General features: G+C 48.7%; 7 protein-coding genes and 2 non-coding genes across 10 annotated transcripts in view; 6 read left to right on the top strand and 3 right to left on the bottom strand.

The window, feature by feature from the left end:
- Positions 1 to 920, top strand: part of CX3CR1 (C-X3-C motif chemokine receptor 1) — an 18469-nt gene extending 17549 nt beyond the window's left edge. Inside the window, exon 2 of the mRNA XM_056129612.1 lies at positions 1 to 920. This exon is cut by the window's left edge and continues 160 nt beyond it. Coding sequence (XP_055985587.1) covers positions 1 to 920 — 920 coding nt within the window.
- Positions 921 to 63111: 62191 nt separating this feature from the next.
- LOC130037863 (xin actin-binding repeat-containing protein 1-like) lies at positions 63112 to 69996 on the top strand. The gene is made up of 3 exons (XM_056129837.1): positions 63112 to 63139; positions 66145 to 69493; positions 69909 to 69996. The coding sequence occupies exons 2-3, from the start codon at positions 66191 to 66193 to the stop codon at positions 69915 to 69917; spliced, it is 3312 nt and encodes a 1103-aa protein (XP_055985812.1). The 5' UTR covers positions 63112 to 63139; positions 66145 to 66190; the 3' UTR covers positions 69918 to 69996.
- Positions 69599 to 72839, top strand: LOC130037864 (xin actin-binding repeat-containing protein 1-like). The gene has a single exon (XM_056129838.1). The coding sequence runs from the start codon at positions 69833 to 69835 to the stop codon at positions 71399 to 71401; it is 1569 nt and encodes a 522-aa protein (XP_055985813.1). The 5' UTR covers positions 69599 to 69832; the 3' UTR covers positions 71402 to 72839.
- A 32475-nt stretch (positions 72840 to 105314) lies between these two features.
- On the top strand, positions 105315 to 116765 carry CSRNP1 (cysteine and serine rich nuclear protein 1). 2 transcript variants are annotated; one of them, XM_056129637.1, is made up of 5 exons: positions 105315 to 105481; positions 111771 to 112033; positions 113712 to 113971; positions 114431 to 114724; positions 114857 to 116765. In XM_056129637.1, exons 2-5 carry the CDS (start codon positions 111817 to 111819, stop codon positions 115835 to 115837), a joined length of 1752 nt encoding a protein of 583 aa, XP_055985612.1. In that variant the 5' UTR covers positions 105315 to 105481; positions 111771 to 111816; the 3' UTR covers positions 115838 to 116765. The 2 variants fall into 2 exon arrangements, with proteins under 2 accessions (XP_055985612.1, XP_055985611.1); XM_056129636.1 differs by having other exon boundaries at positions 114428 to 114724.
- Positions 116766 to 119745: 2980 nt separating this feature from the next.
- Positions 119746 to 152280, bottom strand: TTC21A (tetratricopeptide repeat domain 21A). Its single transcript, XM_056129176.1, has 29 exons — positions 152178 to 152280; positions 149887 to 150016; positions 149348 to 149458; positions 146999 to 147168; positions 145328 to 145450; positions 143832 to 143989; positions 142113 to 142197; positions 140214 to 140312; positions 138973 to 139165; positions 134960 to 135057; positions 134632 to 134832; positions 133719 to 133848; positions 132141 to 132298; positions 131660 to 131872; positions 127736 to 127974; positions 126400 to 126472; positions 126182 to 126292; positions 125790 to 125928; positions 125580 to 125683; positions 124371 to 124559; positions 123745 to 123855; positions 123358 to 123439; positions 122424 to 122574; positions 122097 to 122258; positions 121784 to 121976; positions 121455 to 121679; positions 120196 to 120316; positions 119970 to 120037; positions 119746 to 119882 (listed from the first exon to the last, which is right to left on the bottom strand). Exons 1-29 carry the CDS (start codon positions 152205 to 152207, stop codon positions 119805 to 119807), a joined length of 3945 nt encoding a protein of 1314 aa, XP_055985151.1. The 5' UTR covers positions 152208 to 152280; the 3' UTR covers positions 119746 to 119804.
- Positions 152281 to 152386: 106 nt separating this feature from the next.
- GORASP1 (golgi reassembly stacking protein 1) lies at positions 152387 to 161752 on the top strand. Its single transcript, XM_056129175.1, has 9 exons — positions 152387 to 152538; positions 155454 to 155534; positions 156190 to 156393; positions 158368 to 158454; positions 158559 to 158689; positions 158787 to 158979; positions 159438 to 159594; positions 159937 to 160074; positions 160214 to 161752. Exons 1-9 carry the CDS (start codon positions 152476 to 152478, stop codon positions 160450 to 160452), a joined length of 1293 nt encoding a protein of 430 aa, XP_055985150.1. The 5' UTR covers positions 152387 to 152475; the 3' UTR covers positions 160453 to 161752.
- A 1077-nt stretch (positions 161753 to 162829) lies between these two features.
- Positions 162830 to 212044, bottom strand: WDR48 (WD repeat domain 48). The gene is made up of 19 exons (XM_056129174.1): positions 211942 to 212044; positions 193657 to 193797; positions 190772 to 190850; positions 189328 to 189410; positions 189080 to 189209; positions 187003 to 187091; positions 186192 to 186293; positions 183424 to 183648; positions 181929 to 182003; positions 180409 to 180511; positions 177656 to 177753; positions 174052 to 174159; positions 173647 to 173743; positions 172531 to 172626; positions 170231 to 170336; positions 169430 to 169517; positions 167167 to 167243; positions 164106 to 164298; positions 162830 to 163596 (listed from the first exon to the last, which is right to left on the bottom strand). The coding sequence occupies exons 1-19, from the start codon at positions 211987 to 211989 to the stop codon at positions 163501 to 163503; spliced, it is 2034 nt and encodes a 677-aa protein (XP_055985149.1). The 5' UTR covers positions 211990 to 212044; the 3' UTR covers positions 162830 to 163500.
- On the bottom strand, positions 179297 to 179398 carry LOC130037947 (U6 spliceosomal RNA). Its single transcript, XR_008794530.1, has one exon. It is a non-coding gene; the product is annotated as a U6 spliceosomal RNA (small nuclear RNA).
- Positions 201279 to 201385, top strand: LOC130037920 (U6 spliceosomal RNA). Its single transcript, XR_008794507.1, has one exon. It is a non-coding gene; the product is annotated as a U6 spliceosomal RNA (small nuclear RNA).
- Positions 212045 to 285614: the final 73570 nt, after the last annotated feature.

Raw genomic sequence — 285614 nt, 5'->3', positions numbered from 1 at the left:
TGTTGGTGGTGTTCGCCCTCACCCACAGCCGGAAGCCCAAGAGCATCACAGACATTTACCTCCTGAACTTGGCCTTCTCGGACCTGCTCTTCGTGGCCACCTTGCCCTTCTGGACCCATTATCTGGTCAGTGAGCAAGGCTTCCACAATGCTGTGTGCAAACTCACCACCGCCTTCTTCTTCATCGGCTTTTTCGGTGGCATCTTCTTCATCACCATCATCAGCATTGATAGATACCTGGCCATCGTCCTGGCCGCCAACTCCATGAACAACCGGACTGTGCAGCACGGCGTGACCATCAGCCTGGGGGTCTGGGCAGCTGCCATCTTGGTGGCAGCACCCCAGTTCATGTTCACGAAGCAACATGGGAACGAGTGCCTAGGTCACTACCCAGAAGTCCTGGAGGAGATCTGGCCTGTGCTCCGCCACGTGGAGACCAACCTTCTCGGCTTCCTGCTTCCTCTGCTCATCATGAGTTACTGTTACTTCCGGATCATTCGGACCCTGTGTTCCTGCAAGAATCACAAGAAAGCGAAAGCCATCAAGCTGATCCTTCTGGTGGTCTTTGTGTTCTTCCTCTTCTGGACGCCTTACAACGTTTTGATTTTCTTAGAGACCCTCAACCTCTACGACTTCTTTCCCAGCTGTGACGTGAAGAGAGACCTGAGGTTGGCCCTCAGTGTGACCGAGATGGTTGCCTTTATCCACTGCTGCCTCAATCCTTTGATCTATGCATTCGCTGGGGAGAAGTTCAGAAGATACCTTTCCCACCTGTACAGAAAATTCATGGCTGTCCTCTGCGGTCGCTCTGTCCACGCCAGTTTCTCCCTACCGGAATCAAACCGGAGCAGGACGGAGAGCATCCTGAACAGCAGCTTCACCCACTGCACCAGTGACGGGGATGCTTCCATCCTTCTCTGAGCCACTGCACAGAGAGCCTGCTGCTCCCGAGCCTGAACCGAATGCTGAAGACAGATTGGAGGTTGGGGGGCTGATTTCCCACTTGCAAGAAGAGATGGACTCGGTGTCCCCCTCTCAAGGAACCCGAAAGTCATTTTGAGAATTTAGATGATAAAGGGTAGGCAGTGCCAAGGCATCTTTGCAAGTGACACACATTTCACTTTGACTTTACTCAGCCTGTGAAGGGGATGAGAATTGCCCATGATGTGGCGTGGACAAAAATGTGGTAGACACCTTAGAGTGTGTGGAAATGTTCGCCTAAAAGTAGCTAGAATTTCCTCTCTCCAACTCTCAGATCTGAGGAGAAACAGAATTCCTGTACTTGAAAAAAAAAAATCAGCTTTGGCCAAAGATCCCTTTCTCTCTGCTCTCAAGAAAAAAACTCCCAGAGAGAAGCATGAGGTTTCTACCCCCGGATGGGGCAGTGGTACTCACCGAGACGGGAGAAGGGAGCAGCTTTTATTCCCTCCTTGTGGTGAGAGATGCAGGAAGACTGATTTTCAAGAAGCTGGAGGGATGGAGGGTCTTTGGACCAGAGAGAACAGAACTGTACACCCACTTTACAGGAGTCCCACCCCGCCTCTTCCAGATCACACAGCCAGCACACACTGCCAGCTCCTCCTCACTGCACTCTCTTCCAGCAGAGTTTTCCACCCCACCCCCCACCCAATGTCTAGCATGAAGTGGAAACTCAGAGGCTTTCCATGTGGGGTCCCACCAGCAGATCCCTGGGCACTCCCCTCCCCCACCACATCAGCCAGATCTTCTCACACATCTAATCAGATGCCAGAATCCAGGGAAATGAATAGAAGGAAGCCAGGCCCCAAGGGATAAGGGGTGGCTTCCAGTCCCAGCTCTGTCACTTGCCCCTGGGAACTTGGTGCCCACCCAGTTTCAGTTTCCTGATCTAGAGAATTGTCTCTTCATGAGCTGAAGAGATAATGGCACCTGCCACATCAGAAGGATTCTTTCCAGCTCAAGGAATCAATTCCCACTCATAGGGGTTCCAACCCTCTTATCCGGATCACAGACTTCAGCTTTCCCCTGACATAGCCCTTTGCCTATGCAATGTGGTTTACAGAGTTTGAGGAAGCCAACAGGCTTTGTCTAGGCAGCGAAGGCTGCTTCTCACATTGGTACTCAAGCAACACTCCAGGTTTATAGACCTATCATCCTCCCTGGCCCAATCCTCCCAGGATATTACCTCCCAATCACCTCATGGCAAACTTTTGCCCATCTGGGGCCCTGGAGAGATAGTATAGTGGGTATTACCTTGCATGGGACCGACCCAAATTCAATCCCTGATATTCCATATGGTCCCCTGAGCACTGCCAGGAGCAATACCTGAATAATCCCTGATCATAGTCAGGTGTGGCCCATCAAACAAAATAAAACAGAACAAAACCCTCTGTCCATCCGGAGAGAACTACCAGCTTAGAGATATAAAATCATGGGATCAGCTAAGGGCATAAGAGGGTCTGGAGAATACAGGGTCTTTGAGATAGATAGTACATTGGTAAGGTGATTGTACTACCTATGGCTGACAAGGGTTCGATTCCTGATATCCCATATCATCCCCAAACTCTGCCAGGAGTAATTCCGGAGTACAGAGCCAGAAATATCCCCTGAGCATTGCTGGGTGTGGCCCCCAAACAAAAACAACAAAAGAAGAAGGTCAGGAGAGCGGTCAAGGGCATGAGATAGTCTAAAACATTAAAGCTTCAGAAAAAAACATTACTAATGCTCAGGATGTCACCTCTCTAACCACACTCCATTGTCAATTGTCCCTCCAGACTTGTTCACAACCTCACATTCACATTTGTAATATACAGACAGTTTTGTAATCTGCCTTACACACACACCTCTTCTTAACACAGGCCAGAAATAGCTCTCTGCTTTCATAGACTTTCACAGCGATCAGTTTCGAAGACTCTGCCAGGTTGTGTACACACAACAAGCATCTGACTCATCACAGTGTCTCTGATATGTTCTTGGCAGTCTGCGTGTTTGCTAACTAAATAAGAGAGTGAATCACTTCCCATCAGGATCGTGTACTGTCATTGATTCACCATTGCTCTGTGGATAAACATTTCTCTTGCTTCCAATACTTAGAAAATACTCATTTTATAGCACTTCTACCTTGTAGTTTTCTTTCTTATTTCCTTCGAATAAATTGATTTCCCAAGAGAGTTGAGCTGAAGGGTACAGGGACTTTTAAACTTTCCACACATACATATGACATTAGTATATTACAAAACCTTTATGGAGCATATAGTATATCATTTGTCATTTCAGATCCAGAACTATTCTAAAGATGGGGGAGATATGCCCTATAACCACAAGGATTTAATATTTAAATACAGATAGAGAGTTGAACAAATCGGCATACTTGGTATTAGTGATAACACAAGGATAGTGGTAACTGACCTGAATCTTTCGGGATAAGTCACTCTCCAGGAAAGAAGGGATCAGCATCATAGGCAAGATGAATAACATGTGCAGAGGAGAGAAAGAGAGTGTGAAGGCCTAGGATAGGGAAGAGGTGAATATCTAAAGCCAATGAGAGCAGATAGGGTACTGGGTACCTGGTGGAACATTGGCTCAACCAACCAACTGCGCATACCCAAGGCAGTTTCATTGCATTTGCATTACTAGATCTTTATTCTAGTTGTTGAATTCTGAACTTTTTAATCAAACATTAAACTAGATCTGGACTCCCAAGAAGAGAGAGAGAAAAGTCGTTCCCCTTCAAAAACAAAAATAGTGAAAACATAACCACTTTTATACGTAGAAGAAAAATGTAAGTTTTTTTCATCAAAAACTGTCATTCATTTCACATAGTAAAGAGTAAAGGGACAAGCTGAGAAGATTCATTGAAAACCCCTTCAAGAGTCATGATGTTGGTGTTTATGTAAAGAAAGGCACGTTATTTTTTTGTCTTGTCTTCATTTTTATTATTTTTTTTTACTAGGCAGCATGATATTTACAGTTACTCATGGTTGGGTTTCAGGCATACAATTTTTCAGTATTTATTCTATCATCAGTGTCAATTTCTTTCCACAAGTGTCTCACTCCACAGCCTCCCTCCTTGACAGGCACATTTTTTTGTTGTTTTGGGGTCACGCCTAACAGTTCTCAGGGCTTACTCCTGCTCTGTGCTCAAGGATCACTCCTGGTGGGCTCAGGAGACCATATGGGATGCTAGTAATTAAAATTGAGCTGGCTGTGAGCAAGGCAAGTGTCTACGCCCTGTACTATCACTTGGGCCCAACAGACACATTTTAAAGTTTGGTTAGGAAGGCACGTTTTAAAAGGAGATTGATGTCCTTTGAGCACAACTGGGTCAGACCCTTTGTTGTCGCTGGACTCCAGCCACCCAAAACACGGGTTGGTCGGGTTGGTGGACTCTGCAGGCAATCCATGACAGAGTTCCAGTATGTCCATCAGCACCATGGATAAGTGACTGGGCCTCTCTCAGGCAGTTTGTCCCTGTAGAAAATGAGGAGAAGAGCTGTGCACTTCAACTAGGAGGACTAGAGAGTTCAGTAAGATTATCCCCCACTCTCAGAGCACAGATCCTAGAGAACAGCTATTTTTATTCTCACTATTATTTCTATAGTGAGAATAAAAAGCGGCTGGAGCGATAGCACAGCGGTAGGGCGTTTGCCTTGCACGCAGCCAACATGGCCGACCCGAGTTCGATTCCTCTGCCCCTCTCGGAGAGCCTGGCAAGCTACCGAGAGTATCTCGCCCGCACGGCAGAGCCTGGCAAGCCGCCTGTGATGTATTCAATATGCCAAACACAGTAACAACAAAGTCTCCAATGTAACGTTACTGGGCCTGCTCGAGCAAATCGATGATCAATGGGAGGGCCTTTACCTTTTACCTTTACCTTTATTATTTCTATCATCATTCTCTGAGGTGCCCTTGAGTCTCCTACTACAGAGGATAGGAGGGGATTCAGCTCTAGTCCCACAATGCTACCAACTTCAACAAAAAACTTGGCATTTCAGTCTCGAGAGACCAACCTGGGCTATTGTCTGGTCCCCACATGATGTTCTTTCAAAATTGGAGTATTAGGGAAATGTGCACTGGTGGAGGGATGGGTATTTGATCATTGTGTGATTGTAACCCAAACATGAAAGCTTGTAACTATCTCACAGTGATTCAATAAAATTTTTTTAAAAATTGGAGTGTTCTATCCCAACTCAGAAGGAAATATCTTTTTTATCTTCCCCTTATTCCCCTGACCCCTATGAACCATTGTTGGTTCAGTGAGTTTAAACCCAGGTTGGCTAACTTGTCAAGCCGGTAGTTGAACTGCCTAGGGGAAGCATTATCTGAGAGACAATGATGAGAGAAGTAGAACATAGCTAATTTAGAAATACTCGGTTGCTTTTCAAGACACCATTCATCCACAAGCTGCTGAGTTGCTTTCATCAGAGAGACATGGGTTGCTTCCATTTCTGTTGTAGCAGGCGTGTTATTAGGCAACAGCCAAGAATTTCTCCACAGACACACCCCTCGATAGCACTAGAAACCACAAAACACGCTAGGCAGGAAAATGACTCTTGTACACATGATTTCCTCATTTATTTAGGTAGAAGCAAAAATTAAACACTCATTTGCATGTTTGATGCTCATTAAGGTTGTTCTGTTTTAATGTGTCTTGAGTCCTTTATATATTTTCCAGTTCTTTCTGTTTGATTTTGATCATGCCAGTGATCAAACCCAGGTCCCCCCCATGCAAGTTTTCTGCTTTACTACTGAGCTACATTCTGACCTCTTTATATCTTTTTCTCAATATCAAAAAAGTTAAACATAGAAAAATATGAAAATAAGGAAATAAATATAAATTTTTAATTACACGATATTCTACTCCAAGAACTACCCATTGTTCAACTCTTAGGTAGTTTATCCTGCCTTTTTGGGGAGAAATAGAATTAGGAAGAAAAAACGAGTTGAAAACACAACTTACATCCAATTTTATATCTATCCTTTTTATTTTCACTTAACATTATAGCAAGAACACTTCCTTATGTGATAAACTCAAAACTTAATTTTAATGGTTGTAGATGAGTTCTTCTAGGCATTATCCAGTTTAACGCCTGCTGGTGGACGGGGGTCCCCCATCCAGTTTTCCATCACTGTGTACAACTCTGAGCTGAACATAATCTTTCTATTTGACACATTGCTGGGCCAGTGTACTTAAGCATCTGTTCACTATTAATTACCACAGTATGGAGTTTCAAAAAGATGACAGCTTTTTGTTGACACATCATGAGCCCCATTACTTCCTTTACCCTAGCACTTCCCCCATTTCTAGATTTTTTTTCTAAATTTTTTTGGTCAGGATACAACTTACTAGCGACTGACTTTAAGAAGCAGAAAGAGAAAAGCAACCTGTTCTTCCTGGGTAAAAGCTATTTATTCCTCAGCAGAGAGAAAAGGAAAGAGAGGTGGAGATTTAAGAGAGGGACCACTGTTCTAGCCAAGGGAAGGAGACTCCCTAGCATTTGTGTTAAAGGGATATAAGAGAGGCCACCAGAGCCACACAAGTTTTAGGAGGAGGGCAGAGATCTTGAGGGGATTGCAGTTTAATACTACAGAGTTTGGGTTTTGCAAAATGAAAAGAGTTCTGAAAACAAAGAGTGGTCAGGGTTGTGCAATAATATGCAGGGACTTAATACCATGGCACTGTACACTTCAGTGTGGCAAAGACAGTAAATTTCATATTGTGTGTATTTTACCTGGACTGGAGTGATAGCACAGCGGTAGGGCGTTTGCCTTACAAGCGGCCAACATGGCTGACCGGAGTTCGATTCCTCCGCCCCTCTCGGAGAGCCCGGCAAGTTACCCAGAGTATCTCGCCCGCAAGGCAGAGCCTGACAAGCTACCCGTGATGTATTCAATATGCCAAACACAGTAACAAGTCTCATGATGGAGACGTTACTGGGCCCACTCGAGCAAATCGATGAACAACGGGAGGACCGTGACCGTATATTTTACCACAATTAACACATAGGGTGGGGAACCCCCACAAGATCTGGGAAGAGAATGACATTTTGCTCTAGAAAGGGGGAAATGTCTTCGAGGTAGAAGAAGCCAGAAATCAGGCTCCCAGAGAATCCTTGTGCAATTTGTGTATTTTTTACATACTGCTATTTATTAAATTTGTGTATTTAAAACACATTTGTATCCATAATATACACAAGCTACAAATGGTGACCAAGAGAGAATTTATCAAGGATTTAGCACAGTTGAGTTCAGTAAGGTTAAATTTTAATTGTGGAGACATTCAATATAATTCAGACTCAATAATCCTGCAATATAAAAGAAAACAAACAAGCATTGTCAAGGAAGTTGAGTGATAGTATAGCAAGTAGGATGCTTTCCTTGCACACGGCCTCCTCTTCCCACCTCCCAGCGCCATTCAATCCCTAGCACTACATGTGATACCCTGAACCCTACCAAGAGTGATCTCTGAGTGCAGAACCAGGAGTAAGCCCTGAGCATTGCTGGGTGTCCCACCCCCCACACTGCCCCTCAAAAAAAATAAAATAAAAAACAAGCATTGGCAAGGAATATAGCTCAGTGTTAGAACATCTACTTTGCCTATCTGAGGCCCAAGGCTTGGTTATATTGTAGGCAGAGAGCTAGGAACACTCTGGCAATGTATATTGGGGGGCGGAGGAGGGAAATACTGTCTGGAACCTAACTCAGACCAAGAACATTAAGGCTTTTGAGACACAGGGCCCATCTGTGGAGATGGGCCTAAAAACCTTTGACTTGCAGAATTCCAGGCCCAGGGCATGGCTTGAATATCCCTAGGAGGAGAGGCTCCATTGCTGGAACAAATGCCATGCTAAGAATATCAAGGATTATCAACAGCCTCAGGGTATCCCCCTTAGCAACCACCCTAGCAACAAACTTTGGGGGCATCTGGGGAAACTATTTATAAACTAACTTGGCAGAGAGGCAAAGGCAGGCATTTGTCTGCATCCTCCTGATATTTGTATTCTTATGTTATGGTGCATTTCCCTGTTCAGGAGAAATGACTTGCATCTACCTGAGATGTATACTTTCTTTAGACATGTATTGTTTATCACAGAAATTCACTGCAGATCTACTTGAGTTATGTACTTTGCTCTTTCCACTCTGAAGAAATCTGTATTCTATCTGTATTCTGTATTCTCCCTTGAGAGTCATTCATTCATATCTCTCTCTCTCTCTCTCTCTCTCTCTCTCTCTCTCTCTCCTATCCTATCCTCCGTCTCTCCCCCCTCATTAATCTAAATAAACGTATTTTACTTAACTACTTGTCTTCTCCCAAAATTCTTTTCTAAGAGGGAAGGTGATGTTCCTGGAAAGCTTGGGTAAAATTTGGTTATTTTGTTTTGTTTTTTGGCTTTTGGGATCACTCCTGGAGATGCTCAGGGGTTAGTCCTGGCTCTGCACTCAGGAATTACTCCTGGCGGTGCTTGGAGGACCACACGGAATGCTGCGGATAGAACCTGGGTCAGCTGCATGCAAGGCAAATGCCCTAATTGCTGTACTACCGCTCCGGCCCCCCAAGTAGAATTTAATAGTGATTTTCCTTTCCTGAAAAGACCAATTCCTTACTCCAGTGTAAGTTCCATGACTCCCTGAGAAACCCAGTAGTGGGGATCATTTCCACACTGGGCAGAACAAGTGGGACTCAGGTGCAGTTTGATGACCACCTTGTAGCTGGTGACACATGAGATCTGTACCATAAACCTGCTCGTGACAGACTCCCATTGACCTTAGATTTTCCCAGGCATTGGTCCAGGTAATGGAGGTGGTAGAGAGAAAAGCAAGAGTCTTCCTTCTTGAGGCTGACACCTCTCTCCTCCCCGCTTCACATGAACCCTATGTCCATCCTTCTCAGTTGGGATTGATTACCTGCCTCACCTGCAACAATCCCAGCACCTTTTATAAGACAATAGAAGCAACAACAATGACAACAACCACAAAACCATTAGTAACTTTATTAAAATCTCTCTGTGTCGCATTTTCAACTTGTTTACACCATATAAGGAAGTGAATTTATTAGAAAGTCAAACCACATGCCTATGGATATCCTGTATCTTAAGTTTTGCTAGCAGAAGTGATGGTACAACCAGCCTAAGAGCTACATCAAGACCAGCTCTAAGAAGTCCTTGGCATAGCCAGAGGGTTGGGAAAACTAACACTAAGAGGTGGATTTATACTTTTATCCATAATGAATGGTGGTCTTTCAAAGAATCCTACTTCATTGAGAAATGAAAAGGAATCCCAAAAGAATTTCCACAGACTCTGAGAACCACATCTTGGCTCTGCCCGTCTGAATTGTCCCTTCTCTTGTCTATGCAAACTGGATCTTCCTTTCCTCCTTGTCCACAAGATTGTATGCCTACATTTGTACTCCCTTTTTTGCATATTTAATTCTCTCTTTATCTTGTGCTAAGCTTAAAAAAAAAAGTAAGAAAAAGACAAAAGCATGAGATCACACTCCAACATGAAAAATAAAGAAGCAGAATTATACACACAAAGAAGTCAAATAGAAACAAATACTTAGACTCTAAAGAACAATATAGTAGTCATCAAAACTTAAGAGGAGAAGGGGGAGAGTAAAACAGAAAAAATAATGGTGCCCTGTATAGTGTAGAGGGGCCAGAGAGAGAATTACGGAGGATAAGGCGCTTCCTTTGCACACAGCTGATCCAGGCCTGAGCCCCTCCAGGAGTGATCCCTTAGGGTAGAGCCAAGTGCAGAGCCTTTTATGATGTTTCTGAGATCATGTTCATCTTTTCCTCTGTGTTCACTACTTAATGACTTATTGGAAGAAGTTGCCTGGAAGCTGTTAGTCAGATAAGGTTTAAAACTGAAAGTCTAGGAAAGAAGAAAAAAAAAAAACTTCCAGGAGCTAGAGCAATAGCACAGCGGGTAGGGCATTTGCCTTGCACGCAGCTGACCTAGGTTCAATTCCCAGCATCCCATATGGTCTCCCGAGCACCACCAGGAGTAATTCCTGAGTGCATGAATCAGGAGTAACTCCTGTGCACTGCCGGGTGTGACCCAAAAATTTAAAAAAAAAACAAACTTCCAGCTACAATATACTTATCACAGCATCGCTGGAAACCCAGAGGAGGCAGCAGGGTTGATTGAGAAGGCACTAATTCATCTTTACCCTGAACACAGGCAGATAAGCACAGATGGGGGCAAACAACAGACAAGCAATATTGATGGCGATTTGAGGTTGGGTTATTTATCATACTTGATCTGGTTACTTCCATAGGCATTTTACCTCAAGATACATAAACCAATACTAGAATTGATGAAGAAAATAGTCCCCTCCTTATATTTCAAGCAGGTTAACACTGATAGGGTTGCTGATTCTGGGAAACATGCTGGAGCCCTAGAATGCATTCGGGATGTCCTTGAGATGGCTTTAGTCTCTTTTAGCGACACTGGTAACCTAGAAATGTTCAAATGTGCACATGTCCTTCAGATGGTCTTGCTCTTGTTTGGCAGATGACATGCTTAAGAATTTCTGCTTCTCTACTCCCCTGCCAGCAGCCTACAAATGCCCCAACCCCATCATATATTTTGTAAAATAAAACTCTCACCTTTGTTCGAGCTCAGTCTTCAAAGCAAGAGCTCTTCTGGGTCCACCTGTGTAATGTTGCTTCATTTTTTGTTAGCTCTTGGTGAGATTTTTCCACAATATAACTGTATAAAAGGGAGGATTTTTGTAAATACTCGGTTTAGGGAGGACACAACTGTGAATTATGAAAAATGAAAATTAAACTCTCTTTCACCCTTATCTGTAAAAAATGAGAATTGAAACCTGGTGTGTGGAACCGGACAGTGAGGTCAGAACTACTGCAAGGATGGATAGAGCCCAGGCTGTGTTAATCTTAGTCCTTAGGGAAATTTAGTTCCATTATCCCTGGCCAACTCTGGTCACTCCCAGAATGAACACTTGCCCCAAAGACTAGTCCCTCCTATCAAGTCTTACAGATGTGCCAGCCTAAGGCCAATGCCCAACCTTGCGTCTTGTGGCTCCCTTGTTCATGGGGAAGTGAGGTGTCCTTAACTATTGCAATAATGAACCAGGATATATGGTTCTTTTCTTCTTCTGGAGCAGAATAGGATGAGGCATACTTTGCTTGAGACATATGGACACAGATATCCCAGCATATCTGAACTGGACTCCCTTGGGCCTGAGGAGCACCTATGTCTTCTATGCATTTCCAGAAACTCAGTTCTGTCTAATATAAATAAAGGCAGGGAAGGGAGGCTTGCTCTTCAAGTTCTCCTTTGAACATGGATCTTTCTTACTCATCTCTACATTTCTTTGCTTGCCTATCTCCACTCTGGAGGAGCCTATATTCTCTTTTGAACGCACACTTCTCCCTTTCTCTCTCTTCACATCTTCCTGAATAAGCTTCAATAAAAACTATCTTGTTTCAGAAGAAAAAGAAAACAAAGGCAGGCTGGGGGGCATGAGGATGCAACTGGTGGCATTCTGCTCTGTGGCGATATGGGTGAGTGCTTAAAATACATACCTTCTTTGTCTAGTGACCTGTGCTGGATGTTCTCAACAGAACTATTTGCACTATTTAGAATGTGCAAAAATATAAACAAATTAATGCAAGATTCCTGGCTAAAGCTAATGTGACAGGATAAATAATGATTGACCTGTTTTTTTTTTTTAATAGGCCTGGGACCAGAGCGATACTATAGAGGGTAGGGCATTTGCCTTGCATGCAGCCGACCTGCACTGCGTGTAAAGCAAAGGCCCTACCTGCTGTCATTCATTGCTTAGCCCTCCATGTGGTCTCCTGGGCACTACCAGGACTAAGTCCTGAGCACTTGGTCACACACAGGTTTTGACCCAAACACTCAAAAATTTAAAAATTAGAATAATTTTGTATTCATGAAACCCTAACATTGACAGCATTGTAAATCACAGTGACTACATTAAAAAAAAAAAATTAGGGGGATGGAGCAAGAAGCACAGCGGGGAGGGCATTTGCCTTGCATGCAGCTGACCCGGGTTCAATTCCCAACATCCCATATGATCCCCCAAGCACTGCCAGGAATAATTCCTGAGTGCAGAGCCAGGAGTAACCCCTGTGCATCACTGGGTGTGACCCAAAAAGAAAAAAAAATTAAACAGGCTTAAAACCTGACTAGATATTTTTCAGAGAAGAAAAGCAAATGTTCAACAGGTACATGGAAAGCCCTTTAATATTACCATTTAAAAACCACAATAAGCCTTTTTCCCTCTGGACGGCAAGATGGCGGCCGCCTCGGAGCTTTTTGGAAAGCCAGATATGAGCCGATCGTGATGGAGCAACTGAAACCTCATGGGAAGGGGGGCGTTTCCTGCTTCCCGAGGTCACAAGTTGCCCCCCACGAGCGGCTCTCCGGCACGGCCATGGCTCCAGAGCCACAGAAACCAATCTCATAATTATCTGACTCTCGGCAAAAATACTTTTAGGCTTAATAAGTAAAATATAAGAAATCCAAAATTGCGCAGCCGCTACTGCGGCCACACAACATCATTTGGTTCTTGTAACCAGCTGTAGAAAACAAATTATTTCACAATGCCTTTTCAGCAGGTCTGATTTTGAGGTGCAAACTCTAAGTAATAATGGTGCATCTTTTGTCAAAACAATGAATCTAATCAAAGTAGATAGAGTGTTAACTAGAATTCATCTGCCTCACAGGCATTGGGAGGGATGGGAGGGGGCATGTATTGGGGTTCTTGATGGTGAAAAATAAGTACGGGTGAAGGGAAATGTGTTTGATGATTGCATGACCGAGACTTAAACCTGAAAGCTTTGTAACTTTTCCCACAGTGATTCAAGAAATAAATTAATTTTAAAAAATAAATAAATAAAAACCACAATAAGCTATCCCCTCACACATATTGGAATGTTTATTATAGAAAATGTTGGCAAGAATGTCCAGGAAAAGAAATCTTTGTTGGAGCAGACATGTGTCTCAGTAATAGAGCACATGACAATTATGTATGGAGGGACTGTATTCAACTCCCACCACCACAAACCAAAAGAGGGTTCCTCAAAAAATTTTAAAGAACTAACAGATTAGCCACATGCAAAATCATAAATTTGGGCCCCTATCTCACACCACGCACAAAGGTTAGCTTAAAATGCATTAGAGGGACTGTTGGCTTGGTGCAGCTGATCTTCCAGCTCACTGATTCGATTCTGTCTTCAGCTGTGATCATTCGACTGTTGAGGACACAGATTGAGTTTTTTATTTCAACTACGGAATCTTTTATTCGTGACATCTCTGTGCGTAACTTTCCAATTTCTGCTCTCATTTCTTCTCGTATTTTCTCGATTGTTTCTTTCATGTCCTCCTTTAATTTACTGTATATCTGTCTCACTGTTTCATTGAGTTTATTGAACATCTTCATGACTTCATATCTGAATTCTCTCAGGTGAGTAGCACCTGGTTGAACTCCACAAGAAGAAAACATCCAACCCCATCAAAAAATGGGGCAACAAAATGAACAGAAACTTTCTCAAAGAAGAAATCCGAATGGCTAAAAGGCACATGAGAAAATGCTCTACATCATTAATCATCAGGGAGATGCAGATCAAAACAACAATGAGATATCATTTCACACCACAGAAACTGGCCTACATCCAAAAGAACAAAAGCATCCGGTGTTGGCTCGGATGTGGCAGGAAAAGGACCCTCCTTCACTGCTGGTGGGAATGCCGAATGGTTCAGCCCTTTTGGAAAACAGTATGGACGATTCTCAAAAAATTAGAAATTGAGCTCCCAATTGACCCAGCAATACCACTCCTGGGAATATATCCCAGAGAGGCAAAAAAGTATAGTCGAAGTGACATCTGCACTTGTTTGTTCATTGTGGCACTGTTTACAATAGCTAGAACCTGGAAAAAACCTGAGTGCCTGCGAACAGATGACTGGTTAAAGAAACTTTGGTACATCTACACAATGGAGTACTATGTAGCTGTTAGAAAAGATGAAGTAATGAAATTTACATACAAGTGATACTACATGGAAAGTATCATGCTAAGCAAAATGAATCAGGAAGAGAGGGACAGACATAGAAAGATTGCATTCATCTGGGGAACATAAAGTAGCAAAATCGGAGACTAACACCAAGAACAGCTGAGATAAGTACCAGGAGGTTACTTCATGACTTGGAGGCCAGCCGCACATGCTAGGGTTAAAGGCAGCTCAGATAGAGAAGGGAGCATCAAATAAAGGGTGCAGGGAGGATCCTCCCAGGATGGGAGAAGCATGCTGAAAGTAGACTATAGACGGAACATGATTACCACTCAATACCTCTTTTGCAAACCACAGGACCCAAAAGAAGAGAGAGAACAAAAGGGAATGCCCTGCCACAGAGGCAGGGTGGGATGAGGGGGGGGGGGGTGGGAGGGATACTGGGATCAGAGGTGGTGGAAAATGGGCACTGGTACTCTATCATTATATAACTGAAACCCAAGCACAAAAATTTGTAAGTCTACAACTGTACCCCATGGTGTTTCACTAATAAAAAAATTTTTTTAAATAATTTTTAAAAATTGGAGCTGGAGTGACAGCACAGCGGGTAGCGCGTTTGCTGTGCACACGGTCTGACCTGGGTTTGATTCCCAGCATCCCATATGGTGCCCCGAGCACAGCCAGGAGTCATTCCTGAGTTCATGAACCAGGAGTAACCCCTGTGCATCGCTGGGTGTGACCCCAAAAAAGCAATAAATAAATAAATAAAAAGATTAAAAAATAAAATAAAATAAAATAAACTCATCCTTGAGAAGAAATAAATAAATAAATAAAAAATAAAAGAATTTTTTTAAAATGCATTAATGGGGTTGGAATGATAACACAGTGGGTAGGGTGTTTTCCTTGCACGCGGCTAACCCGGGTTCAATTCCCAGCATCCCATAGGCCCCCCCGAGCACTGCCAGGAGTAATTCCTGAGTGCATGAGCCAGGAGTAATCCCTGTGCATCACCGGGTGTGACCCAAAAAGCAAAATAAATAAATAAATAAAATGCATTAGAGTCCTTGATATTCGGGCTGAATCCATAAATGACATCAAGGAAATAGAAGCACACATCTACAGAACATGGACTCTAGAGGCATCTTCAGTGACGCAAATGCCACTGGACAAGTAAACAGAAGCAAAAATAAACACACAGTGCTGCATTACATTAAGAAGTTTCTGCATTGCCAAATAAATGATGACTAGATGGGGTTAGAGGGATGGTATGGCTAGCAGGGCACTTGCCTTGCACAAGGCTGACCCAAGTTGGATTCCTGACAGGACTAATTCCTCAGTGCAAAGCCAGGAATAACCTCTGTGCACTGACAGGTGTAACTCCAAAACCAAAAATAAAATAAAGAAATAATGACTAGAATAAAAAGACACATCACACACTCAGAGAAAATATTTGCTCTTTACACATCTGACAAAAAAATAATATTCAAGACTTTCTGTCACTGTCCTCTCATTGTTCATCGATTTGCTCGAGCGGGCACCAGTAACATCTCCATTGTGAGACTTGTTGTTACTGTTTTTGGCATATTGAATATGCCACGGGGAGCTTTCCAGGCTCTGCCATGCGGGCTGGATACTCTCGGTAGCTTGCTGGACTCTCCAAGAGGGCAGATGAATCAAACCCAGGTCGACTGCATGCAAGGCAAATGTCTTAAAAAAAAAAAAAATTAAATGGGCAGAAGACCTGACTAGACATTTTTCCAGAGAAGACAAACAACTATTTGACAGGTCCATGGAAAGTCATTCAACACCACCAATTAAAAACCATAAAAAGCTACACCCCCATACACACACACACACACACACACACACACACACACACACACACACAGCACTCTACACCTTAAACTCACACATGTGTGGATAACATCTCAGTAAATCTGGGGGTGAGAGGGAGGAAAATTGTCTTTAATTATTCAAATAAGACTGGGACATTGAGGAGGCCCTGGGACAGGTGGCAGAGCGATCTCTCTGATATCTGTGAGATCTTGAGTTCCATTTTCATTGACTGAGTGTGATCCTGGGCCCTGAACTGTGGCAACAACAATGAGAACAAAGGAAAAACCCATCAAAATAATGACCGTTTGCTTTCCACGAAGCCAGAGGCCTGAGGGTGCTTTTCATGCAGCCACGGCATTCACAGGAATGTCGGGGTTGCCCAGTTCCAGCCAAAATGTTCAGAATAGAGTTATATGGCGGCTTATCAAGTTGTTCCTGGCCACTTTCCTTCTCTGCATTTCCCTGTTCTCCCCTCAGCTTCCGCACCTCACTGATCCTCACTGTATTCTTTCTTTTTTCAGAGGGAGGGAGCGCATCTGGAGGTTCCAGGGTGATTCCTGGCTTGGTGTCCCGGGGTCCTGGGGGACAGGATCCACCATGTCAATCAGGCTGGGTCTCCCACATGCAAAACCCAAGCTCCATCCCCTCCCATACCCTCAACCCCCATCCCCAGCCCTCTCCCCAGTCCAGCCCTTTATTCTCTCTCCCCTCTTTTTCCTTTCTCCGTCCTTTCCTGCTGCACTCATCATCTTCTGCTAGCTGCAGAGGGTCAGAGTTGAGAAGGACAGGGAAGGCTGTGTGTATGTTGCGGGGAGCTCTGCAGGACCCCCAACTTGAACCAGTGGGGACTTGAACCAGTGTCCCCACTGCACCTCTCCTCTGGATTTAAAATATATATATATATTAATTCATATTTTAGGTTTGGCATTACAGCTGTCTGTGCTCAGGGCTTATTTCTGGCTCTGTGCTCAGGGATTACTCCTGGTGAGACTTGGGTGCCTCACTGTGATGCCAGGCACAGAAGCTGGGAGGGCTCCATACACGGCGAGCACCCCCACTGCTGTTCTCTCTCCAGGCAGGGCCTCTAGAATCGGGGTCCATTAAACTGGGTTCTTTCCCAGGGGACTCTGGTCGCCTAACTCATTGGCCTAAAAGGGGGAGGAATGGGGTGCTAGAAACACCCCCTACTCCTCCCGGCATGGTTATCTATTTTAGTTCCCACTGTCTGCTGGTCATGGTGTGGTGGGCTGTCAGGGGGAAGCTGGGGAGCCCCACACTTCTTCTTTAGGCTGTGAATTGCAAAACCCTCCCTCAGTCCCCAGCAATGTAAATCCTGTTTTTACTTTCACAGTTCCTGTGCAAAATACAGAGCATGGTTTTCTAAAAATGTCTAAAAATGGACCCGAGAAGCCACCACTTACCCAGAAATGAGTCTAGGCCTGACCTGCCTGGGGAGATGAGGACTTGGGGGGCCAGGCTGATGGGGATATGTCACCATGCTGGGGTTGAGAGTCCCCTCTGTGTGCCTACCAGGATGGGGCCCTCTGGGAATCACGTGTATCCCCGGGGGGCATCTGCCAGTCCAGGGAGATAGCTGCATCCTATAACCAGCGAAGTCAAGGGCAGGCAAGGCCACCAGTGCTATGCACATGAAGAGAGTCTGCAGTCCGTCTCAATCCCTGGCCTACAGGGTCACAACCGCAGGTGGCCCCACTGGTCTGAGCCATCACTACAGTCCTGCCAGCTCAGGACAGTCCACCATGGTATTGATTGTCACATGCCAAAGGAGGGACAGTTCTGTGCAGGTCTCCTGCCCACGTGGCCTCATTCCCTGGTTCCTGCCCCGTCCTGAGGCCACAAATGTCTCTGTATGAGCTGACATCACACCCCCGTTCTCTGCCGAGCTCTTTCTGCCATGCAGCGGGAGTGGAGTCCAGAATTTGGTAAAAGCACCGAGATTTTCCTGAAGAGGGGGTGTCAGGGTGCTCCCTGGTGAAGAGGCTGTATCCCCTACACCTGTAACTTGGGCCTGATTCTCTTGCCTTGTAGGTAACTCATCCTCTGGGGGCCCGATCCTGCGGTCGTCTCTGAGAGGGTTACATAGTACAACTTTCTAAAAACGGACCCATGGAACCACAGCTTACCCAGAAATGAGTAACAACTTACCCTTCTATGGGGGTGTGAGAGTGCTTGAGGCACATTCAACACCCCCCCCCCAAACCACACCCTTCTCTTCATTGAACCAGTTGCCCTTTGCCCTCTTCCCCCCCCCCCCCACTCGCCCGGTGATGGGTGGCATCTCCAGCAAGACCTAGCTTGGGGTCAGCCCAACTCTGTGAGATGTGCCAGTCCTGGGGCTGGTTTAGAAACCATCTGCCGGGAGCAGCAGCCATAGTGGCTGGCTGCAGAGTTTAGAGATGCATGGTGGAGGGCAGGACAGCCATCCCACCACCACACTCTGTTCATGTCAGAAATTTCCATTGTCTGCTCTTCAAAATAAAGCATCAGTAACGAGACTGCCAGTGGCTCCCTCTTCCTGGGAGTGGCCTCTCGTTTGGAGGTGAGTGTGGTCTTCCCTTTCAGCCCAGGCTGGTCTGGTCAGACTCGCTCCCAGGCTTAGAGGCCCCAGCTCTTGAACAGAAATATTTATTCCTTCTCTGACCGAAGGAACAGAATGACAGAGACTCTGGGGGAAGTTAACTTCGAAATTTTTCATTATTCTATTTGGAAAAGAAATAAAAGTCATGATCCATTTTAGGCAACCTAAAAAAGAGTTCAAATATTTAATTTGATTAAGAATTAAAATAAAATAGTGGGAGAAATAGAACAGCAAGCAGGGTGGTTGCCTTGATGTGGTCAACTTGGATTTATTCCCCAGCACCCCATGTGGTGTTCCCCCGTCCCCTCCTGAGCACAGAACCAGGACTGCACCAAGGGTGGCCCCCAAACAAAAATAAAAACAAAAAGAATTACAATTAAGGGTTAGGGAGAGTTAAAGGGATTGGGGTGCTTGCTTTTTTTAAATTTAAATTTTTGTCATTGTTTTTGGGCCAGACCTAGCAGTGTTCAGGGTTGACTCCTGGGTTTGTGCTCAGGGATCACTTCGGACAGCGCACAGGAGATCTCATGAGGTGATGGTAGATGAAGTGGGGTCAGCAAAGCAAGCAGACTAACTGCTGCACTATCTCTCCGACCCCAGGGTGTGTGTTTTGCACATGACCCAGGTTTTCTTCTCTAGTAGCACACAGTCTCTCTCTGTCTCTGTCTCTCTCTCTCTCTCTCTCTCTCTCTCTCTCTCTCTCTCTCTCTCTTTCTCTCTTTCTTTTTGAGTCACACCTGGAGATGCACAGGGGTTACTCCTGGCTCTGCACTCAGGAATTACTCCTGGCAGTGCTCAGGGGACAACATGGGATGCCAAGAATATAACCCTGGTCAGCCACGTGCAGGACAAATGCACATGCCATCGCTCCAGCCACCCACACAGTCTCTTGAACACCTCAGGGACCAACCCTGGAGCACTGAGCTGGTAGCAGCTCCCAAGCAGTACAGCCCTCAAAGTTCAAAGAACTCTAGAACACATCATATCCAAACAAAACCAATAGCTACACAACAAGAGTTAAGATTAAACAGGGAAGTGTCCCTCCGCCTGCTCCCCCTAGGCAGCTTGGTGGCCATCATCCTCCAGAGGCCACTGGAGAGTCAGGTTTAGGCCCTCAGTGACAAGACACGCGGGGCCTCATGGGATGGGGGTGGAGCCGGCCCTTTCCTCCATGTCCCAAAGAGACTCCGAGTCGCCGCCCATGACCAGCCTTTCTGGCTCTTGATCAAGCTGCTTAACGGCCATGAATCCAGAAACTAAGGAGCAAATCTCGGAACCCAGCAGGTTTTGACAGAAATCCCTCCAGATTTAAGTGTTAAAATTTTGGATTTCAAAACCGCGTGGCCACTACTGCAGTCACGCGACATCATATGTTATTCATAATCAGCAATAGAAAACAAATTGTCTACTGTTGCCTTTTCAGCAGATCTGAGTTTTGGGATAAAATGTCAAATAATAATGGTGGGTCTGGTGTCAAAATATTGAATGTGATCAAAGTAGAGAGAGAGTAATGTGGAAATCATCTGTCCCAACGGTAGGGGGAGGGTGTGGGATGGGGGTATACTAGGGTTGTTGGGGGTGGAGAATGGGCACTGGTGAAGGTACGAGTGTTTCATTGTATGATCGAGACTTAAACCCGAAAGCTTTGTAACTGCTCTCACGGTGATTCAATAAATAAAATTATATAAAATGGGGAGAAAAAAGATTAAACAGGCAAGGAAATAGCTCAAAGAACTAGAGCACATGCTTTGCATGTCAAGGGACCAGGGAATACAGTATGCTTTTCATTCTATAAGGGGCACTGCATGATTCCCAAGTACTTCTTGCAACAACCCCACAGAGCTGGGAGTAGCCCCTGAGCATCACCAGGTGTGACTCTAAAACCAATAAATAAATAAGATTAACAAAGTTTTACTTTTCCCAACAACTTTTCATTTGGAAAAATAAAATTAAAGCTAAGGAGTTAAGTGAGTAATACTATAACACCATATAGCCTTTGTCCTAATTCACTCATTTTAACATATGGCCACCTTCATCTGAGCTCTCTTTATGGAGAGAAGAGAGACTGAGAAAAAAAGAGAGAGACTGATTATTCTTTGGCTGAACCATTTGAGAATAAGTTACAGACATCTAGATATTTAATGCTTCATTATATAAGCATGTGTCTTCTAAGAGAAAGAACACCATAGCACCATTATCACATTCAAATTTAGCATCACTTCAGTTATTTTAATAAACTTTGTATTCAAATTTTCTTCAGTTGTGTCTAAGTTTTTCTTTATGCTTTTAAAAAATATATAAGGTCCAATCAAGGTTTAGCATTAATTAATATGTCTCTTTAGTCATCCTTCACCTAAAGTAGAAGTTACCAAACTGTTTTTGTGCTGGGTGTGACCCAAAAAGCAAAAATAAAAAAGTGTTAAGTGATAGTTTAAAAAGTGAGGAGAAACTTCAAGACTATGTGATTACTTCCCCCCGTCCAACCCACAAAATCCTTCACCTAATAGTTTTAGCATTGATAATCCAGGTATTGATAAGTCTTGCCTGATCAATGATGACATGAGAAAATTGTGATTTTTCTTTCCTTTCCGATTCTTTTTTTTTTCCTTTTTGGGTCCCTCCCGGTGATGCTCAGGGGTTACTCCTGGCTCTGCACTCAGGAATCACTCCTGGCGGTGCTCGGGGGACCATATGGGATGCCGGGGATTGAAGCCTGGTTGACCGCATGCAAAGCAAATGCCCTACCTGCTGTACTTATCACTCTGGCCCCTAAAGTTGTGGTTTTTCTTTTTTTTTTTCATGGCTTAAACTGTGCTGCAATATCTCAGAAATACACATATTTGTTAATATTCATAATGAGATCTTTTTTTTTAATTTATTTATTTATTTATTGAATCACTGTGGGAAAGGTTACAAAGCTTTCAGGTTTAGGTCTCAGTCATGCAAATATCAAACACATTTCCCTTTACCAATACTTATTTTTTACCATGAAGAACCCCAATAAAACCCCACCCCCCACCCCTCCCCGTCCCTGTGAGGCCGATGAATTCTAGTTAACACTCTATCTGCTTTGATTAGATTCATTGTTTCAATAAAAGATTCACCACTATTATTTAGAGTTTACCCCCCCCCCAAATCAGACATGCTGAAAAAGCATTGTGAAGTGATTTGCTTTCTACAGCTGGGTTCAAGAATTAAATGTTGGTTTTGGATTTCTGCTATTTTACCTATTGACCCTGGAAGTATTTCTACTGAAAGTCAGATAGTTAAGAAATTGGTTTCTGTGTTCTGGAGTCGTGGCCGTGCTGGAGAGCCGCTCGTGGGGGCAACTGGTGGCCTCGGTAGGGCGTGAAGGGCAGACCGAAACGCCCCCCTTCCCATGAGGTTTTAGTTGCCCCCACACTCCCGGCTCATACCTGCTGTCCACAAGGCTCCCATGTGGCCGCCATCTTTCTTTCCAGAGAGGAGAGGGCGAATGGGGCAACACCCTTTCCCCTCCGGCAGACTTGATGGCCTGGATCAACGCATAATCCGTTCACTTTTCTGCTCCAAGCTGCCGGGTTCTGCTTTAAGTCCTTGTGCTTCTGGGGCAGTGGCTGTGCTGGAGAGCCGCTCGCGGGGGGCGACTGGTGACCTCGGTAGGGCGTGAAGGACGGACCGGAACGCCCCCCTTCCCATGAGGTTTTAGTCGCCCCCACACCCCCGGCTCATACCTGCTGTCCACAAGGCTCCCATGTGGCCGCCATCTTTCTTTCCAGAGGGAGGAGGGCGGAAGGGAGCAACACCCTTTCCCCTCTGGGCAGAAATGATTGCCTGGATTAACGCATAGTCCTTTCACTTTTCTGCTCCAAGCTGCTGGGTTCTGCATTAAGTCCTTGTGCTTCTGGGGCTGTGGCCGTGCTGGAGAGCCGCTCGTGGGGGGCAACTGGTGACCTCGGTAGGGCGTGAAGGATGGACCGGAACGCCCCCCTTCCCATGAGGTAGTTGTGGTTTTTCTAATCCCCTCATTTCTCCCCCATTGACTCTCTGGCTGTTGGGATGTGCTTTCCTAATCTCTCCTTCAGGACAGGGACATCCTTTTCTCCTGAGTCTTCTACCTTCACCAAGACAGCACCTTCAATGGGAAGCAAGTGCCACCTACAAGGCTAGAGGACAGCCTTCAGCTCTGATACTGAGAGGTGTGGGGATGAGGTAGACAAAGGTCTGTGTCTGCCAAACTTGGTACAGCATTGAAGGATCACCTCATCTTCAGAATTCCCCATGAGGAGGCTCTTGCTGGTACTGTGATGACCACACACACACACACACACACACACACACACACACTCCAGGATATATTATAGGGACTTAACCAGTGATGTTTACTCTTCCATTAAAGAATTCTTTAAAATACAGTAAATTCTTTTTTTCATCTGAGTGTTACTGTAGGTGTAGATACATGATTCTTTTTTTTTATTATTATTCAATATGTTATAGGCTGTTCCCTTTGCTTTTCTTTTTGAATGCTCAAATCCATCCAGACTTGGGAGGTTTTGTTTCTTTTTTTTTTTCTTTTTTACTTTGTTTCTTTCTTTTTTTTTTCCCTCTCAGGTACAAATCAAACTCCAAATATCCCTTTCCCACTCTGGACATGAAATAATCATTGGCTCAAAGTGGCCTCATTCTTTCCGTAAAGAAGGGGACTTAGAAAATATGATCTAGGTACTAGGTACCTGTGTGTTACTGGCTATTTCTGTTTCTAGGCTCTTTCAGTGATTGAAACTAGGATAAACACACACACAAATACAAGTGCACATATCAAACCATCATTCAAAAAAAAAAAATCATGAACCCTAGAGTCAGAGAGATGGTACAGCAGGTAAAATGCTTGCTTTGCAATTGTCCAACCCAGGTTCGATCCCTAGTCTCCCATCCCATATGATCCCCTGAGCACCACCAGGAATAATTTCTAAGTGTAGATCCAGGAATAACCCCTGAATATTGCAAGGTGAGGCCTAAGAAACAAAAAAACAATTAAAAATTAATTAATTAATTAATTAAAATAAATCCATGTTGATACTAATTTCAAGCCAAGAATATAGCCCCTCCCCGTTCCATATTTATATCTAGGGAAATATGTGACATTGGAAAGTTATGATTTTTCTAATCTTCACTTGTAATAAAAATAATTAAGGGTCAGGGAGATAGCTCAAAGGGTAAGAGCACACGCTTTGTATGTGGGAGACCCAGGCTCTGTCCCCTGTACCACATGATTCTCCAGCACTGTCAAAAGTGATCTCCAAGCACAAAACGAGTCATAATCTTCAAATAAATTTTTTAAAAACAATTAAAAAAACTCAATAAAATATAAAATTAGTTTTTTTTTAAAACACTCATGATCTGGGCATATTTGGACAGGGACTGTTTAATGCATAGAAGGAGGATTTAATGCCAACTTTTAGACTCAATAGCATTATAAAACAGTGTGACACTGATTAGCCTCTTTTTTCATAAGGAGCCAAAGAGAAGAGATATTCAGGACTTTCCCAGGCAGGGGAGTTGAAGAGGATAAGGTCCTACTGCTCATTCCTGGAACATGTCTCGAAATCTGCTCACACTCCCTGTGTGGAAAGTAAAAGTCTTGATCCTTCTTGTGAACAAAAAGGGGAACTGTCTCCCTAAGAATTTTTAACCACAAGCCATAGTCAGGAAAACCTCAGCTACCAATTTTAAATTGTCTTGGACAATGTAAATAGTAAACGAGAGAAGGGGGTGGTGGGTGGTGAATGTTCACAGACATCTAAGGACATAAAAATATTTATGTGCAAGTGAATAAATGAATGAATAAATACATAAAAGCATAGAAAGTTTTTTTAAAAGGCACCATTAGTAAGGGCTAGCAGAAAAACACTGACAAAAGAACTAAATTTTTATTCAATTTCTAAAGAAATTGGAGGCCAGGGAGATCATTTAATGGGCTGGAGCACATGCTTTGGCTGGGGGGGGGGGGGGTCACTAAAACTGGGAATTTAGTTTTTAGGGGGTTTTGAAAGCAGAGTGAAGACTTTGGATTGTGTAATCCATGTAATCCACACTACCTGACACAAATCCATTCTATAAATTGGGACTGATTACAGGTTTTGAGTAAGGCAGTTATGCATCATTTTAAAAGCTGAGACCAATAGGAGAGAGGTGTGTCTGTAGGTAATGGTGATATTGTGGATTTTGTGATGCTCAGCCCAGGGATCAAACCTCCACTAACACCATTATGGCTGAAGTGAAGTATGGTGAGTTTGAGCTCTCCCTGTTTATATGGTGAGCTCTAATGGACACAGATAAAAACAGGACAATGCTATCCCTCTCCTCAAACAGACTGATTGGAAAGCCAGGTTTAAACCAATCTGTTTGTGGTTTTCCTTGGGATGATGCAATCAACGTGACGATCAAGTGTTTGGTGGCAAGCTCCAGAACACAGACTATCTCTCATTCCAGACAGGTTGTGAGGATCTATGAAGCCAGAAGCTTCTACAGTTCTTTGTCACCCTGAGGGTAGTCAGCCTGAAAGGGAAGTACTCAGTTCCCTGAGGACACAGTAAAGGGAGAACAGTGAAAGTTTCAGAGAAATAGAACTAGAATTCTGATCAAATTCTATTGGAACAAGCTTGCCTTTGGCCTTTATATTTATTGTTCAAGCTAGTATAAATTAGAGTTTCTGTGGTATGCTTCAGAGATCACCCTACCTGACACAAATCCATTCTATAAGCTGAGGGGATCCATTCTATAAACTGATTTTAAGGCCCCTCTTGCATGTCTAAGTGATGCTTTTAATTACTCAGTTCTCTAAGCCTCGGTGTTTTTCCTATAAATATGTGTGCTCTATGTATGTTAAGACTAGAATAACAGGGCTGGAGCGATAGCACAGAGGGTAGCGTGTTTGTTTGCCTTGCACGCAGCCTACCTGAGTTCGATCCCCGGCATTCCATATGGTCCCCCAAGCACCGCCAAGAGTAATTCCTGAGTGCAGAACCAGGAATAACCCCTGAGCATCGCTGAGTGTGACCCAAAAAGTTAAAAAAAAAAACTAGAATAACATTAACCACAAATTTGGCAGGTATTATTGTCTGGATTTACCATTGATCTCTGATTGACATTAATGTTCAGACACTTGTTTTGCTTTGTTTTGTTTTGGGGCCACACCCGGCAATGCTCAGGGGTTACTCCTGACTCTGTACTCAGAAATCACTCCTGGCCTTGCTCAGAGAACCATATGGCTACCTGGGATCAAACCTGGCCCAACCGTGTGTAAGGCAAGAGTCCTACCTGCTGTCCTATGACTCCGACCCCACATGTAGGCACTTTTTAATTTTTACTTAGTAAAATCTATATTTTACTTCTTTGTGCATATTTTTGTGCATTTTGTGCACCTGAGGGTGCTTAGTGGCTATTCTATTTTTTTAAAAAATTTATTTTTATTGAATCACCGTGAGATATACAGTTACAAAGTTGTTCATTTTTGGGTTTCAGTCATGCAATGTTCCACACATGGAGAGTATCATGCTGAGTAAAACGAGTCAGAAGAAGAGGGACAGACATAGAATGATTGCACTCATTTGTGGAATATATAAAAGAAAACAGAAAAACACAGTATGGTACTAATACCCAAGGGCAGTAAAAACAAGGGCCAAGATGACTGGTCCACTGTTGAAAGCTTACCACGAGTAGAGGGGGGCAGTTAGAATAGATAATGGACCACTATGACCATGATAGTTGGAAATAACCACTCAGTGGCTTGACTCTATGTTGGATGCAGTGCTTAGGAGGGCCAATGTGATATGAAAGATCGAACTCTGAATCTCATACCCTTAAAGCTATCTCCCTGGTTCTATCTTTGATGCCAGAAAAACAGAAAAGATTCTGATATACCCTAAGTTGTTCTGAATTAGATTAATTTATTGTAGTTTATACCTCTAACCGCAATGATCAGTCATTGGTGTTTGAAGATGGCCCGATGAGAGTCAGTTTCAGAACATGAGTGGAAACTTGACAAGCAGATGCTCTCTTTCCATCTCAACTGGGGACCCTCTCTGCTGGATGGAAATCTAGACTTACTTACAATGGTCCTGCAACCACTAAGGACAGTCTGCTGGAGAATGAGGCCAACACAATGAAAAGCAGAACCAAAAGATGTTGAAAAAATTACTAAGTCCCAGTGACATAATTTAAGAACCTGGATCCCATCACACCCAAACTTTCGGGTTTTTCATTATGCAAACCAGTAACTTCCCTTTCTGATTTACTTCCACTTGATTTGAGTTTTCATCACTTGCAACCTAATAAATTGGGCAATGAAAGGCATGGAAAAAAACTAACCCAGCCTGAGAACTCTTTTTCTTTTTAAATTGTATTTTCATAAAGTTGTTTACAATAATGGATTATATTCAATATATTGACACCAGTCCCACCTCCATTACACCTTCCCACCACCATTATTTTGAATTTTCCCACCACCACTCAAACCTGCCGAACAGGCAAATGCTAGATAATTTATTTTGTATTGCCTGTTATGAATAGCATAAGGTGTCATGTGACTGCAAAAGCGGCTGCACACTCTTAGAATTCTAAAATTTTAGATAATTAGGGTCGGGAGAAATCTCCTCAGCGAGCTGCTATGTTATGAGATTCTTTTGTGTGTCTCTAGATCATGGTCATTAATGAGCTTAAATAGCAGCCAGAGGCAGTTTGTGAGCGTGACATCAAGGGTCCCATAGGGACAGAGAGATGGGAAGGACCAGCCCATCCCCAACCCCTTGAGGCCTTGGAGTTTGCAGTCACTGGTGCTGCATACTTGGGCTTTTCATTGGTGGCTGGAAGCTGGTGGCTGCCGGGATTCCTACAGGGTATGTGGAGGGACAATGCCTGCTCCCATCTGAGGCACCCCAGTGAAATCAGCCTCGCACAAGGTCTTGAGGCATCTCTGCACCAAGTTGCTTGGTTTCAAGATTCTTTTGTGTGCTAGGAACTCTTTTGGTAGGTTTTATTGGGGGCCATGACCAGTGATGTTTTAAGGGCTCAGTGTCACTCCCGATGTGGTGTTGGAGATGGAACTCCAGCCTCCCATATGCAAAGTGCTCTGTTCTTCCCAGGCCCTGAAAGCTTTTTTTTTTTTTTACTTTTTTTGGGGGGTCATACCCGGTGATGCACAGCGGCTACTCCTGCCTCATGCACCCAGGAATTACTCCTGGTGATGCTTGGGGGACCATATGGGATACTGGGAATTGAACCCGGGTTGGCCGCATGCAAGGCAAACACTCTACCCACTGTGCTATCGCTCCAGCTCCTCCATATCTTATTTATGGTGGGAGGCTGGGGATGGAATGAGCCATTGCCTATAGTCAGATGTGCAATGAGAACTTGGTGGTACTGCAGGGCAATGCTCTCTGTGCCTTGAGGATCTGGCTTTACGTTTCTTTGAAAAGGCTGAGGGTGGAAGTAGTAGTTCTGCTTCCTGCCCAAGACTGTAGAAGAGCTGCAAATTGGTCTCCAGTAGCTGAGAAGTGAGAAGGCTGGACCCTCAAGTGTGGCTACCGTCTTCCTTCTGTGTTTGTGTTACTGCCAGGGGAGGTGATTTTGTTTCTGGAAGCAATGATGATGCCTAGCTGGAAGGACTTGAACTACTGTTCAAATGAAAGTTCAAATCCTCTCCAGGGAGGATCCACAGACTAGGAGAGTAAACATCAGGAGAAATTTGACATGTCAGGATGTTCTCTATAGATATTTGTTGGGGAGGATCCTCAGGGTTAAAAAACATGGCTCACCCCAGAGAGGAAATAAAGAGCTGTAAGAAGTGAGAGGGAGGGCCGGAGTAATAGCACAGCAGGTAGGGCATTTGCCTTGCACACGACTGACTTGGGTTTGATCCCTGGCATCCCATATGGTCCCCCAAGCACCACCAGGAGTAATTCCTGAGTGCAGAGCCAGGGATAACCCCTGAGCATCGCTGGGTGTGACCCAAAAAGCAAAAAAAAAAAAGTGAGAGGGAGGGTCTGGGTGGATACCAAATTGTGATGGAATCAACGCTCTCAGGAGTGTAAGGATCTGAAGAGAAAGGGGGTCAGGCTGGCAATGAGGAAACACTGACATGATGTCATCATGGAGAGGACAGTGGGATAAAGGGGTCTGTTAAGAAAACCCACATCCATCTTCGGAGGAAAAGGATGGGCATGGATCTGTATAGGTGTCCCCAGTCATTTCAGGGGAACCAGCTAAAAGATGTCTTTTGTGCTGTCAGCAAAATCAAAGAAGAAATAGTGAAAGCCTGCAGATTACTAGAATATGCTTTGATGATACCCTATTATGGTATGATTTTGGTTTGGGCATTTCAACTGGGAAGGATTAAAACATTATTTTTTAATCTCCCCTTTCACTTCGCTTCCTTCTTCTCTTTGATATATCTAATGAGAAGATGGGTGTTAATTGAACCTACTGTGGCTTCATGTCACAGTATATGTAATGACTCATAAAAATACCCTCCTCCAAACTCAATCATTTCACCTACTTTCTGCCTTCACACACATTAGTAGCTAAACCGACCATTCTCCTATTCAAAGTTAATTCTTGTGTGCCCAACTCCATTTCTTTTCCCTCTAAGGACATTTTATCAACAATTATCTCCTCTTCCCCACATAATTCAAGTTTTGCCTGCTATTCCTAGCAGCATCAAACACTTCAGTATTGTTTCTTGTCTCAAAATGACTTTTTTTTTTTTTTGCTTTTTGGGTCACACCCGGCAATGCACAGGACTTACTCCTGGCTCTGCACTCAGGAATTACCCCTAGCCGGTGCTCAGGGGACCATATGGGACGCTGGGAATCGAACCCGGGTCAACCGCATGCAAGGCAAATGCCCTACCCGCTATGCTATTCCTCCAGCTCCTCAAAATGACTTTTTGAAGTGAAGAAATGTTATTGAAAGGGAAAAAAGAAAAACACTATACTCAAAAGAAAACATGAGGCTCTCTAAGAAAGAAGAGAGCCCTGGCAAAAAAAAGAAATCACACCCCCAAACTGGTGATCCCCAAATGAAACGCACCTCAAAAAGATTTCTGGGGCTGAAGAGATAGTACAGTGGGTGCTTAGTTTGCACACAATCAACCTGATTTCAACCCCCAGCACCCCATGTTGTCTCCTGAGCCTGCCACGAGTGATCCCTGATAACAGGGCCATAAGTAAGTTCTGAATACAGCTGGGTGTGGCCCCAAAACCAAAACGAAAAAGAAAAGGGGCGGTGGAGCTGGAGTGATAGTACAGGGCACTTGCTATGAACACAGACAACCTGGGTTCAATTCCTGGTATCCTATATGATGCCCCAAGCCTACCAGAAGTGATTCCTATGCGTGGAACCAAGTGTGACCCCAAAGCAACAACAGAAAAATATATTTCTGCTTGTTTATTATTGGGTCTCACCCAGCAGTGCTCAGGGCTTACTCCTGGTTCTGTGCTCAGGGATCCCTCCTACAGGTGCTCAAAGGACCATATGTGGTGCCAGAGATCAGATTGGGGTGTGCAATGTACAAGACAAAATGCCTTAATCCCAGAACTCTCTGTCCCCATCAGAAATATTTTTTAAAACTATTCTCTGAAACTCACCTCTTTCTTCAGAGATGGAGTAAGTAAACAAATATTGCTCTAGTCCTAGGTACAGCTCAAGATCCCAAATGTTAAGTGTGAAACAGTAAACAATAACCTCTGAGAGCTGGAGAAAAGAAGATATACAGACTTGAAATATCAGGATAAAAGAAGGAACTGAGAGGGATTCCCGGGTTTGCTGTTGGCTTTACCCATCTTGATAGGGCTCTGAAAACATCCAGGACACACAAAAAGAAAACAAAGTCCTTAGGGAAGCTCATTTCTCTATTCAAAGACCAGGAAAGGAGTAGACTGGCAAGACAAAGTTGCTGGTAAATGTCTCTCGATTGCAGCCAAATGCCACAGAGAACACTCTGACTCCACACCTACTTGTGCCAGCTAGTGCTGAATGGGCACCTTAGACTTGGAATCTTCTGAGACTGAAACAAACCGTCCAACCTCACCACTGTGGCATTAGTGGAGACTAACATTAGGGAAATTTAGTCTTCCTTTCCACTAGACGGTGATCACACACACACACACACACATACACGCACAACACACACAACACACACTGGTATGGTGTCAGTGGAGGCTTCAAGAACACCATCTGCAGAGAACTAATGTAAGAATCAGCAAAGAGGCTCAGCAGAAGTCTAGTGAGAGCCAGAATGTCTTCCACACCTGGCAATAAAACAAAAGTTTCCCAACAAAGGCCAAAGGGGGAACATGAACTGCTGACACAAGCAAGAATGAGGCAACACCACCATTCTCTGATGTGTGATACCAAAGGAAACCAGTTAAAACAGAAGCTCAAATGTCCAGGTTTAAATGAAAAAAAAAATGTTCATACCCAGAAACAGAAAAATCTCAAATTAAATTAAAAAGCTATTGAAGGTGTCAACATCAAGATACCAAGGATACTAGAATTACCTCAAAAAGGGTGAAAACAACTATAATAAAGTTGCTACTAACATTAGGAGACTAACATTAGGGGAGTTTGCCTAACAAGCAACTCCAATTACATATTTGAAACAAATACAAAAGAAAAATAAAACATCAATAAACAAATACGGAGACTCAGCAAATAAAGATATGAAGAGACTCAAAAGTTTTAGAATAGATTTAAAAAAAAATTTTAAGTCAGTGAGTTAGCTTGACAAAGGAATGGAGAGGATAAAGGAAAGAATCAGTGAGATTGAAGGAAGACAGGAAAAAATATATAAAGCATAACTCAAAATAGATCACAAATCAAAATGTGAAAGATAAAGTTACACAACATTTGGGCACAGATTGATACTACAGTGGGTAGGGCTTTCCTTTCCCAGACTCCAAGCTGAGATCCCTGGAGCCTTCTTGGCTAGGGGAGTCCCCACCTTGCCAAGTGGTCCAGTGCCCCACACACACCTGACATCCTTCGGCATGCAAATTGCCCAGCTTCATATCTTCATGACTAATCTCAGAGAGACCCAAATACTGAACACTTTCAATTCCAGAACTCCTGGACACCTCCTAATTTCACAGTGCTGACAGTTGAGTAGAAGCACAGCAAATTAGATGGGAAAGTTGCATAGAAGCCCACTAAGCTGAATGAGTGAAAACAATAGCATAGAAGGCCCAACTAACATCAAACAGCTTAGGAAAGTCTCAGACAGTGACTTTAGTAACACAATTGTGAGATATATATTATAATAAGCAATATAAAGTAAGTTATTTTGTGGCTGGTAAGGGGTTAGGCTTGGGGTTTGGTAAACTGGGGACATTGGTGGAGGGAAGGTCACATTGGTGATGGGATTGGTATTGGAACATTAAATACCTAAAATAAGAATATGATGAACAACTTTGTAAATCATGCTGTTTAAATAAAGTTTCAAACATTAAAAAAAAGATTGTGTGAAGGAAGAAAATATTTGCAAATTGTGTATGTTGACAAGGAACTGATAATACCAATAATACCTTTTCTAACTCTCAAAAATAACATAAATTAAAGCAATTCACCTAGAAAAAGAACAAAACATAGAGAAACGTGTGACCAAAGACACTGAGAGGGTGAATAAGCACATATGAGATATTCTGCATTATCAACCATGAAGAAAGAACAAAGTTAAGGGCCAAGGATGCGGTCTAAGAAGTGATGCTCTTGGGGCTGGAGAAATAGCACAGCGGGTAGGGCATTTGCCTTGCACGCGGCCAACCCGGGTTCAATTCCCAGCATCCCATATGGTTCCCTGAGTTACTCAGGAGTAACTCCTGAGTGCAGAGCCAGGAATAACTTCTGTGCATCGCCAGGTGTGACCCAAAAGGCAAAAAAAAAAAAAGTGATGCTCTTACCTTGTATGTATGAGGTCCTGGGTTTGTCACCTCCAGCACTGGGGGGTGTAGCCCTGATGATCCGAAGACACCACTTCTGTGTAGCCTCTACACATTTTTTTTTTCTTATGGGAACTCTCGAGGTAAAGGCCCTCCCATTGTTCGTGGATTTGCTCGAGCAGGCCCAGTAACGTCTCCATTGGAGACTTTGTTGTTCGAGCGGGCCCAGTAATGTCTCCATTGGAGACTTTGTTGTTACTGTGTTTGGCATATCAAATACGTCACGGGGAGCTTGCCAGGCTCTGCCTGTGGACGAGATACTCTCGGAAGCTTGCCGGGCTCTCCGAGAGGGGCAGAGGAATCGAACTCGGGTCGGCCATGTTGGCTGCGTGCAAGGCAAACGCCCTACCGCTGTGCTATCGCTCCAGCATGTATATATATATGTATATATATCACATATCAAGCAACGCTGTGTCTAAGATCTGAAAATTGTTACCAGACCTCTGTTTCCTCTCAGTTTTATTGTTCCCCTTTAAGTCTATTTTCCAGTTGGTAGCAAGACGAGAGCAAGCAATTTCAACCTCAGTCACAAAGAAGGGACAAGTTTCTGTCACCCAGTAAAATTTGAAGAACTGAATCTCACAGAAACTTTTTAAATAATGTCATGTATTCATCACTGAATCACATCCTGGATTTGGGTGCCTATTACTCTAATTAGAGCATATTTAATTTGGTTTTTTTTAATTAATTTTCATTGAGTTACAGTGAGATACACAGTTGCAAAGTTGTTCATGATTGAGTTTCAGTCATACAATGTTCCAACACCTGGCTCTTCACCAGTGTTCATTCCCCACCACCTCCCACACGTTTTTTAAGAAAGAGAACATAACTAGGGGCTGGAGTGATAGCACAACGGGTAGAACATTTCCCTTTCATGTGGCAGACCTGGGTCCGATTCCCGGTATCCCATATGGTCCCCTGAGCACCGCCAGGAGTAATTTCTGAGTGTAGAGCCAGGAGTAACTCATGTGCATCGCCGGGTATGACCCAAAAAGCTAAAAGAAAAAAGAAAAGAAAAAACACCTAGAAATAAAATGTGATTGTAGCCAGAACAAGATACTACTCCACATCTTGCAGTCTAGTTAAAAACGTGGAAAGTAGTCTTGCAGGTCCTGGCAGCATCTCTGACCCAGGCCCTTTGCATTGAACCACCAGATTTGCCAGGAGCACCATCCCACCACCAAAAATAAGACTGGAATAATTTTATTTTTGTATAGAGTCTTGTATGAATTATACAAATGCTTCTTGATGCCTCTTGATTTTTTTTTATTTTATTGAATCACCGTGAGATAGTTACAAGCTTTCATATTTGGGTTGCAATCACACAATGATCAAACACCCATCCCTCCACCAGTGCACATTCCTCACCACCAATATCCCCAGTATACCCCCCCTCCCACCCTCCCCCTGCCTCCATGGCAAACATTATTCCCCATACTCTCTCTCTACTTTTGGGCATTATGGTTTACAATACAGACACTGAAAGGTTATCATGTTTGTTCCTTTATCTACTTTCAGCACACATTTCCCATCCCGACCGGTTCCTCAAACCATCATTTTCTTAGTGATCCCTTCTCTATTCCAGCTGCCTTCTCCCCTTTGCTCATGAGGCAGGCTTCCAGCTATGGAGCAATCTTCCTGTCCCGTGTATCTACTATCCTTAGGAGTCAGCCTCATATTATGTTGTTTTATACTCCACAAATGAGTGCAGTCCTTCTATGTCTGTCCCTCTCTTTCGGACTCGTTTCACTTAGCATGAGACTCTTCGTATCTATCCATTTATAAGCAAATTTCATGACTTCATCTTTCCTAACAGCTGCATAGTATTCCATTGTGTAGATGTACCAAAGTTTCTTTAACCAGTCATCTGTTCTAGGGCACTTGGGTTGTTTCCAGATTTTGGCTATTGTGAACAGTGCTGCAATGAACATATAGGTATAGATGTCATTTCTACTGTGCTTTTTTGCATCCTCAGGATATATTCCCAGAAGTGGTATTGCAGGGTCATATGGAAGCTCAATTTCTAGTTTTTGAAGGACTGTCCATATTATTTTCCAGAAAGGCTGGACTAGTGGGCATTCCCACAAACAGTGAAAGAGCGTCCCTTTTTCCCCACATCCAGGCCAGCACTGGTTGCTTTCGTTCTTTTGAATGTGTGCCAGTCTTTGTGGTGTGAGATGATATCTCATTATTGTTTTGATTTGCATCTTCCTGATGGCTAGCGATGTGGAGCATTTTTTCATGTGTCTTTTGGCCATTTGTATTTCTTTTTTGAGGAAACTTCTGTTCGTTTCTTCTCCCCATTTTTTGATGGGGTTGGAGGGTTTTTTTTTTTCTTGTACAATTCTACTAGTGTCTTGCATATCCTTGATATTAATCCCTTATCAGATGGGTATTGGGTAAATATTCTTTCCCATTCTGTGGGCTCTTTATGTATTTTGGTCACTGTTTCTTTTGAAGTACAGAAGCTTCTTAGTTTGACGTGATGCCTCTTGATCTTCTATACCACCAACAACTTCCCAGTTCTCCTTCAAAGAAAAAAAAGTCTCTTGGAAAAAGTTTTCTTGGGGTCCCAGAAGAGAGTTCAAAGGGTTCTAGTGCCTGCTCCCCATACAGCAAGCCCAGGTTCCGTTCTTAGCATCACCTGGTCCCCCCCAAGCACCTCTGGCATGTGGCTCAAGAAACAAAAATTTAACCAAACAAAAAACAGTTCCTGGGCTCCAGTTGCCATAGTCTCTCCACAGCCCTGCCTCTCTGTGGTGTTTCTCTAGAGTCTCTGAGTCCCACACTTGCCTGACCATTTTTCTTTCTTCTCTTTTTTTTCCCCAATGAGTTACAGTTATAAGCGTTCATATTTGAGTTTCAGTCATACAATGATCAAACATCCATCCCTCCACCAGTGTACATTTTCCACCAACAATGTCCTCAGTATCCCTCCCACTAAGCCACCTTCTCATACCTTCCCCTGTCTCTATGGAAGACAGTTTCCTTCTTTCTCTACTTATGGGCACTATGGTTTGCAATACAGATACTGAGAGGCGATCGTGTTTAGTCCTTTATCTACTTTCAGCACACATCTCCCATCCCAAGCAATCCCTCCAACTATCATTGACCCAGTGACCCCTTTTCTATCCCAGCTGCCTTGTCCTCCAGCTCATAAGGCAGGCTTCTGACCATGGAGCAATCTTCCTGGCCCTTGTCTCTACTGTCCTTGGGTGTTAGTCTCATATTATGATATTTTATATTTCACAAATGAGTGTAGTCATTCTATATCTGTCCCTCTCTTTCTGACTCATTTCTCTTAACATGTTATTCTCCATGTCCATCCACTCATAAGCAAATGTCATGAATTCATCTTTTCTAATAGCTGCATAGTATTCCACTGTGTAGAGGTACCAATGTTTCTTCCTTTCTTTTTTTTTTTCCTTTTTTGGTCACAACCAGCAATGCACAGGGGTTATTCCTTGCTCGTGCACTCAGGAATTACTCTTGGTGATGCTCAGGGGAACATATGGGATGCTGGAAATCCAATCCAGGTCAGCTGCATGCAAGGCAAACACTCTACCCAGTGTGCTATCACTCCAGCCCCACCAAAGTTTTTTTTTATCCAGTCGTCTGTTCTCCAGCACCCAGGTTGTTTCCAGATTCTGGCTATTGTGAGCAGTGCTGCAACATACAGGCCCTGCACTCAGGGATAAGTCCTGACAGGATCTGTGGTATTGAGGATTGAACTCGGATCAGGCATGTACAAGCCAAAGCAACTTCCCCGCTGCACTTACTCTCCTCATGTGAATTTTAGTTTCACTGTCAGCATTTGCAAAGAACTCAGCTGAAGTCCTGATCAGGGTCACACTAAATCTAGAAGGTAAATTTGAGGAGTATTCTCTTCTTAATAAAATTTAGTCTTCTGATCTATAAACATAGTTTTCAATTTATATAAATAACATTACATCACCCTGAGGGTTCCTGCACGTGCTTGCTGAGGACACACTTCCTGGCTGACATGCTCTCACTGTGTTTAGTTGCCGTGCAGCCCTGCTCACGTACACCTCGTGTGGCGTGACCGGAAACCACTGTGGCACTGTGGCTCAAAGGCTGCACGGGCACAAACAGCAGGTGCCAGCACTACCCATCCGGTGACAGCAGGAACACAACAACCAGGATTGAGTGCACAGCCTCATTCTTGCAGGGCAGGTGCTCTAAACCCTGAAGCTATCCCCCAGGACACTCTGAGGCTTTCTTAAATGCATACCCACAAAAGCTTGACCCAAGCAAAAGATCAAAGTTTCACTGAATTAGCTCTGCCCAAGGTGCTTTATAGCAAATACTGCAAACCTCTGTCATTTCTCCATTCTTCTCTTAATTTACAAGCAACAGTCTACAGTCTCCAGTCTATGCTACTAATTTCCTCTTCCCATACTTGCCCTTTTGCTTACCTTCCAGAACTCCTCTTTCTCTGATTTTTTTATCCCCTCTTATTTCCTTGCCTGCCTTTCCTTGGTTTCCTCTGCTGGCCTCTCATCTCCCCAGTCTCTCCATATTTTAGCATCTCAAGGCTCAGTGCTTGGTTTTTCCATTGTTTGGTCTATGTTTTTTCCCCAGAAGACAATCAGGGCCATGGGTCTAAACACTCCCAGAGCCAAAGAGGTAGCAAAAGAATTAAGTAGCTTGTCTTGCTTGTAGCCAACCCTGATTCTATCCCTTGTACTGCATATGGTCTCCCAAGTACCACCAGGAGTGATACCTGAGTAAAGCATGAGCACTGCTGGGTGTGGCCCTAACCACTCACTGGGCCACCCCCCTCCCCAACTAAACAAGACACAAATTGTTAATTATTATCCTCTTGCTGATGACTCAGAAAATTTCCCCCAGTTGAAAAGGCAGCTCAAATAGAGAAGGGAACACCAAGTAAAGGATGTTGGGAGGACCCATTCAGGTTGAAAGATGCATGCTGAAAGTAGACTATAGATCAAACACGATGGCCACTCAATACCTCTATTGCAAACCACACAGAGAACAAAAGGGAATGCCCTGCCACAGAGACAGGGTGGGGTGGTGGGGGGGGGGGGGGTTGGGGGTGGTAGGAGGGACACTGGGAACATTGGTGAAGGAGAATGGGCACTGGTGGAGGGATGAGTAAACGATCATTGTATGACTGAAATGCAAACACGAAAGTTCATAAGTTTGTAACTGTACCTCACGGTGATTCAGTAATAAAAATAAATTAAAAAGAAAAGAAAATTTCCCCCAGTCTGTACTTCTCCCCCAAACTACAGACTTCTATGTTCCTTAACTTCCTTAAGTAGCATGGACAAAACTAATCTCTAGACTTCACCCAAACCTTCTCAGAGGTCTCTGTGCAGGCTCCTGGTTCCCCAGTTGCCCAGACTCCTGTGCTTGCATTATCCGGGGCCCATCACTTTTAATACATCAGCAAAAAGTTCCCACAGTCCCATCAAAGAACCCAATCTTGTTGCAACACTTTACCAATAGCAGTTGAGAGGCGCAAAGGACTTAGCCTTCCCGTGTAAGTCTCGTCCTCCGGACGGGTGATCGAACTGCCAGCTTCCTCCTGGGGAGGGATCTGCCTGCACCTCAGGCTAGGGGCAAGGGCCTGCTTCCGGCTTCTTCCAGTGTGGTGGTTTTGGTCCTCTGCACCAGAATCTGACTAATCCACCACCACCACCGCTCTCTCCACTCTCTTCCTCCCACTGCAGAAAAGGTTCAAGATTGCATTCCATCCATCCTGAACTATTCAGAAAAACAGTCCCATCTTCCTACAGAACTTGACTTGGAAAAAACGAACAAACAAATAAACAAAACCCCACAATCTAGAGATGCCTGTGATGGTATTTGGGGCTACCTGGAAAGAGCTGGCCTGGGAGTGAAGGTGATTAAGACTAAACAGGACCTGGGGGTAGGGAGATTAGTTCCTGAAGGCGGTGTTGCAATTCCTGGATTCAGCTCAGACTGAGGAGAGGCCAAAACCTGGGCTTTACAGTTAGGTGAACAGTGAATTCTTTCCCACCCCTACAGTTTGGATTTAGTTTCTATCCTTTCCACCAGGGTTCCTCATGATTTCACTTCCACCTCTAGCTCCAGAATTTCATCTGAGGACTGGAGCGATAGCACAGTGGGTAGGGCGGTTGCCTTGCACACGGCCAGCCCAGACAGGTTCGATTCCCAGCATCCCATATAGTCCCTCCCCCCTGAGCACCGCCAGGAGTAATTCCTGGGTGTAGAGCCAGGAGTATCCCCTGTGCATCTCTGGGTGTGACCCCCAAAAAATAAATAAATAAAAATAAAAAAATAAAAATAAAACAGCAGCAAAAAGAAAAAAGAAAAAGAATTTTATCTAGACACGTTCAGTAACCAATAGAACCAGATTATTTGGCCTGGACCATAAGCACACAGACCTCTTCACCATCATGTTTAGCTGGGAAATTTTTTATTTTTCCCCCAGTTTTGGGGCCACAACTGACAATGCTCAAGGGTTACTCTTAGCTCAGGAATTACTCCTGTCAAGGTTCGGGGGGCTCTAAGGGGTGCTGGTTATCAGACCCAGGTTATCCGCATGCAAGATTAGCACCCTACCCACTGTATTATCATTCTAGCCCCTACAGCTGGAAAACTCATCATATACTGCATCCAGGTTAGGTAGATTTGACACCCATTTCCAAAATCTGCATGCTACTACTTCTTAAAGAGGTCACTCACTTTTCAACAAATATTTTTAATTTTAAAATTAATTTATCATTTATCTTATTTTGTACTGGGCGGTCACACCCAGTAGGAATCAGGATCTCTGCCTGGCTCTGGGCTCAGGTGTGACCTCTGGTGGTACTCAGGAGACCTTATGACCTATGGAGAATTCAAACCATATTTGGTCTCATGCAAGGCAAGAGCCTTACTTCTTCCACTATCTCCCTGCCCCCCACCAGATGTTTTTTGATGTTTTCTATGTGCCAGGTTCTTTTCTAGGTATTGGGGACATCTCTATGAACAAAACAGGCAGCACCAGAGTTTATAATCGGGTGAAAGAGTCTGGTACTGACTATAATAAGAAATCAATAGAGAACCAGCAGAGCTGTTCTTCATCAGCAAGTCATGGCTGTCAAAACATTTCTGTATCTCTGTCGTATAGCCTAAGCATTCCGGATCTTCCCTGGTCTCGGGAACAACGCCTGCCCAGATATTTCTATGATCCAGGGACCAATGGGCTAATACTCAGTCCAGCAGGGGCTCTAGGCTCTGCATCCTGGTCTATCCCTGTCGTTCTATACCTGTAGTATGGGTTGATGGTAAGGTATTTTGTATATAAATCCTGCTATGTGGATAGATATTGTGGATAAGAATAGTGGACTAAAACAAGGGCATAGAAGATCAATTTTTAGTAGTCTGATCCATTCCATTTGGGTAGAGAAAAAAAGGAAGAAAGTGAGCCACAGAACCATCTGGGAGAAGAGATTCCAATTAGAAGAGGTGAAGAGGCCCAGCAAGGGGATGAGATGAGAGGAGAGAGGTTGTTCAGGACAAAGGTTGGACTGGAATGTTCACATCTACCTTGAAATGGGAATTTTGCAGTGCCCAGTAAAGGCAGGACAAGATGTCAATAATAGTAACATCAATATGCTATAATTTACATATCATACAATTTACTCTCCTCTCAGAGAGCCTGGCAAGCTACCAAGAGGATCTCGCCAGCCCAGCAAAACCTGGCAAGCCACCTATGACGTATTTGATATGCCAAACAGAGTAATGAATCTCACAATGTTACTGGGCCCGCTCAAGCAAATCGATGAACAATGGGAGGACAGTGACAGTGACAATTTACTCTGTACTTTAAAACACAGAATTATTGAAGTTTGGGTTCTTTGTTTTTTTGTTTTTTGTTTTTTTTATTTATTAAATCACCATGAGATAGACCACTACAAAGCTGTTCATGATTGGGTTTCAGTCATACAGTGTTCCAACACCCATCCCTCCACCAGTGTTTATTTCTCACTACCAATGTCCTCAGTTTCCCCAAACTGGGTAGCAGCTTTGGGGTGTAGACATGACTGCCAAGGAAGTACAAGGAGGTGGGGAGAGGTAGCCCATCCAGACCCCGAGAAAGCCTGGAGATTTCAGTCGCAAAACCCACATACCCAGATTTTCAGTGGGTTAATTTCTCAGTAAGGTCTATCTGGAGACGGTGGAATCTGGCCAGGGCTATGGCGGTGATTTTGGATTGTAGGAGCAAGTGGCTGCTAGGGCCTCTGTTTGGGCAGGAACTGGGCTAACCTGCCCCCCTCTGACGTACCCCAAATTATTCAGCCATGTGTGGTCTAAGAAGATTTACTGTGTCTTTTGTTTTTTAATATCTTTTAAGATTTATTTATGAGTCTCTGGAGCAAGGCTGATAACTGAGCTTGTATGGCAGAGAAAGAGATGATTCGTAAGCATGGCTCCTACATACCTAAATTTCGGCAGTTTAATTTCTCAGAAAACTTGGACCCAAGTTGTTGGAGTCTGGCCAGAGGAATAGTAGCAACTTTCTGTGTCAGGAAGCCCGAGGGCACCGTCAGGCCGCTGAAGCTCTCACCCAGCAGGTGAGATGGACGATGTTGTGCCCTCTGGACCCCCCTGGTGACAGCAGCAGCATCCCTGGCACAAACCGGAACCAGGGCCAAGGTGGCTACCGCTCGTAACTTGGGCTCTCTGGGTGGGTTGCCACCACCAGAACCTCACCAGGGGGCACTAGCCCCATCTTTGGGTCCAGTATCCATCCAGTTGGCACTTAGGGAGATTTTCCTCCATAGTATGCTGAGGGCAGCAGCACTGGTGACGAGGGCTGAGCCTGGGGAGCAAGTCGCTGGGGCCACCCAAGTAAGCACCCCATGGTGGGAACCCCGGGTTCCCCCTCAACTCCAGGACCCGTGTTCCACTCCAGGAGTGGTGCCAGGTTGGACCTGAAGAGCACTATTTATTCATGCAAAAATTCTGCCACCACAGTGGACTGCTGTCCATACCCCTAAGAGCTGCAGTAACTTGACCAGCTTCAGAGCTCTTGGCCGCACTGACACTGTCTTCACAAGTCCCACTCCTGGCCAGCACTTCGTGGTGGATGCCAGCTTGGTTTTCACTCTTTTTGGGAAAAAAATATTTAAAGGACGTTTGCATTCGTTTGCACAGAAATGTTATGACCCCATACACCAGCTGTTCAGAGCATTGAGAACTGCTGCCACTCTGCCGGCTCTGGTGCCTGCCGATGCCATCTTCTCCCAGAATGTATTATTTTTTTATATTTTATTCTTGGACTTATGCAATCATCACTCCAGTCGATTTTAGACCATTTCTGTTATCCTGCAAAGAAACGCACCCTTTTGGCGTCACTCCCTGATCCTCCTCACTATTTTCTAACCCCAGCTCTAAGGAACCTCTAACTCGCTTTCTGTCTCTAGGTATTTGCCTATCATTGTATTCCACGTTAGTAAGACCATATAATATGTGGTTTGGGGGGGTGGAGGGCTGGCTTCTTTCATTTAGCTTAATAGTTCAAGGCCACTCTCTATCTTGTGACGTGTATTTCATGTCAAATAATTTCACATGGTATAAAAACACTACATTGTGTCTATCCTTTCATCAAAAATTAGTGGATGTGTGAATTGCTTTCATTTTTGTTTTTTATAAGTAACATTACTATGAACTTTTATATCCAAATTTTTTGCACATATTTTCATTTTTTTTTTAGTAGAGATACCTTGGAGCAGAATTGCTGAGTCAAATACAAATTTGACTTTTTTAGAGACCTGCCTTCTTCTGCAAAGTGGCTACACCATTTTTACACTAAGTATGAGAGCACACCCTTCCCCAACACACACACACACACACACACACACACACACACACACACACACACACCACTTTTTAAAAAATAATTCTGGAGAGCCCAGCAAGCTACCGAGAGTATTGCGCCCGCACGGCAAAGCCTGGCAAGCTAATCATGACATATTCAATATGCCAAAAACAATAACAAGTCTCACAATGGAAAGTTACTGGCGCCTGCTCAATCAGTGAACAATGGGAGGACAGTGCTACAGTGCAGTGCAGTGCTAATTCTGGGGACCGTAGTGATAATACAGGGGGTAAGGCATTTGCCTTGCATGCAGCTGACCTGGGTTTGATCTCCAACAACCCATATAGTTCCAGGAGTGATTTCTGAGCATAGAGCCAGGGAGTAAACCCTAAGCAGTACTGGATGTGACCCAAAAACCAAAAAAATGAGAGAAAAAAACTGTCATCACAATGAGTGTAAAGTGTTATCTCTCTGTGGTTTTAGTTCAAATTTCCCAATGACTAATGATGTTGACTAATGATGTTGAACATCTTTTAATATGCTGAATGGCCCTGCAAATGTCTCCTAGGGATAACTCTTTCAGATTGTCTCCTAGTTTTTGATTATTTATCCTTCTATCACAGAGTTTAAAGCTTTCTTTAAATACACACCTAGAAATATTTTCTCCCAGTCTGTGGGCTATCTTTCTGCTTTTCCAATGGGATCCTTTGAAAGCACAAAAGTCCTTGATTTTGGTGGACTCCAGTTTGTCCTTTTCTTTCATTGTTTGTACCTCTGATTACATGGCGAAGAATCCACTGCAAAATTTAAGGTAATAAAGATTTATAACCAAGCTATGTTTTTTTTGGAAGAGTATATATTTTTGACGTTTTTACACTTAGATCTTTGACCCACTTTGATTTAGTTTTTGCACATGGTGTGAGAGGTAGATAGGCGTGTAGCTCCATTCTTTTCTTCATGGTTAATCAATCAGATGTCTCAGCACCATTTGTGCAAGACAATTCCTTCTGCATTGGATGATTTGGGTGCCCTATCAAAACTCAATGCAGCATAGCTGTACAGATCTTTCTGAACTCTCAGTTCCATTCCATTGATCTGTTTGTCTATCATGCTACTACTACATCACCTTGATAATTGCTCCTTTGTAGTGAATTTTGCAATTAAAAAGTGTGATCCCTTAAACTTTTCCTCCTTTTTTTTTTCAAAATTGTCTTGGTTATGTTAAATACCTTGATTCTTCGCATGAATTTTTATTTCATTCTTCTTGGTTTTTGTTTTTGGGGCCCCACCCAGCACTGCTTAGAACTTACCCCTGGCCCTGCACTCAGGGATAAGTCCTGACAAGATATGTGGTGTTGAGGATTGAACTCGGATCAGGCATGTGCAAGCCAAAGCAACTTACCCGCTGCACTTATTCTCCTCATGTGAATTTTAGTTTCACTGTCAGCCTTTACAAAGAACTCAGCTGAAGTCCTGAGCAGGGTCACACTAAATCTAAAAGGTAAATTTGAGGAGTATTCTCTTCTTTTTTTTTTCTTTTTTTTTACCATTTTTTGTGCTTGGGTTTTGATTATACAATGATCAAGTACCCATCCCTCCACCAGTGCCCATTTTCCACCACCATGGATAATATCCCTCCCACCCCCATCCCACCCATCTCACCCTGCCTCTGTGGCAGGGCAATCCCTTGTGTTCTCTCTCTCCTTTTGGGTGTTGTGGTCTGCAAAAGAGTCTTTGAGTGGCAAACATGTTCAGTCCACAGTCTACTTTCGACATGCATCTCCCCTCCTGGGAGGATCCTCCAAACATCCTTTATTTGGTGCTCCCTTCTCTATCTGAGCTGGCCTTTCCCCTAGAATGCCTGGCTGCCTCTAAGCTATGGAGTAATCTTCCTGGTGTTGATCTCAGCTATTCTTGGGTATTAATCTCATATTTTGTTACTTTATATTCCCCAGATGAATGCAATCTTTCTATGTCTATCCCTCTCTTTCTGACTCATTTCGCTTAGCATGATACTTTCCATGTTGTACCACTTGTATATAAATTTCATGACTTCATCTTTTCTAACAGCTACATAGTACTCCATTGTGTAGATGTGCCAAAGTTTCTTTAACCAGTCATCTGTTCTCGGGCACTCAGGTTTTTTCCAGATTCTGGCTATTGTAAAGAGTGCTGCAATGAACAAACAAGTGCAGATGTCACTTCGACTATACATTTTTGCCTCTCTGGGATATATTCCCAGCAGTGGTATTGCTGGGTCAAATGGGAGCTCAATTTCTAATTTTTTGAGCATCAACCCTCGGAGTATTCTCTTCTTCATAAAATTTGGTGAGCGATAGCACAGCGGGTAGGGCGTTTGCCTTACAAGCGGCCAACATGGCCGACCCGAGTTCGATTCCTCCGCCCCTCTCGGAGAGCCCGGCAAGCTACCGAGAGTATTCGATATGCCAGACACAGTAACAACAAAGTCTCCAATGGAGACGTTACTGGGCCCGCTCGAGCAAATCTACAAACATAGTTTTCAATTTATATAAATAATATTACATTACTTTTAATGGTGTTTTACAGTTTTTCCACAGGGACCACAATTCGTTTTGCTCGGGGACCCCCCCCAAAGCCACCCCTACAGTTCTCAGGGGATTATGTGGTGCAGGGCATCAAACTGAGGGCCTCCCGCATGCTAGTTATGTGCTCTACCACTTGAGATCTCTACAACCCATTTTATAGTTTTTAAACCAAGTTTTGCACTTTTTTGATTAAATGTATTCAAATGTTTTATTCTTATTGATGCTAGTGTTTAAAAATTCTAAATTTCACTTTTGGATTATTGATATCATAAAAAATACAATTGATTTTTATATATTGATCTCATTTCCTGCAACCTAGCTGAGTGCATTCATTGGCTCCAATTACGTTCCTGTATTTCTTAGGATTTTCTATACAAACCGTCATGTCATCCCCAAATGGAGATCATCTTCTTCCTTGCCCATCTGAATGTCTTTTATTTCATTCTCTTGCTCTAACAAACCCATCTTCCTTCCTTGTTGAGAAGTCATCTTATCACGGTAAGAATGGAGCAAGGCAGAAGGGTCTAGGGACAGGAAGACGTGCTTTGCACCAGGAATGAACAGAAGAGGTCCCACCATAGTTTAGGGTCTCTCTTTTGTTCTTGCCTATATGTGTTCTTTGTCTTACTGGCTATCTTGATGATTCCCTTAAGGGTAACCAAAACCAAATCTAAATTTCTTTGAAACTAACTTTCCCTTGGTCCCGGGGTGTGGTTCCAGGGCAGAGCATCTGCCAATGCCATGCTGTTTTCTGTATGTGAAGACTGACTTCAATTCTCTGCCATTTAGGGTCCAGGACAAAAGGAGTGATCTCTGGTGCACATGTGTGACCCTAGCCATCACAGTGCCAACCAGCTTTGGCAAGGGAAGGGAGGAAATTCTAGTTTTTAAAAATCACCTTATGGTAAGATTCTTAGTAAGCACTTTTGCATGAGGGAAGCAGGCGCCAGACAGGAGACTTAAGAAACTCTAATTCGACATGTCTCATTTCTGCAAGAACAGCCCCTTACAAGACTGATTGTACTGAAGATCTATTTTTATGAAGGGGGAAAAGAGAAGTATTATTCACCAGGTCTCAGAAATGCTGCAACCCTCAGCAACCAGCTAAAGATAACTCAGGCAAGGAACTCTGCCCAGACATTCGGGTGGAGGAGGAGGGGAATGGCACAACGGTCTGGGTCCCCAGGATGAATCAGCTTCTCAGGGAACAACCATTCCAAACTATCATCTTAGAGAAATTAGCTGGATCATTCTTCCCTTGGAGTGTTGCCCTGAAGTTAGTAATCCAAGAGGAATATCCTGCGGCTGGAGCAATAGTACAGCAGACAGAGCGTTTGCCTTCCACACAGTCAACCCAGTTCGGTCTTCAACGTCCCATATTACTCCCTGAGCCCATCTGGACTGATCTCTGAGTGCAGAGCCAAGAGTAATCCCTGAGCATTGCCAGATGTGACCCAAACCCCTGCCCCCAACAGAGAAATCTCCACGTTTTCCCTCACCCCAACTCTCCAGCCAGGTCTTTCCCTCCTGGTGAGAACTCCAAGAACTATGAACTGGACTGGCTTCAGGTGGGATGGGAATGTACTGGTATGACTCAGAAGGAGGCAGTTGGCCTTGTGAGTTCTGTGCACTCTGCTGGCATGCCAGGCACAGTGGTTTTTTGTTTATTTGTTTGTTGGGGGGTGGGGCGGGGACTGGGTCACCTCTCAGGGCTTACTCTTGGCTCTGTACTCAGAATTCACTTCTGGGGGTGCAAAGAGAACTATATGCAGTGCTGTGGATTGAACCGCGGGTGGGGGGGGGGTCTCATGCAACGTAAGTGCTTTACCCCCTTATGCTATAACTCTGGCCCCCAATCCAAGTTCTGATCCCTAAGCTCAGCCAAGGATCGACTGTGTAGACACAGACAAGTCCCTCATCCTCTCTGTGTCTCAGTCCACTCATCCAAGAAGCATTAGATTTATATCAGTTTTCAAATAACCATCTATGAACCCCAATTGATTCTTCATTTTATTTATTTTGTTTGAGGGGCACACCTGGCAGTGTTCAGAGCTAACTCCTGGCTCTGCACTCAAGGACCACTCCATGTGGGATGCTGGGGATCAAAACTGGGTCAGTCATGTGCAAAGCAAGTGCCCTGCCCACTGTATTATTTCTCTCTGGCCCCTGATCCTTCATTTTAAATTCACAAAATCTGTACCAAATGCCTTGACCTATTTAAAATCTACAAACTGAGATTTCTATCTGGTGAGAACTGTTTATAAAACTTTTGTTGTTGTTTTGTTTTGCTTTGGGGTCACTCCTAGTGATGCTCAGGGAATATCTGTAATACCGGGGATACACATCAACCCCTGTGCTATCTCTCTGGCCCCTGAGACATTTTTTAGTGTAGCTAAAGAGTGTAGCCAGTGGACACACACTTGGCATACAGAAGGCCCAGGTACAGTTCCCAGCACTACATTGACCCCTGAACACTGCCAGGAGTAACCCTCAAGCACAGAGCTAGGAATAACTCCTGAGCACAGCAAGGTGCGATCTCAAAATAAAGAGCAAGGAGGGAGGAAGAAAGGAAGGAGAGAGGGAGGGAGGGAGAGAGAGAGAGAGAGAGAGAGAGAGAGAGAGAGAGAGAGAGAGAGAAGAGAAGAGAAGTAGGAGGAGAAAAAGGAGGAGGAGGAGGAGGAGGAGGTAGAGGAGGAGGAGGAGGAGGAGAAGGAGGAGGAGGAGGAGAAGCAAGAGGAGGAGGAGGAAGAGGAGGAGGGGGAGGAGAATCTCCCTCTCAGAGTAGTTGGGGCATGCTCATGGAAGGTATCTGTCCCTCACCCCACCCAAAGGAACTGTAAAATCAAGCAGTGAAAAACCTAAGTGTAAGTTAGAAAAGAGAAGTTAGGTTGTAACTAATATAGGTTAACAGTCCCTTCAAAGGAGTTCCAGAAGAGTGGAGATAAGAGATAACAGTCCCTTCAAAGGCGTTGCAGGAATGATGATAAGCCATTCCAGAGCTGAGCCTGGAGCTCTGCAGTGTTTGCTGAGGTGGAGCAGAGGCATGGGGCCAGCCACCGAGAGTGAGGAGGAGCTGGGGAGGGGCAACCACAGGTGAGTATGCGAGCCACAGGAGGTCAGCATTCAAGACCTCTGCACCCCACCTAGACCATCAAGACCTCTGCACCGCACCTAGACCATCATGGGCCTTTTGGATCCCATGGTCAGGCTGAATTTAACAGAATCTGGATGGGGATGGAGTCTTGACTAAGAGGGAGTGGAAGATGAAGGATTGGCAGCATCAGGGATGCATGTTTCCCAAGAATTTTCTCTACAAAGGAAAAAGGCAGACGGGTCGGGGGGGATCTGGGAGGGAGAGGGGTGGATTGCTGGGTGTTTTGGGTGCAGCTCCAGCGTGGAGTCTGAGCTTGTGTATGTGTGAGGTTCTGATTCCATCCCCAATACCGCATGCCCCGGCCCCAGCCACCCCTGAGCATCACTGGGAGTGACAGTTTCAACAGGAGAGCTGAGGAAAGCAAGTCCAGGGGAGGAGGATAGCCCCTGGCTGCATGACCCCTGGACACTCCAGCGGTTGCGAACTCAGAGCGACCCATCAGCACTTTTCAGCTCTCAGTTCCCAAATCTTCTCTGGCTCGTTCTGTTTGTTCCTGTGAGTCCTTCTCCATTTAGCTGTTTGTTGATGTTGTCTGATGGTTCGTGGTGGCTGGTTCACATCCTAAGAGGGAAAGACCCTCGCAGGACCAGGGAACCCTCGAGGAAAATGCCCACCACCAGGTCCTCCTTTTTTTTTTTTTTTTTACAAAAGCAGTGATTTATTTATTGGTAATGGCAATGAATGGAATGTGGACAGTCTCTGGTGAGAATCAAGCTATTATCCAGGAGCTGTAGATCTGCTTGCAATAAGGTTTTCCAGTGTCTTCTGTACCTTAGTGGCTTTCCCCTTTTTTGCCAATGACTCGTTTGAAATCATTCATATTTATTACCAGGTCCTCCTTCATGGTCCACTTTCAGAACTGATGTTTCCAAGGCAGCGTTGCTCTGCCCGAGGGGAAAGCAGTGAGAGCCCCTGCCCAGGGAAGCTTCCGGGTGTGCTTAGCTCTCCCCCGGACAGGGAGACGGGATTTCAGCCTTCACAGAGCCCAACTTCCAGCTCGAGGACCAGAACAGCTCGGAGGGGCGAATAAACTCTGGTGGGCTCCAATCAAACGCTGGAAGAGCTCAGGATGGGGCTCAAGGATAAAGGGCATGTGTGTGCCCTGGGTGATGAGCCCTAAGCAGCATGGACCCCACACCTCGGGCAATGACCCCACACCAATAGTAACAACAATGAATATAACAATAAGAGAAGAAAGGAAGAGACGAGAAGACCCGAAATAGTGATGCCTAGTATCCTGCTGAGTGAAGTTAGTCAGGGGGAGAGACCGACACAGAAAGACCTTCAGATGAGGGATGTAAGAAAAAATCATGGGGGAATGATGAGTGGCCAGAAACAAAGAACATGACGAACATGATGACCGGTCTTCAGGAGGAAATGTGCCATTTGACGGGGCTGGGGAATGGGACAGGGAGGGAATGTCTATGGTGGAGGGAAGAGTTAGTCCCAAGGAGGAGGTGCTGAAAGATGGCAAAGTGTTATGTGTGACGCCCTACCAGCAGCAGTGCTGGGAAACCAGCGCAAAGAAACTTATCTTTAAAAAGATAGAAAGAAAGAAAGAAAGAAAGAAAGAAAGAAAGAAAGAAAGAAAGAGGGAGGGAGGGAGGGAGGGAGGGAGGAAGGAAGGAAGGAAGGAAGGAAGGAGAGAGAGAAAGAAGGAAGGAAGGAAGGAAGGAAGGAAGGAAGGAAGGAAGGAAGGAAGAGGGAAGGAGGCAGGGAGGGAGGGAGGCAGGGAGGAAGGAAGGAAGGAAGGAAGGAAGGAAGGAAGGAAGGAAGGAAGGAAGGAAGGAAGGAGAGAGAGAGAGAAAAAAGGAAGGAAGGAAGGAAGGAAGGAAGGAAGGAAGGAAGGAAGGAAGGAAGAAAGAAAGAAAGAAAGAAAGAAAGAAAGAAAGAAAGAAAGAAAGAAAGAAAGAAGGAGGGAAGGAGGCAGGGAGGGAGGGAGGGAGGGAGGGAGGAAGGAAGGAAGGAAGGAAGGAAGGAGAGAGAGAAAGAAAGAAGGAAGGAAGGAGAGAGAGAGAAAGAAGGAAGGAAGAAAGAAAGAAAGAAAGAAAGAAAGAAAGAAAGAAAGAAAGAAAGAAAGAGAGAGAGAGAAAGGCACCATTGGAGGAGAGCGAAGGAGAGAGGCTCTAGAATGGAGGTTTGCTTTTATTTCATCAATTAATTTTCAGTTCTGGAGTCTCTGCCTGCTATACTCAGCACTTACTGCTAACTCTGCATTGAGGAGTCACTTCTGGCAGCACTCAAGGAGATATATGTGGTGCTGGGAGTTGAACCTGTGTTAACCAAGTACAAGATAAGCACCTTTTTTTTTTAACTTTTTTGGTCACACCTGGCCATGCTCAGGGGTTATTCCTGGCTTTGCACTCAGAAATTACTCTTGGAGGTGCTCAGAGGACCATATGGTATGCTGAGAATCGAACCCAGGTCAGCCGCGTGCAAGGCAAATGCCCTACCCGCTGTGCTATGCTCCAGCCCAAGATAAGCACATTTACCACTGAACTATCACCAGCCAGGCAGTTAATTGCACTTAACTGCATGTTTTCCTGTTTTGATTTGGCGGGTTTATCACTTTGACACTATTTTTTTTAAATGATTGCGATCCTGTGGTTTACAGTACTATTTATAGTGGTTTCTCTTGCATGTAGAAATACTATTCCTCATTTCTTTAGGGGCAGGAATACATGTGGAACATGCCACAGCTACAGTTTTAAAAAGGTGTGGGTACCGGAGTGAGAGTACAGTAGGTAGGGTATTTGCCTTGCACATAGCTGACTCAGATTCAAACCCCAGCATCCTGATGGTCTCCCAAGCATGATCAGGAGTAATCCCTGAGCGCAGAGCCAGGAGTAACCCCTGAGCACTGCTGGATGTGACCCAAAAAAGAATCACTGTATCAAGCTACCGAGAGTATCTCGACTGCATGGGAAAGTCAGGCAAGCTCCCTGTGGCGTATTCTATATGCCAAAAACAGTAACAAGTCTCACAATGGAGACATTACTGGTGCCCGCTCGAGCAAATCAAAGAACAACCGGAGGACAGTGCTACAGTGCAGAACAGTAGATAAGTCCCTATAGACATTATCCCAAGAAGAATTTTTAAAAAACGGAGGGGGGGTAGGCAGAGCTATCACACAGCAGGCAGGCATTTGCTTGGCACACAACCGACCTAAGTTTGATACCTAGCACCCCAAATGGTGCTCCGAGCCCTGCCAGGAGTGATCCCCTAGCACAGAGCCAGGAGTAAGCTCACAGCACAGCCAGGGGTGTCCCTATAAACAAATCAAAACAAAAAAAATACAACCTTACAGTAGAGGATGAGAGGGTGAGTAATAGTATATTTCTCTCACACATACACATTACAAATAAAAAAAAAAAACAGGTTTCTCATCATATCAGCAGTGCCACCCATCACCAGCATACCCACCTTCCTCTCCCAAGGACCCCAACACCTCTCCATCTCAAACCCCCACAACTCAATTATGTGGGTCATTTCTCCCAGTATGTTGCCTCTGGTCCTATACTGCCCCCTTGCTGGGTGTATCTTTAAGTCTCACATATGAGAACAACTGCCCAGGCTTGACTTTGGACACCTTGTATGGTCCCCCAGCCCTCCCCCCAAAAAAGAAAAAAAATCTAATTTAGGGACTGGAGAGATAACACAGCAGGTAAGGGTCTTGCCCTGCTTGCACCCGACCTGGGTTTGATCCCTGGCACCCCAGATGATTCCTCTAAGTCTTATTAGATATGATCCTTGAGTACAGAGCCAGGACTAAGCTCTGAGCACTGCCAGGTGTGACCCCAGCCACAACAACAACAACAACCAAACCAAAAACAAAAGCTCAGGGATATGACTTGACAAGCAGAAACAAACAAAAACAAAAAGGGAAATGGAACAAAATGATTCTCAGCCAGTTTGTTTTACTGAATTGAAAGAGAATCTGCACCCCCGACTGTTTTGAAGGATGAAACACAACTCCTGCTGAATTCTTGAGCATCTTTTCAAGTATAACCAAAGATGCTCATCAGCTAATATTAAAGTCTAAAGCCAAAGCCCTCACCGCTAGTTCTAAACAAAACACTAACACCCAAGTTCCAACCTAATCTAAATTTGAATTCTGATGCTACAGTTTTTTTAAAAATGAGAATTTGGGGGCCTGGAGAGATAGCACAGCGGGTAGGGCATTTGCCTTGCACACGGCTGACCCAGGTTCGATTCCCAGCATCCCATATGGTCCCCTGAGCACCGCCAGGAGTGTAGAGCCAGGAGTAACACCTGTGCATCTCCGGGTGTGACCCAAAAAGAAAAAAAAAAAGAGAATTTGGTACGTGTGTAAAATGATTTCTCAAAATGATGAGCGCAGGGCCTGAGTGACAGTACAGTGGACAGGGCACTTCCACTGCAGCTGACCTGGGTTCAATCCCAGCCCAACATATGGCCCCAAAGCCCCACCAGAGTAAACCCTGAGCACCACCGGGATGCGACAAAACAACAACAAATTGATGGGCAAAGATTCACTCTCCTTCCATTTCCTGTTTTCTGCCTCCATTTTTCCTCTGCTCCTGAGTCTCTTGACCCCACTGGTTCCTTCGCTTCCCTCCAGTATGCTCTTCTCCCTCTCTCTCTCTCTCTCTCTCTCTCTCTCTCTCTCTCTCTCTCTCTCTCTCTCTCTCCTTCCAAACACAACTTGGGTCCCCTCTCCAAAAGATCCAAATCAGTAAGATACATGCCTTGTATGTGACTGATCCCAGTTTGATCCATGGCACTACCTGTGATCCCCTGAGCATGGCTAGGAGTGATCCCTGAGCACAGAGTTAGGAGTATTTGGGGGAAGTTTGGGACCAAGTCCTGCAGGGCTCTGGGGCTATTCCCTACTTAGTAAAGGTAAAGGTAAAGGTAAAGGCCCTCCCGTTGATCGTCGATTTGCTCGAGCGGGCCCAGTAACGTCTCCATTGGAGACTTTGTTGTTACTGTGTCTGGCATATCGAATACTCTCGGTAGCTTGCCGGGCTCCCCGGGAGGGGCGGAGGAATCGAACTCGGGTCGGCCATGTTGGCCGCTTGTAAGGCAAACGCCCTACCCGCTGTGCTATTAATCCCAGAAGTGCTCTAGGGACCATGCTATGCCAGGGATGCCTTTTTGAAACTATGTTCCATTAGAGTATCCTCTCTCTCTCTCTCTCTCTCTCTCTCTCTCTCTCTCTCTCTCTCTCTCTCTCTCGCACTCTCTCTCTCATTCTCCCCTCCCTCTATCTCTATCTCTAATCTGCTTTGATTAAGTCCAGTGCCTGTTAGCCGTCCAAAGAATTATTGGAGAGTTAAGTACAAGAAATGCTGAAATTCCATGTCGTCCCTGCAAGATGAAATGTCATTTGATGTAGTACTGCCACCTTCTGGGCATTTGGGGGTATTGCAGACACTCCTTACCTTTTTTTTTTTTTTTTTTTTTCCCCACCTGCGTTCTAAGTCACAGAACACTTTTCTGAGGGCTGGTTGATTTTTAACACTCCTACGTTGCTTCCCACTCGGCCACGAAGAACTGTGAACCCTAGCTAGAGGCGTTTCTCCCACCTCTCCGCGTGCTCACATCACACACTCTGCAACCTGGCTGTGCTGCTTAGAGGCGCTGCCGCTGCTCTGTCCAAATCCTCCTGCTGTCGGCTCCCCTGACACCTGCCCTAACTCTGCACGCCCTCAGCTTCGCCATCACTACCTTCCTGCTCTCCTGGTAGTTCTCCTGCCTCTGTCAGCTCTTATCTCTTGCCCTCTCTCTCCAAGTTGCCACCTCCTCCAGGTCTGGCCCCAAGCCTGCTTCTTGCCTTCTTGCCTCAGATCCAGTGGCAGGTTCTCTACAAGCTTCAACTCCCATTTGTACATTCGTCTCTGTCACCCACCTGGTACTCCATCCTCAGCTCCACATTCTTGCCTTGAGACTCCACCCGGGTCTCTGGGCCCTCCTGTCCTTGCTCCCTTCATACCGGCTAAGGGAAAGTGCCCCGTGATTCACTTCACCTTGCCAGAAAGCTCAGACTTACTTCCAAGTCCTCAGTGGATTGTGTGGTACCAGGGATCAAACTCCGGTCCCCTACATGCAAAGCTGCATTCAGCCCTTTGAGCCATGTCTCTGAGCTGGGAAAGCTGATCTGCAAGAAGAAAAGTAGTGTGTGGGGCTCATCCCTGACCTCCCCCAGAACTGGTGAATATGGCCAGGTTGCTTTCCCTTGCTGGGTCTCGGGTTTTTCCACAGTAACATGAGGATCTGAAGTCGTGCCCTCTCCGTCCGTGAAAAAGCAGAGCTGGGAAGTTCTCTTTGACTGTTCAGCACTCAGAAGAGTGAGGGTTGGAGCAACAGCACAGCAGGGAGGGTGCTTGCCTTGCACACGGTCAACCCAGATCTGTCCCCCCACATCCAGAGCCCCACCAGGAGTAATCCCTGAGAGCAGTGCCAGGAGTAATCTCTGAGCACCAGCAGGTGTGGCCCCATCCAAAGAAATGCAGAATAGAAAGTGCAGAAAAGCAGGTATGAGGGACAGAGCTACAGGTGGGCACCTAGGATGCCAATGACCTGAGCCCAGACTTCCTATTGGCTCCCTGCCACAGTCCCCTCCACCCTCAGCATCTGAGCCTCAGCCCTCACCCTTGCATATCCTCTTCAGGCACCTGTGGCCATGGAAAGGGCACCCTTGGGAGTGAAGATCTGCAATTTCACTCCTTTTGTTCAGAAGATGTTTGAACAAAGCTTCCCCGCTATGTTATCGCTCCAACCCCAATTGGTTTTATTCTCTCACCACATCTGGACCCGGTTCAAAATCAGTCACGCAGAGAGTGAGTGTATCACTTTTTTTTTCTTTTTTGGGTCACACCCGGCAATGCACAGGGGTTCCTGGCTTTTGCACTCAGGAATTACTCCTGGCGGTGTTCAGGGGACCATATGGGATGCTGAGAATCGAACCCGGGTCAGCCGCGTGCAAGGCAAACGCCCTACCCACTGTACTATCGCTCCAGCCCTGAGTTTATCTCTCAGGACTGCGGCACCAGGCAAGAACCCAGCGAGGAAGAAAGGTTATAAGATAGGTGAGGAGCAAAATGGAGTTTCTAAGGCTTGCTCCTTGGCAGCATTGCTCAGGGCAATGGGAGTTAAAGGGCAGAGGGACTTAAAAACTCCAGAGGAAGCCCTGGAGAGAGAGATACCACAGCAGTTAGGATGTTTGCTTTGCACTCGGCTGACTCGGGTTCAATTCCTGGACCCCCATATGGTCCCTGGAGCACTTCCAGGAATGACTCCTGGGGTGAGGAGCCAGAAGTAACCCTTGAGCATTGCCAGGTGCAGCCCCAAAAGCAAGCAAACAAAAATCTCCCGTGGATGTTGACATTTGAGCAGGGAACTTTACCTCTCCCACTTTCTCCAGTGAGAGCTGGGGAGCAGCCCTGCTTGGTTCCAGCCCCACCATCTCTGGACCCACTGGGATGCGGGGTCAGGGATGAGCAGCCCTTGTAAAGTCCCATCCAGACTGAGCCCAAATCTCAGCATCATAGAGAGCCACATGGGCCCTTAAGTTCCCAGCTCATGTCATGGTCCACGGCAACCCGTCTCTCACGGCAGGAGGTAAGAGGCAAAGGACAGTGACCACATCTGATCATGGGGATGGGGAGAGGTGGCTGGGTTCCATCCCCGGCACTGCCTGGTCCCCGAGCCCTGACAAGTGTGGCCTGCAAACCAAAACTAGAACAGAACAGTTTGAGTTGGATGGATGGTGTTTGGCCCTGGATCTGCAGCCGCAGGGGCTGTCACAAAGACAGGCTGCTGGGCTGAAAGGGTATCACAGTCTTCAAGGGAGAGGCTTGTTTTTCTCTTTCTGGCAGACTCAAAATCTCCACTGGGGGCTGGAGCAATAGCACAGTGGGTAGGGCGTTTGCCTTGCACATGACCAACTCGGGTTCGATTCCCAGCATCCCATATGGTCCCCCTACTACCGCCAGGAGTGATTTCTGAGTGCAGAGCCAGGAGTCACCCCTGAGCATCACTGGGTGTGACCCAAAAAGGGAAAAAAAAATCTCCGCGAACTCACCCCTTTTGGAACCCAATTTCATTTGACACCTGTGCCCCGGGTTTCAGCGGTTCTCTTGGTCTGAAGGTGGTAGTCCTTCGGGTACTGGTGCCCATCATAGCCGCCCTAGTGGGACAAGTAGGGAAGTATGTGCTGGGTCTCCTTCGTGCCTCCTCTGCTTCCTGATAAAATTACCCCAACCCAGAGAACAGACTGTCAGCAGGACCCGCTCAGAGGTGGGCGATTGGAGGGGACAGTGCCTGGGAGACAGCTCCACCATCTGCCCCTCTGCCCATCTGTCCCCTGCTGGCCCTCTGCTGGCCCTCTGCTGACTGCCCGCAAGCCAACCTGGAGACCTCAGATTCAATTTATTTTCATGCTTGGCCAGAATGCTGGGAATTGCCGTCTGTGCCTCAATGTGCTTTGTTACTCGGGGTACACGACTCCTTGGGGTACTCTGTGTACTTTGTTACTCGGGGTACACGTCTCCTCTTTTTAGAAGTGCCCACTTGTGCCCAGGGCATCGGAGCTGGAAGCAGCCTGTGCCCAGGTGGTGGTCGGCAGCTCATCAGAATGCCATATGTACTGCACTGCTCCATTTATCCATTGAGCCGACAGTATGCTAGTGAGCTCAGCTGTGTGTGTGAGGGTGAGAGACAGACAGACAGACAGACAGACAGAATTGGTTAGACATTCCTCACAGCAGCCTGAAGGCTTATGCAATTTTTATTCTGGGCTCTTGGGTCACCCCTGGAGATGCTTAGGGGTAACTCCTGACTCTGCGCTCAGGACTCACTCCTAGCGGTGCTCAGGGGACCATATGAGATGTCAGGGATAGAACCCCAGCAATGCAAGGCGAGTGCCCTACCTGCTGTTCTATCACTCTCGCTCCAGACCCGGCTTATGTCATTATTAGCCATATGCAAGGTGGCACTCAAGAGGGAGCACCTTGACTGTCAGAGACGCTGACGGTGCAGAGAGGAGCGCTCAGGGGTGTGGCCGTCTGCAGAGTTCCCTGAGCTGCCGGGCATGCCCCCAGGCCTGGGTCCACTTTCTCTTCCATCCAGTGTGAGGGGCCTTGCTCAGCTAAGGGAATCTTTGAAGTCATGGTCCAGGACAAGGCCTTTGTCTTTGGACAAAACACCTGGTTCCTGCACAAGGGAAAAAAGAAGAAAAAAAAAACATGCATGTGGACTTTGACAGCAAAGTAGCGGTGGCAGGAAATAGTTGGGTTGAAAGGAAATGCAAACCTGAAGATCACAATTCCTCCTAGGATCTGGAGCCAAAGGTCCCCAGGCCTCTGTGGCAAGTGGTGTCACTCAGGGAAGGCTGGCATGGAGGTGGCCTGGGGCTGCCAGGAGAGTAAGCCTAAAAGGGTTGGCTTGTTTGTTTGTATTTCCCTCTGGCCTGGAGCGATAGCACAGCGGTAGGGCGTTTGCCTTGCATGCAGCCAACATGGCCGACCCGAGTTCGATTCCTCCTCCCCTCTCGGAGAGCCCGGCAAGCTACCGAGAGTATCTCGCCCGCATGGCAGAGCCTGGCAAGCTCCCCGTGACGTATTCGATTTGCCAAACACAGTAACAACAAAGTCTCCAATGGAGACGTTACTGGGCCCGCTCGAGCAAATCGATAATCAACGGGAGGGCCTTTACCTTTACCTTTTACCTATTTCCCTCTGACAGGCTGTCACTTTGCCCTGATATACCCAAAGAAGACAGCACTTTCGTTGCTCTATACCAAGACTTCTGAACGGACTGTCCCTACATCCCTTTAATCCTAATGCTTAAAAGGTCATACAGATTCTGCATGGAGGAAGAAAGCAGGATTAGAGCAATGGTAACTGGCTCTTCTGTGACCCTCCTTGTGTAAAACAGATATTTTCCAATCCCACAGAGCAGGCAGAGAGGGAACATTCCCAATTAAAAAAAAAAAAGTCATGTGGGGGATGAGAGAGTTTCTCCCATTTTTTGTTAATTGATTAATTTTTTTTTTTTTGTACAGCAGAGCCTGGCAAGTTCCCCGTGGCGTATTCGATATGCCAGAAACAGTAACAATAACAGGCCTCATTCCCCTGACCCTGAAACAGCCTCCAATACGGCAGGCGTTGGGAAGGACGAGTAAGGAGAGGCTGCTAAAATCTCAGGGCTGGGACGGATGGAGACATTACTGACGCCCGCTCGAGTAAATGTAAAAGGATGACAGTGATACAGTGAATTAATTTCTTTTTTTTTTTTTTTTTTTTTTTTTTTTTGCTTTTTGGGTCACACCAGCAATGCACGGAGGTTACTCCTGGCTCTGCACTCAGGAATTACCCCTGGCGGTGCTCAGGGGACCATATGGGATGCTGGGAATCGAACCTGGGTTGGCCGTGTGCAAGGCAAACACCCTACCCGCTGTGCTATCACTCCAGCCCCCAGTGAATTAATTTCTTAATTAAATCAGGGAGTTTCTCCTTATATGGTCCTGCTAAAAAAACAGATGGACACAAAATTCACCTGGGGGCTACAAATTATTCCAGGAGCTAATCCACAACTTTGGGGTTGGGGTGGGGGTGAGGGCTTCAAGAGACACATGGGTTCTCGGGCAGGGATCAGATCCCAGCATGCTGCTCCACCCCTGCCCCGAGATCCCCATTTTGAACAGATCAATCAATCAGTAAGGCCGTTCCATCTCCAAGTATTGATTCCCACCTCCTTCTCCCCAGAGGGCCTCACAAGGAGGTCTGTGGGTCCTCCTGGAATAGACGCCTGCAAAGTCCTGCAGTTCGGCCCCCAGAGGCCTTGCTGCTGGCCGCGTGACACTGTGAGACTGTCCCACACGCTCCCAGGCTCCCACGTTCAGAAACTGAAAGTCCCGGGTTCTGGGAAACCCTTCAGAGCCCGTGACAAGGATGGGTGTTTGCCCCTGCCACCCAGGACGCAGGGCACAAAGTCCACTTTCAAGAAGCCTGGAAAATGCAGCTCAGAGCCGAGGCAGGAAGAGGAGCAGCAACAGGCTCCCAACTTACAGGACCTGCTGCCCCTTTACAGAATAAAGGACTGACACCCCCACCCCCACCCCCAGGAGCCTGCATTCTTGCATCTCACTAACAGAAAGCGCCCCTACTGGAAATTGGAGACTATTCCCCGCCCAACCCACACCCACACCCACAACTGGCTCCAGCCCCCTGTGGCCTCCCCCCTTTGGGAATCACTTGGGCTTTCAGTGATAGCACAGAGGTAGGGCGTTTGCCTTGCACGCAGTCAACATGGTCGACCAGAGTTCAATTCCTCTGCCCCTCTCGGAGAGCCTGGCAAGCTACCCGTGATGTATTCAATATGCCAAACACAGTAACAACAAAGTCTCCAATGGAGATGTTACTGGGCCCGCTCGAGCAAATCGATGATCAGTGGGAGGGCCTTTACTTTTTTACTTTTCAGTGACTTTAAGATGCTCTTGCCACAGCAGTGGGGATGACTTGCATTGTCCAGTAAGACATGCAAAGGGTGGCCCGTGCCTCCACAAAGCACTAAAATGAGGTGAGTGTGACGAAGGAAGCAGACGCTTAATTGTAGCTTGTTTTAATCCACTTAAATTTAAGCTAGGCTTGTGGATGGCAGTAATGCAGTAGGCTGCACAGTGCATTCATCAAAACTCACCACAGGGCTTAGGAGACAGAGCCAAGGGCTGGAGCTCATGCTTTGGTTGAGGGACCCTGGGTTCTATCCCAGCACCTAAGAGTGACCCTGAGGCACCAGCCCAGAGTAGCCCTCGAATGCCACCAGGTGGGTCACCCCTCCCCAACAGAGAAAACCAGCTAGGTGGTCACTAGGTGGCCGAGTGGCAGAGTCTTAGATCTGATCCCCAGCACCACCGCATGTGGCCAAGTGCCATCATCCCCCACCACCAACCAGCAGGTGAGCCTGCAAACAGTGAGAAGATTCTGCCCTAAGGCATCGCCTGAGGGTGAGTATGGAAGTGAATGTTTTTCCTCTCCTCCCTCCGCACCAGCAGGGGCTGCTCCTGAAAGTTTGTCATTGATCAAACCCCTGCAGGCTGGAACCAGCACTTCCCTGGCCCCCAGGTCTCAGGGACTGGGACACAGTGACTGGGCCATCCCGCCTCCTGGGGGGGGGGGGGCCAGAAACCCAGGTAGCAGGAGTGCCCCCCCCCGGGGGGGCGACTGTGACTCAGTGGAAACAGTGAGCAGAGCCTGCCCTCACTCCCTGGCACCAAAGGCCCAGGCTGCATCTGCATCCACTGGGCCACAGAATCTGGGCAGAAGGCCACGGAGGATGAGCTGTGGACGGGTCCTGCTGGCCCCGACACACTGGCTCCTGCTTGACTCCAGAATGCCCCGTCTCTTGCTCCTTGGACTCTGGGCAAAGGAGCTGGCGAGCTGGCATAGACACCCCACACACACTCACACACACACACCCTGATCATAACCATGACACACCCCCTCATACTCCCATATACCCATACACACATACACATGTACACATACACACACCCTCACACACACCCCTATACCCATACACACACGCACATGCACACACACATCACACACATGCATATATCACATACACATCACATATATACACACATGCGCCACACACCTATACACATAACCATGCACCACACACACATACACAACATGCACTGCACACACATCACACACACAGCACACACATGCATCACACAAACACACACACCACACATATATCACACACATACATACACATGCACCACACACATACACACATAAGCACCACACACGCATGCACACATATCACATATCACACACACACACACATCACACACACGTATGAGAGATAGAGAAGCAAAGGCAGAGCCATGACAGGTTCATCAAGAAGCTAGACCTAGGTTTCGGTTCCAAAATTCCTGGGATTGAGCACAGATACCTGGAGCTGAGTCATGATTTCCCCAAAGTGAGATAGCCATGGTGAAGTCAACTAAAGATTACCGATCAGATTCAGGTAAGGAAGTCCCCCAATATCACGATCACGATCACGATCACGACCACCCTGTTGTTCGTCGATTGCCTCGAGCAGGTGCCAGTAACGTCTTCTTCGTCCTAGCCCTGAGATTTTTTTTTTTTTAAAGTGCCATATTCAAGGCTTTTTCAGGGTTAGGAGAATGAGACCCATCATTGTTACTGGTATTTGGCATATTGGGTATACCACGGGGAGTTTGCCAGACTCTGCCGTGTGGGCATGTTACATTTGGTAGCCTGTCAGTTTGACCAAATTAGGAATGAGATGATAAGATGATAAGATGCTTCCGGGAGCTGAGTGTGATAATCTCTGGATCCTGGCCGTTGTTGGAGTTACACGGCAGTTGGTGGGTGTAACTGTCTAGTTACTGGCAGGTCCAGTCCCAAACTGTGCAGGCTTGGAGATCTCAGCCCCGGGTCCCACACACCTGGGTTCCTCTGTCAGTTCTTTTATGCGTGAGGCTCATCCAAGTGTGTGGAGAGTGGTCCCAGCATGGCCTTGGCTGGGCCCCGGTGGTCTTCAGCTGTTGGGCCCTGGTGGAGACAGTCAGGCATAGGGTAGGAGACTCTGCCTTGTTCTCTCCCAGGAGCTGAGTGTGATGATCTCTGGATCCTGGCCGTTGTTGGAGTTACACGGCAGTTGGTGGGTGTAACTGTCTATTTACAGGCAGGTCCAGTCTCAAACTGTGCAGGCTTGGAGATCTCAACCCCGGGTCCCACACACCTGGGTTCCTCTGTCAGTTCTTTTATGCGTGAGGCTCATCCAAGTGTGTGGAGAGTGGTCTCAGCATGGCCTTGGCTGGGCCCTGGTGGTCTTCAGCTGTTGGGCCCTGGTGGAGACAGTCAGGCATAGGGTAGGAGACTCTGCCTTGTTCTCTCCCAGGAGCTGAATATACAATATACAATATACAATATACAACCCTTATATAACTCTTATGCAACCCTTATGTAACTCCCAACTTCTAACCAATCAACTAAGTACGAGTAGTGGAAAGCCCCACAGAAAGTCCCTGTTGTGTGTTTTGTTGTATAATGTTTTGGTATAAAAGCCCCTCACATTTGAGACTCGGGGCCACTCGTTCCAAGTGAGCCAGACGAGGGCCCTAGCTTAAGCTAACCAAGCTAGCCAGTGAAGATCCTTTGCTTATTGCATTGCAACTTGTCTTCATGTCATTCCTCTGGGGAGATCTCTGCCTGGTTTAACAGATACACTCACTTCACAGACACACACACACACACACACACACACACACACACACACACACACACACACACAGAATCTCTGACCAGAAATTGACGACTTCAGGGTCAGAAATAGCCATGGTCAGGCCCCAGGGGCTGCCCTCCCTCCCCTCCATTCCCAGAGTGTCTGGGCCCTGAGTCAGAGAGCAGGACCCAGATAAACAACACTCAGAGCTGTTCTGTGCAATGCCAGGCTGAGGGACCCGGTGATGGCCCCAGCCTGGAAATTCCTCTTTCCCCCAAGTCACGGTGACTGCGTAGCCCTGAGCTGAGGGGCTGGGGGACGGTGGACAGGGGAAGGGGCTCTTCCTAGAGCCAGCTGTTTGGTCAGTGTGTCTCCTCCAGCCTCCCTACACCCTGGACGTCATGGCGGGAAGAGTCACCAACCAGTTGGGAGCAGGGTAGTGGGCTCTCGGAAGAGGGGGTGGGAAGGGAGGGGGTGTGTCTCACATCCCTCTTTATTCATCCCCCCAGAATAGCCCGGGACACCTGTAGCCCACGCTCTCCAAATGAGTCATGGAGCTCGACCCTCGATGAATGGGACCTGGCCGCCTCTTCCACTCCACCCCACTACCGCTGCCTCCCCCCCCCCCCCACAGAAAGGACAAGTAAGCAACTCCTCAGGAGAGACTTCCACAGACCCTAAAAATAACCCAACCACTTCATACTCTCAACTTAGACTCTCGCCCCACCCCCGCGAGCCCCCACCCCCACCCTCCAGCCAGCAAGATAAAGGCAGCTGCTAGGGCTGGCAGAGGCCAGAGATCCTGAGCCAGGGCAGCGAGAAGGCACTGGACAGAGCCAGCTGAGCAGGACCAGCCCCAACGAGGAGCCGAGAGACAGCGGACAGTTAGGCTGCACCCCCACACACACCCAGCCCAAGCCCCCCAGCAACCAAGCAGGACCCTCAGGTGAGTGAGCTTCCCCGGGCACAGGCCAGAGCTGGGGCCTTCAGGGCTAGCTCCCCACTGAGCACAGCATGTGTCAGGGGCAGCTCTGGCCGGGGGCCGCGGGGTGCTGCACCTGGATGGGGGAGTAGAAGAGGCTCTGATATGAAGACCCCACAGGGAAGTTAGGGGTGAGCGAGCCTGAGCCCCCTAGGAGCCGGCACAGGCCTGAGGCGCGAAGAGGGACAGGCTGGTGCCAGTGTGGCTTAGTCCAGGAAGGTGCAAGTGGTGGCCTGGAGTTTTGTTTTTGTTTTTTTTTTTAAGTACAGGCAGAGCCTGGGAAGTTCCCCGTGGCGTATTCGATATACCAAAAACAGTAACAATAATGGGTCTCATTCCCCTGACCCTGAAAGAGCCTCCAAGAAGGCACCGTTGGGAAGGACGAGTAAGGAGAAGCTGCTGAAATCTCAGGGTAGGGACGAATGGAGACGTTACTGGCGCCTGGTCGAGCAAATCGATGAACAACGAGATGACAATGACAGTGATACAGTGATACAGGCACAGAGGGGGCTGTAGTGACAGTAAAGTGGGTATGGCACTTGCCTTGTAAACCTTGATGTGGCTGGTCCGGGTTCAATCCCTGGTGGCACCCACTATGGTCCCCAGTGTACTGCCAGGAGTAGCTCCTGAGCACAGAACTAAGAATAAGCCTTCAGTATCGCCAGGTGTTGCCCCCAAACCAAAAGAATAAAATAAAATAAAATCCAGGGATAGACCTTCTCGGGCTTCAGGCTCTTCCCAGGCAGGCGTGGAGGAAAGAGGGATGGAAGTGAAGAAGTAGGATGGGGGGCTGGGGGGCTGGGAGCAGGCTGACTGGGAGTCGCTGGGACAAGCCCGTGCCCAGCTGCTGTAGGCAGAAGTCTTGGCTTAACTGGCTCTGGAATGTCTCCTTGGGCTGGTTGGAGCCTAGGATCCAGGCTGGGGTGCAGACTCCCTCCCCGAGGAAGGCCTTGAGGGGACATGGGCAGGTGGTCTAGGCGGAGCAGACCTGAGGCCAAGGTGGGGTCACCCTGAGCGATGGCCCAGCCCTAGACGGTCAAAGCCAGGGGAGGGGTGAGGGGCAGAGAGCTTGCCTTGCATGTGTGTGGCCAGGCTCTGGGACACTTCTTGGGGCTCAGTCCCTCTATCCTAACAAGGGTTCCGGTTCTGAATTCTACTCTCCCACTATTTCTGCCCTGCCAGTGGGCACAAAATTTCAGTCCCAAGGATCTCAGCCCAGCAGGGGGTAGGGGGTGTTTCTAGAACCAGAAACAAGCTTCCGACTGCATGGGGGGCCAATGACAGGGCCTTGCTTTCTTTGGGGCCTCAGTTTCCCCACCTGAGCAGAGAGGAGGCTTGACTCAGTGGCCTTAGGTCTGACCTCCGTGGACACTTTGATTCCCAGAGTTGGGAGCACACACAGAGATGCCAAGGGTTCCAGGGGATGGGACGCTGGTGTGCGCTGCCTCTGTTCCGGTCAGCCTGGGGAATGGACTTGCTGGCCTTGGGGAGGGTCCGCATCAGTGTTCAGAGGCCAAATGACACCTCCAGGGTGGCTCCCTCAGCCTCTGATGCATTCGTGGGAGCCGGGTGAGGGTAGAGCAAGGCTTCCGTCGCCCTTTCTTCAGAGGCAGACGGGTGGAGGGGTCCTGCCCTACCACCATTACCTCCCACCCCACCCCACCCTAAGCCCCAGTGCCCATCTACCCTGCCCATCAGGGGCCGGACCTACTCCTGAAGCAGGAGACAGGATGGGGTGGGGGACCCCCACCCCCAAGGCACCTGGGGTCTCCGGTGAATGTGGGCCTGACCCCTCCCTCTCCAGTCCAGCGGGGCTGCTGGCCAAGACCAGGAGTCCTCCCAGCTATATTTAGCTCTGGGCATGGAGCCGGGCAGCAGATCGTGGAAGCGGGAGGGGTACGTGCTTCCCATTCCTTCCTTCCCTCCCCCCTGGCCTTGGGGGACCCTGATTGCACCTGTCACCAAGCTGATAAGACACGCAGAGGACAGAGAGCAGAGAGAGGCCTGCGAGCAGGAGGGCTTCTGGGAAGGGCAAGGAGCCTGCTCGGGAGCTGATGGACTGGAAGGGACCAGAGCGAGAGTGCCCGCTGGTGACCAAACGGCAGCGCTGGGGCCCTGCAGAAGCAAACCAACAAAACATCTTCCCCACACCCGCTCCGGGGCGCCTGCGGGGAAGGCTGTCCTCTCATTTCTGAGGTGCCAAGTCCCACATCGGGTCTAGGAGCCTCACCTGTCACTCATGCGTCAGCATCTGAGCCTTCCTTGAGCCCAGTTTCTGCCCTCCCCCCCCCCCCACCCCGCGAAAGATCCAGCCTCTGGCCCTGCCAGACAGTGTGGGTGGACAAGTGGCCCCTCTCTGAGCATCCTCAACTGCTTCCCACTTGCCCTCAGTAGGATGGGCAGCAGCCCGCCATCCTTCTGTCTGCCCCGACACAGCGAAAGTTGCAGGACCCTTGGACCATTGGAGGTTCACGGGGGCCTGACCGCCCCCAATCCCCCGAGAAAGGGGCACGTGCGCCCCCTGGTGTTCAGATCAGGAATTGCCTCCTCATCGGGGATCCGCTCGCTGCCCTGCGGCTGGGAGAATCCCAGCGGTCAGGATTCTCCCCCCTATTCCCCCCGCCCAGGGTGGGTCACTCATCTGGATGTGTGCCAGGGAAAACCCCACTACAGCAAAAGAGGGCAAGGACGGGGCATGCCTAGGCTCTCCCCTGGCACTCTGGAAAGGGCAGCGCTCCGCGCTTCCTAACTTCCAGACTTATCTCCACCCTACCCCCACCCCCACCTGCAAGGTGGGCTCAGGGAGGTCTGGAGAGGGACAGACCTCTTGTGCACGTGTCACCCAAAGGCCTACCCTGCCGTTTCTCCCAGACTCCAGCTTCATGACACCCCCTCCCCCCGCAAAGCCCCACCAACCCCCCCCCCGCAACCCCAATCATCCCCGCTGCCCTTTCTCCACCCCCACGCAGGAGGACGGCGCTCGCGAGCCGGTATCCCCCCACGTCGACCCCCAGGATGGCGACCGCAGAGGACCTGCCCCTGCCGCCCCCCAGGGAGGCCTTCTCCAAGTTCCAGCAGCAGCGGCAGGCCAGCGAGCTGCGGCGCCTCTACCGGCACATCCACCCCGAGCTGCGCAAGAACCTGGCCGAGGCCATGGCCGAGGACCTGGCCGAGGTGCTGGGCTCCGAGGAGCCCATCGAGGGCGACGTGCAGTGCATGCGCTGGATCTTCGAGAACTGGCGGCTGGACGCCATCGGCGAGCACGAGCCGCCGCCGGCCAGGGAGCCGGTGGCCGGCGGCGACGTGCAGGCCACCTCGCGCCAGCTGGAGGCGCGCGCGCTGGGCAGCGGCGCGGGGTCGGCGGCGCCGGGCCCAGCCGGCCCGCGGGTCGCGGGCGGGGACGTGGGTGCCACCCGCCGGCTGTTCGAGACGCGGCCGCTGGCCGAGCTGGGCGGCGCCCCAGACGGCGGCGAGGACGACGAGGCCCCCGAGGTGCCCTCCCAGGAGCCGGCGGCCAGCGGCGACGTCCGGGGCACGCGGCTGCTCTTCGAGACGCGGCCGCTGGACCGCCTGGGCTCGCGGTCCTCGGCCCCGGAGCAGAGCCCCCTGGAGCTGCGCTCCGAGCTCCGGGAGCTCCGCGGCGACGTGCAGAAGACGGTGAAGCTGTTCCAGACCGAGCCCCTGTGCGCCATCCGCGACGCCCAGGGCGCCATCCACGAGGTGACGGCCGCGTGCCGCGAGGAGGTCCAGAGCCACGCCGTGAGGACCGCGCGCTGGCTCTTCGAGACGCAGCCCCTGGACGCCATCAACCGCGACCCCAGCCAGGTGCGCGTCATCCGCGGCATCTCCCTGGAGGAGGGGGCCCGGCCCGACGTCAGCGCCGCGCGCTGGCTCTTCGAGACGCAGCCCCTGGACGCCATCCGGGAGTTCGAGGTGGACGAGAAGGACTTCCAGCCGTCCCCCGACCTGGTCCCTCCCGGGCCCGACGTCCAGCAGCAGCGGCACCTGTTCGAGACCCGAGCGCTGGATACTCTCAAAGGGGGGGAGGAGGAGGAGGAGAAGGAGGAGGGGGTCGGCCCGGAGACCCCGCCCAAGGAGGCGGTGGTCCCCGGGGACGTGCGCTCCACCCTGTGGCTGTTTGAGATGAAGCCCCTGGACACGCCCCGGGACCAGGTCCAAGTGGGTCACCTGCAGCGGGTGGGCCCCCCGGAAGGGCTCACCTCTGAGCATCTGCCCAGGGATGACCCCTCGGCCCCGTCCCCCTCGCACAGCGGCTCCCAGAGGGAGGAGGTCAAGGGGGACGTGAAGACCTTCAAAAACCTTTTTGAGACCCTACCTCTGGACAGCATCGGGCAGGGGGAGCCTTGGGGTCAAGGGAGGGTGAGCGAAGCCAAAGGACCTGAGTGTGCTGGACAGTCTCTGGCCGTGGGGTCCACGGTGTACGCCCTCCAGGACAGCAGAGGCCACCTCCACGCACTCACCTCGGTCAGCAGGGAGCAGGTGGTGGGCGGGGATGTGCAGGGATATCGGTGGATGTTCGAAACCCAGCCCCTAGACCGGCTGGGTCGGAGTGCCAGCACCGTGGATGTGGTGAAGGGCATCACCCGGCAGGAAGTGCCGACCGGGGACGTGGGCCTGACCCGCTGGCTCTTCGAGACGCAGCCCCTGGAGGTCATCCACCAGCGGGAGCAGCAGGAACGACAGGCGGAAGAGGGGCAGGTTCAGGGGAGCCCCCAGCCAGAGGCACCCCCTAGGGGAGATGTGCAAACTATCCGGTGGTTGTTTGAGACGTGCCCCATGAGCAAGCTGGGGGAGAGGCCAGGGTCTGAAGCCACAGAAGCCCCCAAGGCAGAGGCAGGGGCGCGTTCTTGCACCTGGATGTTTGCACCCCAACCCCTGGACAAGCCCGAGGATGCCAGGGAAAGGCACCTGCAGGTCCACCAGGTGCAGGCTGGGAACAGACAGACAGATGGACATGTCTTTGAGACAGAGCCACTTCCGGTCTCGGGCCAACCCTGCGGAAGAGGACTGGTGCGGGTCTGCAGCCGTGTGGACATCCCATCGGGGCAGGTGTCCCAGTGGAAGGAGGTCTTCCAGGCCCTGGAGGCAGGCCAGCGGGAGGCCCAGGTGTCCAGGGCTGTCCCCGAGCCTGTGCCTGCCGGCTCCGTGCACAAGTTCACCTGGCTCTTCGAGAACTGCCCCATGGGCTCCCTGGCAGCCCAGAGCCTTCAAGGGGACAACCTCCAGGAAGAACAGCCAACGGGTCCCTCGGAGCCCAGGGCTCCAGAGAGGCAGGAGACCGCCGCCGAGGGGACACTGCGGACCCTGCAGGCCACGCCGGGCATCCTGCACCATGGAGGCATCCTCATGGAGGTGTGTGGGCCCGGAGAGCTCTGCCTGGCCAAGTTCACGCTCCCAGGTCCTGGGCAGGGGCTGCCCCGTGTCCGCAAGGAAGAGCTGATGTCTGGCGAACTGCCCCGGATAGTCCGCCAGGTACTGCGTCGGCCAGACGTGGCCCCGCAGGGGCTGCTGGTGCAGGAGGACCCAGCAGGTCAACTCCAGCTCAGGCCTCTGAGGCTGCCCGCTCCGAGCAGCGGTGGGAATGTGGAGGACATGGATCCTGAGCTCCAGCAGCTGCTGGCTTGCAGCCTAGGGAGCTCGGTGGCCAGGACAGGGCTGGTGATGCAGGAGACAGAGCAGGGCCTGGTGGCTCTCACCGCCTACTCCCTGCAGCCCCGGCCCAGCAGCAGGGGCTCCGAGAGACGCAGCGTGCAGCTGCTGGCCAGCTGCATAGACAAAGGGGACCTGCAGGGCCTGCAGTGTCTGCGCTGGGAGCCCCCGGCTGAGTCAAGCCCAGAGCCAACCAGTGAGGCTGCCCAGAGGCCGCTCTCCACTGAGAGCATCATCCGTGTTCCCCCTCTGGACCTCAGCCTAGGGCAGCAGAAAGGCCCCGGGGCCGCTCCATGTCCCCCACAGGCCACGGGAAAGATCGTTTCTCAGACCGAGGAAGGGAAGCAAGAAAGGAGCCGCACAGGCCAGGAAGAGGCCAGCTTGGAAAGAGCCAGGACGATGTCCCCAGCACCCGGCACCCCGGATCTTCAGGCTGCCATGCAGAGCCTCCGGCTGGCCACGGCGGAAGCCCAGAGTCTACACCAGCAGGTTCTAAACAAGTACCAGCAAGGGCCCAGCCCTGGAGCCGCCCCTGAGCCCTGCCACAACGGTACTCCACAAGCACCGACCAAGGCCACGGGGACCACCCAGAGCAACACCGGGCCTGTGGCTGGAGGTGACCCCAGGATCCCAGCAGCCCCCAAAAAGGTCAGTGGGGAACCAGACGCACTGCCTGAGGGGAGGGTGACTGTTGAGAGTGGCGTCGACACAGCTCAGCCTGTGAGGACCTTGGAGTCATCTGGGAGTGGCCAAGCCTCTGAGAGGGAACTGGTATCCCGGACCCAGGAGGCTGCCTGCTCGGTCCAAGCCCCCGGTCCACTCCAGGGAAGTCCTGGAGAGAGACTTGGGACTGGGTGGGAGGTGCCTGGGGGGTATGCTCAGAGGGCCTGGGGACCACCAGGCAAGGCCAAGGCAGGAGGTAGCCCAGGGAGCCTCCAAGCCACAGAGACCAGCTTGAAGGAGGCCCCTCTAGCCCACCACGTGCTGATGTCCAAGCCCTGGGCTGCGCCGGCCTGCCCACAGCCCTGTAATGCCTCTGTTCCTCCTCCTCCTCCTCTCCCAGCTGCGGTGACAGAACCTGATTCCCAGGGCCCAGCCCACGATGACAAGGACTCCATCGAGCAGGCCTGCACGCCCCAACAGGATTCCCTTCTCCACTCCCTCCACAGCCCTGCTGACCAGAGAAACCCCGGGGAGTCCTCAACAAAGACCCCCGAACTGGAGTCCACCGTGCCCCCCAGAAAGAAGCCCCCACTGCCCCCCAAGCCTGCACACCTAAGCCAGCTCCCTCCTCCCCCGTGGCTGCCCAAAGCTCTGTTGTCCAGCGCCTCCAAGGAGGTGGAGCAAGGAGACTCCAGACAAGGTGAGACCCCCACGGCGTGCCAAGGTCACCCAGCTCCAGCCAGATGCTCCAGTGGGCACAGCCAACATGGCCCCAAGTCCACGGGCCCCAAGAGTCAAGCTGCAGGCAGCAAAGAGCCCCCCAAGCTCTCAGGTCTCAGCGATGACCCCACTTCATGGCAGCCAGGCCCCAGCCCTCCAGGAGAGAAGCCAGTGGAAGGACCCCAGCCTGGGGCCCTGGAGAGCCCCAAGACACTGCAGGGAAGCCAGCATGAGCTGCACGGCCTGCTGAGCCAGGTGCAGGCCCTGGAGCGGGAGGCCGCGGACAGTGCGGACATCACGGCACTGCGGGGGCTCTTTAAGGCCGTCTCTCCACCGGGAGGGGTCCCTCCAGCTGCCCCCAGCAAGCCCGAGGTCTCAGTGGACCAGGCCTTCGGGGAGCTGTCAAAGGTCAGCACAGAGGTAGCCCAGCTGAAGGAACAGACCCTGGCCAGGCTGTTGGACATCGAGGCAGCCGTGCACAAGGTCCTCAGTTCCATGTCCAGCCTGCAACCTGAGGCTAGCAGAGACCAGGGACCCCCGAAGGACCCAAATGCCTGCCGGGTCAGCGTTGTGGACTACAGCGGAGCCAGGCCCAATGGCTCAGGACAGGAGCTTAGAGATCAAACTACCATCAAGAGCCAAACCGAAGGCACCTGCCATCCTGAGACGCCCGGTCAAGCCCAGTACAGAAACCACCCAGAGGCCGGAGTTCAAGCTGGCTTTCGGGCACCTTCCACCCGCGGGCTGGAGACACTGAAAGAAGGCTCAGGCCTCCCTCAAGCCTGGCCTTCCACCAGTGATCCCTCCTCCTCCCCAACCTCCATGTCCAGAGGATCAGCCTCTGGGAGGCTTCCAGTGGTGCCCAGTCCTAGGGGCAGCCTCCATGTCTCAGGGAGAAGCAAGGACCTGGATGTGGGGCAGGTGAGTGCAGGGTCAGGCTGCTGCCCGCACTGCGGAGCCAGGAGGTCTGGGACTGAGACATGTGCTGGTGTGGACGAGTCTAGGGCCACGGGACTGTCCTCCTGCAGCACCACAGGGCAGGCAGGGCTGCCCGGGGTGTCAGGCCCCCACCCAGAGCTCCAGGCCCCCCCGCTGCTGAGGCAGCTCTTGCCCAGTGGCCTGGCAGAGGCCGGGTTGGGACGTTGTAGTCACTCCCTGCCAGCTGCCCAGTGACACGGGCCTCTCTTTCCAAGGCCCAAGTGCTGAGGTGGTGCCATCCTCCTCCTCCACATGAGGCAAGGACAGGGAGAAAGTGCATCTGTCTCTGTGGGGGAGCACATCTTAGGTGTCCCCTCACACAAGATCTAGCTCAGGCACCCAAAATTCACCCCGGTGAGACCACCACTGCAGGGGACAGAGTCCTTGGAGTGACCCTCCACCCCCAGCCTGTGTTTTTTTTTTTCCATTCAAATGGCTGCAGGGGACGTATGTGAAGTGGGGAGACGAGAAACAGCAGCCTCGAGAAGGGGGTCTGCCGCTTCCCTCTCTGCCCATCTCAGCCACCCAAGGGAGTGCCCGGGGAAACCTAGAACTGGTGGAAGTCTGCGATGAGCCCCTGCACGATGCAGGCCTCATGGCTCCCCAGCTCCACCAGGCCTGGGGTCAAGCTGTGCCTGGGGTCCATTTGCTGTGGGAAATGACCCCTGCCATCAGATTTCTCATAGAGCCATGGCCTCAGACTGGAGCGAGGAATTGCTCTCTGCAGGAAAGGAAAATCAATCCTAGACCTTACCCAGGCTTTTCAGGTCCACCCCCATAGAAAAAAAGAGTTTCAGGCAGAGTTGAAGAGTGAAGTAAAACAGTTTGAGATTATAAGGAAGAAGAAAAAGAGAGACAGGGTGGGGGGGAGAGAAAGAGAGGGAGAAAGAGAGAGAGAAAGAGGGAGAAAGAGAGAGACAGACAGACAGAGACAGAGACAGAGCACAGAATACACATCTCAGGTGGAGATGCAGGCTGCCTTCAAGACTGGGGAGGTGTCCCACTTGCCTTTGCAGAGTTGTTTTATATAGTTTTTTTTTCCCCTCTAAGCTTTCCCCTCATGTGGCTGTCTACTTAGATAAGAGTCCACTGCTATGGCATTATCGAGGGGAAGAGCTTGAAACTTTTGGTGTCCACCTTCATGTCCTTATCACAGCCCTTTGTTTCTGCTAGAACTTCTGGGGCGGAGGGGGCAGGGAGAAGGGGCAGCCTTCTTGGGGCCTGTGCTGGCGCCACTTAAGAGTCTTATCAGACCTCAGTTCCTATGTCCACAAAGTGGGTCCAGCCCTAATGCTTTTAGCTACGGGGCTAGTGTTAAAGTAACTTCTTCCAAATCCCCGCTTGGTTTTATTATGTGCCAAGAACTCGTTGCCAGCCCCACCCCTCCTGCTTCAGAACTGTTCCTGGAGCAGCTGCTCCTTGATTCCTGGAGAGGACAAGGCCACCTGCGAGCACGCGGGAGGGGGCTCTGTTTGGGCTGGCCTGAGGGTCCCCCTCTGCAGTCCCTCCGGCTCCAGCTCCACTGTCATGCAGTCAGCAAAGTCCCCACATGCCTGAGGGCCGCCTCTCCACCCCCACTGCCCAGACTCTGTGCCCGAATGGGAAGAACACATTGTGAATAAACCCCGGTGTGACTCTCCCCTCTGTGTGTCTGACTGTGCATCTGTTCGGAGTCTGGGTTCCTGCTGCGGGCACAGAAGAAACGGCTGTTTGCTCCAGGTTCCCCATTTTCTAGGCAACGGTAGTGTGGGAAGGCCCTGCCATTCTTGGCTGGGAACCAGAAAAGCTTGCCAACTCTGAAAAAAAAAAAGGGGGGGTGGAGGGAGGACAGGGAGATGACTCAGGGGGGCTGGAACACAAGCTTTGCCTGCAGGAGGCCCAGATTTAATCCCCCATGCTGCGTGGTTCTGAGCACCACCAGTAACAAGCCCAGCGCTGGAGTAGCCCCTGAGGGTGTGGTTCCCCCTAAAAGCTTGCCAAGTCCCTGCTCCCCTCACACAAGCTGACATATATGCACGGATGCCCCCCTATCTCTGAGCCCCACTCCTGAGTAGGGTCTGCTCTGGTCAGGGAGTGTGGCCCAGCCAGGTCCAGAGGATGGAACATCTCTTAATAGCAAAGCTTCAGGTGCCACTGGCTCCTGTGACTTCTCGGGTCTTGTGTGAGTGGAGCAGTGGTTCCTGGAGGGGGGGTGGCGGGGGAGAAGCCCAAACAATTTTTGTTTATTTCTGGGCCACACCCGCTGATACTCAGAAGTTACTCCTGGCTCTGAGCTCAGGGATTACACCTAGGCAGGCCTTGGGGGCCATATGGGGATTGGACCTAGACCGGCCAAGTGTAAGGCAAGTGTTCTACCCACTGCACTCCAGCCCCCAAGCTCCAAACAATTTGGCAGAGAGCTTCTTTGGCTCTTTCCAAAGCATTAAGCCCCTGCAGCAGAAAACACCTGTTCTGGGCTGCTGAAACAGAAAGAGGTGGTCTCTGGAAAGGGGCTTTCTAGGAGGAGACAACCGACAGGCAGAAAACAAAGACAAATTCAGCATCAGAGTGAGGCACCTGGCAATGTCGCGCTCCCTCTTAGGGTGAAAGGCTTCTTGGACGATGTGACAGTGGCTAGTGACTGCCTTAGAGGACCTAAGCAAGGCAGACCTCACTAAAGAAGAAAAAAAAATCTCCCACGAGATCTGAATAGCAAAGAGGCAGCTGTGGGAAGATCAGAGACAGCGGGGTGAGGGGTCCACGCCAGCTGGAGTAAAGAGCGCGTGCAAAACCCTGCCGGATTTCCTGGATACCTTTTTTAAGGCTCTCGCATCTCTGACTGACCATGATCCTTCCCAACACACACACAACTCATCATCCACAAGGGTAGGTGAAAGTTGCCTGCACGTGGCTTCACTTGAACCGGTGCAATCCTCCTGCCTGCTGAGCTCAGCCCTCCCACCCCTCAGCCCCCTCCTAGTCCACGTGGCTCATACAGGCAGCGGAGCTGGAAAGAGCTCGTCTCCTCTGGACTAGTAAGATGCCCAGTCTACCTACCTGGGCCTGAGACTCGCTTCTCAAGACCCTCTCCATGAGCCTCTCCCTTTCCTCTGTGGGGTCTCACTTGACTACAGAGCCCCACAGTCTGTCCTCAGAGCTCTCGCCTGCACCACGGGAGTGTGCCCAGGTGCTACCGAGCAGCATCAGCGAGTCTCCTCACTGTGAGTGCCTGCAGCTCTGCCTGGCACCTGAAGTCAAGTGTGCTCACACCGTATTCTCAGAGCTCTCCCTTCTGCCCTCCAGGTGGAATCCCGGTCTGGTTCATCTCGGGATCCTATCCCAAGCGCCTAGGAGACAGTCTGCAAAAGTCAAATGAACCAACTCCAAGAGGAGTGCAAAGGATAAAGACACCCGTTCCATGCCAGCGCCATTCCTGACCATCTCCTGAAGGTCAGAGCCTGGCGCGAGACTGAAGACCGAGATTAAACGAGGCAGAACACATGGGGGCACTGAAGTCTCAAGAGGCAAGGCGCTGGAGGGTTAAGTAGATGAGAGCCTGTAAAGTGAAGCAAATGAAGCAAATGAAGCAAACGAAGCAAACGAAGCAAACGGGCAGCTCCTTTAGCTTAGAAGGTCTCTGGAGGTGACCTCAAGGACAGAGGAGCCGTGGGAATGGCCCGAGCGGCGGCCACGGAGGGGAGCAGCCGAGGTACCCGAGCACGGGTGCACCGTGGGCTCCGCCTCTTCTCCGACCGCGGAGGGGGCGTGGCCGACCCAGAAGGCGTGGCCTATCCGGGGGCGTGGTCTACGGGGCGTGTCCGGGGCGGGGCGCCCAGCGTCGGGCCCCGCCTCGGTGGCCTGGAGGGCGGGGCTGTGTTGCCTCCCGCCGTCGCCCGGGCGACGGTGATGTCACGGGGCCGCGGGCTTGGGCGCCCGCTGCCGTTGCCTGGAAACGTCGGGGCGGGCGCGCTGCCAGGAGGCCCGACTGCACACCTCTGACGTCGGAGACCAGTACGCGCTGTCCCGGTCAGGCCCGGCTCCCCGCCCCTCCCGTTTTTTCCTGACGGGTGCGGGCTTCCGGACCTCTCCCGGGTTGCCGCCTCTTCTTGTGACTTTGTCTCACTGTGTCCCCGTGTCCCCAGTTTATTTGTCCCTGGGTGCCCGTCTCCAGCCCCCCTTCCCTTGGAACACGCCTTAGCGCCCCATCTGTCTTCCTTCCCCGCTCAGTTTGGCAGCCGGCTCTTCTCCGGGGCCTGCAAGACCCGAGTACTCTCCTCGCTGCCTAGCTCGCCGACCTCGTTTCCCTGCTTCCCCACCTCCCACACATCCCCCACCTTCCTCCTCCCCAACTCCTATACACCCCCCCTTCCTCACCCACTCCCCACCCCCCCCCTCCGTCACTGGCTTTCTTTGTGCTTTATGGAACACACCCCTCCTCGGATTCCTGACTTGGGACCTTTGCACTTCCTGTGCTCTCTACCAGGAAACCTCTTCTCCCAGATGTTCTTCTCTCTCTAATCCCCTGTTAGTGGTCCCTCTAAAAGGCCCTCCCAGATCCACCCCCCCCACCCCACCCAAGGCAGTCTTCCTCCCAGAGATCATGCAGCTTGAAGTTTTCCTGAGGATTAAAATCGCAGGATGATTTCATCTTGCTGGTGTATTTGTTTATCCTCTGTATTCTAGAAACTGTCCCTGCAGAGCAAATCACCTCGAACTTGGTGGTTTCCACCACGGCTGTATGATGCTCATGGATTCTGTGGTTTGGGACAGAGCATAGCCCGGGATGGCTCCTCTCCGCCCCTCTGTGTGGGGTCGTCTTTGAGCTTGGAAGACTCAAATGCTAGCCGTTATTTTGACGACGTCTAGAGTCTGGAAAGAGCTGACTCACTTTCTTCCATGTGGGACCGTTGATGCTGGTGGATGGTCGGGAGTTCAGAGCTCAGTTCAGAGCTCAGTTGGACTCCTGGCCAGAACACATGTCCCTGGTGGCCCCAGGTGGCCTGGGCTTCCTCATGGCATGGCTGGACTTCTGATATCTCTTTTCAAGACTCCAAAGACCTGGGTGCTCAGAAATGAGGCTGAAGCAGCGTGACCTTTTGTGACTTAGCCTCAGAAGCCACACAAAATCCCATTGGCTGCATTCTATTGGTTACTATGAGTCACAAATTTCTCTCAACTCAGATTTGAGTTGAGCTAGTAGATACCAGCTTTCAGAGAGGAAGAGGCAACACTCTCAGAGAACAATGGGGCCCACTGGAAAGTACCATTTCTATAGTCAGGACTTCCTTCCCCCACTGGAATATCATCTCCATGCAAACCACTTCTCCTTGGTCTATTGTAGCCCTGTGTCTGAAATGGTGCAAAAGCTAATCATAGGCCCCCAATCCGTGCCTGAGAATAAATAAAAGTCTCTTAAGTCCTGCCAGCCCAGCTCTTCTCTCTGTCCCAGCCCTTGCTTTGCATTCAGTTTGCTCTGGAAGAAACCTACTGTTTTCCTGGGAAGGTTATACAGGCACATCTTGGAAACACTGTGGGTTTGCTTTCAATGGACCTAATATGGCAGCAAGAATTTTTGCTTGCCCAGTGCTCGTGAAAGCAACTGTTCCTCAATATTGTAGTCTCTTTCACGTTTAGTAATATTGTCTTAAAAATAACAATGAGGGCTGGAGCCATAGCACAGCGGGTAGGGCGTTTGCCTGGCATCGATCAACCCAGGTTCGATTCCCAGCACCCCATATGGTCCCCCGACTACCACCAGGAGTAGTTCCTGAGTGCATGAGCCAGGAGTAACCCCTGTGTATCGCCAGGTGTGACCCAAAAAGAAAAAAAAATTACAATGTATATGCATCAATAAAAAATATGTCTGGGCCAGAGCAATTGTATAGTGGGTAGGACGTGCTTCCTTTGCACACAGTTGACCTGGGTTTAATCCCTGGCACCACATATGACCCCCTATGCCTGCGAGGAATAATCCCTGAGCACAGAGCCAGGAGTAGCACCCCTCTTCCCCAAATATTCTATTGCTAAACAGTACTAGCCATCACCTGAGCTGTTAGAAAAATGGCACCAGTAGTCTTGCCTGGCACAGAGTTGTCACACAACTTTCATTCATTGAATGAGCACTTTCTGTGAGATGCAACTAAGTGGACTGCACTGAACTGCACTGTCCGTTGTTCATCGATTTGCTCAAGCGGGCCCAGTAATGTCTCCATTGTGAGACTTGTTGTTACTGTGTTTAGCATATCGAATACGTCACGGGTAGCTTGCCAGGTTTTGCCGTGCAGGCGAGATACTCTCGGTAGCTTGCTGGGTTCTCCTGAGAGGGGCGAGAAATCGAACCTGGCTTGGCCAGCCGGCTGCAGGCAAGACAAACGCCCTACCTCGAAAGTAGTGAGTAGTCCCAAGGTCAACGTAAAGTCAACCTGCAGCATGCAACTACGTGAAGCCCAATAAAATGAGGTATACCTGCAATTTCAGTTAAGGTTTTTTTTCGTTTGTTTGCTTTTTTTTTTTTTTGGTGGGGGGCGGGGACGTAGGAAGGGTTGGGTGACAGGTTGTGGATCAGGGAGAGCAGAAGGGTAGTTAACAAGGGTTGAGAAATGTGTGGCCAAAATGCAGAAGTCTTCTGTTGTAAGGGGTGTTGAAAATCCAGCCTGCTTTTTCTTCTTCTGAACTTTGGAAATACCCAAAGTGAGGATTGTGGTTTTGTCTCCCGGGGCCATGGGGATGAGGAAAGTAGCCCGATGGGGATAGAACAGTGGAAAGGCGCCGCTGGCTGCTAGGAGGGGCCAGCAGCTTAGGGAAGCCATTGCAGAGGGCTGGGGAAGAGATGGCGCTGAAGCTGCCCGTTTAGGTATTCAGATCCCCCCAGTTGGGGTCTCAGCGAATCCCTTGCATTTGATCTTCCCGAACTGCTGGACACTGAGACATTCTCCTCGCTGTGTCCTTTTTCCAGCGTCACAAGCCTGAGGAATCAGCTGCTGCTTCCACCTGCTCCCCCACCGGCTTCCCATCCATCTGCTGTGGGTTCCTGAACATTCCTTCCTCTCTTCCCCTCTCATCTTCTCTCCCCTCACCAAAGCCCATAGCTCACATTGTGCCAACAACCATCCTACAGTTTTCCCCCACACACACATCTGCAGGGCCACCCCCAAACTGCCCCGCCTCCACCCAGCCCTGCGGTGACCCCTCACCACCTGCACGCTGACGTCCACGCGCAGCTGCTGCCTGTGCTTCGGGCATCTGCCCAGCCACCCCTGGGAGAATCACACCTTCTAGGGCCTTTAATGTTCTCTCCAGGCCACCCACCCTGGCTGTGCCCAGGGTCAGCTTACCCACTGGACACAACAACACTGAACATCTGGTCCACCTGGGCCCTCCGGGAAATGTTTCAACTTCTTTGTTAAAGAAAGAGGAACTTTTAAGTAGGGAATGTTTTAGCAGTCAGCCTTGACACATGCATCTCTATACCACCGTGGTTGGCAATGACTCTGAAGGAGCCTCTTGTGGGGGGGATTAAAAGCCATACATTCCCAGGTTCTGTGTACCAGTGCTTGGTTTGCCTTCAGGCCTGTCTTCTGGAAAGCCTGGTGTGAACAGCAGTTGAGGCAACCCCCTTTACCAAGCAAGCAGAGCAGCACCGAGAGGGCTGGAGAGATAGCACAGCAGGTAGGGCATTTGCCTTGCAAGCGGCCGACCTGGGTTCGATTCCCAGCATCCTGGGTTCAATTCCCAGCATCCCATATGGTCCCCTGAGCACCGCCAGGAGTAAAGCCAGGAGTAACCCTTGTGCATCTCCGGGTGTGACACCCCAAAAAAAAGAACAGCACCGAGAGACGCATGTCCTGAGACCATCTCTTCACCCCTGCAGTTCTGAGCTTAAAACACCAGGTTGGAACCTGATTTTGCTCCCCGGGTGTTCCTCCTCTTCCCCAAATGATACTGTCAGTTCCTGCTTGTCAGTACCCCCCTCCCCACCTCCCTGTTTTCTCTGTCCTGAACCCTGCTGCCCACCGGAACAGAGCTGCCAAGTTAGATGCTCAATTTTGGTAACTAAGGAAAGCTTTGGCAGAAGCTCAGCCCAAGGGCGTCTCTCCCAGTCGTCTCCTCATCCCAAAGCAGCAGCGATGGGGACTGGGGTGCATCCCCTCTGGTCTCCTGAAACTCCACCCCTCACTGTATACCCCAGCCTCCTCCCTCAGGCTTCCCCCTGTTAGAATTCTTCGGAATACTGAGCTGCTGAGGATTCCCAGAAAGCACCGGATTTGAAGTCACTGGTGTGATGTCACCGAGCCTAGTTCCAGGAATCAAAAACTTGTGGGGGAGGAGGAAAGTAAATACAGAAAGCCAGGGAGTGATCGGAGCCTGGCTCGAGTGCGTCCCTGGCTCCTCTCCAGCCCCTTGGGTCGTTCTGACCCCGGGAGTGGTTCCCAAGGAAAAGTCACGTCACTTCTCCCAGAGCCCAGAGCAAAGAAATGCCCATTAGTCACCAGTACTCTGATCTGTATTCATCAAAAATGTCAGATGCTGCCGCAGGCGGGGCAACAGAATTCACCCACGGTTGGGAGAGGAGTGGGGAGGAACTTGGCAACAGGAGCAGAATTTTAGATGAACGTGTCCTTTGACTTCACAGTTGTGCTCATCACTTGAATAAAGGGTAACGCGTTGAGGGCGTTCTTGGCAGCCTTGTTTGGAGGGATGGGGGTGAGGGGTGGTATCCTCCTAAACAGCCAGCAGCAGGGGTCGGGGTCCAGCCTAATAAAATGCTTGGCACTCATGTGTCCTGGAATGCTGTGCCTCCCGTAGGGAGCGGGTCAGATGAGCAACATACATTATTAGGTGAACAGAATCCAGGAGCATCCTGGGAACCCCTGCCCCAACTCTCCGCTGTGGTGCTTTTTCAAAAGGAATATATTCATTTAGCACAAGTTAAGCTCGAGCTGGCCCAGTAACGTCTCCATTGGAGAATTTGTTGTTACTGTGTCTGGCATATCGAATACTCTCGGTAGCTTGCCGGGCTCTCCGAGAGGGGCGGAGGAATCGAACTCGGGTCGGCCATGTTGGCCGCTTGTAAGGCGAACGCCCTACCCGCTGTGCTATCGCTCCAGCCCCTTAGCACACAGACACCTCAAATTCTTGGACCGGGAGTGGTGAAGACCTGGGACAGACAGACAAGGCTCTGATTCTCATCACCTGTGAGGTTGAGGCACACGAGGGAAATGCATTCGGGATTGCTAAGGACTGTGAAGGAAAATGAAGAGCTCAAGAAGCTTAAAAACAGTGGGGGTTGGAGTTACTTTTTTTTGTTGTTGGTTTGGTTTGGGTTTTGAGGGGTTTTGCTTGCTTATTTTCTTAGCCACATCCAGGAGTGCTTAGGGCTTACTCCTGATTCTGAGCTCAGGGATCACTTCTGGCAGTGCTGGAGGACTCTAAGGGTTATCAGGGATTGAACCTGGGTTGGCCGAGTGCAAGGCAAGCAGCCTACCCACTATTCTATCACTGACCCTGGGATCAGTGTTACTTTATTTTATTTATTTATTTATTGCTTTTTGGGTTGGGCTGGAGCGATAGCACAGCGGTAGGGCATTTGCCTTGCACACAGCCAACATGGCCGACCCGAGTTCGATTCCTCCGCCCCTCTCGGAGAGCCTGGCAAGCTACCGAGAGTATCTCGCCCGCACGGCAGAGCCTGGCAAGCTACCCGTGATGTATTCGATATGCCAAACACAGTAACAACAATGTCTCCAATGGAGACGTTACTGGGCCCGCTCGAGCAAATCGATGAACAACGGGAGGACAGTGACAGTGACAGTTTTGGGGTCACACCCAGCGATGCACAGAGGTTACTCCTGGCTCTGCGTTCAGGAATAACCCCTGGCGGTGCTCAGGGGACCATATGGGATGCTGGGAATCGAACCCGGGTCAGCCACGTGCAAGGCAAATGCCCTCCCCGCTGTGCTATTGCTCCAGCCCCAATCAGTGTTACTTTAGATGGAAAGGTCAGAGAGGACTTCTGGACAAGCTGAGAGTCGAGCTGAGGAGGGTGAGGAGGTAAGATGTCTGCTGAGCAGAGGGCACTGGAAGTGCCAAAGGCCCTGAGGCAGGATTTTGCTTGCAATGTGATGCTCTGTGGGAAGGTCAGTGTGACTGAAATGGAATGGACAGGGAGCATAGGGGCAGAAGAGAAGGCTGGAAAGGGGAGGAGGAACCATGTAGACACGTAGGGACCCTTGTAGGGGCTTTGGAATCAGTGGAGGAGATGGGGGGGAGTGGGCGAGGGGTGGCACTGGGGAGTCCAGGGAGGAGGCACTGACAACAGACCAGACGGGATACATGACGGCTGGACAGGGTGGTAGGAGAGGTCACACAGTGATGTGTTCCTGGGACGATTTTGACTGCAGAGCTGATAGAATTTGCTGATGGACCAGCTGTGAGGGGGAGCGAAGGAGGCGTCAAGAGTGAGTATGTAGCTGCAAGCGGGGAGCTGCCGCCTCCCCAGAGAGAGAAACAGAGGGAGGGAGGATCGACTTTTCAGGGAGTGGGATGAGGAAGTAGCCGTGGGAGCTGCTTACACATGCCAGGAGTTCAGGGGTGAGAGAAATATGAGAGTTGCTTGGAATCTGTAGCGGAGAAGGTCCTAGAGGGAAATGGCTAGCAGGCTTGGACAGAGAAATCCGAGAAGGGTTTAATAAAAGAACTCCTGACAGAAGTGTAACCCAGCGCAGAGAAAGCGCAAGGACAAGGGAGGGCCCAGAGCTGGTCACAAGTGGGGGCCTCAGCCAGCTACAGTTTTGGAGGAATGAGGAGGCGAGGTGGAGAAGGCCACATTTAGATGCTTCTTGTCCAAGGAAGGGGATTTTTCTTTCCTGACTACAACTTTGCATGCAGCCAACGGGACCGAGGCCTCTGGTGGATGGAGTTACAGCAGCCAACTCTCAGAGACAGACAGGACAGCAACCCTAGAACCAAAACATGACTTTCCCCTCCCTCTTCACTCCAACTCACTCCTGGGGGCAGTGCTCAAAGCTCCGGGAGAGGAAGTAGGGGGCAAGACAGGGCAGCTAACTCTGCTCACCCCAGGAATGCAGAGAGGCGGGGACGAGGTGGGGAGTGGGTCTAAAGCAATGGAACCAAAGACCCTGGCATGAAGTTAGCAGCAAAGCAGAGACAAGAAGGGGGCTCTTAGGGAGAGGGATAGATAGAGAAGAGCTAAGAGTCCCCCCTGGGGGACATACCTGATAAACAGAGATGGAAAAAGAGGGAGATTAGAACCAGGAAAGAATCTTCAAATGCAGTAAGACAGGAGTGAGTAGGGCCCAAGGGTGGGTGTGCCTAGAGGGAGGGGAGGGGGAGTTCAGATAAATGGTCCTGAGTGTGCGTGCGTGCGTGCGTGCGTGCGTGTGTGTGTGTGTGTGTGTGTGTGTACACGTGTGCATGCATGCCTGTATGAAAAGTGGTCATCACTATTTCTAGAAAGAGATCCCAACAACAGCCGGTAAACGATGCCTCTCATAGAGTCCCAAACAAGATACCCAAATTTTTGTTTGCTCTCATTTGAGGATATTTTATTTTTTGTGGTGCTGAGAAACAAACCCAGCGCCTCACAGACATGAGGCATGTGCTCTACCACTAAGGCACGAAGCCAACACACCACCACCCCCCCTTTTTAGTTTTGGGTATTTAAAATCACATCCAGGTATAACTGCATTCAGGAAAGAAAATAGCCTTAATTGGGGGGAAAAAATAGATTCTCCCACGGCAGGAAAGAAAGAATGGTATGGAAAGTGCTTTTCCCAGGGGACCTAGAGGACTGGCTTTTGTGTACCACTGGGACTTGAAGAAGAAAACTGATGGGGTGTGAGAGCAGGGCTGAGAAGAGAGTGGCAGTTGCAATTGGAGCTCTGTTCTGTCACAAGCTCCGAGCCTTCTCCGTCTCCCATCCCTCCCCTCCCACAGCCCATGTCGCCAGGAAAACTCAGTTCTTCACATCTTAGTACCCTGTAAATGATGGTGGCGTGTCATGCGCAAAGTATTTTCAAGCCTCTGTATCAAACATAAATCTGTGGATAAAAATCACACAAGCTTGGAGGCTGTTATCTTGGAAGAGAGGCAGCCCTCATCACTCTGTCTGATGAAACAGGCTCGGAGGAGATATTTCTACTCTTTAGAACACAAAACCTTTGGATCAGAGGGTTTGTTTTCTGGTTTGGGGTTTGATTTGGTTTTCCCAGTTAACAGTCTAATTTTCAGGGGCCAGAGAGATAGTACAGGGAGTTAGGGGTTTACTTTGCATGTGGCTGACTTCAGTTTTATCCCCAGCACTCCAAGAACTACCAGGAATGATCTTTGAGCACAGAACCAGGAGTAAATCCCGAGTACTCCTGGGTTTTGGTCCAAACTCCCCAAATCACTACTCCCCCCTCCTCCCACAAAACAAACAAAAAAAAACATTTGAGGTCCTGGGGGTTAGTCAGACAACTAGACTATTTGGTGACTGAATAAAGCACAGGGTCCAGCTTTGTTCCCTAGTACCACGTGGCCTTCCGGAGCACAGCTGGGAATAACCCTGGTGGCCCCCAGTTATCCCTGGAAAGGTACACCTCAAAAGAAATCCATTTCAATTAGTAGAAACTATTTCAGGATTGTAAATGAATTCTTAGCTCTCCCACAGACCCTGAGGAAGGATCCCAGGTAGGGTTCTGGTTTAACCCACCTCTAAAGAGTCTCATGCCAACTTCAGTAACTTTCTCACCAAAGAAGGAAGAGGGGGGGCAGGGAGGAGATAACCCCGGGGAAACTGTCCTCAGTCTGTTTCCTGGAGCCTGGCAGTGGGGGACTCCTAGTCTAACAGCCTTAGAAATTTTCTGGCATGGGGTTTCCCCAAAGGAAAGGGCCAAGAGAGGGAAGGGAAACACCTGCCATCTCCCTTCTTTAGGAATGACTGGGGCATGCTGAGGCCCGTCTGGGCAAACACTCCAGATCGTGAACAAGCTTGGAGGGGCTCGGGCCAATGAGGAGGTGAGAGCCATTGAGCCCAGCCCATCCGCTCTGGCCCCAGGCCCAGTCCAGCCCAGCTGCCCCTTTCTCCCGATGCTCTCCTGCCCCAGCTCTGCCAGCAGGTCCCCGCAGGAGGGACATACAATATCCAATAGTGCTGGTTCCATTGTAGGGAACTCAGGACTGACGCTGAATGTGTAGGTCCCCGAGATGCATTGGGAGCCCTCTACTCTGCGCCTTGGTCTTCTCATCTGCGGACTTGTCAGAGTAGTTTTACCTAAAGTGGGGTTTGTGAATCTCATAGCCAAGAGCGATATTTTGGGAGGGAAAGAAGAAAAAAGAAACGAATTAAGCCTCAAAAAAATAATTTGGGAGAAAAATCCAAATTAAAGCCAAATTAATAATTCATATTAAGCCTCTTTTGTATTCTTTTTTCCCCTTTGAGCAGGCACACCCAGCGACACTTAATAGCTCCTCCCACTTGGTGATTGGAGATTATTAGTGTTTTGGGACTCATGCTGTGCCAGAGATTGAACTTGATGCTTCCACATGCAAAGTATGCTTCCCAGACCTCTAAGCATCTCCCTCCCCAGTACTAATGGAACAGTCTTCCTGGCAGCAGCTGCTGAGACAGAGGCCAGCGTGAAATCGTTCAACTGTAGGGGTGACCTAGGATGCACGGATCGAGAGAATGGGGGATTTGAAAAAAAGTACTAGGGGTTTTGTCCACGTACATTTCCTAAGTGTGAGATCAGTGAGACACCCCATTACCTTTGTAACAATTGTGGTGTCATAGATGTGTCCATGTCTGTGTGCTTTCAAAAGTCCGGCGGCGTCTATCTCTCCCGCAGCCCGCGTTCGGTAGTCTCAAGCTGTTTCCCCAATCCCGGGGAGGTCGATGGCGATGGGCAGGCCAAGGAACGAAAGAGGGCCTTCACTCCCCTTCTGCTTCTCTCTCTCAAGCCTGAGCCCCTCTCACCTCTGACTCTGTCCTCTGGAGCCTGAGATGAGTCCGAGCCCGAGCCCGAGCCCCTCTCACTTCTGACTCTGCCCTCTGAAGCCCGAGCCTGAGCCCGAGCCTGAGTCTGAATCTGAGCTCCTTGGAGCCCAAGCCCAAGCAAGTCCGAGCCTGAGCCTGAGGCTCAGCCTGAGATTCAGCCTCTGCGCCTCCTGCTCAGCCCTTACAGTCTTAGTTTATATAGCAATCACATAGGGTGGTGACACAAAGGTGGGTTGAACATTAACAAATCAACAAAGAGAGGTAAAACCACTCTTTGAGGAGATTAACTCAAGGATAAAAATCCCATCTAAAGAGATTATTTCGGATTACTAGGAGATCCATTCAAAGGTGGGATCCCAACAAGGGCGTGTTCTTTCCTTAGCTAGCAATCTACTTAAATAATTGAAGTAAATCTATCTCCAATATTTCTAACAATGTCACTCTGTATGAGCACAGTAAGGTAAGGTAAAGGCCCTCCCGTTGATCGTCGATTTGCTCGAGCGGGCCCAGTAACGTCTCCATTGGAGACTTTGTTGTTACTGTGTCTGGCATATCGAATACTCTCGGTAGCTTGCCGGGCTCTCCGAGAGGGGCGGAGGAATTGAACTCGGGTCGGCCATGTTGGCCGCATGCAAGGCAAACGCCCTACCCGCTGATAGCCCAGCGGTAGGGCATTCGCCTTACAAGCAGCCAACATGGCTGACCCGAGTTCGATTCCTCCACCCCTCTTGGAGAGCCCGGCAAGCTACCGAGAGTATTCGATATGCCAAACACAGTAACAACAAAGTCTCTAATGGAGATGTTACTGGGCCTGCTCGAGCATGAGCACAGTAAGAGATATAAACTTAGGGGCGGAGCGATAGCACAGCGGGTAAGGTGTTTGCCTTGCACGCAGCCAACCCGGGTTCGATCCCTGGTATCCCATATGGTCCCCCAAGCACTGCCAGGAGTAATTCCTGAGTGCAAAGCCAGGAGTAATCCCTGAGCATTGCTGGGTGTGACACACACACACAAAAAAAGATATAAACTTAGAGTTTGGTTCTTCCTGAGACATCTCACTATATATTCCGCAGTCCTCAGGCCAGGTTAGTCTTCCTAGCCCCAGCAGGGTCCTAGTCTCGTCGTTACTTACTTTTGGATCATGACAGCATTTGTCCATGATCATGCCCTTAACTTATAGTTGAGTATCATGGCACTTTGGCCTGGCCCATTTCGATGCCAGGGTAGCTCACAACTTGCCTGGGTCCATTCAGTCCCTCGTTGGGACCCTGCTTTGGGGGTGCTAGGAACTAAGGGCAACTGAATCAAGAACGCAGATGCCCAGGAGTAAATATTATTCAGAGTCAATCAACTCCCAAGTTACAAAGCATAATATTAACTGTCATCCTGTGTCCATACATAAAGGACATTGCTTTAAGGTAAACTATGCAAAAGACATAACTTACAAGTTCAGTGTTCTTAGAAGAATCTGATCTTACAAGCTAACAGAATCTGATGAGGGAGAAAAGGTGATTAAGTGGCTGGGGAGGAGAGCACAGAGAAGATTTACAGATAAACAGAGGAATGGAAATGAGTTGGGAGCACTGTGATGGGTGTAACCCGATAAACCTAAGCTCCCTGTAGCAACGGAGAAAGGACAAACCAATGTTATCTTACACATGTCACCAAAGGTGATAACCAATTCAGTTCATATTCAGGAAATAAATTGCTATTAGTTGTTTCCTAATTTGCTAAACTATTTCCACAACAACTTCATGTTATTTTTTTATACTTGTTACAGTTCCATTTTCTTGTTACTCTTATATGTTAGCCCCAAATCATAAAAATGGGTCAATAGCTCAAAAAGAGGCCAAAGAAATAAAACAGTAGGTAAGGCACTGGCCTTCTATGTATCCATCCCCGGCACCCTCTATGGTCCCATCAGGAGTGACCCATGAACAGGGTGAGGAGAAAGCCCTGAACACCATTGGGTATGGCGCCCAAACACGAAACCAAAAAAATTCAAAGCAAGTTGATTAGGCCTGGGGAGATGGCTCAGAGGACTAGAGCACATGCTTTGCATGGGAAGTTCTGGTAGTTTCCCTGACATAGCATGGTTCCCCAAGCACCATGGGGAGCAAACCCCAAGCTCCAAGCTGAGAGTAGACCTTGAGTGTCTCCAGGTGTGCCCTCTCAAAAAAAAAAAAAAAAAGCTAATTAAAGCATACAAGCAGTATTAATGAGTGAATGGACAGCAAGTTGTATATATGTGTATGTATATTATACATATTGCATATATATACAATAAACAGAGAAATACTACTCATTCTTTTTTTTTGGGAGGTGGGTCACACCCAGCGATGCACAGGGGTTACTCCTGGCTCATGCACTCAGAAATTACTCCTAGAGGTGCTGGGGAGATCATTTGGAATGTTGGAAATTGAACCTGGGTCAGCCACATGTCAGGAAAATGCCCTACTCACTGTGTTCTTGCTCCAGCCCTACTCATTCATTTTTTAAAAAAGAAAGAAAGTTTCCTTTTCCAACAATGGATATACCTAGAAGGCATTATGCCAAGTGAATAAGTTAGAATAAGTTAGATAGAAAGGGACAAATGTATACGATTTGGGGCTGGAGCAATAATATGGCAAGTAGAGTTTTCTTGCACATGGCTGACCTGGGTTCAGTAATCTTCAGCACATTCATACAATTCCCCTAGTCCCACCAAAAGTGATCCCTGAGTCCAGAGCCAGAAGAAAGCCCTGAGCACTATCCCCCAAAATACTGAAACAAATACTATATAGTTTCACTTATATGTGGAATCTAAAAAACAAACATAACAAATAGTAGTACTGGAGTACTGTCGTCCCATTGTTCATCGATCTTCTCTAACGGGCACCAGTAATGTCTCCATTATGAGACTTGTTACTGTTTTTGGCATTTCGAATACACCACGTGTAGCTTGCCAGGCTCTACCGTGCAGGCAGGATGCTCTTGGTAGCTTGCCGGGCTCTCCGAGAGGGGCGGAAGAATTGAATCCGCGTCGGCCGCACGCAAGGTAAACACCCTACCTGCTGTGCTATCACTCCAGCCCTTAACAAATAATAACAGACAAAAATGTCAGCTCATAGGCTAGGGTGGTGGATGAAAAGAGTAGAAATTTTTAATTATAAAATAAGTTTAGTTGGAGTGATAGTACAGTGGGTAGGGTGTTTGCCTTGTAAGTGGCTGACCCGGGTTCAATCCCTGGCATCCTATATGGTCCACCAAGCACTGCTAGAGTAATTCCTGAGTGCAGAGCCAGGAATGAGTAACCTCTGAGCATCGCTGACCCAAAAAGCAAAAAAATAAAATAAGTAAGTTCCGTGGGTGTAATGTGCAGAATAGCAACTCTGGTTACTAATACTGTGTGGCATATTTAAAAGTTGCTAAGAGAGTGGTTATTTTTGTTTGTTTTTTGCAGTGTTGTGAACAGTGCTCAGGGATTCTTCCTGGTTCTATGCTCAGGTGTAATAAGAGAATAGATCTCAAAAGTCCTTGTCATACTTTAAAAAATACATATTATGTGTTGGAATGTATATCACTAGACTTAGTGTCATCATTTTGCAATACATATAAATGTTAAATCATTATGTTGTGCACTTGAAATCAGTGTACCTCAAAAAAAAAAAGGTGAGGTAATAGCATTGTTAAACTGTAGAGCCAGTAACAAGAAGTCTCACAATAAAGATGTTACTGGGCCCGCTCAAGCAAATCGATGAACAACAAGAGGACAGTGACAGTGACAGCATTTTTAGCAGTTTTTCATAACAAACTATACAAAAGAAATTATTTCAGTTCTGCTTTGGGGCAGAGATTGGGGTTCAGGATGGAAACATCCAAAATATGGTAGTGGGGGGCTGGAACAATAGCACAGCAGGTAGGGCGTTTGCCTTGCATGTGGCCAACCCGGGTTCGATTCCCAGCATCCCATATGGTCCTCTGAGCACCTCCAGGAGTAATTCCTAAGTGCAGAGTCAGGAGTAACCCCTGAGCATCTCCTGGTGTGACTCAAAAAGCAATATATATATATATATATATATATATGGTAGTGGGAAGGGGGAGGTATAATGGTGGTGGCACTGGTGTTCGAATATTAAATGTAATCAAATATTGTGAACTACTTTATAAAAAAAAGTAAGAAGCATTTTTTTCGTATAGTCAGTTACACCTCTATAAAATGTGAAATAATTTAACCAAGTTAATCAGTTAGGTTATAATTAAAAAAAAAACTTTTTCAGGTAAAAGTACATAAATTCAACAGAAAGAAAGAAAAGAACATGGGGTTATTCTCAGCAGTAACATTCCTTGTCATTAGGAACATTCCCTCAAATTCAAAAATCTACTGGGAAAACCAGTTTCTAGCCATGGTTTTATTTTTCTCTGTAACAAAAATAGCAACTATACATTGTAGAACAGTCCCACTTCCAGATATTTTCATTTCATTGTCCTTATAAAGCAGAAATCTCCAATCTTCCACTCTGGGCTAATTGTGGCTCTTCAGAGTTCTTGGCAAAAAAAACAAAAAACATAAAAATGTTAACTGAAGCAGGGGCCTGAGCAATAGTACAGCAGGTAGGGCTCTTGCTTTGCACATGGTCAACCTAGGTCTGATCCCCATCACCCCATATGGTCCCCTGATCCTTGCCAGGGGTGATCCCTGAGTGCTGAGGTAGGAGTAAGCCTGAGCACTTCTAGGAATGGCCCAAAACAACCACAAGAAAAGCTTAACTGAAGTACCTATGTTATAGTAAGGAAAGGGTGGTAAAGGCATATTGGGGACAGGGGAAATAGTTCATGTGATAGAATACATGCGTAAGCATGTGCAAGACCTCAAGTTGAATCCCTGGCACCATAAATCCCTTATTCTCCAGCACAGTCAGTCTGTACTGGGCTGAACTCTGCCAGGCATGGCTCCAACCCTGCTGGGTGTGGCCACTATAAAAATAAGAGAGGTGCATTAAAACACAAAGGCAGTATTATAAATAGTAACCAAATGCTGCATTATGAGATGTGATTGTATATACCAGGGCAGATGAGTACGTAGCATGTGGTGATTTTACAAAAGTAGGAAAAAAAGAGAAAGAGTGACTCAGAAGGACAGATATGGGAATAAATATCTGAAGATGGGATTTTGTTAACTGGTGATACATTTCCTCTAGTTCCTGAGTCATCGTTTAGTATGAAACTACCAAATAGGTGGCATGAGGCCCATAGGAACTTCTGCATCATCATCACATCAGGCCCTCTAAATTACTTAGAAAATGAATCATCTCTCCAGAATATGGGTTAGAAAATATCATGTCCGTTTACAGAACTGAGCTTACAGGGTTGGGGCGGGGAGGGGGGGGAGGCGGGGTGATGAATGGGAGGAGTCTTCGAGACACTGTAGAAGGAAGCTGGAACTCTTCCCAACCCACAGTGGTAGGTGTGGTGTTGGAGTAATGTATGCAAGAAGCTATCTTTAACAGTACCGTGGAGGCCAGGGGAGATAGTACAGCGGGGAAGAAGCCTTGCACACAGCTGACCTGGTTCAATCCCTCATGCCTCATAGGTTCTTGTGCTCTTCCAGGAGTGATCCCTGACCACAAAGCCAGGAGTAGGCCCTGATCAAACAACACGAAAAAAAAAAAAAAAAACCTCAAAACATTCAAAGACACATACAAAAAACTCAGTATAATAAATCATGGCACTTCAATGGAAACAGGAGGGAGAAAATGATGTCTAGTCCACTGGCATGGATGTGTTTTGTCATTAAAAATAGGGAAAAAAAGTAAAAAACTAGAGTTGGAGGGGCTAGAGAGGTCAAGTCCTCACAGTGGGCAAGGCATTTGCCTTGCACTTGCATGACCCGGGTTCAATCCCTGATATCCCATATATGGTCCCTAGAGCACTGCCAGGATTAATTCTGAGTGCAGAGTTGGGAGTGACCCCTACGCAATGTCAGGTGTGACCCCAAAACTAAAAAAATTTTTAAAAAAACACTAGGACTCAAGCACAGTGGCTAGGGCACAGGGATGACCTGGGTTCGATCCCCAGTACCCTATGTGGTCTCCCAAGCTGTGCCAGAAGTGATTCCCTGAATTCAGAGACAGGAGTAAAGCAGATGTTGCCCCCAAATGAAAGAAAACAAAAAATCAAAACTAGAGAAACCTCATCAAAGTTGTCCAACTCAGGAGAAAAGCAACCCCAGTTTCATTAAGGCGCGTAAATGGAATCATAGTGACTCAGGAACTTTGGACAAAATAGGTTGTTTAAAGGACACTTTGGGGAAGCTGGAGTGATAGTACATTTGCTTTACACGTGGCTGACCCTGGTTCAATCCCCAGAATCCCATAGGGTTCCCTGAGCATTGATAGGAGTAATTCCTGAGTGCAGAGCTCAGAGGTAACCCCTGAGCATTGCAGGGTGTGACCCCCAAAAAAAGCAAAAAACAGGCAAACAAACAAAAATAAATCAATAAATCACACTTTGGGTTGTGACATAGAATCAGTGGTGCATGGTATGAGAGAGCCCTGGCTGCCGTGGCTGAGGGTTTGTCGGCAATTGGCTGTACTATTGAATGAAACCACTTGTGGAGCGTCAGGTCTCTCGTCGATCCAGAAATGATCTCATGCTTGCTACCTTGGTAACAGGGCTCTGGTTTTTGACCCAAGAACCCAGGTCACCCATCACAGGCAATTCATTCTAAGTGGTCTGAACCAGTCGTGACCAGCCCATACCCCACCATCTCAGTCTCCTTTGCTGCTGCTGGAGATTAGAAGCCTTAATTCCGGCCGATGAAATAGGGTGGGAGGGCTGCTGAAGGAACTCTGTGAAGGTTTGGGTTTATCTGTATGTTTCTGAGATAGGTGCCTATGCTGGCTCTGGCTCCCTACTTTCCCTTCTTCCTGCCTTAACCATGGATGTGATGCGTGGGACTGACTCATCTTGTTAATATAAAGCAAGGAGTGCAAGGTAAAGCCTGGGAAAACTCCAGAGAAACTAGTGCTGACATTTAAAAAAAAAATGTTTTTGGGGCTGGAGCGATAGCACAGCAGGTGGGGCGTTTGCCTTGCACGTGGCCGACCCGGGTTCGGTTCCCAGCATCCCATATGGTCCCCTGAGCAACGCCAGGGGTAATTTCTGAGTGCAGAGCCAGGAGTAACCCCTGTGCATTGCCAGGAGTGACCCAAAAGAAAAAAAAAAGTTTTTGGTGGGAAATCACTCTGGTGATGTTAGACCAGGCTTCGTAGGAAGGAGGGTTTGAAGCTTGAGTGGCAATATGGTCCTGTATGGGCCCACACCTGGTGGTACCAGAGTGTCAGGGAACATACTTGCAGCCCCATGCATGCCAGGCATGTACTGCAGCCCTTTGAGCCACTGGCCCGACCTCCTGACATTTTCCAAGCCAGAGTAATAAATGTCAGTGACTGCCTACTTCCTGCTCTCCTGCCAGAGGGCGGAAGTGGCCCCCTCTCTGTTGAAAGTCACTGCAGTGTGGGCTAGTTCTTCCTGGTAGTTGGAGGAGCCTGATGGAAACACTCTGCTGATGTGAGGAGTATGAGTCAGCGCTGTCTCCGCATATTTTCAGAAAACACATGAGGGCAATGTGCCTGATACGTTTATATTCCGCTTCTCACTGGAGTTCTTGGCGAGATAAGATGAATGAGCTGCTGGCTCCCGGTGGGGCTTCGCCAGCCATCGGGAGCTCCCACAGGAAATGGAAAAGGAAACAAGTGAGAGGAGGGTATTTGTCCCCCCCACCCATTCCTGGCTAGGGTGTTTCCACAGAGTCGGGTGCATCCCTCCATGGCAAGTCACTGCCTTTCAAGACAGCCAACCCCCTCCACTGGGCTCTCTCCTTCCAGGGACCACCCTTCAGGTGGATTGGTGGTTACCATTCTGCTGCTACAGCTGGACCCAATTATTGTGCCACCCCTTAGAGGTCTCTTATACCTACAACTTCGTAAATAGTTCCCTTTGTAATTAAGCTTTTCTTAAAACCACTCTATTTTTTTTTTTTTTTTTTTTTTTTTGCTTTTTGGGTCACACCCGGCGATGCACAGGGGTTATTCCTGGCCCATGCACTCAGGAATTACTCCTGGCGGTGCTCGGGGGACCATATGGGATGCGGGGAATCGAACCCGGGTCGGCTGCATGCAAGGCAAACACCCTACCCGCTGTGCTATCACTCCAAGCCCCAAAACCACCCTATTTCTGAGTGTGCAGTGTCTGTTGGTATGTTCATCCTCTTCAGTTCACGGATTTAAACGACACACACACACACACACACACACACACACACACACGCACACAGCTTGCATCTGAACGCCAAACACACACCATTCTATTCACAAAGACCAGCTGTCAGATCACAAAGCTGGCTCCTGATCCTGATATTTTGAGTGTGTAGAAACAAATAGCGAGAAGAGTCAATGCCCTCGATTCATGGCCTCCCCGACTATGTCTCTGCAGAATACTGTGCAGAGAAATGGACAGTGGGTCAAAGACACAGTTGGACAAAATGAGCTGGCTACTGGGAGAGAGATATGCATGTGGGGTTTTGTCATAAGGAGGCGACAGAGCATCCCTTTGTGCCACTGATAGATAGTGCTGTGCAGTAGGTGTCTAGCCCCAGCAGATTTGCAGTGACAAGTCTAGTACCTTAACTACCTCCGGACCTTTGGCTTCACCGTTTTTGTGCTGAAGATAAGATATCAAGACTTTAAAAGCAGAAGAACAGTAAGTATCAAACCTACACTGGAAGGATTTATTCTTTTGGCAGAGAAGTTGATCTAAAGGCAACCACCAGAAAAATGAAAAACAGGCTATAGGGGGCTGGAGCAATGGAACAGCGGGTAGGCCGTTTGCCTTGCATGTGACCAACCCGGGTTCAATTCCCAGCATCCCATATGGTCCCCTGAGCACTGCCAGGAGTAATTCCTGAGTGCAGAGCCAAGAGTAACCTCTGTTCATCGCCGGGTGTGACAAAGCAAAAAAAAAAAAAGCAAAAAGCAAAAAAAAAAGAAAAAAAAAAAGAAAGAAAGAAAGAAAAAAGAAAAACAGGTTATAAGCTTTCAAATCATCAGGCAAAATATACAAGCACATGTGCACACATACACAAAACTGAAAAAAGAAATAGACCCCAAACCACAGAAAATAGAAGAAACATGAAAATAAAAACCATGGAATGAGAGTTTTCCACAGTCTAGCTGGGTTCAATCCCCAGTACCCCATATGACCCACAAACACTCCAGGAGTAACACTCCCTGAGCACAGAGTCAAGAGTAAATCCTGAACACCACTGGTGTGCCCTCCCCCCCACAAAAAAATTAAGTAGAAAAGATATCAAAATATCAGATGATGGAATTAAGGTTGCTATATCAATTATGTTAGCAAATGTAAACAGGATAAGCCCACTTACATTGGAGCATGAAATAAAATCCTGCTGTATATTGTGTAGAAGAGATACATTTTTACAAAAATAATCCAGAAAAGTTAAAAAAAAAACATTAACCAAGAAAATTTGCCTCTGAGACTTCAGAGTTACCATTTCAGTAAGGTGAAATTTCAAATTAAAATGTTAAATGAGACAAAAGAAACCGAAACAGTAGAGTAGTAGCAACATTTTAATCTAGGTTTCAGAAATGCACCAGATAGCATAGCTTCAAGGAAATCAAGGATCAGATATGATAGTGAAGACTTGAGTCAGAGAGATAAGAGGTTGAGTGTATGGTTTGTATGCAGGAGACCTGGATTTAATCCCCAAATCTGCATGATCCCCTGAGCATGTTGGAACTAAGCCCCAGAGCACAAAAGTGGGAGTAGCCCCCAGGCACCATCAAGGTGGCCAAAAAAAAAAAAATTAGAGAGCAATGACAGTAAAGAATAACAACATACAGATAATGCAAATAGAAATAGAATGAGGGGCTGGAGTGATAGTACAGTCCATAGGGCGCTTGCCTTGCACACGGCCACCAGGTTCAATCCCCAGAACCCCACACTGTTCTGAAGTCTGCCAGGAGTGATCCTGGAGTGCAGAGCCAGAATAAGAACAGCCAGGTGTGTCCCAAAAAGGAGAATGAAATCGAGGAAGAAAGGAAGGAAGGGAGGGAGGGAGGGAGGAAAAAAGGGAGGGAGAGAGGGAGGGAGGGAGGAAAAAAGGGAGGGAGAGAGGGAGGGAGGGAGGAAGGGAGGGAGGGAGGAAGGAAGGGGAGAGGGAGGAAGGGAGGGAGGGAGGGAGAGGAATGAGGGAGGGAGAGAGAGGGAGAAAGAAAGAAAGAAAGAAAGAAAGAAAGAAAGAAAGAAAGAAAGAAAGAAAGAAAGAGGAAGGAGAGAGGGAGGGAGGGAGGAGGGAGGGAGGGAGGAAGGAAGGAATCAATCAAATGAACCACAACAGTGGGTTTCAATTGAACTGACTGGGAAGGTAGAGAAGCTGAGTAGTAGACTTAAATAGGATTGAACTTGGGCCAGAGAGAAAGTGCTTGCGTGTATGAAACCTACCTCAGTTCAATCCCAGGGACTACAAACTACAAATCCCAGGAACTCCAGCATTGCCAGGAGTGACCCCTGAGCACAGAGCCAGAAGTAAGCCTTGAGCACAGACAAGTGTGGCCCAACACACCCTCCCCCCAATTATGTGATTACCTTGAGGTACAAAAAAAACCCCTAAATTTCAGAAATATAAGTCAACAAAGTCAAAACACTCCCACGGGATGGGAGCCTTCCATGCAGCCTACCCGAGTTCAATCCCCAGTACTTCATATGGCCCCCCAAACATCTCTAGGAATAATCTTTGAGCACAGAGCCAGGAGTAAACCCTGAACACCACCGGGTGTGTCCCCCCCCCCCAACACACACACACACAAAGAAACAACAAACAAACACTGTCCTCCCACTGTTCAGTAACATCTCCATTTTTTTGAGACTTGTTGTTACTGTGTTTGGCATATTGAATATGTCACAGGTAGCTTGCCAGGCTTTGCCACACAGGCGAGATACTCTCGGTAGCTTGCCAGGCTCTGTGAGGGGGCGGAGGAATCAAACCCGGCTCGGCGGGGTTAGCTGCTCGCAAGGCAAACGCCCTACAGCTACACCAAAAAAAATAATAAATAAATAAATAAAACCCACTCATCATATCCAGGTAGATTCATCCAAGTAATTAATATTAGGGAAAAACCTTGGGGTAAGAAATAGTATAGTGGCTTAATCACCAGCATTGCATATGGTTCCCAAGTATATCTTCCCTGAGCCTGCCAGTAGTGATCTCTGAGCAAAGAGCCAGGAGTAACCCTGAGCACAGCTGGGTGTGGTCCTAACACCCCCATCCCACCAAAAAACAAACAAAAAAACAAACAAAAATATCCCCCAAATAAATTCCAGGAGCCAGAAAAAAAATAACAGTGGGTAGGGTGTTTGCCTTGCACGAAGCAGGCACCACATACTGGCAATCCCTGGGCACAGGGCCAGAGGTAGCTCTGAGCACAGCCAGATATAACCCCCACACAAAACCAAACAACATCCTAATAGAATAAGAAACAACTGAAAGGGTTTTATGGTTTTATATATACATATTTACATGTGTACATGTCTACGTATATGGGTGGTTTTTTTTTTGAAAGCCAGCCTTATGCTTTAGAGTGAAACAGGAACTATATCCCTATCAAAGTTCAGACAAGAGTGACCATCAACATCACCGTCATTAGACTCTGACAGTTCAAGTCAAAGAAATCAAACAAAAATGAAATACTGAGATGGATATGTCAGAAAGGGATCAACGCCAACACAGATGATGTTTCTGGAAGGGCACACTACCAGAGAGAAGGCTTAAGATGATGATAGTTCCCAAAGTTAACGCACAAAACTCAGCAAGCTTCCTTTCCTGATACAATTTTATCAGAAAATATAATGGACAGGCCAAAGCACACAGCAGGTAGGGCTCTTGCCTTGAACGCTGCTTTGCCTGGAACCGGGTTCAATTCTGACACACACCACGCCTCCTAAGATCCCCCAAGCCTGTTAGGAGTGAGCCCTGAGAGCAGAGCCAAGGGTAAGCCTTGAGTACAGTCATGTGTGCCCTTCCCACCACCCACCCACACCACCACCACCACCACCACCACCACCACCACCACACCACACCACACACAAAAAAGAGAAAAGTATATAATGGAGATTGTAGTTACAATAGCAATGAAAAGTTAAATACTCATAAAAAAAAAACTTAAAGGACGTGTAAGGACCTTTATGAAGATAATATTAAACGTATACAGGACCATTTTATACTATGCTTTTGAATAGAAAGGCAACATTATTCAAATGTCAGTACTCAATTAATTGGTGAATCCAAGGTGGGCTTTTTAAATTTTTTTGTTTGTTTGTTTTGGGTACTGAGTTGCTCAGAGGTTACCCTGGCTCTTTACTCAGGAGGGACCCCTGATGGCACTCAGAGGACCATATGGGATGCCAGGGATACAAACTGGGGTCAGGTGAGATGCAGGACAAGCTACACAACCTTTGTACTGTCTCTCCACTCTGAATCCAGTGTGATTTTAATGAAAGTACTCTGGGATTGACTTTTGTTTGTCAAAAGGGGAACTTGTCAAAAAGAAAAAAATCAAATGAGGAAATAAGTGAGTCAGAAAAATCCTGAAAAAGGAAAAAGGAAAGTAAAAGGTTGGAACTAGACTGAATGGGTGACTAGAAAAGATTACAAATTTGTAATCTGTGAAGCAGTTTGGTACTTAAAGATGAAACAAACAGCTCTGTGGACCAGAGTATAGGCAATGAGAAACATACCTCAATACATATGAGCATGAAATTTTTGTGTAAAGCGGACACAAAATTAATAGAGAAAGAGACTTAGGGAAATTAGCTAATCATTGAATGTGTGTGTGTGTTGGCGGTGGGGGGGATGACAAACAAGGAATCCTGTTTTAGTCCTTAACTGAAAATAAATTCCAAATGGATATAGGATGGAATAATTAAAAATAAAACTAGAGGGCTGGTGCAACAGCACAGCAGGTAGGACATTTTCCTTGCATGCAGCCCGGGTTCGATTCCCAGCATCCCATATGGTCCCCCAAGCACCGCCAGGAGTAATTCCTGAATGCATGAGCCAGGAGTAACCCCTGTGTATTGCCAGGTGTGACCCCAAAAAGCAAAAATAAATAAACAAAAATAAAATAAAACTAGAGCAATAGTACAGTGGATAGGGTGCTTGCCTTGAATGTGGTCAACCCCGATATCCCATATGGTCCCCTGAGCTCCATCAGGGGTGAAACAAACCTTAAAACAAACTAATACATAGGGTCAAGGGAGAAGGATCTGAGGCAGAGGACATGCCTTGTATGCATGAGGATCTGGGTTTGAGACCAGCCCTGAGAAACAAAACAAAACTTAAAAACAATGCAAATTTCCCATTCTTCTCTTCTCTCTACTTTGGTAACCACCATCAATAAAAATAATTGGCGAATTTGCTTTTATTCTGGTAGGGAATGCAGCACACAAAACTCAGGTTTCTGATGGTAAACTGTTTTTATTTGGAAGCCACACCCAGTGGTGCTCAAGAACATTGCTCGTGCCCGAGATTGGACCAGCGCTCCCACAAGCAAAATGGTCCAGTCCTCTGAGCTATCCCCCTGGTCCCCAAAAGCAAATATTTAAGGAATTTCTCCATAGAAGTTATTTAAACTTCTGCATGGAAAAACAAGCTGCAAGTTGAGGTAAAAACAAACTCTGTGTGTGTGTGTGTGTGTGTGTGTGTGTGTGTGTGGGTGTGGGTGTTGGGGGGGGAGTGTGTGGAGCGATAATATAGCTGGTAGGGCGTTTGCCTTGCATGTGGCCAACCCAGAGTTCGATTCCCAGCATCCCATACGGTTCCCCAAGCACTGCCAGGAATAATTCCTGAGCGCAGAGCCAGTAGTAACCCCTGTGCATCTCCGGGTGAGACTCAAAAAGCAAAAATATTTCAAAACAATCAAACAGGGAAAAGGGGTCTGCAGACAGAGTACCCCAGGCAGGGTGTTTACCTTGCATGTGGCAGACCCTGATTTGATCCCCAGCATTCCAAAAGGTTCCCTGAGGCTACCAGGAATCATTTGTGACTGCAGAGCTTGAAGTAAACTCTGAGCACAGCTGGGAGTGGTCCCTAAACAAAAACAAAACAGGGAATAAATGTGACAAGTGTCATAGAGAAGCCACTTTTTTCCCCATTCTAATCCTCAGAGAACTAAAGTAACTTAAAGTAAGCCAAGAATATTGGGGCTAGAAAGAAACTCCAGTGGGTAGGGTACTTGTCTTGCATGCAGCTGACCTAGGTTTAATTCCTGGCACTCCATATGGTTCCCCGAGCCCTTCAGGCGTAATCCCTGAGCACAGAGCCAGGAGTAAGCCCTGAGTACACTAATGTGTCCTCCCCCCAACCCTAAAATGAAGAATATAAGCCAAGGCACATTTCATTTTGTAATTGCTAGTATCCCAACTTGGAGTTTATCTTCTCTTTCTTTTACTTTGTGGGGTTCTCTGCTCTCTCACTCTCTCTCGCTCTATTTCATAAATAAAACTATTTTATTTCACAGACAAAAAAATTAAAATAAATTTGTGCACTGCATGTATATATGTAGCACTGCACTGCACTGTCCTCCCGTTGTTCATTGATTTGCTCAAGCGGGCCCAGTAACGTCTCCATTGTGAGATGTTGTTACTGTGTTTGGCATATCGAATATGTCACGGGTAGCTTGCCAGGCTCTGCCATGCGGGCGAGATACTCTCAGTAGCTTGCCGGGCTCTCCGAGGGGGCGGAAGAATCGAACCTGGCTCAGCTGGGCAGGCCGCGTGCAAGGCAAATGCCCTACTGCTGTGCTATCGCTCTAGCCCCATTTGCTACATATATGCGTATTTATATAAACCTGTACATTTAGAGACATAGAAATAACTTAGGAAAGTCTCAACTTCACTCATAATTAGACAACTGCCAAATAGAACAGTAAGATGATTTCTTTGTCTTATCAGATTGGCCAGAATGAACACATTTGATGACGCCCAACACCCAGGAAAATATTGAGAAATAGGAATGCTCATACACTATTGGCGGAGTGAAATTTTGGTGCAACTTTGGGGGAGGCTATTTGGCAACATCTGTCAAAATCCTTTGACCCAGAATTCAACTGTGCGGATCATTATTTCATGGAGTTATACTCCACTCTTCTCATTTAGAAAAAACAGGCACATGCATAAAACGGACTTTGAGGCAGACCCTGGTCCTGCTTTTCTCTTTCTACGGCCTGAACTGGGTGGCTCTCCAACGCTGGTGTGCACCCAGTCAACTCCGGGGCCGGTTATAGCCCAAGTTGCTGGGTCCTGCTCCCAGAGTTTGGGGATTTGATGGGTTTGGGGAAGACCCCAGAATCTCCCTTGCTGACAAGGTCTCTCAGTGCTGCTGCGTGGAAAGCCCCATCATTAGCCTGCTGTGGGCCTGGGGGGCGGGGGCGTGCAGGAGGAGCGCCTGCAGCAGTGAGTTCCTTTGAAGCAAAGGAGAGGCAGGTGTCCTAGAGAAAAGGAGAGAGAGAGGGAGAGAGAGAGGAGAGAGAGGAGAGGAAAGAGAGGAGAGGAGAGAGAGTGGGTGGAAGAGAGAGAAGAGAAGGGAGAGAGAGAGAGAGAAGAGAGAGAGAGAGAGAGAGAAGGCAGGTGGTCTCATGATTGTCTCATGACGCACAAACATTTGAGCCTCTTAAAGAAATAGCACCATGATTCCTCTTCCCCTGAAGGAGGGACTTTACCTCTGTTCAGGTCTCCCAAAGAAGAATTGAAAGAGCTATGCTTGGAATATCACGTTTCACTCAAATGAGAGAAAAAATCCGGAGTTCCGACATCCGTCGACGATCAAGAATCAGGGACGCTGTCTCATTTGCCAAGGTGTCAAAAATCAGATGGGCTGGTCACGTAATGAGACTTAAAGATGACCGCTGGACTAGTGCTGTTACCAACTGGATTCCACGGGATGTCAAAAGACTGCATGGCCGCTCACCTACCAAATGGTCAGACTTCTTCATCAAGATCATGAACGATCAGTTTGAGGCTCTTCATGTTCCTAGAGCGAACAGACGCCATTGGGCTACACTAGCACACGACAGGGACAAATGGAGACGTTACTGGCGCCCACTCGAGCAACTCGATGACTAACAGGAAGTTAAGTGATTAAGTGATTAAGTGATTGTTATGACAATGTTCAACCATACCTATGTGTACCCCCACCCTTCCTGATTCCATATAACTCCTCTGCACAAGAAAAAGGGGGAAGAAAGGAGAAATAGCTACGCTGTAAGAGAGAAGGAGGAGAGGAAAGAAAAATAAATGGTGACTGACTACCAAACAGCCTGTGACCCCTGTTAATCCATTTCCCCTTCCCCCACCCAATTCCTCTATCCTCCGTTAGTCTGTCACTGTTGGTCGGCCAGGGGAGGTGACTCTTGGCCACCGAACGCAGGCGATGTGTGTGCCCATGCTTTTTAAACCCACACCTATTCAACTCCTGCCCAGATTAACACACTGCGCATCTCCAGGATCGCAGACCGATCCCTTTTAGTCCAAACTTAGTCCAAAGTAATCTGTCCATTCAGTTTCCATTCTACCTGGTTGTAAACGAATCAACTGAAATCATAAGCATTCCACCTTATTGCTTGACTTCTTTTATTTAGTATGGTTTTCAAGATTCAGGTCTGCTATTCTAGGAAGCAATTATCCCCCTTTTTCGTTGCCATGTAATATTTTATTGTAGGGCAAAGCATTTATTTCTACTCACCAATTGGCAAATCTGCGTTGTTCCCTGTTTTAGAAGACCATGGATAAAGCTACTGTAGCAATTTTATTCTTGTCTTTTCCCGAACACAACTCCTGGTTTCTCTTGGGTAGAAGCTGAGGAGTAAAATTATAAGATCATAGCGCTTACCTATGTCTGGTCTTTTGTAGTTTCTGCCAAGTTACTTTCCAAGTTCTATAAATTTGCTCTCTCACCAGCGATGTATGAGCTTTGGCTAATTCTCAAGTTTGTTACTTTTGGCAGTCCTTTTAATTCTAGTCTTTCTGATGGGAATGGATTATTGATTTGTTTGTTTTGGGGCCATACCCAGCTGTACTCAGGGCTGACTTATGGCTCTGCACTCAGGGATCACTTCTCTGCATTCAGAGGACGATATGGGATGCCAGGGACCAAACCATGTCTGCTGCAGGCAAAGCAAGTGCCTTACCACTGTACTAACTCTCCAGTCCCAGATCATTGATTTTTAATTGAAAAATATTTTTAAACTCACATTTAACAAATATTTGCCTTAAATGGGTGGTCCATGATTGCTGGGATTTTGAACTCATCAGACTCTTATAAGTATTCAAATTCTCTGAGGGGTGAGGGGGTGTTCCTGCCTATGCATGGGCCTTAGTCCCCCCAGATGGCTGCTGCTCTGTACCCCACCCACCTTGCCTTGGAACACGCCCTTTATTTCCCCAGGAACAGGAAGAGCTCAGCTAGGATCCCACAGGGAGATGTTTCCCATCACCGACAACATCTGGGGAACATCTGGTGAGCCCATCCCAGGACAGAGAGAAGGCTTACTGGAGAAAACATTTGACTCTCTTTTCAATTCTCCTCTATTTTCCCTTATTCTTCCATCTTCCTGCTCTCCTCCCAACCCATCACCCATTAAGCTCTCTGTTCCCAGCAGCTTATGTTTCGGGTCTTGCTGACTCCCTGACCTGGTCTCAGAGCTTTCCCAATAGTGCCCAGCCAGTACACAAACTGAGGTCTCTTGGGAGACCCCCCATCCTGAGCGGCAGAACTGCAGCACATTCTTGCAAACTGACACAAGCATGGTAAAACTGATAAACTTCTCTGGTCTGGCCTATCTTTTGCAAACTAGAAGCTTGAGTTTGAGAGACTCCACTGGAGAAGACAAGGATAGAGAACATGAACTTCACTGAAAATCATAGGGACCCCCTTTTTCCTGAGGACCTGGCCAGGGCATTAGAGGCACTCAGGAAGAAGGGGGGAATGAAAGGATTTCCCACAGTCCAGCTGGCAGTCTGGACCCAGCAGCTAGAGGAAGAGTGGGGGGGAGGGATCTCTGAGGAGGTGGGGGTGGGGCACCACCTCTAACCACAGTTCTGCTGCCTTTAATCTCCCTCCTGAGCTCATCCACACCAGGGCCTCCACGTCCCTGCTGTAGTACTGACCCTTCCATTTTCAGCTCCCCCGTCTCTTCAACTTGTTCTTACATATTCCAGGTATGCTATTCCACAGGTTCTTATCCAGCATACACAGTCACCAAACACACACACACACACACACACACACACGCGTGCCCACACAGAGCACCCAGTGCAGCAGTGCAGACAGAGGTGCAGGGAAGGGAGCTGGGGTGGGTGAGAGCTTGGTCAGACACAGAGGGGAAGACAGAGGCCCCCAGCTCTGAAGGTCCCCTGAGTTGAGACTCCATCCTGAGGGACCACAGCTGACCTTCCTCCTACACACCCAGCTGTCTCTGAGGCTTCCTGGAAGGAGCAGCTGGAGCTCCCCCCAACCTTCTCATCTGGCCTGAGCCCCTCTACACACACCTGGGGCCCAAGGGGGCCCTTTTCACCAGCTTCTCCAGCCCAAGGCCATCCAAGGCAAGGATCTCCCAGGCCACACGTGGAAGATGGAAGGGCCAAGAAACTTGTGTGGGTCCAGTCAGTCCTATGGCCTCCAACTAGGACCTGCAGGGAAGGACCCAGAAGATAGCCAGAGCTGGGGGGAGGGTCAACGGTCTGCTGGAGGCAGTGCAAGCCAGTCCCTACAGGCCCTAGGACTGGGCTACAGGAGGGGCAGAAAGGCATTTCAGGCCAGGAGCTGCAAGGCCCAGATGGGGGGTTGGGGAGACTTCGGAGAGGAGGAAGGTGGATTACTGCAGAGCACAGTGACACCACTGAGGCGCTGACCCCAAGTCTCATAAGGTCTGGTGGGCACGGAGACAGTGGGCCATTCCTGAGCACTTTTACATTGCCTATCGACTCTTTTTATTTTTTGGTTTTGGGGTCACACCCAGCAGTGCTCAGATCACTCCTGGCAGGCTCGGGGAATCCAATCGGGGTGGTCTGGCGTGCAAGGCAAGCTCCTTTGTCCGCTGAACTATTATTTACATTCCCAATATTTCAAACGTAATGCTCTTAATTTTATACTTAAGGGAGGGGTGTATGGGAAGCAGGCTGGGGCAAGCTGAGGTCTCAGACCCGTGGTTGGGGGCTTCTGCCGTCTCTGGTCCATGGGCAAGAGGTGCTGGCGGGGGGACCAGTACCTCCTTTGCCCTCACCCAATGTCACTACCCCCATCCCAGGCTCGCCTCAGTCTTCCATAGATTTTGCGATGGGGAGGGGAGGGTTCAGGGAGGCGCGAGATAGGGAGGGGGCCAGGGCGGGCAGGTTTGGATCCGATTACGGGAGAGCGTGGCGGGTGGAGCTGTGGGGGGCGAGCGAGGCGTGTCCCCCGCTCGATTCCGCCACTTTCTCGGCCGCCCGCTGGCCTTCGGGGGGATGCTGCGCGCCGCTCCGAGCCTCAGTCTGCCTATCCGTGAGCCGGGGCGACCGGGCGTCGGTGGGGGAGTGTCCGCGGGCTGCGACTTTGGGACCCCGCGCCCGGAGCGCGAGAGGGCGCCGGGCAGCCGGGTGCGGAGGGCGGAGTGTGACCGCGGGGGTCAGAGTCCAGCGGGAGGCGCCGGTGCCGTCGCCGTCGCCGCCGCCGCGCCAGCTCCCGGCAGCCGCGGGGAAGCGCGCCAGGACCGGGGGCGTGGCCTGAGAGGGGCGTGGCCTGCTAGCGTCCCGACCGACGTCAGCGCCGCGAGTCCCGGAGTTTTCCACTGCCGGGGGCGGGGCGGAGCCACGGGAGGGGCGGGGCCTCCGTGCCGGGGGCGTGACCGGAGAGGGGGTGTGGTCGGAGAGGGGCCCGACCGACGTCAGCGCTGCGAGTCCGGAGTTTTCCGCTCCCGGGGGCGGGGCGGGGCGGAGGGGCGGGGCCTCCGCGCCGGGGGCGGGGCCGGCGAAGGCCCGGCCGACGTCGGCGCCGCGAGTCCCGGAGTTTTCCACTGCCGGGGGGCGGGGCGGTGGGCGGGGCCTCGCGCAGCCAGTCTCCCGCCGCCGCCGCTGCCGGACGCGCAGAGCGTGGGGTGGCAGGGCCCGCGGCGGCCGGCCGAGCGAGCGCAGGGTCGCGGTGCGGGGGGCCCGTGCCCCGCCACGACGCGGCTCGTGTTTGCTGCCCTTGCAGAGCGCCCGGATCGCAGGTGAGCGCCGTGGGCCGCCGGGCCCCGCCGGACGGTCGCGACTTCGGGGAGGGGGCGTGCAGCGCGGGTGGTGGTCCCTGTCCCCTCCGGACTCTACCGTTTGGGCCCCTCTGCCAAGCGCGAGCGGGCGCCGTGGGGATGGGCAGCCCCTCGGGAGCTCGGACTCTGCGCCTCCACGGTGGGCGAAGGGGTTGGGGGCGACGACGGGGACAGGGGCCGCTCCGGTTTCGCGCTCTGGTGCCCGCGACACCCCCTCCCCGCAGGTCCCCTGAGAAGTCGCGGCGACCCTTCCCTCCCCCCCGAGCCCCGTGGCGGGTGGCAGCCGAGTCCCGACTGCGTGCTCGGGCTCGGGGGGGGGGGGGTGGGCGGCGACGCGGGCACGGGCGCGCATCCGCGGGGCGAGTTTCCTTTTGACCCAGTTGCCGGAGAACTTTTGAGAAGTTCCTCGCGTGGCCGGGGCAGGTGACATTTGTCGCTTTTCTCGCCCGGCGCCCTGCCGGCGAGCGGGGAGCGGGCCCGCGGCGCGTGCCGGGGCGCCCCCACCGGGCAGGGGTCGGGGCGGCAGGGGGAGGCCCGGCCGCGACTCGCCGACCCCGGGCGGGGGGAGCGGGACTTGGGGGGTGGGGCGGAGCGGGAGGGATGGATTGTGTCGTGCGCTCGCTCACCTGTTTGTCAGGCACCGTCACACGCCGTGAGTCACGGGGACCAGCGGCGCGGGCCACCCGCGGGCACTTCGTAGGCCCTGTCCCACGCGCGCGCGCGCTTCCTCCGGGTCCTCAGTTTCCCCTCCCCGGGGGCCCTCTCCGCCGGCCCACGTCGCGCCAGCAGTCACACACTTACTCACTCCTCTGCGCTGGCAGAGTCACAGAGCCAGAGCCCACATTCCTGACACACAGGGTCCCCACCCCTCCCCGGCTCCGCTGCCCACCCACCCATCCACCGCCGGGCCTCGCCCCCACCGCCGTGACCTCACGGCCCTCCCGGGGAGGTCACCGAGGCCGGCCCCCTTCCTCCGGGGGGCCCTGCTGCTGTCACTGTCAGCTCTCCCCGAGCCCGTCACACCCCCTCCGCTCCGGGTGCTGAGCCACCTTTTTAAAATGCAAATCTGGCCCTGCCCCTCCCTCCTGACACCCGCGGCGGCTTCCTGTGCCCTCGGGCGAGCGCCTGCCTCCCCGCCCGGCCCCGGCCGCCCCTCCCCCTCCGCACTCCGGCTCTGCCGGCTCCCGGGAACTCCTCCTCCTCCCCCTCCTCCCCCTCCTCCTTTCGCATCCCTTCCTGGGAGAGACCTGCCCGCTGCCCGCGCCTCCCCGCCTCTAACTGGACTCCCCTCCCCGCCCCAAGTCTCTCGCGCCCTGCACTCTCCCGGGCTTGGCGCCGCGCTGGGCCTGTCATCGACCTAATGAGCGTCTGTTGGAGGAATGAATGAATGAATGACTGAAGGGGAGGCCTCTTAGGTGGAGGAAGCTGTCGCCGTCAGGTGCGATTTCCCTTCTGCCGGAACAAATGCTCCCTGGACCAGCGGGCCTTTGGCTCCCCGCCCAGGCCCCGGGCCCCTGGGGGCCAGGTCAGGGGAGCCGGGCCCCCTTCCCCAGGGATCCCTGGTGGCGTCAGCGCGCGGGGCGTGGGGTGTTCCGCGGCTTTCTGCGGTGCCTCTCTGGCCTGCCCGGACTCTTTCGGCAGCCAGTCCCATTTGAGGATGGTGGGAGAACTTAGTGCCCGCTGCTTCTCCTGGGGGGTGGGGTGGGGGGGACCTTGTGACCCCAAGTATTGGGGAGAGCTGACCTCTGCCTGGACACAGCCTGGGGCTCTGAGGCTAAAGGACACATTCTCCAGATTCCAGGAGGAGGGTGGAGGCAGCTGAGGGTGCCCCCTCCCCAGTACCGGCTTGGGCGGGGGGTTGTGGGCTGGGGGCATTGAGACTGTGGGGGACTGTGGGGGGGGTGCATAGGGGATGGGAAAGAGCCCTCCACTGCCCAGCAAGTCTGTGTATGTGTGTTCGGTGTCAGAGTGAGGTGGTCCTCCCGGCGTCCAGATGGTGGTGGGGAGCGGGCCCCTGGCCCTGAGCTGTCCTGGCTGGAGTGTGGCCCGATTCTCCGGGGCCCAGGCAAATCCCGGAAGAAGCCCGGTGCTCTGACTCAAGGCCTGTCTCCAGGGCTCCTTGGGGGTGTGGTATTTCTGTCTGAGCCAGCTCCTGGGAATTGCTTTTCCTTCCTCCAGGACCCCGGGAGGGGGGCTGTGCTCACCCTGGGAACGGAGCCACGGCCAGGATCCTGATTCCTGGGGAGCTGCTAGGGCCCCTCCCCCACCCTCTGACTCACTGTCTGACGCTTTTCTTGGCCGCTTTCGCGATCTTTCATTCCCTTTTTCTGACTTGGCCTCTTCTGGCTGCATCTTTTGGTCTCATCTTCTGCCTCTGCCTCTGTTGGCCTCTGGATTCCCAGGTGGAACAGACGGACTGACAGAGGGTCAGTCGGTCAGTGGGATATGAGGTCTTGAGGCTCTTTCTCCTGCCCCCTGACCCCCATTCTCCCTACACGCCTTGCTTGGGGCGGAGTTTCTCATTTCCCTCCTGATCTGCACACCCCTCGTGGGACCGTGCAGCCTGGCAGGCCTCCAGGGGCCCCTATCTGTCCCCCTACCAGCTCCCATTCTGCAGGCCTGTCTGAGGTACAGCTTGCGGGGGGGGGGGGGGGGTCTGGCATGCCCCTGCTTCTCTGCTGCAGTGCTCTCTGGGGCAACAGGGAGCCTTCTGAGATGCCACCTGCCCACTGCCTCAGCTTCCCTCTCTGGGTCCCTTTCCTTTCCCACCTTTTGGTGCAAGGGCGGACATATAGTTTGGTGGTTGGGTTGCATGCCTTGCACCAGTTCCATCCTCTGTATCACATGTGGCCCTCCTAGCCCTTCCAGGAGTAGTCCCTGAGCATCCCCAGGTGTGAATCCCAAACCAAAACAGGTAGAAAACCAACCCTCAGCCCTCTGGTGAAGACTGGGAATGGGGGGGTGGGGTTCGGTCATCATCACACTCCTACTTTCTCAGTAACTGGCAGAGGCCCTCCGCTGGACTTGAGGGAGTTGCTCCCAGGAAGCCCAGGCAGGACCAGGATTAATTTGTTTGTTTATTGGCTTTGGGGCCACACCCCACTGTGCTCTGGGCTCACCCTTGGCTCCTCATTCAGGGATCACTCCGGGGACCATAGGTGCTGCTGCGGATCAAACCCAGGTTGGTTGCTGGCAAGGTAGCCGCCGCCCCCACTGTACTGTGGCTTCAGTCCCAGCATCAGGATTTTATTTTCTTAAGATCAAGACTTGTGATGGGGAAGTCTTGGTGAGGGGTTGCGGGTGGGGCGGGCATCTATAGGGAAGGTGGGCTGGGCTCCAGCTTGTTCAAAGGCCAGGAGGTGAGCAGGTCAGGGCCAGCAGGGCAACTGCAAGTTCAGCTAGAGTATGGAGAGAGGGAGGTGGGGAGAGAGTGGAGGGGAGACAGCGGCCAGGCCTGCTTTAGCTGCTCCTGGAATTCTGGACTTGATCCTAAGGGCAAGCTTCCCTATGCTGCGCGCGAGGCTGAGGAGCGATTCTGAGCATGGGTGTGGCAGGTGACTTGGTTTAATAAGATCACACCTGCTGCCCAGTAAAGATTGGGTGTGGGAAAGGGCAGAGCAGATGGGCCTTGGCGAGGGTCCTCGCAGGTGAAAGGTAATGAGCTTGAGCCTGAAGGCACATTGAGTGCCTCGAGCGAATCTTGAACACACCTACCCTGGGCGAATTTCGCAGAGTTGCAGACACCCAAGGATCAACATAAAACATTTCCAGATCCTGCGTCTTGGGGGCCCCTCACCCCCACCCTGCCAGGCTTTCTGGTCCCTCCCCCTTCCCCAGAGGCTCCTCTGACTTGTTCCATGGCTGATAGGGCCTGCCTCGCCCCAGCTGCAGTCAAGACAAGAGTGTGTGTCTATGCGTGCCGGTGGGAGCCTGTGCACCCTGAGTCCGAGTGTCCATTTTCACAAGGCAAAGAATGTTCACTCACTAAATGCTTGTCACTGTTCTAAGAACGGGACCAGCCAGCATCGATTCCCGTGAACTTCCGCAGAGGTTCTTGAGGCAGATCACTGGAGAAACAGAGAGGGGAAGGAACTTCCCTGAGGGGCACTCAGCACCCCTCCCCCCCAAGTGGCCAATCCAGGTTTCACGTGTGGTAGGCCATCTGGGTCTGCAGTGGAGGCCCAGTTCTGCTGGGGCACCCCCTCACCATCCCCCCCAAGACCCTGCCTGGCTTTGTGTGCATGGCCTGAGTCAGAGTGAATTCCCAGGGCCAGGACGGGGGGGGGGTGGCTTCGGCTGTGGCCGGAGGGAGGAAGGAGTGGACCGCCTGCAGATTTTCTGGCCGGTGGAGCTGGGTGGGTGGCATGCTGTTACTAAGATAGGGAACACAGGAAGAGGAACAGATGGCATGGGGTGGGGGTGGGGGACAGGCAGGGGTTCAGTTTGGGGGCCTGTGGAATTTGGTTTCGAGGGGACAGCTTGGGAGCACTTCCCAGTGGGCAAAACAGACTCACAGGCAGGCGGTTAGGGGTGCTTGGAGCATCCTGTAAGTTGTGTCTAAAATTTGGAAGAGGACGGGGCTTTCCTTGCAGGCCTGCAAGGGTGTCAAGATTCGGGGCTTGGTACTGCATGGGTGTGTCTGGAAGTCTCCATGCGTGCACCCTACTTGCTGGGTCCTGAGCCCCCCCTCCCCCCATCTTCGGGGACAGCCTGCAGGTCAGCTGGAAGCAGGCTTGTTTTTGTTTGTGGTTTGACCCTGGGAAGGGGGTGCAAAGCCTAGAAACTACCCGAAGAAGCCCCCGGAAACACCTGTGTCTGCTCTTCCCCCACCCCCTCCCCCCTCCACCAGCCCTGCCTGCAGCCCCAGCGAGCCAGGGAGCGCAGGAGGGGGTGACAGGGAAGGAAGGGTTCTCTCCCTGCGCTGGGACACAGCTTACCCTGCTGGCCACTCACTCGCAGGGACCGAGGGGTCCCAGCACACCTTGGAGGACACAGCTTGCCACAGGGGACCCAGAGCCCTCTGGTTCGTTTTTTTTCCCCCGTTCTCTCGCGTTTCCTGTGATGGCCTGAGGTGGGGGGAGGGCCTCCCCTGCACGGGGCCTCTGCATCGGTTCCCCTTCCTTCTGGGGGCCCCCCCGCCGCAGGACAGGGCAGAGACCAGAGGAGGTAGAGGTGGCCACACTCAGCCCTTAGGATGGGGGTGGGGGCTAGAGCAGCGGAAGGGACTTTTTTTTTTTTTTTTTTGCCAAGGCATTTACCGGAAGGGGCCCGAGGCCCCTAACTTGGATGTCACCCTCCAGCCTGTAGGGATCTGGTTGCATTGTGGGATTATGGGGGGTGGGTGCTTAGCCCCTGGGTGGGGGGGCGGGGAGACTGGCGTTTCCTGGGCACTCTGCCACCCACGTGTCGGTGAGTCTGTTTCACTGGAAACCATTTATTTCCATATGAGGTTCTTTGGGACAGACAGGGTCAGCCCAGGCTGGGATTTTAAGATCAGGCAGGAGATGTTCCGGCAACCCGAGAGCTTGGATGGCCTTGGTTTCCCCCTTTCACCCCACCCCACCCCACTCCCCCGCCCCGGGGATTTCTGCGGGTGGGGGGTTTCTGAGGGAAAGTCTGGTGCTCCCTCGTGGGGAGGGGTGGGACTCTGGAATGAGGGTAGGGGGGCGAGTCAAGGCCAGGCTCTTCCCCCATCCACGGCGAGGGCCCCCGTGTGGGGGTGTGCAGGGACGGCGGCGGGGGGTGGGGGGTGGCGGTATAGTGCGGGGCTGTGCGGCCGACTCTGCACACGCAGACGCACAGATGCGAGCAGTGTGAATCATGCAGCCTGTGAGTCAGCCCCAGGATTCCTGCCGGGGAGTGACATCGGCCAGGAGGTCTGGCCGTCCATCTGGCAGTCTGGGCGTGCGGGTGTGGAGGTGGGTTGGAGGAGTCGCCAGGAAGGTGCCCTGCACTGTCCTGGTGAGGTGTTTGGAGGGCGGGGAAACGAGGGGGGGGGGGCGTGGTGGTTTCTGCACGTGCCTGGAGGTTTGGGACCTGGGTGCTGGCTCGGCCTCCAGCCACCATGGGGCCTCAGGTTAGCCGGGATGGAGGAGAAGCCTCACCTGGGAAGCTGGGGGAGGCAGGTGGACGAGGCCGGTGGGGCTGAAAGCCCACCTCGGCACCGGGATTGGGGGCGCCGCGGCTGCCTGGGAGAGTGGGTAGAGGAAGAAGATGGGAACTCGCTGCTGAGCCCCCCTTCCCGCTGCAGGTACAGGCTCAAGGCCGTCTGCCGGCCCCCGCTGCGTCCCCGCGCGATGGCTGGGCTACTGAAGAGGAAGTTTGACCAGCTGGACGAGGACTCCTCTTCGCTGTGCTCATCGTCCTCCTCCTCACTCTGCTCCTCTGGTGGACCCTCTCGCTCCTGCTCCCCGACCTCCTCCGTCCCCCTGGCCTGGGACTCGGACCAGGAAGGCCCCTGGGATCAAGTGCCCTTGCCTGTCCGTGACTTCTGCAGCTCCCCAAGTTTTACCCGTGAGTAGCCCCCTCGCCCGGGGACCCCAGCCAGCCTTCCTTCCTTCCTGAAGGTGAAGCGAGCAGCTCCCTGGAGGTCGCGAACCCTGTAGCTTTAACACTCTCACTGGTTCCCCCCCCCCTTGGCCACTTCCCCTAATACAGTGGTCACTGAGCAATGGAACCTGCACTCGCCTGTGACCCGGGGATGCCCCGGCTTATGGGACCTATGCCCAGGACGGCCCTGGGAGAGGTCTCTCCATGCTGGCCGTGATGTTCCACTCCACTTTCCTATCCCAGCTGGCCCTGGAACCCCTTGGGGGGGGGCCTGGCCAGCCGGCCAATTGTGGCTTGGCTGTCTCTGGATGCCTTGAACAGGTCTTTCTCCCAGTGTGCCAGGCCGTGTGACCCTAGACTGACCGGAGGTGGAGGGCACTGCTTCTCAGCCTCTTTTTGTCACCACTCCCTTACCCAGCCCCAACCAGCTCTTATGAGCTGTTTCCCTCCCTGATCTTGCCCTCCTCACAACGTACTAGTGCCCCCAGATAGTGTTTGTGTTTCTGTATTTCCATGTACTGTGCATAAAAAAAAAAAAAGAAAGTGATTATTGGATTTCATTATCATGGTTTCGGTCTGCAAGTACAAGATTAGCTTAATATTGTAACATCCAAATCAGGGTAATTTATCAAATACTATGTTAGAAGAGGGGGAAGTATGTCTGTAGATGCTGAAAGAATATTTGATCAAATGTAATTTTCTAGATAAGCCCCTTGATAAAGAGAGGAATAAGTGAATTCTACTTTGAAGTGGTTTAAAAAAAAAATGTTCAAAAAGTACCCGTCCCAAACCAAGCGAGTGTTATGTTTCATGAGAAAAATGCTAGAATCTTGACCACCAAGTCAAGCGCGGGATGAGGATGCCGTGTGTCTCCACAGCTGGTTAACATCATTCAAGAAGCACTAGCACACATGAGTTAGCAGAGAGGACAAACGTTCCGTGCAGGAGATTGTGATCGGCAAATGGCCATTATTTACAGAGGGACTGTCCCAGGCGGGTGTGAGTGGGAAACCCCGCTAGAAGGGAATTCCTCCCGGGAGAGCTGTGGACCAGATGAGCACACTAAGTGGAAGTATCTGGAATTGTCAGTATCCCACTATTTTTCTGGTGGTCTCTTGTGGTTCAGTCTTCAGCAAAGGTCTTCGAGCGAGGCCTGTTGCATGGTGCGGAAGCTCTCGAGTGGGAAGATGGGGGGGGGTTATATCTTCGATTCCATAAACCTCAGAAGTTGTTTAATAAAATGGCATGAGCAAGAACAAAAGGCTGACATGTTTGCACAGAGAGGCGAGACAGACAGTCCGTGACTCTCAAACAGAGAGCACGCCTACCCATCAATTGTGAAAAGGCTAGAAAACGATCCAGGGGCCCTGCAGTGCCTAATAAAGATGAGCAAGATGTTTAATCTCACCAGTGTGCTCCTTTCCTTGGGTAAATAACAATTAGCCCGTGTTGACATAGGTGTGGTGTTGGGTTTTTACCAGTCCCTGATCCGGAGCTAGTCTGGCTCCTGAAGAGAACAGCCACAGTTTCTTTCCGGCAGGGATGAGGGAGGGGTGTTGGGGGGGGGTTGGCATTGGCTCCTGGGACGTTCAGCTGTGTCCCCCCCCCTCCCAGAAGTGACGCTCTGCCCCTCCCCCCCCAGCTCCATCCATCCTGAGGCGGGCTTCTCGCAAGCGCCCCAGCCGCGTCGCCTTCGACGGCATCACCGTCTTCTACTTCGCCCGGTGCCAGGGCTTCACCAGCGTGCCCAGCCGCGGGGGCTGCACCCTGGGCATGGCCCCTCGCCACAGTGCCTGCCGCCACTTCTCCATGGCCGAGTTCACGCTGGAGCAAGCCCAGGCACGGCAGGAGAAGCTCCGCCTCCGCTTGAAGGAGGAGAAGCTGGAGGTGCTGAGGTGGCAGGTAGGGGACCCTGGTCTGCGCCTGCTGGTAGCTGGCAATTGCTTTGCCTGAGGGGCTGAGGGGGAAGGGTGGTACATGGGCATCGGACGGTGGGCACTGCTTTGCCCCTTCTGTTTGGGGAGAAAGAGGCCCAAGGGGATACAGGGTGCCGGAGCTGCCTTCTAGGTCATCCACAGGGCAGGGTGGCTATGGGAGTGGGGGTGGGGGGGCGGTCTGTGGACGGGCAGTCTCACAGGGAAGGGGGGAGGGGGTCAAGAACTGGGAGGGACCCGGTTAGGTTAGGAAATCGCTTTGCAAATGCCCCGAGGACAATGTCCTTGGCCGGGGCTGCTGCCACTGTGGTATGCACAGGGCCCAGCCCAGCGCCCGCTCACTGGGGCAGTCCTGCGACAAGATGACCATGAGCACTCAGGTCCTCACACCTGCTCTCCATTCCCCTGCCCACCTGCCCTGCAGCAGCCCGACGCCGCCGGGACGCCTCTGACAGTGGACGCCATCGACGACGCCTCCGTGGAGGAGGACTTGGCCGTGGCTGTGGCCGGTGGCCGGCTGGAGGAAATGGCCTGCCTGAAGCCCTACCCGGCCCGGAAGCGGCGGGCACTGCTGCGGGCCGCCGGGGTGCGGTGGATCGACCGAGAGGAGAAGCACGAGCTGCAGGCGCTGCGCCAGTCCCGGGAGGACTGCGGCTGCCGGTGCGACCGGGTCTGTGACCCCCAGACCTGCAGCTGCAGCCTGGCGGGCATCAAGTGCCAGGTAGGGGGCCCGCTCGGACCTGTGGGGTGTGGAGCGGGGGGTCGGGGCTGGTGAGCTGGGGAGTGGCGGAGCGTTGTGGTGGGAGGGGCTCCTCGCCACCCTGACGACCACCTCTCTCTCCCCCCCCTGCAGATGGACCACACGGCCTTCCCCTGTGGCTGCTGCAAGGAGGGCTGCGAGAACCCCGAGGGCCGGGTGGAGTTCAACCAGGCGCGGGTGCAGACCCACTTCATCCACACCCTCACCCGCCTGCAGCTGGAGCAGGGGGCCGAGGGCACCCAGGAGCAGGAGGACCCCGCCCAGGGCGCCCCGGCCAGCCCTGGGGATCCGGCCCTGGCTCCCACGTTCTCGCTGGCCAAGCCGCCCGGGAGCGGCGAGCTGGGCGACAGCAGCTGCAGCAGCGACATGACCGCCTCGTCCGCCGCGTCGGGCTCGAGCGAGGCCCTCGGTGGCCCTGGGCACCCGGCCCTGCCTGGCCCTGGCCTCCAGCCCGGCATGGATGATGACAGCCTGGCGCGCATCCTGAGCTTCAGTGACTCGGACCTGGGTGGAGAGGAGGAGGACGAGGAGGAGGACGCGGGGATGGGGAACCTCGACAACCTCAGCTGCTTCCACCCCGCCGATTTCTTCGGCACTGGCGACCCCGCGGGCCTGGCCAGCTGGACCCACAGCTACTCTGGCCTCCCCACGGGCCTCCTGGATGAAAACGCCAACCTCGATGCCAGCGGTTTCCTCAACAGTGGAGTGCTAGAGTGCTCGGGGGGAGGCGGCCTCCCCGGCCCCTCGGGGCCGCCCCGCACGGACGCCGGCCACAGTAGCTCCGTGGACCTCAGCTTGTCTTCCTGCGACTCCTTGGAGCTGCTGCAGGCCCTGCCGGACTACAGCCTGGGCCCCCACCCCACCGCCCGGAAGGTGACCGACAGCCCCGACCACCTGGAGGCCCACCTCTTCCCCTTGCCCGCCTTCTCCCCGCCCAGCGACACCAGCACCTGCTTCCTGGAGTCCATCCTGGGCCTGTCGGAGCCGCCAGCCGACACCCTGGCCCCCCTCATGGACAGCCCACTGCTGGAGGACCCCACCCCAGCATCGCTGGTAGAGCCCGTGCCCGTGTGAAATCGGGGACCCTATTGCTGTTTTGTTACTGGGGGAGGGGGAGCCCCCCTCTCTGAAGCCCATGTGTAAAGTTGGCCTGACTCATCCGTGTGGCTCATCCCGTCTTCATGCAACACTCGGGATTGACATGATTTTTTTTTTTTTTTGTAACTGTGCTGCCAGGTGGGGCAGGGGACTTCCCTTGGTAGCCCCCTCCTCCCTACCTATCCCCAGCCCGATCTCTGGCGCCTGCTCCTCTGGCTCCCCTGTGGTGTCAGCTGCGTCCAAAGACAGCAAGTCTGGAATCAGCCCCTGGCTTCTCTGTGCCACCCCCGAGCCCCAGACCCACGGGCGGTGGAATCCTCTGGACTGTGAAGACTATAATTTATTTCCATAATTTATTTGGAGACGAGGCAGATTAGCCTCTAGCCTCCTCCGCTCCAGCTGGTGGGTAGTGTTGGGGTCAGGGTGGGGCAAAGGTCTCAGAGGCGCCTCTGCCTGCAGCCCCTGTGGCTCCCGGCGGGGTCTTCGGTGAAATCCGGGTGTGGATTGAAGCCCCACGGCCCACACTTTGGCGGCTGCTCCCGAGGACGGCTGAGCAGGGCCGAGCAGGCGGGCGCGGCTCCATGGTGGCGGGGCAAGGACTGGGCCATCAGGGCCCCTCCTGTGGAGGGCTGCAAGGCCCCCTAGCCCGGCCCTAGCTACTCCTGGGGCTCGGGAGCACTGAGCCCCGCCCGGGTCCTTCATTTGCTGAGATGGGCATTTTGTGCCCCGACTCTGATCCCGCCCGCTCCCCAGCACTGGACGGCTAATTTATTTGTGTTTCTGTGTCTGTGCCAAGAAGCCCGGCCCCGGGTCTGCCCCTGCCCAGGAGGCTGACCAGGGCCCGGGTGCCTGTGGGCCCACCTGTACCCGAGCTTCCAGGTACCAATAAAGAGGCTCTCGTGAATGTTGTGGTCTGTTGTGGGGGCACCCTGGGGGGGCGGTGGTAGGGAGTCCACACAGAGCGGTAACCCCTGGGCCCCTCCAGGCAACCCCTGCAGACAGCCGTGATGCAGCCCTTTGCTCTCTGCAGGAAATGCCTCAGGTGAAGTGGGGTCAGATATTGGGGGTCCTCTGAAACAGGGAGGTTAGAAGGGATGGGACTTGGGTTCCCATGCCCCCAGACTGATATAGGTCGGCCCAGAGGCCACCTCGAGGGGCAGTGGTGGGAAGTGGCAGGGGGTGCCCAGTGTGGGGCCTGGCTTGAGTCCCTGGGACCTCAGCACCTCATCCACCTGCACCCCGCCAGACCTGTCTAACCTGTCCCTGCAACCTGGGCCACTGGCCAGAGGAGCCCAGAAGGCTATACCCTGCCCTAGGGGCCCCAGTTTGGGGGCCAAAGGAGGATGGTTGACCTAACCCTTAGGAATAATGAATCACACATGTCCTGGGAGGAGGGACCCAAACAGAGACTTGATTTGGGTCTCCTTGCTTCGATATTCCTATGTGACTTGCGTGGGGGCCCCCTGATTTCGTCTAGATGGCAGCAGTGCCACCGTCACCTCAGAATCTGGCTTCAATAGTACTAGGGGTCGGGGGTTTGCCTGGCGTGAGGCCGACCCATGTTTGATCCCTGACCAACCACCAGGAGTAATTCCTGAGTGCAGAGCCCGGACTAAGCCCTAAACATCGCAGGCTGTGACCGCCCCCCACCAAAAAAATTCGATTCGTGTCTATCACCTTCAGAAGACCACCTGTTCCTTAGAGTTGAAGCTTCTGCTCTGTCCAAATGTGGCAGTGACAGCCTGGCTCCATAGGGTGGGTTTCTAGGGTCCTTCACTCTTGTTGGCCTCCCCTTTGTAGAAATGCTTCAGCAAACCCTGTTCCCAGTCCAAGTCTCTCAGGGCCTGCAGCGCCGCCCCCCCAACCCCCATGACTAGACCACCCCGGCGAGGGCCATAGGGTCATTTGACCTTTTTGGTTTGTGTGTGTGTGTGTGTGTGTGTGTGTGTGTTTTGGTTTGTGTTTTTCATTGTTTTTAAATCAACGAAGACAAGTTAGGCAACAAAAGTGTGACTAATGCCCCGTCCTTGACAGCGTTGTTTCTCCAGGCAGAGCGAGAACTGTCCCTCGAAACCAACCTTGCCAGCACATGCTGTGAGGAACGTCCCAGAGAGGGCGTCCCCGCAGGGTGACAGTAGCAACCTGGACGCAGTTCCAGATCCTTGACTCATTCCAAGAAGCCCCCCGCACCCACGACGTGACTGGCAGCAGGTCACACAGAGCAGACTCCAGCAAGGAGGCAGCTCTTGAGGTCAGCTGGGGCCCTCGTCTGAGGGGCCCACAGTTTCACAGAACATACCATCATCTTGGCCTTCTGCTCGTGTTTTTTTTTTTTTCCAATTGCTACCCATGTGCCTGGTCTGTGCAACGAGGCCCACATAACTAACATTTGTGAGGTTTTGGTGTGCTCTCTTCCTTCCATGCTTAAAAGTACGCAACTTCCAAGTGTTGGCTGGCTATCGCTGGTTACCGGTCATACTGAGATTTGGGGAGGAGGGCGTAGACCCAATCTGATTTCCTGCTGCAGTTGAGGGGACCCAGCTGGGAGGGGCCGAGGGTCTTGGGTAAGGTCATTCAGATTTGAAAACCTCCCGACTCCCAGAGTTCCTCCCCCTGGGGCTCCACAAAGCTCATTCCTGCCATCCTGAAAAACAGGAAGAGAGGTGCTGGGAGAACAGCAAAGGTGACCTCCGCCCCCTCCCCCCTCCCCGCCGCCAGTCAGACCATTATTCATCTAAGTAGGGAGGAATTCATCACTCAGCAATTTTCACAAAGGCTGAGGTGGTAACTTCTTTTTTCCTGCCCTGCAGATGGGTGACCAGTTGTCCCAAACCTTCAGAGCCGCTGATGAACTGGATGGAGGGCGGGGAGGGGGGTTGCCCCGGGGGAGCAGAGGGAGAGGGGCTGCCTTCAGGATTCTGACTTCACATGACACCTCAGACAAAGATGCTTCCACACAGCTCCTGTCTGGATGCCAGATGGTCCAGAGGTGGGCAGTGGGCACGTGGGCAGGGAGCAGTCATTGCTGCTTTAGCTCCAGGATTCAGGAGCTGAGGACCAGCTCGGTCCTCAGCTTTGGCTTTGTGAGCAAAAAGCTCTCAGGTGTTTATTTGTTTTCAATTTCTTTATTCTCCCTCTGCCCTTTCCTGCCCCCTGCCCCCCCGAAATTAAAAGTCTAAGGCTGCCACTCCGGTCCCTGACCTCATTCTCGACTGCCATCCCAGCACTGCCATTTGGGGGTAATGGCATCACAGAAGGGGTGGGAGCACAACCAAAATGCATGACCGCGCCCCCCCCCCAAGTGCGAGTGAGCATAGCCACCCAGTGTGGCCCCCACCCCAACCCCCCGCACTGCATGTTGCCCGCCCCCTTTGTTGTGGGTCTCTTGAGGGTTGCACCCTCTAGGAGCTCATGTGTGCGCATGTGAAGTTCCCATGGCGGCTCACGCATGCTGGCCGGGGACCGCACACTGCCACTTGGCGTTCGCACACGTCCGGGCTGGGTGTGCCCAGAAATGCGTTGTGGTGCCAGCGAGCTGCCAGGTACCCTCAGTGGAGCCGCCGGGATTATACGTGGCACATGCAGTGCTGGAACTCAAGTTTCCCCCAAGAAAGGCAGGTGCTTCAGCCACGGAGCCACCCGCAGCTCCCGGAAAATACACATATAATATCAGTACAGATGCGGAGAGGGGAGGAGAATGTCGTGTGCTTTAAAAAAAAATTGTTTTATTTATTTGTGTTGCTTTGGGAGGCACATCTGGCATGCTCAGGGTTTACTCCTGGCTCTGTGCTCAGGGATCACTCCTGGTGGGCCCACGGCAGCTGTGTGTAAGGCACTACTGTTTTGCTGGGCCCCAAGTGTCATTCTGAATCTCTCCTCCACTGGACCCTCTTCCCAGCCTCTCCGTGAAAGCTTCCGCTCCACCTGGCTTCTACCAGCAGCCCTAGGGCCTCAGAGCGCTTTGGGCCTTTTGCAAAATTTCTTCTCTGATTTTCGGATAGTTGGGGTATTCCTTGAGGACCTGGAACAGAGAGGAGTGGGTGTAGCATCCGGGGTGCCACGGCCTGGGGTCCCCGTACCCCACCCTCGTCCCAGGCCGGGGGCTTACGCTGTGGCAGACTTCGACAGCCTCCACGAATCGCTTGTCCTTCAAGTAGTTGAAAGCGAGTTTGAAGCCTGTCCAAGGAGGGGCGGGGGGGGGGGGGAGAGAAGAGCCAGTATCACAGCCAGGAACTGAGAAGCTCTCCCAAGTGCCCAGGCCTGGAGCTGGAGGGGGCAGTAGGCCTCGGGCTGGGCCGCTTATCCCACCCCCCACCCGCCAGGTCCTCCCTCACCAATGGCGGGGTTGGCGCAGTAGCTGTACTTCCAGGCCAGCTCGTAGTTGGTGGCTGCGTCCTTGTAGGACTGCTCCTTCTCCATGATCAGGCCCATGTACTCATAGGCCTTCCAGCAGGACTGCAGGAGGACTGGTCAGAGGCTCTGCCGAAGGGGGGAGCCAAACCCGCCCCGGCTCCTCTCTCCCCCTCCCCACCTCTTTCTCTTTCTCTCTCTTTCCTCTTCTCTCCCTCTCTCCCTCTCTCCATCTCTCTCCTCTCCCTCTCCTCTCACTTTCCCTGTCTCTCCTCTTTCTCTCTTTTTTCTCTCTCTCTCTCTCTTCCTCTCCTCTCCCCTCTCTCCCCCCTGTCTCTCTGTCTCTGTCTCTTGTCTGTCTGTCTGTCTGTCTGTCTGTCTGTCTCTCTCTCTCTCTCTCTCTCACACACACACACACACACACACACACACACAGTAGCACTGAAGCACTGTCCTCCCGTTGGTCATTGATTTGCTCGAGCGGGCCCAGTAACGTCTCCATCGTGAGACTTGGGCTGGAGCGATAGCATAGCGGGTAGGGTGTTTGTCTTGCACTCCACCCTTGAGGCCAACCCGAGTTCGATTCCTCCGCCCCTCTCGGAGAGCCCGGCAAGCTACCAAGAACGTCTCGCCCGCACAGCAAAGCCTGGCAAGCTCCCTGTGACGTATTCGATATGCCAAACACAGTAACACACACTATTTTTTTTGTTTACACACCCTATTTTTTGTTTGTTTGTTTTGGTTTTTTGGGCCACACCCAGCAATGCTCAATACTTATTCCCGGCTGTGCTTAGGAATGACTCCTGGTGGTGCCCAAGGGACTGTGGGGGATGCCAGGAATCCAACCCAGATCCCTGGCCCATGCAAGACAAACACCCTGCCCGCTCTACTATTGCTCCGGCCCCAGCATAACCTGAGAAGTGAACTGTGTACCCTTCTAGCTACCCAGACTCTGGCTAGCCCTGCTTTCTGCTGGCTGCCACCACCTTCCTCTCCTGCATGCCCTTCCGTCCTGTGACCCCTTTTCTAAGGTCCCCCCACTCCAGGCAGTCAGACCCTGTGTGCCTCCCTGTAACTTACCCTCCCCCTACCCCCCCGCCCCGTGCTGCACTCTCCCATCCAATTCGCTGACCCTGTGCCCCTCCTCCACCCCAGCATCTGCCGGTGCCTCCATTGCCACCCCCCACCCCGCACCCCTCTCCACCATCCCATCTTCCACTGGGAGCCCCTGCACCCCGCTTGCCTTGTTGTACTGCACGCAGCGCCGGAGCAGCTCCGAGGAGAGGTCGTACTTGCCGCTCTGGCAGTAGATGTCCGCCAGCAGGAGCCAGCTCTTCTCCAGGTCGTCGGCCTCGGCCGGCGTCCACGGGGCCTTGGCCAGACGCTTCAGCTGCGTGCGTGCCTTGGGAACCTGCTTCAGCAGCATGTACGCCTGGGACATGGCCAGCAGGACGGAGACGCTGTCCCTCTGTGCCAGGGGTGGGGAGACGGGTGTGGGCACTCCTGACAGGCTGACGCTCCCGCCGGCCGACCCCCGCCCCCCACCCTCAAGGCCTACCGCACCGAGCATACCTCGGACTGCGCCATCTCGATGAAGGTGCTCAGTGCTATCTCCACGTTGGTCTTGTCCCTGGTGGCCAGCAGCCAGAGGCCTTTGAGCAGCAGGAGCTGACTCTGGGCCCCGGCCGCATGCCGGTAGAATTCACGCAGCAGCTTCTCGGCCGTGCACAAGCCCTGTTCCTCTGCCTGCTTCCTGTCCGAGGGGCTGCGGCACCCGGGAGAGCTGGAGGCCACCACTCCGGCCAGGACCCCTCCAGGCTCCCCACTTTCCCCCCACCCCTGCCCCGGGGAATAATGCCTCAGGCTGGCTGGGGAAGCCCCTTACTTGCTCTCAACTGTGATGTTCTGGAAGGACTCCCCGCCCACGATCTCGTTGTCGGGGTTCAGGCAGATCTGGACCATGTAGGAGATGGCACTCTGCCCCCACGTGCTGTCCTTGCGTGCTTTGTTGAGGAACTTCAGGGCTTCGTTGGGCTGCCCGAGGTACCTGGAGTACGGAAGAGCAGAGCCGAGAAATCAGACAGGGAAACTGAGGCCCAGAGTGCAGGGACTCCGGCTACCCTGAGGCTGCACAAGCAGGAGTGTGTGGCTACCCCCTGACTGTGTCCCCAGAGGGTCAAGTCCCCAGGGTGCCGGACCCTGCCCCTCTCACCAACAGTAGATGCCTCTGCAGTAGTTGAACCCCGGCTCCAAAGGCACCCGGCTGGACTTCTTCTTGGCCAGTTCAAAGAAGTTTGGGGCGTCCCCTAGTTGCCCACACCGTCGTAGCAGACCCATCATCTTATTCAAGAGTGAGAAGTTGTCTGGAAGGAGAGTGTGTGGGCACGAACTGGGGGAGAAACCAGTGTCTGGGTCCGGTGGGTTTGGGGCTGGCAAGGTGGAGCCTGGAGACCCCTGGGCACTGCCCAGCAGGGGCTCAAGGGCGGCTTTCCTGGTCCACTAAGTGCACCAGCCTCAGAGCAGAGGGACAGCTGAGGACGAGACTGAAGGGACGGCATGAGGCCCAAAGCCGATCCAGGGAGACCCTTGTCCCCATTTCCAGAGGAGGAGACTAAGGCACACAGCTAGCTGGGCACTGGCCCGAGGTTATTATTATAAGCTGGTGGCAGGGCCGGATTCGCAGCTGGTTCGAGGGTCAGGGTGACTCCCCCAGAACTGATCTTCGGTACTGTCTCCCCGTCCCCCTCCCTGGCCAGCACAGAGGGGTGAGCAGGCAGAACCCCCATCCCCGGAGATCATGTTTCCATTGACAGGGCAGGGATGAGGGGGGTGGGAGTGGGGAGGGGAGGCGACACCCCCCCAAGGGGACTCCGCAGCTGCAGTGGCTTCGAGGTGGGAAAACCACGGGCTGTCCTGGGTCTGTGCCCAGCACTGTCCTTCCTGCCCCCAGGAACGGGCTGGACCCAGAGGGCCAGCACGTCCCGCTGGGCTGTGCGCTTCCTGCCGGTGTGGGAACAATCAGAGAGGAAGGGGCTTCCGCTGCTGCCCGGGCAGGAAGGAGGGGAGAGGCCTGGGCTGTGTGGGGCACAGCCTGTGCTGGGAGAGAGGGGTGCGGGAGGCCACAGGGGCCACGGGCAGGCTCGCACCTGGGGCTCTCTGCAGGACCTGGTGGTAGAGGTCCACGGCGGCTTCATACTTCTGCTTCCGAAACAGCAGGTCGGCCATCATCTGCGAGGGGACAGCCAGCTGCAGCCCGGCTGCAGGCTGAGGCGCGGGGGCCGGAGGAGGGGCAGACCCTGGGCCCCGAGAGTAGCCCAGCGGTGAGGTGCCCTTGAAGAACCTTTGCTCTGGGATGGCCCTGGGGGAGCCTGGGGTGGGTGTGGGGGGCGGTCCGGGGAGAGGCCTGGGCAGGCTGTCCCCCTTGCCCCAGACCCCCAGAGCCCTGGCTGTATGTGCCCTCAGGAAGCAGCACTCAGTGCCTTTCCTGTCCTCGCTGCCAGCACCCCTCTTCCCAGGGGGCCGGTGCCCCTCACCTCCAAGGCGGCCTCGTGGTCCTTGTCGGTCTGCAGCAGGATGGTGCAGTGCTGCTCGCACAGGTCCAGGTGTCCCTGCAGCAGGTAGAGCTGCGCCAGCGCCAGCACCACCTGGCAGGGCACACAGGGTGCTGGGGCCGGGATACCGGGGCCAACGGCTCTCTTTGGGGTCTGACTGTGGGGATGGGGGGGCGGCGGCAGCACACATCCTCCATGGTCCTCACCCAATCTGCTTTTCTCCCTCTCTCTGTCCCTCTCTGTCTTTGTCTCTCTGTCTCTCTGTCTCTGTCTCTGTCTCTGTCTTTCTCTCTCTCTCTCTCTCTCTCTCTCTCTCTCTCTCTCTCTCTCTCTCTCCTGCACCACTTCCTGCCTGCAAGCCCCGCATCCTTCTTTATTTCACCCCCTCACCCCACTCCCAGGGGCCCCAGCAAACCGAAGTCTGAATCAAAGCTGGGGTTTCAGCACTGTTTCCTGCCTCTCCCCAACCCCAATAGTGGGACCCCCCTATCCCCAGACTCCAGGACTGGCCCAGGGCAGTCCTGGGAGAGCCAGGGCGGGGGGGCGGGGGGCCACACTGGGGCCCCTCCCCTACCCTGGGGGTAGCTGGGATGGGCGCCCAGACCCACCTTGTTGTCCGTGGGCACGTAGGAGAGGGCGTCCTTGTACGCCCGCTCGGCCTTGGCGTAGTCCCTCTCTGCCATGTGGTGGTCTCCGCACTGGACGCAGATGGCCCCCGCCAGCTGCTTCTGGGACGGGATCATTTCCGGTTGTTCCAGGGGGACCCGCTTCAGGATGCGACACTGGAGCTCCAAGGCCTGGGGACCCAGCCCTGGTCTCAGAACCCAGAGTGGGGCAGCCCAGAGCACCCCGCCGCCAGGTCCTGCCCCTGGTCAAGCCTGCCCGCCCCCCCCCCACCCCCGGAGCAGGAGCCCCGTGGGCGAGCGGGAGACAGGCCCCAGGCTGGGGCACCAACATGGCTGAAGTGTGGAGCCTTCCAGGTGGCATGGTCCCCGGGCACTGCCATGTGTGCCACCCCCCAACCCCCCGCCGTGCCAGGCTAGAGCCACCCTGTGGCCTCTGGGCCCCCAGCACTGATGGTTTGAAAACCAGCCGCCTCCAGTCAGCAGAGAAGGCCTCCCTCTGCCAGCTCAGACATGGGGAACAGGGCTCAGGTGACTCTCTGAGAGGAGAGTGGGGACAGGAAGGGCCAGGTCAGAGGGACACGCGGGCTCAGTTCCGAGCGCCACGGAGGAGCTGGGCCTTAACCTCTTTGACCCTCATCTGAGCTGTCTGTGCAGCGCTGGCTGGGTAAAGGCAGAGCTCTCACGCCCAAGCCTGGGGTCAAGCCCTGGACCCCCGAGTCAGCATCTCTTAGATGACAAGGGCCCAGTGCTGCTCACAGGCGGCTCCTGTGGGAGAATCCGCCCAGAAAGCAGAACGGGGCCCAGACCAGGGGCTCGGGGGTGAGCACATGCTGCTTTACATGGCTGGCACCGCGGAGATGGAAAACGCCCAGGGCCCAGCCCAGCAGGTTCCTGGCAGGGCCCCCCGCTCTGACAGCCGCCACCAGCAGCCTCCCCAGGACACGGGCCCTGCCCATCTCCCAGCCGGCCTGGCCCTGCCGAGCCCAGAGCCCCGGGAGCTGGGCCAAGGAACAAGAAATCTGGAGGGGACAAGAAAACGGAGGCCAGGGCTGGACTCTTGTGTCCTCTTTTGAGGACCAGGCCCCGGAGCCTTCCAGACTGGCTGTCCCCTCCTTTTTTCCTCCAGATTTCCCCACCCCCACCCCATCCCCCTGAAAACAGGCACAAGAGCTCGGGTCTCTGGTCCATCACCTTGTTCAGGGTCTCGATCACGTCTTCTTTTTTGTGGCTGCTGTAAACCTTGGCCAGCAAGAGCAAGCACTTGACATCATTCATCAAGGAGGGGACATCTTTATCTGCAAGCAGAGAAGGCAGCGGCTTAGAGGGGCGGGTGTTCTGGGGGTGGCGGCGGGGTTGGGAGGGGTGGGGGGACCAGGGCAGGGTGCGAGGAGGCCGCCGGACCCGAGTCCCGTTCCAGCGCCAGCTTCAGCACTTTTTCTGCTTTGCTGAACTTCTTCAACTTGAGCAGTAGCTCTGCCAGGTCACAGCACAGAAAGTCAGACCCGCTCATCTTCTGGGCCGCCTCGTAGTAACTGATGGCCTGAGGGCGAGCAGAAGGGATAGGCTCCAGGTGATGGCCACAGGCCTCACGGGACCACACCGGTGGTGTTCCTCCCCATTACAGAGACCTGCTCCCCCTCATGAAGTGCTCCCCCTTCCCCGCTGGCACAGGGCTCAGGACAAGCTGGAGGGTGGGGGAGGGTGCCCTTGGCGCCCCCTTCCTGTCCACAAGCCTCCTCCATCTCCCCTGCACACTGGGCCTCCCTCCCCTCTCCCCCACCCCCAAGCCCGACCTTGTTGTACTCATGGGCCTTCACGCAAGCCTTCCCGATTCTGCTGACCAGGGAGGCATCATGTGGGTTCTTTTTGTAGGCTTCGTCATAGACCTCCAGGGCCTTTTCAGGCTGTAGGGGAGAGTCCAGAATCTCTCTCTCTCTCTCTCTCCTTGCCCACTGGAGAAGTGAGATTGAGGCGAGGGGCGCAGGAAACCCTTGGAAAGGCCATTTCTCACCTCCAGAATATTCATGAAAGCATCACCCAGTAGCAGGCTGGTATGGGGGCCAGGCAGATGTTCGCAGAGCTCCCTGCAAGAATCATCACAAACTTCTCTGGACCTACAGCCACCATACTCCTGATTCCATTTCCTTCTCTTACTGATTCTTGTATCCCTGCACTCTGCATCCATGCAGTCTCCAATGCATACATCCATCCGTGCATCCCTCCATGCATTTATCCATCCACCCACACGTGTGCATCCATCCATCCATCCATCCATCCATCCATGTGTTGATCCATCCATCCATCCATCCATCCATGTGTTGATCCATCCATCCATCCATCCATCCATCCATCCATCCATCCATCCATCCATGTGTTCATCCATCCATCCATCCATCCATCCATCCATCCATCCATCCATCCATGTGTCCATCCATACATCCATCCATCCATCCATCCACACATCTGGGCTCCATCCATGCACCCATGTGTCCATCCCTTCACCCTTCCTTTCCTTGCCGAAAGCCCACTGTGAATGAGACCCGATGCGTGTCTCACAAGCCAGGGGCTCCAGCTACCCCACCGGGGCCTCTCACTACTGGGTGGGCCATCCTGCTTTCTTGTACTCCACCGTGACAGTGTCATTCCAGTTGGCTGGCCTTCTGCTCTCTCAGAACACAGTGCCCTAGCCCTGATCAGTGCTCCTTTTTATTTTTATTTATTTATTTTTTTGCTTTTTGGGTCACACCCGGCAATGCACAGGGGTTACTCCTGGCTCTGCGCTCAGGAATTACCCCTGGTGGTGCTCAGGGGACCATATGGGATGCTGGGAATTGAACCCGGGTCAGTCGCATGCAAGGCAAAGGCCCTACCCGCTGTGCAATTGCTCCAACCCCCAGTGCTCCTTAGACCCACACTGCTGACAAGGGGTCTCTGTCCCTACCACACACATCAGATAGCAACAGAGCCTCTCTGGGCCTCAACCGCCTACTCGCCATCTCCACCTCACACCAGTCCCATGGGTGCTGCATGCAGGCCCTTTCACTTCCTCAAGCTCCATCCAGCCTGAGCAGTAATGCATTCCCCATTGATCTGCTCAGTGTGGGAGCCCAAGGGTGGTCTGGGGGTGCGGGAGACCAGTAAGCAGGGCTCAGGCTAGGTCCAGTGCAGTACCCTCAGAACTCAGCAACGAACTAGTCTGGCTGCCTCCACCAGGCTCCTAGTCGAACCCACGGTTGAGTGCAAACACTTGTCACACATCCCGGAACTGGCTTGGGGGAAGGGCCAGGTGGAGGAAGTCTGGCTTGGAGCAAAAGCCTGCCGGCTCCAGCTGTGGCCCCAGGCCTCACCTGTAGCAGCCAATATAGAGGCGGACATCCTTGCGGCTCCGCAGGTAGATGTCGGCCATCTTCTCCTTGGCCTCCGTGTAGCAGGGCTGCTTGGGCGTGATGTTCCTCAGCATGCTCAGAGCCATGTCCACGCTGCCTTTGCTCAGGGTCAGGTCCACGTTGGCGATGGTGATGCGGCTCTCCTCGGGCGTGCCGCTGAACTCCTTGATGGCATCCTGCATGACCCTGGTGGCCTCGTGCTAGATGAGGGGGAACCCAGCAGACTGGCCTCAGGGGGCCTGCCCATGCTCCACGCCCAACCTAACGCCAGCGCCCCTTCCCTTGGGGCCTGGGGAGAAGGAATACCAGGGCTGGAGACTTAAAAAGTCTCCCAGCAGTGAAAACTTCAAAAGTGGAAAACTTGTTATTTCCAAGGATTTAAATGCCCAACACGAATGCCCTCCTAAATGCCAGCTGTCTTCACATAATAGCTTCAGCATATGGAGTGTTTTTGAGGGAGAGGCCTAATGGCACTAGAGAAAAATCTTTAAGCTAAGAATAGTCATAAAAGTGGGTTTGTGATTCCACTTCAGATGTGTCCAAATTGTCACCCCTTTGTGCCTCCAACCAAATTTCCAGGGGCACTCACAGCAAATGGTTCCAATCATTCTATATATAAAATGTATCAAGCAAACATTAAATTTCTGGGATTTTTTTTGGCTTTTTGGGGGGGGGGGCGGGGAGGGTCACATCTGGCGATGCATAGGGATTACTCCTAGCTCTGCACTCAGGAATCACTCCTGGTGGTGCTGGGGGACTATATGGGATGCTGGGGATCGAACACAGATCAACCGTGTACAAGGCAAATGTCCTACCTGCTGTACTGTTGCTCCAGCCCCTCTGGGATATAAGAAAGGAAGAAAGGAAGAAAGGAAGGAAGGAAGGAAGGAAGGAAGGAAGGAAGGAAGGAAGAGAGAAAGAAGGAAGGAAGGAAAGAAAGGATGGAGGGAGGGAAGGGGGAGGGAGGGAAGTGGGAGGGAGGAAGGATAGAAAGAAAAAAGAAGAAACGAAGGAAGGAAGAAGGAAGGAAAGAAAAAAGAATAAAGAAAGGAAGGAAGGAAGGAAGGAAGGAAGAGAAAGAAAGAAAAGAAAGAAAGAAAGAAAGAAAGGAAGGAAGGAGGAAGGGAGGAAGGAAGAGTAGAAAGAAAAAAGAAGAAACAAAGAAAGGAAGGAAGGAAAGAAAGAAAGAAAAAACAAGAAAGAAAGAAAGAAAGGATGGAAGAATGAAAGAAAGGAAGGAGGGAGGGAGGGAGGATAGAAAGAAAAAAGAAGAAACAAAGGAAGGGAGAAGGAAAGAAAGAAAAAAGAAAGAAGAAAGGAAGAGAAAGAAAGAAAGAAAGAAAGGAAGGAAGGAAGGAAGAAAGAAAGGAAGGAAGAAAGAAAGAAAGACAGACTTGAGGCCATGGGGAGCAGCTCCCCAGCAGAGTGGCCTGTGGGGCAGGTAGAGAGCCTGGCCCTCCTGCTGTCCCTGTCCTGCATCACTGCCACTGTGCCTGGGGCCGGGTCGAGGTGCCCTGCAGCAGGGATGGCAGAAACCACCTGGCCCCAAGTTGGCGAGTCTTGGGGTGGGGGGTGGCAGGCAGGGTGCCGGGATGCAGCTCTCCAACTGGTACTCAGAGGCATAAGACCTGGTCACTGGAGTTGCACCCTGGGCGATTTTGACCCTGACTCTACATCCACTGCTTTGGACCCTGCGTCAGGCCTTCCCGGGCATCCCTCGCCGTGCCCACCTCCATGCACCACTCCTGGCTTTTCCCCTTTGCTTGGCTGTGCTTTTTGCATCCTCTCCCTTGGCTTTCTGGGCCCTTTGCAGTAGAGAAGTTCCACTGTTGTTTGCTTGAACCACTTTTTTTTTTTCTTTTTTGGGTCACATCCAGCGATGCACAGGAGTTACTCCTGGTTCATGCACTCAGAAATCTCTCCTGGCAGTGCTCGGGGGACCATATGGGATGCTGGGAATCGAACCTGGGTCTGCCGCGTGCAAGACAAACACCCTACCCACTGTGCTATTGCTTCAGCCCCTTGAACCACTTTTTTAATCATTAAAAAAAAATTAGGTACTTAAATTTGCTTTAAAAAAAAACACTTTTATGATCACAGGCGTGGGAGGGAAAGAAGGGAGGAGGGAAGGGGGAGGGAGGGACTATTTGGGGGGGGGGGCAGGGAGAAGGGCTGCACACCCAGCTATGCTCAGGAGTTACTCCTGACTCTGCACTCAGAAATTACTCCAGTTGGGGCTCGGGGGACCATATGGGATGCCTAGGAGCGAACCTGGGTCTGCAGCATGCAAGGCAAGTGCCCTCCCTCCCTGCTGTCCTGGCTCTCTGGCCCCCCTTTTCGTGATTCCCTTTCTCGTCTTGCAGCCGGGCATCTGCGCCCCTTGGGTCTTTCCTGCTCTCCCCTCGGCTGCACCACCTCCCACCTGACCTTTCCTGCAGACCCAGGAACCCCAGCACCCATCCACTGCACTTCTCCTCCCGCTCTCCCACCAGTGGAACTGCAGGCAGGACAAAGTCTCGATCTGGCCTGCAGCTTGGCGTCCCGCATGGAGGAGGAGCAGGAGCAGGAGGAGGAGGAGGAGGAGGAGGAGGAGGAGGAGGAGGAGGAGAAGGAGGAGGAAGAGGAGAAGAGGAGGAGGAGGAGGAGGAGGAGGAGGAAATACCAGCGAGTGGGCTGCGACTACGTGGATCAGCTACGCTTAGAGGCAGCTGCTCCTTCCTCTTGTTACGGGCGGAGATTCTTTCTCTGCTTTTAGTTCTTTTTTGTTCCTTGTCGGCCAATTTAAGGGAAGTACAAAAGTTTTTGTTTGGTTTTGACCTGGCAGTGTGCAGCGCTTACTCCTGGCTCTGTGCTCAGGGATCACTCCTGGCAGTGCTGGGGGAACCATATGAGGGTGCCGGATCAGACCTGGGTTGTTTAGGTGCAAGGCAAGAACCTTGCCTGCTAATTCTACCTGTCTGGCCCCTACTCTGAAGCAGCTTTTTGGGGGGGTTGGTTTATTCGGGAGGACCACACCCTTTAGTGCTCAGGGCTTACTCCTGGCTCTGTGGCTCAGAGCTCACTTCTGGTGGGGCTCAAGGGGCCGTATGAGGTGCTAGAGATCAAATAGAGATCAAATCTGGGCCAGTTGCTTGCCAGGCAAGTGCCCTAACCCACTGTACTATCTCTTCAGCCCCTCCAAAGCTATTTTTATCTTTTTTTAAATTTAATTGTTTTTTTAAGAAGAAAAGGTTTCACAGGCTGGCCCCTTGTTTGCTGGGGTTATCATAGAGAAGGCTGGGCCCCCCCGGAGACAAGTCCCCAGAGCTCTGCTGAGAAAACCCTGTCTGTCCCAGGAACAGGTGTTAGCTGTATCAGAGTCCCCACCACCACCCGCCCCTCCCCCCCAGGACTTCCTTCCTGTCTCTGCATTCCCGGTGCTCACAGGATGCCCAGCTGCTCCCCGCCCCTGCCAGCCAGAGCTTCCCTAGCCGCTATAGACAGTTGAGCAGGTTGCACACTGCAGAACCCTAAAGAGACATCCTTCATGGAGCTCACAGGGACGCTGGCACTCTCGAGCTGGGTGCTGCAAGATCTGCACACCCGCCTCCAGAGGCCCCCATGGGCCTGGCGCCCCAGGTCCCTGGAGGCCTCCCGGGCTCAGTGAGGTCAGCAGGGGATACATCAGGTAGATCCCCAACAGGGTTTGGACTTGGCATCCCTGGGCACGGGGTGCTGCTGATAGCCCCGAGGTGGGGAGAGACCTGGGCTATGAGTGACGAGGGCATGGGGCACCTGAAATGGGAGGCCGGGGGTTGGGGGGGGGGTTGGTGAGTAGCGGCCACCTGGCCTCCGGCCCCCTCAGTCCCAGCCCGGCGGGAGGGAGGGGAGCAGCCTCTCCCTTACCAGCTCCCCGTTCAACCTGAGGGCGTCCACCAGCTCCAGCAGGATGCAGATGCGCTCGCTGGGGCCCACGGACGGCCCCCGAGGCCTCCTGCCCGCCTCCTTCACGGCTGGCAACTTCATGATCATTTTCAGCGTCTTGATGGCCTCTGGGTAGTCCCCAGACTTGTTGAGGGCCTTGGCCTTGATGAAGTGGTAGAGGGGGTGGTCCCGGACCTAGAGAGGCACAAAGAGTGAGTGAGTGTGTGTGTGTGTGTGTGTGTGTGTGTGTGTGTGTGTGTGTGTCTGGGGTGGGGGTTGAGGGACTCGGGTTCCTGACGGGCTCATGGCAGGCAGAGAGGAGGAAGGAGCCATGGAGGGGCTGAGGGCACAAGGGCCTGGGGTCATTCTTTCAGCGCAAGAGGAGGCTGTGGCAAGCTGCAGGGGGTGATGGTGGGGCCCCTCAGGCTGCTCAGTGGGAGACCAGATTCAGGGGAGCCCCGACCTGGAAGTTGTGGCTGACACCCGTCTCCAGACAGTGGGAGCAAAGGGCAAAGTTGCCCTGAGCCAGGTAGTTCTGGGCCAGGAGCAGGTGGGCATCCACGGAGGTGGGGTCCAGCTCCAGGCAGCGCTGCAGGGTGCTCTGGGCGTTCTCGAACTCTCCTAGGAAGCAAGAAACAGGCCTCTCCAGGTGGGGCCCCCGGAGATTTGGGGAAGGCTCCATGAAGGGGCCACGGGATGGGTGCTGCCACCTCCCCCATAGCCAGTTCCCTCTGCAAGGTGCAGACCACGCGGCTGGCACCCCCGCCACAACGGACGTCAGGAGCTCACACTTGTCCCAGCAGCCGCGGGACATGGTCAGGCCATACACCACTCTCTCTGGGAGCTCGGAGGACACTGAGGTGAGGGCCCAGGAGCAAACCTAGAAACCTCCGCCGCGTTAGACCCAACTTCTGCCCAGAGCCTGGCAGTGCTTTGGAAAGGCTGCCGCCCCGTTCTTCTCTGCCCAACCCTGCACGGTGGGAACTGGACTCCTGCTCCTTGCCACAAGGAGCTGGGCTGGGCCCGGGAAGGACCCAGTCAGCCCTGAGCTCCAGGCCCGGGTTCTGCCTCATGGCACCCCGGCAGCAGCGAGTGAACACGTCCTGGTGGGGCAGTGGCAGCCTCTGGAGCGGCTCCTGCCTGGGCTCCATCACCTGAAGGGTGGGAAGTGCTGGCTCTGGGTGCCCAGTCCCTGCCCTACCTGGTGCCACAGGAATGTGTACATGTCCAGCTGGAGACCTTGCTTTGGCCCTAAGCCTGCTGGCACCTCCAGTGCCTCACCTTGGACCCAGTGGGTGGCACCCAGGCCTGGAACCCAGATAAACTCAGCCCTCAGCTGAGCACACCCCCTGTGGGACATAGGACCAAAAGACAGAGACCACCCTGGGTCCTGGAGCCACTGAGAGCAGAAGGTTCAGGTGGAAGGTCCCTCTGCTGGAGACCTGGGTTGGCGAGAAACCCGGAGTGCAGATAGCCCCACCGGGCACTGTGTGCGAGAGCATGTATGTGAGTACATGCACAAACATGTGTGCACATGTATGAACATGTATGAGTGTATGTGAGAGCGTGTGTGTGCATGAGAGCATGTCTAAGTGCATGTGTGAACCTATGCGAGGGTATGTGTGAGCATGGATGTGTGTGAATGCACATGTGAGCAGGTGTAAAAACATACGTGTGAGCACGTATGAGAGGGTATGTTGAGAGCATGTGTGTGTATGCTTGTCTAAGTGCACGTGTGAGCCTGTGTGAGCATGGATGTGTGTGAATGCACATGTGAGCAGGTGTAAGCACATGTGTGAGCACGTATGAGGGTAGGTGAAAGCAGGTGAGAGTGGAAGAGCATGTGTGAGTGTGCGGGGGCACGTGAGAGCGTGGATGAGTGTGTGAGAACATGCATGTAAGCGTGTGAGCATGTGAAATGCCTATGAGGGTTATTGGGAGTGTGTGACACTTGTGTGTGTGAGGGTATGCGGGCGCAAGTAAGCATGTGGACACCACCTGGGCCCCCACCTGGGCCCCTGGCAGGAGGACCCCGGCTCACCTGAGAGATACTTGACCTGAGCCATCACATACAGGGGGTCGATCAGAGCAGGGGCTGCTTTGACTACAGGACTCAAGATCATGGCTACTTGTTTCAGCAGCGGAGACACGATCTGGCCTGGCGAGCGGGGCTGTAGGAACATGGGGGTCCTGGCTGTGTGGCTGGCCCCGTTCCGGGGGGGCCCTCAGCAAACACCGTCCCCGTGGCGGGACCCTAGCGCCGCCCGTGGCGTCCTCGTGCCTGGCCAGTTGTGTGGCTCAGAGCCGAGCCTCTCTAGCTGCCTGTGGGATGACTCACTGCCAGGCACCACGGGGGGACTGAGCACCGGGCATGAGCCTGCCTCTCAGGAATCCGGCCCGGCTGGGAGAGCAGGCCAGGCCAGTGGAGCCAACGTGCGCTCCGCGGAGAGAGGAGCAGGCCCAGTTCTTCTCCAGAAGGGCAGGGCCAGGCCAGGGGCCTGCTCCTCCCTCCCAGGGAGTGTTCTGCATCAGCGGCCACAGGCATCACCTGGGAGCTTCTTCCAGATGCTGGAGGTCGTGGGCCGTGAGCCTGGCCAGACGGGCACGGGCACCCGGTCCAGGCGACTCCTGCACCGTGCATGCAAGTGTTGTTTTTGGGTGATTCTTTGGGGCCACACCCAGGGGAGCTCAGGGCTCACTCCTAGCTCTGCACTCAGGAATCACTCCTGGCAGTGCTCTGGGGGCCCCTAGGGGATGCCGGGGATCGAACCTGGGTCGGTCATGTAAGGCAAGTGCCCTGCCCACTGCACTATCTCTGCAGCCCCAAGTTTGGTAAGCACTCGGCTGGCATCCCCAGGGCCGGGGTTGAGGCCAGCCCACAGGCTGAGGTCATTGGCACTGTCACTAAGGTCCTCGAGACCCCCCACCGTGAAGGCACGCCCATTTGTCCCCACCTGCTTGGGGCAGAAGACCAAATATTCCTTGGCGATGCAGACCAGGAAGAGGGGGTTCAGCTTCTCCAGGTAGTCGGGGCCCAGCGGGAGGCCCTGCATGTTGGAGAAGTGCAGCTCCACGGCCTCCTTCAGCAGCATCCGGGCCTCCTGCGCCCCCTTGTGCTGCTTGCACATCAGGAGGGCCTGCAGGAAGACCAGCACCTGCGGGGCAGCCAGGGCAGGGGGTGGGGGAGAGGCGCTGGAGCCTGGGGCAAGGCACCCCCTGAGGAGGGAGGGTAGAGGACACAGTCCTGGGGTGCCCCCTCCCATCCCCCTAGAGGGTGCTGACCTCAGACTTGCCCAGAGACTGCTGCACCTCCTTTAAGAACTCCAGCTGGTGCTCTGCCTCCTCCAGGTGGCCCTCCAAGATCTGGCACCAGATGATCCCTGTGGGCGGCAACGGAATCCCCAGGCTGAGCAGCCAAGGAAGATGGGTGTGAAGGGGGTCTCAGGAAAGGGAGGGGGGTGTCTCAGGGAGGAGACCTGACCATTTCATAGACTGAGCTCAATTCCCAAGGCGACAGAGGGCTGACTAGCAGTCTCGGGTTTGGGCTCTGAATCTAATCTGTCTCTTGAGATACCCACTGAGAATAATGGGACCGATTCCTTCAAACCTCCTAAGCATTTTGTTTTGTTTTGTTTTTCCCTTTGAACTCTTGGGCCACACCCGAGTATGATCAGGTGGTCACACATGGTGAACAAGGATGTTTTTCTTTCTTTCTTTCTTTCTTTCTTTTTTTTTTTTTTTGCTTTTTGGGTCACACCTGGCGATGCTCAGGGGTTACTCCTGACGGTGCTTGGGGGACCACTGGGATGCTGGGAATGGAACCCGGTCGGCTGCATGCAAGGCAAACGCTATTCCTGCTGTACTGTTACTCCAGCCCCATAGTGAGCAGGATGGAATCCAGCATGCAATTCTTATTCTCCAGCCCTCTGAGTCTCTGATTGATATATATATATATATATATGTATATATATATTTTTTCCCCCTTCTATTGTATTGTTCTGCCATGCAAAGCAGGGCAGCCAGTCCAGGGTCTCCCATATATGAGAAATGCACTCCCCCCCCCCCCCCAAGCCACTCTCAGGACCCTGCTTCTAAGCATTCCCGTGAGATTCTTCACACAAGTCTCTTCCACCCTCTTTAATGATGCAGCATTCCACTGTGAGGGCAACTGCTGAAGCACTGTACTCGGCTCACTTCACCTTTTTTTTTTTTTTGCTTTTTGGGTCACACCTTGCGATACACAGGGGTTACTCCTAGCTCTGCACTCAGGAGTTACTCCTGGCGGTGCTCAGGGGACCATATGGGATGCTGGGAATCGAACCCGGGTCGGCCGTGTGCAAGGCAAACGCCCTACCCGCTGTGCTATCTCTCCAGCCCCTCACTTCACCTTTTGCTTTCAAAGTTGAAATACCATGCCATGGGGAACAGGTTCTAATTCCTGAAGAAGAGCTGAGGGGTCGAAGGGCATGCACACCTCAAATGTGATGGATCCACTGTCCACCTAGCGGCCTCTGAGATAGCTTTGCAAGAGGTGGAACAGTGTCCCTTCCCCACAGCCACGGAGACTGGCCTTTGCTCTGCCAGGATGAAATATGAGGTGTCACATATTTTCAAGTTACAGGGTTTTTGTATGTGTTTTTGGGCCAGACCCAGTGGTACTCAGGGCAGACTCCTGGCTCTGCACTCAGGGATCACGCCTGGCGGAGCTCAGGGAACCACATCAAGTGTCAGGGATGGAACCTGGGTCAGTCACGTGCAAGGCAAGCGCCCCTACCCGCTGTCCTTTCTCTCTGAATTTATGTTTTTATGTTTTCCCTCAATTTATGTTTTTAAAAATTAGGAAGCAGGTGCTCCTCCTAACACTTATACTGGTCTTCTGGGAGTTTCCTATTCATGATTTTGCAAGGCATTCTTTTGGGATAACTTGGTTTATATGAACCCTTTATTGCAGACCTTCCGTTAATTTGCCATTTATTGTTTAACTATCTTCACAATGTCCTACTCACTTATTACATCTTTAGTCTTTGATCCCTGGCACTGCATGATCCTCTGAGCACTATGAACGAAAGCCAAGACCAGCGAAGTTCACATAGAAGCTTGAGAAAATACCTAGGAACGTCCTGGGCACTTGACAGATATTTTTTAGGGCTTGATCCCCAGGTGTGACCCCAAACTAAAAAAAAAAATAAAAGGAAGTTCACATAGTCTGGTTGGTAAAATATTTTACTTTGCAATGTCTGAATTTGGAGTCATAGTTAAGAATCCCCAAATTATTTTTTTTCCTTAAATACGTAATCTGGAATTCTTTTTCAAAATTTTGCTTTTTTTGGGTCACACCTGACTATTCCCAGGGTTTATTTCTGACTCTGAGCTTAGGTGCTCATTTTTGGTGCCGGGGATCTAATTCGGGTCAGTTACATGCAAGGCAAGCACCCTACATGCTGTACTATACTATCTCCCCAGCCTTTATCTGAAATTTTATTTTGAGTGCAGTATGACATAGGGACTTGCCTTTATTTCTTGTCGGTTGGCAGGTTTCAATCATGAGTTATAACAATCTATTTTTTGAAATGCCATCTTTATCATAAGACCTATTTCTGTCCTATTTGCCTATTTCAGCTTTAATCCCAATTGACCCAGCTACTGCTGTTTTAGGATATATTTTGTTGTTGAGAGGTCATACATTTGTCCTTATTTTAATACAAATTTATTATTATTATCACTATTTTAAATTTTTGCTTGTTTGGGGGTTACTCCTGGCAATGTTCAGGGGTTACTCCTGGCAATGCTCAGGGGTTACTTCTGACTCTGCACTCTGAAATTACTCCTGGTAGAGCTCAGGGGACCTTATGGGATGCTGGGGATTCAATCTGTGTTGGCTGCGTGCAAGGCAAACCCCCTACCCACTGTACTATGGCTGCAGCCAGGTCTGCTCCGTTTTTTGATCTTCTATCGCTGCCACTGGAATCCATAACTGCTTGGCACGTCTGTCCATGGATTGGCTGCCATCTATTTCATCTTTTTGTATTGGGACCACACCCAGTAGGGCTCAGGGACTCCTTTTTTTTTTTTTTCTCTTTGGGTCACACCCAGTGATGCTCAGCGGTGACTCCTGGCTCTGCACTCAGGAATTATTCCTGGCTGTGCTCAGGGGACCATATGGGATGCCAGGGATTGAAGCCAGGTTGGCCACACGCAAGGCAAATGCCCTACCCCTTATGCTATTGCTCCGGTCCCTCAGTGACTACTCTTGGAGGCCAGCAGGGTTGGGGGGGAGTAGCAGAGGCTTCAGCCCCTTGAGCTACCTCCCTGCCCCTCTGTCTTTGAGAACTGTGAAGCTCTTCCCTTCGGGGTCTGTTGCAGGCACCTTTCCTGTTTCTAGGCCAGTGGCTTCATCCCTTCCCATTGTTTTGTGGGATCCAGGGTCAGAGGAAGCAGAAAGGGCTGGGAGTCAGCGTGGTTTCCAGGTCACCCTGGACAAGCGGTTCTGCACTGACGGGGACCTGTGAGCACAGGACAGCGAGAGCTTCTCTGCAGACACCCACCAAGGGGGCTTGTAGGCAGCTCCGGGGTCGAAGCACACGCTCTGCATGCAGGGGACCCAGGTTTGATCCCGAGAGCCCCACGGTCCCCTGAGTGGTCCCTGAGCAATGAGCTGGCGGTGACCTCTGAGTGTGGGTAGGTGTGGCCCCAAAACAAAGAACAGAGGCGCCCCTCAGAGCCAGGGTCCGAGGCCCCCTAGCCTTGAGCACCAGTCCAGATAGGCTCCTCAACCCAAAGTAAGCTTGGCTAGTTCAGCATTCAGCAGCAACCACAGAATTGAGGTGGTGTTTGTGTGTGTGTGTGGTGGTGGTGGTGGTGGTGGGGTTGTTTGTTTGTTTTGTTTTTAAGATACATGGAGAATAAAAATTGGGGAGCTAGGGAGAGCGCCCAGAGAGCTGGAGCACATACTCTGTAGGCAGTAGCCCCAACTCAATATTATGTCACATGGTCTCCCAAACTCTGGGAGAACCCCACCCCCACCCCCCACAAACAAACAAAAACCCAGTCTCTAGAAAGTTCCCACTGTGGTGTGGGGTCAGGGGCACCTGGGGCCACTGAGTCACAGGCAGTGAAGCAGGGTCCCGGGCGGGGGACCCCTAACCAGGGCTCCCAATGGGGCACCAGGTAGGCTGCCCCCCAGCTAGGGCTGGAGATGGGGGGGCTGCTGAGAAGCCCTGGGCCCCTGACCTCCATCCCCGTGACTCCGTGGAAGGTCATCCCCAAATGTCCACCCCCTTGGGGCCCACAGGGACCTGTCAGCACTGTCACATTGCTCTCCTCCAGCTTCATGGCCTCCTTGTACCACAGTCGCGCCTCCTTCACCTGGCCGTGCAGGATGTAGAGGTAGCCCAGCTCCGTGGCCGCCTGGGCGAAGGATGACGTGGTCATGAAGGTACGTTCCAGGAAGCTGCACACCTGCTGCAGGACCGCCTGCTGCCTGCCACACTGCAGAGCGACAGCCAGACCCGGAGACCGTCAGCCGGGCCTGCCCGCCCGGAGGGGTCAGGAACATCAGAAGTGGGCATGGGGTGGGCTAGGCTGGGCTGGGGGGCCCAGCGGGTAGCTCCTGTCCTGGTGGTCAGCAGGGAGCATGATCCAGCAACCATAATTCTGCAAATCCCCTCCAGCTGCATCCCTGCAACCCTCTCAAGCTACATCCCTGCAATCCCCTCCAGCGACATACCTGCAACCCCCTCCAGAGACATTCCTGCAACACCACTCCAGCTATATCCCTGCAACCCCCTCCAGCCACTTCCCTGCAACCCCCCTCTCTAGCTACTTCCCTGCAACACCACCTCCAGCTACATCCCTGAAAGCCACCTCCAGCTACATCCCTGCAGCCCCCTCCAGCGACATCCCTGCAAACTCCTCCAGCTACATTCCTGCAACACCCTCCAACTACATTCCTACAACACCACTCCAGGGACATCCCTGCAAACCCCCTCCAACCACATCCCTGCAACCCCCCTCTCTAGCTACATCCCTGCAACACCACTCCAGCGACATCCCTGCAACCCACCTTCAATCACATCCCTGCAACCCCCTCTAGCTACATCCTTGCAAACTGCCTTGCAGGATTAAAGGTGCCCCACCCCCACCTCCAGGTCTTTCAAACGCTGAAGGAGCTGGTAGGTGGGTGGGTCCTTGTGTCCCAAAAGGAGCTGTGGCCCAGAAGGCCAAACCGCTGCATCCCCTACTGTGGTGCGGAGAAGAGGAAGGGGAGTTCTGACACAGACTGGTGTGGGGGGGGGGGGGGAGGGGGAAGAGCATCCTACTGCTGGTTCTAGTAAGAACCTGCGTGGGGACTGAAAGGGCAGGCAGTCCGCAGGGCTGGCACCCCTTCGCAGGTCTGAGGGTGAAGCCAGCAGCCTTGGGCAGGGAGTGGACTGCAGGTGGGGGTGGGATGGGGTGCGTGGGGCGGCTGAGCCATGTGATACTGCCGGGTGGGGCAGTGCTCACCCAGGAAGCACGAGAAGCCAGGACAGAAACTCACCAGTCGACTGACCACAAGGATCTTTTTGAGATAGAGGTGCGGGTTCTGAGGCTCTCTGGTCTCCAACGCCTTGATCAGATTTCTGATGAGCCGAGCAGACTGCAGGACAGAGAGAGAGAGAGAGGAGGAGGCGCTAAGGCAAGGGGGTGCGAGGTCCCCAGCCTGGCTGCCCTGCACAGAACAATATTCATTCTTTCCTTCTGCTTTGGGAGCCACTCCTGGTGATGCTCAGGGGATCATCATGCGGGGGAGGGGTGAGGTGGGGGTGCTGGAGCATGAAGCCCGGCGTCGGGCATGCAAAACGTGTGCTCAGTCCCCTGTGCTGCTGTCTCCAGCCTTGGCGACCAGAGAAGGAGAACCCGTGCGGCCCACAGTTCAGGGGACCCAGACTTCATGGGGCTTGGCTGGACCCAGGAAAACTTCTCAAGCATCTTCCGGAGTGTTGCCCACCCGCGGCTGGCCCCGCCCCAGGTGTTCCTGAATTTGTGCCGGGAGGCCCGGGGTTGCTGTGCACACACGGGCCCACTAGGGGGCAGTCAGGAGCCTTCACTTTGCCTGAGGGCCGAATGGGGGGCAGCACCCAGGCCACCGCCACCCTTTTGGCGCCTCCCCAACTCTCTGGCGAATCGAGTCTCTCCAAGTCTCGGCACCTCCCAGAGTTCTCCCCAGCAGACGGTAGCGGGTGAGGAAGGCTGGGTGATTCGTCCACAGCCACCCAGCCAACAGAGGGGTGCTGGCAACCAAGGCTCGGAGCTTGCCCCTGAGCCCCTGCCCAGCAGAGGGGTGCCCAGAGGGAACCCGGGGGGGGGTCCTCCGCTCGGAAAGTGCTGGGTGGGGGGGATGGAGACACAGTACAGGGCTCTCCCCCTTCCCTGGCACGCCATGGTCCCCATCGCTCCATCCTCCCTGAGCGGTAGCTGGAGTGATGCCCACAGAGCTGGAAGTAGCACCGCCAAGGATGCCCACTTCTTCCTCCTCAATCCAAGCGAAGAAAAAAAAAAGATCAGGGCTGGGAAGGGGTTGAGGTAGCGCCAAGGAGGTGGCATGGGTCACCGTGCTGAGCTCTCCCGAGGCCTGGAGAGCCTCATGACTCCAGGCCCTGGCGTGGAGCTGGGGTCCCTTTCAGGGGGGCCCCCCCAGAAACGCACAGCTCCCTCTGTTTCACACAGCCCCCCCCCCCCCCAGTCTCTAGGAGCTTCCTCATCCCACTTGGAACCCTTCAGAGACGCTATTATCTGCACGCCGCGGACACAGTCCTGACCCCAGAGCCGGGCTGGACACAGGAACAGTGTGTCTGGGGCGTGGAGGCAGGGGCTGGTCCCTGGGGCAGCACTGTGGGACGCCTGAGCACAGATGGGGAGTGGTCTCCCTCCTTCCTCCCCACCCCAGCGTGGTGCCACTCTAACAAAAAGAAAGACTCTGCCTGGGCATGGAGGGTCCACTGAGAGTTCCCAGTGCTCCCTGCTGCACTGCGGCTGGTCTTGGCCTCTGGCAGGACCAAGTCGGGGGTCCCCAGGGGCCACCGGCAGCACAGATCAGCGCAGCCGTTCCGGCCATCACAGGGCCACTGGGACGGGAGCAGGCAGGCGGCGTGTCACAGGCACTGGGTGCGGGGCCTGGCACCGTCCAAGCTCCTTCCCAGGGCAGCTCCCTCCATCCCTGTCGTCACAGTACCCCGTGGGAAGGCGGTGGGACCCCGGCAGGACATGAGGAGAGGACCCAGGCTGTCCCCGGTGGGTGGAGGCTGTCCCGGGCACACGGAAGCTTCGGGGATCAGACTCCTGCTTGCTGCGGGCCTCCTCGGAACTGCAGGCTCAGAGCACCCCCACATGGGCGGGCTCAGGGGCTGAGATGCCAGGCAGGACCCGCGAGGCCCCCCACGGGCACCCAGGAACTCACCAAAGCCGTGTCGCCCTCTCTGGCCAGCGCGTGCAGCGCCAGGGTCTGGCAGGCGTCGATGTTGCTCTCGTCCTTCTCCAGGATTCTGGGTAGCAGAAAGAGGAACCCCGTGAGTACAGAGTGATCCCCCCACCACCCCGGCCCTGAGACTGGGAGGGCGGGCTGGCCCCTCCTTGCTTCTCTGGGGGGGCGGGGAATGTCGGGGGGGGGGGGGGGGGGGAGGAGCTGCTCCCAGAGCGAAGCCCAGCTTCCCAGCAGCCTGAATGTGGCCAGGCCTGGAAGGGTCCCCGAAGAGAGTGGGGGGGGCGTGTGACGCCCACCCAGGAGCCTTCCTTGTCGCTCAGCCCCAGACTGCTGTCTGCTCTCCTGGGGCGGGGGAGGGGGACGCAGCTCCAGAAAGTGAGACCAGGGTCCAGGACCCACATGGGGGTCACACATGGGGGTTACTCCTCCCCCACCAAGAAGCAGCCTTCTCTGCTGTCACCTCTTGAGTGCCCGTGACAGATATTGTGAAGGGTCCGGCTCCCACAAATGTCCATGGAGAAAGTGAAGGGGCATGTCTGGGTGGGCAGAGAGGAGCTTGGGGGTCTGAGGTTGCGAATGGCGGGGGGCGGGGGCAGGGTGGGGTGTGAGCCACGGATGCCTGTTATATGCTATAGGGAAACACATGGCTTCTGTGCAGGCTGGCGGAGTTCAGTAGTTCGTGTCTCTGCAGGAAGCTCAGCCCCTCTCAGCCTGCGGGGCCAGTGCCCATCGACAGAAAAGGGGGTCACTCTGCCTACGGTCAACTCCTGCACATCAAGGTGGTGCCCACGGAGCTCTGGCCACGGCTGAGGTCTGGATGCTCTGACCTCTCATCCATTTTGGGGGCTTTTGAATCATCATGCTGGGGGCGTCAGACAATTGTTGGTGCCCAAGGATTCGGAAAACACCCCGTCTGGAGAGGTGCGCTGGGCTGTTCCCAGCTGGACAGCCGCTGAGCTGAAGACCCCACGGGTGAAGCAGGCTTCTAGCTGGGGGCTCCAAGCCTGCGCCCACCGCAGCAGGCCAGCAAGGCAGCCATCGGGAGGACGAGCAGATAGGTGAGAGGAAGCGACAGTGGGGAGCGTGCAGCGTGGACAGAGAAAAGGCTCAAGTGTGGAGTCCTGGCCGGGCACAACTGAGGCCCAGAGGCCCCTTCCTGGCCCCTCAGGCGCCCTGATGAGAACCTGGAGGGACCCCTATGAATACGTCTTTTTTTTTTCTTTTGGGGTCACAGTCAGCAATGCTCAGAGGTTAGTCCTGGCTCTGCACTCAGGAATTACTCCTGGTGGTGCTCGGGGGACCATACGGGATGCTGGGGATTGAACCTGGGTTGGCCGCGTGCAAGGCAAACGCCCTACCTGCTGTGCTATTGCTCCAGCCCCTGAATACAGCTTTTTATAGGGGTTTGAGAGACTCAGTGATGCAGGAGTCCCCCAACCTGAGCCCACCCTCCCCTATCAGGCTCACTCTCGGGCACTTCCTGTCACAGTCTGAACACACAGTCTGAACACAGGCTCCTGCAGCGACACTGGCAATATCCGATGGCCAGTCCTCAGCGTTCTGGGGAACGGCCATCTCCCTCCATCTGGTCCCAATACAGCCTTGGTATCTCCTAGCCAGCTGCCCCCCTCCCCCCACCCCCAGCCCCTACTTGTCACCCTGGGCTCTGGAGGCATCAGGTGGCCCTGCCCTTACCTGTTGGCGGTCTCCATGGCCTGCTCCCAGTCCTGCTGTGCCAGGAACAGCCTCATCTTCAAGACCAGGGCAGGCAGGAAGGCCCCCGAGGCCACGGTGATCTGGTTCACCACCTCCAGGGCTCCCGTGTAGTTCTGCTGCATCAGGAAGTAGGTCGCCTGCCCGGAGTTGGAGAAGAGGCCATTGGTGGACGGGAGTTGGGACCGAATCTTGCAACCCGCATGTGGGCACTTGCGGGCCCCTCAGCTGGGTCAGGGGGGCCTACTGGGTCCAGGGGCTCCTGGGGCCCGGCTAGGTGACGATGGGGAGTTCTGAGGGCCTGGCGGAGAGAGGGCGGGGAAGCTGGGCACTGCCCAGGGCTGCCCCCTCTCCTCCCCACTCCTCCCTCTGCACTGCCTGGGCCCAGGGTAGTGCTTGGAAGAACCTACATGAGCTGGAGGGGCCGTCTGCGCCTCTGTGGACAGTGGGCCATCTGGGGGTCGGACACAGAGGTGGGCTGGGCTCTCTGCTCCCCCAACACAGAACCTCTCCCTCCAGGCCATGGTCTCAGGAGGCCCATGGGCCAGCTGGGAACCCTTGGGGTCCCTCCTCGGGGTGCAGGGCTGAAGGGCACTGCACTGCCAGTCACACCACTGGGGTGACCACCTCAGCACCTACAGTGCAGACTCCCGTGGGGACACCACAGAGTTCCCCCGGGGCTGGGCTTGGGTCACCTCCCACCTGACCCTGCTGTCTCCCCTTTCTCTGGGGCATTCCCTCCTCTTGCCCATGGCCTGCCAACTTACTAGGGGCCTACTTGGGGCCCCGTGAGCAGGTTGGGGGCCTGGCTGGGCTGAGCTGGGGCTTGGGGAGCATGGGGCATGGAGAGCACTTGTCTCGGGGCTCCAACTGCTCTGGGCAGCTGGGAACTCTCGGGGTTCTTTCCCAGAACCTCCCTTTATCCCCCAGCCCCACCAGAGAGAGGACCAGGAGCCTCTCCTGAGTAACAGGGAGCATATACTGGCTGGAAATTCATCTTGGGAGACTTTCAGAGGTTTTTTTTTTTTTTTTTTTTTGCTTTTTGAGTCACACCCAGTGATGCACAGGGGTTACTCCTGGTTCATGCACTCAGGTATTACTCCTGGCGGTACTGGAGGGACCATATGGGACGCTGGGAATCGAACTGACCCAGTTGGCCATGTGCAAGGCAAACACCCTACCCGCTGTGCCATCGCTACAGCGCAATCTCTCTCTCTCTCTCTCTCTCTCTCTCTCTCTCTCTCTCTCTCTCTCTCTTTAACATGAGCACAGACTCCTAAAGAGATTTTTAGGGACGCAAACCTGAGAGAATTTTATTCTCTCATAGTTCTCTCATAGCATGATCATAGAACCATAAAGTCAAATAATGGGTTGGGGGGTGCCTTAGCCAGAGGGTGGGACATGCATGAAGACCAGATGAGTTAGTCAGGGGACCTTCTCCAGGGGTGGGTCAGGCCCCCCCCCCCCCCGCTGCCCACCTTCCCCATCATCCCCAGCACATCTTTGTTGTCCTGGATCCCCTGCTCCAGGTACTTAATGGATTTCTTCACCATGTGGGGCTCGCCGCACGTGAGGTCCACCCAGCCTCTGAGCACATAGCCCTGGAGGAGAAAGCCAGAGAGAGAGATGAAGGGATCCCTGCTCCCCACACCCAAAGAGCACGGGGAGGCCCTGCCTAGCCCAGCCTTGCCCCTGCAGACACCGAGACTTGAGACTCGGACGGGCACAAATCTTAGCGAGCTCAGAGCAGGCCTGCATCCTCACTGCCTTCTCCTCCACTATCCCCTTCACAGTGCAGACCCCAAAGGAATCCCCCCTCACCACAGCAATGACAGTGAGCCTTAAAAACTCCAGCCATGGGGGCTGGAGAGATAGCACCATGGGTAGGGTGTTAGTCTTGCACGTGGCCAACCTGGGTTCAATTCCCAGCATCCCATATGGTCCCCTGAGCAGCGCCAGGAGTAACTCCTGAGTGCAGAGTCAGAAGTAACCCCTGTGCATCACCTGGTGTGACCCAAAAAAAGAAAAAAAAAACTCCAGCCATGGGACTGGAGCAATAGCACAGTGGGTAGGGCATTTGCCTTGCACACGGCTGACTCGGGTTCAATTCCCAGTATCCCATATGGTCCCCTAAGCACTGCCAAGGGTAATTCCTGAGTGCAGAGCCAGGAGCCACCCCCGTGCATCGCTGGGTGTGACCCAAAAAGCAATAAATAAATAAATAAAGCAAAACAAACAAACAAACTCCAGCCATGAGTGAATAAAGAAGTTGTGGTACACAATGGAAGACTATGCAGCCACGAGAAAAATTGTCACGCTCTTCAAGGCTGGGGTGTGGGGGGGAGGGAATCAGAGGGGATGGCGCTGAGCAGAAGGGCCAGTACAGCATGGTGTCACTCCTCTGCAGCATGGGCAGATAAAGGGACGAAGGGTGTGGACAGTCTCCATCACAGTCAGCCCTGCATAGTGGCACATAGCCCCGGGCGCGAGGTGCAGGGAGGGCGTCAGGGGAAACAAGAAGGGGGAACCAAGAGGTTGGTGGGAGTAAGAGAAACACAGGGGCTAAGGGGGATCAGGGATGCACCAGACAGGGGCTGGAGCGATATTACAGGGGTAGGGTGTTTGTTTGCTTTGCACGCGGTTCCATCCCTGGCATCCCATATAGTCCCCCAAGCACCGCCAGGAGTAATTCCTGAGTGCAGAGCCAGGAGTAACCCCTGAGCATCACTGGGTAGGACCCAAAAAATCACACACACACCACAAAAGATGCACCAGACGATGGGGGCAGGGGTCAGAGGGCAGCAAGGCCAGATAGGAGGTGACATAGGGTGTGTGTGTGGGGGGAAGGTCATAGGCACTTTGGTGGGGGTGGGGTGCAGTAACTTGAACACATCAACACCATAAACTTGAGCACTAGTGTAACCCTGTCACCTGAACCATAATCACATTTTAATAAATAAATAAATAAATAAAACCTTCATCTCAAAGACTTTTCTCCCCTTTATAGGCACCTTCGCTGCCCTTCCACACCGAGTCCAGCACCCTCCCCCCTCAATTTGTCCCAAGTTCTCTTCCCCTATCCGGAGGCCCTCGTGTGAGCCCAGACGGGAGGTGGGAGCCCAGCTCCTGCCCCGTGAGGCCCCTGGTACCTCTCTGAAGCAACTTGAGGACATCTTCAGCGCGCGGTCGATGTACTCCTTGGCCTTGTCGTGGCGGCCCATGAGCCAGAGGAAGAGGCCGGCGTAGTATAGGGCGTTCCCACTGGCAGTTTTGCGCCTCTCCTTCAGGCTGCTCTCCAGCTCCTGAACCGCCTCTCTGTCTGCAAGCATTACGACCCATGTTGCTTTCACCGTTAAGGTTATTTGTTATGATCTGCTATATTATTATAGACTTTCCAACCGTGGACCAATCCTCCTGGCCCTTGTTTTACTGTCCATAAGTGTTAGCCTCATACTATGTTTTTTTTTATTTTTATTTTTTTAATTTTTTGCTTTTTGGGTCACACCTGGTGATGCACAGTGGTTACTCCTGGCTCGGCACTCAGGAGTTACTCCTGGCGGTGCTCAAGGGACCATATGGGATGCTGGGAATCGAACTCGGGTCGGCTGTGTGCAAGGCAAACGCCCTACCCGCTGTGCTATCTCTCCAGCCTGTTTTTGTTTTTTATATCCTATAAATGAGTGTGATCATTCTATGTCTGTTCCTCTCCTTGGTCCATGGTATGGAAGCTTGTCTCAATTGCTCAGGGGAGAAGGCAGTTGGGATAGAGAAGAGACCACTATGACAATGATAGTTGGAAATGATCACTCTGGATAAGAACTGTGTCCTGAAAGTAGGTGAAAAAACATGCATGATAACCTATTTGTATTGTAAACTAAAGTGCCTAAAAGAAGGGTTGGTAGTGGAGGGGTGGTAGTGGAGGGGAGGGAGGGAGAGGAGAGGGGAAAGAGAGAGAGAAAAGGGAGAGAGGGAGGGAGGAAGGAAGGGAGGGAGGGAGAGAGCGAGAGCGAGAGAGAGAGAGAGAGAGAGAGAGAGAGAGAGAGAGAGAGGAGACTGGTGGAGGGGTGGGTGATGGAACATTGTATGACTGAATCCCGATCATGAACAGCTTTGTAACTGTAAAAATATGACTATTATAGAGTTTAAGAAGACATCATCCACATACTGTTGGACAAAGGAAGGGCTAAGAGATTTTTAGTAGTTAGTCCCTCAAAACAGAAAAGCAAACTCATCTGTGCTGGCCGTATAGAGCCCTAAGAGATCCCAGGGTGAATTCCTAACAGACCCCAGGATTCACAACCACCAGTGCTGATACGGGGTGGCAAAGAGCATGCCCTGACCCTGAGCTGTGTAGAGAAAATCTGCTCCTCTGAGAGGTACGGCTGGGATGGAAGTTAAAACTGTTGGCTGAAGTTAAGCCCATTGATGTATGTCTGTAAATCATATTGTTTTAAACATAAGTGGAAACTGTAGTTGATCTTGTATGACCTTGATTGACACTTTGGAGAGTAGTTTTTTGTTTTGTTTTGTTTTAGGGTCACACCTGGCAATGCTCAGGGGTTACTACTGGCTCTACGCTCAGGAATCAATCCTGACAGTCCTCGGGGTACATATGGGATGTCGGGGATTGAACCTGGGTCGGCCGACCGAGTGCAGGAAAAGTGCCCTGCTTGCTGTATTGTCTCTCTGGGCCCTGGAATGTAGTTTTAGAGTATAAATGCAGCATATAAATGCAACCTCAACTTTTGAGTCATTTGTCGAATGGGTTAGAGTCCCCAGCCATCGTGATTTCTCGGCTCAAGACAATGAAACAAACTTAATGTCCTTCTCCCCTTTTGGGTCTCGACTATGACAAATCATGACAAACTCAGGTATGCCACAAATTTCAGAAACGAGGGAGATAAAGAGCTAGGGGAAGAGGTAAGCCTGGTCCTAGATGGGGCCATCCCTGGGCACTCTCCACACTTCGGCTGACGCCCTCCCCCCACCTGGGGCCCAGAATAGAGCCCCTCCCACCCTGCCTCTCTGTCCTGCACCCCCGCCCCCCCCCTGCACCCCCATCCTTGGGGACAGTCCAGGAGCTGCCCAGCCCAGGATGCAGGTCAGGTCACACTTCTCTCTACGCCCAGCAGCACTGAGCAGAGCCCAACCCGGAAACCCAAGACCCCGGTGCATTCTGGGTCAGTGACAGAAGTGCACAGACCTGGGCTCTGTCCCTAGACTAGATGGTGGGCTGGGAGTGGGGGGGCATGGGAGGGTGGAGGGGGGTTGAAGGGCAGCTGTCTGTGGGGCTGATGATGCTTCCTAGTCAGACGCTGACAAAGGAGAGGGTTCCCCACTCCGAGTCTGGAGGGAGGACTCCCTCTGGCATGGTCTCTGCCTGTGGCCCGCCCCCCCCACCTCTACTTGGTCCAGCCACAGAGTGCTCTCAAGGGCTCTGGGTGAGGGAAACAGCAGGGCTGGGCTGTGCCCCGGGACAGACAAGGCCCTGCGCTCACCGACGCTCTCCCAGTGCTTGTGTGCGTAGATGAGGGCCATGGTGCAGCACAGGGTCACGTCGGGGTGATTCCGGATGCTCTCCAGGCTGTTGATGGCCTCTTGGATGTGGTCTGCAGAGACAGCCCCCGACTGGGTGAGACACTGTGGCCCTGGGCCTGGAGTGTGGCGGGGGTTCTTCAGGCACGTGGGAAGACTTCTCTCTGCCCCCTCATTTTACAGAGAGGGACACAGGGGTACAGAGTAGGCCTCCGACCCGCTGGCTGGGGCATCACAGGTTCTACGAGCACCTTTTATTATTGGTTTTTTTTTTTTTTAGCTTTTTGGGTCACACCTGGCGATGCACAATGGTTACTCCTGTCTCTGCACTCAGGAATTATTCCTGGCGGTGCTCAGAGGACCATATGGGATGGTGGGGATGGAACCCGGGTTGGCCGTGTGCAAGGCAAACACCCTATCCGCTGTGCTTATCACTCCAGCCCTTTATGGACACCTTTTAGCAGCACACGGGGTGCCCTGTCCTGCCCGGAGGCATCCTCACCTTCTCTAAGTACTCCGTAGGCTTTGAAGAAGTGTAGCACCGGGTCATTGCTGAACCTCTCCAGGCCCGCAGCTGCAGCCTGCTGCACATGGTGGAAGTACTTCTCCTGGCTGTAGTAGATGACCCCGGCCTGCAGGGAGAAGGCAGAGTTCAGAGTCCCTGGCCCTTCTCTACTCTCCCTGCCTCCTCCCTCTCGGCGTCCCTCTCGCTTCCGCTACGTCGAGAACAGTGAACCTGGGGTCTCATCCTGTGCTTACAGCTTAGTAGGGACTTCTTGCAGTGTCCCTGGGAAGGAGTCTGGAGATTCCCCCCAGATTCTCCTCCTCGCATGAGAGGGAACAGGCGAAGGCCTGATTTAGGCTGGGAAGAGGAGAAGAGGGGCCCAAGAGGGAAAATCCCACCCATAGTTAAGAGCTACAAGTTACATGGGATGCTTCGGGGGAGTGGATCAAGGGCTTCAGTCATTATCTTTCTTTCTATCTAGCCATCCCTCCATTTATTATCTCTATCATCTATCAATACTCTATCCTCTATCAATGTATCTATTATATCTATGTATTATCTGTCATCTTTCTACCTGTCCATTCATACCTCCTGATACTCTGACTTGGGCCATCAGGGACACAGCCGGCAGGCTGGCAGGGGTGTGGAGGGGCATGGATGGAGAGACATAAGGTTCCTGGAATGGATCTCAGGGCTGTATGCCTGCCAGGTTAGTGCTCCACCAGGTGAGCTACATCCTGGCCTCTGTTATCCACCATCTCATGCACTATCAGCTGCATCTCCACACTTAAGGGAGTGGAAATCTACAGAAACTATGACTTGGTAACGGTCTTTCGGTGTGTGTAATGGCTGAAATTTCAAAGGGAAAGTTCACTTCCTGTAAGGCTGATGTCTGCTACTGGGGTGATAATTTTGTGGTCAAAGAGTACACAGCAGGCCTATAGGTAAAAATGCAGATACCAAACTCTTAAGTCATAAGGAGTTGGAACGTTTAATTGCAGACATGCAAGTCTCTCAAAATCGACTCGGGCTGTGTGTGTGAGCCTCTGTGTGTCTGTGTGTCTGTGGGGGTGTGTGTTGGGGGTAGTGAGGGGAATGACAATTAATTGGTGGTAATGGTGGTGGTGGTGGTGGCGGTGGTGGGTGGCTTTTGTGGTGGTGATGATGGTAGTGTTAAGTAGTGGGGGTGGGAGTGGTGAATGGTGAGTGGTGGGTGGTGAGGGTAGTGGTGGTGATTGGGTGATGGTGAGTAGTAAGTGGTGGGTGGGTATTTGTAGTGGTGGGTGGTTATGGGTGGCAGTTGTGATGGTGGTGAGTGGTGGTGGTGAGTGGAGGGTGGTATTCGTAGTGGTGATGATGGCAGTGTTAAGTAGTGGTGGTGGTGGTGAGGAGTGGTGAGTGGTATTGGAAGTGGTGGTGGTGTGTGGTATTGAAGTGGTGGTGGTGTGTGGTACTGGAAGTGGTGGTGGTGGGTGTGTGGCAGACAGAACTGAAGTCAGGAAGCAGTGGGGGAAAAGATTGTAGCAGGTGTCCAGGATAGATGGCATTCCTAGATGCAATGAAAAGAAATGGGAGGGGGCTGGAGCAATAGCACAGTGGGTAGGGCGTTTGCCTTGCACTCGGCCGACCCAGGTTCAATTCCCAGCATCCCATATGGTCCCCTGAGCACTGTCAGGAGTGATTCCTGAGTGCAAAGCCAGGAGTAACCCCTGGGCATCGCTGGGTGTGACCCAAAAAGAAAAAGAAAAAAAAAGAAAAGAAATGGGAGACTCAGGACACAGGAGCTGACTTACTGGCTGAGATATGGGCAGAAGGGGCAAGACCACCCTCTCCGCCAACATCAGAATAAGGAGGATAAAGTGGGGGAAAGAAGTGGAGACGTTGTAGTGGGGTAACAGTTTGCCTTGCATGGGGCAGACCCAGTTTGATCTCCAGCATAACGTCTGACTATGGCCAGGAATGATCCCTGAGCACAAAGCTGGAAGTTAAACCCTGAGCACCGCAGGGTGGTGGGCTTTCCCAGTCCTTAAAGAAGGGGCCAGAGAGAGACAGATCCCTGTGCACGTGATTCCCGGCATCGCAAATGTTCCTCAGCAAGACCCCTGAGCACAGAGCCAGTAGTAGCACCTGAGAATCGCCTGATGTGGCCCCAACCCACGCCAGTCAGCCAAAGAGGGGTAGCAGTGGACAGCGGGAGCGGTCAGAGCAGAAGCGCGGGCCAGGAGGGGGTGGAGGGAGGAGCCAGCGGCCAGTCGGGGGGTTGGGGTGGCGGCGGGGGGGACACGCACCATAAGGGAGGAGGAGTCATCGCTGGCCATGTCGGGTGTGTGTGTGTGTGTGTGTGGAGCTGAGGCGCCAGGCACAGGATGCTCCGGGTCAGGAACCGGACACGCCTCCTGCGGCCGGCCGCAGTTGGAGGCGCGCGCGTCCTTGACAACGGGGCGGCCGGCTGGTTGCCAAGCGCGTCACAGCCGGGGGCGGGGCCAGGGTGCACGTGACCAGACCTGGCTAATCTAGCGCCGAGTCGGAGCTGGGGGCGCGGGGAGGAGGGTCTGCGCGGGGCTCCGGGGGGCGCGGGCAGGTGCTATGGGGCTGGGCGCCAGCGCCGAGCTGCCCGCGGGCGGCGACGAGGGCTTCCACCTGCACGGGGTGAGTTCCCGCGACTGGGGCGGGAGCCCGTGGCGCGGCGCGGCGCGGCGCGGCGCGGCGCGGGGGCTTCTGGTCGGGGGGGGGGGGGTTCGCCTTGGGTGGTCGCCCGGGGTGGGTGCTGTCCCCTGCCCTCTCCCTAACCCCGGCTGCTGGGCGCGAGAGGCGATGGCCGGTGCCCGGCTGCGGTGCCAGCTGTGCCGGAAGCCGGAGCCCGTCCAGGGCGGGCGGGCCCGGGGCGTCTGCGAAGCCCCCGAGGAGGGGGCCCCCGGCCCACCCGGTGCGACCCCGCGCGCCCAGGGCCCGCCCACGGTCGCCCACTGTGCTCCTAAGCCCCCGTTAGAGCTCGCGGGACCCGGACTCCGCGGCCCCAGCCCCGCGCTTGGGGCCAGCTGGAAGCGACCCGGGGCCCTGCTGTCCCGGGGTGGCGGGGTGGACACAGAAACAACGCGGTGGGCTCGGAGAGGGTGGGACCAGCCAGGCCAAGTGGCAGAATTGGAGAAGGGGCCAGCGCGCGCCTGGAGACCCCTGGTGGGGGGGGCTGCAGAAGGGGCCGCGGGTGGAAGGTGGGCGAGGAGAGGGGAGGCCGGTCCCTCCAAGAGGGTGAATGCACAGCCTGGGCAGGTCGCGGGGGCCCGGTCCTGAGCCTCAGGCCAGGGCCCCTTAGCCTGGGGGATTTTGTTGCAGGCGCCTGTTGCCGGTGGAGGGGCTGGATGTGTGTGGGGTGAGGTGGGTGCTCTGAGGCCCCCTGTCTCCAGTGGATGCGGGGAGGGGTGTGGTGTGTCCTCGGGGCGGGGGTGGGGGTGGGGGTCTGGCTGTTGGTGTCTGCAGTGGGAAGGGGCTCCAGGGAAGGAAGAGCAGGTGGCCCAGGCCCCGCCGCTGGGAGGGCTGGCCCGGGGGAGGGGTTCCCGGGGCGGGGAGCAGGCGTCGGGGTCGCCCCGTGCAGTCCCACGGCCCACCAGCAGGGGGCTGCGCCTGCCGGCCCCCGCGGACAGAGGCGCGCCGGCCGCAGTGAGGGGACCCAGGGACAGCCACCCGAGACCCTCCCGCCTCCCTCTCAGGGGGATCCGGCCGCATCCTCTCACAGATCAGGAGCTTTTGGGCGCTTGCCCGGCCGCCTGTGTTCTAGGCCCAGAGACCCGGGCCCGTTGCAGAGAGCCACACGTCCCGTTCTCCTGCTGCGTGTTTGCAGGGGATGGGGGGAACAGGGACAAGACAGGAAGCATCCACAGGTGTGCGGCCCGTGATGGCCAGGACTGACCAAGCAGGGTGATGGTGGGTGGATGCTTAGATGGACAGAGCTCAGCTAAGGCCGTCGGCTACTTGGAACGGTTTGTGGGAAGGGAGGAAGACCAGGGGCCTGGGCCTGGGGGATGTGGGGTGGATGTGGCAGAGAAGGCCCTGGAGGGGTGAGCAGGGAGGTGAGGCCGATGTGCCTGCAGGGGGTAGTGGGGGAGGGGAACGATGGTGGAAAGGTGGGTGTTGAAGATGCCCGGATTGAAGGGTTCCAGATGGTATTCAGACAGGTGGAGCCTGGGGGAGCTTTTGAGTGGAGCTGGTCTGTGCCCACTTCACCCTCAGGAAAAGGGGAAAACAGGGGCCGACCCCCCCCCCCCCCCCGCCCCGCCCTGGGAATGGACAGAGAGTAGCTCAACTCTGGGATGGAAGAAGACCCGCCCCTAGGGGGCTTGGTTCGGAGAGGCTCTTGATGGGGCTGAATTTCAGGGGCAGGGGACAGGGATCCGTACCTGGCCCAGTCACTGGGCTCTCCTCTCCTCTCCTTTCTGGCCGGGGGAGCCAGCACCAAAGCTGAGCAGTGGGTGCAGGTCCCCTGGCCCCTGTGGCCCCCCCGCTGTGTCAGCTCCGGCCACTGGCACTGAAGATTGTGAGTGTGGGGCTGCAGGTAGGGTGTGCTAGGAAGCCGCTGATGCAGGCCCAGGTCGTGGACCCCTGAGAGGGTGGGACAGAGGGAGCCGCAGCTTGTGGGTTTGGAGGTGCAGCCGTGTAGATGGTTCATCACTTGCTGGGATCCTGCCAGCCCAGCCCGGGCGCAAGGTGGCATGGCATGGGGGCGCTGCCCCCCACTGAGGGAGGCGGAGCGGCTGGAAGTGCCCCCTGGCAAGAGCAGCACCTCCTCCGCACCCTGGTTCCAGCGCCCGGTGGGGGTTGCTTGTGTTAGTCCCTGGGCTGACTCACGGCACCTAATTGGAGACGCTGCCAGGAGGGAGCCCTTCATGGGGGTGGGGGGGCACCTGGCCTGGAGCCAGAGGCCTCCCCTGGGATGCAAGATTGGAGGGCGGGCAGCGGCACAGGGTCTCCCCTGGAGAGGCACCCAGAGCCCCAGGAACAGGCTATGTCCATGGAAACCTGAGAGGCTCCTCCTGCAGCCTCCCCCACCCCCTGGCCCAGGGACCACTGTGAGTCTTTGGGGAATTGGGAGCATGCTGACGAGGGACATTGGCCATTCGCATTCGTGTCCCTCCCCCCCCCCCCCCCGCCCCCGGCTTGGGGTCTGCGTGCCCCGGCCCTGCTGCTGTCTCACTGCCCCTGTTGGGACACAGCCCGGGCCCATCTCTCCCGGCTGGCTTTTCTTCTTAGCCTGGCTTCCCCTTTCCCACGTGGAGAAGGTGGAGGGGGGTCCCCCCAGCACCGCCACGGGCCTGTGAGCAGCTCTAGGCTGCCCTGCCCTCTCCCGGGAAGTGTCGGGGCGTGTGGTCTGTGGTTGTTGCCCTAAACGGGGCCGAATGCCCCTGTGGGGGGTGTTGACTGGGAAATAGGAGGTTCTCGGCCCGAGAAGGCTGTTCCAGCTGGCGGCGGCGGCGACGGGGAGAGGGCGGTGCAGTGCCAATTGCTTGTTTGGGACTCCCAGCGATTTCTGAAATGGTGTGTGGTAACCGGGTTTTCTGTGCTGGGGACAGGTGCAGGAGAACTCCCCTGCCCAGCAGGCCGGCCTGGAGCCTTACTTTGACTTCATCATCACCATTGGGCACTCGAGGCTGGTGAGCTTCCCTTCTGCCTCTCAGGGTGGTGGTGGTGGTGGTTGTGGTGTGTGTGTGTGTTTGTGTGTGTCGTGTATGTGTGCATGTGCATTGCATACACACAGCTGGTGAGCTCCCTCCTGCCTCTGCATATGTGTGTGTGTGTATGTGTGCGCACACAAAGCTCCCTCCTGCCTCTGCATGTGTGTATGTTGTGTTTGTGCACACATGCACACACACAGCTGGTGAGTTCCCTCCTCCTCTGCATGTGTGTGTGTGTGTGTTTCTCTCCCACGAGAGGCCCAGCCCTGCCCCGTCCTCCTGGAGGGAGGCCCACCCTCCCATTCCCCCAGGGCTGCCCTCCCAGCCCAGCCCTTCAGCCCTTGTGTTCCCTGCGATGGCACCTCAGGGGTTGGCCTCTGGCGCCAGGGCAGGCTTTGGGCTCTGCCCACTCGGGACTGGTTCTGACCCGGAATGGTGCTGGCAGCTTGCAGAGGGAGGCAAGTTGTGCCTGACCACCGGGGCTGCAGGCCATGGACCGGCGTCCAGCCTTGGCTCCGGCTCATCCCTGCTCTGGACCCTGCTGGCGTGTGGGTGGGGGTGGGTGGGGTGCCCCCCACCAAGACTGGCGTTATGGATGTGCTGGGAGTGCCAGCTGTGCCACCCTGCCCTGTAGAACAAGGAGAATGACACCCTGAAGGCTCTGCTGAAGGCCAACGTGGAGAAGCCTGTGAAGCTGGAGGTGTTCAACATGAAGACCATGCGGGTGCGCGAGGTGGAGGTGGTGCCCAGCAATATGTGGGGTGGCCAGGGCCTGCTGGGCGCCAGTGTCCGCTTCTGCAGCTTCCGAGGGGCCAGCGAGCATGTGTGGCACGTGCTGGTGAGTGGACAGGGGCCGGGGGCATGGCTTTTTCTTGGTCTGGGGACTCCTAAGGGGGCCAGGTCCCCGGAACAGGGTTACCCTGCTATTAGTCTTCACCTTGACGAACCCCGGCCCCTCACTCTCTCACTTCCCGGAGGCACATCTCAACCTTGTCAGCGTGCCTCAGTTGGCCCACAGGTGAAATGGGAGCTGAGGCGTTTGCCTCTCTTGGGGGAGGGGCTGGGCTGGGCACTGGTTTGTTTTGTTCTGGGCTCGCACCTGGCTGTGCTTAGGGCCTCCTCCCTGCAGTGCTGGGGGACCTTGGCCAGTGCCAGGGCTGCCCTGTGCGGCTCACAGGCTCTCCTGCAGTCCTCAGAGCCATCTCCCTAGCGCCCCCCCCCTTTTTTTAATGTAGGAGTACTACTATTTATTCAGCCATTGACCAAGCTGATTGAATAGGGTATGAACTCGTATTACTTTTTAAAAAAAAAGTCCTTTTTTTAATTGGATATCTGTGAGGTAGACCATTACAAAGCTCTTCATAATTGGGTTTCAATCATACAATATCCAGCACCCGTCCCTCCACCAGTGTACATTTCCCACTGCCAACGTCCCCCGTTTCCCTACCACCCTCCCCCAGCCCCTCGTCCCCCACATCCAGCCTCCCTTTATGGGACACACTTTCTTTCCTGTTCTCTCTCTCTCTGTCCTTTTCCTTTTGTGCATTATGGTTTGCAATTCAGGTGCTAAGCAGTCATGGTGTTTGTTTAGGGCACTGTAGCACTACACGGTCCTCCCATTGTTCATCGATTTGCTCGAGCAGGCCCAGTAACATCTCCATTGTGAGACTTGCTGTTACTGTGTTTGGCATTTCGAATATGCCATGGGGAGCTTGCCAGGTTTTGCCATGTGGGCGAGATACTTTTGGTAGCTTGTCGGACTCTCCAAGAGGGGTGGAGGAATCGAACCTGGCTCGGCCGGGCTGGCCGTGTGCAAGGCAAGTGCCCTACATTGCTCCAGCCCTTGTTTAGGGCATTCAGTATTTTTATCGGGATGGTAAGGCTGGAGTAGCTTTTCAACTGGGTGGCAGCTCTGGGGTGTGGATGTGACTGCTGAGTTCTGGAAGTACAGGGAGGTGGGGGGAGGTAGCACACCCCAACCCCGAGAAAGCCTGGAGATTTCAGTCACAAAACTTGCCTACCCGAATTTTCAGCAGATTATATCTTGGTGAGGTCCGTCCTGAGATGGTGGAGTCAGGCCGGGGGTATGGAGGCAATTTTGGATTGTGGAAGCCAAGTGGCTGCTGGGGACTCTGCTTGGGTGTGCACAGGCCAACCCACCCACCTCTGATTTATCCTGGTCTGTTCAGCCATGCACGGGTCCACGATTAACTGTGGCTTTTGATCTCTTTCAAGATTACGGGTCTCTGAAATAAGGCCAGCAAATGAGCTTGTACAGCTGAACTGGAGGTGGTTTGTGGGCATGGCTCCCACATACCTAACTCTTGGCCATTTAATTTCTTCGTAAACTTGGTCCCAAGTTGTTGGGGTCCGGCCAGAGGCACAGCGGCAATCTTGGGGTATCAGGAAGCCTGAAGGCACCATCAGGCTGCTTGATCCACTCACCCCCACAGGTATAGGTCAACCTATACTTGCTGGAGGCACCCCCCCCCCCCCCCCCCCAGGCCCATGGTTTTAATCCTTCACACGTGCTACTTCAAAATCGCAGTAGCCCAGTAATGACTACATAGCCTGCTAGGTAGGGAAAAATGAGGCTGTGGGGTGAAGCCACCTGTCCTGGGTCACAGCTGTGGTGGTGACTGGGGGCCAGGGGAGGACCAGCTAGGGAGTTCAACTAGGCGGGGACAGTTCCAGGCCACAGTGCTGCCCTCTGCTGGGCGGGCTGGGTGGAGGGGGACAGAATAGAGAGGTAGGAGCTCTCCAGGTCCCCTTCTCCCAGTAAGGAGAGGGGGGTCTCTGGTTCTCCCCGCAGGACGTGGAGCCCTCTTCACCTGCCTCCCTCGCGGGCCTGCGCCCCTACACGGACTACGTGGTGGGCTCGGACCAGATCCTGCAGGAGGTGAAGCGGGCCGGCAGGCGGGCCAGCCGGGTGGGGGGCAGGCACTACCCGGCACATGGGTCTGGCAGAGGGCGCTGGGTTCAGGCGCTTTGTGTCTGCCACAGTCCGAGGACTTCTTTACGCTCATCGAGACCCACGAGGGCAAGCCGCTGAAGCTGCTGGTCTACAACTCCGAGTCCGACTCGTGCCGGGAGGTGACCGTGACTCCCAATGCAGCCTGGGGAGGAGAGGGCAGGTAGCTCATGGGTCCCCGGGGCCGGGGGCGGCAGGAGAGGAAGGGTTGTGTATGGGCGGGGCAGCTCTCTGGAATGAATGTTCTTGGCCTTTGGCAGTTTGGGCTGTGGCATCGGCTATGGGTATCTGCACCGGATCCCAACGCAGCCTCCCAGCTACCACAGGAAGCCGCCTGGGGCCCGGCCGCCTGCTCCCTCACCACCGAGTGGCCCACCACCAGGACCCACCCCTCAGGGTGTTCCTGACCCTCTGAGCCCAGAGTCGGGCTCACGGCAGGATGACTACACAGAGGTACGTGGGGGCCATGTAGCAGCCGGGGAGGAGTGGGGGAGGGGGAAGTCTGGGCAGAGGGGCTGCTCAGGGGTGCGTCTGTGCAGTGCCCCGGAAGCCCCTATGCTTTTCGATCCAGCGGGAGCTGCAGGTGCTGCCTTTGTCCCCTGCCACTTGGGTCTGGACCTGAGGCTGGTGCTCGTGAGGTGACGGAGGCTCAGGGCAGACAGCAAACTGGCCCCGTCTGCCAGTCTGCAGGGGAGCCTGGCCGTGGCTCCCGGGTGGCTGAGCGGGTCGCCGAGTGCCCCCTGGGCTCCGGGCTGATACAGGGGTCCCCGGTGGGCCCAGTGCTCCCTCTGCGTCCTGTCCCAGCGTTTCTGCAGGGGAGGCCAAGCCCCAGGCACGTGTAAGCTGGGCCTTGGGCTGTCAGCGCCCGTCCCGACCGGCCCTCTCTGCCCACTTCTCCCCGGCTCCCGTAGGCTCTGCTGCAGGTCCCTGGCTCCTACCCGGAGGAGCCACTTGCTGAGGCCTGGAGTCCCGTCCACGGCGCTCCAGACCCGGACCCTGCGGCGCCAGCACGTTCTGGGGAGATTCCTCTTCAGCCTCCGCCTCCACTGCAGCGAGTGATGGATCCAGGTAGTGGCCAGTTCAGGCAAGGTGGCTGAGGAAGTGGGCACGGGGGGGATGGGGTGGGGGCAGAAGCAGGCCGCGGCAGGACGGGATGCGGCTGAGACCACCCAGACCTGCTAGGATGTTGCGTCTCACCTGGGCCCCAGTGGTCTCAGGTTCCCCCAGTCAAGTGCGTGGATGGATTGGGGGGGGGGGGGAAGAGTGGTGCAGTGGGTGGAGGGCCCTCGGCCATCAGGCTCCTCCCAGCTGCTCAGGCCCAGGCCCAGGCCCTGGAGGTGGGCTGGGGAAGGGAGCCGCGGGCGCCCTGGCCACGGCCTCCCTGCAGTTGGGCTCGTTCCCCCGTCCCAGGCTTCCTGGATGTGTCGGGCATCGCCCTCCTGGACAATAGCGAAGCCGGGGTCTGGTCTGGCCCGCCGCCCTCTGCGTCGCTCACCTCCACCTCGGGCCCTGAGGAGGTGGGCTCCAGCAGCTCTCACGAGCGAGGAGGTGAGTGGCCGGCGCTTTGGGGTGGCTCCCTTGAGGGGCTGGTACGCTGACCTGCTCTCCCTGGGTGGACCCGGGGGGCTCGGAGGCCACCCTGGCCCGGAGCCCAGGAACCGCCTCAGCCCCCCGCCCTCTGTTCCAGGTGAGGCCACATGGTCGGGGTCGGAGTTTGAGGTCTCCTTCCTGGACAGCCCCGGGGCCCAGGCCCCGCCAGACCACCTGCCTCAGCTGACGCTTCCCGACAGCCTCACCTCGGCGGCGTCCCCAGAGGACGGGCTGTCTGCCGAGCTGCTCGAGGCGCAGGCAGAGGAGGAACCGGCCAGCACAGAGAACGCTGATGCAGAGGTGGCCAGCCAAGCCCGGCTCTCTAGCCCCGAGTAACACACTGGGCTGGGGCACAGCCCCGGACGTTCCCCGTGGCCCCGCGATTCCACTCAGACTTCTGCGCCTTTATGCTGCCTGATTCTGGTTGGGGGAGCTGGGCTCTAGCCAGTCCGTGCGGGATGAGAGGAGATGAAGCATGCTTGGGAGGAGTAGGAGTGGGAGAGGAGAGGCTCTCTGGAAGGACACCTTTGGAAGCAGCTGCTGGGATGGTGCGGGGGTCTCAGCGGGAAGGGAGGAAGGGGTGGTGTGGAGGGTCTCCCTGGCCACACTGCCACAGTGCAGGGGGGGTCTCTCTCTTGCTGCCCTCCCCTGCAAACATGCATCCTATGCCCCTCTCTTTCTTTCCCCCCACCGCGGGCAGGAGAGCTCACCAGCTCCACCGTGGTGGCTTGCGTCTCTCCAGGGGGCAGGGGGGTCTCGAAGTGCTAGGCCCTTTATGCTCCGCCACTTTCTCTCCCAGGCTTACACCCCACAGCCCCCACAGCGACTGCTCTCGGCTCCTACGCTTACACAGCTCGGTCTCTGAATACCCGAGGCAGCCAGCCAGCCTTAGTGGTGAATGGAAGTTGCCGTTTTTAGTTTACTTCCCTAAGTGGACTCCCCAAAGCAGACCGCCCAGCCGAGGGCTGCACAAGCAGGCCTACCCGGCTGGGCCAGGGTGGGAAGGAGCCCTCTGCTCGCCCACGGTCTGGGGGGGTCTGCTGCTCTTACCCTCAGTGCCTTTGGCAGGAAGGGGAGGCTTTGCCCTGGGTGGGGCCCCTCACCCAGAGCACCCTCCACAGCAGAGCCCTCACGTTCCCTCTTCCCTCGCTCACTACACTCAACGCTTGTTGCAAAGACCCACCTCTGCATCCTGACGTGTGATGTTTGCACTTACAAGGAATTCTGAACCCACAGAACCATAGCCTATCACATGACAGCAGGCCCCCAAGGTCGAGGGCACCTCCTACCTCTAGCCCCACAAGTTACCAAAAGCTCCCGTGCAGCTACGAGCAGTGCTGAACTTGTCCTGCAGGGGGCAGTGTCACTGCCCACGGCAGAATTGTCCTGCCCCCTCCCCCCCCCTCCGCTGTGCTCACAGGTGCCATCTAGCACCTCACCCAGATTTGCTACCACCCACGGTGCCCAGCTCTCCCCCCTCTCTCCCTAACCCCCTGCCCCTCCACCCCAATGGGGCAGAAAATAGATATTAATGTCATTTCCAGGGTGAACATGAAGCCAGAAGTTTCTCTTTGCCTCTGTAACCGTGAAGGAATGTGATGAGTGGGGAAAAAAAATAAACGTGTGCTACACTTTGAAATATTTTAACTAAAGCCTTTATTCTATACAACTGTGAATTAACAGGTCTTTATTCTTTTGGCATAGCAGATGGTCAAACTCTCTGGAAGTGACTACTGGTTTGACTGGGGGGAGAAAAATATACAATCATGCTTGGGTGGGCGGTGGAGGGAGGGGCTGGGTCAGCTGAGACCCTCGGATGGAGGGGGCTTGGCCATGGGGCGGAGGGTTCGAGGGCCCATACAGTAGGCACACCCACGGCTGCTCCACGAGGGTGGGGCTGCTGTCGCCACTGAGTCACGACTATTGCTACAAAAACGCGCACCTGATGTGCACTGCTGTATCTGACAGATAGAAAGGGTTCTCGACGAAAAGAAACTGGCTGCTCTCTGCGTAAGGGAGAAAGACTCGCTGGGAATGTGGCATGTCCTTGCTGCCCTCTGCCCAGCGCCACAGGTGGCCGGTCCCTTTCCAAAGGCAGCTGGCAGCAGGGAGGGGCCTGTCTGCAGCCCACTGTGAGATGTGGCCCCTGCCCCCGTCCCAGACTGCTGGACAGGCCACACACCAGCTGGGGAGGGAGGCAATCAGACCGGAAGAAACTGCCCTCTGAAGGCACTTGTGCTCTGGCTTCACGCGGGAGGCCTGTCCGCATCCTTCCAAGAGCTCAGGCCACTGAGCTGCTCTGAATGCAAATGACCTTGGGGAGAACCCAAAGTTTGTTTTTTGTTTTTTTTCTGCCCAAAGTTGGTGCTTATCCCCCGATAAGTCATATACTGTACAAGATCCAAATGATTCTATGAAAGCTTTAGAGTGTTAGAAAGAACAGTGAAAAGAAATCTGAATACAACAACAACAACAACAACAACAAAAACCCTGTATAGAAAACTCTGGAAAAACAAGTATGTATACGCCCTCTCCTGCCAGCTCACAGATACCCTTTCATTTGTATCCCATTGAGTGTCCTGTTTAAACGAAGTCAGAATTTCATCCTGGCCTCAGGTTTCAGTGCAGTTAGGCTGCAGCTCCCCTGAAGCAAAACCCGTGAAGTCAGCTGCCTTCAGAGTGGACACCACAGAACCCCTCATGCCCGCTGCCCAGTCCGGGCACTGCTGAGCAGGAGCCGGGCACACTCTGGGAGCAGTGCCTGGCATCTCACCGGATCTTCCTGATAGAACAGAACACAGCTGAGGGGCAGTCTTAGAAACAAGCCCAGCAATAAAATTTATTGTGAGATGGGCTGGCTCTTGTGCAACAGCAAATCCCTAAAAAAATAACTGCCTTAAACGGTGGAAACACATTTTTTTAATGACAAACTTGGAAAAAAGCCTTCATAGGTCCCGCACGAATGGAATGTACTCTTCAGAAAAGCTGGAGCGTGTGGGCTTAGGGGGACACAGTGACAGAGAGGGCCCTACGAGGAGTCTCTAACAAGTGCTAACAGACAAGAGAGCGGGTCCCCGGGCACAGAAGGAAGCAGAGTCTGCACTGGCCTGTTGTCGCGTCTCTGCACAGCTCACGGGTCCACGCCAGCTTGGGGCTCCTCGCACGCGCGTGCGGCCTCCCTGGGGACAGCTTAATCTACACATGGAGACTGGATTCTATATTACATCTCGATTAGTCACTTGGATTGAGAGAATCTCGGTCCATACCAAACCGGCCGTTAGAAGTCTTGCTCCCGTGGGGGCTCAGTGGGCTTCCTCGGACTACTCTCGGGGGGGCCCCCGAGGAAGGTCAGTCAGTGAATACCCAGGAGCGCTCACACACCCTTCACGTGGATTTCTGACGGTAATGGAGGGTGAGGTCGCCACCGCTCTTCCATATGAAGTGTTTCACTGTTCGGAGGTCCATATTAGGGTCCAGAACCTGAAGAGTAGAACAACAACAACAAAAGTAATAAACGCCCGCCTGTATGGGGGTCTGCCACCTCTACCCCCCAGGTGTAGACAGGAGGGAAACTGGTGGTCTGGGGCTGGGTGCAGGATAGGAGCCCGCCCCAGGCGTACAATGCTTGAGGGGCACGGCTCTAAGACCCTAATTATGAGCACAGAGAGTCTGGCTGGGGACCCGGCTTGTCCGTGTATACAACACACAGATATGACCTGGTGCCCACAGTGCACACTCCTGCCTGGCCCTTCTCGGGAAACTGAGCAAGCCTGCTTCTCCCCAACGCACACCTCCACTGCAGTGGGGCAGGTGCTGCTCTGCACAGCCTGAGCTCGCGTCTCCTGGCCAAAAACATCCCTTTGCCTGTGCACTGAGAACGATTTCCTGAGGATCTCCCCAGCAATAAACGGGAGCTTCAGGGTGGACTGAGGGGCCCTGGAAGGCGCTGGCAGTGGGGAAACCGGGGCATGCTCCTCAAATCCACGTACCTGGTCCTGGCACAGAAGTTCAATTTTCTCCTCTGCTAACAAGGCAATATCCTCCTCTTTTTCCTGTTCTCCTGGTTTTTCGTTATTAGAAGAGCTAGTAGTTTGAGACTCATTATCCAAGTTGATGATTTTCTCATAAACATGTTCCATTACTTTCCGGACCTGCAGCATGTCACTGGCGGAGAGTCTATCTCTGTGAAATGCAAGGGCATATTTTGACATCTGCAAAATCACTGGATGTTATCTTTGAAAAAATTTTTTTTTTTCATTTGCAGCACCATAGTTTAGAATACTGTTCTTGAGAGTGTTTCGTGCATTTATCATTGTAACACCAGTGTCCACTTTCCCCTGCCCACTGTCCCAAGGCCCCCTCAAGCCCCGGCCCCATTTACCCCCTGCCCTTCTGCCACAGTAAGCTCAGTTCTCCTATGCATATTACCTCTCCCACATATGTTGATGCTACATCTGATGAAACATAACCACAGACATAACCAATTATGGGTTTTCACTCACTGCCTTCATCAGTTTTCAGGATTACCAACTGATTTTCCACAGTATCTTCCTATAGTTACAATCAACTAAATGACATTTAAAGCCAAGTTCTTTGTTTGGTATTAGGCCAGGTGTATAGATTAAGTCAGAAATAGGAATTAGGTATATACACAACAGCGTAAGTGGAATAAGATGTGATAGAGCATCCTGCATTCAAAGCTTAACAGAAGAGAAACTTAGTCAACAGAATCACTTGTATTCCCTGCCTCATTGTCACCTGCTCTCCTTCAGATCCCGGTATAATTAGTCTCAGGCACGTCTAACAATTTAGAAAAGGCTGTGAAGCCACAAAAATAGTTCCAAGGATTTGTATTTTTACTTTCTAAATATATAACTATATAAATAAAATGAACACTTGGTCATTAAAACAATGTTCAAATAATCTGAAGCACGAAGAGAATTCTTAGGCTGCAGAGGGCCTGATTGAGTTCTCGGCACTACACTGACCCAGAAACAGTCTGTGTGGGGAAAACTCTGAAGCGGAGAAGCTGGACCATAGAAAAGACTCTTCCTAAGGGATGCATTTTCTGAGTCTCTTCCTACTCTGAAAGCCAAGTCCTTATAGCCTGGAGGGAGGGGGAGAGGGGGAAGAAGGAGGGGGGAGAGGGAGGGAGGAAGGGGGAGAGGGAGGGAGGGAGGGGGGAGAAGGGGGGAGAGAGAGAGAGGAAGGGGGAGAGGGAGGGAGGGAGGGGGGAGAAGGGGGGAGAGAGAGAGAGAGAGAGAGAGATGAGAGGGAGATTGAAGGAGGGAGGGAGAGAAAGGGGGGAAGAGAGAGAGAGAGGAGAGGAGAGAAAGAGAGAGAGGGAGGAGGAGAGAGGAGAGGGAGAGGGGGAGAGAGGAGAGAGGAGAGGAGAGAGGGAGAGAGGAGAGAGGGAGCGAGCAGCCTGGGCGTGACTCCCAGAGCACAGGCAGGCAGACCTCACACGTGCCCCACACTCCACACTCTTGGTGCTCCTCCTCCCCGCGCCTTCCTTCCTACTGCCAGGCCTTCTGCTTAAGCCTGCAAGCAGACAATGTCCAGCCGAGGCCCGAGTCTCACCCTCCTGCCCACTACAGACCTTTGAAGCTAAGAGTTGAAGTCTTCAGTGGGTGTGTTTTTAATTTATTTATTGCTTTTTGGGTCACACCTGGCGATGCACAGGGGTTCCTCCTGGCTCATGCACTCAGGAATCACTCCTGGCGGTGATCAGGGGACCATATGGGATGCTGGGAATCACACCTGGGTCAGCTTCGTGCAAGGCAAATGCCCTACCCGCTGTGCTATCGCTCCAGCCCCCGGCGGGTGTGTTTTAAACTCCATGTCCAAACCTGGGCTCATCAACTTCCTCACCTCCTCTAATGTCTGGTACTGGCCAAATCAAGCAGTGCAGGTCTGCACTTTTGAGAGCCACTTTGAACTGCAGTCAATAAATCTAAAGCGCTATTTTAAAAATCTTTCCGTATGTTTGGAGGCAGACAGGTGGGAGGGTAGTGTAGGCAGGAATATATATGGAACAAAAATGTTTAACCATGCACTGATGATTGCTGAAGTTGTTAGACGGAGTCACCGAACCTTAAATGTCCTGTTATTGGGTCAGAGAAAGTACCGCTGGATGTGACTTGCAAACCAAACACTGATATGTTCTAGCATTATTTCTTGCCCGACATTCATCAATCTGACAACGATGCAACAATGAAGCCTCATTTGCCTTCCAGTATCTTTGCATAACTAGCTACAGAGGTCCTCACTAATTTTCAAAACTCATGCTTGCTCCTACTTCAGTCTCTCTGATAAAGCTACTTCCCGGACCTGGAACTTGTCTTTTGAAGTTTTAGCCATCCTTACATGTCCGGTTCAAATAATTCCTTCAAGAAGCCTTTCTGGCAAGTTCCAGCCCAAACTCCATTCCATTCTACTATTCTCATAATCCCAAAGTATTCATAAACGCAATCATAGGGGCCAGACAGACACTCTTAGGGCCGGAGTGCAAGTTTTGCATGTGGGAGGTCCAGGTTTGGTTCCTGAACACGGCGGGGAGTGACTCCCAAGCAGGGAGGCAGAAGCAGCCCCTGAGAACCGCCAATTCTGAGTGTGTCCCACCAAAAAATTTTTGTTTTTTTAAAAGATTATCATACATAGATGTGTCCTGAACTATGAAATTATTGCGAGAGGTAAAAATCTCTGTCTTGCACTGGGAAGATGGCTCAGAGGCCTGGAACACATGTTCTGAATATGGGAGCCTCCAGTGGTTCCCAGTACTGGATGGTCCCTCCAGCATCATTGGCTTAGCCCCAAAATGAACAAAAAAAATTTAAAAAATGAAAAATTCCAAATCCCATTTTTGAGCATTTGCAGCCTATCAGAGTAGGGAGGTGGTAAAATGGTTTGGTAAATGCTAAACTGTACAAAGTTTCAATACTATAAAATGAGTCTTAGATGTATACTTATTCCTCTGCTATAAAACAATCATAAGGAACACAAATTCTCTGAAAATTCATCTAAGTTTCACATGATACTACATTTACTTACTTTTTTAAGGTCTTTGCTCCTGAAGATGCATGAGGTTGGAGGTAGAAAGGAATTTTGTTGAATTTGGGCATATTTTTCTGAAACATTAAAAGTGAAAAAAAGGTATGATAGTTTCTATTAGCTAACAAATGTAAATGACATCAACAGGAAAATATGCTTTACAAGTTATCTTATAAGCAAAAGTAACTTTCTATGAAATTAAGAGAAAGCTTTAAAAATTATCTGTCAACCTTAGATAAAATACAGCTGCAAAGCGTAACATTTAGTCTTATAATAAAAGATAGTAAAGACAAATTTTAGATACACTGCAACAAAGTTTTATTTAAAAACTTTAAGCCATACAAACCGAAATCTTAATTCTATATTAAAATATTGGGGCTGACACCTAAAGGCCCACACGAAAAAATGCAAGTCTCTTAGAAGAAACCCAACACATTTGCCTTGGAGGATACCCCCAGATGCTGTGCTGGTGAGCCATGCAGGGGCCTCAGTCATCCGGCTCACAGACCAGTCGGGCCCTCCCACTCTCCCTGATGCCTGAATCAGGTGACATTAGCATGGGAATGGCAGCCAACCACAGAGACGTTGACCTGGAAATAAAACGCACACCAGGCAAAGGGTAAATTAACTGATCCTCTCCTCTCTGGGTTTTAGGCCCCTCCAAGCCTCCTTGTCACATCCGGTCAGGATGTCTCCTCGCAGGGTTAAGCCATAGCAAAGGCAGCAGAGATTTGTGGAGAGCTCGGACGTGAGAGAGAGGACACCACAGACTATCCATCAGGTGTCACACTGGTTTTAAATCCTGCAAGAAATCTGGGAGAGAAAACAAATTTCCGGAAGGTTCTAGAGATTAAATCTCTTTCATACGGCTTTAGGAATATACAAAATAAGTCAACAGCACAGAACAGTCTAGAAATAAATCTATGTATACACAGAAATTTAGTATACAATAAAGATAGCATTTCAAATTAGTAGGAAATAAGATTGTTTAATAAATTGTGTTGGCACATAGGCTATCCACTTGGAAGACGTTAGCATCCTAATTCACACCAAGTAGAATACATTCTAATTAAGATGCAGACATATCATGAATATATAAAGGAGAATGTAGGAGAACATCTTTTTGGGGGGACAACTTTGGAATTAGAAATAATCAAGACATAAAATTCAGAACCAGAAGGATAAATCTGATTATATCAAATGAAACATTTTTGCCGGCTAAAGACACATGAACAAAATAATTCAACGGAGAGGCACAGATAAAGGTAATTAACATTCAATATGAAGAACACCTACAAACCAGTAAGACAGACAAACAACCCAAAAGAAAAAAATGAGTTAATACAAACAGGTGATTCACAGAAGAAAAATACAAATGGCCAATATGAAAAGATGCTTAACCTCCTTACAAATTAAAAACACCACATCAAAAAAATGAGAGATTCGACTACACTGAAGCTAAGATCGAAGAATCCAGCGTTGGTGAGGGTGTGGGGAAACTGGGCCTCAGAGACTGTTGGTGAGAGTATAAAAGGGCACAGCCTCTGTGGATGGCAATTTGGCAGTATCTATCAAAATTTAAAATGTGCATACCCTTTGATCCAGCAATTCCACTTCTAGGAATTTATCCTAAAAAGTACACAAAGATATATGTACAAGGATATTCACTGAAGCATTGTTTGTAATAGAAAACACTGGAAACAACCTAAATGTCTATTAATAGGGGACTGGTTAAATGAAGGCACATTTATACAATGGAATACTAAAGTGAGACAGAAGAAGGAATGATCCAAATGCAGACATGAAAAGATGCCCAAGTTTTATTTTTAAGTGACACAAACAAGTTGCAGAACAGTATTTAATAGATCTTGCACAAAATAAAATGAGCTACACATATGTATGCATATATATACAAATAATATATGCTTGTGTACACAAAGATGGAGGTCTTGCATTATTAAACTATTCATTATCACCTCTGGGAAGAGGATAGGAAGTGAATGAAAGAGAAGAACTGAGGAAGGAATGGGAATTTTACTTTATCCATCTATTATTTCCATTAATAAGCATATATTATTTTTAGAATTAAAAATCAACAAAGACATAAACATAAATAATCATCAATACTTCTGCAACTCTGGAGCTACAGGGAAGTAGAAGATTCCTTCTGGCAGTCTAGTTTTTATTAATGTTGAAGATGATCTAGAGTAGCTTAATGATTTAGAAAATATAAAAAGGCAAAGTGGGGGTGCAGGACACTTACATCCACAGTGATGTCAATTACCCATTGTGGCACCGTCTCATTAAGAAGCATCGACTCCGTCTCGCCCCCAGAATCTCGGCAGAGCAGCCTAAACACAACCCATTGGGTAGTGAGTGACAGAGCAGCACCGATGACAAGGTCACTGTCAACAGCAGCAGCAGGGAGGACCCTCCCAAGGCCCTGTCACACCATCCCCACTGGACCACAGAGGAGAGCAAGTGCAATGGGCACGGCTTGCTCAGCTCAGAGGGAGAAGATCCAGCAACTCAGACTCTGCCAGTGCCAGCAGGCACGCTGAGGACTCCACCTAGAATGGGCCAGGACATGTGTTTGTGCCAGAACTCTCAGGCAAAGAGCTCTGCATCTGAGGGCAAGATGAGCCTTCTTCTCGTCAGGCCCGACAGAACCTAGTCCCCTCTGGCTCCTCCTGGGCTCTGCTGGCCACCTGGGAGTCAGGGTGGTCCAACTCCCCCAGGGCGGCCTAGTCCTCAGGGAGGGCCTAACAGTTCCCAGGAGCAGCCCAGTCCAAGACGGCGTCAGGGGTCTGTGGGGGGCCTGGCAGCAACACTGGAGGGTGGGGAGAGGAAGTGAGTCTGCTGCAGATGCCGTGCGAGAGGCTGCTGGGTGGCCGGATCGTGGCCACATCTGAGCAGGAGGCTCAGCTTGCTGTGAGAATGGGGTCTAGTAGTCTCAGACCCTATACTATATCAGAGAAGGAAGAGTGTCATCCCCCGGTACTCCTGCAAGAAGCACAGGAATCGGTGTTTCCGGGGGCCTGGGCCCGGCCTCCCTCGCCCGTACCTGAACAGGGTGCGGCCTCCAGCCTCCCCGAAGATCACCGGTGTGTGTGGGGGCACTTGGAAGTATCCATTTCCTTTCTGCACGCGGTTCTCCTGCTCCCCGTTCACTAGGCGAAGATTCAGATGGGGTCAGTACCCAGAGTTAGTGTGAAATACAAGACTCTACACATTCTGACATTCTGACTTCACAAGCTTCAAACGCCACAGGATTATTAAAATTAAAAAAAAAAATCTTGCAAGTCAGCCAGAATCCGAAATAAAGGTAAACAAAACAGAATTCTGGAGAACAAGAAATATGGCAGCTAGCAATATACCTCATGAAGGATAACATTTTTGAGGATTTTGATAAAAAGACATTGATGTTTGAGATTTGGAAAGTACAACATGCCCTGCCATTTGGCTAGAGGCAAGTCTAGGATGGTCAGTTATACATGGTTGTCTACTTTCGGGTGTAAAAACCAAATGCAGGAGAATTTGAGTGCGTTTTTATTTTAATGTCTAAAGACAGATACTAGTGAAGAATAAAATCCTCAGAGAAGCCCTGATCTCATTTTTATTGTCCTCTTTTAAGACTTTTGCTCCACCCAGCTTCCCTTATGACCTGGTCCCCGCTTCTGTTCCCCAGCACTTCCCTAGTGAAACTGGAGGATCTCCATGCTGGCAGCCACAGCCCTGTCAGGATTCTCCGGAGCACCTGGCGCCTCTCTCCAATCTCATGCTGAAGCGGAGTGCTCCTGGTCCTCCCGGTGACAGTCCCTGAAGGACAGGGCCCACGCCCACTTGGTTGCCACCAGTTCCTTTGAACTCTCCAAGCATGATCTCAACCCCTCCTGAGGTTAGCTGCTGGCACAGCTTGGGCGTGCCAGACCACCAGAGACAGCAGAATGGTGTCCTGAGCTCTGGCTGGAGCAGGTGGGCCTGCCTCATTTCTACCACACAGTTCACCGGCAGATCTGGAGCTGCTTCTGACTTCCTCTTCCCTTCTTCTAACTTGGGCTGATAGGGGTGGTGTTCTTCAATTAATTTTTATCATCTACCTGGGTCTCCATGGGCCTTGTCATGTTTCTGATACAAAACAAGGAGTTACGAACAAGAAATGGTATGTCTTTGGCTTCGTGGCCAATGACAAGCAGAGTCCACGTCACAATTTAGCTTTCCCAACCCTCTGTGGAGAGATCTTCCCACTGAGTTTCTCTGGCTCACAGTCCACCGAGTAACAGTGGGGGGCAAGAAAAGTCCATGTGGGTGGGGTCAGGACCCCCGTGTTCCCCAGGCACACCAGAAGAGTTGGCCTTCAGGAAAGCATGTAATCCTTGCCAACAAGATTCAAATTCTGAAGATCATCATGGGTCAAAGAGGCAGAGGGAGGTCTCTGGCAGGAGGTCATGACTTCGGACTATAGGAGAGTTGACAGTCTCCATCAGATACCTAGCAGACATCCTCAGCAGGTGGGACTCAAGGACTCTTCAGCCAGCTGCAGGTTACACATGGGCTTTGAAATGGTAAGTTCTAGGGGCTGGAGCGATAGTACAGTAGGTAGGACACTTGCCGAGCATGTGGCCCTCCTGGGTTGGATCCCCGGCACCCCATACAGTTAGTTCCCCAAGCACACAGCAGTGATCCCTGAGTGCAGGGCCAGAGGTAAGCCCTAAGTACCACCAGGTGCTCCCCAAAACCAATAAAAGAGGAAAAGAAAAATTTAAGTTTCCTCTACTTTCATTACATACACCCGGTCTAAAACCTACATTCAGAACATGTTCTCTGATGCCAAAGTAAGTCTCTAGTCACTGCTTATAGGGGTTATACCGGGTAGTGCTTGGGTGGTGGCCATATGCAGTGCTGGGACTCTAACCAGCGATGAGTCTGCAGCTGGGTGCTAATAAGCAAGAGCCTTAACCCCTGTACTATCTCTCCGGCCTAAACACAGCTTTCTGATTCAGCTCTGAAAATTCCAGCGGATCCATTTTCATGAATCTGAGGAGCATTTGTGGAAGAAACCAGCTAGGTTGCCCACTTCTAAGGACTCAGGTCACCTGAACAGGTAAGGCTGATGTCCTATCTTTAGCAGTTTCAGCAACTGGAAACCATCCTGTACTTTACTACCAACTGGAATGGATGTTCTTACTTTGGAATACAGAAGGAGGAAAACAACACAAATATCTAGTATGAAACAATTTAGCAAATGTGTAAAATATTTAACATAATAATCAGAGTAAAAAAAATACAGTATTTTAAACTTCTAAATGTTTTCCTTTTTTCCTGAATGATTTTTAATTACGTATCCAGAATAAAAGCACAAACCATGGTTTACTTCATTTTCTTCTTCATCCATGGGAGTCACATGCGTTCTAGGCCAATATTCTAAGAGTGCCTGCAGCAAAAGTCCTCCTAAATTTACTGCAGAAGAAATACAAAATAGTCACTAGTTTTAATCTAAAACAGAGAGCAAAACAGTTCGTTTCTACTTATTCTAGTGTTAGATTCTTTTTGTTTTGTTTTTTGGGGCCACAGCTGGCAAGGCTCAAGGGTTACTCTCAGTTCTACACTCAGGAAACACTCCTGGCAGTGCTTGAGGGGCCAGATGGGATGCCGAGGATTGAGCCTGGGTCACCAGGGCGAGCACTCTACCTGCTGTGCTCTCTTATTCCTCGACTGTTAGGTTCTTAATGCAATGCTAAAAAATGTTTAAAAGTCAGATATTTTTTGCTTTTTTTTTTTGGGTCACACCCGGCAACACACAGGGGTTACTCCTGGCTCTACACTCAGGAGTTATTCCTGGCGGTGCTCAGGGGAGCATATGGGATGCTGGGAATCGAACCCGGGTCGGCCGCGTGCAAGGCAAACGCCCTACCCGCTGTGCTATCTCTCCAGCCCTAAAAGTCAGATTTTTGAGGTCTTGCCAAATCTGTTTAAAAAAACTGAGGTGGTGAGGATGTTTGGGCTCTACCTGGTAAAATTTACTGAAAAATATTGATTCAGTTCTTTTTGGGAGCGGGAGGGAGTATGGGGACGAGGAGGGGACATGTTCACATCTGGTGGTACGTGGGTCATTCCTTTGGAGACCACGTGGTGCTGGGGCTCTTGCATGCAAAGTGGCACTCCAGCCCTTGGAGCCACCTCCCCGGCACTGTCTTAGAATGCTTAAACAGTGATACCATGGAGTAAAGAGATATTCCATTTGGTTGTCTTCTTTCAAAAACAAATAAAACCAGGAACTATCTACTTTAAAAAGGCTACTCCCATACGAATCGCTGCTACTGTCCTCATATATGTATCTGACATCTGTCTGCTACATTCTTAGAATACTGACTGGCGATGTGACCAGTGAAACACAATGGTCTCTATAAAGATGAGTCTACACAGCAGCACAGACCTACTTCTGGAAGGGGGACAGGAAGGAGGGGCATGGAAACTCACATTTTGGATCTGAGCCATCAGGGCTGCTGAAGCCAGCATCTTTTGCAGAAACCCAAGCAGCAAAGCAATCACTCTCGTCCAAAGTAATAGTCAACATCTGTCAAGAAGAAACAGCAGTGAAGTCTGCCGCATGAGTAAATTCCCCAAGTCCTTCTTTATATGGACTCTTTGGCTAAGGCACCAAGGACTCCGCCACATGTGTTTTGTATGATTTAATGCAACTCAACTCAATTAATGGATGACTAAGAGGCATTAAAACTGGATTTTACAATGATCAAAGTAAAAAAATTATTTTCTTTCATAGCTTTGAAACACCAGACTCACAGATACCGATCATTCACTCTGAATGGGGCTACAGGAGGACACTCCAAATACACCAAACTACACAAATAACTTCTAACTTACCCCCGTTTTTAAGTCTACTGAGAACCAATTTGGCACATACACCATCTTAAATCTTTTCTTAATCTCATCTTCAAAATCCACTTTTCCCAGATCTTCAACTTTACAGGCCTATATGTAAGAAAGATATTGTAACAATTATTCAACTTAAGTACTGAATTAATTTTATTCTGACTCCGCTATTTAAAATTTTATGTATGTTCACATTTGTCTCATAAAATGGAGACAACTGTATTAAAAAAAGTGGTCAAATAATTTTACCTCAAAGCATTTACCTTTACATAATTGTTATTGAACTTTTAAATTAGAAAACCTCAAATAATCCTTTTACTGAAGTCAGTAATTTAATTTTGCTGATATTGACTTAATGTGCCACCACACTTTAGCTAAAAGAATGTCACAATTTTCTAGGAACAAGTAATAGTTACTGATCACCTTAGGAGAATTTCAAGCTACTGTCTGAGATAACAGTTATAATCTGGGTTGCAATTTTATCTTTCTTGGCCATTACAACCCTTTCCTTATTTTCTTTTTCCTTAAACATGCATACTTCTCAAACTGTGTCCTGAGCTTCTAGGATGGCATGGAGTCCTTCCAAACCACAAGGGGTTCTGGGGACTCTGGCCCCAATCTTGATTTCTTGCTTTCATCCTGAACATCATCAATAGAAATAACACACAGGGCATACTGATCTTGCAAATCTTTGATAATATTCCTACTACAACTGTACTGTCTCCAACTTCAACTGAATTACGTTTCTTCTGTTTCCAAAGTCAGGTCCCCACAAACATCTTGCTGAATCTTCACTCTCCTCCTATCTCTGACCGCACCTCCTCCCTTCCTCACTACCTCACTACACCCAGTCTGATCGCAATTCATAAAAAAGAGAAGCCGAAACTAAATCCCGTTACCTGTTTGCAACTATTCCTTCTGGTACAAAGAAAAAGGCACCCTTCTTGCTGTACACTTTATCCTTTCACCTCTCTTTTCTTGGAGACCCGTCACCATTCTGCCATCTTGTGTTTCTACTGGCTTCTCTCTCAGAAAAGATTCCAAACAAGATTCCAAACTCCAAAACAAAACCTTCCCTGGATCTCCTTATTCCTGAATCTTCTACAGCTTTTGACTCTTCCTGTCCACTTCACTCAAGTCTCATCAAAGACCATCTCACTGAAATTCTGTTTCTTTATCTTAGTCACTAGCTTGCTCACTCCACCTAGCTTTTAGCCCTAAGACTCTCTAAGACTCTCTAGCTTTTAGCCCTAAGACTCCATGAATGGAGTCCCTGGACACCATTCATTTTATTGGTTTAAATGCATGGGAGCATGACATTTATCTTACATAAACTCCCAGGAAGCCAACAATGCTAACTGTAAGCTTCTTCCTGTAATGCTCAAATTTTTTTTTTTTTTTAGCTGTCACTGGCTTTTGGTTTTACACACTTCTGTAGCTTCCTCTTGGTCTAACAACCCTAAAAGGGTGATGCCTTGGTTCTTGGTTTCATCCATGATCAGATGGCTTCTGAATCTATTACTCCTGGCTACTCTTTCATTTGTGCTTAGAATACAGTTACCTGCTCAGTGGACAGCTCTTCCCAGAGAGCCCGCATAAACTCAAATTCATTGTCTTTCTCAGCAAGTTTCTTTTTCTCAGCAACTCCTTCATATCCACTCACCAAACTGTCATTCAGAAACCTAAAACTTATCTCCGTCCCTTCCTCTCCCTTTTATTCCAACAGATGTCAAAGGAATACTGTCACTGTACCCTATGCTTCCTGCAGTCTCTAATTTTATCCACTGTCTTTTTTGTCAGTTTATTTTTTCCCCACTCTCCACCCTAGTGTTCCACCAATGAATATCTGATGCTTCGTGTGTATTCTTAGTAAAACAGCCTATCATGCTGACCACTATGATAAAAAAAATACTTGAGTATCACCTCAACAACTTGAGATAGGTGCCGACTACATTGTAGGAATTTAGAGATCTTGTGAAGTTCATGACTTGGCTAACTACGGGAGGACCAGAAAGCAGCTCTGTCCTACACTGACCCTTTTGCTCCTAAACGCTCCTCAAAGCTCTACTTCTGTTAATCTGCAATGTCTATTGCACCTGATCTCAATCTCACTTCAAGGTATAGTGTTTGGCTGGATATGGCAATCTGCCAAGGATACAAAAATGGGGATTACGGTGAATACCAGCTCAGTGCCCGTCTAAATGGAACTGCCTCTGATCCAGACACTCTGCTCCACTACAGCTTCAGCTAATTAGACCAAGAGCAACCATTAGGTGTACGGGCAGAGAGTCAGCAACTCTGAGAAACTAACTAGCTTGCTTAGATCTGGTGGCTACTCTGCAGTGCATCAGGTGTTAGCATGAGGGTAAGACAAGCCACAGAGAAAGGAAAGGGCCTACCAGGCTCCTCAGGACCCTTCTGTAAAATAAAGTGAGGTTCTAGTTCCCAGAAGAGTCCAAGTCTATTGCAGAGAGAAACCAACTGTCTCCGTTCACACCTCTGGTTCTGAAACCACGTGACCCCTGCATAGCTACCCCAGAGGAGAACAGTATTAGTGAGGTCAAGGCTCCTACTGCCAAGAGAAACCCATTCATCTCATTTCTTAGACCTAGAAGTACACTTAAGTAGATCTCTTTTCCTTATAGTTAAGTGTTTTGTTTCTAACCAAGGCACCAGATCTTCTCAATTCATTTTTATTCATAATATGCCCAACATCTGCCTTTTCCTTTAGACCCGATTCATTATGTTTAAGACAAGTACTGTGGAGTTCATGTCCAATTCAATCAGCTTAATCAATGGCTGAATAAATAGCAGTACTCCTACATTAAAAAAAAAAAAGAAAAAAGCTAAGTATCTTTCAGTTACACTCAAGACTACTCCTTTGAACACAGGCATTCCCTGCTCTAAAACTACCTTAGGCTATACCAGAGAGATGCCAATCCTGGGGGCTGTGATTCAAGACTGTTTCTCAGAATCTCTTCTTTCATCCTCAATCCCTGCAACTCTTCCTTGGACTTACCTGAGTCTCCCATTAAACAAAACCATCTATTTTGCCCTGAACAAACCACGTTAGCTTTTCTTTTCTTTGCTTCTGTCATTCATCTTTTCTTCCTAAAATTCCCTGTATTCATCTACTAGAATTCTTATGAAATGACTGTTCCACCACAAAGCTTTCCTGATTTGTTGAGCTGTGAGCAAACACCCTTGCTCATAAGCTACGCCATGATTTCTTATCCTCTAGCTATATAACTTTTGTTTTGCTTTGTTCTGGGGCCAGACCTGGCAATGCTCTGGGCTTACTCCTGGCTCTGCACTAAGGAATCATCACCTGGCAGGCTTGGGGGATCATTTGGGGTGGTGGAGATTGAACCCAGGTCAGCTGTGTGCAAGGCAAATTACCTATTTGCTGTACTATCTCTCTGACCCCTAGTTCTATGTATTAACTAGGTTAGTGCTCAACCACTAAGATATACATACCCTCAGACCCTTAATTTATGTATTTTTATCTTGATTATCAAATGTAATAACATTCAATACAAATAAAGGGGGATTTATAATCTAATAACCTATAGCTTAACATAAAAAAGGTACTCACCTTTAATACATCCCAAAATGCCACGTTATTGTTGGTATCTTTGGTTAATATATGTCTCTTATCATTGAGAATGTGGCATTGAATAATACTAGCACCCCCTAAGGAAAAAAATCCACATAATTAGAAAATTATATGTCGACACTGATGGTATAGCAATAACTGTTGGCTAGCAAGTAACAGAGCAAAACTGTATTTGTTACAAGAAGGAAGGAAACAAATCAATGATGCATAATTCTATCTGTAGTAACTTAAGACCAAAAAAAAGAAAAAATCTGATTTTACTAACAGATTATAGATGAAAAGATTCCACATTTCAATGGAATGCTTGTGGAAAAGTGTGGAGGGCAACAATATTATCCAAAGGGTAAAGTCCCAATGATAAAGGAAAAGAGTCTCATCTCTCAGTGCTGTTTTCTGCCTATCCTTCCTCTGTATTATACCTCCCGAATGGATATTCTAGTCTAAAGGTAATAGCAAGATGGATGTCCATGAACTACAGATGAATGCACCATTCAGTACTTGCATTCCGAACTCTGACATCACAGTCAGAGTTGTCATTTCCAGCTGTGGAATGGAGGAGCTTGAGGTTGAGCTCTGACCTTTAAATATTAAATACAAGTATTTTACAAAGTGGCTGTAGCTTTACCCTGACCATCGGTATACTGGGTGATGCTGGGTAACATAGACTAATTAAAGGAAGTCTACGTTAAAGTAACTAAATATTATTATTAATGATAATAATTGTGGGGATCAAACTCAGGGCCTCACACACACAAATTTTGCAAGTGTTTTATCAAAGCTACATCCTCAGCAAAACAGCACATTTTACTCTTCTGCTAAGGTCTTCCAATTAAGTTTTTAAAATATATATATATATATATTGCTTTTTGGGTCACACCCAGCAATGCACAGGGGCTACTCCTGGTTCATACACTCAGGAATTACTCCTGGCCGTGCTCGGGGGACCAGATGGAATGCTGGGAATCAAACCTGGGTCAGGCCATGTGCAAGGCAAACACCCTACCTGCTGTGCTATCACTCCAGCCCCAAGTTTTTAAAATAATTTTACCTACCATACTCTTCAGTTCTACCAATTCTGATTAGTTTTTTTCACTTCTGATCTCATACTTTCTTGTTTCTGTTTTGTTCTGTTTTGCTTTTAGGTCATACCTAGTAGTGTTCAGAGGTTATTCCTGGCTCTGAGCTCAGGAATCATCTGTTTGGGGGACCATATGTGGTGCTGAGGATCAAATCTGAGTCAGCCACATGCAAGACAAGTACTCTGTCCACTGTACTATCTCTCTGGCCCCACTTTCTTATTTCTTTTTCTTTTTTTTGTTTCGGTTGAACTATACCAGGTGGTGCTCAGGGACTACCCTTCGCTGTAAGCTCAGGGATCACACCTGATGGTGCTGAGGGGATCGTATGTGAAGCTGGGAATCAAAGCTGGGTCGGCCACATGCAAGGTAAGTACCCTACCCTTTGTATTCTTGCTCCGTCCACTCCAATCCCACTTTCTTATCTGTCTGTACTATTGTTTCTGTGAGCTCATTAAACACTCTCATCATGGTATCTCTATGCAATCATTATGTGAGTGGTTACAAAGCTGCTTGGCATCAGCAGAGCCTTCTGAGCTACCTTAAAAATATGAATAGCGTCATAAATTTATGTGTCATACTTCTAGAAGGGCATGCTAATCTTTTGTTGTTCCCATCTTAGCATATATACTGCTGAAGCAATTATTAAATAGCACTTTTTAAAAAAATTTTTTTGGGTCACACCCGGCGATGCACAGGGGTTAGTCCTGGCTCATGCACTCAGGAATTACTCCTGGCAGTGCTCAGGGGACCATATGGGATGCTGGGAATCGAACCTGGGTTGGTCATGTGCAAAGTCGACACCCTACCCATTGTGCTATAGCTCCAGCCCCTTAATAGCACTTTAAAAACAAGGTTTTCTTTTATTAAAAATAAACCATATTACTGGGGCTAAAGAGACAGTAACCAAAGGGTTACAATCTTGCCTTGCACGCAGCCAACCCCTGGCATCACGTATGTCCCCTGAGGACTGTCAGAAATGACTCAAGAGTACAGGACCAGGTGAAGCCCTGAATACGGTGAGATGTGGCTCTCCCCCCAAAACTAACAAAAGTAAAACAGGGTAGGGGCAGAGAGAGCAAGGGAGAGCGAGAGACAGAGCGAGCGAGGGAGAGACAGAGTGTGTGTGTGTGTGTGTGTGTGTGAGAGAGAGAGAGAGACAGAGAGAGAGACAGAGCGAGCGAGCGATCAGCAGGATGTATATATGCAAAGCATGCAGGAGGCCCAGATTTGGTCCTTGTCACTGCACAGTCCACTAAGCCTTGCCCAGAGCAACCCTAAGCACACAGCTGGGAATTGCCCCTGAGCTCTGTCCAGTGTGGCCCTTCTAAACCCAAACAAACAAAACACCCAATACCAATATATTACTAATTATGTTAAAATCAAAATTATATTTAAAGGACGGTCAATTCCTTCTTTGGTTAGTTTCTCACTCTTTCTTTTCCCCAGAAAAGGGCTTACTCCAGGCTCTATGCTCAGGGTTCACTCCTGGTGATGCTCCAGGGACCATATGGGATGCCGAGAATTGAACCCAGGTCAGTCATGTTGTAGGAGGGAAGTGGTCTGCCCACTGTACTATCTCTCCAGCCCGCAAGTCTCTAAGAAACTATAATTAGTACAGTAGAAAGTATAATACCTTCCAAGTTCCATACTCACCTTTGATAACCTGGTCAGGCTGGGTACAAAGGGGTGTTATAGGATTTGTACAGTCATTGTCATAATCTCCAGAGGCTCTAAAATTATGAATTCCTTTCAGTGTCTAAAGGGACAAAATCATTTAATAATTTTATGGTTTATAAGCTTTGCAAATCTTTTTAAAGTGGCAAGAAAAAAAAAGAACAAATGAGAAAAACCAAACAGTAACATCAACCAAAAGTATTTGTCATACAATGGTCAAAGGTATCGGGCACATTGAAAAGGTGAGGCAACTGTGTGCATTAAAACCATAACCGCCAGCACTAGTGTAAGCATGTGACTCATATGATAATAATTAAACCAAAAACAAAAGAGTTGCTAAGAAGGCAGAGAGGGGGGATGGGAGGGACCCTGGGATCTAGATGGAGGGATGCCACACTGGTGTAGGTTTGTAGGGTTGGAACAGTACACGTGAAAGTGTATTATTAACAATATTGTAAATTATGGAGCCTAGATAAAAACTGAAAATGCTTGTTACAATGTATGATTATCAACCATGAACCAAAAAATTAAATAAGGGAATTCTTGTCCATTTGGTAACTCTTCCTGGTAAAGTTATGCTGATCTCAAATCGGCACCCAAAAATATAAACAAGCCATATAACATTTTGTACAAGGCAGAGAACACCTGCATTTAAACAGGATAAATGCAAATAATTCTGTTCTGTTTTCCACAAATACACCAGTGAGAAAGAACTTTTAAATTACTGATTTAAGATTTCAGAACCACCAGTAATTCTGCATGTTTGTTTTTTCCCTGAGTGCAAGACAACTGAGCCCTGTGCTCTCATCGTGAGGTGCGCGCTCTACTGCAGAGCCAGCTCGCACGCCCCGCCCGAGAACCACGAGGCCTTTGCATGACTTCTCTCTGCTTACCCTTTACTTCTTTTTTCTTGTGCCACACCCGGCTGTGCTCAGGGCCAACTAGCTCTGTGCTCAGGAATCACTCCGGGTAGTGCTTGGGGGACCACATGCGGTGTTGGCGACAGAACCTGGGTCAATCACATGCAAGGCAAGAGCCCTGCTGCCGTACTGTCTTTTGGCTCCTACCCTCTGCTTCCAGCCCTCTACTTTCCCCTAAGAAGAAAAGGGTCATAATATGAAAGCAAAACTGACTACTTTGGGTTTAGACAAACAGGATCCTAATGATTTTTCCTGCGGTGTAGATAGGTGGGCTGCCAATTTCCACTTCGCAAGGTCAGAAACTAGTTATATTTACATCTCGCAACAGTGCCCACTTGAAGCACATTAAATGTGTTTTTTGGCTGCTGAAAAAAAAAGGGTCAGAGCCTTGTTTTGACTATTACCCTAATTTTAATACAGTTCTTAGGGTCACAGCTGCACTCAGAGGGATCTTAGGGATCAGCCTGTCCAAAAGCACGAGAGTCATGGTCACACTGAGGCTTTACTAGTGCTCTGCCAGCTCTGTGGTAACAAACCACATGTTCACGAGACTTTCCTGGGGGACAGTGGCTCACTTACCCATTTATTTACTGTCGACTTAGTTGTTGCAACCCAGATTGCAGGAGGTGGGTCAGCTGATCTATCAAGCTCCATCTGAGAACAAAGCACAGACATCCTGTTTGTGGAGGTTCATTCCTTTGAAGTGTCAGGATCGGCTAGCTATACACATGAAGCATCAAGTCGAGTGCTGAGAGCCCTCAGCTGTGGGGTCTTGGAGACAAGGAACCCTAGTACTGCAGGATCTCAGGTCAGCAAGGATCCTCAGAGCTAAGTTCCTGTGGTCTTTTTCTCCACTGCCAAGAGAGCCCTGGCAGGTGCAGGACTTACATCTCCTCATGCCCGCCGTCTCCCATCTGCCTATAAGAATCCAGCGTCACTGTCCTGCTGCTCTAAAGGACTGATGGTGGTGTTCACTAGGGAGCACCGACTGTTTCAAAGATACTCAACCCTTTGCTGGAGCTCTTGGGGGCCCCGGGAGCACTCTCGATGGTCCCTCTGATTCCCTTCCCTTTGGAAGCCCTTCCTTCGCCTGTGATCTGGGTTTCAGATGGCCCTTAAGTGTTACAGACATTGGATATGTACAGTTGTTTCTTGTTTTCTTTTTGTTTTTTATCAGACAATTTCTGAAAAAAGAGCTAGGCTGTCTTTATGACTCTATAAAATCTGAAAATTTACTCACTATTGCTTTAAAATGCAACTCCATCATTCCCCTTGTATATCTTGTCATATGTGACTGATCGAATTTCAGTTGAAGTTTCTCTTTTAGTCTTTTTTTTTCTTTTTGGGTCACACCGGGCGATGCTCAGGGGTTACTCCTGGCTCAAGCACTCAGGAATAGTCCTGGCTGTGCTCGGGGGACCATATGGGATGCTGGGAATCGAACCCGGGTCGGCCATGTTGGCTGCATGCAAGGCAAACGCCCTACACACTGTGCTATTGCTCCAGGCCCCGCTCTTTTATTCTTATTAAAGAATTTTTTTAAAATTTTAATGAGGGAGGGGGAGAGGTACATCCAGCAATGTTTCGCAGCTGGCTACTCCTGACAGTGCTTGGGGGACCAGAGTGGTGCTAGAGACAAAACGAGGGTCAGCTGCTTGCAATGCAAGAGTCTAGCTATTTCTTGGTACTGCCTCTCTGGCGCCCAGGTTTCTCCGTTAACAGCATGGAGCAGCCTTTCCCCCACACTCCTGCTGCCGAGGATCAGGATGGATTTCAGCAGGAAGGACTTGCAGAAGGTCCTGTCCTGCCTCATGAGGCAGTGGACATACCTATGCCTTGCTGCCTGCTCACAGAAACCTACAGGGAAGTTGACTAGCTCAACAGCGATGTGAGTAACTCAACTGGGATCCGTCCACCCGAGGGCCAAACACCCCTGAGAAAGTCACACTTCCTTCCACAGACCATGAGAAATGGCAAACATCCTTTGTGTGACGCCATGGTTAATTCATGTCTAATGCAGACTTTGCTAACACATGATAGAACGTTAACTATAAAACTGAAACATGAGACACACCTTGAGAACAGGTGCTTTTTCTTCACAAATGAGCACCCGAATGTCAGGGTTCCTTAGGTCTGTACAGTAAATCTTCCTGTCCCTTCCTCCAGAGTACACGTGCGTGAAGGCATCGTTGACCTGCAGAGCCCAGACGCCTTCGTCATGGACTCGGTAAGTCGCAATACATCGTTGCTGGCCCAGGGACCACAGGCGAATCGTCCCATCAGAACTGCCAGAAAGGCACTGGAATGGAAACTCAGAGGTTAGAATCCTGGCCCCAAATTCATGCCTGTGCTTTGAACTTGGCCTCTCTCTTAACGCCTTACACGTGACCCCTCCAAAATCTGTATTTTTGTCTCTGATGAGGGCTTCTGGTGGCATGGATCACAGGCTGAACAATCCAAGCCAACAGAACACACTCAAGGAGGGAAACCTCTAGGCAAGACTGCCTGCGGCTGGTCTCCCCGCCACCTGTTGAGCCTCAGAAAACACTGAAGGCAAGTCCTGCCCAGATTAACCATTTCTAAGGAACCAAGAACCGCAGAGTGAATTAAGCCCAGGAGCAGACCACTCAGCCTCACGCAGCTCTCGGTGCCTTCCCAGCAACAGCAACAGCATGAGGCAGCACCAGTCGTGGCCAGTAACTGGTAACGAGCCCAATAACAGGCTGTTCTGGATGATGAGAGTCCAAGAATCAGAAAGTAGAACTTTGGTTGTTTCTTTTTTTTCTCTTCTTCCTGCCTCCCCTCAGTTAGCAGTGATTACAACGGCTGTGTGGCTCAATTCCCTAATATAAATATGCTGAGTAATCAGTGGTTAAATTTACATCTAGTCTCTATCTGCCAATGAGGAAAATGGATGGAGGAGAAACCAGAGGAGAAAAGATGGTTGCTTAATTATATACTTGGACGCTAACAGGTGGCTTGTAAAGTAGTGCCACATCATTGCCTTTGTTTATGGTAAGCGTAGCTGACTTCAAGTGCAATGCATTTATAAGCATACATGCGGTATTTATTTTAAAACCATTATTTATTTTCCCTTTTCCTTCCCTTCCCTTTGTTGCTACTCCAACGACAGGGTTATATGCGATACTTAAATCATCCCAGCTAACAATGAGGGAAACAAGGCACGGAGGGCAGTGAACATGAGATATTCTTGGACTGAGTTTCTCAACCAGGGGCCACAGCCCTTCTGTGGGCCTGTGGGATATTCCAAGGGGGCCACAGTATATCCTGCCAACCGGAGATTGGGGGGGTGAGAGTGGGGGGAGGCATAGGGAAGAAACAAGGTTGGAAAGGTAGAGAAATTCTGCTTTAGGTAGTATGTAACTTACTTACTTACTTAGGTAGTATGTAACTTCCCCTAGTTCTTCCCCCAGAAACCACCATATCTACTTCCTCCTGCTTAAGGGTTACTGCCATGCACACCCTGTGATCCTGTCCAAACCTGGAGGAAGTTAACAGAAGAACAAGGCCAGGAAGACCCTCTTAAGGGTAGCCTAGCAGCAACACAGCAAGACAGTGGGGAGTTGAATGCGCTGCACTTCTTACACTAATTCACATGAAAATGCAGCTGCAAAGGATTGAGAGTTCCAGAAAATGCTATACATTATAGAGTATATTTATTACTTCTAATTTTGCCTGCAGCACAAATGCAACATAGGAGTCCCACTGCAGAGATGTGCAAAGGAAGACCAGTATGGAGAAGGTCCTGCTCTCAGGGTTCCCTGACACTGAGATCCTACCTCAGCCCAAACAGCTGCGGGGCAGGCATTTCCAAGACTCTTGTGTGTGTCAGGTTCTGAAAAATTATTTTCTTCCTTTGGCTCATTCTTCAAAACGTCCTATCCCTCTGATCAAAGGTGTTTCTCTCTCTCTCTCTCTCTCTTCTGGATATAACTTCCACAGCGGCAGAGGAGTGGTGCCTCTAAGCTCATCATCTTCTGACTACCATTCCATCTCCATCAGTTCTAATTAGTCAGCTTGGAACTATAATTTGTAATTCACCAACAATGTAGCCCACAGAGCATTAGTACAAAGTCAAATACTAACTGTCTTTGTAGTGCTGGATGGATGCGTACATGTTAACTAACTCAACATACAGGCTAATTTAGAATCTGTCCTTCATTCAGACCCATTTTTAGAAATTTTTTTTTTTTTTTTTTTTTTGCTTTTTGGGTCACACCCGGTGATGCTCAGGGGTTACTCCTGGCTCTGCACTCAGGAATTATTCCTGGCGGTGCTCGAGGGACCACACAGGATGCTGGGAATCGAACCCGGGTTGGATGCATGCGAGGCAAACACCCTACTCGCTGTGCTATCACTCCAGCCCATTTTTAGGAACTTTTTGGATGACTCTAGGAGAAAGAATTCATACTAAAGTTTCCTTCTGCTTCTGCATAGGCGCCAATTAAAATTATCCTAACCCCACGTATTATACAGCTTATCTCCCTTAGAATTATTCTGAGGAAATTCCTTTACTCTGCCTTTATTTAAAAGTGATACAAACAAAATAATTCTAAAATATACAATTGAGTAGTTTGAGTAGTTGCTGTTTTGTTGTTGATGCTTTTGGGCCACACGTGACAATACTTAGGAGATCCTCCTGGCGGTGCCTGGGCATGTCAGGGAATGAATCCACGTTGGCTGCATGCGAGGTAAGCACCCAACCCACTGTACTATCTGTGTAGTTAATTACTGCGAATCAATGCATGTACAGAAGACAAAGTAGTCACCAGAGACATTCCTGAGCAGGTCTCGAGGCCTGGGCCCAGGACGACTGCATACCTGGGTGCCGTCTCTGTTCAGCAGCAAGGCTTTCACATTATCCGTGTGGCCTTTAAGCTTCATCAGTTTTGCACAAGTTCTTGGATCCCAAACCCTTAAAACCTGTGATTCAACAAAATAACAACAACAAAAAGCAAACGGATTATATCTGATCAAATGTAAATGACGTGATAAACATTAAATTCTGTGAAGTAGACATTGCTTCTGCCAATGGGCAGTATCCATGGCTCCCAAGCTTTTCAAGGAGGAAGACTTTTAATGTCAAAAAGTGCGCAAACCTTCGACACCTGTAACCTCCAAAGTCCCCCTCTGCCCCCTGCCCCTGAAAGTTATTACACAATGATACTCTTGTTCAAAGTAAAACCTTTCTTTAAGCATCCACCAGGCAAAAAAGTCTGTACGTTTTCAAATTATTTTGATTTTGTTTGCTCGATTTTGGGGGCCACACCCAGTAGTGCTCAGGGATTACTTCTAGTTCTCTGCTAAGTATCATTCCTGGTAGGCTTGGGAGACCATATGGGGGTTGCTGGGGATTCAACCTGGGTTGGCCGTGTACAAAGCAAAAGCCCTACCTACTATAATATCACTCCAGTCCCTTGGTTTCTTCCTTTTCTAGTGTTAAAATAAACCCTTTAAGCTCCCCTTACCAAATGCCCTACCACAGAGGCAGGGTGGGATGGGGTTGTGGGGGGTGGGAGGGATACTGGGATCGTTGGTGGTGGAGAATGGGCCCTGGTGGAGGGATGGGTACTCGATCATTATATAACTGAAACCCAAGCACAAAAATTTGTAAGTCTAAGCTCCCCCTTACCTTCTCAGTGGATCCTGATACAATAATTGTTCCCAGTTGATTCATTGCCAGGCTATAAATGGAATCCTTGTTCCCACTTAGAGAAGAAGCTATTAAGGACAAATGGAGCGAAATGTTAACAAAACCAACAGTTGTTTAGTGTACAGTCAGCAAAATCATACGTTTAATTATTTGATTTATAAGACATTTATCTTTTTAAGTGCTTTAAGAAGAAGTTGACCTCTCATGGAGATAATTCTAAACAATAATACCGTTAACCAAAGTTTACATCATTCTGAATTTGAGCATATTAATTACTCAATAAACATACTTGAAAAATGGAATTGCACTGCTGTTAAAGTAATATATATATATATATATTCAAAGATGTACAAGTGCTAATAAAATGAAAAGTATGTCCAAATTCACCATTACTCAAGGAAACAAAAATACCATTTTCATCCACCAGATCAGATACAGCAAAAGGCAATACTAGATAATGGTACTATTATACACTGGAGAAGAATCTGTCACAACTAAGAATCACGCTCATGACCTTTGGCTCATAATAGTGCAGTGAAAATGCCGCACAAAAAGCTGCCTCTAACGCCTGCCCTTCATTTTACAATGCCAATATAAAGACGTGTGGAAAATCTATAAACACAGATGTTACTACATGAAGACTATTTAGAAAAGCAACTGCCTGCAGGAAGTGCTCAACGAAGGCTACCTACTTTAATATTCCTCTGTACTCCTAAAGGCATGAGATATCTTCCCTAAGCAAGTCTAAGCGTAGGCATAGTTGTTACAGATTCTGTACCACTAAAACCTAGTTTCTGAGTTTGAGACAATTCTTGACTTTTATTTTGGTTTTTGACTCGAACCCAACACTCCTGGGGGCTACCCCTGGCTTCATGCTTTGGGGTGGTTCCAGACACAGAGGACCATGTGGTGCTGGAGGGGTAATACCCAGCACCTTACACATGCAAGGCAAGTGCTCTACTGTGGAGTCACAAACTTAGTCCAACCTGCCTTTTTGTATTGTCTGCACTAGTAATTTTTTTTTTAAAAGAAAGGCCTTACATCTGTAAAAAGCGAATAACTCTTCACAACAGCCCCAGTAGGGCCCAGCTGCTGAATCACTGATAAAATGCAGGAGAAAAAAACAACATCTGGTGGAATATCGGAGCACACAGTGTTAGGCCACCACATGTTTCCTGGGAGAAAGGGTAAAATAAATTCAAGTAGTTATAAATACCAGTCTTCTAACTTTCTTTTCTTGTCACATACCAAGTCATACAAAAAGTTTCACATGTCAATGTGAGTATTCCAGTCATTACAAATTGAAACTACAATGTAGAGACAAAGGCAGTTCCAGCCCAAATCCTGAACAAAGACCTTTGGGGCTGAGTTCAGCCTAACAGTCCCTCTGATGCCTAGCCAGAGAGGACTGTAACAGATGAGGCTACACCTGAGGCTCAATTTCAAGCCCAGGATGTGTCCTGGCAATCTGGCCTCTCTTAGCTGATGAGGCATCCATGCTATAAATCAATCTGTGAATGTCCCCAGATAGGCACTTGAAGCACCTGAGATGGACTGGTTTCCACAGAGCTGCTCTGAAGGGGTTCCACAAAATAGGTACCGAGAATGTTTGATTTTCTTCCCCCCTTTAGTATTTTCCACCTTGGCCATTAACTCCTAGGGTCTTAATATGCATTTAAAAGTCAACAACTGCCAACCTGACAAAGGCAATCACCACCTCTGTCAATACCTGCAGAGCGTATGGCTCTGGGCCAGGTGATGCTGTGGCAGATGAAAAGGAGTAACAAGATCCAATCCCCTGCTCTGCAGGAGCCTACTTTAGCGAGGGAGCTGGAACACGCACGTGTTCACAAATAACCAGGTTAGGCTGCGGGAAGCTACCAGTTTTAGACTGCAGTGAGAAGTCAGAGCCAACCAGTTCAGTCACACTCTGGGATGCTATTGGGAGAAGTACTTTCGAAACATGAGCCACTGCCCTGATGTGAACCCAGCAAAGACGTTTTCAAGAGCATTCAACCTGCATCTTTTTCAAAGACATTTTTCTCAAACACCTTACTTGTGACAGTGTTATTTGAGGCAGTCAATGCTGTGAGAGTATTCACATCCCAAAGGAATATCTGTCTGTCCAGCCCAGCAGATGCGACCAGTTCTTTATCCTTGGCATATGCTAAGGCCTTTACATAATCCTAAAACAGAATATACATACTATTATTTAGTGTGTAGAGCAATAATGAAAACAAGCCATATAAGCCACTGAGATCCTAACAGCACACCAAAGACAGAGAACAAAGTTGGATGCTTTACCTTATGTGTCCTTAATGTTGACATGCAAAATCCCTTATGTGCATTCCATACTTTTACAGTTGTGTCAGAAGAAGCAGATATTACTATAAGAGAAAGAGAATTGCCAAACTCCTTAACAGAATGACTTATACTTTTAAAAACTTATCTCAAAAGAAAAAGCAACAGTTTTAAACTAATGTTCACATACACACTATATCAAAATATTTATAGCAGCTGTAACATTATTTCAAACATTTACTATTCATTCATAAAACAGACTGTGCCCCTAAAAGTTGAACATTTACATTTTGTCTCAAATATTTTTTAAATGGGCTGGAGCGATAGCACAATTGGTAGGGCATTTGCCTTGCACACGGCTGACCTGGCTGACCCAGGTTCGATTCTTCTGCCCCTCTCTGGAAGCCGGGCAAGCTACCAAGAGTATCTCGCCCACACGGCAAAGCCTGGCAAGCTACCTGTGACGTATTCGATATGCCAAACACAGTAACAAGTGTCACAATGGAGACATTACTGGGCCCACTCAAACAAATCGATGAACAACAGGAGGACAGTGACAGTGATTTTTTTAAATAGATAGGTCACACTGTTTTAAAAAATGTGTTTTGGCTGAAGAAGTGACTATATCGACTAAGAATAATTTCTCTAATAAGGAATGCGTAACCAGGGCCGAAAGATAACATGGCTGCCTTGCACATGGCCAACCTGGGTTCAATCCCTGGCATGCAATACAACCCCCTGAGCCCCATCAGGAGTGATCCCTGAGCAAAGAAGCAGGAGTACACTCTGACCACTGCTGGGGGTGTCCCAAACAACAACAGTAACAAAGAACGCAAAACCAATAAAAGGATCTTACCATAGTAAGAAAAAAAATGTTATTAATAAGGCTGAAAGTACATTTTCTGTATGAGTTTATTTGTAACTATTGAAATGTGGACAAAACCAGTCAACAGTATTTAATAGATGAGCAGAGAGCAATAAACCAAGGCAAGGGGCTGTAATGGAAAGCACTGCAGCAGGGGTACTTTGATAACCCATGTACTTTATAATAACATCCTTCCTCTTTCCTTTGTTGTCGTGGGTGCCATGTTTCCGCAGTGTCAGGGGGTCACACCCTTAGGTGCACCAAGGGGCACTCACACAAGGGGAACTGGTCATTGTGATGGCACCAAGGATCTCACCAGCAGTGCTCCCTGGCACTTGGCGATGTGAGTGAGTGCCAGGGAAGAACTTGGGACCTCACAAGTGCAAGGCAGGTGCTCTACCACTGAGACTCAATCCCTGGGCCCCAGCTGTTTCTTGATCTAAGTTTTTCTCTTGCAAACTTTTAACGAGCTGAGCTCTCCCAGTGGGTTTGCTTTTCTGTGTGTAAGGAAAAGTTTACAATAAAAATGTATTATACAGAATAAAAACTTTCAGAAGTCCAATAATCTAAAGAAGTACTTACATGTTTTCCCATTACAACAGAGTACAATGTCATTTACCCAATCGGTATGGTGTTCCATAGAAGCTATATAGGGATCTTGCTGAAAAGAAAATGAAAAACCACAAGATTTCAATAGTTTATATCAGAGGAAGAACTGTAACAAGTTACAGATTATTAGAGGATGAAACATAGCAAGTTACAGATGTTTGGATCTTCAATTAAAGTGACTTATTACTGTAAGGTCTTAAAATTGACAACTGAATTCAGAACAAAATTTCATCCAAAAGATGATACTTTCAGATACCAAATGTAAACAGAGGCTTTGTTTGGGGAAAGCTTTCTTACTAATCAAAGTCTAGTTTTCCAGGGCAAATGCTTAATCTGTTCTTGTGATAGAAAAATACCAGGATCTGGGTTAGGTACTGTATGAGACTTACAGTGCTATTAGGAAGGAGTTTGCTGAAAGGACAGGACCTGAACAAGCCTACAGGCTAGGGAAATGAGCCACAGGTGACGGCTCACAGCAGGGATCCCAAGGAGGTGACTGAATCCCTAGCTGACTGCAGAGGGAGCTGAAAACATTTACTTTCAGCTTCTTATAGCTGTTTTTATGGTCTGACTTAACTATTTTCCTCATGACATCTACAGTTCTTCAGAGAAGAAATGGAAACGAAGAGTATTACCCATTTCACCATTTTAACTCAGTAACTTGAGATTCTTCTATTCCTCTGACCTGGCTTCATTACCAGGAGAGGCCAGGTAATTAAGAGGCCAGTATTTAATTACAGCCTACCTCTAAGACAGACAAGTACAAGACACATTGTGGGTAAAGAGAAACGCTCTCCTCAAGACACTACTCAATTGTTATAAAATAATGACTCAAAAAAAAAATGGAGGGCAGGACAGGCAACTTTCTAGATTGTCCCAGGTTAATCCTTAATTTGTGTGAAACAATGTAAATTCACAGAAAGGTGGCATTCCAATTCATATGTAAGTTCCCAAAAGTGTTTTAAAACCAATTTGTTTACTATCCATGTTTTGAACATGGTAGCCCCCACTGCTTCCACTGGAACAAAAGTCCATTTAAAGAAACATTAATCAGCAACTGTGGAACTTAAAAAATTGTTTAAAAGACATAGACTTTAAAAAGTGCAGGCTCTACACCTGCACTCTGATACTGGCTGGGTTTTCATAGTGCCCGGTCTACATCAGCGCTCTGATGGGCTCTATTTTTTTTTTTTTTTTAGTTATTTCACTGCAGACTTCTTGATGCCTTTCCCCCACTCTGTGAATTTGATCCTGGGGCTGGCGAGATGGCAGAGGGGTTAAGGCTCTTGCCCTAAAGTGGGCTCAATCCCTGGCACTGCATATGCTTCCCAACACACTAGGGGAGATCCCTGAGCACAGAGCCTGGAGTAAGCCCTGAGCACAGCTGGGTGTGGGAAGGAGGGAGGAAATTGAAAGGAGGGAAGCTTGTAGGATTATTTAAGAATGAAGTAATACTGGATATGAAAGTGCTGATATACAGTTAAGAACTCAATCAATACTCCTTTTATTTTCTATGTCATTCACATTATAGCCTTTAAACAAAAATATAAAGGGGCCGGAGAGATAGTACATTGGGTAGGGCGCGTGCAGTGTTGACCTAGGTTTGGTTTCCAGTACCCATACGGTCCCCCAGCACTGCCAGGAGTGATCCCTTAGTGCAAGGCAGCAATAACCCTGGGCACTGCCAGGCGTGGCTCCAAAATAAACGAGCAAAAATCAAAACCAAAATAGAGAGTTTTTCTTCACTTGACTGGGGATTTATCTGTATACCTACTAAAATCCTGCTCCTGGCTTAAGAAAAAAACGGTCTACTAAAGAAAAGGAGCATGCAGCCTTTTTTTTTTTTTAAATGTAGGAGTACTGCTATTTATTCAGTCACTGATTAAGCTGACTGAAATGGGCATGTGCTCCACGTTTTTGGGGGTGGGATGGGGAGCATGCAGCCTTTCTAATTTTACAGGTTTTATTTGATCTAGTAAGTCCAATGGATTTTTTAAGCACCATAATTGCTTTTGAATGAAGAATCAAATATTTATCCAAGATCAATTACAACGCCAAAGCATAGTCAACCTTTTGAAGGTATAACTGAAAAACGGTGCCAATCTTTGGGGGCAACTTTTACCTTTTCAGTGAGACTCTGGGTTTTACACAGGCAAGGACAATGTTCTACCACTAAGCTCCCCTTCCTCTTCCCTGGTTCCTCTGGCTGTTGTGAGGACAACAAAGTCAGGGAGACAGGAGGCCATGCACAGGGGCCATGGCAGTCCTCCTGAGAGCGACAGTGTGTAGGCCTGAGCGGATTACGTGGAAGTGGAAATAGGCCCAAGAGAAGAATTCAGAACATAAGTAGAAAATAAACTGTTGAACATAACCCCCTCAACAGACAAACTTCTTTGTCCATCAGTAGCAGAGAACATTTTTTAGTTTGCGGGCCAAACCTGGCAGTGCTAAGGGTTTACTCCTGGCTCTGGGATCAGGGATCATTCCTGGTGGGGCGCAGGGGATGACAACGGGTATTGGGGACGGAACCCAATTGCACTCAGATTGGCCTGGTGCAGTGCAAGCACCCTGTCTGCTGTACTAGCTCCTCAGCCCCAGAATTCTTATCCCAAACCTAGTTTGGGGAGTTCCCACCTTTGCTAAAATACTCCTGAAACTCCCCAGGGCGTTGATGGTTGGTGTCTCCCCAACCAAGAAGATGCCAGAATTCTGGATGCAATTATTTTAATGCAGCCATTAAAAAAAGTAAACCAAGTAACTCAGGGCTCAAAAAGAGAAAATCTGAAACTGTAAAAAATCTTTTAAAGATCAAATTTTACCAAGTAAAGGCTTAAACTGTAAATTCAGTACTGCTTTACCTTGTGCTGATTGACACTCCATATTCTTATGATGGAGTCTCGCCCGGCAGTGAAAAGTCTATTGAGAGCTGGATCCAGCTGTAGGGCATTGACCCCGTTTCGATTGTACTTCTCTACTTCGTCTCGAATCACATAGGAAACCTGGCAGAAAACATCAAGATTTGCTTCTAAGAACGTTATAAAACTTAACAATAACTGAATGTAACTTAGGAGCAGGAAACTGGAAATTCAAAATTCCGTGTTTTCCAAATGAAATTCATTTCTGATTCAATCAAGTCTGTTGTTTTTTTAAAAAAACTCAAAGGGTAAGAGGAGAATAACAGTAATCATCATGTACAAAATGAGCTCAGCTGACACTAAACTATTCTTGTTGCTTCCCAACGGGGCCCTTCCACCCTCCTTCCTTTCTTTCTTTTGCTTTTTTTCTTTCCTTTTGGGTCACACCTGGCGATGCACAGGGGTTATTCTTGGCGGTGCTCAGGGGACCATATGGGGTGCTGGGAACTGAACCCAGGTCGGCCGCGTGCAAGGCAAACGCCCTACGTGCAAGGCAAACGCCCTACCCGTTGTGCTATTGCTCCAGTCCCTCCTTTATTTATGTATGTATTGGTGTATTTATCTGGCTCCTGCCTTCCCCTCCCTCTGCTGTTGCAATGAGCAGAGCTTACACCAACTTGGTAGTGGTGTTCACATGATACACGGGGCTTGCATACTGAGCAGCAGCATTCGCACATGCAGGGTTGCAGGGTGCTTGAGATGGTGCTTTGTTGTGCCACTGGACTTGCATGGAGCATGTGGGGAGGTGTTGGGGTCGAAGCTGAGGCCTCATGCCTTTAAGGCATGTGGCTCCATCACTGAGCCAATTCCTGGGCTCTCTCCTGCTGGCCTTTTGGTCAACTTACCATTCCACATGCAGAATTTCCTCTGTCTGGAAACTCTTTCTTCCACTCTGTCTGGCTAACTCCTAATGCAACCTTTAGCATGTATGTGTCGTAGGGATTAAACCCAGGGCCTCACGTGTGTGACACATGTGTTCTATCACTGAGCTGTACCTTTGACCTCAGTCCCCCATTTACTCCTCCACAAAATTCTGCCCTAAAGAAGTACGACCGAGGGGGAGAAAACATCACACAGCAAACATGTGGAAAAGGGCTAATATCGATAAAGCACTCACGAAACCCCATAGCAGAAAAACAAACTCCTGAGCAGGTACTGCCTCCAACAAGACATACAGAGTCAACAGGATTATAAAATATGTTCTTCATCCCGTGTTAACAGGAAAATGCAAATCAAAACAACAATGAGAAATCATCTCACTCATGTGAGACTGGCACATATCAGAAAAACCCCAAACAACCAGTGCTTGTGAGTATGTGGTAGAAAATACACTGTCTCATACACTATCGGTAGGGATGTTGTTCTGTTCAGCTTCTATGGAAAACAGCATGCAAATTTCTCAAAATATTAACAACAGCGCTTCCAAATGACCCAGCAATTCCACTTCTTGGCTTCTACCCCAGGAACACAAAAACATTAATTTGAAAACATATTTGCACTCCTATTCATTGCAGTGCTATTCATAATAGCCAAGATCTGGAAACATCCCAACTGCATAAAAACAGCTGAGCAGATAAAGAAACTGTTATATACGAATAAAATACTACAAGTCTTGCAGTCTGCTTCAACTTGGACGGAACTGGAGGGCATCGTGCTGAGCAAAGTGAGTCAAAGGAAGAAAAGACAAATACTCAATGATCTCATTTATAAGTGGAGCATAAAGAAACATAATAAGGGAAAAAACAATGGCTAATCATAACAGACTCTGAGTGCCTACAGAACTGAGCTTGCTAAGAGGTGGTGGGTGGAGGGGCAGGGGCGAGGAGGGGCTGAGTGGCAGGGATAGACGGTACTGATGCTCTGGCTGCCGGCAGTTGGGTGTGGTGAAGCAACACTGTATTCCTGAAATGTTAAAATTAAGAATATTGTCTTCAGTCTTCAGCTGCCGGGGCTCTGCTCGAGGCTGGGAGGGTCCTCCAGAACCAGCCACAACCATGCCGAGACCACTCTCCACACGCATGAAGGAACCAGCAGAGGAACACAGGCATGCGGGTCCCAGGGCTGAGATCTCCAAGCCTGCTTGGATTGGGGCTGAGCATCCCCCATCCAGATCCTCCATCTTTCAGTAGGCAGGGGTCACACCCACCAACTGCCCCCAGCGCCGTGTAATCCCATCAACAGCCAAGACCCAGAGACTATAAAACCCAGCCCCCAGCCGCGCGACATTTTATTATCTCATTCTTACTTTGGACAACCTGGCAGGCTACCGAATGTAACCTGCACACACGGCGGAGTCTGGCAAACTCCCCGTGGCTAACCCAATATGCCAAATGCCAGTAACAATGATGGGTCTCATTCTCCTAACCCTAAAAGAGCCTTGCATATGGCACTTTTCAAAATCTCAGGGCTAGGACGAAGGAGACGTTACTGGTGCCTGCTCGAGGCAATCAACGAACAATAGGATGATCGTGATCGTGAACAATATTGTAAATCATAGGGCCCCACGTTATATATATTTTTTTTTAAAAAGAAAAAAGTTGACAAGTTGGTTGACAATCAAGAGTAAAAACTTTTCTAACCAACTTAAAAATATGCTTGTCAAGGAGGCAAGCAAGGCTGGCAGGATGGGAGGGAACCTGGCGGAGAAAAGCTGCCACTGCCTAAAATTCAATTAGGAATAACTGTAAATCTTGGTGCTTTAATATAATGGATTTAAAAAAAAAAGAAAAACCTTTCTAATACAATGAAGTAAACAGTTAAGCATACAATAGGGGAAGGGGCATCCACTCACAGTAGCAACAAAAACATCTAGAAATAAGGAAACCAGGTAACTGACAGGACAAGGTGATGAAACACCCTTTAAAAAGACCTGTAGAGGCTGGAGATATAGCACAGCGGGTAGGGCATTTGCCTTGCACACAGCTGACCTGGGTTCGATTCCCAGCATCCCATATGGTCCCCTGAGCACCGCCAGGAGTAACTCCTGAATGCAGAGCCAGGAGTAACCCCTGGGCATCGCCAGGTGTGACCCAAAAAGAAAAAAAAAAGGCATGTACATATTTATATAGTTTCAACATAGAGAAGGCTCTACTAACACAAGAAAGACCAATATTTACTAAGGAAAAAAGCTACGCCGATAATCAAAACCTCTTGTATTTGCAGCTGCATCATTTATTAGCCAAAAATATGCAAACATCTGTGTTCATCAAGTGAAAGAATTGTGGTGTATCCAACCAATGGAATATTATCATTTGCCCACAAAAAAGTGTGAAGGGGCTGGGGGACAGTACAGCATTAGGATATATGCCTTGTGTGTGCCCACCCCAGCTAGATTCCTGGCATCATAAGGTCCCCCCCAAGCATAGCCGGGACTCCTGAGTCCACCAGGTGTGGTTCTGAAGGTTCCAGCACACAAGGCCCTGAGCAGCCTGCCGTCCTCAGGTCCCTGTGAACCCCCATCTGTCGGTTGGCCAAGAAGTGCTGGTGGGAACCCCAGACCTCCTGAGCACTGCTGGGGAACCTCTCCCCAAAGTCGTGAAGTACCTGGTAATGCACAGGGGTTACTCCTGGCTCATACACTCAGTAACCCCTGTGCATTGCTGGGTGTGACCCAAAGAAACCAAAACAAGACAAAAAAAAGTGTAACTTAAAAAGATAAAATCCTTCTGTAACTGGCCTTTCCCTAGCATAGTGTTTTCTTTGCTTCAGTACTTCACTCCTTTGGGGAGAGGTTCCCCCAAAGCATCGCCAGGACTGAGTACAGAGGCTAAAATAAGTCCTGAACAACTCCAGGTGTGGCCCCAAAACAACAAAAATAAATACATTTTTAAAATAAGGTGAAAAGGTGAATGCCTGGGTCCAGAGGAATAAACAGTGCAGTGGCTAAGAGTTCCTGACTTGTAAGCAGACAGTCATGAGTTCAAATCCCTGGTGGAGTGGGCTAGGGATATGGCTCAGTGGTCTAACACTTGCTTTGCATGTGTGAGGTCCTGAGTTCCACCCCCAATAATGCAAATAAAACAGAAACAAAAACAAAAAAACCCTTTTCTTAAAAGAAAGGGGGATAAAAAAAAAATCCCTGGTGTCCCACATGTGTGTGTATGCTGCAGGCATGACTCAGAAAGCTCACCGGGCAAACAAGGATGCAAACACCATTATTAAAGGAGCGCGAATCTTGGCGAGCACGGCGCTGAAGTGCTCGCAACCACCAACCACTGCAGCAGCAGCAGCAGCAACAGCAGCAGCAGCATCAGCACCATCAACAAAGGGAAGGGAGCAGGGAAAAAAATAGGCGAACAAAGAAAATGACCAACAAACAAAATAACCAGACATGGAAAGGGCCAGGCTGCATGTATAGAGATGACAAAGAGGGCTGGAGAGAGGCAATACAGCGCTTGCCTTAGACTGAGCTGGCCTGGGTTCAATCACTGGCATCACATGTGGTCCCCAAGCCCTGTCAGGAATCATACCTGAGCACAGAGTCAGGAATAAGCCTTCAGCAGAACTGGGTGTAGCCTAATGCTACCCTCCCCCCCCCCACACACACATACACACACACACACAAGGGAGAAAAATGAGGAGGCTGTTTAAACCCATAGTTTAGGAAGCAAGTAACGGAAATCTACTCAAACCAGTCAAAAAATTTATTATTGGGGCCAGAGCAATAGTACAGTGGGCCTTGGTAGGGCTTGTACACAGTCGATCCCCAGCATCCCATATGGTCTCCTGAGCACCTCCAGCAGTAATTCCTGAGTGCAGAGTCAAGAGTAACACCTGATCATTGCAGGATGTGATCCCAAAAGAAAAGAAAATTATTATTAATTTTGGTCCATACTCAGTGGTGCTCAGGGGACCATCAGGGGTTGCTGGGGAATCAAACACTGTACTATCATCTCTTTGGTCCCTCAAAAAAAAATTTTTTTTTATCTTTAAAGAATTTAACACAAGAATATCTAACAGAGCCCAAGGGCAAAGAAATCCAGTCATGACTCATAAGAGACATTTTAAAAATAAAACCATGGTACTTCTGTGCAAAAAGCCTTTTCACTGCACTTCAAGTCAAGCCCAAGCTCCACTCATGCTTTGGTTCCACCCTCTACCCTCATACTCACTTTCCCCAGCTTCTGTCATGAATCACACCTGACTCCTGTCTGGTCCTCATTCCCTGACACTCTTCCTACCTCGGAGCCTTGGCATTCATTGTTCCATTTGCCAAGATGATTCTCCAATTCTCCATGCCCCTAAAGAAAACTCCCAGAGTTTACCTGGTGGGGCTATCCATTACCAGAAGCTCTCAGCAGAAAGGCTGCCTGCCTCCTCTGGGAGGTTTGCTTGGCGTTCTTCCTGTCATTTACAGTACTTAAAGCTATCACTGTTTTTAACATTCCTTATATCTTTTTAATTTAAATTTTATTTTAGGTACTGTGGTTAATAGTAGGGTGGCAATCCCCCACCACGCCCTTCCCCCACCACTGTCCCACTGCCCCTCCCATCTTAATCTCCACCCCTCCCCCATGGTAAGCTTCCTACTACAGACCAGTTCTCAGTTTCTACTGCTGTTGGGTATCTATTATCTTCCCACTATATTTCTTTATACCACACACATGAGAGGGTCATTCTGTGTCACTCTCCTAACTTCGTTCAGCATATATTCTCCAAATCCATCCACATAGGAGCAAATTACATGATTTCCTTTCATCTTTTCTTATAGCTGAGTAGTAGTCAATTGTGTAAATTTATCATAGTTTCTTTACCCAGTCATCTATTCTTGGACACTTTGGATTGATTCTAGATTTTGGCTATTGTGAATAGTGCTGTGGTGAGCATACGAGAGTAAACGTCTTTTCTGAACAGATTTTTCTGACTCTTGGGATATCTGAATCCATATATTATATTGCGGAAAACATAGGTAGAATACTCTATGATGTTGAAGTGGTCTTCAATGACTCAATGCCACTGGTCAAGAAATGATGGGGCTGGAGCGATAGCACAATGGGTAGGGCATTTGCCTTGCACGCAGCCAACGCAGGTTCGATTTCCAGAATCCCATACCCCCTGAGCACCGCCAAGAGTGATTCCTGAAGGATTACTCCATAACTTAGAGGCCAGCCGGGTATCCTAGAGGAAAGGGCTATTCAGATAGAGAAGGGAGCACCAAATAAAGGATGTTTGGAGGATCCTCCCAGGAGGGGAGATGCATGTCGAAAGTAGACTATGGACTGAACATGTTTGCCACTCAATGCCTCTTTTGCAGACCACAACACCCAAAAGGAGAGAGAGAACACAGGGGATTGCCCTGCCACAGAGACGGGGGGATGGGGGGATGGGGGTGGGAGGGATATTATCCATGGTGGTGGAAAATGGGCACTGGTGGAGGGATGGGTATCTGATCATTGTATAATTGAAACCAAAGCACAAAAAATTGTAAATCTACAACTTTAAAAAAAATAAAATAAAATAAAGGGGAAAAAAAAATGAAAAAAAAAAAAAAGAGTGATTCCTGAGTGCAAAGCCAGGAGTAATTCCTGTGCATCACCAGGTGTGATTCCCCCCCCCCCAAAAAAAAGAGGAAAGAAATAATAAGCAAAGGGGAAGCAAAGATAGACAAACGGGACTACATCCAACCAAGAAGTTCCTGCACTGCATAAGAAATGAGAACCAAAATAAAAAAGACTACAGGCTGGGAGAGAATATTTATCAACTACTCATTTAACAAAGGGCTGATATCCACAATATATAAAGTACTGGGAGCACTTTATAAGAAGAAATCAATCCTTATTTTCTTTTAGTTTTGTTAGATTTTTATTTTGTCTTGCCATATATGTATTTTTAAAGTTCTACCTCCTCCATGAAAATCTTTTGCTGTAGGGACCAGGAAGAGCTCAACCAACAGGTGTTAAGTGCAGGCTTTGTATTCAGGAGTCTCATTCCTGGCACCACATGGTTCTCTGAGAACTACGGGGTGCAATCTACCCCATCCAGCACAGAGATTTCATGCTCCCCAAATAAAATAAATAAAATCAGCAAAACTCTAGGAGGGCAAGCCACTTGGTTGCCTTATTCCTCCCAACACTCTATCTTCTAGTATCCATTCTAGTACCAAAGACATTTAATAAATATTTGTTACAGGCATCATATATTGGAGAGTCATCAGAAAGTAAGTTGGCTTCAATATCAATCTTTGTCTCTCAATCTCTCTCTGGGGCTTCACGAGATCTTATCTCTTTGATTTAATAGATTTAAGTTAATTTGATTTAATTTCCAAACTCTGGGGAGTATATGACTGTCCAATGGGAAAGGGTGTGAGAACAACATATTCCTGTTTTTATTGTCAGTGGAAAGCAATACCCAACAAAATGAGCCTTAACCAAACACTTCAAGGATATCTACAACAGACATCTGACTAAAAATGACAAAAAGGGGCCAAAGAGTGAGCTCAACACATGCTCTGTGCCCCCAACACAGGTTTAGCACATGCTCTGCATGTGGGAACTCTGGCTCAATCCCCTGGCACTGCAAGGAGCCATCCCTAAGCACTTCAAAGCATCGCCCCAAAACAAATGAAAGCGTTCGCTTCAGCAGCACATATACTAAAATTGGAATGATACAGAGGAGATTAGCATGGCCCTTGTGCAAGGATGACACGCAAATTCGTGACGTGTTCCTTATTTTTTTTTATACTGCAAACCATAATGCCCCAAAGCAGAGAGAGAGAGTATGGGGGAAATTGTCTGCCATAGAAGCAGGAGGAAGGTTGGGAAGGAGGGGAATACTGGGACACTGGTGGTGGAAAATGTGCAATGGTGGTGGAGTGGGTGTTTGATTATTGTATGACTGAAACTCAAACATGAAAGCTTTGTAACTGTACCTCACAGTTATTCAATTAAGAAATGTAGCACTGAAAAGAAAAAATGTAGCACTGTAGCACTGTCCTCCCTTTGTTCAAAGGTTCACTGATTTGCTTCAGCAGGCACCAGTAACATCTCCAATGTGAGACTTGCTGTTACTGATTTTGGCATATTGAATACGCCATGGGTATCTTGCCAGGCTATGCCATGCAGGTGGGATACTCTCAGTAGCTTGCCAGGCTCTCTGAAAGGGACATAATCCAACCAGGGTTGGCCGCATGCAAGGCAAACACCCTACCCACTGTGCTATCACTCCAGCTCTCAGTTAAAAATAAAAAGAAACGAAACAAAAATCAAATAAATGCTGTAGATCTAGAAGACCAACACAGAAAGTGATGTATTTTTTAAAAGTAAAATATGCATGGGTAGAAGCATAAAAATGCTTTGGGCAGGGATAGGAGGGGTTAGAGATAGTACAGCAGGTCTGGTCTTGCCTTGCTACGTCTGACACTGGTTCTATTCCCGCCATTCCATATGGTCCACAACCACTACCAGGAGTGATCCCTGAGATTCCAGAGCCTTAAAAAACAGTACGAAGGCAAACTCTTACTGTTCTCTAAGAGTAAGCTCTGAGCACCTCTGGGTGGGGTTCCAACTCCCCACCCCAATGCTTCAGGGGAGAAAATATAGTATTTTGGGAAAACTCTAGGCATATGTCTGACCCACATGGCTCCCCGAGCATCACAGGAACAGCTCCTGTGGTCCCCAGCACTGGCTGCTTGGCAGGGCCTGAGTAGCACCACACCCGCCATCCTTGAATGGAACTAGCAGCTGGCCCCAAATCACCAGTGGGGCCTCTGGGCCTCCTGAGTACCATTTGGGAGGCAGCCCCCTCATACAGGTTTTCTAATGAACACACATATGAAACCACCGGTTCTACACTGGAAAGACCACATTATGGTGATACTGACTTAGGTGGGCTTTTCTCCACTGGTTTCTGCTGGGGAAGGCAGGCAGCAGGGAGGTCTGGGCTATACCCACAACGTGGAAACTACGCCTGGCTTGGTGCTCAGGGGACCATGCTCTGCCAGGGAATGAACCTGGGCCTCTTACACACAAGGCATGCGCTCCAACCGCATGAGGTATCTTTCAATTCATCTGGTGTTTTTTAATATGTTTTACAATGAGCACGCATTATCCATCTTCTGAAATTACCATTTAATTCTTAGCCAAGCATTTTTTTTTTGCCTATTTTCAGTAAATCAACTAGTATTGAAAGACTGTAATGGAAAACAATCTCCCTGCTGTCTGAGCAGACTTCCCACACTAGATCTTAATCCCTAGAAATAACTATGTTAAAAAAATAAATAAACATAAAAAATTATTTATTTATTTTTAGCCATACCCGGTGGTGCTCAGGGTTACTCCTGTGTGCTCAGGAATCACTCCTGGCAGTGCTTGGGGGACCATATGCGATGCTGAGGATAGAACCTGGGTCAGCAGTTCTATCCTCTATGGGTAGGCAAATGCCCTACCCATGTACTATCTATCACTCCGGCTCTAGAACTAATTACTTCCAACTCGTTTCTTTGGGGTTCTTGCTGCTATTCTAGAAATATTGTGGGTACCCTACAACCTTCTAGCTCCCCTGTTCTGACACTGCTTATTTACTTGGGCTGTGGTAGATGTGGCTTTAAACTCTGAAACTACTTTCAATATCCCCTGCTACTCTCCCAGTTAGACAGAACTATCACTGTTTTGGGCTGTATGAAGAAATCAGTGCTCCGATGCTATAGCTTGCAATTCCTTCTGTAATGGTTTCCTCTATTCTAACTTCAACTTTCTTCATTTTTGGCACCATATTAAATATGTTAGCAGTAGATGATAGCACAGCGGGTAGGGCGTTTGCCTAGCACACGGCTGACCTGACTGACCCGAGTTTGATTCCTCCGCCCCTCTCGGAGAGCCCAGAAAGTTACCGAGGATATCTCGCCTGCAGAGCAAAGCCTGGCAAGCTACCTGTGACGTATTCGATATGCCAAACACAGTAACAGCAAGTCTCACAATGGAGACGTTACTGGGCCTGCTCAAGCAAATGAATGAACAATGGGAGGACAGAGCTACAGTGCTACAGGGGTGGGAGAGGCGGTCAGTCGCTAAGATACCTGTCTTACATGCAGCCGACCTGACTCCATCTGCTGCACAACTCAGTTCTCTGAGCACCACTGGGAGTGACTGTCAAGCACAGAACACCACTGGGTGTGCCCCACAAGCTCCAAATATGTTAGCAGGAACCTCACCTCTCCTTTACCCCAAAGATTTCCCCTTAGAACCTTCTTCTCACTCATTCAGATTGGCCAAGCTTTAGGTCAGCTGCCTGAGGTGTCTGGTCACTGATGTTCTTTCACATCCATTGTTTCCTGAATTTCAGAGTCTCCTCTGCTCTCCCCTGGGATGCGGAAGCGAGTGCCCGGGGCTGCTGTACTGGAGTGACAACCCTTGCATGACTGTAAAGGTACCTCGGACGGAAATCCATGTAGAGGAAAACTCCCTTAATTGTGAAAAGCCTTGCTCTAACTTTTAGCATCTGGATTACTGTCACTGGATCTAAGGCTATCTGCTTTATATTGTTTTGAAATGATCCTGTTTTCATTCTCTTCTGCACCATCACGAGTTCTCTTTTTGCCATGCCTCTCAGCAGGACTGAAAAGATCTTCACAGTTTTCTTCTTATTCTGGTATGGGGGTCAGGCCTCCTGGTGCTCTGGTGTACCCCTCAGTAATGTTCAGGACCATGAAGCTCTAGGAATCAAGCCTGGGCCTCTGGCATGCAAAGCGTACAATCCACCCTACTGAGCTAAATCTCGGAAGCCTGTCTCTTTAAAACTAAAAAAATTATACTTTTAGTGTTTTTGATTTGACCCTTTATTATAAATTTTGCTATGCATTTAGTAAGCCCTTTTAATATAGATACTTGTGGCACTTCGACTGTGAGAAATTTTTCAATTCATTAATAACCATCTGCTTTGTTTGCTCCTTTTTCTCCCATTAGATGTCAGAGCTTTCAAACTCATCAGCACTGCAACCAGGAGGGTGCCCCACCACATTCACGTACCACAGCCAGCCTCCGTAGACACTAAAGCCAGAATGTTTGCAGCACCACAACCAGCTATGCACACCTTCTGGTCTCAGAGACTGAATGTGAGCACAAGTGTGTGTGCCCTCTGGTCTCAGTCGAAAATCTCTCTGACATCTGCTTCCAAGTGTACAAAACTCCACTGTACCAGGGCATGGGCATTTGGATGGTGGGGTGGTGACATTTGGTTTACCACATTAAGTGTTTTCTTTTCTCTCTCTTTTTTTTTTGTAGTTCAGGGGATCAAGTCTGTCTCCCACATACAAGGCATGTGCTTTTGTGCTTTACCATTGAGCAAAACCTCAGGACCTCCATTTTTTAAAACATGAAAACAAACATTGATATAGAATTAATACAAACACCTCTTTTGCTGTGGTGGGATGTATTGGGAAATCCACTTATTGCAAAGACTTCATGATATTTTTAAGAAAAGCAAGACGTATAGTCATGTTAGGCTTACCACAGGGACACGGAAAGAAACCTCAGCAGCTGCACCAACGGCTCACAGCTGCTGTCATGCCAATGGCCCAGCACAACTGCCTCATGACTAAGTTCTGCAGTCAAAGATTCTAGGTACACCGGTCTTCAGACTGAGAACTCTGGGGTCTTCTTGAAGTGGGGACAGGCAGCCTCTCTCCATCCCACACTCTGTACTTCCTGAAGCCCTGGCAGACACACCCACAACTGCTGCCATGTAATCTCACGGCCCAGTTAAATATTCTGGAGTTTCTGGGGTGCGAGACCAACACCTCCACATTCTATAATACTGACATCCCATTAGGACCACACCAAATTAGACAGGAAAGTAGCATAGAAGCCAACTACATTCAATAATCAAAAATATTAACACAGAAGGCTCAACTAGCAACAGCAGCCTCAGACAGGACTTAATAGTCATTAGACCCCATGACGATATAAAATGATCACTGTCACTGTCACTGTCCTCCCGTTGTTCATCGATTTGCTCAAGTGGGCCCAGTAACATTGTGAGGACTTGCTGTTACTATGTTTGGCATATCGAATACGGGTAGCTTGCGAGGCTTTGTCGTGCAGGTGAGATACTCTCGGTAGCTTGCTGGGCTCTCGGAGGGGGGCGGAGGAATTGAAGGCAGAGGAATCAAACTGGTGGCTGGGTCGGTGGCGTGCAAGGCAAATGCCCTACTCGCTGTGCTATCACTTCAGCCAGATATAATGACATTCACAAATTTTCTTTTACTGAATATTTGATAATTCCATTACTATTTAGTAGTAACAAGCAATGTAAATGAAATTATTTTGTGCCTGCTAAGGGGGTAGGCTTGGGGGTGATTAGGAAAATGGAGACAATGGAGGAGGGAAGGCCACACTGGTGGTGAGACTGGTGTTGTAATACTGAATACCTGCGAAAAATGCATCATGAGGAACTCCGTAAACCATGATGTTTAAATAAAGGGGGAAATTATTTGTATGTAAATAAGAATGGTCCACACCAAAAAAATAAGACTATACCTGTGTAATACAATCTACTACTCCAAGATGTAATGAGTTTTACCATCATCCTAGAGTTTCCTTACTCTCTTCCCAAACCTCATAGCTACCCATAGGCAATCTAGATCGTTGTTTTTTATCTGGAATTTTTGTTTTGTTTGCAAATTTTGTTTACATTTATCATATATTATTTAACATCTTTCTAAGTTTCAATAAAACTGTATTTATATACAATAAAATATGTACATATTATATGCATATAATTTTAATATATCTTTAATATAATTTTTTGAAAGCAAGAGAGTCTTATTGAAACTTAGAAAGACGTGAGGGGAGAGAAAGGATGTACATGTTCAAGAGAGAACCCAGACTTCTCCAGAGTGAAAAAAGCAAAGAGACATAGAGACAAGCAAGTGAGATACATATTCAAGGGAAAACGCGGGCTTGAAGATCAAGCCTATTTTTGTTTCTTTTTTTTTAAACCCAGAGATTAAGTTTGCCTGCTTTTAGCATCCTAAATATGGAATCACAAAGCTCTTATATAAGGCTACTTTCACATATTAGGCTAAATCAAGTTAAATTTCGCCAAGAAAAAAGATGGCCAAATTATCAATAATTCTAACACTTTTTTTCTCTCCCAGTTCTATCTCATGGATTTTCTGCTCACACTTAAAGATCTGGATTTGGGGGCAAAGAGTGGAGGGTTTGGGCCACATCTAGCAGTGTTCAGGATTTACACCTGGCTCTGTGCTCTGTGCTCAAGGAGAACTCCTGGCAGTGCGTGGGGGACCATATGCAGTGCTGGTATCAAATCAGGGTTGGCAATAGGCAAGACAAACATTTGAACCTTTATACTATTTCTCTCACTCCACAAATTGACTAAAAAAAAAAATTTCCAAGAGATGAGAAACATGGCCCAGTGATAAAGCACATGCCTTGCATGCATGAGACCTGGGTTTGATTCTCAGGAAGGCAAAAACAAATTAAGACATCTCTGAGTCTGATTTCTAAACCAGGGGGTAATAAAAATTTCCTCTGGTACAAACTCAACTCAAAGACCTGTATTTATTTCCAGAGTTTCATTGAAACATGACATCTGATCCTTTCTATATTGTCTATAGTTGACTTCATGTCATAATGACAGGGCTGAGCAGTAATGACACAGTAGAGGGGCACAGAGTCTAAAATGCTATCTAATCTGTTAGACCATGACCAAACAGATGTTACTCTGGCAAACTCACTTTATTACTCATCCTACATAAAAAAGCTGGATTTTGGCTAATGTGGTAAGGCAGGATCTCTCTTTGAGAAACCAGGACTTAGCATCATTTCATTTCCTTAAGTCTTGAAAATTAAACTCACCACTGGGACTTAGAATCAGAATTAACACCAAACCAAGAGCCAGAGAGACAGTATGTGGGGGTCGGGGGGGAAGAAGCTCATGACTTGAGTGCTACTGACCTGGTTCAATCCCTGCACCACACCTCCAGGAGTGATTCCTGATTGCAGAGATATAAGTCATCTCTGAACAATGAAGGATGTCACCCCAAAAGGAAAAAATAGAAATAAAGGAAAAAGAGGGGCCAGAAAGATTAAATTGTATAGCAGGTAGGGCACTTGTTTTGCATGCGGCTGATCCATGGCATCCCTGGCATCCCAATCTGGTCCCCCAAGTACTGCTGGAGTAATCCCTGAGCACAGAGTCAAGAGTAAGCCCTGAGTAGGTTGGCTAAGATGCACCATTCCCCCAAAAAATATGAGAAAAAAGACCACACTGAGCTTTCAACAGATTTAGAATGACTAATTGGTAGGGAAAGGGGCGAATACTGGTATAACCGACATTTGTTAGTTGCCTCTCTAGTTCCCACCTCTGTTCTCTCTTTTATCTCTCTTAAGATAGGTGTCACCCTGCCAAGAAGGGAAGAATCAGGATTTGTGAAGCAGGGAAAGGGCAACCTGTAGGTATCCCAGTGGTAAAGCTGATGCTACATCGCTTCTGAGGGTGGAAAGAATACTGTTAAGCCCGCTGGTTCAGGATTTGAAGAAATTAGCATTTCTTGATAATAAAAATACATAAATTTTTAATTTTATGAGCCAATATATACCCTTTATTATGTGAGCTTGGTTAAGCCAGATTTTGGGTAACTTTCAATTAAAAGAAATTTTCCTGTTTTGGAAAGCTGAGTATTTATTTACTATTACTATTTTACTTGCCCTCTCGGAGAGCCCAGCAAGCTACCGAGAGTAACCTGCCCGCATGGCAGAGCCTGGAAAGATACCCATGGCATATTCGATATGCCAAAAACAGTAACAATAATGGGTCTCATTCCCCTGATCCCAAAAGAGCCTCAAAAAAGGCAGAGTTGGGAAGGACAAGAGGAGGGGCTGTTAAAATCTCAGGGCTGAGACGAATGGAGATATTACTGGCGCCCACTCGAGCAACTCAATGAACAAGGGGATGACAGTGACAGTGATATTTACTTAACCCCCTCTTCCCTTGTCAAACACACGCTGACTCAGGTGCTCAAATGTACTTCTAGTTGTGCTTCCTGTTAAAGGAGTTGCACTTCGGTTGTACAATTACATACTTAACCACACGGCTGTCAAGGACCACACTCCTTTAGCTCTGGTGCTTTCACACACATGGATGCTGAGGCTGTGCTCTTTTTTGTTGGTTTACTTTGGGGCCACATCCAGTTGTAATTGGCTGTACTTGGGAATCACTCCTGGCATTAGTTGGAGGACCAGAAGTGATGCCAGAGATTGAACTCTGGTCGCCAAAATGCAAGGCAAGTGGCCCATCTGCTTTACTATCTCTCTGGCTTGGGCCTGTGCTCTTTAGATGAAGTGCTCAGACACATTCTGGTGCAGCGCTCATCAGGGTATGCTTGGGTGCACGTGCCTCTGCTTATCAGGGATTGCACTTCCAAACTATGGAACAGCTTGCATTTGGGCTTTTTGTTGTTGTTGTTGTTTGCCTGGAGTTGTGATCTGTGGATGTGGTCACACTTACACAAGCAGCAGTATCGCTGGAAACCACTTGCAAAGCTGGGAATCGCAGACAACAGAAATACCAGGACCAAACTGCAGTTGCTGGAGTCACACAGGGCCCAAGGGCAGCATCAGGGATTGAGCGCTTGACTGTAAGCTTGCAAAGTAGATACTTTAAAACACTGAGTTCTTCCTCCAGGAGGGGCATGTTTTTATACCTGTTAGCCATTATTAAGTGCTAGGGCATGGTTGTAGTTCCTAGCCAGGAATACTAGAGACTTTTGTCCAACCTCTCACCAAGAATTCTGAAGCAACTGAGGGAAGAACTCATAACTGAAGGAAAGATGGAGAGTGAATCAACCAACAGACTCAGGCTACTAAAAAATCATCACATTAAATGCCACAAGGGAATAAAAGGACTCGATCTTGATTCCATATTATTTATGGTAAGCAGGGGGAAGAGGTGCATCATACATTTGATTGTACTTTACGACAAAGACAAATTATAAATGGGACAATAAGAACAGGAACTGGGAAAAATATAAAGAAGATAAATTGGAAATTTTGGAGAGTTATCATTTATACCGCAGGAGGCATGTGGGTCCCTCAACTAGTGGTTCAAAGTTGAGGGATTTTGGAGGATGCCCCGAGCAGGGACTTCTGGTACCAGAGATTACCTGTTCCTGGCCCCCCCATCAATACTCAGGTGTCTCCAGGGCTGCACCCAGTGATGCCCTGGAGGACCATGTAGTGTCAAGGATGAACTAGGGTAAACCTCAATGCAAGACAAGTAACCTAAGTCCTACATGATCTCTTTGACCCTCACATTTATGGCAGCTCCCCACTGTGAGCTTCCATCATTCTGGCATCTATTATACTGTTACAACTCTTCCATGTACCACTCTGTGAATTCACTGAGGCAGGTCAGAGCAATGAGCCTGCATTGGTTTAAAAACATCATTCCTGAGCCAGAAACATAGCTCAACAGGATGAACAGAGGTTTTGCATGCAATAAGTTCAGACTGGAGTCCCAGCACCAAAGAGTTGCCCAGCACATAACTGGGCGTAGCCTCTAGTATGGCTGCTAGGTATGGTCTCCAGACGGAAAAATACTAAATAGAAATCCCTGAATCTCTAATAAGCAGGCTAATCTTAAAACAGTTCTCGATTATCTTCACAGGAAATACTTGGTCATGTCACCAATCTGATTATTAAGCCCACTAAGAAACAGGGGCTAAGGGTTAAATCCCAAATTCTAGGTTTCGTACTCTGATGGGCAGGAGTGGTACAGTATTTCCCTCATTTTATGTGAAATGACTCAAAATTCATCAAGGCCCTCATGTCTCCACTGTGGCTTACACTTTTCCCATTCAAGTACTTTTATAGAGCCCTTTAAATACAAACTCACGGCAATGAGAAACGGGTGGGATTATCTTTACTACCCTAAAGAGTACATGACTAGTGTCAAGATACAATTAAGTTACAATTTTGAATTAGTTTAGTTAGGAGCAGCACCATCTGGCTTAGATATTGGGCTTGCTTAAATTCTGTCATGGATGCTCTTAAAAATAATCTAACCGGGAAAGCCATTTAAAGTCCTATTAATTTCACGCAACTCAACAAATATCCAGACAGCGCGCAGGACGCTCGCGTCCTTAAGCGACAAATCAAACAAAGGGAACTGTTTCGAAGACTTTGAGACTTGGAACCCTTTCTTGGGACTACCCTACCCTTTGTCTTGACGACCTATTAAACACACATTTCAACCTGTTAAAACTACAAATTATGCTACGTCTCATAAAGAAAGCTGGCTTATTACTTACTCCTCTACTCTCCGCGTTCCTAGTGGAACTAGTCCGGGACCACTAGTTCGGGGTCCAAACTAGTGCTCAATACATGTTTAATGAGTAAACGCGCCCGGCCGACCACGCTAACTTCTGCGTGCCGTACCTGCAGTGGTGAGCACCTGTCATCAAGCATCACCGGAAATAACAGGTAGCAATAAACGAAACGTACCCCACAGCTCAAAGTGGGGCTCGGGAAAGTCTAAGTAAGCCTATCCGGGGAGGTTGGGTAGCTCTTTCGACCCTCGGATTAATGAAAACAGGCAAGAGGCAGGGTGGAAAACCAAGACAGGGTGAACACGAGGTTGAATTCCCAAACGAGAGAGAAAAAACAACCAACCAACCAACCCACCCACCCCAACAGCCCCCACCAACACCAACTCACTCCCACGGCGTTTCACCCGCAGCAAAGGCAGGGGATCCCCCTCCCCAAGGGCAGCATCCCGGCCGGGAGCCCCTCGCCGCCACGCCCCCGCGCGGGTCCCGCCGGGCCGCCGCAGCCCGCGGGGGGATGCCCCGGGGGTGGGGGTGGGGCGCGTCGTCCCGAGGCCGCGGCGCCCACCGGTCCCGGCACTGGCGCTGGGTGGGGAGGAAGGCGAGGGAAGCGCGAGGCAGGTGGGCGGGGAACGGCTCGCTTCGACCCGCAGGACTCGCACCTCCCAGCGGGACCGGAGCCCAGCCAAGCCACCCTCGCGAGCCCCGCGAGCCCAGGGGTCCCGGGACGCGACCCCGGAGGGCCCGGCCGGCCGCCCCCTAACACCCCCCCGCCCCTTCCTCCTTCGAGCCGTTAAGCGCCGCGGCCCCACCCCTCGCGGCCGCTGCCCCCCGTTCCCCATCGCCCGAGCCCGCGCCCCCGGCCGCTCGCCGCCCCGCACGGCCGCTCGCCGGGGGTGGGCGTCGGGCTGCCCGCCGCGCCAGGAGGTCGACAAGCCGGGCCCCCTTACCTGGACTTTCCTCCGCCCGGCCGTGTTCTGCCGGTGATGGGCCGCCATTTTGCATGTTGACACTCCTACGTCACTTCCGGAAGTGCCGCGGCCCGGGCGGATATCCCGCCTCTTCCCCTCTGTCCAAGGGCAGGTGTGGAGGCTCAGGCTAGGTTGGTTGGCCAAGTGCACCCCCACGTCCACCCCCACCTCGTGGAGCGTTTCTCTCGGCGACCCCTGCTGCTCCACCCACACCCCTGCACCGCGGAGGAAGGAGAAGTAACCCCTCTGCCCCCAAACAAAACCGTGTGTGCATCTAATGCCGGCAAGAGATCAGAACGGTTTTGACTGTTCTCTTGTGTGACGCCTCGCGAGGTTCCGGGCAGGTATTAGGAAAATCGTGAATGAATTGATAAGGCTGGGTTGCAAGCTTCAAGGGCGCTTGGAAGCCCCCTCCCCACCCCCCCGACTCCTGCTCGGTCGCCGGCTCCGTCGCTCCTCCAGGTGGTTCCCAGCCCTGCTCTTCGCCTGCGAGGAGCATGGAAAGTTCCACCCCTCACAGGTTCCAGCCCCACCCCTGAGCCCTGCTTTGGGAGTCCCCGCCCCCTGGATAATGTTGCATAGGAGTGTCTGAATATTAGACCTTCAGCTCCCCTGCATTGCTAGGTAGTCAAGGGTGATGGGGCTTTGGCTACCAAGTGCCTTGACATGCTGTTAATAAAGTGAAAAAAAAAAATAGTAACACTTGCAAGGGACCTGGCTCCAGTCTGCAGGAGGAGCAAAGTATCGGTTTCAGTAAGGGACGGAAGGCTAAAGTACTAGTTAGAACTGTATCCAGAGACAAAGCTCCCGATCCCCAAGCAGTACGCTCTATCTGTTTCAAATCATCTCTACGGAGAAAAACTGTTAAACCGGCTGAGAGTTTGGCGCTGACTATAGGGTTGTGTTGAAATGATGTTTTGAATATGCTGGGTTAGACAATATATTTTTGCTTGCTTCTTGCAGTGTAACTATTAGTAACTTAAAATTACTGTGTGAGTCATATTCCTAGTGCACGGAACTGTCCTGTTGTTCATCGATTTGCCCCCATGGGGCACCAGTAACGTCTCCATTGTGACACTTGTTACTGTTGTTGGCATATCGAATACTCCACAGGGAGCTTGCCAGGCTCTGCCGAGAGGGCAGGATACTCTCCGTAGCGTGCCGGGCACTCTGAGAGTGTAGGAGGAATTGAATCCGGGTCGGCCGCAGGAATATTTAGGAAAGTTTTTACCTAGCCAATTCCTTTTGAAAATGAGTAAATATAGTGGTCAGAAAGATTATTAAGGTGCGTGTCCAGAATGTGGCCCACCTCACTTGGATCTCAGGCACTACATAGTAACTCTGGGAGTGACCCAGAGCACAAAGCAGGGAGTAGCCCTCTAGCATGGGTGGTGTGGCACAACACTCCCTGTCAAAAACCAAATTAATTGATTAATAATTAAGGGAGTAGGCTCTGAGTAGCAGAATTCTTACACAAAACTGGCTCTGACAGTTTGTAAATAATACGCTGCATTTGCAGACATTATTTTGTTTTTCTAAATTTTATTTTTACATTTTATTTTCTTAAGGTTGTTCACATTAATTGATTACATTCAATATATCAACACCAATCCCACTACCACTACACCTTCCCACCACCATTATTTCAAATTTTCCTACCACGTTCAAGCCTGCCTGCTACAGGCAGATTCTAGATCTTTTTTTTTTTTTTTTGCTTTTTGGGTCACACCCGGCAATGCACAGGAGTTACTCCTGGCTCTGCATTCAGGAATTACTCCTGGCGGTGCTCAGGGGACCATATGGGATGCTGGGGATCAAACCCGGGTCAGCCGCGTGCAAGGCAAACGCCCTACCCGCTGTGCTATCGCTCCAGCCCCTAGATCATTTATTTTCAGTTGCTTACTATGAGTATCATGAGAGATGGCTCCTAGCATTCTAAATATGTTAATGATTGGGGTCCAGAGACATCTCTGTAGGGAGTTAATCTGTTTTGAGATTCATTTGTGAATCTCTGGATCAAGGCGGGTGGCACAATTAAATATGGCCCGGAGGCGGTTTGTGGCTATGACAGCCAAGACCCTGAAGGGGTGGGCAGGGAGTTGGGGAGGGACAAATCGTCTCTGTCACCATGTAGCCTGGGGTCTTCAGAACCTGTTCCTGTGTGTACCTGGGTTTTTCTTCTGAAATTTTGTGGTCGTTGGGGGCTTCATCTGGAGTGGGTGGAGAGGGGACACCCGCTCCATCTGAGGAACCCCAGTGAAATTGGCTTGGCATAGGGGTCCAGAGAGATCTCTGGCAGTCTGCTGACAGACATTATTTTCTTCATACATTCACTTGCTAAAATGTTATTTAACACCTTTTAAGCGCCAAGCACGGTCTTAGATGTTAGGATTCTGGTTGTGAGTTCACATAATCATAAAGTGAACTTTATAATTTAAGTCCAAAGATAAATCAGGAAATAACATATATATGGAGATGAATGATAAATATGGAGATGAATGCTCTGAAGAAACATGATGCTATTTCAAGGGAGGGACCCTTGAGTCAATATTTGAAAGATGAGGAATGAAAACAGTTGATGCATAGGCCGTGTGGCAGGAGGAAATATGGGTTAGTCTAGGAATTAATAACTGAGTGGTGAGGTACAGAGAATAAGGGGGAGGATTATATACAAGTCAATCCAGTAAGGATCTCAAGGTAAGTAGGTAGCTTTTGAAGCTTTAAAATTAAAGGAGAAACTATTGGAAGGATTTAATTTGGGCAAAGACATCGGCATTTTAAAAAGTAGACAAATTTTTTAAAAAATTTTTATTAGTGAAACACCATGAGGTACAGTTGTAGACTTACGAATTTTTGTGCTTGGGTTTCAGTTATACAAAGATCCAGTACTCATCCCTCCACTAGTGCCCATTCTCCATCATTTACATTTTTAAAAAAATTTTTGTTAGTGAAACACTATGAGGTACAGTTGTAGATTTACGAATTTTTGTGCTTAGGTTTCAATTGTACAATGATCAAACACCCATCCCTACACCAGTGCCCATTTTCCACCACCCCGGGTCCCAGTATCCCTCCCACCCCCCATCCCCCCATTCCACCCTACCTCTGTGGCAGGGTATTCCCTTTTGTTCTCTCTCTCCTTTTGGGTGTTGTGGTTTGCAAAAGAGGCATTGAGTGGCAATCATGTTTGGTCTATAGTCAAAAGTAGACAAATATTTATTGAGTTCCCACAGTATGCTACACGCCATTCTGGCACTGTGCTCTGTGAAATATGCGAGTACTTGTCAGAAATGGATTTCTGTACAGTTGTCCTACTTCGAACCTGAGGAATTTTGAGTTTGTAAACTTCTTTTAATGATCAGAATGTCCAGGTCTCCATCTTGAAGTTCATTTTCCTGGAAGAAGAGTGGTCTTGGGTTCATGGATGGAAGCTAATTGTCAGGCAGGGAGAGACCAGGATTAGAGAATTGGTAACAAAGAAGACATGGGAAGAGAGATGGTGCTGGGCCTTGCAGAATGAATTCTAAGAATCATATGGGAGGTCTGGAGCAATAATACAGCAGGCGGGTGCGGGGGGCATTTGTCTTGCACATGGCTGACCTAGATTTGATTCCTGGAATCCCATATGGTCCCCCAAGCACTGCCAGGAGTAACTCCTCAGTGCAGAGTCAGGAGTGAGCCCTGAGCACATCCGGTTTGCCCCCCACCAAAAAAAAAAAAAACTAAGAAAGACTCATATGGATTGAGCGAGCTTCTCTGTATGTGAAACTCACTATCTCTATCTTTCTTTTGTGCTTTCATTTTTGGACCATACCCAGCAGTACAGGCTGGAGTGATAGCACAGCGGTAGGGCATTCGCTTTACAAGCGGCCAACATGGCCGACCCGAGTTCGATTCCTCCGCCCCTCTCGGAGAGCCCGGCAAGCTACCGAGAGTATTTGATATGCCAAACACAGTAACAACAAAGTCTCCAATGGAGACGTTACTGGGCCCGCTGGAGCAAATCGACGATCAACGGGAGGGCCTTTACCTTTACCTTTACCTTTACCCAGCAGTACACAGGAGCAACTTTCACTCAATGGTCAGAGGTCACTCCTGGTGGTACTGGGAATTGAACCCAGGGCTCCTTCAAGTATAGCTTGCGCTCAGCCCTTTGAGCTCTCTCTCTGGACCTCACTCTCCTTTTCCAGGTTCTGCTTATTCAGTGGAATCATAAATAATTGACAATGCTACCAGGATTAAAGCTATGCCCAGGAGTACCATCTCGCTGCTGTGTTCAGAGTAGCAGCAGCAGGTACTCACCCAGGAAGAAGGTCCACTGGCCACTAGGAAGAAATTTTATTCCATTGGCCTTCCCTGAGTATTTGGGGAGAAGAGAAGTTATTGTTCCTTTCTGAAACACCCTTCCTCTAGTTTTAGATGTTCTGCTGTCACCACCACTGACAAGGCACTTACCTGTCAGATAGCACTGTAGCACTGTCCTCTCGTTGTTCATCGATTTGTTCAAGTGGGCACCAGTAATGTCTCACAACAAATTGTGAGACTTGTTACTGTTTTTGGCACATCAAATATGTCACGGGTAGCTTGCCAGGCTTTGCTGTGCGGGCAAGACACTCTCGGTAGCTTGCTGGGCTCACCTGTCAGATAAAAGGGACTTAAATAGTTTACACCCTGTCATTGTATCCTATATTGCAACTTATCAAGAAACTCATCCTTGGATTAGGGAGATGACTCAAAATGCTGGAGCACACTTTTGAGTCCACTGGATGACTTCATATCCCAGAGGTTCTGGATGACTTCACATCCCAGAAGTTCTTGTTGAATCCTGGGCCCTGCGTGGTCCCCTGCGCACTGCCACAAATGACTCCCGACCACCCCCCCCACCACAACCACTATAGCAAACATGCCAGGAAATAGCAACTAATCTCTCTGGGTGTTATCCCAAAACAAAAAGTAAACTTACTCTGAAATGAAATAACTAATGCGGAGGGCTACTTCCCACTTTGATGTCATTCCATATCATTCCACCCAGAAGCACCTGGTCTTTTTTGGAGACTTAGCTATGGTGCCTCTTGGGAGAAAGACTTTTTGATACTACCTCATAGGATGCAGCATATACTTTGAACTAATATCCAATATTTGGCACACTATGTATGCTCCTATTATTTATTGTTGTATAACCAGCCCCAAACGTAGTGACTTAATTCTATATGATCCATTTTGCTTATAAATCTGTAATTTGTCAGCATTAGTGGACTCAGCTTATCTTTGCTCCACTTTTTTCTTGATCCCAGATGGAGTAGCTGACAGACTGGGGGTTGGAATAAATGAAAAACCCACTTCTTCCCATGTCTGATGACTGATACTAGTGTTGACTGAGTCCTTAGCTGAATCTGTGGCAAGAAAATCTGTGGCAAGAAAATCTATTCAATGCCTTTTCATGGGAGCGTTTGGTTCCTTATAGCCTGGTAGCTAGGTTCCAAGGGTAATCATCTGGAGAGAGAAATCTGGGTTGAAACTGTCATTCCTGCTCTAAACTAGCAGAGAAAGTCATATAGCATCTATTTATTTGCATTTATTCTGTAGAGAGATTTGGGCCATACCTCAATATGCTCAGGATTTACTCCGGGCTCTGTGCTCAGGGATCACTCTTGGCTGTACTTGGGGATCTATATGTGGTGCTGGGGATCAAACCAAAGTTGACTATGGCATCGGAGGCTTATAAACCCCTGTCCTATCTCTCTGGTCCATGCAGTGTCACTCTGATTCACTTAGCACAGCGGGTAGGGCGTTCGCCTTACACGCGGCCAACATGGCCGACCCGAGTTCGATTCCTCCGCCCCTCTCGGAGAGCCCGGCAAGCTACCGAGAGTATTCGATATGCCAGACACAGTAACAGCAAAGTCTCCAATGGAGACGTTACTGGGCCCGCTCGAGCAAATCGACGATCAACGGGAGGGCCTTTACCTTTACCTTTACCTTCATTCAGTTACTAAGGCTGGCCAAATCTACGGTGATTTCTTTCCCTTATTTCTTTTTAAAGAGAAGCATCAAGATATTTGTGGCTATGTTTTAAAACTACGACTTTCTACAGGCAAAATCTGTGGGCTTAGGATCAACAAGAGTTTATATCTAATGACCCCCCCCCCCCACTTAAATTTGTTGTTGTTGTTGTTGTTGTTCCACACCTGTCTGTCCTCAAGGTCCACTCCTGCCATGGCTTGGAGGTGACAATTTGGGGTCCTAGGGATTGAACCTGTGTTTGCTATGTGCAAGACAGGCACACTACCTGCTGTTTTATCTCTCCTGGCCTACCCCTCCACCAACACCTCCCACCCCTGAATATGCACTTTATTTTTTAAAAAAATTCATTCTCTGAGATTCTGGGCTTTGCAGTTTATAGTCTTGTTACTGAAGAAAGGAAAACTCATTTCCAACAAAAGCTGAACAATGGTTCCATTGATTTGGGACTGAGCCTTAGGATCATGTTGCATATCTTGTGTCAGTGGATAGACCAGGGAAGGAAAAGAAGATTATGGTATTACCTGGACTGAATAACAAGCAGAAACAGCTTTGCTGGTATACTTTCAAACACCTATTTCCATCCAGCATTCGGATCCCTTAGAAGTGAAGTATTGGTGGAAGGTAAATGGCATTCAAGATGACTGCAGAGAAAGGAAGTCACAAACAAAGGTGAGAGTGCAATGATGAGGGAAGAAATGAGACCGGCCATTTTTACTTTCATTTCTTTTCTTTTTAAAGATATTTTTAATTGAATCGTTGTGAGAAATACCGTTACAAAGTTGTTCGTGACTGAGTTTCAGGCATACAATGTTCCAACACCCATCTTTACTTCTTTGCTTGACGTATCATGTATATTTTCGTGTGCTCTTTCATTTTTATTCTTGACTCTTGACTTTGCTGTCACAGTTGAGCGTTGCTGTTATTGTTAAGCTTCATTATGAAATTCATAAGAGGGATGGATAGTTTAGAGATGAGTAGCTAGATGTGATAACTAGAAAAACATTGGGTTTACTTTCATGGAGAAAGACCAAGTGAGTACATATTTCTCCATACATTTTATGAAAGAGAATTGTAGTATTTCAAGTTGCAACATATTGGTGTCGACACCATAAAGGCTATATTGGTGTCAGGCAGCCAAAGAGATGACTTTGTGCTTTCAATTTTAGTGGCTTTTTTTCTGCTGTCCGTTGAGCAGACATAAAAATTTCATGTCTGGGGAATTCCCACCATGTGTCTTGGGGGTGGTAAGTACTGGTTATATTCTACAGAAAGTGAGAAAGATGGTTATGTACTTTTCCTAGCCTTCTTACAGCAGGAGGATGTGCAGAAGACTTCAACTCAATTTTTTTTTAAAGTTTATTTTTTATTGCATCACTGTAGGATATACAGTTACAAAATTGTCCACGATTGAGTTTCAGTCATACAATGTTCCAACATTCATCTCTTCACCAGTTCAACTCATTTTTTTTATGAAATCCCCCCTCCCTTATATTAAAAAGAATCCCCCCATTTCCTCCTTACATTCTTATTGTTGCTGCTGTTGATAATAATGCATGCATCTCTGGCTTTGGTGCTTGGATACTTTCAACTATGGTGCTTGAAGAGGGTCACACATCAGATCATGGGGCTCCCTTGGACTCGCTAGGGATTATTTTCTCCCTGGTGGCACACAGGTTATGATGTGGGTGCTCCTCAGGTCACTGTGGAACTTTTTAAAAATTTTTTTAAAATTATTTTATTTTATTTTATTTTTTGAGGTACAGTTGTAGATTTACAATTTTTTGTGCTTGGGTTTCGATTATACAATGATCAGATACCCATCCCTCCACCAGTGCCCATTTTCACTGTGGAACTTTTGTACTTGTCAGAGTCACACTTCTAGCCATGTTGCTCACACATCTTCCTGGTCTCTGTGTTCACTCCCTTTATGGTGCTTACACACACCTGACTGTCTGTGGCTGACAACTGCTTCTGTTGCCAGTGATCCTAGACAGCTTGGTGGCCAGGATTGTGTGAGGCATGTGTGGGACACTGGGAATTTAAACTCATGAGTGTATACTGACAAAGCACGTGCTCCAAGTACCCTAAACTGGGTCCCAGATGAAGAATGCTGGTGTAGAATCTTTTAGCTAAACTGTTTCCAAATTTATGCTCCACGGAAACTGAGATGATAATTGTATATTACCTTAGATGTAGAATTAACTTGTGATGCAGAAGTAGCTAATAAAGCCCCTTCCCTCTTCTGCAGGGAAAAGGTAAGATATCACAGTTCCTTCACAACTCTTCAAAGATATGAATAGTGAAAGATATTCATCAGCCCCTTGCACTGCTATTTTAGTCTTTGTTTCCTCTTGTGTAACTGCCAGGCAGCTTCTCCTGGCAGAATTCCTCCAACAGTGTCTTAGCATTTCCTGCACTAGAAGATTGGCACTTTCATTCAAAGTGTATCATCCTTGAGGATCAGAGTTCTAAGTCAGTGGTAGAGCACTTGCCTGCTATGTATGAGGTCCTGCATTCAATCCCTGGAACTGGGTGGAGAAAAAATGTATGAGTTCTTGGTAATTGTGTTGTCCTCAGATTTTGACATCTGCCTAAATTACTTAACAACACGAAGAGTTTCAACATCCTGAAAAAAAATCTGTACTTACATAAAATAAAAATACAGTAATCTTAAAAGTAGATAAGAGTTATAGAAGTATGTCCAAATAACTCTCAAATTTGTTCAAGTGAAACTTTACTCTGGATACCCCATAAGATGCTCTGAACACTCCCAACGGTGTTCAGAGTACTGTATAGGATCCCAGGGATTAAACCCAGATTGCCTGTATGTAAGACATTTGTACATTTTTACATTTGTACAGCCCTACCTGCTGTACTGTCATTTTGGCCGTATAACTGAACCTTTTATATATCATTCCCTTTCTTTTGTTGATGAGATGACCTTGAGTTGCCGCACTTGGTTGTGGAGCTCACACACTTCTCATATCTCCCGACTCGTGCACCAGAGGTCACACATTTGGTTGTGGCACTGGGGATCTGCAGCAGTAGAACCTCTGGGATCCCACAAGGCATGTGGGGACAGTGGCAGGGATCAAACCCAAGACCTCCCCAGCCTCAGACTAGCAACTGCGTTTGCCACCAGGGAGCTCTCCCTGGCTCTACATAAACTTAAAATAAATAGATAAATGATAGGGGCCATACCTGAAGAGCTGGCTCTATCAACAGTGTTCCACCTTGCTCTGCTTGATGGGGTGGTTCTCTTCAGCCCTGTGGGGCTTGGGGATCCACCAGGGCTGAACCCAGTCGTGCTGAGGAGGCAAATGGGATGCTGCTGAGGGAACTCAGGGCCAGGCACATGTTAGGCCTATACTTCCCTGCTCAGGATATCTCCCCAACCCCCTAAAACTACTTGCTTTATTTTTGGGGCCACACCCAGTGATATCTTGGAGTTACTCCTGGTGCATTATTCCCGGGTCACTTCCAGAGGTTCTCAGAGAATCAAGAAGTGCTGGAGATCAAACCTAGACCTCCTAAAGCATGTGCATAAGCTCATGTTTGAACTATGTTCCTAATATAGTTTTATGTTATTTTTATTTTGGGGCCACACTCTAGGTGCTCAGGGCTTACTCCTGGTTCTGTGCTCAAGGATCACTCCTTGTGTGTGGGAAAGCCATATGTGATGCTGGGGATTGAACCCAGGTTAGCTGCATGCAAGGAAAGGGCCCTATCCAGTGTACTATCACTCCAGCCTCTCCTGAGTAAGGTTTAGAAATGAAAGTATGTCATGATACCAATCAGATTTGTGGAGAAATTGAGAAACTGGCTCGCTACTCTTTTTTGATTCTTCATGAAATAAAGGTGTTGTAATATATAATATACTTTGTAAAATGGAATAACAGTGGCATATATTTCATAACTAAGTATTTATGTGCCAGTAAAGAAATATAGACTTCTATTTTTTTTTTGTCAGTATCCCTGCTGTTTTACTTTTTAAAACCAGGGTATTTTATTTTATTTTATTTATTTATTTTTTTAAATTTTTTTTTCTTTTTTATTAGTGAAACACCATGAGGTACAGTTGTAGATTTACAAATTTTTGTGCTTGGATCTCGGTCATACCACGATCAAATACCCATCCCTCCACCAGTGCCCATTTTCCACCACCAGGATAATATCCCTCCCCCCCATCCCCCCCCATCCCCCCCTGCCACTGTGGCAGGGCATTCCCCCCTGTTCTCTCTCTCCTCCTGGGCGCTGTGATCAGCCAAAGAGGCATTGAGTGGCGAACATGTTCAGTCCAGTCTACTTTCAACCTGCATCTCCCCTCCTGGGAGGATCCTCCAAACACCCTCCACTTGGTGTTCCCCTTTCTATCTGAATTGTCCTTTCCCCTAGAATACCCAGCTGGCCTCTAATAGACTTCTATTTTTAAGATGTTAGTGACAAAATTCATGTTATTGGTGTCTTGTTAGCAAATACTCAGATTTTAAATATAGGCTTGAAAGTATAGTACTGAGTGACTCAGTGTTCAACAGTTTGCTTATTTTTTTAATGCTATGGCAAATGCCCTTTGTTCTTTGATCTCTTTCTGATTATAAATGTTTTATATAAAAAATATAAATCATTTAATGTAAAATTTGGGGGAAAAAATCATTTCTCTCCAAAATGTTGGACCTTAACACTAGAGGGCAGTAGAAAACCATTTAGAATTTTGGAACTCACTGGTTCCAAAAGGACAAGTTAGACCTTAAAATCATTTTTCCTTCCTTCCTCCTTCCCTCCTTCCGTCTCTTCCCTCCTTCCCTCCCTCCCTCCCTTTTCCCCTCCCTTCCTCCTCCTTCTTTCCTTCCTTCCTTCCTTCCTTCCTTCCTTCTCTCTGGGGTAACTCCTGGCAGAACTCAGAGGATCATATGGGATTCTGGGGATCAAGCCTGAGTCAGCCTTCTGCCAGGCAAGAACCTTATCCACTGTACTACTGCTCTGATCCCTGTCACTGTCACTGTCCTCCCTTTGTTCATCGATTTGCTCGAGCGGGCCCAGTAACGTTTCCATTGGAGACTTTGTTGTTACTGTGTTTGGCATACCGAATACATCACGGGTAGCTTGCCAGGCTCTGCCGTGCAGGCGAGATACTCTCGGTAGCTTGCCCGGCTCTTGAGAGGGGCGGAGGAATCGATCTTGGGTCGGCCATGTTGGCTGCGTGCAAGGCAAATGCCCTACCGCTGTGCTATTGCTCCAGCCCTAACAAACTATCCTCCTGTTGTTCATCGATTTGTTGTACTCGAGCGGGCCCAGTAACATCTCCAATTTTTTTAGACTTGTTACTGTGTTTGGCATATTGAATTCTCTCAGTAGCTTGCCAGGCTCTCTGAGAGGGACGGAGGAATCAAACCCGGCTGGGCCCGGCTGGCTGCGTGCAAGGCAAACGCCCTACTGCTGTGCTATCACTAGACCTTAAAATTCTTACCAAATTATTTAAAGTTTCACAATTTTAATTACCAATTTCAGAATTAAATTATTTCCTACTAAGAAAATGTCATAATTCAAGTACCCTTTTTAGGAAAACTATTTGAGTGAGCAAAAGGGAATGCCCGGCCACAGCTAAATGTTAGAAAAGATGACGTCATGAAATTTACATACAAGTGGTTCTACATGGAAGATTCATGCTAAGTGAAATGAGCCAGAAAGAGAGGGACAGACATAGAAAGACTGCACTCATCTGGGCAATATGAAGTAACAGAATGGGAGTCGAACACCCAAGAATAGTTGAGATAAGTACCAGGAGTTCTGCTCCAGGGCTTGGAAGCCAGCCGCACATGCTGGGGGAAAAGGCAGCTCAGATAGAAAAGGGAACACCAAGTAAAGGATGTTTGGAGGACTCGTTCGGGATGTGAGATGTGTGCTGAAAGTAGACTATAGACTGAACACGATGGCCACTCAATACTTCTATTGCAAACTACAAGTCCCTGAAGGAAAGAATGAGCAAAAGGGAATGGCCTGCCACAGAGGCGGGGTGGAGTGAGGGGGGGGTGGGGTGTGGGGGTGGGAGGGCTACTAGGATCATTGGTGGTGGAGAATGGGCACTGGTGGAGGGATGGGTACTCAATCATTGTATAACTGAAACCCAAGCACAAAAGTTTGTAAGTCTACAACTGTACCTCATGGTGTTTCACTAATAAAAAATAATAATAAACAAAACAAAACAAACAAACAAACAAAAAACCCAATTCACTGCTTTCACACAACTATTTCCATGTGTTATCAGCATGGAAATCAGAGTGGTGACTGCAGTGGCAGGAGAGAGGATGAAGAAATAATTAAGTGAAGAATAGTAAAAAATTAGTCAAACAAATTATTGATTGCTTTCTGCTACAGTTTTCTTGATGCCATTTCTTTTCAAGCCTAACATTTTTATTTTTAGTCAACATTTCTAGTAAATGGAGCTTTCTGCCCTAGAGAAAAATTATCAATATTTGGTTCTATTGGTCTTCACTTTATTGGTGAGAACTATGTTACTTAAAATTATCCCATTCTAGCATCCCTAAGAAAATAATAGCAATTCTCTTGCCAGTATCATCACGGCAATCAATCAATTTGAAAATACCTATACCACAGAAGACTGTTCTTCCAATTGTTAGGACGCGGATCGTGATCTCCCTTTAACGACAAAGAGACTCCAGAGACTGCAAACAGCAAGCAAGGTTTATTGTAAGACTGGCTAGCCAGGGTCAAGCCACCTACACAGACACGCAGGTCAGATAGGTTAGGCAAGACCCTGAACTTCTTCAAAGGGGATCTTATATAGGCCTTCACTGGCCGTTACAGCAAAGCCCGCGCATTTCATAGTCAATAGATTTGTAACAACATATGCTTTCTTAACCAATCCGTTTAAAGGTACATCACTCTTTAGCCTATAGATTCAAAGATCAGCATTTGTTTACATAGGCATTGTGGCTAGTGGGTATCTCATAATTCAGACATCTGGTTATCTTCCATGTCCACTCGGCTCCCTGTGATTTACAGCTCATGGCACCTACATACCGATAGAGGGGGCTGAGGGGAGAGTTATTAGCGGAGGGGCAGGTAAGGTAGAGTCAACAAGGAGGCAAGATTTACATCCCAATTAGGAAGAGTCAACAAATAGAGACAAAATTTACATCTCAAGGCTTTACTAGGGAGGGGGCAAGATTTACATCTCAAGGTTTAACCAGGGAGGAGGCAGGTAAGGAAGAGTTACTAATTAGCAGAGTTTAGCTCTGGAATTTCCCTCGGGTCCCGAGGGACCTTACACAGTGGCTTCTCCTCTGCCCTTGCTCTAAAACCTCCTACAAAATTGAACATCATAACTGTGAGTTCAGATGAAAACCGGCAGTATCTAATAATTCTTCATTGGAGTGTGTTTATTTGGAATTATATATTTGGGCCTTCATTTTGCATATGTATTCACTGAATATTATTAAACTACATATTTATTGGGCAAAAAAAAAAAAGATGTCAGCTAAAACTAACTATGGAGAAGTTAGTTTCAGTCATAATTAAGACTCCCTTTAATCCACTTGTAGATCCCAGGGCTATATTCTGGGAGGCACCAACAATCTTCAGGCCATAGTAGACAAGGCTGAGACATCATAGTGTCCTCTGATATTGGCTCTTTGACTCCTTTGGTTCGGAGACTTTGTTGTACCAGGAAATCCCATTGCCTTAGGACCAATCTCCCAAAGGAACACCTGTCAATTTTGACCCAAATCTGTACCAACCTGATTGCTTTTCAAAGTGGTCATTTCATTTCATTTCATCATCTTGTTATTCGTCGATTGCCTCGAGCAGGCCCCAGTAACGTCTCTTTCATCCTAGCCCTGAGATTATATTCAAGGCTATTTAGGAGAATGAGACCCATCATTGTTACTGGTATTTGGCATATTTGGTACGCCACGGGGAGTTTGCCAGACTTTGCCCTGTGGGCAGGCTACATTCGATAGCCTGCAAGTTTGTCCAAAGTAGGAATGAGACAATAAGATGTCACATGAAGTGGTCACATGAAGGGTTCGGTATATGGCTATGGGGGACCAATCAGTTGAGAGGTGGAAGAAAAGCATTATTGGTAATAATGCTAGCCTTGTCTTCACAAGAAGCATTCCCTCCCCCCCCCCCCCCCCCCCAGACAAAGAGAAAACCACTTTTAGAAAGGTTGGGTTGCAGGCATCAACCTTTAAATTCCCCCAAGGTCTGTCCCCCCCCCCCCCCGCCCCCAGGCACAGTAAACAAAGATTTCTGAGGAAATTTTTCAGCCCTTATCTTAAGCTTAGGAAGACACTATGCAGATAACCAGCTCCACCCAGAAGAACTTGCTATATATTTTTTTTAATTCTAAACCCACTTCAGTTTCTTTTAGTGCAGTTTCAATATAAAGTCCACCAGTGGAAGGGGGTGCGTGGTGTTAGGCAATAAATTTCAGGTGTGTTTCAGAAAGTCAAACAGAAATGAGCTCTGGAAAGGAGTTTCTGCCCTTAGTACCCAGCTCTCAGCTAAGACCTAAGTCCAGGACCCACCTAGGACCCATCAAGAAAGAAATCTTCAGCCCTTTTCCTTGGCAACAGACCCAGTCCAGGAGGAGGGCTTGGAAAACTGTAAAACCAGTTTTGAAAAGGCAGGCAGCCCATGCTCCATCCTGGGAGCCATCCATTCCCTCTCCTCTGGCTGTGGGGTTTCTTCCCTCTTCTTTATGGGTGCACTCCACTTAGGGGTCAGAGCCACTCTCAGTTTGGGGTGTGTCATTTCTTTTCGTTCTTATAATTTTTTTTTTGATTGATTGAGTTACCATGATTTACAATACTGGTTATCATGGTTTCACATGTACATAATTCCAGTGTAATTCATTTTCTTTACAGGCTTTCCTCTCTCTCAAGAAGCCCGGGTTCTCTCTGGAATGTGTTTCCTTTTCCTTTCTCTCTCCTCTCATGTTTTCTAAAACAAAAACAAAAACAAAAAACCATTTAACTCCCCCCCCCCCCACATTACACACACTTTTTATTGATTCACCATGAGGTACAGCAACAGAGCTTTCATGTTTGAGCTTTGATCATACACCCATCCCTTCTCCAGTGCACGTTTTCCCCCAACAAAGTCCCCAGTATACCCCCCTCTCCCCATCCCACACCAACACCTGCCTGTGTGGCAGACAATTTGTACAATACTCTCTTTCTCTATTTTGGTTACCTTCAATATTTGAGCCCAGTCCCACCACCACTCATACCAAAAGGCAATGCTAGATAATGTGTTTTGGGTTGCTTGTTATGGATACAATATAATGTCGCCTGGCTGCACTCTAGGAATTCTGAAATTTGAATAATTAAGGTCTGGAAAGATTGCTGCAGCAAGTTGCTCAGGTTTGAGATTTGTTTGTGTGTCTCTGGATCATGGCCGTGTGGGAGCTTAAGTAGATGGTGGCCAGGTGTGGGCGTATTTTCAGAGTCCCATGGGGACTGGGGAAGGAGGAGGGCCAACTCCTCCCCTGTCCCATGAGGCCTGGTGTTTACCTCCACTGCCACCAGTACCTGGAGCTTTTTGCTGAGTTCTAGAAGATGGCGGCCACCAGGAATCCTAGAGGGCAAGGCGGAGGGACGGCACCTGCCCCCAACTGGTCTGGCCTGGTGAAAATGGCCTATTGCAAAGTTCAGAGCCATCTCTGCAGCAAGTTGCTAGGGTCCGAGATTCGTTTGCGTGTCTCTAAGCTTGGGCTTTTATTAAAGGCAAGGATCAAAGGTAATCTTTAAGCAGTTTCTGCTTAAGGCCTAGCAATTAGAAACCACTCCTGAGATCAGCAAGCACTAACTGGCCACCATTAGCAGAAGGTGGGGAAGGAAGGAAGAAAATTACAGCAAAAACAAAACACACTCTAACATCCCAGCAAATTATGCCCTCAGAAGCTGGTACTAAAGATAATTCTTTTCCTGGTAAGCTCCCTATAGAAACCACAGTACTCTTTGTGGCAATAAGCACCTTCAAACTGGAATCAAAATTAGTTGTGAGTCTGGAAATCTTTTTTTTTTTTTTTTTTTTTTTTTTTTTTTGCTAATTTGTTGTGCATGTGTGCCAGTAGAAACCTTTGAATGGTAAATGCTGTGGGAGGGACAGTTTCCATGGTGACTCTACAGTGTCTCCTTTTCCTTTCACTTCAATTAGATCTCCATTGCTGAGTTACTATGAATGAGAAGGCAGCAACAATTCAGCCATAGCTTGAGTGCCGAAGTGAGAGATGTAGGCTTCTTAAATGCAGCTGCCTTCCTAACCCAATGACGTGTACTATGCTTACCTAGCATCATTTCTTCATAGTTAACTCCAGCCCTACTAAGGAAGACTATTTTACAACACGCATGTGACAAGGGGCCAACTCTGTTGCAAAGAGAGCTCACAAGTTAATGTTAAAAATACCAGAGCAATAGTACAGTGGGTAGAGCACTTGCCTTGCATAAGGCCAACCTGGGTTTGATCTCCGTCTCTGCATCTGGTCCCCCAAGCCCACCAAGAATGATCCCTGAGTTCAGCCCTGTGTACTGTTGGGTGTGTTCCCTTCTCACCTCCCCCCCCCCCCCCAAAAATCCCAGAACATAATAGGAAAAATTAGACTAAGGACATAAATAGGCAGCTCATGGAAAAAGACAATTAATGGTTCGTATTGGATGAAAATATATTTAATTTATAATGAAGGAAATGCACATTTAAATGTGTATTTTTTTTTGCTATTTTTTAATTGCCAAGTTAGAGATTATTTAAATGTTTGATCATGTACTTACTATGTTCAAATGTGGCACAGGCATCATTTTATACAGTTGTGGGAGGATAAGTTGATATCTCTTTGGAGATTGACTTAGCAGTTCCTCTTTTATATAGTCATCCTACAAGTATAATTTACATTTGACTCAAAAACACAAGTAAAGGAATATTTGTTGAAGCAGTGAGTATGACAGATTAAATGATTTATTGACACATCCAGGTGCTCACACAGCATTGAGAGAGAAAAATCATGTCAGATTTTCATCTCAGGTCATGAATGACATGTTCAGTCAGTTTTTGGAACACTGATCAATATTCTCAAGCAACTAAAAGGTAAAGTAATAATTCATGCAAATGCAAAATAAATGTGTTTATTTCTTTCATGATGAAGGAATCAGGCAGATGTCATAACTGGTTGATAGAATTAAAGAAGCATTGATTTATGTAGACTAAAGGAATGTTGCCTGTGTTGCCAGTGGGGTGAGTGGGGAGGTATCTACAGAAGAGAGTCCTCTTGCTTAGCTCACAAAGATCTTTCAGGTGAAGTGCCTGGGAGGTAAGGATTGGTAAAAGTCTGCATGAGCTCCTACACACTGTATGTCCCACAAATTCTGTCCTGATGATTGCACCCAGGAACTACTTGATCTGCATGACATGGGAAGCTATTTCTACTGCCAAATGTTCAGGAAGCTGCGATTCTCAGGCTGAGGTGAGGTTAAGTTCTTCACAGGAGAAGGAAAGAATCCTGACCTCCATCTAGATTTCCCCAGCTTATTGTCTATTCTTGCAGAAAAGAATTTCCAGAGAATATAAAGAGTGAACTAAAGAAATTTTATTTTTAAAAGATGACAGGTGTGTGTGTGTGATAATATACGAATCAGAGTGCTTGCTTGGCATGTCTCCAGTATGAATTCAGTCCTTAGCACCACATGGCTTTCTGATCCATGCCAGGTGTGTACCTGGAGGCCTTCAAGCATCACTGTTTGGCTCTGGAGGCCTCTGAGTACCATGAGGTGACCCCTGTGGCCTCCTTCCACTGCAGGGTTTGTACAGCATTATCTCCTCAGAACCTTGCTCTGAACCATCAGCCAGGTTAACCGCTGGCAATGTCTCCTGGACCTCTGAGAGCTGTTTGGGAAGCACCCCTAAACTAAAGAACTAAACTGGAAGGGAAAATTAACCGCCCAAGTCAGTTGGATAATATCATCTGCCACATAACATCAACTGTGAACCCTGTTCATAACCAAATCCAGCTAGACCTTAATCTATAACAATGTCAAAGCACTGATGAATCCAAAATCTGTTATCATTCAAGTCCTCACAACTCAGAGCGACAGACTCTAGTTCTATGTTACAAGTATTTAAAATATCCTCACAAGGCAACAGTGTGTGCAGAAATCAGTAGAGTCAAAGGCACAAGCCAGGTATTACATGGTGCACTGGATCACTGCTCAGGCCTTCTGGTAACTGGCACTCCATCCTTAGCTCCCACAAAGCACCAGGAGTAATGAAAAAAGAACAAAACAAAACAAAGTAATTCAGCTGCATTAGTGGGTGGGGACAGAAGCTCAGAAAAGTCCTTAGAACTTTCTAAATTGGTCAAGGATGACTTTTAAGCAATAATACTTTTAATATTCATTGAACTGAGTCAATCACTGGAAGAATCAACAAACTCAACTAAAGATTGATGGAAAAAAGAACAAACTTGTCTAAATGTAAATAAAGAAGCTAAAGAATGCAGTAGCAGAACTTGACAGCAGAATGGTTGAAGCTAAGCTAAATTTAGAATCAGTAACCTAGAAAAACAAAGCACATGAAGTCATCAGTAAAAATATTTTTTTAAAAGACATTTTTAGAGACTCACTGACAATATCAAAAGGAAAAAAACGTCTGTACCACAGGAATTCTGGGAGAGAAAATTGAGCTAGGAAAGTATCACTGGTTGAAGAAATAAAATTTGAGAATTTCCCCAGTCGGAGCAGGAAGACTTGTATATTAATCAAGGAGGGCCAAAGAATGGACATAAGCCCAAACAACACCATCAAAAACCATAATGAAATTAAAATGACAAGAACCAAAGTGAGAGGCAGATTAAAGTGACAAGAGAGAAACAAGGACTCACGTACAAGGGAATCAATATAAGATTCATATTATATTTTTTCAAATGAAACTATACAACTAGAGACTGGAATGATATTTCAAAGTGCTGAATAAAAAGGACATCAAACCAAGAGTCATCTATTCTGCTAGATTACCTCTCAGATTTGAGGGAGTAATAAGATCATTCTTGGACAGGTAGAGGGTATTCAAAATTTTGAATGATTTTCTATAAAAATCAAAGGTGAAGTGGAAAAATAACCAAAGTCTTCACAGAAAAAGGAAAACAAATTCCTTCACATAAATAATTTATTTAAATTTTAATGGACTGAATTATGTCAAAAGGTACAGAGTAGCTGGTTGGATCAGGAAACAGAAACCAACGTTCTATTGCTGATGAGAAACACACTTGAAATTTTAAGATAAAGATAAGTTCAGAGTGAAGGGCTACAAGACAATCGTACTGGCTAATAGTAGCCTATAAAAAGGTACACATGTTCATTGTTGTATCAGATCAAATGGCATTCAAGCTAAAATAAGAGATATGGACATTATATACTGGATGATGTATCAATAGATCAAGATAACTTTATTTTTTTTGAACTTTTTTTTTAATCACACCTGGTGATGCTCAGGGGTTACTCCTGGATCTGCTCTCAGAAATTACTCCTAGTGGTGCTCTGGAGACCATATGGAATGCTGAGGATTGAACATGGATCAGCCAAGTGCAAGGCAAATACACTACCTGCTGTATTATTATTACTTTTACACCAAGATGACTTAATTCTTATAAATATATATTCATAAATGGAAGAGACAGCAAAGCTTGTAAAACAAATGCTAATAGACTCAAGGAGAATATCAACAGCAAAACAACAGTAGTGGGAGATTTTAACCTCCCATTCTCATTATTGGACAGTTCAACTAGAAAAACATTGATAGGAAACAAGAGCTCTGAATGAGGAATTGAAAGAATAAGGATTAATAACTACATATGCATTCTATTCCAGTGCATGTCAAATGTTTTCCATGATAGACCACATTTTGAGTATTCATAAAGTAATGAAAATAGAAATCCTAATAAGTACCTCTACCAACAATTTCTTGAGGGCAAAAGTTTACCATAATAAGAAAGCTGGAAAATTTCCTACATTTGGGAACCGAACAACATACTGCCAAATAGCCACTGGGCCAAAGAGAAATGGATGAATAAATCAAAGAAGAAATCAAAGGATTCCTCAAAATGAATAAGAATGAAGACACAAACTCTCAGAACCTGTGGGATATAGAAAAAGCAGTACTAAAAGGGTAGAACTGTAGCACTGTCCTCCCGTTGTTCATCTATTTGCTCAAGCGGGCCCAGTAATGTCTCCATTGTGAGACTTATTGTTGCTGTGTTTGGCATGTCGAATACGCCAGGTTTTGCTGTGCGGGCGAGATACTCTCGGTAGCTTGCCGGGCTCTCCGAGAGGGCTGGCCGCGTGCAGGGCAAACGCCCTACCGCTAGACTATCACTCCAGCCCACTAAAAGGGTAGTTAATAGAAATTATAGGCTTGTATCAATAAACAGAAATAATAAATTGTTCATTATTATTTATTATTAAACATGATTTAATGATTTAGAACAGTAACTGTCACTGTCACTGTCCTCTTGTTCATCGATTTGCTTGAGCGGGCCCAGTAACATCTCCATTGTGATGCTTATTACTGTGTTTGGCATATCTAATACGTCACGGTAGCTTGCCAGGCTTTGCCTTGTGGGCGAGATACTCTCGGTAGCTTGCCGGGCTCTCTGAGTGGGGTGGAGGAATCAAACTCAGGTCGGCCATGTTGGCTGCATGCAAGGCAAATGCCCTACCACTGTGCTATCGCTCCAACCCAAATATAATAAATTATTATTTATATAATAAATGAATAAATTGATTATTACTTGTTATTGATTTCCTCAAATAATCTAACAAGTCGTGGAACTACAAAAAAGGGCAACAAACCAATGCCAACGTTAGTTGATGGAAGAAAATGATAAAAATTATATTGAGGTCAATAATACAAACATCAGTATAAGAAAGCAATAGAAAGGGCCAATGAAATCAGGCATTGCACTGTAGCACTGTCCTCCCGTTGTTCACTGATTTGCTCGAGCAGGCACCAGTAACATCTCCATTGTGAGACTTCTTGTTACTGTTTTTGGCATATCGAATACATCACGGTAGCTTGCCAGGCTTTGCCTTGTGGACGGAACACTCTCGGTAGCTTGCTGGGCTCTCTAAGAGGAGCGGAAGAATCGGTCTTGGGTCAGTTGCATGCAAGGCAAATGCCCTGCTATTTCTCTTGCCCTATGAAATCAGGAACTTTTAAAAAATGATAAGCAATAATGACAAAGCCTTGCCTAGATTTATGAAAAAAGCAGAGAAAATACAAGTAAATGAAATTAGAAATGAAAGAGAAATTTCAGTAGATAGCTCAGAATTACAAAAAGAAGTTACTATGAACATCTCCGTATCACTAAGCTGTATAACCTAGAAGTAATGAATGAATTCTTTTTTTTATTATAAAATTTTTAATAGTGAGACATCATGTGGTACAGTTGTAGACTTACACATTTTTGTGCTTGGGTTTCACTTATACAATGATCAAACACCCATCCATCCACCAGTGCCCATTTCCCACCACCACGGATCCCAGTATCCCTCCCACCCCCCATCCCCCCATCCCACCCTGTCTCTGTGGCAGGGCAAATGAATGAATTCTTAAAATAATCATATAACCTTCCAAAATTGTATAAGGAGGAAGTAGAAAACCTGAACAAGCCATTCACAAGTTAAGAAATAGAAGCAGTGATGAAAAATATAATACAAAAGCCCTGGTTCAGATAGGTTCACTACTGAGTTCTACCAAATCTTCAAAGAAGATTTCATAACTATACTTTTCAAAATATTCCGGAGTATTGAAGAAATAGGAATCCTTTCTGACAGCTTCTATAAAACCAAACTCCAAAACCAAAACCAGAGGTTTTACTTAAAAAATTTGCAGACTGGGGCTGGAGTGATAGTACAGTGGGTAGGGCATTTGCCTTACTCGCAGCTGACCCGGGTTCGATTCCCAGCATCCCATATGGTTCCCCCAAGCACTGCCAGGATTAATTCCTGAGTGCACGAGCCAGGAGTAACCCCTGTACAATGCTGGGTGTGGCCCAAAAAAATAAAAAAAAAATGAAGGTTTAAAAAAAAATTTGCAGACCAAGATCCCTGATGAACATTGACACAAAGGTTCTCAATAATACCTCAACAATATATCTAAAGAATCATACATCATCACCAGTGGGATTCATTCATGACTGCAAGAATGGTTCAATTAATGCAAATCAATGTCATACACCATATCAATAAAAGGAAAGAAAAAAATTGTGTGATTATAAAATAGATGTAGAGAAAGCATTTGACAAGAGTCAACATCTATTAATGATCAAAACCCTTTGTAAAATAGGGATGGAAGGAAAATATCTTAAGATAGCAATGGCCATATATAACAAAGCCACAGCTAATATAATTTTCAATGGCAAAAGTCTAAAATCCTCTTGATCTGAGATCAAGCACAAAGTGATGATGTTCACGTTCCTCGTTGCTATTCAGTTTAATTTGGGAAGTTCTTGCCAAAGCAGTAAGATAAAAATGAGAAGAAAAGTCAAGGGATTCAAGTAGGAAAAGAAGTAAAACTATCACTAGTTATAGATGACATAACGGTGTACATAGAAGATCCTAAGGACTTCATTTAAAAAACATCTCTTAGAAACAGCAAAGTAATAACCATGCCACCGGACCCCAAGCCAGGTTGTTTCACTCGGGGTGTCCCAGAGGGGGGCGGGTGAGACCCCTTCCAGCCACAAGGGACCCAGCCATGGCAGTCAAAAACCTCCAGAACTCAATCACTGCCATGCTCCCAGCCGCTCTCCACACTCTCCGGCCGAGACTCAGCCATGAGTGAACCTATTCCTGGTCTACGCGGTCGCCAACTTCAAAGGACACACCCTACCCATACTCCTCCAAGAGTAGAACACCATATGTGATGGGGTTCAGAGTTGGAGCCAATCAATCTTAGAGGGAAATTTTCCCCCATTTTTTATAATTTTATTTAAATTAACTGTGAGAGATAGAGTGTTAACTAGAATTCATCTGCCTTGCAGGCACTGGGAGGGGTGGGGGTGGGGTTTTATTGGGGTTCTTCGGGGTAAAAAATAAGTATTGGTAAAGGGAAATGTGTTTGATATTTGCATGACTGAGACCTAAACCTGAAAGTTTTGTAGCTTTTCCCACAGTGATCCAATAAATAAATTATTAAAAATAAATTAATCGTCGATTGCCTCGAGCAGGCCCCGGTAACGTCTCTTTCATCCTAGCCCTGAGATTATATTCACGGCTCTTTAGGAGAATGAGACCCATCATTGTTACTGGTATTTGGCATATTTGGAAGGCCACGGGGAGTTTGCCAGACTCTGCCCTGTGGGCAGGCTACATTCGATAGCCTGCAAGTTTGACCAAAGTAGGAATGAGATAATAAGATGTCGCGCGGCCGCAAATGCGGCCGCGCGGTTACAGGATCTGGATTTTATAGTCTCTGAGTCTTGGCCGCTGATGGGATTACACGGCGCCAGGGGGCCAGGTGGTGGGTGTGACCCCCGCCTACTGGAATTTGGAGGATCTGGGTGGAAGATGCTCGACTCCAATTCGAGTAGGCGTGGAGGTCTCGGCCCCGGAACCCGCGTGGCTGTGTCCCTCTGCCAGTACCTTCATGGGTGCGGAGAGTGGTCTCAGCATGGTGGTGGCTGGTCCTGGAGGTCTTCGGCTGCCGTAGCCCTGGTCGGGGCGGGGAGGAAAGCTCAACCCGCTCCCCTCCAAGGGACTCCGGGAAGGAACACCCAGGCGCGGGGGCAGAGACTGCACTGCTCTCGTCCGGGATCTGGATTTTATAGTCTCTGAGTCTATAAAATAAATAAATTAAAATAAATTAACTGTGAGAGCAGTTACAAAGCGTTTGAGTTTAAGTCTCGGTCATACAATGAAACACCCATACCTACACCAGTGCCCATTCTCCACCCTCAAAAACCCCAGTATAATCCCATCCCACACCCTCCTACCTGTGGGGCAGATGATTTCCAAATCACTCTCCTCTATACTTTGATCACATTCAACATTTTGACACCACACCCACCATTATTATTTGGGATTTTACCCCAACACTCAGATCTGTCGAAAAGGCAACAATAGACAATTTGTTTTCTATTGCTGGTCATGAATAATATATGATGTCGCCTGGTTGCAGTAGTGGCTGCGCAATTTTGAAATTCTGAAATTTTAACAATTAAATCTGGAGAGATTTCCTGTCAAAACCTGCTAGGTTCCGAGATCTGTTCCTGAGTCTCTGGGATCATGGTCATTAAGCAGCTTGATCAGAGGCCAGAGAGGCTGTTCGTGGGTGGCAACTTGTAGTCTCTTTGGGGTGGGGAGGAAAGGGCCCGCTCCACCCCCATCCCATGAGGCCCCACGTGTCTCATCACTGTGGGCCCAACCCTAACTGTCCAATGGCCTCTGGAAGATGGCAGCCACCGAGCCACCTAGGAGGAGCAGGCGAAGGGACAACACCCTTTCCCCCCTGGGGTGGCCCAGCAACAGTAACCTACTGCGTGGCCCATACACATTTCTGCCAAAAGCCGCTGGGTTTCGAGATTTGTTTCTCAGTCTCTGGTATCATGGCCATTAAGCAGCTTGATCAGGAGCCAGAGAGGCCGTTCGTGGGCAGTGACTCAGGGTCTCATTGGGACAGGGAGGAAAAGCGCCAGCTCCAGCCCCATCCTGTGAGGACCCATGTGTCTCATGTCCCATGCCCAAACCTCATCGTCCAATGGCCTTAGAGGAAAAAAAAAATATATAAAACACACAAGGCTCAACCTTTAACATGTTAGTGATCTCTTATAGAAGGGCTTAATGACCCTTGGGTGAAATACTACAATCTCATACTCTTTCCTCTAAGCATACTTTTTTGTAGAATTTTTAGTGGTTTTTCATAACAAACAATACAAAATATATTATTTTGGTTCTGCTTTGGGGCAGGGATTGGGGTTCAGGATGGAAACATCTGAAATATGATGGTGGGATTGTGTAATGGTGGTGGGATTGGTGTTTGAATATTAAATGTAATCAAATATTGTGAACTACTTTATAAAATAATATAATATAAAATAAAATAAAGAAATAGCAAAGTAGCAGCTAAAGATCAAAACATAAACATCTGTTATTTTTTCCTCTTTTTCTTTTTGGGCCACAGCCAGTGATGCCCAGGGCGTACTCCTGCTCTGCCCTCAGGGACCACTCCTGGCATGGCTCAGAGGATGCGATTTCAGGTGATAGAACCTGGAGTGGTCATATGTAAAGGACCCTGCCTGCTGTACTATTTCTTCAGCCCCCTCTCTTAAATATTTCTATGCAAAAATGATGAATGAATGCAAAAAAAAAGAAAAGAAAAACTAGAAGAGAAAGAAATAAAAGAGACAACTCCACTTAAAATAGTGTTCCTCAACCTTAAATACCTAGGAATCAATAAAGGATGGGAAAGACTTACACATCTAAAACAATAAATTACTACTGAAAGAAGTAGCAGGAAATACTAGGAAATGGAACAATAATAGGTTGAAAGAATTTCCATTGTCAAGATGACCATCCTATTAATAGCATTGCAAATTCAATTCATTCTCCACCTACATTCAGATGACATTCTTCAAGAATTTGAACAAACACTATGAAAATTTGGGACTATTTTTTACTGGTATCTCTCTTAGGCTAGCAACATTCAGAATCTTAGTTACTGTAGAATCATCTCAGAGGCTGCGGGTGGAGATATCCAACCTGTGAGACTTTGGGGCTAACAAAAGGGTAACTGCTTTTCAGATCACATCAGTTTTATTACCTTTCTAAACTCATTGCCAAGACCCCTCGACTTGACTATTTCACACTGAATTTTGTGCAAATATGGGCATAGCTGTTTCTTTCTCAAGTGGGAGGGGGTCTCCCTACACCTTTCAAAACTGATTTCTATGTCAATAGCAGGAATTATTTTGCACTGTCAGTTATCTATAATTTACTGAGTGGTAATTAAAACACTTCCATAGAAACAGAATCAGTAATGCTGTGGGGGTGTGTTACAGAGTGTAGCTTTCCATTGAAGCAATTTTCTGTACAAGGTTTAAGTGGTAAATGCAGTGATTCTAACCATGTAAAGTACCAAATACCAATTAGGTATAGTTATAGGGTTTTCAGGGTCCTAGATATTATAGATGTTATGGCACATGCCTTGAATAGTATTGAAGGTTTGTCCTTAGAGCCACCTGGTCTCCTGAGCACCTCCAGCTCTAGCTCTGGAGACCCCATGAGTAAGGCTGGGTTGCCCCTGGCAATCTCCGGAACGACAGGCTCAGAGCATCACTTCAGCACATCTTTGAGTCCTTACAGTGAACCAAGGCGCAATTGGTTGAGAATCATTAGGAGGGGCTCTTGGGCCTCCCCTTCAACACTTTTTGAGAGTACCCTATAAAAACAGAAGAAAAAGAATATTCTGGGGCCAGAGACAAGTATAGGGTTTAAGGATCTTGCCTTTCATGCGGCTGACTCCAATTCAATCCCTGGCACTGCATATGGCTACTTGAGCACTTCCAGGTGTTCTCCCCCAAATCCCTCCCCCAAAGCAAAAAATAATAAAAAAACCACTCAAATATATGTATGTATGTGTATTCACTTGCACACTGACTATTGCTCCACCGAATTGAAGTTGTTCATTGTGATGGGCAAAAGGGAGGGAAGGCAATCTGAAGCAAAAAGCAAATTTGTTTCTCACAATGTGCCTTTATATAATGCTTGACTTTTCTCTATTTTTTGTCACAATCATGTATTGCTTTTTCAAACAAAAGACAGGGAATACTTTCCTAAACCTTACTGTGACAAATAATAAGGCAATGGAGAGGGCATTGAATATAGTCTTATAAATAAGTCTTAACAAACCTCTTATAGGTTTTGACAGTTAAGAAGACAAAAACTAAGTAAGATTATGAAAAGTAACATACAATTCAAACCGCATGTTATGAACAATTTGGGAACTTCTTTAGAAAAGCTTTTCTATTTTCAGGCTTATGCAGAAGGAAACAAACCAAACTAACAAGCTCATGCGACCCCGCTCTCAACCTTCAGAGTTACCAACTCTTAGCTAATTTAATTCCTTGCCACCTTTCCTCTTTCCATATTGTATTGAAAAAGATCCTAGAAGTCATATAATTTGCTCTATAAGCAGTTCCTCTGCCGAGTACCTTAAAACATAAGGACATAAAATACATACATAAAACCATAATGATAAAGCAAATTTCAACTAACTCCTGAATGGGTTCTTGGAGAAGGTACGTAAAATTAGAAAAAAAAAATCCAGATGTTTTTGTCTTATAGTTTATTTTAAGTGGGTATCTATTTTCTCTAAAGTCATACATATGACGTCCAAGTGTCTCTCCTCTTCCCAGGAGTGATCGTCTATATCCTGTCCCATGCTGGTTTTGTCCCACGATGGCCATGTGTATCCAGTTCTACATTGTCATTGTCCAGTGCTCTTGATGGCCCACTGACATGTCACTGATATTCTATTTTCTGTCTCTTCTTGCTGCTGCTCACTTCTCTTTGCTCCACTGATTCTTCTTTATTTTCTTTCTGTGTGCACGCTTGTAAGAATCACTATTTTTTTTCCTGCTATCCACCCAGGGCACAGGCAAGGTGTCCCCTCCCTTAGCTAGTTCTAGATATGTTTGGCTACATCTCAGGCGGGTGAAATTTAAAATGTCCAGTTGGATTAACCTAGCACCTCTTATTTCTCCTTACACTTTCATTTTTTAACAATAATGCCATTATCACCTTTAAAAAATAAATTTATCAGCACAGTTTTATCACGTGTTAGTGTGTGTATGTGTGTTTGTGTGTGTGTGTGTGTGTGTGTGTGTGTGTATCTTAGGCCTTGAAATATGTCTCTGAACCAATAAGTTTGTTGTAGCTGCCAAGAAAAATTATGGGAAGATACCACTAATGTTGCAGCTTATGAAACGTGGTTTCCTCTAAGTGGTAGCACTTTTGAGGACCACTCCATCTGGTTATTTTAAAGAAAGGGAAAAGTGTCTCCCCCCCCCCCCCCAACTCCTCTCTGACGGATAGTGCAGACAGTCATCTGGTGTTTATTTTCATGAGCCCCTAATTGTAGCTAATCAAGCATTTACCTTGCATTTGCAAGCTCCTGCTGCAGGTTCATTTTTAGCCATCCTCAGTAAAGAAACATAATTGCAGCAGAAAGGATAGAAATGAACATAAGGAAGAGTAAGAGAGGAGTATTACCACTTATTATTTAAGCATGCTTCCTTTTTTTCTAGCCACTTAGAGATGAGGAAAAGAAAACATCTTAAATGCAATTAACTGAGCGGAGAAGCTATTGACAAGCACCCTTCTTCAAGAAGAAAACCATGGCAGAACTATATTCAGTGTCCTGATTTTCTTCAGCTGGTAAAATTACGGATTTCTCCCCATCCCTTCCCACTGGTGGTGTGGGGATGACCAGGGTCACATACGTGATTGGTGGTGGCACACACCAGGTGTTGCGCATCAGGTGTGATGCTCACACACTTGACCCCTGTCCTTGCTGGGAGGTTGCATACTCTGGTTGCAGTGTGCACACATGGGCTCGCCCTGGGGTTGCACTCCTGGTGTGACACTCACGTATCCTTGGTTGTGGTGTGTGCACACCTGGCTTTGGTGGATCGAGGAATCTCACATCCTGGTGCCTTGCTGGGGGGTCCCAGACCGCAGAGCCAGAACCATGCTGGGCACATGGGGGTGGTGCTGGACATTATTCTTGAAGCCTCATACTTACAATGTTGGCACCTTTGCCAATAAATCATCCGTAGTGCCTGGGATTATATACTTTGTAATCTATCACTCTCAAGCCTAAATCAAATGCAATTGCTCCTAGAACAAGGAAGGAAGGCTTGTATGGCGTGGGTCCACTTACATGCGGGCTCATCTCTCTCTCTGGTTTCCTTTCTCATGGATTCAACCAAGCTCAGCTGAAAGATGAAGTTAAATATTTGGAACCATGGATATAGAGGTTCATCCAACATGTTTTGAAATCGAAGGCGATCCTAAGCTCATTCTCACGCCCCACCTGCCCAACATCAAGGGATGAATGTTAAGTTTTGGGAAGGGAAGCAAAAAATTATACAAAGCTTTTCAACTCTTCTGGGATAAGTGCCTTTCATTTTTGAGTTGCTGAAGGGTGAACTGATATTTTTTCTAAATTACTTTACTTTCTATTTTTAAAAAATGTTTTAATTTAATTTATTTTTTTTTGCATCAGACCGGCAATGCTCAGGAATTACTCCAGGTTCTGCACCCAGGAATTGCTCCTGGTGGTGCTTGGGGCGGAGGGAGGGGGTGACCATATGGGATGCCAAGGAATGAACCCGAGTTGATTTCTTAGAAGGCAAAATGCCTTACCCACTGTACTATCACTCTGGCCCTTAATTTCTATTTTAAAAGACAAAGAATATTCTTTTTTAGATCCATCTGATCTGGCTTTTCAGAATATTAGTGATAGAATGCACGGTAGTTTCTAGACCTTCCATAATGATTGTGTCCATCAATTGCATGCCTCTTATTTAAAAGGAAATGGAAGGAAAGCAATTTGGTTTGATGGATCAGTGGCCGAGCTAGAACCACAAACCACCCACTTGACTCTCTCTTTACTGCTTCCTATAAATATTAGTGCTTCTCAAACAAATGCTTTTCTTCTCTTCAGACCACACTTTCCCCTTCTCAGCATTTTCACCCTTCAGATTCTCTCATTTTTCCCTAGTTAAGAGTTGGTGTATTGTAATTATGTATTCCTTGAATGAAAGCTTAAAAATTCCACTCTTAAGATGATGGTGGTGGTCCCAGAAAATCATAAACTGCTTTCTCTTATGAACAATTCAATTCCATTTTTCTATTATTTTCCCACAAAAAATTAGATATATAAGATACAGAAAGGAAGCAATTATTCTCAAGTCAGTCTTAAGTAAATTAAATAATACTTGTCAGAGATAGATATAAATGCGAAGTAGAGAAGTCTATTCTTAAAAGAAAACACTTGCTTTTTTGTTCTTCATTCATTTATTCCTTGCATAGAGGTTATGGTGTATATTTCAGATCCTAGTCTATTAGGGTGTTGGTGTAAAGAGATTTTTAAGGTCTTGATGTTAAGAGATTTTTAAAGTGGAGTTTAAAAAGAATAAGAGAATATTCTACTTGTATTATCTTTCTTATAATTTTTTAAGAAGAAATAAATCAATTTATTTTGGGGGGGTATTTGGGGTTACAATCAGCAATGCTCTAAATCTGGTTCTGTGCCCTGGAGTGACCTCTGAAAGTGCTTAGGGAATCATATGTGGGATTTAAACTGGGATCAGCATGATGCAAGACAAGTGCCTTAAGCCCTGTACTATCTCTCTGGTCCTTAGTTAAATAAAAAAAAAACTTTTTGGGGGCTGGAGCGATAGCATAGCAGGTAGGGCGTTTGCCTTGCACGCAGCCGACCTGGGTTCGATTCCCAGCATCCTATATGGTCCCCTGAGCACTGCCAGGACTGATTCCTGAGTAAAGAGCCAGGAATAACCCCTGTGCATCGCCAGGTGTGACCCAAAAAAGCAAAAAAAAAACAACCAACTTTTTGTTTGTTTGTTTGTAGGGTCACACCTGGTGATGCTTAGGAATTACTCCTGGCTCTGCATCCAGGGGTTATTCCTGGCAGCATATGGGGTACCAGGGATTAAAGCTTGGTTGGCCACTGTACTATCATTCTGGCCTGCAACTTTACTTTTTTAAATTTTTTTTTATTTTATAAGGTGGTTCACAATATTTGATTATAATTAGTATTCAAACACCAATCCCACCACCATTACACCTTTCCACCACCAAATTTAGGATGTTTCCATCCCAAGACCCAATCCCTGTCCTAAGGCACAACCAAAATAATATATTTTGTATTGTCTGTTATGGAAAGACCTCTGAAAATGCTACAAAAAAGTATTCATAGAGGAGACAGTATGAAGATTGTTCTATTTTGGCAGGGGCCATTAAGACATTCTTTAGAATATCACTAACATGTTAAAGGTTGAGTGACGTGAGTTTCCATATATATATATCTAAAATTATGTATACATGCACATAATTATATATTTATATTTCCCTCTATGATTTATTGCCTACTATTTGAACACCATCAAATGTGGTATGGTACTTATGGAGAATGGGTAGGGGGTATCTTATGATGTGTCGCGCGGCCGCATATGGTCACTTATACATGAACCTCGGCCAGAGTATGTGGGGAACGGCATTGAGCATGGCGGCAGTTGAGTTCTGGAGGTTTTTGGCTGCCGGGGCTGGGTTCCTTGGGGTGGGGAGGGCTCTAACCCACCCCCCTCTGAAGCGCCCTGAGTGAAACAGCCTGGTTCGTAGTCTGGTGGCATGGCTATGGGAGGCTTCATATTATGCTCCCTGCTGGGAGAAAGAACCAGGTGATCTGGATGGTGGCTCATGAGGAGATTATGTGGCGCCAGGAAACTTTACTTTTTTTTTTTTTTTTGCTTTTTGGGTCACACCTGGCGATGCACAGGGGTTACTCCTGGCTCTACACTCAGGAGTTACTCCTGGCAGTGCTCAGGGGACCATACGGGATGTTGGGAATCGAATCCGGGTCAGCTGTGTGCAAGGCAAACTCCCTACCCACTGTGCTATCGCTCCAGCCCCAGGAAACTTTACTTTTTAATAGAAATTTTAGTTTTGTGCTTGTAACTTTATTATCTATTTTTTCTATATCTCAGCTTTATTTTTTTAATTGAATCACCATGAGATACACAGTTTCAAAGTTGTTTATGATTGTGTTTCAGTGGTACAATGTTCCAACACCCATACTTTCACCAGTGACCATTTCCCACCACCAAAGACTCAAGTTTTCTTCTTCCCCTTTGACTCTCCACCGCCTGTGTCTATGGCAGACACTTTCCTTCTTTCTGTTCCTTTCTCTCTCTCCCCTCCGTCTTCCTCCTTTCTTTTGGGCATTATGGTTTGCAATACAGGTATTGAAAGGTTATCATGAATATCCCTTTACATACTTTCAGAATGTATTTTTTGTCCAGAGTGATCACTTCCAACCATCATTGTCATAGTGTTACCTTCTCTAGCCTAACTGCCTTCCCCCCACCCACTGTGGTGTGCTTACAACCCTGACCAGTCCTCCTGGTCCTTGTTTCTACTGTATTTGGGTATTAGTCTCATACTATGTGTTTTTTTTTTATACACCTGACCAATGTTTCTTAACCAAGAAGATACAGAGAAGTGACCCCAGAAGATGGCTTTGATGTGCTAACATGCTCATAAGATTAAATAATGACAAATTCTATTCATAAAGCTTGAGTCGAGAGAAAATAGACTATTAAGTAATTAAGCTGTTGTGGTTTTTATAATAGATCTGAGTGAAACATGTGAATCGCAGGTGAAAGGACAGACATAAAGGGAGAGAGAGCTCAGTGGGCCAAAATATATGCTTTTCATGCAGGAGATCTGTGTTTGATCTCGGGCACCACATAGTTCCTGAGTCAAGTCAGACTTCACCCAACCACACCCAAAACATACAAATCCAGAATCCCTAATACATGCCCAACTTGAGGCAGGGATTTTAGTAATTTAGTAATTAAAATTATTTTGTGACAGGTAAAGGAGCAAACATGATAACCTCTCAGTACCTGTATTGCAAACCATAATGCCCCAAAGTGGGAAGGTGGGGAAGAGAGAGAGAGACAGAGAGATAGAGACAGAGAGAGGCAGAGAGGAAGTAGAGACAGGCTCGGAGGAGGGTGGCGGGAGGGATACTGGGGACATTGGTAGTGGGAAATGTATAACTGAAACCCAACCATCATCAGCTTTGTAACTCTGTATCTCATGGTGATTTGATTAAAAAAATTATTTTGTGGTCTGGAGCAGTAACACAGCGGGTAAGGAGTTTGCCTTGCACGCGGCCAACCCGGGTTCGATTCCTAGCATCCCATCTGGTCCCCTGAGCACCGCCAGGAGTAATTCCTGAGTATATGAGCCAGGAGTAACCCCTTTGCATCGCTGGGTGTGACCCAAAAAAGCAAAAAAACAATTTGTGTATGCGTGGGCTACACTTGGCAGCACTTCAGGTGAGGGGGGTCCTCACTGCTGGGAGTGATGCCGAGGGTCACTCTTGGTGCTGGGAGACTATATCGTGTCAGAAATGGAACTCAGGTCTCCCTCACACAAAGCATGTGCTCCAGCCTTTGAGTCATCTCTCTGGCCCTCATTTGTTGTTGTTTTTCTTTAATTTCTTATTGACTTATTTATTACTGGTTATTATTATGAAATGATAAGCATCAGTATCTGGAATTGTCTGCCCTTTGCCCACCAAAGTCCCAGTACTACTCTTCCATGGAAATGACTCTGTTTCCTTTCTTCCAAACCTCCCCCATTTCTCTAGTAATCATCATTGTTTTCCCCAAGTCTAGAGTTAATTTTGTTGACTCTGGTCAGTTTTTTTGCTTTTAGAAATTCATATCTCACCTGTGAGTGAAACTGTTGTGCTATTGTCTGTCACTTCCTCGTCACTTTACTAGCATTGTCACCTCAAGATCCATCCATCCACTTTGGTCCAGAGAGATAGTAGAGAAGGTAAAGCATTGCCTTGCAGTTGATCACTTTGGCTGAAATTCTTATTTATTCCCTGGTCCCCTGAGCACTGCCAGAGATTAATTATTCCTGAGCACAGAGCTAGGAATAGTCTTTGAGCACAGCTGGGTGTGGTCCAGACCCCCAACTCCTGCAAAAAAAATCCATCTAGTTTGTCCCGAAGATTACAATTCATCTTTTAAAAAATGGTAGAATAGCATTCCATTTAATATATACACCACAGCTTCTTCACCCAGTCTACTGATAGTGGGTGTTTAGGTTGGTTCCGTATTTTGGTGATTATGAATAATGCTACCATGGGCATAGAGATACAAATATCCCTTCACGTTAGTGTTTTCAGATCATTGAGATAAATACCAAAAGTGGTATTTCTGGATCATTTGAAATTAAAAAAAAATTTTGGGGGGTGGTGGTGATGGTGGTGGTATACATACCTGGCTGTGCTCAGGGCTTGCTCCTGGTTCTGTGCAGAGGAATCATGTCAGCTTGTGGGGCTCAAGGGACAGTGAGGGGTGCCTGGGATCTAATCCAGGTCAGCCTCATGCAAGGCAAGCACCCTACCCTCTGTACTATCTCTCTGGCCTCAAGAAAAGACATTGCCAAACTCCTCTGATAGTTTTAGAGTTGAAATAGACTGTCATGAGCTGCAGTGCATGCCTCTTAGAGTCAGATATAGTGTTGAAAACAGAACTGGAAATACATCATAATTTCAGTAGATGGCAGCAGTCTCAAAGGAGATATTTGTGGGGTTTTGGTCTTTTGCTTTTTTCTTAGTATTTTAGTTTCAGGTTTTGACTACAGCTTTAGGTTTTTATTTGCTTGCTTTTTTAATTGATTAATTAATCTATTTATTTATTTTTAGCCTGGTGGTGCAAGTGCTCCTGCATGCAAAACATTAAACTTTCTCTCCAGCCCGTAGTTTTGGATCTGTAGCTTAAGCATGCAGGGTCTGGAGCCAGAGCCTGGAGGCATCAGTCTGTCCCTCAATCGGCACTGCATAGATTGTATCAGACCACCTTTACTTCGGTAAACCTTTCATACTCAACCACTGGTGTCCTCTGCCACCAGTTTCTGTTTCTGATTGCAAGGGCACTTCATCATCAGAATATTTACTATTAGAGTACCAAGAATTACAAATTGTGATGCAAAGATTACCCCAACATGAAATGTTCATCATAGGACATATCCTAATATAATTGGTTTCCACTCAGACCTTCTCTGGCATATATTCCCCAGCTCAACACTAATGGTGAATGTTTCACTGCAATTATTTTGTCAGCCAATTGCAAAGTGAAATTTCCAATTTTGCTAAAAGATGCAGGATTTTATTAAGCTAATGTAAGTGGAAGTCAGATTCTATAGTTATTAGCTTCCAAGAATTGAGGGTCTGACAGAGTTTGATTGTAGCCTAAAAGGAGAAAAACTGGAAAAGATGGTATTGTGGAGGTTTCAGAAAGGGATGATTGGGAATTAAAAAAATCAGGAACAGTCCTGGGTAAAAGTTCTGACATGCTAGTCTGTTTAACAAAGTGTACTTTCTTTAACACCTTGCTGCAAATGTCAAAGGAGAAATGACGAGTGTTCTACTTGTCTATCTTACACTTTGTTTTTCAGCAAAATAAATGGCTAAGGCAAGTCTTGGTTCATTTTTCTGGTCTCAGAATCACTCCATAGTTGCACCTATAATGAAAATGTGGTTAAATAAAAAATAAACTTGTCACAATTTTCGGGGTCTTTTTGGCAGGGTTGTTGGTGCTGAAAGAGTAGTACCTGATTCTGTGTTGAGGGGTCACTGCAGGTGTTGACAGTATGAGGTGTTGAGACTGAATCTGGGGTTAGCTGCGTAGATATGCCCCACCCACTTTACTATCTCTCTGGCCCCCAATTTTCAGTTCCTTTTTTAGATAAAGTCCCAAACTGCATTTCTCTTTACCCCCATTATTTATTATAAAATCTTGTTAATTTAAGTGGATTTGTTTAAAGTAGTCTTCCCCTCCAACCCAACAGGACCAAGTATCCTCAAATACCTTTTTTTCCTGAGTAGCCATTAATTCTACTTTATAAGGACACTTAGGGCTGCCATGCAGGAAGCCATGCTGTATGTTTTGTTGGTGGAGCTGTAAACTGGGCCCCATATTACTGGTCAAGCTTTTTCATTCAGAGGAATCAGAGTACCCTGTGAGAGCTCCTATTCTTCATTCCTGATTTGAATCAGGGAAATGCAGGGTTGGCTCAAGGAAGTTGCTCTCTGGGCTGTGTTAGAGATTGAGCTGTTCATGTAACTGGTTCCTCTTCCTTTAGCCCTTGAGACATGTTTCTTAAAATATAGTACATATACATATAATACGTAGGAAGTGAATCAATTCTCTTTTTTTCTTTTTGGTGATGCGTAGGGGTTACTCCTGGCTCTGCACTCAGGAATTACTCCTGGTGGTGCTCAGGCAACCATATGGGATGCTGGGAATCGAACCCAGGTTGACTGCGTGCAAGGCAAACGCCCTACCCACTGTACTATCGCTCCAGCCTGAAATGAATCAAGTCTAAGGGAGAAGGAGGTCATATTTAAAAGGCAGGGAATCCCTATTTTTTCTTTATGTAGGAGTACTGCTACTTATTCAGCCACTGATTAGCTGATTGAATTGGGCATGAACTCCATCTTACTTTTTTTTTTCATTTTTTAAATAATTTTATTTATTGAATCACCATGAGAGCAGTTATAAAGCTTTTGGGTTTAAGTCTCACTCATACAATGAAACACCCTTACCTTCACCAGTGCCCATTCTCCACCCCCCAAAACCCCAGTATACCCACATTCCACACCCTCCCCCTACCTGTGGGGCAGATGATTTCCACATTACTCTCTCTCTACTTTGATTACATTCAATATTTTGACACCAGACCCACCATTATTATTTGGGATTTTACCTCAACACTCAGATCTGCTGAAAAGGCAAGAGTAGACAATTTGTGTTCTATTGTTGGTTATGAATAACATATAATGTCACGTGGCTGCAGTAGTGGTGGTGCAATTTTGAAATTCCAAAACTTTAACACTTAAATCTGGAGGGATTTCTGCCAAAACCTGCTGAGTTCCGAGATTTGTTTCTGTGTCTCCGAGATTATGACCATTAAGCGGCTTGATCAGGAGCCAGAGAGGCTGTTTGTGGGTGGTGACTCGGGGTCTTGTTGAGACGGTGAGGAAAGGGCCGGCTCCACCCCCATCCCGTGAGGCCCCATGTGTCTCATCACTGTGGGCCCAAGCCTGACTGTCCTATGGCCTCTGGCAGATGGCAGCCAAGGGGGAGCAGGCGGAGGGACAGCACGATTTTCCCCCTAAGGTGGCCTGGCGACGGTAACCTGCTGTGGGTCCAGACACATTTCTGCCAAAAGCCACTGGGTTTTGAGATTTGTTTCTAAGTCTCTGGGATCATGGCTGTTAAGTAGCTTGATTAGGAGCCAGAGAGGCTGTTCGTGGGCGGTGACTCGGGGTCTCATTGGGGTAGGAGGAAAGGGCTGGCTCCATCCACATCCTGTGAGGTCCCACGTGTCTCGTTAGGCTCAAACCTGGCTGTCCAGTTGCCTCTGGAGGATGACGGCTACCGGGCTGCCGGGGGGAACAGGCCAAGGCACGAAACCTATTCCCACCTGGGGTGGCCTGGCGCTGATAACCTACTGCAGGGACTGGACGCATTTCCGCCAAAAGCCGTTGGGTTTCAAGATTTGTTTCTGAGTCTCTGGGATCATGGCCGTTAAGCAGTTCGATCAGGAACCAGAGAGGCCATGCCTCCAATTATATAGCTGAGTTGGAGGTGGTTTGTGGGTGTGTCTCCCACATACCTAACTTTTGGCCATTTACTTTCTTGGTAAACTTTGCCCCAAGTTTTTGGGGTCTGACCAAAGTCACAGCAACAATTTTGGGGTATCTGGAAGTTTGAAGGTGCCATCAGGCTGCTGATGTACTTGCCTCACAGGTACAGATTGAACTGCTGGCGGCACCATATCCCCTATCCCTACTTTTTTTTTAATGGGAAAAGTTGTTAAAGGCTCCTTCTGCATAGGGGGTGGGTATTATTATTAGCATTCCCTTCTTCATACTTAATTTAGAAATATTATATGTGTTCATTTAGTAAATTGGGTGGCAAGGATATGAGGGAGGCTTTAGCTGGGAGGCTCTTGTGACGACGGAAACAGGTCATTTAAGCCTAAGTGAAGACTGGTAAAAAAGTGTTAAGAAGTGACTGACTTTGAAGGTTATTGAAAGCTAATCCAACATTGATCCTGAGGCATGGGCTATGTGATATGGAGAAGAGGAGAAAGATAGCTCTGAGGTTTTGGGCTACTGGAAATAGAGAACTTCCACACAATGACATGGGGAAGATGTGACTCAAGCATGGGAGAAATTTAGCAGTTCAGATTTGAATATATTAAAGATTAATATGTTGGTTAGTTGCCTCCCAGTAGTGATGTCAAATAGACAGTTGAAAATATAAGCTTAGAAATTAGGCAAACACCCTAGGCTGTCCTTAGAAATGGATTGTCATCGCAGATAGATGGCAAATGGTTCAAGTCACACTGACTGATGAGACCCTATTGCCTTGTTCTCCAGGGGTCAGAGAAAAAGTCTAGGTTGAAGTACAGACATATATGTTTGATGTTAGGTGGGGTTATATGAGGATCCAGACATTTAAGAGTGAGTTGGGGCTGCCAGAGAGGAAGAAGGGAAGCCAGGAGGCTGAGCTGGAACTAACAGAGGAAAGGCTCTATTAAAGGAGAGAAGAAATAATTAAGTGCTGTAACTGATCACAGATGATGTGGGCTGAGAACTCGGCATGGGGTTTAACAACTTGGTTGTCTCTGATAACCTTAACATGAGAAGCTTTATTTCATGAGGGTTTTTCAGCTAAACCCTGATTTAATAAAGTTCTGAGAGAATAGGAAGAAAATAATTGAAAAGGGGCAGAATAGACAACCCTTGTGGTGGAGCACATGCCTTGCAAGTGTGAGACCTGCAATCTCCCCACCTCCTCCTCTTCCCCTCTCCCCCTTACTCCCCCTCCCCCCACACAAACACTGTAGCACTGTCCTCCCACTGTTCATTGATTTGCTCCAGAGCGACATGAGTAAAATATCCATTGTGAGACTTGTTACTGCTTTTGGCATATTGAATATGCCACGGGGAGCTTTTCAGGCTCTGCTGTGCGGGCGGCATACTCTCGGTAGCTTGCTGGGCTCTCCGAGAGGGACAGAGGAATCAAACTCAGGTCGGCTGTGTGCAAGGCAAAAGCCCTACCCGCTGTGCTATCACTCCAGTCCACGCGGACATTAAAAATCCTTTTAAGGTTTATTGCAAGGAGTTACAGAATTGGGGTTGAAATAGGCAGGGGGATGTGAAGTCAAAATGCTCTCTTTTTAAAGTGAGAGAATATTTTGTCAGCAATACGTCTTTAAGATGGGACATATTTGAATCAGAAATTAAAAAAAAAAGAAGAAGAAGGCATGAAACCAGGTCTCTAAATTTACAAGAGGCTAAGAGAGGGTGCACCCCAAATAAAGGGTGTTTGGAGGATCCTCCCAGGATGGGAGATGCATGTTGAAAGTAGACTATGGACTGAACATGATTGCCACTCAATGCCTCTTTTGCAAACCACAACACCCAAAAGGAGAGAGAGAACAAGAGGGAATGCTTTGCCACAGAGGCAGGGTGGAATGCGGAGGATGGAGGTGGGAGGGATACTGGGATCCATGGTGGTGGAAAATGGGCACTGGTGGAGAGATGGGTATTTGATCATTGTATAATCGAAACCCAAGCACAAAAATTTGTAAGTCTACAACTGTACCTCATGGTGTTTCACTAATAAAAATTAATTAAAAAAAAAAAAAGAGAGGGTACACAGTTCAGGCTCTGGCTTTAGGCAGGACCATGGAGAGTTCACATAAAGTGATCCGTACTAGGTGGTATTACTGGCTCTGATCACCTAACCTAGGAGCAGTAGTTTAGCAAGTCATTCTGGTGGTTCTTCTTGTCTAAGCTGGCGTAAATAATTTTTTTTTTAATGGGCTTGCTATGGTAAACTGTCAGGGTGGCTGGAAGCTGAAAGATATTGTGTCTCCTGTTTTACACTTGCATATCACTCCTATACCTGGCAGTTACCTGGTCATCAACACAGCGCCTCTGTTGTTCTATATGCCTCTTACCCTTTGGCAGGCAACTTGAACTTGTTCACATTGTGGGCTCAGCTTTTCAAGCTCAGCAAGGCAGGCAAATCCTAATGTGAAAATATGTGCATCTATTTGCCTCTCCAAATTCCAGAGAGAGTACATGAAAGTCTAGCTGTAGAAGGAAGAAGGAAGATGTTGCATAGTGACATGCAATGCCACATGGTTTTAGTAAGTGCCTATAACCACCTTCGCAGTTGGCTGCAGGAGGGGGGGCAGTGAATATGGAGGTGGAGGCTGATATAATTGTAGATATAATTATGGAGTTCTGGAAAATTCTTTTCTGAGTGCTTCACTTTTCTCAAAGATGAGGGTTCAAGTTCAAAGCCGACACAGGCCGATATAGATTTGCTCATTTCTCATGGACAAGTGCTAAGAGTTCTGTGTTCTTTTGTCAGTTTCATAGGACCCTTCCATAAGAAAATGTTTCCTGGAAGCCGCCTGATCCTGAAGGCTGGGATCCCAGCCAAGGGGGCTGTTGGGTAGCTGAGCTTGATGGCAAGATGCACCCATCTTTGTCTTTCCAAGCCAACTGAAATATCCCATCCGTTCTGCATCCACAGCCCTTGATCATGCTAGATGGTGCTGCTGGACTCTAATTTTTGGCTGTGTTTTCTCTGTCGACCTTTCTCCACCCACTCTCTCCCACTCTCTACTGAATGCGTTGTCAAGGAGATTGCAGTGGATTGCGGTGTTTGCTTTGTGTTTCCGGGAGGTATTTTAATTTTATCCAAATCATTTATATCAATTTTAATTATAATTTAATTAAATATAATTTAACAGCCACGCCAGTGCCTTGAGAGGTGTTTATACTTGGAGTTTTCTTTCCTTGCATATGTAGACTTTTCTTATCTTCTGGACTTAACAGTACCTCCTCCCTGTAATTTTATGAAATCTCATTTTAAAGTGACTAGAAGCTTCTAGTGGACTCCTTTTTTGTTGAACACGATTTGTTTCTACAGTAAGAGAAATCTTTCTTATATTGAATATGAAAGTGTTTTATTGTAAACTAGCTCCATAGGGTGTGGGGAAGGGGACCCAGGTCAGTTCTGTGGATTGAAGGTGCCTGTCCCATCTTTAGCTATTGTGTTGAAACCCTGAACCACCATGAGGTGGTACTTGAAAGTGGGACTTCTTTCTTTAGGTTGGGGTGAGAATATGGGGGAATGAGTGCTCCAATAAGAAAGGGAGAAAGAAGTTGCTCTTCCTCTCTCCATTTTGTGAGGATGAAGCAAGAAGGTGGTTCTCTGCAAAGGAAGTAGGTCTTCTTCACACCTTCTGGCACCTGAATCTTGAACTTCTCAGGCACCAGAACAAAGAGAAATGGATGTATGTTCAAGTCACCAATATATAGTATTTGTCACCCTTTGGCAGTACAAAATCCTTACTAGGGCAGTAAGGATATCTTGGAGATGCCTCTGTATGACCTGGCTTAACTGAGTAAAGGAGAGACACAGCTTTGGTTCCATGCTTTGAAGTTTGAGGATCACTTTTAGTAGCATTCCCTTATTCAATTCCCAACACCTTGATTCTGGACTCTTCAATGAGGAAGAATTGCAGGAGTGCTCCAGGAGTCGGGTCTTCAGGAAGGTTGCTCTGTTCTCACAGTAATTTTTTGGCATTTCAGGTGGATCTTCAAGCTCTTAGGGGTTACAGTAATCCCAAGCAGACACAGTCCCTGGGAGCCAGAGTCAGGTATGCTTTGGGAGAATCAGATGTTCCTGTCTCTTTACTCCAGTTTGTTTTCTGAAGTAGAGTGGACATAGTGCAGCACTAGCCACTGCTCCTGAGAATCAAACTCTCTCTTGGCCACGAACAAGAAGAAAAAGCACTGGATTAGATTCAGGTTCCACATGGGCTGGGTGATGTTTGGTACATCACTTACACCATCTGTGTATCAGCTTCTTAATCTCAAGAACAAGTGACCATGCTGTTCTGCTTGGTTTGATGCAAGATTAAAGGTGTGAGAGCGTTAGAGCTTGGCATAGTGATTCTAAGAATATCTTTATGGCTTGACATGAAACAGATAGAAGCCCAAGGAGTTCTTCAAGAGTCATTCTAATAGTATTCACGGAACCAGAGAGATATTGTGGGAAGTTGACTGTCAAGTGCTACAAGATAGATCCACTGGGGAGGTGTAAGTAAATGCAGGTGTAAGTAAAGACAGATAACAGAAGTCAGCAGTTAGAGATAGTGAAGCTACAGGTGCAGGGGAGAGCAGATTCTGTCTCTCAGAGTTCTGAGACATCAGAGTGCAGAACATAACTGCGGGTACCTTTGAGCTGCAAAGATGATTTTATTCCCAGATAGGTTGCAGTCCAGGTCTTTTACTTTGAAACTTAACCAGAATGAACCCATGAACCAGAGCTTCAGTGAATAGTTTCAGTGAATATTTACATGTCGGAAGTTTTTGTTTCATGCTTTGGCATTTCTCAACTGATTTGTTTAAATAAATTAAGCAAATTGGGAAAAAAGAATTTCCGCGTTCCTCTCACTAGCATCCCACACTCCTGGATTGTAACCCCCCTGGACATCAGTGCAATCTAAATCACAGACCAGCAGGTAATGTAGCTTAGGAAGCATGCCAGTTGTCAGAAAAACAGGAGCACAGATGCAGTGTTAAGGACATTTGGCTTTTATGTGAGAAAACAGGGAGGGGTGACGGATGGAGGCAAACACACAGCATGTGGGTCCCCATCTGTCAAAAGGGAGGCAGCTTCAGCATGCTATACAAGTTGCTAAGCAAGAATGCAGGCCCAAGGCCAGAGATTAAGAGGTTAAGAGGGCAAAGGGTTAAAGTATAACTTTTCATATGGCTGCTGGCCTTGGTTTGATCTCCAGCCCCACATGGTCTCATAAGTAAGCATTGCTGCCCAAAACTGTACCTAGCAGAGCCCAAGTTGTTCCCATTCTTGGATTTTTGCATTGAATCACTGGCATGAGTATACTCCCCCATCCCTAAAATGTAGGCCTAAGATGGCCAGATCATCTAGCTTTGCCAAAAAAAAAATTCAAATTTTTACATGAACTCCAAAATATTTGTTTGGTAAGTTCTCAATATTTTTTAAAGTTACAAAACACAAGCCCACAGTTTTTTGTTTATTACCTCTCTCTTGGGCTGCAGTGATAGCACAGCGGGTAGGGCGTTTGCTTTGCATGCAGCTGACCCGGGTTCGATTCCTCCACCCCTCTTGGCAAGCTACCACAAGTATCCCACCCGCATGGCAGAGCCTGGCAAGCTCCCTGTGGCGTATTTGATATGCCAAAAGCAGTAACAACAAGTCTCACAACGGAGACGTTACTGGTGCCCACTCGAGCAAATCGATGAACAATGGGAGGACAGTACTACAGTGCTATAGTGCTACTTCTCTCACTCCCTCTCTTTCTTCTCTCTTCTTTACATGCCTCACACAATGCAAGGCAAGTGCTCTCCCACTGAGCCACATTTCAGGCTCTCTGCAATCTCCACAGACCAGGTGAATAGAATGTTGGGGCACTCAGAGAAGAAAGGAGAGAGAGAAGAGAAGGTGGGCTGAGTGTGGCACCCAGGCCGGAAGGATGAGTCCTCTGATTGGTAGGGGTCAGTCCCAGCTCCCTCTGGACAGAGGAAGGACATGGAGCCCCCACTGGTTGCACATATGCCTATAGTCCAAATCCTGTCTCTGGCTCATCTGTTTCTCCCTCTTCGCAGTTGTTTCTCTTAGGGGTCTGGTGTGGGCAGGGGAGAAGAGTCTTTTGTTCATTTCATAACAGAACAATATTGACTTATAAAAGCAGCTCAGGGCAGAATTTGCTAACGTTTGGAGAGGAGAAAAAGCATCTTCCCCTTCACTCTCCTTCCTCCACTCATTTCCATTTTGAGATGAATGGAAATTTCAGAGTATTTTCTAAGCATATAAACCATTTAAGGACTGAGGATGTGGCTCAGTGTTAAAAAGGTCACATGAGTCTTTCATTCTCAGGAAAAAAAAAACCCAACCATAATTAACAATAAATATGACAGGAGGGTGTGGACCATACCCACCCTCCATGTCCTCCTGTCTGCAGTGGCCTGGAGGGAAAGCCTTGCTCTGGCCCTTCCTCTGTTTGTAAACATGCAGCCCAGGGTGATGTGATGGGTGCAGACCCCAAGCCAGCCTTTCTGACTCTACATCTCAGCTCTCCCATTTACCAGCCACATTATTCAGTCTTTTCATGCTTTCCTGTTCAGTAAAAGGGGGTTCAGCATAGACTAAATCTCAAAGGACTGTTATAAGGAATGAATATATTAAATTACATAAAGGGCTTGGGGCAAAAATGGGCCAAAAGCAAGTGGTAGAAGGAGTTTTTACTGCCATGCTTCTCAAAGCCTAGCCCCGGTTTCCTTTCTCAGTGGCTCCCCGAGCCTTATTCCTAGTTCTTTCTCCAATTTACCTTTTCTAGTGCAAATGAATTTTGATTCATCTTAGTGCCCCCTCATCTGGCTCCTGTGTCGCTTGGTATGACCCAGGACCATCATGTGGGTTCTTGTGCTGCTGTTCCATGGGGCAGGACCACAACTGTGGCTCCTTACGTCTCTGCAGAAGCATTGCAGGGACACAGAGCTAGGGCTGGAGTGCAGGTGTAGGATCTCCATGATGGACCCCCGTGGCAGCAGACAGTGGCACACAGCAGAGGAACACCAAGCTTTTGCCTGGCTGCAAAGAAGCTCTTTGTATTCTCCAGAACGTCCCCAGCCAAAAGTTAGAGCAACTGTTTTAGAAACTCTCCCTAGCATCAGGGCCCCGAGGGCCGCAGTGCTCGGCACTTCTCCTCTCCCCAGGGAGCCTCTGAGCTCATCTCAGTAAAACTTTAATGCCTGGAAGTCAATTAGAGTGGCGAATTCTCCTGTAATCAAAAGAGGCAATGCTTTTATTGGAAAGGTGCAAACGAGAGGGGCAGGAAGGACAGCAGCTGTGCGAGACTCTTCGGAGCTAATGGCTGGGCTGGGGAGGTTGTTTCCCAGGCTCAGATCTAGCAGGCATTAAGGGCCAGGGAGCAGTTGTGGTGCATCTCTGTGTGTGTCTGTGTTGTGTTTGTGTGCGACTCTGTGTGTGTCTCTATGTGTGTCTGTGTTGTGTTTGTGTGCGTGTCTGTGCATGTCTGCGTGTTCTGTGGGCATCTGTGTCTATGTTAATATCTATGCATGTGTTTATGTGTTCGTGTTTGTCTGTGTATGTCTGCATCTGTGTCCGTGTGTATGTATGTCTGTGTGTATATGTGTGAATGTGTGTGGGTGTATGTGTATGTATGTGTCTGTGTAAGTATGTCTGTGTGTATATGTGTGAATGTGTGTGTGTGTGTGTGTGTGTGGGTGTGTCTGTGTATATGTATGTGTCCGTGTATGTATGTCTGTGTGTATATGTGTGAACGTGTGTGGGTGTGTGTTCTATGTGCATCTGTTTTTATTTTTGTCTGTGTGTCAGTGTGTATCTCTGTGTGTCTGCATGTATCTCTGTATGTCTATGTGTATACGTCTGTCTGACTGTGTTTGTGGTGTATGTATCTGTGTGTGTGTGTCGGGGGGGGGGGGGTGGGAGCAGACCGTAGGTGGTCTAAACATTTATCCTTAGAGTGTGTTGAAAGGTTCCCAGAGCAGGTTTTGCCCTTTGCTTTCCCAGATCCCTCAACAGATCCACAGAGTGAGTGGGAATTGATTCCTGTGTCTCATTTTAGAGAGGAGGCAGTGATGTTCAGAGGGGAGAATGTGTGAGGGCACCCGAATCCCTGGCCTGTCCCTGGCCAGAGTGAGGAGCTTGGATGAAGAGGGGAAGACATGCTACCTGAGCTACATACTCCCGCTCTGGAGCTTTCTGAGAAAACAGTAGGAAGCTTCTCACAGGAGCAAGTCAAGTGCAGTTTGTGAGGCCCACATCTGCAGACAGACACACAGGCGGCACACATCCTTTCTGTTGCTGCTACACAGCAGATCAGCCCCACCCAGTCATCTGTCTTGGAGGGGTGGCTGTAGTCACAGTGCTGGCAGGTGGCAGGGACAGGCCTCTGGGGAGGCATGTCTGGGATGCCAGCCCGGCAGACGAGGTGGCACTTGACAACAAGAACTGTGATCTTCCAAGGGCCCAAGTGACTTCACATGCTGTGGCTGGAAGTTGATGTGGGTCCTCAGCAGAGAGCACAGCTGGGGCTGATGGCCAGAGGACCTCCTTGGGTTCAGACACAGCAGACTCACCTTCTGGGTGCTTTTCTGTGGAGCTGGGTTTTCCCAAAGACGAGCACCCCTTTGGCCCTTCCTGTTGGGTGACAGAGTCACAAGCCTCCCCAGACCTCACAAGCCTCCCCAGACCCAAGGGAAGATTTATGGAGCCTGAAAACTAGGTAGATTTGCTTTTTTTTAAAGCAATCATATTTTGCAGGAGAGATAATATAGCTCTTTCTTTGGATGTGGTTCACACTGGTTTCATCCTTGGCATATGGTGCCCTGAGCATTTCCATGAGTGATTTCTGAGCACAGAGGCAGAAGTAGCACTGTAGCACTGTCCTCCTGGTGTGCATCATTTTGCTCGGGCGGGCCCAGTAACGTCTCCATTGTAAGACTTGTTACTGTGTTTGGCATATTGAATACCTCACGGGTAGCTTTGCCAGGTTTTGCCGTGTGCAAGGCAAACATCCTACTGCTGTGCTATTGCTCTAGCCTAAGCTCAGCACAGCAGCTAGGGTGTTTGCCTTGCACACAGCCGACAGGGCCAACCCGAGTTCGATTCCTCCACCCATCTCGGAGAGTCTGGCAAGCTACTGAGAATATCCCGCCCCCACGGCAAAGCCTAGCAAGCTACCTGTGAGGTATTCAATATGCCAAACACAGTAACAAGTCTCACAATGTTACTGGGCCTGCTCGAGGCAGAAGTAAGCCCTGAATACTTCCAGATGTGGTCCAGTCCTCTCTCCCACTCCCCATTATGTTATTCTTGATGTCCTTTATTATTTTGCATGCCTTTTAGTTTCTAGTGACTTTGGGAATTATAATTGCTGTCAGCAGATGCTGGAATCTTGCCTTGCAGATGCTACCAACTAGTTGTGTGACCTTGGACATATCACACAACCATCCAAATTTCTCTTTTCTCAGTTATGAAATCTCTTTTGATAAATAAATGGCATTTGACAACAGGCTTACAAACAGACATAAACATATAAGTAAAAATAAATAAATAAAATCAAAACATTTGTAAACAAACTTTCAGATCTCTGCAGTCCCTTGTAAAGTCTTTATAATTTCCATTATGTGGCTGCCTTGCAGAGCTTGGAGCAGCTTGCTGGTAAGGGATGGTCTGGAAGATTTCCTTGGGCAGAAACTTGGTGACAGTAGGGGAGAAACAGGGAAAAGGAATAATGTGGGGAGAAGGTGTGGGGCCTCCTTGACAGGCAGAGATAGGCAGGTGGCTTCAGAGTAGGTGTGAATCGCAGGGTCATTGCTGTCAGCCAGGGATGAGAATGGGCAAGGAGGCATACCCAACTCAGAACCATGCATGGCCCAGTCCAGAACCATTCATGGCTCAGTCCAGAACCGTGCATAGCCCAGTCAGAGCCATACATGGCGGAGTCAGAACAATGCACGGCCAAGTCCAGAACGGTGTATGGCCCAGTCCAGAACCATGCATGACTCAGTCCAGAACTGTTCATGGCTCTGTCAGAACCATACATAGCCCAGTCAGAACAATGCATGGCCAAGTCCAGAACTGTGCATGGCCCAGTTCAGAACCATGCATAGCCCAGTCCAGAACTGTGCATGGCCAGAATCATGCCTGACTCAGTCCAGAGCCATGCATGATGGAGACCCCAGGTTGTGTCCTGACTAGGGAAGGGAAGACCATCTTCCCTGAATTCAGAGGGCAGAAAGTAAAGTCCTCTAGAGACTGTGGGCTTGATCCATGAACTGAGGTGACCTACAGAGAGACAGAGGGCAGGCAGTGGTTGGCAGCCAGCTTGTGAGTTCAGGAAATAGAAGACTGCTCAGGCTGACTTGGAGTGTGTGTATCACCCACCTGCAGCCCTGCCCTTGCAAGGGCTCTCTGCATGGCAGAATTCTCTGCTGTCTTGAGTTGTGAATGGTTTCTAAAGAAGAGGTCTCACAGATCTGTCTGCCCTGGCCTTATGAATGCTGGTCCTAAAGGCCTGGCACTTTATTGTGACTATCAGGCGTCATCCTGAGATGGAACATAATTTGGGCTCCAGTCTCTCAAGGCTGGAGCAAGTCTGGATTAAGAGAAAACTGTAGGCATGGGCTAGACACAGAAGTCAGATGAACTTTGGAGTAGCCCTTTGTTAGAAGAACTCAAGCAAGACTGAGGAAGAGGATCCTTTGGGCAAAGCTGATCAATGTCAGGGTCCATAGTGAGTTTGATGGCGCACACGTGTGTGTATATGTGTGAGTGTGTGTGTATATGCATGTGTGAAATTACAGTGTGCATGGGTATACTTGGGTGTGCATTTCAGAGAAGGAGGAAGGGAGCCAGCAGGAAAGAAGGGGAGAGGAAGACAGGGAAGGGTAGGGCAGGAGAGGGGCTAAGCAAGGATTCTGTGAGACCAGTCCCTGCCCCTCTTGGCTCAGGCATTGTGCACTGGTCACTGTTTTCAGCATAGTTTTACAGTAAAAAGGTTTTGTGTGAATGGTCTGAGAGTCCAGTTTTGGCACTCTGACCTGGGGCATTATGTTCTTACTCATTCTGTGTTTGAGCTTTTTTCTTCCTGTGTTCACTGAAGTCCTCCAATATTTTCAGACAGTAGCTGTTATTAATAATTTCTATTCTCTGCTTCAATAGTTTCTCGGTCGATAGCTCTTAAATCTTTTAATTAGTCATAATTTGGCTAATGGGAGAACTGGAGCTAGTAAAAGAAATGAATGAGACCAACACTGTCTTTGTGAATTCTGCTCTTCACCAAGTGGCAGTCTTTGGGTCTGTGTGACCAAAATACATGAAAATGTTTTTTTTTTTTTTTTTTTTACAAACCCATATGGCAGCGGCCACATGTGTGGGGTCACAGGGAGTTGTGCTGTACAGTACAGCAGACTTTTTAGGTCAGTTCTTTGGCTGAAGACTCTCCTACCTCACTGCAGGATGTTAGCAGGCAGTAATCTTTTCCCAAGTGAAACAAGAGAGTTTTTAAAAAATTGAAAAATAATTAATCACCATAAGATATAGTTACAAAGCTTTCATGGTTGGGTTTCAGTCATACAATGTTCCAACACCCATCCCTCCATCAGTTTACATTTCTCACCACCAATATCCCCAGTATCCTTCCTTCTTCCCCCCCCCACCCTGCCTGCCCTCTCCACCCCTGCAGCCTGCCCCTATGGCAAGCACTTCTCTCTCTCTCTCTCTCTCTCTCTCTCTCTCTCTCTCTCTCTCTCCTCTCTTTATTTCTCAAACAAGAGAGTTTTTATTAGATGGAATTTACTTAGAAAGATGTGAAGGGAGAGAAATAGAGGAATATGTGTTTTAGAGAGGACACGGACTTTTCTAGAATGGAAAAAGCAAAGAGAAATAGAGAGATGTTTGTTCAAGAAAGAACAAGGTGGGCTGGAGCGGGTAGGGCATTTGCCTTGCACGCGGCTTACCTGGGTTTGATTCCTAGTATCCCATATGGTTCCTTGAGCACTGCCAGGAGTAATTCCTGAGTGCATGAGCCAGGAGTATCCCCTGTGCATCACTGGGTTGATGCAAAAAGGAAAAAAAAAAGAGAAAGAACAGGACTCGAAGAGAAAGCCAATTGGCAGTAAACTTAAAAGACGGAGAAGAAATGCTTTGTGTGGCTCACAGAGCTTAGTTTTCCTCTGTTGGAGAATCTCCTTTCACTGGTGCTGCCTTGTTTGTGCAGTCATGGAAGGAAGGTGGTGGTGGGGTGCAGGGGCCCGTGACCCTCCTTTCCCACAGGAATGGAAGCGGTCCCACTGGAGAAAATGCCATGAGGCACTGTTGATCCTGCTCAGGCAACCCTGGAGTGGCGCTGACACACAAAACCAGCTGCACGTATCCTGAACTTGCCCAGTCTCCCTCAGCGCCTCACCCTCACTCCCTCCCATGGCAGGATTGGTCCATATTCCAGTGACTTCCTATCCTAGGTTGCTCCTCCTAGTACTCTTGACCACCTGCTCAGCTTAGTCCTACTGTTTGCTCACTCTTTCATAATCCTACCTTCACACCACACACTCAAGGAGTGGGGGGAGGGAGAGGGAGGAGGAGACAGAGTGAGAGAGTGAGAGAGAGAGAGACAGAGAGAGACAGAGACAGAGAGGGATGTAAGGAGAGAGAGAAGAAGGTAAGGAGAGAGAGGGAGAGAAGGAGAGGGAAAGAAAGGAGGGGGAGAGAGGGAAAGGGGGGAGGGAGAGAGGGAGAGATGTTGGAGGGAGGGATGGAGGAAGAGAGAGAGAGAGATGGAGAGGTTTGCATTTTTTAGTAGTCTAATAAGTAGCTTGAGTTAATTCTTTTACATCCTCAGCTCAGGGCTTTCTGGTCCTTCTGCTGGCCACCTCCCACATTACTAGTCATTAATTTTGGTGGGGCCTCTCTGTGTGTTCTGAATATGACACAGGCATCTGGGGGTATGTTGACAAATGGGGCTCTAGATACTTCAACTCTAGGTTTTCTCTCTGCTAGCCAAACCCTTCTAATATACCTGCAGCTCTGTCATACTTCCTCTGGCATCTCTCGGGACAGGGTTGGAACAGCCTTCAAGGTGACCCCTTATGACGCTCACCTCTTAGCAGCTCACTCTTCTGTGATCCCTTCTCCTGCTGGGAAGGCCAACCAACAGACTCTTCCCGGAGCAGCAGGGTGGGGTGTTTAAGAGCTATTGCTTTAAGAGATATTGGAGAGCAGAGAGAGAAAGTGTAAAGGACTGAGTACTTACTTTACATGCGGTAGGCAGCATGTAAACACCAGACACCACTTGGTGCCCTGAGCACTGCTGGGAGGTCTCTGAGCACCATTGAGTGGGGTTCCCCAAATTGTCTCCCATAGAGAGAGGGAAGGGTTGGAAAGGAGGGCTATAATAGGGACATTGGTGGTGGAGAATGTGCACTGATGGAGGCATGGGTGTTTGATCATTGTATGATTTAAACTCAAACATGAAATCTTTGTAACTATCTCACAGTGATTCAATAAAAACCAAAAACCAAAACAAATCCAAAAAAACCCTTCCTTACAAAAAAAAAAGAAAGAAAACCTAGAGTTGAAGTATCTTTTTTTGGTCCCCCCAAAAAAACTCTCAGAAAAAGAGCCACTGGAGCGAAGATTTTCTATTTTCCGTCACGTGTACTAAAGTGAGGCAGCTGCTATGAGGTGAGCATGCTCAGTGTGAAAGGTCCAGCCAGTGAGAAGTGAACATCTCCCAGCAACAGCCAGTACAACCTTCCAACCATTGAGTGAGCCACCTGTGAAGATGATTCTCCAGGCCCAGTCAAGACCAAGAGCAGCTAGCAGCAGCTTTGGCCAACGTCTTGACAACATCAAGAGATCCCATAAGCCAGAACCACCTGGGCAAATGCATTCTGAGTTCCTGATCCAAGGAAGCTTTGGGATGACAGCAGTTCACTGTTACATATGAGGTCTGGCAGTGCAATGAGGTGATTTTGGCGCTTAGCTCTGTGATACCAAGCTTTAGATCTACATCCAAGGGTACTGAGTGGAGAATGAGACCAGGATCAAGTATGTCAAGCAGGCATAGGCTCCAACCCTCTGAGCTACCTACTTGGCCCTTTCAATCATCTCTTATGTTGCAATAGATGACTCATACAGACTTACTAAGCAGCTAGCCTTAGTTCCATGTTTTGAAAGAGCAAATGGCAGCTCCATCTGTTCAGTGGATCAGACTCATATCCAGCATTAAGTATGAGTTTTCTCTTCCTCTCACACCTCAGTAGCAAATCCTTGAAAGTAGCTTTCCCTGAAATCCACGCCACAGATCTGCTCCACCTCCAGTGCCACCACTAACACCCATGCTGTGGTCACCCAGCCCACACTCTGAAACAATGTCCACATTGCTCTTTCAATTTCTGCACTTGTCTACCATAGCCAGCTCACCAGATAGCTAGCTCAAAACAAAAACAAAACAAAACAAAACAAAACAACAAAAAATAAACCGAGAAAAACAAACCAACCTCAGACTCTGCCGATCTTCTGTTCAATCCTCGCTCAGGGTTCACACCACCTCATGAAACCGAAATCCTAACTGCTTCCCAGAGGCAATTCTCAGCCCCATTCCTGCTTCCTGCGTAGCTCTCTTCCTTTGTCTCCTACCCAAGAATTCACTCAGTTTTATCCACACTGGGCCTTAGCTGATAACATTCTCTCCTCAAAGGTAACAGTGACTTTGCGTTCCCTGTGACATTTGTCAGTCCCTTGTTTACAATTTCTTGAAGATTCAATTCAGAACTCACTTCTTCAGAAAGTCCTTCCTTGACAAATCAGTCTTTCTATTTCAACTCTCTGAGACTCACCAGTGAGGCACCATACTGGCTTGTGGGTTCTTGCATTGCCAGCAGTAGAAATCAAATCTTTATGATTTAAACTGACATAGCAATAAGGAGAAGGCAGAGGGAGCTCATTTGATTGAAACCAATATAGAAGAGCAGGGAGAGAGTGAGTGAGCCATTAGACCTAAGCTCTCTGGGATCCATGCTGAATGCAGTGCCCTACAGGAGGCACCTCAGGAAGAGAATGAATAAACCCCATCTGGAGAACATGGGATGCTCTTAGTGAGAAGGACCTGCTGGTCATAGAACAAGACCACACTGAGATTCCTCCTCTGGTCTGGGAGTAGAAGAAGGGGGAGGAGGGTGCTGAGGGAATTTGGAGAAGGGTGGTTGGTGTAGAAGCCTTTCCACAGCAACCGACTGAAAACGATTAGAAATGTGATGAGCAGGATTGCATTTACCCCTCTTCTCTTGGGAACAAATCAATGCACCGATCATTATCTTCATCAGAGGCTCAGTTAGAAAGGGAACATTTGAAAAAGCGCACAGAACTGAAGGACTTGTCCTGCGTGCATTTGTCTCCAAATAATTTGTTTCTAAGTTCGACAGGCGATGTTCACCTCAAGCATAAAGGGGCTTTGGGTTTTGATTTTCAGAAGAATGACAAGTCATTCTGGCATGAAACCATGGGCTGGTCTTAATGGCCAAAGAACTAGAACCAGAACTTTTAGTACCCTTAGAAGTCCAAAGGATTCTTTCTTGGCTTCTCAGGAGGTGGGGGCTGTTATTATCCTGCAGCTGAGAAAACTCAGGCAGGTTTAGGATCTTAGGATCTAACTTAGGGAGGTTAAGGATCTTCTCAGGGTCCAGGCCTTGACTGACTCCTAGGATAGGATGGACCTCATTTGTCCTGGACAGTTTCTGTGCAGGGTGTCAGAATGTCCTTGTTTGTTCTTTCAATGCTTCTTTTCTCCGCACAAGTAGGCCTCCAACTCCTGGAAGAGGGTCCCGTGCCCATCACGATGCTAGTTTTCTTCCTCTGTCCCAAGTGCTCCTGCTTCCCAGGTACACTTGGAGGGGCACCTCCATGTCCCAAGTCCTTTGTCTGAGACCTGAAGTTTTTTTTTAATTGAATCACCATGAGATACAGTTACAAAGCTTTCATGTTTGAGTTTCAGTCATACAATGATCAAACACCCATCCCTACACCAGTGCACGTTTCCTACCACCAACGTCCCCAGTATCTCCCCAACCTCACCCCATCTCACCTTCCCCCCTATGGCAGACAAATTCTCCTATGCTCTCTCTCTCCTTTTGGGCTTTATGATTTGCAATATAGATACTGAGACGCTATCATGTTTGGTCCTTTACCTACTTTCAGCACACATCTCTCATCCCAAGCGATCCCTCTAACCATCATTGATTTAGTGATCCCTTCTCTATCCCAGCTGCTTTCTCCTCCAGCTCATGAGGCAGGCTTCCAACCATGGATCAATATTACTGGCCCCTTGAGACCTGAATATTGAGGAATGACCTGACCAGGATAGTGAGACCAAAGAAAGAAACATTCATGCTCAGGTCGAAGAAGGATCGTGATGACCTTTCACCCAGGGGGCAGAAGCCTGTGCAACAACCACTCTAGCACCATCCACAAAATAAGCAGGAAGCTGAGGCCTGTGGGCTCCTTGCCGACCATCAACCCTGGCTGATTCTGCCATGGTCCACAAAGGCCCCATAAGATCGGTCTCTGTTTTTTTTTTTTTTCCTCTTGAGAAGCCAAGAATATTTTTTTCTTCCTTGCTCTTAAGTTGATGATGATTATAAAATGAAGTAGCCTCCACGAAGTGAAGTGCTTGGAGCATACGGCATGTGAGGAAGAGCATGTTACCATGGCCACAGCATTTTACCGGCCTGGGTTCCTTCCAGTGTTCTGAGAGCACTGGAGTCCCCAATCCAGGGGCAAAGCTCTTCCTTCCTTGTTCCTGGTTTCTGGCTCCACCCCATTCCTGAGCCATCAACCAGCTTCCTTCTGCAGCAGAACACACTTTAGGTAACCACAGCGGGCATTGTCCTGATATTCCATAGGCATCATTTCTGCTCATTCTCTCTAGATCTCTAGAGAGATCTTTTCTAAGTAAACGAAGCCTTCCTCTGCAGTTTGTCCCAGTGGAATAATGCACAGGTTTCTTACATGTCATCTTGGGTGCCTCTAGGAACAGCAGTTTTAAAGCAACTTCCCACCTTGTAGGGCTGTATTCGATAGGCTCAGACTTTCCTATTTAAAATCAGGGGCTCACCTACCACTTACCAGGGTCCATTAAACCATTAAGAAGGGAAAGGTGTTTGATCATTGTATGACCAAGACTTAAACCTGAAAGTGTTGTAACTTTTCCCACAGTGATTCAATAAATAAATATAAGAAGAAAAAAATAAATAAAATTATGAAAAAAAAAAGAAAAATGCTGTCTTAGTGAATCAGAACAATCACCGTATTTGGTTAGGAATGAAACTAATTTTCTCCTGCTCTCTGGAAAATGCCCTTTTATTCATTAAAGATTCTAGGAATTCTGCATCCTGAGCTGGTCTAGGTGTCCTCCCAACAGACCTGGAAGCTTTGCTCTCATTTCCTCTTAAGTGCTTGACTTTTTGGCCCTCCCAACTCCAGACAGGGAAAATTGTGGGCCTTTGGCTGACCTGTTAGCTCCCATCACTGCACCCATGCTTCTCTGTCACATTCATCTTACCCACTGCAAAACCGGATGCTGATGGGCCTTGAGTTTTTCCATGGGGAGCTATCCCTGTGGGTTACTAGCTTCATTGTTTTTTTTTTTTTATATTAGGATGACCACTATGACACTTTCCATTGACAGTTGGTTACAAGTCAGTTGACCTGCTGTCCTGTCCTGAGACCTCAGATCCCCAAGGACACCACCCTAGGACTGGGCTCTGTTAGACACTGGTCTCTTTGGTTTTCAGGAATAGGGCGGCCAGAGCTCTAATTAATTAATTAATCGCAGGTGACCTCAAAACATCTCCTAGGTCTGTTTATCAGAACTGATGCTTGGGAATTTGAATCAAATTTTAGGAGGAAATGGTGACCCTTTTCTCATAGGTCCAGAAGTGGATCAGGTCAGGAAGTGACATTATTGGATAATAAGAACTTCCATAGCTCACAGGAAGCCCAGTTCCAGGGAAGGCTTTTCAACCATGTGACTGATGAGATTTAGAGTTTTTCCAAATGAGGAAGAAAAGGAGCCACATAAACTAAGTGGTAACCTGGGAAACGGTGATGTCCTGATGATAGAAGCAGGCAGGAGGGTGGACTCTATCAGAGGACCAACAAAGGGTGAACAGACAAAACCCCTGTCAGAGTTTGCTCCTGATTGAGGGAGAAAGGCAGCATGACTGGTATTCTAGTAAATCTCACACAGGTTTTAGGCAGATTAACTCTTTACTTCATCAGAAATGTCAAGTTCTGAGGCTGAAGCCATAATACAGTGGGTAGGGTGTTTGCCTTGCATGCGGCTGACCCAGGTTTGATTCCCAGCATCCCAGATGGTCCCATAAGCACTTCCAGGAGTAATTCCTGAGTGAAAAACCAGGAGTAACCCCTGTGCATCACTGGCTATGACCCATAAAGCCAAAAAAAATGTCAAGTTCTACCCAAGGTAAATTTTTCTTTTTTAAATTTTGGGGCCACACCCAACAGTATTCAAGGCTTACTCCTAGCTCTTTGCTCAGGGATCACAACTGGCAGGGCTTGGGGAACCACATGGGGTGTCAGAGATTGAACTCAGGTTTATTGTGTACAAGGCAAGCGCCCTGTTGTCATGTCATCTGTTTGATTCCTGCCCAAGTTTTGGATGGAAAAACAGCGAAGGGCCAGAGAGATGGCTCTTCAGATTGAGTGCTGGTTTTGCATTGTGGTGACCCAGGTTAGATCCCCAGAACTGAATGGTTCCCTGAGCGCAGCAGGAACAACCTCTGAGCATGGAGCCAGGAATAGCCCCTGCATGTGCATACTGCAAGGGAAAAAAAGGGGGGGGGAAAGGATAAATGAGAATAAACATGTTTATGACTATTCAGTCCCCTCAGTTCATCTCCCACCACTGTGAAGAACCCTCCGGTTCTTAGTCTGGTTTTCCTGGAATCTCGACGCTGAGAAGAGGTTGCTGTGGATAGCAATCGTGACTATTTGTTTTTAATATGAGAGAAATGTTTAGCATGAGTCATCCATGCTGAGGACAAGATTATGGGGCAGACTCAATCCATTTGTGAGCTCTTTCCTGCCAGACACAGCCACCTACTAAAAACTGGGGGCAACCTCAAGTCTCTCGGGCTCTGGGGCAGTGAAGTCTGGTCCCTGATTCCTGCATCCTCATACCTGTCTCCCCTGCTGTTCTGATGCCTTTTATGTCCCCTTCCACCATCCAGTAGCCCCCTTATCTATGGTTTTGTTTGGGCCCTCAAAATCGGAAAATACAGTCTACCCGGGAGATACCTCATGACCTTTAATTGCAGTAGATTGTTATAATTGTCCTTTATTATCACTTTTGCTAGTCGTTACTGTTATCTATCATTTACTGTGTGCCTGATTTGGCTTATTTCTTTACTGTTGTGGAACCAGTGATTGAACCAAAGCTCAACATGTGCAATGTAGCTGTCTTATCACTGAGACACATCCTTACCATGCCTAATAAGACTTTATCTAAAGCATCAACTGTGGAGGGGGGTGTGTCTCAAATGTATCCCCCACAGAGTTGTGGGCACCAGCATAGACTTGGAGTGAGAGAGGCTGCCTGGTCTTCCGCAGTGAGAGTCTGATGTTGTGTATTTCGCCTCCTGTTAGGGGAGGATTTCTGTTTATTTTCTTTTTGTTTGTTTGTTGTACACTTCCAGGGGCTATGAATTTTGTTTTTCTCAAGAGAGAGTGGTTGGTCAAATAAGACTGGAGACCTCTGAATAGGAAGTAGGTTAGGGAGGATTAGGCCTGAAGTGGTCTTCTGTGATGGTCCAGAAGCCAGAGGACTATGGTCGCTATGGTAATGGAGACTGGAATATAAAGTTGGAAGAGAGATTTTGGGGAATTCTGCGGACTTGGCAGAGAAATGTTTCACGAAGGATGAAACTTAATTTATATTTTTGTTTTATGGGTCATGCCAAATAGTACTCAGGATATTTTGGCTCTGTGTCCAGGGATCACTCCTAGAGGGGTTTAGGGGATCATATGTGCTGCTGCGGATCAAGCCTGGGTTGGCCACATATAATTCAAGTGCTCTATCCATTGTGCTATCTTGTTATCTCTATGGTCCAGAAGAGAGAAGTTTAAAGGGTTCATGGAAGTTTTTTTTTTAAAAAAAAACCCCTTCATTAGTTATATACTTATCTTTTTTAAAATTATGAATATTTTAATTTTAAACTTTATTTTACAAATGTATGCTGTAGGTTGTTCTATGCTCCTAAAAACAACATTTTATTTATTTATTTATTTATTTATTTAAAAAACTTTTATTAGTGAAACACCATGAGGTACAGTTGTGGACTTACAAGTTTTTGTGCTTGGGTTTCAGTTATACAATGATCAAGTATTCATCCCTTCACCAGTGCCCATTCTCCACCACCAATGATCCCAGTATCCCTCATTCCCCACCCCCCCAACCTCCCCATCCCATATCGCCTCTGTGGCAGGGAATTCCCTTTTGTTCTCTCTCTCCTTTTGGTTGCTGAGGTTTGCAAAGGAGGCATTGAGCGGCAATCATGTTTGGTCTATAGTCTACTTTCAGCATGCATCTCCCATCCTGTGAGGATCCTCCCAAAACCCTTCTCTATTTGAGCTGCCTTTTCCCCTAGCATGTGCTGCTGGCCTTCAAGCCATGGAGTGAACCTCCTGGTACTTATCTTGACTGTTCTTGGATATTAGTCTCCTATTTTGTTACTTTATGTTCCACAGATGAATGCAATCTTTCTATGTCTGTCCCTCTCTTTCTGACTCATTTCACTTAGCATGATACTTTCCATGTAGTACCGCTTTATACTTATCTTTTGCACATGGAAATTCTTTCCTGACATGGTCTCATGTGTCAGGAAGACATGAGGCTGTATCAGGAATGATAGGAATGACATGAATGATGTGAAGAAGGGGACAGATATGGCAATGGCAGTATCTTTAGGACTTGGAAAGTTCCAAAAACTGGTTCTCAAGCCCTGTGGGTTTCACTCCTGGCAGCACCTCAGTGATCCCCAGAAACAGTCCTCACCTTACTGGAGAAAATGGGCAGAATCTTCCAGGCCCCCAAGAAGTTGAATAGGGAAGAGAAAATGGATGCATACAGGAATTGCAGGACTTTGCTTATTTTATATCTCAAGAAATCCAGGATTCATCCTTTCATACACTATTTCATTCATCCATTCACTCACTCATTAAGTAAATACTATATGCCTGCAGTGAATCAAGTTGTCTCATGCTTGTTTCTGTATATTCAGTGGTGGACAAAATCAGGAATGCTCAGGACCCTGAAAGAATCTACCTACTCCAGAGAGAAAGATGTTAACCAATCCCATAAGAAAGAGGATTTGGCACAGTTGGAGAGGCCTGTGAAGGTTCTTTCAAGGAAATGTTTTACACTGGCATTTGAAGGACTAGAAATTGGAGTAAATTCAGAGCATGGGGAAGAGAGTTCTGAGTCAGACAGCAGTGCCCGCAGACCCCTGTGACTAAAGTCTGAGTGGCAAGCACTAAGGGATGAAGGAAAGCTGTCATCATTATCAGGGAAATGTCAATCAAACCAACCATGGGACAGCCCATCACACCAGTGACAATGACCTATGTCTAAAAGTCCAGAATTAAATGTTGGTAGGGATGCGGAGGAAAAGGACCCCTCACTCACTGCCAGGAAGAATATAATCCTCTTTGGGGATTCCTCAGAAACTCAAAAATAGAACAACTGTGTGATTCAGTGATTACTCCTTGTTATCTATTCCAAGAACTCAGAGAACACTAATTTGAAAAGACACATGCTCACCAATGTTCATTGTTTACTATTTATGATAGCTAAGATACGCAAATGACCCAAGTGTCCAATGGTATATGAGTAAATAAAGAACTCAGGGTAGATTCACACAATGAAAAACTGATCAGATGTTAAAAAAAAGATGAAGTATTGCATTTTGTTGCAATGTAAATGGAATTAGAGGGTGTCATGCTAAGCAAATTAAGTCAGAAGAAGAAAGAGAAATATCAAATGACTCATAGTACATAAAGAATCAACACACACACATATTCACCAAACAAACAAGCAAACAAAAAGGAACACCTCCCCTTACAACCCCTTGCCAAACAAAAACTCTTTGACTCTTTCTTGACAGCAGAACTGAGATTTTCAAGGTGCGGGTAGTAAAAAGGTTTCTGTGGACAGTGATGGAGGGATATTGGCATTTTGGTGAGTGTGGTAAGAGAGTAGCCAAAAATTTATAAACATTTAAACCATTTTTTGTTTGTTTATTTTTTTAGGACACACCCAGCAGTGCTCAGTGATAACTCTTGGTACCGTGCTCAGGGGAATGTATGCAGTACCAGGGACAAAATTAGGTGAGGAGCATGCAAGGTAAGTGTCTTTAACTCTGTATTATCTCTTCAGCCCTAAACATCTATACTCTTATAAATCATTGTTGACTCAATTAAAAAAGAGAGAGAGAGAGCGGTTGTGTCCAGAGTGGAAAGAATAAAGGGAAGGAGGCTGAAGTGATAGCACAGTGGATAGGGTGTTTGCCTTGCACAAGGCCAACCCAGGTTCGATTCCAAGCATCCCATATGGTTCCCTGAGCACCACCAGGAGTAATTCCTGAGTGTAGAGCCAGGAGCAACCTCTGTGAATCGCTGGTTGTGACCCAAAAAGAAAAAAGAAATGAAGTGAGCAGTGATCACTGCTAATTTGTTTAAAATCTAAGTAAGTATGTCATATTATCTTTTATTTTTTTAGGAATACTTGAAGTATGGAAATGTAACTAGTTGATAGACAATCTTAGCATACAGATTTTTCTGTTGTCATGTGTTGAAACATCTCTCTTTACCTATGTTTCTCTTTATCTAATTTCTCCTTATCCATCTACCCGTTATTTCCTTCTGGGTATTTGGGATAGAATGCAGGGTCTCATAGATATAGCATCTGTTCCACCTCTGAGCTACATTCCTACTCAAAGTGAAATATATTTAAAATTAAAAGAAAGACTTGATTTGGATGGAAACAGTAAGTGAACAATATTGGTACAGAGGGAAGGCACCACTGGCAAAACTTACACTCACAGCATTGTACCTCTGTTGTGGTGGAGGAGGAATGAGACTTAACTTCCAGTCCTGGAACCTCCACCCCACACTCTGTGACCTTGACACTGAGAGTCCTTTTTATCTGAATGCTTCTTGGAGTGTTTGTAATGAGTAATGAGATGTTGTTGAAGCGTCTAGCCGTGCGTGGAACATCACAGGCAACTAGTGAATGTTCCTCCAAGAAAATAATTTTCTAAAAGCATTGAGGCTGGTGATGTTGGTAGGGAGAAACAAAGAGCGACATAGATTTTCTAGAGAAGGGTAGAAAGAAAAATCCGGAAAGGAAATAACACTTGATTTATGTCTGTTCATCAATATGTCAGGAGAAAAAGCCTGAAATCTAAGTGGAAGTCTCAGAGGCAGCAAAAAAGGCAGAAGTGGGCACTCATAGGCATGTTTGGATGCCGTGGAGATAATCTAATTTGGGAAATGAGTGTTGAAAGGCTGGGCGAGGGTTGGGCTAAGGAGTGCAGCATGACCTGCTGGGAAGAGAACTGTGACCGGAACAAGACAGAGCAACTCCGACAGCAACCCAGCAGTAGAAACAGCTTGCATGTTGACTGAGCTGGGAGTTTGTGTCAGGCAATGTTCTAAGTGCTTTCAATGTTCTGACTCCTTCCTCCCAGCAATTTCATGACCTCACATGACTTGCTTTCCCAGATTTACAGATGAAGAAGCCAAGATACAGAGAGATTAGGTAACTCATTTAGGGAACTTACAACCTTGCTCACTAACCAGTGGCGAGCTCTCTAAGCCTTGGTGTCAGAATTGGCGTGTGGAGGGGCGGATGGAGAGGGATGGATGAAGGGAGACAGTTTGGCTGCTTTTCAGGCAAATGATGAGAGCCTGGCCAGACTAGTGGAAATTCAGAGAGGAGCAGAAACCCCCTGGCTTTTCATTTTCTGAGAAAATCACCACGAATGCAACAATAATCATTGCTTTTATGTTTTTCTCTTCACTTAACAGAGATGCACAGGGGCCTTAATCCATCTGCAGAGGGCGGATGAAGAGGGTCTAAAGAGAGGCTTTCCAGAATTCCTGCTTCTCATTCCTGGTTAGACACTGCTGCTCTCAAATGACCCTCCCTCTAAGTGGTTTCAGATATTAAATTACTGTTCAAGTTCTGCTAGTTCTCTGAGTAATGATAAATCACTACTTTCGGAGGAGGAAATGTATTGTTAAGAAAAAGGACTGGGTTTGAGTTGAGGGACTGGAGAAAGATGAATAACTTAGTAGAAAGAGCAGGAAGGACCACAAAACCTGGGTGCAAGCAAAGGGAAGACAGGGGTGAACTCCTGCCACTGTCCTTCCACACCCTCAGTAAAGCCCCCCACTCAACATTGCTTGTGCAAGGCTTGAGTGTCTGAAAACCGAGAGATAATTGTCCTAATGTGGAAGCTTGGTTTACAACAACATATGTATTTCTGTTGTTTGACCTTTGGTATTTTTTTTTCTTACGTTTTTAACTGTGTCTGGATTCAGTATGTTTTATGTAGGGTTTTGATTTTGAATTGGACCTGGCAACATTATTTAGTACTGTTTAAACAGACTGTATTTACCTTTATGGTGATTATTGTACTTCAAGATACATTTATACTTAGCATATTTCTCTTTATACTGTACTTTTTGTTCTCTTGCTTTAAACAAGCTTTTCCCTTTTTTGTTTTGTGTGTACACAGGTCAGTAATGCCAAGTGTTCCATTGTTGTACCCAAGCTCCAGAACTCACTTCATCTTGCAAACGCTGAGACTCAGTATGGTATTTATTCACTAATTTCCTGTTCTCTCCTTCCTCCAGGCCCTGGTCTCACTGTTCTTTCTAGCTCTGAATTCATTCTCAAGGTGCTGGTGTTTGTCTTTTAGTGACTTGTTCATTTCACTTACCATGATATTCAATTATCTTCATTCTTGATTCTTTTCCTTGTAATTTTATTTTCAATTTGTTTGAAAGTTTCTGAACTTTGCCTCAGTATCTTAGTATTTACTTAACTTTTATTTATATAAATTTTTAATTGAAATTCTGTGGTTTATGATACTGTTAATAATGATTTCTCATGCGTACAATTCCAATACCACACCTATCACCTGTGTACCCACCTCCCTCTCCCAAGGACCCCAACACCCTTTCCCAAAGTACAAGAACATTTTATCTTAGCAGTAATTTTAACATACCCACTGTCCTTCCATTGTTCATTGATTTGCTCGAGTGGGCCCAGTAACGTCTCCATTTTGAGACTTCTTGTTACTGTGTTTGGCATATTGAATATGTCACGGGTATCTTGCCAGGCTTTGCCGTGCGCGGGATACTCTCAGTAGCTTGCCAGGCTCTCCCAGTGGGGCGCAGGAATTGAACCCGGCTCGGCCAGGCTGGCTTTGTGCAAGGCAAACGCCCTACCACTGTGCTATCACTCCAGCCCAACATGCCCACAATAGTGTAAAATTAGGCAACATTTAATTCTGTTGAATTAGACAATACAGGGATCTAAGAATGATATCTTGTAGGGGGCCATATCTGGCAGTGCTCAGAGGCTACTCCTGGCTCTGTGCTCAGGGGCCACTCCTGGTAATGTTTAGGCGACCATGTGAGCTGCTGGGGTTACTGACTAGGGTTGGTTGCTTGCAAAGCAAGCACTTAAACACCTATTCTGTCTCTCTCACTCCCAAGAATCCATCAATACTCACTCCATATTATTCAGATGTTTTTCTCTATTTCATTGACTCCTCAAATTAAGTATTATTAGTAATAATAGTCACATATTAATAGTAGTGGTAGCTGTAGTAGAAGGAGCATTAGAAGTACAAGTAGAAGTAGTAGTAGCAGCATCTGCAGGAGTAGAAATAGAAATAACAGTAATAGAAGTAATAGCAGCAATAGTATTAGTAGAAATAGAAGCGGCAGCAGCAGTAGTAGTAGAAACAACAGAACAACAGTAATAATAACAATACCAGTAGAAGGAATAGTAGAAATAGTAGTAAAACTGTAGTAGCATTAGTAGCAGCACCAATAGTCACAGGGGTAGTAGAGGTGGTAGTAGTGGTAGTAGTAATAGTAAAATTAATTGCTTAACCATTATGACCTGTGCAGTTTAGACTTTCACACTTAGTATTACTGTTGTGTTTTTGGTGTAATATTAATTGAAGTGCACTGTAGCACTGTCTGTCCTCCTGTTGTTCACCGATTTGCTCAAGCGGGCACCAGTAACGTCTCCATTGTGAGAATTGTTGCTACTGTTTTTGACATATCGAATACGCCACAGGGAGCTTGCCAAGCTCCGCAATGCAGGCGGGATACTCTCGGTACTTTGCCAGGCTCTCCAAGAGGGATGGAGGAATCAAACCCGGGTTGGCCACACGCAAGGCAACTGCCCTACCTGCTGTGCTATCGCTCCAGCCCTTAATTGAAGTGAGGCTAATAAATTGTTGGCCGAATGTGTTTTTGGTGATTGGGTTGCCCTTGTGAAAGTTCCACCTCAGAGGATAATTTATGGTTGTTATGGGATATGGAAGGGGAAAATAACACCCAACGGGCCTGTATCTGGATGGGGGAGATTAAGTGAGTCCTTGAAAGTTGGCTGCTAGTGGTGAGGCCTGCCTGGGTTCCCATCCCTCGGAGATCTGGGCCTAAAAACCAGCTCTGCCTGTGCCTAGTCGCACAGCAGCGGAGGCCACCCCTACTGGGGAGAAGGCAGCTGGAATAGAGAAAAGATCACTAAGTCAGTGATGATTGGAGGGATCGCTCGGGATGGGAGATGTGTACTGAAAGTAGATAAAGGACCAAACATGATGGCCTCTGAGTATCTATATTGCAAACCATAATGCCCAAAAGGAGAGAGAGAGAGAGAGAGAGAGAGAGAGAGAGAGAGAGAGAGAGAGAGAGAGAGAGAGAGAAGGAGAAATTGTCTGCCATAGAGGCAGGAGGAGGGGTGGGATAGCGTGGGGGGATACTGGGGACATTGGTGGTGGAAAGTATGCACTGGTGGAGGAATTGGTGTTCAATTATTATATGACTAAAACTCAAGCATGAAAGCTTTGTAACTGTATCTCAAACACAAACACTGTCCTCCCGTTGTTCATCGATTTGCTCCAGCGGGCCCAATAATGTCTCTATTTTGAGACTTGTTGTTACTGTGTTTGGCATATTGAATACGTCAAGAGTAGCTTGTCAGGCTTTGCCATGTGGGCGAGATACTCTCGGGAGCTTGCCAGGCTCTCCGAGAGGGGCGGAGGTATTGAACCCGGCTCGGCTGGGCTGGCTGTGCACAAGGCAAATGCCCTACCGCTGTGCTATCGCTCCAGCCCTAACTGTATCTCATGGGGATTCAATTTAAAAAAAAAAAAGTAGAATTAGTATTAGCAGTAACAGCATCAACCATAGCAGCAGGAGTAGTATTACTATTTATTTTTGAGTCAGTGTGTACTTAAGTTTTATCACCTAATAATGTATTTTTTACTCATCATTCTTTCATATGTCTCAGACTTTCCACTGGGGACAATTCTTTTTCCACCTGAAGTATATATTTTAGAATTTTTTAAAAGTGAAGATATTTGCTGACAAACTTTTATAGTTTTTGTCAAAATTGTCCACTTGTCACAGTTTTCTTGAAAGAGGTTTTTTCCAACTTGGAATTTTGGACTCACAGGCTACTTCCCCCAGTGTGCTGGACATTTTATTCTGTTCCTTTGGATTTCATTATTGCGCTTGAGCTTTCAGCCATCAATTAAATTGCTCATTTATTGGCCTTTGTTCTGTGTTTGCTGTACAGCAATTTCCAAAATGTAGTTTCCTGGAAATTTTCTTTTTTTTTAGAGGGGCCACATCCGAAAGTGGTCAGGGCTTAGTCCTGGCTCTGCTTTCAGGGATCACTCCTGGCAGTGCTCAAGGGACCACATGTTATGCCGGGGATGGAACCTGGGTCAGTTGCATGCAAAGCAAGTGCCCTATGTACTATACTATCTCTCTGGTCCCAGCCTGATTTGTTTTAACTTTTATTTTTTTTCTTTGGGTTTATTGAACTTTGAATTAAGTATTGTTCTCCTAATAGCTATGGGAATCCCTCCATTATTATGATGTACTTTGAATGTTTCATGTTTCCTTTATTATTTGAAAATGTAACTAAGCTTACTTGACTTCTGTTATTTATTTATGTGCTTATTTTATATTTTGGCACAGTCCTTAAGGGAGTGGGGGGGTCGAACCTGAGCCTTTGGCATGCAAGGCATATCCTCAATCAGTTGAGCTATCTCTGCAGCTCTTAACATGTTATGTATTTTTGGGGCCTTCCAAGCAGTGCTTAGGGAGTCCCACGACCACTCCCAGAGATATTCTTCTTGGCTGCATGTGCAGGATAGTTCAATACTTGGGCCTGGCGTTGTGGCGTGACACATGTCAAGCAGTGCTGGGCCCACCAGGACCACACCTAGTTGTGCTGCAGGCATACAAGCACTGCCAGGGGTTGACTCTGGGGCCATGAGTCTGCTAGGCATGCACTCCAGCCCGTCTGAGCTATCTTCCTGATCCTTAGTTGGCTTTCAGAATCTATCTTCTATGTCTCTTAAGCTTTCTTATTTATTGCATATCATTTTGTGGTTCTTGTACTACACTTTGTTCTAGTGCCCTTATACTAATCTTCCAGTTTTGAATCTTTTCCTTCTAATGTGTCCAATATGCTATTTAATTGTTCTATTATATTTCTAGTTGTAATTGCTAAATATTTTAATACTTAGATATTAGACATTAAAATTTGCTAATTTTGGTGTTTTGTTTCTTCATATTTTTAGTATTTCTACTACTCCTTAAATTTTGTAATATTCTGTTATATGTCTATGTTTGGGGGGTTATTGGACCATACTAACCAGTGCTCAGAGGATATTCTCAGTGTCTGTTCCCAGGAGTGCTTAGGGATCACTCAGTGCCATGCTTGAGCCCTTTGAGGCTGTTGATCATGGTAATTTTTTTTTTCTGTGTATGTTTTGTGCCACAACTCAACTGTATTCAGGGCTTATTTCTGGCTCTTCTGTACTCAGGTATCATTCCTGGTGGTCCTGTTAATGCTGGAGATGAAACTCGACTTGGCTGTATGTGAGGCAAGTGTACTATCCATTGTAGGATCTCTTCAGCCCCAATATTCTTTCAATTCTCTGGCCCTAGAATTCTTTCAGATATTTTTTATTAGAAAAAAATGAGAGGGGAAAGAAAAGAAAATTTATTTTCTACCAGCCTCTTCCAGTTTAGAGCCTCCAGGATTTGCTCAGGGCTAAATGCAGGAAGCCAGTCTTGACTGGGTGGCAGAATCCATTCACACCCACCCACGTGATCTCCCATAAGATCCTACCGAGCATGTCTTTGGGGTGTGGATGTTTACCCAGAAAGGGGGCTCACAAACTCTACACAGACAGTAAACTTGGCCAAGAATAGATCTTTCTCTCTAATTATCCTTTTTATAAAATTTTGACCAAAATTGTTTTTGGTGCCTTGTTGTATGTATGTATTTGTGTGTGTGTGTGTGTGTGTGTAAAACCAGACATATAAAAATGAATATATATTTATAATAAACAGTATTGTGAATCACAGTGCATAAAATAAAAATTATATGAAGTATAGATACATATGTATTTGTGTGTGTGTGTGTGTGTGTGTGTGCGCGCGCTCGCGCGCGTATCAAAACCCTGACAACAAGGTTTCTGTGATTCTCTAATTAACAGATCTGTGAAAAAGCTTTTTCTCCTGAGGTAATATTATTTACCCAGAAGCATTTTTGAAAGGAGTAGAGCAATTAAAAACTTCCTTGCTTTCTTGTGATAAAACTGAAGGCTGAGAACAGCCTTTTAAACACGAAATTAACTATAAATTTTAGATGCGTATTTAGGAAATGGGGCAGGATCTTCAGACTTAGCACCTGTATGCAATCGTATAACCTCCTCTTCTATTTCTGTAAGCGTACAAATGTTTTCTGCCAGAGCTTACTAAACTATCTTGGAGACAGGTGGACTTCCACATTCAGATGTTGTTTCTCAAAGCCCATAGCTCTAACTTTTCGGTACTTGCTAGTTCATTGTTGTGTAGCATTGCGTGTGAACTTCCTGTCTAAAAGCTTCTTTAGATTCCTAAATTTTTTTTTTATGATATCCTTCTCAGGTTTGCTTTGTTTGTCTCTCTGCTTCCCAGGCCCCAGGATTATTAATACAATCCCAGACTCTAACAGCTTCTTTGCCTTAAATTTAGTATTAGATTCCCCGCTCCCCACCAATGCAGTCCACAATGAGTTCAATATACTCGTATCTGTCTTCTGGGGCAAATAGACTAGTCAAAATTCATGTTTTTGAACAATGACAAAACCTGCTATGGATCTGGATTTGTGAGACAGGTGAGGAAGTGTCTAGTAGGGGTCAAGACTGGAGTTCAGAACCTGGGGGATGTTGATCTGTCACTCACTCAGCCCACTCTGTAGTTCTGTCTCCCCCAGGCCACCCAGCTGTGCATTTCTCCAGTCCAGAGAACTGAGTGTGGGGGGTCTGGGCCCTGACCTGCAGCCGAGGGTGGTGTCGTACAGGATGATTCTGGAGTCTGGGTACTGGGTTTGGGGTTCCAGAGAAACAACCGCCTGAAACCACCCCCATCTCCCTTTCCAGCCTGGCGGCCCAGCCTTTGATTCCCTCCAATTAACTGCATAACAACAAGGAGTGAAACCAAATGATTTAAGGAATAATTTATCATATTCAGTTTACCATTAACAGCCATCTAGTGTTTCCTTTGCCCTTTTAAATGAGCCTTTGTTCTGCTGCCCAGCTCTTCTGTGTATTCCAGCAGCTTTTAGTGAGCACCGCCCTGCCCTCACCCTCCCGCCCCCTCCTCCTTGGCCCTCCTCCCACCTTCCTTGAGTGAGTGGAGTGGGTGTCTTTCTGGAAGCAGCTGAGCCAACTCCCATCTAGCATCCTTCTTCCTACTCAGTAGGGAACATGCATGATCATTTGTGAACATGATTGCAGGCAGGGTGCTGGGAGACGTAAGGGAAAGGGCTAGAATCTTGCTCTAGGCCAACTTTCACCCTAATTGGGGAACTGGAGCTGCCCGAGCCCGCTACTAAGCATCTGTCAGCTTCCTAGGGGAGAGTGCTGGGGCCACTGGAACTGAGTTTGAGTTCTAAGTGCTGGTATAGACTTGAGGGGGAAGCGGGGGAGACTGCAGTATAGGCATGAATTTGGCCCGGAGACTTCTTTCATAGCTCTTGTCAGACTGCTTGCTGGTTTTGTCTCTTTGGGATCACATGCTTGTGAGTTCACCTTTATGAAACTCATGGTTTATAGGGTGTGGGGAGCCCAAACTTACAGAGGGCATCACGTTGGTACCAACCTGTGTTAGGTGGTGCTAGTCAGTGCCAAACTGTATTAAATGGTGTCAGTCACTGCCAGCCTGTACCAGCCTTTGCCATCCAGTTCCAGCATGTGCTAAACTATGCCAAGCCATAAAGTCTATGCCAACCAGTGCCAGTCTGTGCCAACTCATGCAAATGCCAGTCTGTGCCAACCACTGCCAACCCATGCCAGGAAGTACTACCCTTTCTTGGCTATGCCAAAATGTGCCAGTCTGCTCCATATAAGTGCCAAACAATGCCGGAATGTGCCAAGCCATGCTACTCAGTGACAAACTGCCAGGTGGTGACAGAAGATGTCAGCTGGAACCAACTTGTGTTAACCTGTGTCAGGCTTGAAACTTGTATCAGTCAGTACCAGGTAGCACCAGTCATTATCAACCTGTGCCAGCCTATTCCAGATGATGCAGTTAGTGCCAAACTATGTCAGTATATACCATTAACAGCCATGCCAGGTCTCTGCCAGTCTCTGCCAACCCATGTCACCAGCACAAGACAGTGTCAACCCATACTAGACAGTGCCACTCCACATCCATCTATGGATTCTTTATTGGCCTGTGCTAACTTATGACAGATTTCGCCAACCTGTACTTGTATTGGTCTATGCCAACCTGTACCACCCAGTGCCAACAAATTTCAGATTACCAAGTCATGCAAATCAGTGCCAAATTGTGCCAGATGGTGCCAGTCAGTGCTCGGAGATGTCAGCCAGTGCTAAACTGTGCTAACCTATCCCAGATTTGCTAACCTGTGTTAGTACTAGGTGTTGCCAGTCAGTTCCAAACTGTGCAAGTTTGCGCCAACCCATTCAAACCTATGCCAGGTTGTGCCAGTCTATGCTAATCCATGCCACCCAATGTTATATAGTGCCAATCTATGTAGGTGGTACGAGCCTGTAGAGTCTTTACAAGTCTGTGCCAATGATGTCAGACCATGCTAATCTACATCATCCAATACTAGCCAGTGCCAGTGCCAATCTATGCCAGCCTGTGCTATCCAGTGTCAGACAGTGCTGACATCCATACCAGGTGATGTCAGCCCATGGAGTCCTTACCAGTTTGCTCCAACAGATACCAGGACAAGTCCATGTCAGTCAGTGTCAACGAGTCATTGCCAACCTGTGCCAGTATGTTCTACTCAGTGTCATACATTGTCAACAATATCAGGTGGTGTCAGCCTGGGGTTTTTACCAGTCTGTGCTGTGCCCACTGTTTCCTGGCTATTCCAGCTCATGATAGTGAGTGCCAACTTGTGCCTTATTTATGAGAAGACCACAGCTGCTCTGTGCTCAGGGTCACACCTGACGGTGCTTGGGGAATCATTTGTGGTGTGAAAATCAAAACCCTTATTTCAGTTGCACCTGCTGGCAAGTACCTCAACTTCTATATTCCCTCTCAGGTCCCAGATACCCCTTCTTGATTAGGGCTCTGGGTAGGGTCTGAGACCACCCACCTGGAGAGGTTTCATTGACTTTCCAAAAAGCCCAGATACTCTCAGGCTGAGGAGGAGAGGCCGCAGAGCCCCTGGTGGTCTTGTTGCCGGTGGATGGTAAAATGGGGATGGGGGGATGTCACCCTGAGGAAACAGTGCTTCCACTTCTCTGCTCAACCCATGTCTGCCGCCGGGGAAAGGCCTGGAGTGGGTCAGGACTGGTCAAGTCTACTCTGAACACTTATGTGGCATGCGCTAGTCCCGCCAGCCTCACCAGGCGGCCGGCAAGTCACTTGTTCTGTTTGGCATGGGACATGATCTCCCCAAATTTGGGGGTCGCCGTGGACTCGGGCTGGAGCAAGGAATTGCTCTTTGCAGCACAGGGAAAGTCAGTCCTAACCTCAGCACATGTGTTCTAGGTCTGTCATCTCCCCCCACCCACCCCCAACAAAAACTTTAACTTCCAATTATGGTAGTCCTATGCTGGACAGAACTGATCTTCAGCAAGTTTAGACGTTGGTCAAGACTTTAGAGCTCTGATGAGCTCTTTGAAGATCCAGATAAGGGTGGACCCCTTCAGGAAAGGAGAGGCTATAGGAGGATACAAAGGTCATGATGAAACTATGAAAGGATCACCAAGAGTCCAAGGTGTCCCTGTGCATAATAGTTTATTTACTCAAATGTCCTCGACAGAATACCTATTGTTATTATTACTACCACGACACTATTATTATTTTGGAAAGAAATTGTTAAATAGTCTGAAGTGGTGGGTGCACACAAGTAAAAAGTAATTAAAAAGAGGGGGAATCTTTGAAAGTGTCATGCTAAAGATGTTAGAGGAAGTTTGCCTTTTTGCCACGAGGAAAGATGGTAACAACGCGGAGGCAATTAGAAAGAACTGAGAGTCAAGTGGGGCTGAGAAAGGTCAAGAGAGATCCCTGGGGCTAGCATGGCAGAAGCTTATCCAGGGAACTGCCAGTAACACCTGCCTCCAGATACCGAATGCACCTCTTGGTGAGGGCAGGCAGCTCCAAGTTCAAGGGACTTGGGGTTCGGGTCTGCTGAGGTTGTTTAGGTCAGTTTATATGAGAGGAAGCTGGGGTAGTTTTTGTGCCTGGGATTTTGGAGGAGACAGAACTGACCCTCAGCAAGTTCAGACGTTGGCAGGATGTAATTAACCTCTGGCCACATGACTAAGGAAGAGGAAGGTCTTCCGACTAAGCCTGTGACATCAGTGATTTTTTTTATGACTTGGAACCTCAGCCAGAAGACCAAGTCTCTCTTCTAGACACACCCTGAATCCCTTCCCACAGGCTTCTACATTTGTTTCAGATATGCCAACAACTGCTTTCTGCTGCATTAGGGGGAAGCAGGGAAAGCAATTGGAAGATGAAAGGACCAAGTAACTGGGACCATTCATTTTTGGTGGACACTGCCCTTCAGCCCTACCACCTTTGACCTCTCAGGCAGGGTGACAAGGAGGGTTAGGGAGGGGGACAGGGACAGAGAGGGGAACTTCATCACTAGGTCCTGATGCTTCTTCTGTCTTTACAGTGCAGGTCTCTCCCTCCCTACTGTGTCTCCTAATGATAGCTGGTGCCTTGCCACTGGGGCTCAAGGCACCAGGGCAGGACACTAAGATGTGACTGTAGGCCCACACCACTCAGCTCCTCCTGTTACACTCTCTTGGTGGTGCTGCCCCTTTAAGATCCCCTCTCCCCCTCCCCCTCTTTCTCTCTCTTTTCTCTCTCTCTCTCTTTCTTTCTTTTTTGTCTCCCTCTCTCTTCTCCCTTTCTCCCTCTCCATCCCTCTTTCTCCTCTTCCCTCCCCTCCTCTTCCCTCCCTCCGCTCTTCTTTCTTTTTCTCCCTTCTCCTTTCTTCACCTCCCATCTCCCCTCCCCTGCCCTTTCCTCCTCTTCCCCTCTTCTCTTCCTTCTCTCTTCCCTTCCTTCCCCTCTTCCCTTCCTTCCTTTCTTCCCTTCCTCCCCAATCAGGGCAAGCCTAGAAGAATGAAGCCAGGGTAAATTGAGAAAATATTTGAAGCCTATTAAGTGTGGCTACAGTCTATTGTGATTCTTAAGTTAATTATATCCTTTTTGACTTTCAGCCAGTCCCTCTGCTGCGTTTCCATACAGACTTGGCCACCCATCCCAGCCTCAGGCTGGCAGCATGCCGGCCTCTTCCTCTCCTCCTTCCCGCACCCACCTCCTTCTCCTCCTAGCACTGGTGAATCCTCCCTGCACTGGACGAATCCTCCCTGCTTCAACGTGCCAGAGCCTGGAGGTGAAAGGGGATGTGCTGGGTGCAAAGGACTTCGAGTGTCTATGTATTTTTGTCCCTGGCAGGGCGGGAGGAGCAGGGGTCGCTGGCAGGAGGTCAGACATGTAGATGCTCCCTCCATAGCCTCTTCCACTCATTTTAGCCAGCACTTATAGTTTAACAAGTGTTAGCCTCTGGTTATTTAGCCTTTCCTGAATACCTGGTAGGGTAGATGTTGTCATTGCTATTTCTGGATGCAGCAACTGGGACTCAAAGAAGTGTTCCAAAGAGATCACACAACTATTAGGCAACAGATCAAGGTGAGATTAAGGACCAGGTTGGATTTTTTTTTAAGTGTGTGTGTGTGTGTGTGTGTGTGTGTGTGTGGTGTTTGGGTAGAGCCTCACCCATGAGTGAATCCACAGAAAACCCAGGTATGGAGGACTTGTGTCTGAAAACTCCAGATTCAATGGACCTGGGAATGGGTGACCATATCCCCCTGTTTCAGGCAATTTGGCAGTAACACCCACAAGCCACCTTGGCTGGCACCATATCTCACCAATGGCCATAATCCAGAGACATAACAATAAATCTCCCAGAAGAGAACACAGAACAATATGCCATAGGCATACCTCCAGACCCCATGCCAGGCTGTTTCATTTGGGGCAACCTGGAGGGGGGTGGGTGAGTCCCCTTCCTGCCCCAAGGAGCCAGCCCTGGAAGCTGAAAACCTCCAGAACTCAACTGCTGCCATGCTCACAGCCGCTCTCCATACACTCAGGTCAAGCCTCACTCATGAGTGGACCTATTCCTGGACTGCATGACATCTCATACATACCCAAAACCCACAAATATTTCAAGAGTAGTACACCACATCTGATGGGTTTAAAGCAGAAGGCAACA

This window comes from Sorex fumeus, unplaced genomic scaffold (assembly GCF_029834395.1).
Source record: "Sorex fumeus unplaced genomic scaffold, SorFum_2.1 ptg000072l, whole genome shotgun sequence".
In the NCBI taxonomy this organism is placed as follows: domain Eukaryota; kingdom Metazoa; phylum Chordata; class Mammalia; order Eulipotyphla; family Soricidae; genus Sorex; species Sorex fumeus.
The sequence above is the reverse complement of the archived record's forward strand: the minus strand, read 5'-3'. Positions and strand labels throughout refer to the sequence as shown.

What these genes read in the sequence shown, in the direction of transcription:
- LOC130037864 (XM_056129838.1), top strand. Translation starts at nt 69,833, where the DNA reads ATGTCCAAGCCCTGGGCTGCGCCGGCCTGCCCACAGCCCTGTAATGCC.
- CSRNP1 (XM_056129636.1), top strand. Translation starts at nt 111,817, where the DNA reads ATGGCTGGGCTACTGAAGAGGAAGTTTGACCAGCTGGACGAGGACTCC. An exon ending in TGGAGGTGCTGAGGTGGCAG is followed by an intron (nt 113,972 to 114,427) that starts GTAGGGGACCCT and finishes CCTGCCCTGCAG; the next exon opens with CAGCCCGACGCCGCCGGGAC. An exon ending in TGGCGGGCATCAAGTGCCAG is followed by an intron (nt 114,725 to 114,856) that starts GTAGGGGGCCCG and finishes CCCCCCCTGCAG; the next exon opens with ATGGACCACACGGCCTTCCC.
- WDR48 (XM_056129174.1), bottom strand. Translation starts at nt 211,989, where the DNA reads ATGGCGGCCCATCACCGGCAGAACACGGCCGGGCGGAGGAAAGTCCAG. An exon ending in CTGTTGTAATGGGAAAACAT is followed by an intron (nt 189,411 to 190,771) that starts GTAAGTACTTCT and finishes TTTCTCTTATAG; the next exon opens with TAATATCTGCTTCTTCTGAC. An exon ending in AGTCGACAGTAAATAAATGG is followed by an intron (nt 180,512 to 181,928) that starts GTAAGTGAGCCA and finishes TTGTCCCTTTAG; the next exon opens with ACACTGAAAGGAATTCATAA.
- LOC130037863 (XM_056129837.1), top strand. Translation starts at nt 66,191, where the DNA reads ATGGCGACCGCAGAGGACCTGCCCCTGCCGCCCCCCAGGGAGGCCTTC.
- TTC21A (XM_056129176.1), bottom strand. Translation starts at nt 152,207, where the DNA reads ATGGCCAGCGATGACTCCTCCTCCCTTATG. An exon ending in ACCACGAGGCCGCCTTGGAG is followed by an intron (nt 123,440 to 123,744) that starts GTGAGGGGCACC and finishes GTCCCCTCGCAG; the next exon opens with ATGATGGCCGACCTGCTGTT. An exon ending in CTGCGCCAACCCCGCCATTG is followed by an intron (nt 120,038 to 120,195) that starts GTGAGGGAGGAC and finishes CTCCTTGGACAG; the next exon opens with GCTTCAAACTCGCTTTCAAC.
- GORASP1 (XM_056129175.1), top strand. Translation starts at nt 152,476, where the DNA reads ATGGGGCTGGGCGCCAGCGCCGAGCTGCCCGCGGGCGGCGACGAGGGC. An exon ending in AGCATGTGTGGCACGTGCTG is followed by an intron (nt 156,394 to 158,367) that starts GTGAGTGGACAG and finishes TTCTCCCCGCAG; the next exon opens with GACGTGGAGCCCTCTTCACC. An exon ending in GGCAGGATGACTACACAGAG is followed by an intron (nt 158,980 to 159,437) that starts GTACGTGGGGGC and finishes CGGCTCCCGTAG; the next exon opens with GCTCTGCTGCAGGTCCCTGG.